The 272,018-nt window shown below is 40.5% G+C and overlaps 1 protein-coding gene across 1 annotated transcript; it reads left to right on the forward strand.

Moving 5' to 3' along the window:
- The first annotated feature begins 22,146 nt into the window (after positions 1–22,146).
- Arhgap32 (Rho GTPase activating protein 32) lies at positions 22,147–238,476 on the forward strand. Its single transcript, XM_040730215.1, is given in 24 exon segments — positions 22,147–22,188; positions 101,680–101,788; positions 119,701–119,792; positions 120,242–120,283; positions 120,612–120,696; positions 141,951–142,037; positions 153,654–153,791; positions 157,928–158,020; positions 159,369–159,491; positions 162,533–162,610; positions 179,750–179,831; positions 211,760–211,909; positions 220,046–220,148; positions 220,841–220,985; positions 221,399–221,481; positions 222,098–222,205; positions 222,450–222,595; positions 223,473–223,668; positions 225,065–225,210; positions 227,727–227,798; positions 228,837–229,715; positions 230,352–231,334; positions 232,617–234,707; positions 234,709–238,476. Coding segments are annotated over 23 exon segments (6,186 nt in total). The 5' UTR covers positions 22,147–22,188; positions 101,680–101,683; the 3' UTR covers positions 234,868–238,476.
- Positions 238,477–272,018: the final 33,542 nt, after the last annotated feature.

Consider the following 272,018-nt stretch of genomic DNA (forward strand, 5'->3'; position numbering starts at 1 on the left):
CTTGCATCCTCTGTTGAGAGTAACAAGTATCCTTAACTACTGAGTTCTCTCTCCAGCCTCTAGTGATCCCATCTTATTTTTTAATAAATTTTTTATTTTTATTGTATTTTATATGTATGGGTGTTTTGCCTGGCTGTATATCTGTGTACCATGTGCCTGCCTGGTGTTCACAGAAGCCAGAAAAGGGTATTATACCCCCTGGAACAGAGCTACAGGTGGTTAGTTGTGAACTGCCATATGGGTGCTGGGAATTGAGCTTATGTTCCAGCCCTTACTATCTTAATTTTCACATAAGAGGAAACACATCCAAAGGAGCGCATTTTTGTTGTTTGCTTTTGGTAGATTCTGGATGAAATCGTATTTCTTTCTAAATTTTCATCTTTGTTTTCACCAGTATACCATTTGGCCAAATGACTATGATGCATATGAGTTTACACACTGTCTTAATTACTATTCTAGCAGTGAAGAGATAGTATGACCAAGGCAACTTCTAAGAGAAAGCATTTAGTTTGGGGCTTGCTTATAATCTCAGAGTGTGAGCCCATGACCCTGATGGTGAGTGCAAGGCAGGCCGACTTGGTGTTGGAACAGTAGCAGAGAGCTCACATCTGATCCACAAGTTGCAGGAGGAGAGGTAGGCTGGGCCTGACATAAGCTTTTGAAACCTCAAAGCCCACCCCTAGTGATACACCTCCTCCAGCAAGGTCACATCTCCCAATCTCTCAAAAATAGTTCTACCAACTACAGACAAAGCATTCAAATGTATGAGCTTATGGGGGCCATTCTCATCCAAACCATCAGAAATTACCCAAAACGTTACGTATTTCCCCAAATAAAAGTGTTACTTAAGTAAAAAAAAAAAGTCATTAGTAACATCTTGGTGATGGCAAGAAATTTCCTTCTCGGTGCTGGAGAGATGACTCAGTGGTTAAGACTGTTCTTCCAGAGTTCAATTGCCAGCACCCACATGGCAGCTCACAACTCCAAGATCTGACACTCTCACACAGGCAACACGCCAACGTACATAAAATAAAAATGAATACATTAAAAAGAAATGTCCTTCTCTCACTACTCCCTGCTCAGGGGTCAGACCAACAGCACAGAGTGACAAAGGACTGCACACACGATGACAAGGGACTGGGTACACAATGAAAGGACGGCCCAGAATGACAAAGGATGGGGCTAAGTGGTTAAGCTCGTTAGGTTTTCTTGATGAGTAGCTTAGCAATATTAGAAAATGGTGGCACTGAGTGCAGGGGGTAGGAAAAAGAGAGAGGAGAGAGGAAGACAGAGAGAGAGAGAGAGAGAGAGAGAGAGAGAGAGAGAGAGAGAGAGAGAGAGAGAGAGAGAGAGAGAGAATTTCTTGGGAAAGCACACACTGCCCACGTTTAAACAAGGACAGTCAGTAAGAATGAGTACTCTGAAGTCACTGAGCTCTCAGGGAGGTAAGACCTGCCTCCTCCCCTTGGTTATAAACCTTGTTTAGATAGGTAAGGCACATTTCTTTTCTGTTTGTGTTTTATTTCATTTGTGTTACCCAAACCATTTAGCTACCCTTGAGTTTGTTTTTGTTTTTCTAATGAAATTTAGAGTTTTGGAGAAAGTTATTTAAATCCTAGAAATAACATAAAAGTGGATAATACGTATCCATGTCATATGGGAACAGAGGGATGGTAGGGGCATGTATTGCTGTTTAGTGTTGGTTGAAGATATAGATGTTAACATTACTTGCTGGATTGGCAACTTTGCTTGTTGCTATGACAAAATAACCGACAAATGCACCTTAAAGAAGGAAAGGTCACAGTTTGAGTGTACACTTGGCCATGGCTGGGAAGGCGTGGCCGTAAGAGCAGCTGCGGTCACAGAAGAATGAGACAGTGGGTCACATTGTGTCCATGGTCAGGGTCAGAGAGGTGCTGTCCTCATCAAGGTGGCTCTTCCCACTCAGTTAAACACCTCTGGAACAACCCTCAGCAACTGTGGTTGGAATGTGAAATGTAGGTGGAATTTTACTGTCCTGACCACCTGCTCCCAAATAACCAACACAGAGGCTTGCATGACTCACAAATGCTCAGCCAGTAGCGTAGGCTTATTACCAACTAGCTCTCACAACTTAAATTAATCTACATTCTGCCACGTGGTTCCTGGCGACTTCTTCTCTCTGCCCCTCTTCATCACAGTATATCCTCAGTTTGATATTCTCTCCTAACTATATCCTGCCTTGCTATAGGCCAATTAGCTTCTTTATTAGCCAATGAGAGTAATGCATACTCACAGTGTAAAAAGTGATTATTCCACAGCAGAGAAATGTCCCCCATACACCATAAACACACCCTCAGTCATCAACTGGTGGTACTGTTTCCAAATGTTGTGGAACTTTTAGGAGGTGGAGCCTCACGGAAGGAAGTGGGTCGTTGGGGGTGGGCCTTGAGACTTCAATAGCCTGGTCCCACTTCCTGTTCGTTTTCTGCTTCCTGAGTGTGGATATAATGTGACCAGCCAGCACCCTGCTCCTAGTACCTTCCCTGCCTGCTGTCATATTGTCCTGGCTGTGGATTCTACCCTCCAGAATTGTAAGCCAAAATAAACTCTTCCTTCTTTAAGTTGCTTTTGTGGGAGTATGTTGTCACAGCAGTGAGAAAGCTGACAAGACAGCAACACCACTCAGAGACTTGTCTCTACTTGATTCTAAATCATACCAAGTTGACAACCAAGATTAACTGTCACACTTGTTAAGTTGTAGATTTTTGTCTGGTAAAGGTGCAAATAGTTTTGTTTTTTTTGTTTTGTTTTGTTTTGTTTTTTTGTCCTAGATCATCTGAAAGATTTATAACATCTTGAATGTTAACCAGTTTTAATAAAATCAACCTTGGTAACCTCAACACTTCTTTGTATGAGATTATTTGTAGCAATGATTCTTTTCACAGTCTCTCTCCAAATCTGTCATGATATCACACTGACTTCCTCATTAGTTAATGACAGAAATCAAATGTTTGACATGTGCTTATTCAGTACCTGCTGGATATGTAATATTATCTCACTGAAAATTATCTTTTTATACGCCATTCTCATTACCACCCAAAAATATTATTGGAATTTTTTTTGAAATTTGTGCTATAATATAGTTGTTCAGAGATTTCTTCTGGAATTGCTAGGCAGTTTTAGATTTAGTGTTTCTGTCCTCAGAGGTTTAGGGTTCCCTTCATCTAGATGTTTTCTGTCCATCTTGTTCTTTGGTAGCTTATGTTTTAGCTATCGATAATGAGGATTATTTTAAGTTTTATCCTCCAAATATTTATGTTTTTAGAACGTAAGAAACACTAAATAAGATTAGTTGATTTTATTTTTATGTGCACGAGTGTTTCCCCCATATGTATATCAGTGCGCCACGTGGGTGCCCACAGAGATGAGATGAGGGGGTTGGGTTGGACAGGGGTGACACATGCCTTTAATCTCAGCACTTGGGAGGCAGAGGCAGAGGCAGACAGATCTCTGAGTTCAGGGCAATCTGGTCTACAGAGAGAATTCCAGAACAGCCAAGGCTAAACAGAGAGACCTTGTCTTGAAAAACAAAACAAAACAAAACAAAAAAGAAGAGGAGGAGAGGAGGAGGAGCAGAAGAAACAGCAGGAGTAGGAAGAGGCATTGACTTGGATTCCCTTGACCTGAAGTTATGGGTGTTTGTGAGGCATCATGTGGGTGCTGGGAACTGAGCCCAGGTCCTCCTGCAAGAGCAGCAAGTGCTTTTAACCACTGAGCCATCTCTCCAGCTCTGATGCTTTTAGGGTTGTGTTTATCTTGTAACTGATCAGGTTGGTGGATTCTCATACAATTTTTACATTTTATTTATTTTTATCTAATGTGTATGGATGCTTTTCCCTGAATGCATATGCATGCCTGTTGGATCCCCTGTAACTGGAGTTACTGATGGTTGTGAGTCACTGTGTGGCGTCTGGGACTTGAACCCTTGTCCTCAGCAAGAGCAGCAAGGACTCTTAACTGCTGAACCATCACCCCAACTCCCTCATACTGTTTCTTATGGTGAATTTTCCCCCTCAGATACATAACAATAGTATAATTAAGTGATGATAATCTTGCTGCCCCTGCCAATATGAATAATTCTCATTCTCATAAAGACCTCTCAGAATAGTGTTGAATATTAAAGTGAGAACCTTTACCTTGCATAAAATCACCGTATTCAATATGAAGGAAGGGCTGGGAGTATACACCTCAAGGGTAGGACCTTGGCCAACTCAACACTTTCAAAAGGGTGCCCAGAAATGCATATTTTAGTAAATTAGACACATAGAAAAAACGTCCTTGCACAGCTCAACACTCGTTTCCACCTGGCAGCCTTTTCCTGCTGGTATAGCCGAGTCCTCCATCCCCTTGTGTCGAAGACAGGAAGTGTGCTCCATTTGCTACTAACACTCCATTCAGGTACCATTATGCTAATGCTTTCTATATATAGTAACTGTAATGTTCCTTGAGTTCATCCAGCATTTCAAAATAAAAATAAAAATAAAAGTTGCTGTTTGGATAGATAAAGGATGTTTTTAAAGCTGGAGGCGATCTTGGGGAAAATGCTTGGAACAGGATGCCCAGTTCTTGCTCTTTGGACCATGTTGTCCTGTCCAGGTGACAGGAGGGGCCAGACTAGTAACGTTCCTGTTTCTGCCAAATGGCCCTGGTCACTGGGCTGGCTTTGCCAAGGGCAGGCCCCACGATAGGCTCTGTGGACTGAACACTGAATAAAGAATACTTCTCTGTGCTTCTCGTCTGTGCAGCAGGCTTGTCTGCCCCAGATCACACTTGAATAGATGAAAAGAATCCGTTTTTTTCTTTTTGCCTTGGCCTGAGGCCTGCAGTGGAGGCCACAAAGGCGCTTACAGACAAACTTAAGTGGAAAGGCAGCAAAGAAAGCGGAGAGAAGACTAGGAAACTGGAAGAGGACATAAACATGGACGTTTCCAGCGGATGGAGATTATCGATTGTGCTGTGACCCTGTTCATTCTCATTTGGAGAAATGACAATTGCAAAGCAACCCGCTCTAGCTTCTCGTGGTTTCGCTGAAGAAACATCTCACAATCTCTTTAAGGAAATCTGTCGGCTCTAAAGGGTGGCACCTCATAAGCAAGATGGATTTCTCCCCTGAAGCTGGAGCCGTGAATGCAAGAGTTTATCAAAAGTAAGAGAAATATGCATTATGTATGACAGTGATGCTAGGGACCTAGCAGTGATGTCTGCCATGGGGCTTTGTCTGGTGGGTAATTGTGAGAACTGGCCCTGCTATTTGAAAGCTGTCTTTGAGAATATTGGACAGGCGAATCCTTATTGTAGTCTTGCTCCAGCGACAGACAAGAAGATGGGAATCTCTTGTCTGAGCACTGACTGCTTGTACTGCAGGCTACTTGAGTCTTAGCAGCAATAAGGAACGGTTTTGTCTGTATCCTTGAGGTGGGGCTTAGCAGCCAGTGAGATCTGTGAAGCTTATGCTAGCAAGGAAGCTTGATTCTGCTAGGCACTGGATGGGTTAACTTTTGGCTGTTTCTGAATGACAGGAAACATATGTTTGGGGAGGAAAAGAAGTAGACAGACTATCACGATGATCAAAAGCTATCAAGTCTGTGGTTTTGATGGTGAATCCCCTTCCACGTATGCTTATTTCTAGTCTTCTTTCCTATCTGCTCGTGGATAGCCTTTGCTGGTGATTGGAGTAGTGTCTTGAGGTGCCTGGCATGGGTACCCGAGCTGTGATGGATGTTAACATGCAGAGTTCCTGTCATCCCCAGAATGACTAAATCAGAAGACCAGGAGGAAAGAGGAGTGTGCATTCCTAATTCTGCCACATTTGAGAAGCTCTGGCCACTGAAGGCCTAGAGGTCTGAGTTTCAACCATAGCGCTGATGGCTGTGTGTGATGTTAGGGAAATCATCCAACCTTTGTCTCACGTCTCTAGGCTACAAAGCAGATATAATTGTACTTAATTGGATCTATTGTTGGAAATGCTAAGTGACATACTTGTAATTACTGTGAAGAGCTTAGCATGGAACAAAGTAAGTGTTTCACATATGTGAGTGTTTATCTGAACAAATTCATGAAACATTTCTTATGCCCCATACCTGGTCACATTAATACTATGCTACCCTCTGTGACTATCTCTGTGCTTAGGCCTCAGGGGTGGCTGCATACCAAGCTGGTTGACATTTTACCAATCTGTCCTCCTTTAGTCCTTCAATAGCCAGTCCTCCCCTAAACCCTGCCATACAAGCAAAAAGCTAGGTGCCTTGAGCCCTTATCCCAAGCGTTTGTTCAGGACAAATTTCCCTGTTGATCTTGTCCCTACTGCTCCTTGCCTTGTTCTTCTTGTCACTCTGCCTGCTGGCTCTGCTTTCTGGCTTCCATTTCTGCTGCCTAGCTCAATGCAGTGGCTTCCAGGCTCCCTGTACTGGGTCATGGCCCCAACCTCTCTTTAAACTGCATGTTATCTTTATTTTGGCATTATTTACCATGCTCTGTAAAACACTGCCCTCCCTCCTCCCTTTTCCTGTGGACCTCCCAGGGGTGCAATGAGGTCCTCCATCCTTTGTCAGGAAGAGGTTCCAAATTCCCTGTGAACAGACCCAGATGGAGTAATGGAAAACAATTGAATATTTGTTCAAAATTACTCCCTTCTTGGTTAAAGCCTTTGGTCCATATTCCATTTTATAAACATCTTTATGTTTGCTTTTAAAATCATTTTCACTCATTAGCCTTTGAAGATTGGAAAGTAGGTTTTTGTGATTTTTTTTTTTTTTTGGTAAAGAAAGCATGTTCAGTAAGGTTTGCAAGAGCAATTCAAGTAGCATGGTGGGCATGCACGTGGTACAGAGTCATACATGCAGGCAAAACATCCATACACATAAAATAAAAAAATAAAAAGTAGCATGATAGGCATGACAGTTTCCAACTTAAGGAGCTTGCTATTAATTGCTAAGCTTGAAACTGCAACTGTGTGAGTGGGTGGTGCCTCCCCCTTCCCATGTCTGTTTACTTTGAACAGTAGAGTCCTGTCCCCAGGAGAGCAATACAAAAAGGAAGCATTCTTGGCACCATTGCTTCTACTTAAGAGTTGAGTGAACATATAGGCTATATAGAAGGTAGCTTTAAGTGATAATGTAAGCAAAGTCATTCTTATGTCTTTCCAATGGAAGCACTCAGAATATATAATCATCCTTGGTATTCAGGTATCCAGCTGGAGGAATGGAAGCAGTCCATCATTTCCCCAAAGCAGCTACCTGGATCTCTGGTGGAAGCCAAACTAGCACTTGTTACATGTCTGGTAGCCCTTGACATTGCAGACCCCTTTCCCTGGAGATAGAAGAATTCATTCATATTCTCTCTCTGTTTCCTTCTCTATGTCTCTCTGTCTTTCTCTCTGTCTCTGTCTCTGTCTCTCCCTCCCTCTCTCTTGGTTATATTGACACAGAAATATCACCTCCCCTGGACTCAGCTTTTCACAGGTAGTACACTGTGATAACACAGCTCAGAGATACATTTGCTTGGGCTGAAGAAAGTCCTAGATTGATAGCTTAGAAGAACCATGTCTCTTTGTGGGTTATAATGCACTAGCCCTGAATTCTAGGACTCGTAGCTACATTGCTAAGAAGCTATAAAAAATTACATGCATGCAAGTATGTGGTGGGGTATGTATGTATGAGTTTGGGTATCCTTGTGGATTCCTTCCAGAGCTGGAGTTGTGAGTTACCTGATATGGATGCTGAGAAACAAAACCAGGTCCTGTGGAAGTACAGTTCATGCTCTTAACCACTGTGTAATCTCTCCAGCCCAGATCATTTTTTAAATTGATGCCTCCATCAGGTTAATTCAATGACCCTGCAGTAAATAACTATAAACTAAATAGATTTCTGTTTTAGAAATCCAAACACAACCATGAATGAAATATATAAAACCCAAGAATAAAACTAATGGCTTTGCAGAGCAGGTCTTGAGAGAATATGATAAGAACTGAGTCTGTTTCCTATAATAAACTAAATCTAGCGAGTAATTAGGATCAGACAGCATTAATTCTTTTCCCAGCTGCTTGAGGCTTTTATTCAAAACTATAATATTTCTACTGGAGCACTCCTGGACTTCGGGGCTTCTCTTAGTGGGTCAGTCAAGGCCTGAGCATAAAATCCATTTGAAAATTTATCCCAGGACTTCCCATGCGAAATGGGGAAGTGGCAGAGAGGCAGAGAGGGTTTTAAGAAGCAGGCCTCCTAGATAAAGTGTAATGGTGTTTGCAATCTCAGCACTCAAGAGGCTGAAGTGGAGGAGCCTGACTTCGGGGCCAGCCTGGGCTACATACTGAGACTGTATCAAAAAAAAAAAAAAGGAAAGGAAAGAAAAGAAAAACAAGTCTCTTCTGAGGCTGTTTTACTTTCTTAAACTAAGCACTGATTTCTGAGTTCTAGTTATAGGGTGAGGGAAGGCTTTTTGTTAGGCTTTGAGAGAGACACAGAGAGAGAGAGAGAGAGAGAGAGAGAGAGAGAGAGAGAGAGAGAGAGAGAGAGAGAGAGAGAGAGAGAGAGAGAGAGTTGCTGGGGATTGTTGCTGGGGATTGAACTCTGGACCTTATGCTAGGCAGGTACTCTACCTTGTAGCTGCATCACCAATAGAAGAGAAGGTTCTAACTCTACAATGTGCACACACTTTCAGCAGCAAAGTTGATCCACCAGTCATTGCTGTGGGGTACTATGAAAGAGAGTATGGTATGAACACATGAATACATAAAAATAACATAAGCATTTATTGACATGAAAGACTAAATGATACAATGAAAGGAAAAAGTAGATTATATACAATATTTCTAATATGGTCTTATTGATATAATTTTTTAAAATTCATCATTTTCAATTGTATTTTATTTATTGATTCATGTTTATGTAGAGGCATGGCATTTATGTAGAGGACAGCTCTCCTGTGTCCATTCTCTGAATGTGCACGTCCATCCTCCTCTACCATGTGGGCACAGGGGATTAAACTCAGGTCATCTGTCTTGAAGGCAAGGCCCCTAAACTACCATATATTATTGGTTCTTGTAAATTTTAATGTATCTATTTATACAAAGTTGTATACTAAACTATTAGCAATGATTATGTCTAAATTACAGTTCTAGATTTTTCTATGTTACTATCATTTCTAATTTTATGCCAATAAACTTGTATTTATTTCTTTTAAAATCTTTACTATTTTTTAAAAATACAAACTACTAGACACAATGTCTCTGGACAAACATTTATTTTCGTTTAAACACAAAAGGCTTTCCTCTTTCACAGCATCTAAAATAAGGTCCAGGAGCAGCTTAGTAAATCATCAATCATTCATGTGCCCCATGTACCAGGTGTCGACTCCAGGCATCTGGGCCGATTAAAGCTGTGCCTCTTCATTAGGAAGGTGGAGGAAATTTCCACGATGCCAGGCTCCCAAGCAGGGTCTCCAATGGCAGTAGGCAACTGCAGTTCACTTGATGGCCCTAGATGCATGTAGAAAATCAAGCTGTCCTTTGAGGTAGGACAGTTCTGGTGGCAGCTCTCAGGCCTCTTCATTGGGTTCCTGCTGTTGCCGGCCACTGGGGCCATCTCTAACACTTTAAAATTAGTTACTGACACAGATTCCTCAAAGCATGGTCTGACACAGAAGAGCTACTTCTGAGAAACCAACTCAGTGCATTCCGGAGACCAAGGTTTAGAGGTTATGCACCAGCAGACAAGGGTTTATGTAATAGTTTGTCTTTGTTCCCTGAGTCACATGTGACCTTTCTGCTCCTTCCTGCCGACATCATCCCCAACAGAAAAAAATACAAGCTCTTTTGCCTTCTGTCCTTCCTCTCCTCCTGAGCCCTGGTAGAGAATAGCAGCAGCTGTGTGACTTTTACATAACATAAACACTTTATTTACTTTCGTGTTTAATTTCTGCTGCTGCCCAATGTTTGCACAGCTGTTTGATGTCTGTATGCCCATAGATTAGCCCTTGCTATTTTTCATCTCTCTTAAACTCCAAGCATTGAGAACGGGGGCACCCCGTTTGCTTTTCCCTGCCCAGCCTGTAGCATGGTCCCTACTGTACAGGTGAGAACTTAATTAGGAAACTTGCCGCTCAGTGAGCTCTACCCTTCTCTCTGAAGCTAGCTTTCTCCCTTGGTAAAAAGAAAAGACAAAATCCCTGACCTTCTCTGGGAAAACAGGGTGATGGTTTTCTCTGCTAAAGGACACCATTGAAGTATCACAGTGATACCGAGGAAACCTGTGTCTAGTCTAAGAAACCACGCAGTGGTGGGCAGAAAGAGTGTGGGGGCTAGTTTGGAAGCGGGGCTAGTGATTATGGGATGGGTTGAATAGAAAAACTCTTTTACTCTGGCTTAGCCGCCCATCAAAAGGTAGTAAAGACTGTTGGGCATGGTGGCACGAGGCTGCAATCCCAGCACTTTGAAAGCGGAGGCAGGAGAACCATGAGCTCCAGGCTATCCAGAGCTGCATAACAAGATTCTGTTCCAGAACCTGAAAACAAACTAATAAGGAACCTTTCTCACTTTCTTCCCCGCCAAAAACAAACAAACAAACAAACAAAAAAAGAAACACCTCAGTAAAAATGGTTGAAATGACTGTTGGTTGGAATGGTTAATCTCTGTAGAAGAGCCTGGTTTGAGTCACTGTGCCTGGGTGTGGAAGTATTGTCTTTCCTATGTTTAGTGGGCATGGGGAGAAGCCTGGTCAACCACAGCAAGTGCATTCATGGGAATAGAAGTGCAAGGAACCTTGTTTTCTGACCCTTTGTGTTAGATGTGAGGAAACAGGGTGGAAAGAGGGTGTTCTCATGGGGGGATGGGGCTCTATCCTTGGATATGTAAGGATATCTGGTGTGTTGAGAAGCTTTCCGTTACCATACTTAAGAAAATTAGCTTATGTAGAGAAAAGGTCTATTTTGGCTTATAGTTTGGGGGTTCTAGTCCCTCTTCAATTGTTCCTATTAATTTGGACCTGAGTTGTCACATGACTATTTTTAATGCCTGGTGGAGTAAACTTCTTAACTCATGGTCAAGAACAAAAAGAAGGGACTGCGCACTTACTATCACAGGGCTCCTTTTCGGCAACCTAAAGGCCTCCCACTGGGTACAATGATGGGCTTCATCATAACAACTGTTATGCAAGAGTATTATGTACTTTGCTCACGTCTGATTTCCCTCCGCTGTCCCCTCTCCCACTGGTCGTTCTTTCTCAAATAGCCCCCCTTCTATTTCCATACCCCCCATTCTGTACATGAGAGAACGTGGTACTTGTCTTTTCTGATCCTGATGCAATTTCCTTAAAATGAGCTTCAGCTCCATCCATTTTTCTGCAAATGAGATAATTTCAGTCTTCTATATGAGTGAAAAATGCTCCATTGGATACATAGACCACATTTTCTTTTCCAAACATTATTTATTTATTTATTAGTGTGTGTGCTTGCATATGCCGTAGAGCCATGTGAACTTGGAGGCCAACTTTTGGGAGTCAGTTTTTTTTTCTGCTGTGGGGTCTAGGAATTGAACCTGGGTCGTCAGACTTGGTGGCAGTGCCTTTACCTGCTGAGGCATTTCCCAGCCTTACATGTTCTCCACACAATCATTTGTAGGCTATTTGGATACCTTGGCCATTGTGAATAGTGTGAAGTAAAGATGAATAGTGTACAAATACCTCAGTAGTTTGTTGGCCCAAATTTACTAGGCTACATTTCCAGTGTTTCTAGAAGTGGAGTAGCTGGGTTGCTTGGTAGTTCCAGTAGTTTTAGTCTTTTGTTCTTTCATTTTAAGATAGGGTATCATTATGTATTCAAGGATATCCAGGAACATGATGTATAGCCCAGACTTGCCTCAAACCCACGATCCTCCTGTCTCTACCTCCCAAGTACAGGGACTATTAACTAGTTCTTTGAGGAACCTCCATGCTGTTTTCACTGTGACTGGACTAATTTATAGTCACACTGTTATGATAAAGTGCATGGGGGAACTTGGAGGATTCCATGGCAGGCCAGGTGACCCAGGTGTGGGGACAAACATGCGAGGCAGACAGGCCTTAGTGAGAAGTTTTATTAGAAAGGGAATGGGGGTGGGGTTAGAAAAGAGGTAAAGAGACACAGAGACAGAGAGATGACAGACGAGAACAGCGAGATAGGAAAAGTCCTGTCTGCCCCAGGGGAACAGCGGGGAAGAGAGAAGGAAAGAGATCTTAAGTGGGCAGGGGGGAATCTGCCTTTTAAAGGGGTCCTTTGCACCTGCGTGCAGACTAGTAGTCATGGAACCCTGGGCTGACCAGAGTACTGCCTGAGTGCATTCTGCCAGGTGACAGGGACAGGCCACCATAATGCCTGAATCCTTACATTGCCACCTTTATTATTAAAAATGTGGGGAGTTGGGTGTGGCAGGTTAGGGAGTAAGAGCAATGTAATTGTGGTTGAATCTACTCGATGGCTAAAAAAATGCTTTCACACATTTATTGACCATTTGTACTTCATCATTTAATACATAATTTTTGAGATTATAGTAAAATTACAACCCCCCCTTTTCCTCCTTCTAATCCTTTTCGTGTACTTCCCCTTGCTCTCTTTCAAATGTGTGGCTTCTTTTTCTTTAATTGTTAATATATATGTGTGTGTGTCTAATATATATATATAAATATATGTACATATACATATATATATGTATTCCTAAGTATATAATGCGCCCTTCTCAGTTCATATAATGTTGCTCGTTTATATGCTTTCAGGGTTGACCACTTGGGACTAGATGAGCAATCAGTGTGCTCTCCTGGGGAAGGCTATTTCTTCTGCTCTTAGCATTCCGTAGCTGCTTGTAGCTGTTTGTCTGGGTTGAGACCTCAGGAGCTTTGCTCATTCCACTTCAGCTTGTCTATTGGCATTGTCTTATTTACATCATCGCTTGAGGACATTTACTGACTGAGCTACCTCCTCAGCCCCGATAGTGCTCTTTATTATCATGTAGACTTTATGAATCTCTCTTAGCTTAAACTTCTCTCAAAGTCAACAGTGTCTCTCATACTTGAGTAAACACCAAGTCTTTGACTGAACACCCCAGAGAGGCATTTGGAAGCAACTAAATTATAATTTTCTCACCTGCTCAACACTGTCTCTCTGTTGTACTATTTTACAAACCATCCCATTGCCTTAAGCAAGAGGGTCATTGCTTTTTATTTTCGAAATCCATCAAAGACTACAGAGAAACAGTTTTGAAATTAGAGCGTGACCTAAGGAAGAAGGAATGAGCTGGTGAGGTTGAGAGTGTTTCCAGCTCCGGCTGCTGGAGACTGGCCTTTTATATCACTCAGAGGAGTAATGCTGTTTGTTTCCATCATGAAATACATACAGGAAAAATTGAGTGGGGAGCAGGGGACTAATATTTTGATAGGGTAGTTTTATTGTTTTGTTTGATATATTATGACCCCTAGCCCCCATTTATCCAGGGATCATCTATACTTAAAGTTGAACACAAAATAACTTCCTAAGTCAAGTACAAGTGATTTAAAAACCAAACAAACAACAAAATACCATATAGGATTATCTAGCACAGTTCCTCTCAAGTTGCTGGGAAACCTCCTATCTTCTGCATTCACTTTCAGAAGCCAAGGTGACCGTTCAGTCAACATGTATTTTGAAAGTGACAGGAAAACCCAGATGCTTTAGGCCATCCGAAATAAATTCAGTTCTGGAAACTGGAAGTCGTAAAAGACAAGATCGTGGGAGGGGAATTGCTGGGAGCGCCCTGGGAAAGCAGCAGCCTGGGGTTGGGTGACCTCTCTTTGATCTTTCACTTTCCCAAGTCACTTTCCCATGCATTCCCTCCGCACTGGCTTCAGTTCTTTAGATCTAATAAAAGGCTTTGGGGTTGGAAGCATCACCACATGTCTTGTCTGAGTAGAGTGCTGATTCAGGGGGGCTGAGCTTGGAGGGAGGAATGGAGCATCCAGGGTGTTTACAGTAAAAGGGGTGTGTGTCGTGTGTGAGTGTGTGTCTGTGTGTGAGTGTGTGTCTGTGTGTGAGTGTGTGAGAGTGTGTCTGTGTGTGTGTGAGTGTGAGTGTGTGTCTGTGTGTGAGTGTGTCTGTGTGTGAGTGTGTGTCTGTGTGTGAGTGTGTGTCTGTGTGTGAGTGTGTGTCTGTGTATGAGTGTGTGTCTGTGTGTGAGTGTGTGAGAGTGTGTGTCTGTGTGTGTGTGAGTGTGAGTGTGCACGTCTGTGCTTTCTCATTGTGTCATGTCACCACCGTCACAGCCACCAAAGGGAGCTGTAGATCCTCCCAAGTCACCTCCATTAAGTACACCCTCTAAAGCAGCGTGCTTGCTGAGGTATGCAGCTTCAAAAATGCTCTGTACCACACTCCCCTCCAAGATACGTTGTTGCCTCTCAAGGATCTCATATCCAAAATTGCCATAGTGGCCTCTTTGTCCATTAAACTTTGCACAAAGCTCTACTTAATAAGAAACAGAGTTAACACTTTTTACACAAATGTCCTCGTTTAAATACTATGCCTTTGATTTTTGGCCCACCTTGACATCTAACTACAAAATGAATTAAGCGTTGTTTTTCTGATGCCACAGAGTTCAGGATCTGACGAGGCAGCATACTTGTTTGTGTACAGGGTGCCTCATCCTGTCTATGGAGCTGGTGTTCATTGCTCTAAGGGAATACTTGGTGCTGGGTAATTTGTAAGGGAAACAGGCTTATATAGCTTATAATTTGGGGCGGGGGTTTGAAATGCCAAGCAGTGTGTGTGAGCTTTGGCAAGCCACTGCCACCCCCTTTCCCCGTGGCGCTCCATCACGACAGATGGCACTGTGGCTGGAGTATATGTGACAGGGAGAGATCACATGGTGACACAGGACACAGAGACCAAAGGGGCATCAAGCTTACTCTCCTATAATAAGTTGCTCTTGAGAGAGCAGGGTCCCTTCCAAAGGGCAGTGCCTCCAGTGGCCTAACCAACTTCCACTAGCTTTCACCTTGTAATTGTTCTAACAGCCAGGCATGGTGGTACATGGCTGTAATCCAAGCCTGAGGCAAGAGAGGATGACCTAAGCCCGAAAGTTTCAGACAAGTCAGGACATTACAGAAAATGTCTCTAAATAGTGCCATGGGGGTGTGGGGTGTGGGGTGTGGGGTGGGAGACAGAGAGAGGGTAAGCTTTTAGAATACGAACCACATTGCTATCTCTTATCTCAAAACAAAACCTTTTTTCTGATACTTTATGAAGGCCCAGGGACTTAGAAATGCTGATTTTAAAATTTATTTAGTATCAGTCATTCATATATACATCACACATATATGAACATGCACACACACACACACACACACACACATGTTCTTTATTCTTGTTTTATGTTTATGGGTGTTTTTCCTGCCTGCATGTCAGTGTACCATGTACATGCCTGGTGAGGATTCCAGAAGAGGGCACAGGATTCTCTGACACTGGAGGTACAGATGGCTGGAGGCTGCTATATTGGTGTTAGTCATCAAATACAGACCCTCTGTAAGAGCAGTCAGTGTTCTTAACGACTGAGACATCTCTCCAACCCTCTTCCTTGCAATTCTTCAAATTACAAGACAAAACCAGTAGGTGTAAGGATTCACACATTATGCTGGCCAGCCTCATCACCTGGCAGAATACACTCAGGCAGTACCCTGGTCAGCCCAGGGTTCCATGGCTGTATAGTCTACCTGCAGGTGCAAAAGATCTCTTTAAAAGAAAGACCCCCGCCCACTTAGGTCTTTTTTCTGGTTGTTTCTCTGGAGGGCAAACAGGACCTTTCCTGTCTCCCCTCTCCCCTTTTTTTTCTGTCCTGTCTCTGTGTCTTTGTGTCTCTTTACCTTATTTTCTTACCCCCCCTCAATAAAACTTTCAATATGAATCACATCTACAGGTCTCTGTTTCCCCATCCACCCACCATCCATCACAGGCCTTGGGACAGAGATCCTCGTGGTCCTAGCACAGATCAGGGATCTGCCACCTGCGGTCACAACCCACACTGCATTATTCCGACAGTAGGAACTACAAGACTCCTTGTTTCCAAATTTTCTTTCTCCCAAAGCATTTTCATAGTAATTGAATTCTCCTACCATTATGATGGCCAAGTCAAGAAGAAAGTTTGCAGGCCCATTTCACAGGGAGAGACAAGTGTATGGGGTGGCACGACACAAAATGAAAAATTACCACATTTGTTTTCAGTAGAGTGATTATTCATTTGGGATGAGAAAGCAGTGCATTCGACTTGACTTTAATTTTTCTGTGCTTTTATATTTCAACAAAAAAAAAACATGTGGCTCTGGAGATGGCTCAGGGTTTGAGAAAACCCGTACTGTAAAAACAAGAAGACCTTTAATTCCAGCACTTGGGAGGCAGAGGCAGGTGGATCTCTGTGAGTTTGAGACTACCCTGGTGTACAAGAGCTAGCTCCAGGACAGTCTCCAAAGCCACAGAGAAACACCGCCCTCCCCCCAAAGCAAGAAGACCTTATTTGAAAAAGGTGAAAGATTTATATGATCTGAAGAGAAATCAGAGTATAAAGACCTTATTTGAAATATCCAGAACCTATGTTAAAAAGCTAGGTAGGCATGGGCTGAGAGCATGAGCTGCTAGTTCAAGCAAAAGGACTAGACTTCAGACCCAAGAACCCATTTGATGGCAGGCAGGTGTGATGGTCCTCCTGAAACTCTAGCCTCAGAAAGTGGAGGCAGGAGATCTGTGGAGCAAGCTGGCCAGTGAGACTCGTCATATGGGTGAGCTTTTCCTTTCATTGAGAGACTTTTCCTCAAAGAGTATGGTGAAAGAAAGATGAAGGAAGATCCTTGACATCGGTGTTGATCCTACACACACACACACACACACACACACACACACGTGCACACATAGACATGCTAGTATATATATATATATATATATATATATATATACATGTGCAAACACCGTATACACATACACATGAAACAAAACCAACAAAAAGTCAAGCATGACTTCGTATGCCTACGAATTCAACTTAGGAGCTTGCTGCCCATCCAGTCTAGCCAAACAGCAAGGCTCAAGTTGAGCAGGATACCCTGTCTCAAAAGCTAAGATAGAAGCCTGGCAGTCATGGTACATGCCTTTAATCTCAGCACTCAAGAGGCAGAAGAAGGCAGATCTCTGAGTTTGAGGCCAGCATGGTCTGCATAGTGAGTTCTAGGATAACCAGGGCTACACAGAGGAACACTGGGTTTTTGTATGTATGTTTGTTTGTTTTTTACAGATGGAAAGAAAAAGACACCTGATGTCTTCCTTGAGCTTCTGTGAGTGTAAAGCTTCGGTGAGTGTAAAGCTTCTGTGAGTGTAAGCATTCATGGACACACACACACACACACACACACCTTTCTTTGCTAAATCTTTGTACTTTCTTAGACTTTCATGACATTTTGACTTAAAAATTATTTAATTTTGCAATTTGAAGTTGTTCTCATTTGTAGTAATACATCGTAGCAAATAACAATAGATAAGTGAGTTAATTTTTTTCGTGTCTCCTGCTAGTGCCATTTATCCATTTATCAATATGGATACAATGGTACATAAACAATACAGTCCTTACATCTCAGTTAAAGAGACAAATAGTAAGTATCAGTCTCACACAATAACAACACAGAGGCAAGTGCTTTGTGAAAAGAAAAGAAGAATGGGAAGCCAGAGGAGACAGACCATTTGAGGTGGAAGTTCAGAAGGTTAAATCAAAAGCCAGGGAAATGAAGCTGCCCTTGAAGGTCTGAGGAGTAGTGGGAGGCAGGTAGTTGGCGTGGAGTGAATCAGAGGGTAAAGACTGGATGGGCAGGCAGGGCTTAAGGACTGGAAAGGCTGAAGGAAGAGCCTCAGATTTCACCAGTAGCGTGGTTAGAAGCAGGGAGTCCTGGAAAGCTTCAAGCAAGCATAGTGTCCTATTAACTACCTGGAAGGCATTCTCTGGTGGCTGTATTATTGTGACTAGACCATAGGGAAGAAAGAATGTAAGCTCACCAGGAGAGTGATCTTGAGGGTCTCTCTAGATGGGGATAGCTCAGAGGGAAGCGATTGGATTCAGTTTGGAGGGTGTAACTGGGAGAATTTGCTGACAAAACCAGTGTTGTGCTTGACAGAAAGGGGCTTTGGCCACAGGATGGGAAGGCCTTGGAGAAAGCAATTTGGGCTTTTGTTTTGAGTATAAATAATAGTTCTCTTTTAGGAATGGGACTGTAGCTTGGTAATAGCGAATGCTTGTCTAGCAGCATGTGTAAGATGTGTAAGATCTTGGGTTTGATCCCTAGCCCTACATACATGGGGGAGGGGGCTTGGGAGGGAGAGCGCCACCACATAGTGGTGCATACCTGTAAATCCAGAACTCAAGAAGCAGAAGGATCATGAGTTCCAGGTTAGCCTGTGCTACATGATGAGTTTGCATTTGAGTTACATGGAGAGACCCTGTCTTAAAAAATGTTCTGTTTCAGATACATCAAGGTTGAAATATCCAAGCATAGATGTCTGGGAGTCAGCTGGATGTATAAGTATTTAAAGCCCGAAGCTGGAGATTGCCAGGATGGGAGTGCAGAAAAAGAGACTAGGAAGATCCCGAGGTCAGAGCTCTGAAGTCAACATTTAGAATACTAGAGGACAGCAGAGGTGACAAAGGACTTGGATGATTCAAACATGCAGACAAGTACAGTTGATATCAAGGCTTAGAAAAGAAAGAAAACCCATTGTGGGAGAATAAGTAAAATTTCTACAATGTTCTGTAAGTAAAAGCTATAAATTACTTGGCAGAAGCTCATGGACTAAAAGTGATAGGGCCAGAAGATGAAAAGTTTATCATTTCAAATATACCCAGATTTGTCAAACCCCAGTGAAGAGTACCCCACATGTTCCTTAAAATGTTGTCCAATAGCTAGAGAACATTACATTAGATAGCAAATCTTTTTTCCTTCTTTCTTTTTCTGGTTTTCCATGTCAGAGGTTCCCAAGGCAGTGTAGACTAGAATGGCTTTGAACTTAGAGATCTGCCTCGGCTTCCTGAGTGCTGGGATTAAAGGCATGGGCTACCACTACCCTGCTGATGGCAAATCTTTTTAAAGAAGTTCCTTTGTTGCTCTCCTTTAAAATGGGGATGTAATATGGAGCTGGCCTCTTGGCCAGCAAGGCAATGTTAATAGTCAGGTTGGGAAAATTCTCTATTAAACTTGGTCCACTCTTAGCTACTTGCTTGTCTCAAGCCAGCTGTTGAGCATTCAGTTTGAGATTCAAATGAGTTCCTTCCTCTCCCCTGCTCAATTCCCAGGCTCTTTGTAAAACTCAAGGTTAGGTAAGTGTTGCAGTCATCTGTGAGGCTGCTCTTTTGGCTGGCTTCACTCTGCATTGTGACTCTGCTTCACAGCCTAGAGGGGACTGCAATGCAACAGATCTGAGATGCAGGGAGAGTGCCCAGATGCCACCTCCTGGAAGATGACAGTGCCAAGGCTGAGAAAGGAGGCCAGCCTGAGGCATCCAACAGTTTTAGAGAGGGGGAGTGAATATGCATTCCTTTTTTCATTCCCTCGCCTTGTAAATATTGAAGCAAGTCACAGATAGATAACAAATCTTATCATTTAGCTTCATTTCATAGTTGGGAGGATTTTCTCTTCATTCTTTTTCTTTTTAGGGAATGTTGCAATTTTTGTGATTTATATATTGAGTCACCGAGGGTGCTATGAAGACAGAGGTAATTGATCATAAACATCTAAAACACCAAGGTCAGATGGCTACAGAACTGCCCAGTGATCAAAGCCTCGGGTTTATATGCAGGTTTAGCAATGATAAACACTGACAGGAGGACATTTGGATGATTCTATCCAGGGGGAGGGAGTGTGGCTCACAGCAGATAAAGGAGGATCAGAATCCTTGAACTTGCCTATACATCTCTGGCGTTTGGGGAATACCTGGCATCTATTCTCTTTGAACTGCAGAAAATAAAAATAAAGGCATAGTTACCAAAACATTTAAGAGGTTTAAAGCAAAACGTATGTATCATCCAATGTATATGTAAACCCTAACTCCTCTATCACACAACCCCAATGCAGGATCATAAACCATCTAACATTCAATGTTTCGGGGGTTTATGCAAAACTTTAGCATATGAAGACTTTCTGAATAGAATAGAGACTCTGGAAGGGGGAGGGGGAGTCTGAGTGGAGAGTAGCCAAGGTACCATGGCCTTGGGCAAAACTTGCCTCCTGTGGCCACCTAGTACTGTGACTTCCTTGGCGTCACAGGATATTTGCATTTCAGGCTCACCAAATCCCCAGGACTACACAAGTTACCAGATTCATGCTGTGTCTCTGGCGGACACTGATCTCTGTGACCAAAAAGGGCAGCTGCGATTTGGTAAGAAGAGAGAATTTCCAACTACAGAAGGTTACCTTAGGACCCAAGTGCTTGTGCTTCTTCCAGTAGGTGGCTAAGATGCATTTACCAAACATGGCTTCCTGATGTTTCCCATCCCAATTTGTGCCTGCGCAATTCTCATCCCATTGCTTTCCTGATCCTATGCTAGAAAACATGTAGGATCTTTATCCTTAAGAAACGTTGGTGTTGCTGGTTTTCCTGACTGACAGTGTCGGGAAAATGGAGTTAGTGTACATGTTCATTCTCTAATTTCTCTCCAGGATGTGAAAGCCTGCTTCGTATGTGCCCTTGGAATTCAGCTAATTGCTGTCAAGGCCATGTTTTACATTCAGTGACTTCCACTGAAATGACTAAATGCTGAGTGGACCCAGTCACTGCAGTGACATTAGATGATGCAGTATTAGGCATTAATAGGCTTGGACGTAAAAGCAAGTTACGTAGGTTAACTGCTCCCCTTGCCCCCAACATTAAGATATGGAACGAGTCAGAAGGACTACAAGGTATATAAAAGGAAAAGGGGGGGGGGCATGGCACTGGAGGAAAATCAGTCGACTATCCAGCTATCTTGCCTGCATTCTGTCATACCGATGGTCGTATCAGGTGTAAGCACAGCACAGTCTTTGGAGGCGGAACAAAAGAACGGGGTAGGGGGTAACCAAGGGCAATGGCATCCAGTCAGAGGGTTCCCAGGGAGTCCCTCCATTGCCTCCAGATGTTACCAGGAGCCTTCAAGTTCCCTACTCTTTCACCCATTTTTGCCCTTCTCTCCTCAGCGACACCACTTTCAATCTGCAGGTCCAGAACTCTGAATGAAGGAGCCAGCTGAGGGAACTTTTTAGCACCTTATACCTCAATTCCAAAATATAAGCAACGCGAGTTCAATCTAGCCCTAAATCGGTCAGAGAGCAAAGGCCTAGGATCTCCTGACTTGCGGCGACGCCCCCTCCCCTCCCGGGTGCAGTGACAGGATTCTGGGGTCAGCAGGGGGAGGAGAGAAGCCTCTGCCGTAGTCTCGGAGGATGCTTTTTCCCCCCGCTGCGGCTTTGGAATCTGCAACCTAGCAGGAAGCGGGACTGAGTAGCAAGGCCCGGGGCAGCAACTCGGCTCACCGCTTCACCCCACAAAGCGGCCCCCAGCCGCGCGCCCCCCCTCCGCCCGCCTCCCCCCGGCCCCCCGCAGTGCACATGCTTCCCGGGACAACAGCAGGCGAGGCCTGGGCGGCGCGCGAGGCGGCCGTGCGCGCGCTCCTTGCGCCCTCCTCGCGCGTGCTCGTGCCCGCGGCTGCGGCGGCGCGCCTCTTCTCCCGCTGCGCGCGTCGCGGGTGCAGAGGAGGCGGAGCGCTGGAGGCGGAGGCCGAGCGGGCGCGGACCAGCGGGGCGGGGGCGGCCCGAGGCGTGCGGGCTAGGGGGCTCTGCAGCGCGCAGCGGCGGCCCGGGGGTCGAGGCGGCCTCGGCGGGGGAGCGCGCCGCGCGCCTGAGGTGCCGACCCGAGGCCGCGGCCCGCAGCCGGCGCCCCCGTGCCTGACGGGGCGGCGAGGCGGGATGAGGCGCTGGCGCGGGGGGCGCCCGGCCGAGCCCCCGCGGCGGCCCTGGGCGGCCCGGCGCTAAACGCGGCGGCGGCGGCAGCGGCGGCGGCGGACGAGGACGGCGGGCCCAGCCCGCGGAGGGCAGACACGGAGCGGAGAGCGGCGCGCAGCGACGCCGCGGCGGCGCGGCGGGGCCGCGGGGTTCGGTAAGGCGCGGGCGGGCGGGCAGGCGGGAGGGCTGGCCGGGGGTGCCGCTGACGTGGGCCGCGAGGCGGGCAGGGCTGCGGGGCCTCCTGGCTTGGCCCGCACCGGTGCTTCTGGCCGTGCACGTTGCTATTGGATGCTCTTGGGGGCATCTCGGGTATCTCCCGCCCCCCCGGGCAACGGAGCTGTGTGCCCGCCACCTCCGGCTCTCACCCCTCGGCAAACCGGGCATTCCGACGGCCTCCAGGCCTGCTGCGGCGCTTCCCGCCCGAGGCCGAGGCCAGCAACCGCGCGCCTCCCCGGGGACCCGGCTGCTTCCAGAGGAGCCCCGGCGCGCGTGGGGGCAGCGGAGCCAGCGGTCTGGGCTCCCCGGGACTCCGGTGGAGTTTCCCTTCTCATCCTAATTGGTTGAAGTTGCTGCTTCAGTCGGACGGTAGTGGTGACTTAGTGCCTCCCTTTTTCCCTTGACTTCCCCCGCCACCCCCCGCGTACTGCGTTTCCCATTTTGTTGACTAGAGTAAATATTTATGTTAAAGGGTTTGTGCACAGAGCACAGGACACTGTAGGGAGAAAGTCAGACCCGATGTCTTAGCTTTAGTCTGGACTATTTAGAATCTCACCTGCGGCTGAGGCTTAGAGTAGGTGGCTGCGAGGAGGCCATCTCAGGATGCTTGGGATGGCCTCATAGTTAGTTATCCTTTAGGAAACAGAATTCGTATAATTACAATCTTGATCGTATGCAGAATTACAGTCAAGCTGTAAACTGCTCGAGGCACTGCATGATGCTACATGGATAGCTGAGCCGTGGCATTGTTGTGTGTGCCCCTTTTATTTTCCATTCTTTCAGAGTTTTATTTGGCACAGATTGAGACCTTTTAAGTGCGTCTGAATGGGCAGAACTTTTCTGATCCATCGGTTGCTTTTGTAAACACTGCCTTTATTTGAGTGCTTCTATTGGAAGAGGAAAAGGCAAACGGTGCCCGTAGTAACTGGCTCTTAGAGTCCACAAACTGTTAGGTTTCGATTCAGTGACTGGATTTGTTGGAATATTTCTGAGTAATGATGTTTGTGGTTCATGAATGCATTTTTCCCCATTATTGAGTGAATTGAAGTCAGAATCCGCATGTGTTCCTTGGCCTTGAGTGGGAAGGCAGTAGAAGCTGCAGTTGCCACAGCACACCCTCAGAGTTCTTCAAGAGTCCTACTGTGCATTCTTTTTCACCGGGTTGTTTGCGAAGATGAGGTGTGATGACGATGTGATTTCCATTTGCAGGAATGTCTGGAGTCTGATTCATCCTAGAGTTGGACATGGCAGTGATGCTTTTCAGAGCAAGTAATCTGTAGCGGTGTGAGGCTGGAACTGTGCTTAAGCCAGTTAATCTCTTCTTGCTGTGGCCTGTGTAGCAGTCCCTGGAATAAAGCAGCACTTTGGACAGAGGCTTGTCCAGCTGTAGCTATGGTGGCAGCCCAGATTGCTTATGATCCTGCCCTTGGAGATGGGGGCAGGGTGACGCAGTTGGGGACAAAAGATGTATGTGGGGCAGAGAGGAAGTGTTATTTGAAGAACCTTGGTCAGTTATATAACAGTTTTGTTTCCGAGGGAGAGGCTAAGAACCAGCAAGGCAGGCTCAGCTGTCATTAGAGCCTTTGATGTCGGTTTGAATTCCAGTAGTAGTTATGTTCCTTTTATTTCCTTTTCCCAACCCTACATTATTTTTCAATCACCAGAAGCTTAGCCACAATTGGGCCGAGACTTTAATGGCAATACATTCATTTCTACTTCTTTTTCATTGTCTCTTTCGACGTTATACTGAAGATGGTTTTATTGTTGCTTTTTCCTCTCTGGATGACTTTTTTCTTCATTTCTTAACACGCGGTTTCAGGAATCCTAGGTTGTCCTCAAACTTGATATGAAGCTTTGGATGACCATATCACCAGGCCTCATGAAAATGGTGCTTCATGAATGCTAGGCCAGCACTATCCCAACTTAGCTGTGTTTCCAACCCCCACTGGATGATTTTTCCATCAAAATCTTCTCTTTCTAAACTGACTGGGCATATTATCTGCATAGTATATATAGACTCACTGTTGCCTATAGATGAATTTAATAAATGTCAGGAACTAGCAGATGTTTTCTTCTTAAGACTGTAGCAAAAGGAAAAAGGAGAGGAACTAAACATAGTATCTTTAAAGGCTAAGACTAGCATCCTTGGGAATTTTAAGGGTTTAACCAAATGAACATGAAATCTGATATCTATGTAAGTAGTCAAGATACAAGTGGACTTGAAGATAGGCCATGGCTGTTGGTTCTGCTACTTAGTAACTGTTCTAGTTACTTTTCTGTTGCTGTGATAAAACACTAGTCAAAACCAACTTGGAGAGGGAAAAGTTTATCCTAGCTTACCTTTATAATATGTAACTGAGGCACAGGAGGGCAGGAATATGGAAGCAGGGACTAAAGCAGAAATAGTGGGAGGAATGTTGCCTAATGCTGCTTACTGGTTGGTTCCCCTGGCTGGTTCATCTGCTTTCTTTTCTTTGTCGTCTTATACAGCCCAGGGCTATATGCCCAGGGGCGGCACTGCTTATAGTGGGATAGACCCTCTCATCAGTCATTAATTAGGAAAATGGCTTCAGAGACATGCCTACAGGCACTTTGGTGGAGGCTGTTCTTCAATTGAAGTTCTCTTTTCCCAGCTGACCAGCACAGTAGCTTAGTGGCATTGTACCCTCCTTGAACTCAATTGGCATTTCAGAACCTGTTTATATTTATTTTTAAAATAGATGTGGGAAAGCTTGTATTATCCTCTTTATGTAGTTGTGAAGGGTCAGGTGATAGTAAGGATGTGGAAATACTTTGTAAAACCTGTTATGAGTAAGGCAGCACTGTCATTACATACAGAAGTTGTTAAATGCAGTCCTGTCTCACCTAGAAAATTCAAACTGTTTCATCAATTTGATATTTTCTTGTTGTGCTAGTGATCGAACCCAGGTACCTGTGCATGCTAGGCAAATCAATGTTCTGTCTTTGAGATTTATCCCCAATCCTTGGCAAATATTTAAAAAGTGATTTACAGAATGTAGCTATAAACAAGGACATGCTAAATGTCTTCTAGTTCTAAGCTTTTGTGGTACTTATTTTTGAGGAGATCCCTTATGAAATAACTACATATTTGGACTTTGGAGAATTTTTAGTTATTCTCGGGAAGGCTAAGTTTATTGAGACTTTGGGCTTCTTTTAGAGTATTCAAAATATCCAAGAATTTTACAATTAAGCTCATGTAAACCATAAAGATATTTTATAGGACTAGATATGTAATGGCAGAGTGCTTACCTGGCTCTAAGAAACAAATTTTGTGTTTGTCTGCATTTATGTGTGTGTACATGGCAGACAGAGGTCCGCCTCAGGTATCATTCCATAGGAGCCATCCATCTTATTTCTTGAGACAGGGTCTCTAATTGGCCTGGAGCTTACCATGTAGACTAGACTGACAAGTCAGTGAGTTCCAAGGATCTGTCTGCCTGTCTGTACCTTCCCAGCACTGGGACTGCACTGCATATGTAGGCCATCATGCTAGGCTTTTTTAAAAATTGTATTTGTTTTTAATGTGTGTTCTGGGGATCTGCACTTAGGTTCTCATGTTTGCATGGTAAGTACTTTATTGATTGAGCCATTTCTCTAGCTTGTTTGCATTATTTAGGTTGGGATTGGCATAATGCACACTACAAGGCTGAATGACTCATGAGCTAAGAGTAATTTTAAAAATTTTATGGTTGAAAAAAATACCAGGAGCTGGGGATATCACTCGTTCTATTATAGAGCCCTGCTCTGGCTTCTGTAAGACCCTGGGATTGGTCCTTAGTAAGGATATGGTCACATTCATTTATTTTACATGTTATTGATGGCATTCAACAGTAGAGCTGAGTATTTCTGGAGACAGTATATCCAGCAAACCCTAAAATCTTTAACACCAAGTCCTTTGCAGAAAAAAAGTTTGTCAACCCCTGATTTAGGACTTGACATTTTTTGCTGTAATTAGCACAGGTGTTGTTTTCTGTCATAGCCTCATGAAGTTCTGACTTCTGGATAAGCACTACATTTTCCTTTGTAGGCAGATAGACTTGTATCCATTGTGGTATTAAAAACCTTTGGTCCTGCATAGACTTGTATCTTGGTGATATGGGTGCCTCCATTATATATAACTAGAACATTGTATAGTTATCAACTACCTTAGGAAGCTACACTGGGGATTAAATGAATGGTGTTTGGCACATCTTGACGAAATATTGGGTAAACAGTAAGCACTAAGTAAGTGAACATGATGGATGTAAATTCTGGTCTAAAATACTGTAATAGTTTTGAGCTCAGATTATAGAGTTTTTTTTTCTCCTTGAGTGTTATTCTACTTGGAATTTATGGAGTTTTCTCTTATTGAAGCTAATTAGTTAGGTTAACAACAAGAAATAATTTGAACTGTATCCTATATATTGTAATATGCATTTGTAAATACATATATATGTCAGATAGTTAAGAGAAAGGGTGAAGATATATCTGTTTTTTCAGAAGTCCTGCTTCTTGATGATTTCCTAGCAATACCCTCAGGTAAATTTAAATACCACTTCTATTTTGGCATTGGCTTTTTTTTTTTAAAGAAAGAAGTGTGAGAAAGGACCTGTTTTTAATTAGGCCAGGGAAGATAACTGTCCCTGTGTGTATGCTGTATTCCAACTCTTCAGATTTTTGTAACATTATCTTTGGAATTAAAATAATAAAAGTTGTTTTTTTCTGCTGTTCAGAGACTTATATGATATTAAACTGCTTTCTTGAGTATTTGGCTTAAATTATTTTACAGTTCAGAAATAGGATGTATATCTCAAATGCTGTTATTGCTTAGAGTTAATCCCAATGGAAGAGTGAGCAAACATAAAAAGGCCATTGTTCTGACAGAGTTAAACAAAATAGAATTGGGGTCACTGTGGCTCTTGCAGTCCTGGAAATTGGGTGGTTGCCTGGCCTTGTATGATCCTTAAATGAAGTTAGGTGAAGCAGGGGAGGTAGAGGGGGCTGTGAAGTTCCCTCACTGCCCTTGGTAGAGCAGTGGGTTACAGGTGGAGGGGTCTTTAATAGTGGGTCACCACTCTGCAACTGTTGTAGCACATGAAAAATGGAGAGGCCTAAGGTTAGGTGACATTCTCTCTCCAGATAAAGACCCAGCAAAACCAGAGATTTCTTCACCTGGCAGATGAAGATTGAACAGAAATATCCCCCGAGGGTAATTACAGTTTCACAGTATACCCGGACAAGGACTCTTCCTTGGTATTTAAAGGAACCCACTGTGGGATAGGTGAAATTAAGTGAGAAATAGGGTGTTTGATTTACTTTCTCACATGGAAGACATGACCTAGGTTATTCGAAGTGAATGTAAAGTTGTATTTTCAGAAACAACTCAATTATTTGGCTTGTGGCCATACTTTAGCTAGCTTCCTTTTTTAAAGATTTATTTTTCATTTTGTTTGTGTGTATGTGTATGCCATGTTTGTGGGTGTCAGAAGAGGGCATTGGATCCTCTGTAGCTGAATATAGAGGAGGTTGTGACCGGCCTGATGAGGGTGCTGGGATCTGTTAATGGGTTCTCTGGAAGAGCAATGTGAACTCTTAACTGCCAGGGCATCTCTCCAGCCTGCTAGCTTTGCTTAAATGCTGTATCCAATTAATCTTTGCTCTTGGAGAGATGGTATACATTGAAAACAAATGTGCATTGCCACCATTAGGACATGTTAAACTAGATTCAGGTAGCTGGGTGGTGGTGGCATACACCTTTAATTCCAGCACTCAGGAGGCACACACAGATGGATCTCTGTTGGTTCAAGGCCAGCTTGGTCTACAGAGTGAGTTCCAGGACAACAGGGGCTATGCAGAGAAACCCTGTCTCAAAAAAACCTAGATTCAGGTTGTCTATAAGCATATGCAGATATGATAACTGTAGTAGATATACCATTCATTTGTCCAAAATAGTAAGATCTTTATTTTTTTGTAGCCCAGCTTTTATCCTGGGTAGGTAATCTGACTATACTTCTATTCCTCTTTTCGTTGCAAAATTAGGTGTTCAGAGAACTCTGATGATGAAAATTTACAGTGTTTTTTTAAAAGAACATATCATGTAAGTTCAGTAATTACCCAGAGCATTATACATTGACACCCCCCCCCACTCCATGAAGCACTTTTTACAGGGAAAGGAGTTTTGCACCTAAAGCTGGAGAACCTAGGCATCTATTTTGACCTTGCTGTAAGCAATTTGGAACCCTGAGTACATGGTTTGTTTTTAGCTTCATTTTCTTCAGATATAAAATGAGAGGTCAGATTGGTATGGGGTCCTTTTTTTGATCCAGAATTCTTCCCCTACCTCATGTGGTGGATGCTGAGGATTGAACTATGCTCCCAGGTCCTTGTATCAACAATTTCTGATTCTGTGATTTTTTTTTTTAAATAAAGTGGAGACCTTTATCTTACCTTGCACTTGGCCCATTTTCTGTTGACCTGTCCAAGGGGGACCTGCCAGGTTGTATCTTGCTGTATCTGTAGTCCTTCACATTCAGTAGGTGGTAGTCTTCACCCCAGAATGAGAGAAATCAAATCTCCCTATCAGTGCTATCAAGTACTCTTACAGATTCTGTATGATGCTACTACAGTGGAAAATAGAGAAGAAAGAAAAAAGGTGTATTGGAGTCTCTGCCCTAGGGAGCTATGCTAAGAGGAGAATTCAAAAACACAAGGAAGAAGACAATGGGATGAGGCAGTTTTGGGGCCTGCATTATTGAACATACGCAGGATGAGAACTCACTCCAGTTCTGAAGTTTGGTCACTTTCTTTTTGGCTGAGAAGTAGCAGTCCTGAGTGAATCTATTAATACCTGAATGAGAATTGCTCAGTGTAGGCCGTAGTAGATAGATGGAAGTTGCTTTTATTTTTTTAAGCTTTTACTTATTTACTTATTATCTTAGTTAGGGTTTCTGTTGCTGTGAAGAGACACCATGACGATGGCAACTCTTATAAGGGAAAACATTTAATTGGGACTGGCTTACAGTTTCAGAAGTTTAGTCTGTTATTGTCATGCTGGGGAGCATGGCGGCATGCAGGCAGACATGGTGCTGGAGAAGGAGCTGAGAGTTCTACATCTGGATCCACAGGCAGCAGGAAGAGAGTGAGACACACGAGGCCTCACTTGAGCTTCTGAGACCTCAAAGCCCACCCTCAGTGGTACACTTCTACAACAGTGCCTCATCTACTCCAGCAAGGCCGTACCTCCCAATAGTGCTAGTCCCTATGATGGTATCGGGCCATTTTCCTTCTAGCTACCCATTTATTTACTCTTGTGTGATATATGTGACCACCTGTGTGCATCCAAGGGCCAGAGGAGGACTTTGGGCATTTCCCTCTATTACCTTCTGTCTTATTCCTTGAGACAAGGTCTCTCACTGGTCCTGAAGCTTGTCATTTTGGCTAGATTGGCTAGCTAGCAAAGTTGAATAATATGCCCATCTTTGTTCCTTAAAGCTGGAGTTTCAGGCATGTGTACATGAGTGCTGGAGATTTGAGCTCAGGTCGTTATACTTATACCACAGTGTTCTTACCTAAAGAATTATCTTTCCAGCCCTAGAAGTTACCTATTTAACATATTTTAATTTGCTAGATACACATGAGAGGGACAGCCTTTCTTCTGAAAAGGCAGGCATATGAGAAGTGGCAAGAGACCAAAGGGACCCTGTTCCTTCCACCATTTAAACCACAGAACTTCTTGGTTTTTGTCTGAAGTTATTCTTCCGTAGTTTACCATTCTTTCTTTCCTGGCCTATGTCTTTTAAGCACGCTTGGGTATGTTACCGGCAAGCCTGGTAACTAATTGTTTTCTAGATGCCATTCCTTCAGCCTCCCTCAGGTTTTATCTTGACATGTGTTTGCCTAGCTAGTGGCTACATTTCCTAGCCTCTTTCTGATCATTAGACGTGGACATGTGACTCACTTCTGGCTAAATGGATGTGAACAGAAGTGGTGTGTGTGTGATATCTAGGTCATGGCCTTTGAGAGGAAGCAAATTGCCTTCTACTTCCTCTTCTTCCTTTTTGTGGATGAGAATGTAGCATGTTAACACAGTGCTGGGACATACTATTCAACCTTGTAGCTGAGAGCTTTGCCTTGGAGGGCAGTGGATAAATAATATAGGTCCCTGATAATTTTTGCAGTAGAGCCGTGGCCTAGCTTGGGACTGATCATTTTCTCTTAAGTTGATAGTGGGAGAGGAATAATATTTTTCTTCTCAGTCATTGTTATTTTAATTGAATAAGTTACCTGCTTTAAGCCACCTTTGCTTTTACCTTAACCTTTCTTTTGCTCCCCAATTGCTTCCTTCTTTTTGCAACAGAAATTTTGAAGAATTGTTTGCATTTGTTGTTTCTCCTTTTTTACTTGATTTTCTTTAGTTTGATTCATTCATGCTCTTGTTCCACCATTCCACTGATAATTTTTTAAAAATACATTTTAGTCAGGTGATGTAGATGAGTTGGTACAGTCTTGCCCAGTATACATAAAGGCCTGGGTTAGATCTCCAGTGCCAAACAACCTGGACGTAAGTGGCACATATCACTGATCCCAGCATTCATGAGGTAGAGGAAAGAGGATCTGGTGTTAGAGTTTATTCTCCACTCATAGCTAGTTTGAAGGCAGGCTGGTACATATGCAATCCATTCTTGGCTTCATAACTAGTTTGAAGGCAGGCTGGTACATATGCAATTCTAAATGTCCCATCCATCCATCCATCCATCCATCCATCCATCCATCCATCCATCCACCCACCCACCCACCCACCCACCCACCCACCCACCCACACACACACACAAGCCAGGTAGTATACATCCTCAAATCTAGCACTTGGAAAGCAGAGGCAGGAGGATCAGGAGTTCAAGGCCAGCCTCAGTTACATAGTCTGTGAAAAGCTAGTCTGGATTATGGATTACATAAGAACATTCCTTTTTTTTTTTTTTTTTATTTCCCCCTTGCCAGCTACAGTGTCACATATCTATAGTCATAAGTTCCAGAAGACAGAGACATGATTGTCACAAGTTCAAGCCTTGCTTGGTTAAATAATTTCTAGGCCAACCAGAGCCACAAAGGGAGATTCTATTTCAATGAAATAGAGAAAAAGGGTTTTTATTCATTTATTTGTTTTTTAGTTCTGGGGATAGAAGCCAGACCACACACATAAAAGGCTAGAACTCTACCACAGGGCTACATCCCTAGGGCCTGAAACCAGTATTTTGCAATCACCTGTATCTTGCCAGTTTAGCTCCTGCATCTTGCTGACATTTCACTCTGGCTACTGTCCAGCAGCCACATTGTGATTTTGTATATCCTTTTCTGTCATCTTACTCCTGTTTGAAAATTTGTAATGTCTCAGACTCTCAGGTGACTCACCCAATTTTAATGGTTTGGAGGTCACTTGAGTCACATTTCTGGTCCCTTCCTCATTGTCTTCGGGTTTCTATTGCTGTGAAGAGACAGCATGACCATGCAACTCTTTTTTTGTTTTGTTTTGTTTTTGTTTTTTTTTCGAGACGGAGTTTATCTATTGTTTTGGAGCCTGTCCTGGAACTCGCTCGGTAGACCAGGCTGACCTCGAACTCACAGAGATCTGCCTGCCTCTGCCTCCTGAGTGCTGGGATTAAAGGCATGCTCCATCAATGCCTGGCCCATGCAACTCTTATAAAGGAAAGCATTTAATTGGGTTTAGTCCATTATCATCATAGGAGCACAGGCAGACATGGGGCTAAAGAAGGAGCTGGGAGTTCTACACTTAGATCCTCAGGCAGCAGAAAGAGAGAATGAACATTTGAAACCTGAAAGCCTGCCCCCAGGGACATACTTCCTCCAACAAGGCCACACCTCCTAATAGTGCCACTCCTTATGAGTTTATGGGGGACATTTTCAGTCAAACCACCACACGCCTTGAGTGCTAGACTGATCTTAGTTCATGTCTCCTTCTGGGTTTCTGGTGGATACCTCTGAGGACAGCCTGGACAAAACAAGATTGTGGGTTCCTTTGCTTTACTACTTCCTCTCCTTTCATGTCTTTCTTGCCCTGGTAAGTGGCACCCTCATCCATGTACTGTGAAGATCAGACCCCCCTGGAGTCACCTTTGACCATTTCTCTTTACCTCACATTAACGCTCAAAAAGCTCAACTGTCACAATACAGTCTGGTCCTGAGTCCATCTTAATTTTCTTTCACTGTTTACAATGTAGGCCAAGCTACTTTCTCTGCTGGAAACCTGCCAATAGCTTCTCTGCCTCTGCTCTGGACTCTGTCCTTCTCCTTACATTCTTCATTATAGGGGCCAAAGTAATGGTAAATGTTAGTCAGACGTTAACATTCTCCTCTTGAATGGTTCCATGAATGTTAGTGCAGAAGGCAAACCATAAACTTTTAACATAGAAGCAAAACATTTAGCTTGACCTGTGTCAGTGATTATCTACCCAGGAAAGTTTTGCCCATAGGGGACATTAAGAAGTGTTTAGGGACAGATTGGGAATTGAGACTGGCATCTAGCAGATTGAATTTCTGGATCTGCTAAGCATCTATAGAGCAGTTTCAACAATCATCTCTTGCCCAGCATGTCTGTACACATCCTCTGATCCCCTCCTCTTCCCTGATTGTCTCTTGGTCATTACACTGAAGTCACAGTGATTTTTCTCCTTCTTTTAAAAGACTTTATTTAGTTTGTCAGTCTGACAGTCAGCTTATTTAGTGAAGCTGGGGATGGAATCTAAGGATTACACATGCTAGGTAAGCACTCTATCACTGAGCCATGTAGCCATGTTTTTAGTTCATAGCAAAGTAGAGTAAGTAGTCACAAATGTCCTGTACAAATTTCCAGATGCCCCTGTCTCCCAGCTCCATTACTAACAGCTCCAGTGTGGTACATTTATTACAGTTGGTGAACTTATACCAACACATCATCCGAAAGTCCAGGATTTATTGGTGTACAAATGATGTATTCACCATTATACCATACATAGTAGTATCATTGCTGTAAAAATCCTGTGTTTCGTGAGTGCCAGGACAGGCTCCAAAGCAATACAGAGAAACCCTGTCTCGAAAAACCAAAACCAAACAAACAAAAATTCTGTGTCTCCATGTTCATCTGCATATTTATCTCTCCCTAATAGCTGCATGTCTTTTCACTGTTTTCATAGTTTTGACTTTTTCAAAATGTCTTATAGTTAGAATCATGGACTGTGTAGCCTCACCCCCTTTCTGTCAGTGGGAGAACATTTGTGTGTATGCTCACATGGCATATCTGTTGTATGCTCATGTGTATGTGCCTTGGTTTGTGCACCTGTGCAGATGTGTAGATGACAGAGGAGAGTATTGGGTATCTTGTTCTACTATTCTTCACCTTATTTCTGTGAGACAGGGTCTCACTGACTCTAGAGCTAAGCTGGCAGCCAAGAAATTTCAAGAATACTCCTGTCAGTGCCTCCTACAGCACTGAGATTATAGAAATTGTCTATCTGTCTGTCTGTCTATCTATCTATCTATCTATCTATCTAAAAATGAGGGTCTTGGGATAAAAACTCAGATCCTTACACTTGTGTAGTATATACTCTTTACTCATTGGGCCATCTCTCCAGCTCTAACACAGTCTTTTCTTTTTTTGCTGTTTTTATTTTTAATTTATTTTATGTGCATTGGTGTTTTGCCTGCATGTAAGTCTATGTGAGGGTGTTGCATCTTGTAGTTACAGACAGTTGTGATCTGCCATGTGGGTGCTGGGTGTTGAACCTTGGTCCTCTGAAAGAGCAGCCAGTGCTCTTAACCACAGAGCTATCTCTCCAGCCTAATGTTGCCTTTTCATATTGGCTTTTTCTTACTTAGTAATGTATTTAAGGTTCTTGTATTTTTTTGTGGCTTGATAACTCATATCTTTTTAGCAATGAATAATAATCCATTGTTTGGATGCACCACAATTCATTTATACACTCCTTTGCTAAATGATATTTTGGTTGCCTCCAGGATTTGGCAATTGTGAATAAAGCTGCTATAAACACCCATGTGCAGGTTTTATGTAGATCTATTTTCAACTCTTTTTTGAGCACGGAGCACAGTTGTTAGGATCGTCTGGTAAGAGTATGTTTAGTTCTGCAAGACACTGTCTAACTCCCTTCGTAAGTGGCCATACTATTTTACATTTCCACCAGCAGTCAATGAGGATCCATATTGAATATCCGTGTCAGCATTTGGTGGTGTCACCCAAATTGACTTTTGCTATTGTAATAGTTGGATGATACTCATTTTCCTACCCCAGTGAACACATAACACTTTTTTAGTTTGCTTGCTGTTCTCTGATTAACAAGTGCTGTTTTTAAGAGCTAGGATCATGGGGCCCTAGGTTCAAACCATAGGGGAAAAAAAGACTCCCCCCTCACCTGTGCATGTCTGCCTTCAAAGAACAAGGCTTTGTTTTCTGTTGAGAGAGGGTAAAATTTAAAATAGGCCCTCACTTTAGTTCAGGCTCACCTGGATTTCCTTACATAACACAGACTAATCTTGTGATCCTCCAGTGTCCTCCTTTAAAGTGCAGGGAGATTACAGGAATGACCCATCATGACTGCTTTAGGGCTTCCTCAGATCAGTGTGTGTGTGTGTGTGCGTGTGTGTGTGTGTATGTGTGTGTGTATGTGTGTGTGTATGTGTGCGTGTGTGTGTGTGTAAGCGTTTGTACATGGAGGTCAGAGATCTAGGATTGGTGTGTTGTTCTGCTACTCCCCACCATATTTTTTGAGACAGGGGTTTTCACTGAATTTGGAGCTCAGGAACATACTGTCATGTTTAGCTTTTTAAGTGTGTGGAGGTTCCAAACTTAAGTCCTTGAGTCTGCATAGCAGATACTTTATCCATTGAGCAATTTTCCAGCCCACCAGACCAGACTTAAAAATTTTTATTTATAAAAATAATTTATTTTTATTTATGTGTGTATTGTCTGCATGTATGTATATGTACCACTTGCATGCCTGGTGCACGCAGAAGTCAGAAGAGGGCAGGAGATCCCCTGAAACTGTAGCTGCCGTGAGGGTGCTGGGAATTGAACCTGGGTCCTCTGAAGAGCAACAAGTATTCCGAACTAGTAAGACATCTCCCTGGGCTCCCCTCTGCCTAATTTTCTTAAAAAAGTGAAAAACATTGTTGAGAAACTCCCTTTGTAGATACCAGGCTGGCCTGGAACTTATCTGTCTGCCCCTGCCTCCTGAGTGCTGGGATTAAAGGTGCATGCCACCACTCTCAGCTTGGTTTAAGGTTTTTTTAAAGCCTGAGGCCCAGGACGGGAGTTCCAGTTGATTAGGTCCAAGGTGGTGCAGAGCTGACCTAGTCAGACTGTGGACTTTATCTTGTTTGCTGGAGTCATTTACTAGGGAGTGCCCCCAGTTGGACCTGCTGCTTTACTTAAGGGTGTTCTAACTAGTGGGCCAAGCAGTGTCCTGCGTGTACACTAATGGGTCAGAAATAAGAATTCCCCGGTCTTCAGAGAGGACTAGCAAGAACTAGGTTGATAATATTTGGACTCCAGTGACATGACCTATTTACCCCAGGGTGCCTGCACCAGTCCTGTCATTTCTGTTATATATCATAAGGTATAAAAGGCTAGGGAACCTCCCTTCAGGCTGATAGGTGACTGTACAAGTCTCATAGTACCAGGGATTTTATGTATAACCTTAAAGGCGTTCTAAAGGAATCGTTTTGTGTGTGTGAGTGTGACACTTGACAATGTTAGAGCTGTCAAAATGCTTTTTTTTTTGTGTGTGTGAGTCTTCTCCGTATTAATGAGGAAATAAATCCAGGTTAAGTGATTTGTGTAGCAACACATTCTCACTCAAGTAGGCCAGCAGAAACTAGAACTCCATTCTTCCGACTCTTTTTTTTTTTTTTTTTTTGGTATATTCTCCCTATTAACCCAAATTGTGTTCCTTACCCCCGCCCCCCCACCACCAGATTTAGGGCATTCTGCTAGCTCTTTTCCTCTTGCTTCTCCTCCTCCTCTTTTTTTTTCCCTAGAGAACATTGCTATCCTAATTTTCATTATATAGTCTCTTTATTTTTTGACCCGGATATAAAGCATATTTAATATATAATAACTTATTTTTAAATGAGATTTGACAGTTGATCTAGCATCTTGAAACTTGATTTTATGTTAGCTATATTGATGGCTTTCTTCCTTAGGTTGGTTATATATTTGGTTATTACAGAAATATTTGCCTGAAATGGTCATTAAAAAAAACATTTTATTGATTCTTTGTAGATTTCACATTATATATTCTGATCCCATTCATCTCCTGTCCCTCAATATCTGCCCTTCAGATCTCCTGTCCAAAATACAATAAAAATAAAGTTTAAAAGAAAAAAAATCTTGTCATGGAAGCTCTAGTATGACACAGTGAGTCACACAGTGTACCCTCTAGTCCATACATCTTTTCTTGCAAGTGTTCATTGCAATAAGTCATTGGTCTGGTTCTAGGTCTATTATTGCTGGGTCCTCACTGGTCTCCTTTTGGATACCCTATTGCTATCCTGTGTCATAGAGATCCTTCAGCTTTGGATCTGCAGGACCAGCCCCTTCATGTTCTCCAGCAGATCATAGATGGGGTGGATGTTGGGATGGGCCAACTCATAGCACTGGTCTAGGTGGTAGCTGGGTTGGTCAGCCCACCAGCTAGCTCTCCCGAATCCTCAACACCAGCAAGAGCTCTCCATCATTGCCCTGGCTAGCTCACCTAATGCAGTAGGCAGCAAAGGGCAGGGCTAGTTCTTCTGCTCTCACACCCTCGGGGCCAGCTCACCCACACCCATACCACTAGGGCAGGATTCACTCTTCCAAGTGCTGCAGCTGGTGAGGAGCAGGGACAAGCTCTCCTGCTCTCAGCTCCACCCCCACCCCTAAGGGCAGCTCTCCTGCCTGCTGCAGTTGGAGGGGGCATCTTTCCCTTCCTTACCCTACCACATGGTGGTCAGATGGGGGCAGGACCATCTCCCCTACTCTCATGCCCTCAGGGCTGGCTCATCTGTGTCCTGCCGACAGGATCAGCTCCATTGTGCTGCCCAGGTGAGGCTCAGGGTTGCTCTCTTTGAGTGCTGCTGGTGGTGCGGAACAGGGCCAGCTCTTCCACTCACATGACTCCAGGGCCAGTTGGTTTGCTGGCAGGTGGCGAGGGGCAAGGGGTCGGGGGTGAGGGTATGGGGGTGGCATCTCTCTCTGAAATGGTCATTCTAAAGTATTTATAAAATACTAAAATGCACTAAGATGGGAAAACATGCAATATATTTTCATAAAGCTAATTTAAAGTGCTGAACTTGAAAGATACATTTCTTTTTCCTTTTCACTGAGTGTATACTTCTATTAATCCTTACGGATGTCCTTTAATTCAGACCTTACAACAGTCTTGATAGTGGTGTCCTTCAAAGAAACATGGTTGCTTATTTTGCCTTGCTCTGCTAGGGAGAGGGTAGATTCAGAATCTAGGTCTGGGGCCAGCTGATGTGAAGTGTCAGTTTTTCTCAACACTTTGCAAACCCTGTGGTTTTATAAATACTGCATTTGGCCTGGGAAAGGAATGTTTTCCAGATTTGTTTTTACATTTGGAGAAATTAATTCTCTAATATACTCATGAGCAGAAGAACCTCCCCTGCTTACCTGTCAAAGAATTATCTGAAAAAAAATGTTGGCCATGCCAAGGTTCAGCAGCCGTTGAGCATTTTGGGTAGTCAGCACATCTCTGTCTCTGCCCACCTCCTCTTTCATTGATTGAACAGGGTAATAGGCAGTAGGATGTTAAGAGCTTCAACTTTCCTGTGGTAGTATGGATAAAACCAAGAGTCTTTTACGCATATTAGGCAAGTCCTCTACCCTTGAACTACATCTTTAACTAAACACTAGAGACAATGTTAAAGACTTTCTAAGCAGTGAATGTTAGGCTTTTTATGTTTTAATGCTTACTTTTTTATAATTTTAATAGGAAAAGTTGACTTGAAGCTTTGTAGCTGAGCTGGTCTTTGTAGATTGACTTGATAGTCTTCTATGAGAGCAGATTTAAACGGAGCACATGCAGCTTAACCAGTGGTTACACCACTGGAGAAAAAGCCAGAGCATCTATTAACTGCCAGGGATGGAGCACCATAAGTCCCTTCTGTACCCATGTCAGAATGTGGATTGGCTAGATTTTGTGTCTTGTGATTACAAAGTAACCACAGCTGCTATAGTATGAATTCATGTGTACAGTAGTCATGTGCGTGCACAGGACATCATTTAACAACACATCTTCCCATCCTTTGTCCCTCTTCAGCAATATTCCCCCAGAGCCTTGGAGAGCAGGGGAGAAGGATGGTGATATAGATAGGTTTAGGACTGAGCACTCACTTGTCATTTGGCACTTAGACTAGTTAAGAGTCTCTGCAATAGCTGCTCCCCTATGTGAAGAGCTTCTCTGACCAAATTGAGAACAACATAAATCTGTGGTATGAACGGAAATATTTAGAAGACAGTTGACAACATGCCATTTAGTAAAACAGCAGTAGTAGGTCTTACAACCTCCCCAGCTTTTGACCAGGTTTACAGTGACCGGCATGATTTTCCTCCTATGGAGTTGGCCTCAAATCCAATTAGAAATTGATTGGCTATCCCCACTACTTCACTAGTGGACATATCACGCCCAGCAGGTTGGTATTGTGTCACACAGGGTCCACATCTGGGAACAATCATTGATGATTCTTTTTCCCCCTCTGGAGTCTAACAGCTCCTAGCATATGAAAACTAGCTAGCAAGAACTGCACAGATCATTTCCGGATGGATTTCTCAGTATCCTAGAACTCAAGTGTGTAGTGATTTCACAATAGGCTTTTACCATCTGGTTTAGTGAATAACCCACAGCAGAGACAACAGCCTATGTTATTTTTGGGTTTCTAGGGGCTTCCCTGACCCACAGCTAATAAAAAGATACCCTATAGTTGGCAGTGGCTCAACATTGAATAAAAAATAATTTTATATGTATGGGTGTTTTACCTATATGTTTGTGTGTATACCATGAACATTCCTAGTCCCTGCAGAAGCCAGATGAGTGCAATGGATCCCTTGGAACTGGAGTTACAATTGAGAGCTACCTTGTGTTCCTGGGAATGTAATTCAGGTCCTCAAACAATCCCCAGTTCAGATTTTGTTTTCACTGTACATAGTCCCGACTATCGTGGAACTAACTCTCTCTGTAGACCAGGCTGCCCTCAAATTCAGAAATCTGCCTGCCTCTGCCTCCCGAGTGCTGGGAGTAAAGGTGTGTGCCACCACCGCCACCGTTTGGCAATATTTTTAATAGGAGTTTTCTCTTTTGGACTGAGTTAAAGGCATGGCCAGAGCTTCCCATCTGTTTTCAGTGCTTTCAGGCTTGATATTGTGTCTCCTTGATCCAGATAACCACATCTCCCTCCTAAAATTTCAGTTTCATTTGTCAGTTTAAGCAGTCAAGCACCACCGTAATTATCATCCCCTTAGAAAGCTCTGTAATTTCCAAGAGAACCCTTTAAAAGATGTCCACCATGAGTCAAGACTCCATTTTAGCAAATGAGAAATTAGTAGCTGCTTTAGTTTACCATAGTTCTCATTATTGGTAATTTAATTATTATTGAGAGACTAGGAGCCCTTCCAACCACCTCTTAGCTGTTACTTGGTTTATTCCTCACAAGTACTCTGTGAAGTACTCCCCTACCATGTGTTTTTGTGTAAGATGTACACAGTATAAAATTTCCTTTCCAGCATGTTGAGGTGCACTGTGTGGTAGTGTTAAGTGTCTTTACAGTATAGCACAACCAAGTTCTGGATGTTTTCTTCTTACATTCCCTGAGTTTACTTCCAAATATGAGAACTAGGAGGTGACTCTGTGACTGTGAATAAGAGTTGTGTACAGCACTGATGGTAGCATGTTAATTGCCTGCTAAATAATCTAGAATATTTAAGGTTGAATTATTAATATTCTGGAAGTCATTTAGTGAGACATTTAAACTGAAAATTGCTTTGATTAAAAGAACCAGTTCTTACTTGAGCTGTTTGCTCTGAGTAGGAAGCAATTTTCATGTATTTATTTGCTCAACAGTATTTCCTGAAAACTATCTGATACATTTTTCCTAGTTGCTGAGCCTGAAAGAGAGTTGGGGTGGGAAAGAGAACTCTTCTGTTTTATTGGCTTTATTTCTTTCAGGGTTTCTGTGTAAGCAGATGAGGACCAAGCTTCTGTGGAGAAGCAGTGTCGTAACTGGAGCTTTGCTTTTGTAGGGCAGCCTCCTCAGAGATAGGAAGGGAAGTCTGAACTGGGGCAGAGTTTCAGAAAAATCCTTCATCTTACGTAGTTACTTGAGTGACACAAAATATTAGAATATTCCTACTGCTTTATGACTGGATTTTAGTAGAAGCAGAAAACACACCCTGTTAAGTGGCTTTATAAAATGACAGTGGTTTGCAGATAGTTCTAGGTTGCTGATAGTCCTATTGTCTCCCCTCCCAGGGTTTCTCTGTAGCCTAGGATGTCTTGGAAGTCTCTCTGTAGACCAGGCCGGCCTTGAACTCAGATACTTGCCTGCCTCTGCCTTCTAAGTGTTGGGATTAAAGGTATGTGCCAACATGCCTGGCTCTTGGTTACTGAATTTTATGCCACAAAATCTTGGATAACTTTCCCTTTTTTACTTTAGTTTTAAAAAAAATTCCTAAAAAATTTGACATGACATGATTTAATTTCAGCAATATTTCTGTAGCCTTTGCTGCTGTGATCTTTGTGTCCCATTTTGGAGCTTTCAGCTGTCTCTCTCTTCACTTTATGCTCATTAAAATAAAAATATAAAAGATTGGGCACATTTTCTCCGTGAACTGTAGTGTTTTCCATATTGCTGGTGCCTCAGTAAGTTTTTTTTTTTTTTTTGAGACAGGGTTTCTCTGTGGCTTCGGAGGCTGTCCTGGAACTAGCTCTTGTAGACCAGGCTGGTCTCAAACTCACAGAGATCCACCTGCCTCTGCTTCCCGAGTGCTGGGATTAAAGGCATGCGCCACCACCACCCGGCTCTTAGTAAATTTTGAGTAATACTTTTCATCCTTGTAGAAATGTTTGCCTTGGTTAGGAGTTGTGGAAAGTCTTCTGTGGCTGAATGGCTCTAAATTTGTGCTTGCAAAGCCTTTTCCCCCTTCAAGCCATGGTTCAGTTCACTGATGTTCCTGCGGAAGTTTGTAGTGTGGCTGCAAATAAATAAATAAATAAATAAAAACTAACTTACTAACTAACTAAATGTGCTTCAGAGATGCTCAGGTAACCTTTTCTTTGATTAATCACTTACTAATTTTTAGGAGTAATTTTTAGATTCACTATACAACTATAATAAAGTAGATTTTGGAGTTCCTGTTAGCCTGTGGAAGTAATAGAAACCCGAAAGAACAACAACAACAAACAAACAACAAACAAAAAAAAAAACCCCAACACTGGTGCTTAAAAATATCCAGTTTAGACAGTCATTTAAGCATTTTTTATTGAAGAAAGCCAACATTATTTTTATTCTAATAATATATCAGTTATAAAAGCTGATACTTTAGACTTTTATCTATTGCAAAATAAACTTAATAACTTTAAGATTTCTTCTTTCTTCCTTTATTTATCTTATTATGTTTTTTGAGTCAGAGTTTCACTATGTAACTCTGGCTGTCTAGGAACTTACTATGTATATACCAGGTTGGCCTTGAACTCAACGAGATCCACCTGCCTCTGCCTTTGCCTCACTAGTGCAGGGACTAAAGGCATGGGCTATGATGCCAAGACAACTGTAAGAATTTTTATGTAGCTACATTCATTATGACATTTTAATAAATAACTTTTAAGGTTTATATTTCATAGTATAAAGGTCCATAATACATTTCTTTACTTTTCATTATGTGTAATTTAAATAAAGATAACATAGATAAGAAAAACTCAGAGAAATGAAGCTAACAAAAGCTGTCAAAACAATGCTATAAGAAGCTTGATAATTATCAAAAGAAATCATAAATCTGTTTGTGTCAATGATTACATTTGATGAGAATTTTTATTACTTTATGCCCAGGTAAATAAATGACTTCATTTCACAAGAAACACTTGATAGCTTAGAGTTGAAGTGTCCTTGCTTATGTAGGTTTCAGATGTAGCTCAGGCTGCAGTTGCTGTAGCCCATTTCACTGAAGGAATGGGGACAACAAACAGTTTGTTTGTAAGAACCATGGAACTGAGTACAAAGAATCCAGTGACCTCTGGACTTCTGTGGCTGTGCATATGAAGGAGGAATTGTTTGAGGATGAGAAAAGCTGCCAGGAGACTTGGGATATTCTTTCTCCTTGTTTTCTACAAAATTGTTGAATGATCCCACTCCAGAAAAACAAAACAGGGGGAAAAAAAGCCAAGAAAGTCTCATTGGAAGAACTTACTACTGGTCTCAAAATATAGATACTCATATTCCAAAGTGATAGTCATTAAAAACATTGTCTCTCCTTGCAAACATGGCAACATTGATTATTGCTGCTTTATATACTCAGAAGGATGGTGCATGCCTGTGGCTTCTTCCTCAGCAGTTCTGGTTATGCGCTGTTTCAAGCTGTCGTCCAGCTTCAGCGGTTGAGAAGTCCTGAAATCTAGGTCACACTCATTCCTTGGCTTGCTTTTATATTGCTTAGACGTTGGGCATTATTCTGAGAGTAAAACCTATGAATATTTGTCAGATGAGCGAGTGCTCACAGCAGTTGCATACTTTGTTCTCCTTTTCTTCCAAGATAGTTAACAAAAATCTAGTAATTTCTCTATGCGAGGATCGTGTAAGTACAGTAATATGTCTTTTGTGGATACTATATCAAATGTCTGCAAGTGACAGAGCAACTCAGCCTTTGATATACTGCTCTTGGTTCTATTAGTTATATACTATATATACTAGTGATCAAGTTTGGGTCTCATATTACAAGCCTTTATGTAAAATCTGTTGTCCTTGGAAACAATTTAGGGAAAGTTTTGGAGAAGACTTGATTTTGATTCATGCTATCCTGTATCTGTCTTTCCAATGATTAGTAAAAAGATATGTTTACATTTGAAATTAAAGCTCTAATTTATCATTAGCTACTATATGTTCTTTGATGTGGTTCCTCTCCCATTAATGATGCATCTGTGCATGTATTTTTATATAGATAGTTTTCTTTATAACCAATATTACCAGACCTTAATGTACTGGATAGCATATGGTTCCGAAATCTGGGATCACATTACATAACTCGAGTCATGTGATTGAGTTTGTGACAACATTAGCTTTGTCTTAGATAATGAGTGATAAAGGGTAAGGAGGAAAAATTATGGTAATTATGATAAGAGAGTGATTAATGTTTCAATAATGTTTTGAAATATACTGTTATATATCTCAGTCAATCAAAAGTTTAACATAAAATTTAAACCAGTTACAATTATAGAATTTTATTCACCACATTCATGAAAAATCATTTGGCAGTTTAGCCTCAAGTATTGATTTATTTGCTATTCTTATGAAGTATAACAATTTATTGTAAAAAATCTTTAATACTCTTTACGCCTGTTATAAAGGTCCAAGATAAGACGATCTTCAGGAAGCAGTCATCTTAGACCTCTTCCTCAGGGGTCAGGGATGGGAGTGATGGGAACTGTGGAGGAGAGCGCAGGGATGAGAGACTGATGAGATAAGCAGTGTGTAAGGTACTCACTGCTGTAGACAGCGCCGTTCAGACTCAGTCTAAAGGTGACAGACGGGAGACTGAGCATAGGATCTTCAGACATGACATTAAAAAAAAATCTGGTAAAAGGGACCATTGTTCGATGGCTCTAGATTAAAAAAAAAACCAAACTCAACAGATTTGGGTTAATTTCCGTATTATTTTTGGTTTCTTTAAATTAAAATTAGTCCCATGGTATTCTTAAGTTTGGCCTTTGATGTGATAGCTGTTTAAAAGACAAAGACAAAGTATAAAATACAGAATACATTTATTTTTTTTTTTTTGGTTTTTCAGGACAGGGTTTCTCTGTATTGCTTTGGAGCCTGACCTGGCACTCACTCTGTAGACTGGACTGGCCTCGAACTCACAGAGATCCATCTGCCTCTGTTTCTCAAGTGCTGGGATTAAAGGTGTGCGTCACCAACGCCTGGCTAGACAATATATTTGACAAAATTCCACACAACACCTGAATAATACAGCGTGTATTAAATATTCCATTCTCCCCTACCATGAGCTGAGGATGATTCTGTGGCTTGGCAAATTCTGTACCATTGAGCTACATCGCAGCCTTTGAATATTCCCTGGGACCTGGGTGTGATTCAGTGGTAGAATGCTTGTCCAGCATTTGCAAAGCCCTGGATTAGATAGAAAAATGAAGTATGTCAAATTACAATTGTAGACAGAAGTACTGATTTTGAGTTGTCTATTTAATTTAATTGGACCGATTATGCAAGGGGAAAATAAAGGAGAGTATTGAAGAGTATGAGAAACACTGACTGATTGTAGACTTATTTGCACATGTTATACTTGAAGGAAAAGTTTATGTTCTGATATCTGCATACCAGCAGACAGTGTCACATTATAGCAGGTCCTCTGAACTACAGTCCTGCATCCATTGATTCAATCAACTGTGGGTGCCAGTTTTTCGAAAGCAAAACAATGCATCTGAGCTGAACAAGTTTGAACTTTTTCTTGTCAACATTTCCTAAACAATAGCTTAGCCATTATTCACATAGTTGATTTTATTTTATTTAACTTTTTGAAACAGGGCCTCTATATGTAACACTGGTTGTCCTGGAACTCTCTATGTAGACTAGATTAGCTGTGAACTCAGAGAGATCCTCCTGCCTCTTCTTCCCAAGTGCTAGGACTAAAGGTATGTGCAACTTTGCCCAGCAGATATTGCATATTGTTATTTATATTGGTTTGGAACAGCTAAAGTAGTCTAGAGAAGATATAAATATCTAGAGAGTTGAGCAAAATCTTACCCATTTCAAATAAGGATTTGTAGCTCATGTATTTTGGAATTCATGGGAGTCCTCAAATCAATCCTTTGTGTGTATTGATTTTATGAAATGGACAATCATAAATTAAAGTAGGGGTAAATCTTGGGTTGGAAAAGCTCATATTGAAAACTGTTTATTTTGAAATATATTGTCACAAATTAATATTCTCTTCAATACTTAAGAATTTCTGTATTTTCCTTTTTAGATTTATTTGTATGAATGTTTTGGCTGTATCTATGGATGTGCATGGCTGGTTTCTGAAGAAGTCAGATGAGGTTATCAGGTCTTCTAGAACTGGACTTATAGATGGTTGTGAGCTACCATGTAGATGCTGGGAACCAACTTGGCTGCTGTAAGAGCAACAAGTGTTCGTAATTGCTGAGCCATCTCTCCAGTCCCCCACCTTGAAAAATTATTTTGTGTGAATATTTTGCCTGAATGTATGTCTCTTTAGCATGTGTGTCCCTGATCAGAAGAGGGCATTGGAATGCTTGGAACTGGAGTTATAGATGACTGAGCCACCATGTGGGTGCTGGGAATTGCACTTAGGTCCTCTGGAAGAGCAGCCAGTGTTTTTAACTACAGAGTCATTTTCTCTAGCTCTTGGTTACATTGTATTTTGATCCACCATTGTCTTACTGCATTAAGAAATAATGTAGAGAATGTATTCAACCCTTTGGTAAGTATTTGGTTAAAAGATCTGAAATCTGACACTTTGGACACTGATCCTTCTGCCTAGCCCTTTAGTTGTAGGGCTGATGGCTGATGCTGTTACAATTTCCTCTTGTGGGAAATAGTACAAAAAAAAAAAGGCTTTGGGAAAAAAGTTGCCAGAATTATATCACAGGAAACTTCTAGGGCTGTGAGTCAGGACTTGTCAGTTGTTAGAGAAATATGCTCAGTTGGCAAACACATTAGACACACATCTCAGCGGCACACATCTCAGTCATCCCTGTGTACCTTCTTACCCTCCCTCCTCCTCCCTTTGTCACCCTGTGGATTTGCTAGCTTTTTTTCCAGATGGGATAGCCATGTGGGATCCTTGGTCAGTGAGATGGAGGTGGAAATTGTGAATGAAGCCACATTTCCTTTCTGGGAAACGCCTGCCCCCCACCCCCTTTTTGAGACAGGGTTTCCCTTTAGTTCAAGCTGGCCTGCAAAATTTAGTCATCTTGCTCCTGCTCTACTGTGTACTGGGATTACAGATATTTACTACCGCACTTGGTGGGAATGACACTCCCCCTCCCACAAGCCTATTTCTTATTCCTTCTGCCTAGATATTACACACGATGACAAGCTATAGCAATATTCTGGAAACATCAGGGAAAGGCCAAGCAATTTAACTTTATATACAGGCTAAGAATGAATGTGTGTATATGGTTATTACTTTTTCATGGTGAAGAAGCTGAACTTGGGGTTGAATGTGTACATGAAAGCTCTGTGCCATTGAGGCCCATCTCTTTCTTTTATAGTGTTCTTGACCTGCCAGGCCACATGTCAGCAAGTGCCTCCCTCCTAACTTGCATTTCATGGGAAGAATAAACCTTTAAATTTATAAAAATAGTTTCTTAAATTAGTGTGTGTGTGGGTACATTTGTGTACATGTACACACACGTTGTGTTTGCATGTGTTTACTTGTGCCGTTAGGCTTGTATGGAGGTCAGAGAACAACTTGGTAGCATCAGTTTTTCATTTTACCTTCTCATGAGTACAGGAGATAAAAATTCTTCAGGCTTGGCTGCTTTACCTTCTGAAAGAAATAATATTGTTCTGATCTAGTCTCAGTATGATGTATGCTTAGAGTTCATTAAAGTTACAGGAAAGAAGGAGTCTCTAGGGTGGTCTCTTCCCTTGCTGGTGACTGTACCTGCTTGTCTCAAAACCCTGAAAGTTGGAAAGTTGTAGGGAACTACTATGTGACTGAGCCCACCATTAGAAAAGGGGATAGTCTCAAGCCCCATATTACTCATTAGGTAAGACTTTGTGTTCTAAACCAATAAAATGAGGAATTTAAGAAGGGGCCTATGCTAGAGTGTGAATCTCTATAGAAGTCCTGACCTGTGGGAAAAAGAGCAGGAATTTCTTGTGGTCAGGGACTTAAAACCACTGTCTTGTACCAATCTCATCCTCCACTTTTGCCTTTTCTCCCTCCTGGTGTCCATTTCTGTAGAATGGTTTATTAAAAATGTTGTTGTTTTCATTAGTGTTGAACTAATTATTATACAGAGAGGATCAATCTCATTTATTAGATCTCCGAGCCATCTTGCCTGCCTGGTTCAAGGAAGAGTACCCTTTACATTGTTGAAGCAATTATAATTTAGACTTTACATGTTTCTACTCGCTGTCCCTAAAAGATAAAATAGTTTCTGTGCTCCTGTTGACATATTTCAGGAGATTTGGAGGCTTCTGATTTTAATTTGCAAGGGATTTTTATTCTGGAATTTTTGGAATTGCTTCTTTTAGACTTGATTAAGCTGGATATTCAGCCAGATGGATGCTGGCTACTTGCTGCAGAGTTGAGAAATGCAAGGGACATTCAAAAATAGCCTGTGGTATTTCCCACTATCATTTTATCTTTATGTCTCTGCCTTCATCTACTTACATAACCTATAGAAAGGATAGCACTCCCTTCAAAATGGAGAGATTATGGATAATTACAGCACAGTTAGGGTCAGTCTGGACTGGTCTGGAGCTTGTGGTCTAGATTTTCCTGTATGCTATGTTCACTGTTCATTTTCCTGTGTGTTAATGGATTCTAAGTCCGTCTGTGATAAATACATAGCTCCATGACTGCAGCCTGAGCTTGTATGTGTAGTTAGCATCTGATGAGGATTGCAGTAAACACACCATTGCCTTGGTGGGTTTCAGGTTTCAACTTTAAACGGTGGGGATTAGTTCTTGCCTGTATCTAACTGTAGACTAGAGTTGTACAGAACATACTTTGCATGTGTATGTGTGTGTGTGTGTCTCCTTTGGTTCAGCATCCATCTTATTATATGTAATTATATACTATCCTCACTGATGTATAGCATTCCATTATGTAAATATACCCTAACTGATGGCAGGCATTTTGGTTGTTTCCTGCTTTAATTATTGTGAATACTACTGTTAAGATTATTCTAGTACATGTGTTGTGGTAATCATATGGTTGGTTATTATATGTAAGATTGTCTTGTGTGTACTTGAGAACAGAATAGCAAGATGAGAGGGTGTTAGCAACACATGGGGTTCTTGAACCTTGTTCTCACTGGAACTTGTCATTGTGGTTTTGTGAAGTGCCTCTTTATGTTTTTTGTTTACCCTTCTGTTGGGTTTTCTTTGCTAATTGTTGGTTTTTTTTAATATAGCAGGTTATAATTTTGTCAGATACTTATATTGTGAAATACCTTTTCTTACTCTCTGGGTTACTCTCAATATTTTAAATGTTTTAAATTATTTACTTACCATTTTTTATCAGATAAGATCTGATTTCATGTATTTCAGGCTGGCCTTGAACTTGCTGTGTAGCTCACAATGACCTTGAACTTGTGATTCCTGCTTCCATTTCCCCAGTGCTGGGGTTACAGGCAGTACTTACCACAGTGGGTTTATGTAGTACCAGAGATAGAACCCAGGGCTTCTTGAATGCTAGCCAACCTCCCTATTAACTGAGGTACGTCCTCAACCTATTTTAAGTATCCTTTGAAGAGTAGATTCAATGTTTGTGTAGTCTGGATGGCCACGTTTTCCTTCCTGGTTACTGCTTCTGGCATACTTACTCCCTGGCTACTCTGCTGTCACACAGATGACTGTACACATTCTTTCCTAGAGGACTTGGTGTTTTACCTCTGCATTTCACTTGCATTCTTCTGTACTTGCTTTTACTGTAGGATGTGAAGTGTTATGGGACTTTTTTTTCTCAAATGGATGTTTAGTTGAGTCATCGCCATTCATTAGGAAGATGATCTTTTTTGTTGTAAATCAGGTAACCACATATTTGTGTCAACTCTGTTTTATTGTGTTCTATTGGCTAGAGTTTCTCCATTTGCAAAAACCACACTGTTCCAATTATTATAGATTTATGGCAGGTTTCCCAACTCTTACTATCAAATTCTCTGGTTTTGTTCTTCTTTAAAATAGTCTCAACTAATCTTGAGAATTGCCGTCTGGCTAAGTAGAAGTATATTTATTTTGTATGTCTTCAAATTGCATGATATATATACCTCAGCCAGCTGTCTGGCATACTGGCATTAATCTGCTTAGCCATATAGAGAATCCAGTCAACATCTCTGACCTTTTATTGGATTTACAAGTTTTTTTGAGTGAAGTGGAAATATTTTCATGGTTCATAGATTATGCACACATTTAAAATCAGTGCTCACTTTTGGCATCAGTCACTGTAGTGTGAAGTAATCATTCTTAGTTCAAGCGTATGTATTTAATTGCACTAATACTTGATTTTCTCATTTGTAAGTAATCAGCTGTTTTGTGTACCATTATGACCAGCTCCGTAGACGTGGTGTTTGGGAATTAGTTTGTTTCAGAAACATGAAACAAGAATAGTGACTGAGTCCATCTGGAAATGTGAATCATCTTAGCATGACATTTAAAGGCAATAATCTTTGTTAGTAACGGTCTGATTTTGTCAATGTGAAGATGTTTCTTTTTGATAACCTGTCGTCTTTTCCCTTACATTTTCATGTTAATTCATCTGGCTGAAATTGCAAGGTTTTAAAGTAAGATGGTTATAATTTAGTTACAAAACAATCATTTGTAGCTTTTGTTATTTTAAAATAAAAATTAACTTTATAAAGTTTTAAAATAAAAAAACCTTGCAAATAAATCTCACATACAAAAATTAGCCAGAGCCAAAGTATATACATCTCAGTAAACTTCTGTACCGTTAGGAGAGCCATTCTGAAGCTGTGGAGTTTCATATTGGATTTCACATTTTCACTATTGAGAACATTTTATTCCCCACCAAGAATAAAAAAAAAATCCTTGACAGAATTAGAACTTGAAAAACCAATTAATGTTGTCTTACGGTTACTATTGCTCTGATGAAATACATGACCAAAAGCAACTTAGGGAGCAAACAGTTCATTTGGCTTGTATCCTGAGTCACAACTCACTAAGGGAAGCCAACCATAAACTCAAATTGGTGGGAACCTGGAGGCAGTAGCTGATGCAGAGGCCTTGGAGGAGTGCTGCTTACTTGCTTGCTTTTCATGGCTTGCTGAGCCTGCTTCCTTATAGAACCCAAGACCAACATCCCAGTGGTGACACCACCTACAATGTACTGGGACTCCCTTCATCAATAACTAACTAAGAAAATGCCCTATAGGCTTATCTACAGCCTGATTTTTATAGAGTCATTTTTCAATTGAGTTTCTCTTCTCTCAAATGACTCTAGCCTGTGTCAAGTTGACACAGAACTAGCCTGCACATATCATACCGTCCTCCCTAACTCATGTCTATAACATGCATTCAGCCCTTCCTTCTCCATCCTCTAGTTTTGCTTGTCTTCTTTGGTAGATAGAGACTGTGGGTAGGAGGAAGATACCCTGGGTAAGAGGAGTGTGTGCTGAACAGTGAAATGAGACAGTCTTGGGAAATTGAAATGTGTGGTTGTTGTAAGAACTCTGGGGAATTTTTTTTTCTTGAACAAATAGGTGAACAAATAATTAGAGACCTTTGTGCATATGAGTGATTTTTGTTCTTCCCCATGTGGTTACCAAGTGCTGAGTTATAAGATCAAAGTGCTTGCTTGATTCAGAAATTGGAACTGAATGTGAGTTACGTATGTATTTGACACTTTGTAAGAATACTTACAATGACACTTCTCGTTTATAATGTAATTTTAGCAGAATTACTCTTGAGCAGATAAAATAGTACATAATTGTGTTCTAGTTCAGTTAGATGAAAACTCAGAATTGCTTTGCTGCTTGGTAGTCTATTTATACAACTATAGCATGGGCAGGGTTTCTTTTGTGTTCATAGATCAGGTATATGTTTTTGCCTAAAGAGTTGAATGACAGCATTTGCCCCATAGGTATTTACTGAGTACATGCTGATTTTCAAACACTGTGTAAACACTGGAATAGAAAAATGAGTAAAACGGATATGATTCGGATAGAACTTTCTAGTTAGAGTTGGGCAGAGGTGGTTTATAACATGTTTTACTTGTATTTGGTAACCTTGCTTACTGGTAACAGTATAATTTGGTATTTGTCTTTGTGAAAGGAAGATACATTCTGGGACCCACAGTGCATGCTTGAGACACTGAGCTGTACCTATACTGTTTTTTTCTAGACTTATATAACTATAATAATGTTTAATTTATAAGCTAGATTTAGTGAGACATCGATAACAGTAATTAATAGAACAATTTAATACACTATGACATAAGTTATAAGAAAATGATCTCTTCTCCTTTCAACTTGCTGTACTGTGCTTTCCCTTTTTGTGGTGATATGAGAGAATACAGTATGCTATATGCTCGTCAGCCACTTAGTGGTCATATGGTTACCAGATCAACTATCACAGGTTACTGTGTAAGTAATTCTTACTTAGTAGCCTGTCATTACACACAGCTCCTGCATCATTCACGTCACTTTATCTTATCGTATCTCCTTAAAGCATGACCCAAACCAAACCCTTCCTCTCTGTCCAGTGTTTGGTCATAGCATGTAAAAGTAAGTAATACAGTTCTGTTTATATTCTTATATATTGTTATTGTAGGAGGGGGAATGGATTCTTACTTGGCAATCCAGTCCTCCAGAGCACACCTGGGATTATTTATACAGTTTTTAAATCACTATCAATTTGTCAACATCTCTCCACTTCTATTGCCACTGCTTTAGTTATTTTTAATTAAAATAAAAAAGATTAGCTGGGTGATAGTGATGCACACCTTTAAACCCAGCACTTTGGATCAGTGATAGGGCAGATTTCTGAGTTTGAGGCCAGCCTGGTCTATGGAGTGAGTTCCAGGACAGCTAGGGATACACAAGAAACCCTGTCTCTAAAAACAAAATAAAATAAAATAAAAAACAAAAACAAAACAACAAAAAACCAAGATCAAAACAACAACAGCAAAAGACAAAACAACCCCTCCCCCAAAGTGTGTGGGTGTTTTACTTGCATGCATGTCTATGTGCTGTGGGTGTACTTGGTGCCCATGGAGGTCAGAAAAAGGTGTTGGGAGCCATTGGAACTGGAGTTAGAGACTGTCATGAACCACTGTGTGGTGCTGAGATTGTACCTGGGTCCTCTGAAGATCAGCAAGGTCTCTTAACCCCTGAGCCTTTCTCTGGCTCCACTGCTTTATTCTGGGAGGTGTTCTGTCTCCTCCAGTGATTATAGCAGTCTCTTGTGATCTTTGCTCAAGCCTAAACCTTACTGTATTCTAATTCCTTCTGTTCTGTTTGGAATGACTCAGGAGATCCTTAGTAGATGGGACTTCAGGTGTCCTTCATGCTGCCAGCTTCCTGCTTTGAAGCCAGATCATTTTACTCAGATGCATTTGTAGGAATTCTGGGAGCTCCCTAAGTATCACTCCTTGGTTGTGTTTACAGCTTGGCCAGAAAGAGGTTGGAAAGTGCTGGCTGGGAGAGGGATTAGAATTTTGGAAGGCTTTCATGTTTTTAACCACGACTGGAGTTCATTTAGACTTAATGATTATTTACCTCAGTATACACTCAAAAATCAGTCATTGCTTTGTGATAATATGTAGTTTGTTTCAGGGTATTGAAACAGTAATTGTATGCAAATACAGTTGAACCTGTTCTTACAGTTGGATTTGAAATATCAGTTCTGCCCTTTGTAGCTAATAGTTCTTTTATAAGCTACTGACTTATTCCTCTGACACTCCTGCAATATTTGGCTTACTTAATAGTGTTTATTTAGTTAACAGAAAGAATTGATTTCTTTCCTTCTTCTCTCTCCTTTCTGCCTCTTCCTACCTCTTCTTCATCTCTCTTCCTTTCACTCTGTTGCCAAGCTTGCTCTGAACTACTGGGCTCAGGTGACCATGCCAGACTCCAAGTAACTGAAACTCTGGACAAGTATTGTACTGGGGAGAAATTTCTAATTTCTAATGGTGATCAGTAGTTTTCTCATTGTGGTTGGTACCCCATGTCAAGGAAAGAAGTTGGCATTAAATAAATTGAGTGAAAACAGCAGGTTAACTAGTATTGGGGCTATTGTGATATAGGTATAATTAGAAAAGACACTGTCTGCCTTCCTCTTCTTACTGTTTAGTCAATACCTGACAGAAACAACTTAAGGGAGGAGATTTATTTCAGTTCAGTTTCACAGGGTTCAGTTCATTATGGTGGGAAGGTTAGGCAGTGTAGCTCATTTGGTGGATGGCAGCAAGAAGCAGAGAGAATACAGGAATGGCCAGAGCAAGAGAGTTACAAGGATGTGTTCTCTGACCACCTTCCTCTCACTAGGCCTTAATCTTCACTATCTCTCAATAATGTCACATTATGAATCCTTTGATGGCTTAACTCTTACTAGAGCCTTTGGAACCTAGTCACTTCCCTGAAACCCATCAGCTGGCAGTCAAGCATCCATCAGAGGAGCTCATGGAAGACGTTTTGTATTTGAACCATAATACTGTTGTAATTAATTAAGAGGCAGCCTCCTAAGACAGTTTAAATAAACAAGACAAGAAAACAGAACAAAAACAAACCCCACAAAAAAACAAAAACCAACAACAAAAAAGCCTTGCTGTGAAACCCAGGTTGCTTTGAGCTAGTGACTATGTCTCAGTGGATTTTTTTGGTATTTTTCTGTTGCACACACATAAATATATACACACACTATAGATCAGAGGAAAGCTGTCACACTGGAAATTAGCCAATTAGTGTGGCAGTAAAGATATTTCAAGATGATAAATCATACTTTGGATATAAAGTGAGCATTCGTTTAGAAATGATCTTTCCTTTTGTTTGATGGTGATAATTTGAGACCCTGTCATAGAGGTTCATTTTTGTAATGACACTTTGCTGTTGTTTTTAACCTTCACTATTTTCTGCCTTATTTCTTTGATAATATTTAATATAAATATAATCCAACTGTTATTGATGCCTTTTGGTATGATCATTAGGCAGATTTCGGTTGTCATTTAAAAGTAGTTTCACTTAAATATTAATTTACAAGCAAATTACATGTTTTTTCTGTTTTCATTAAACATTTTTGTGTTGTTTGTGTAGGCTGCTGTGATGTCTAATCTTGGTTTTCAACTTGACACCTGGGAAGCAGGAATCAGGAATGTCAGTTGAAGAATTGACTTCATGGATTCATTGGCCTGTGAGCCTATCTGTGGAGAACTTGTTTGATTGCTAATTGATGTGGAGGGCCCAGCCCATTGCTTGTGCTATGATCCTGGGCCTTGGGCCCCAGCCACATCAGAAAGGTAGCTGACTTGTGAGCCTGTAAGGAAGCTAGTCGGCATCTTTTCTCTATGGTTTCTGCTGTGAGTTGCTTGCATTGTCTGTCTTAATGATGCATTATGACCTGGAAGTGAAATAAACACTTTCTCCATCATGTTGTTTCTGGTCATGGTGTTTATCACCATTTTATGTGTCAGTGCACAGAGACCAGAGAAAGATATCAGTATCTTGTTCTGTCACTGTCTGCCTTATTCCCTTGAGAGAGGATCTCTTACTGAACCTGGAGCTATGCTTGTGGGGAACTCCAGTAATCCTCCTGTTTCTACCCTTCACAGTACTGGGGTTACAGATACAAGTATACATGGCCTCATGTAGCTGCAGCTGCCCCCCAAAACAAACAAGCAAGCAAACAAACATACATACATAATGGGTACTTGAGATTTAAACTTAGGCCCTCATGCTTGCACTAGTATGTTGCCTGCTGAGCCTTCTTCTGTAGTTCCTCTGCATGTCCTTCTTAGTGAAACTGTCCACCGAGTTTGTGATGTAGTTGGTGGAAAATGAGTCACTTATCAGAGTTGTAGAGTTGTACTCCAAGGTCTAGGTTATTGGAGCACATTTCATCAAGGGACAGACTCCTGAGAAAAGTGGTCTATACCTTGGCCACCTTTGTTATCTTATCACCATCATCTTTGGAGTTACTTAGTGGTGCTTCCTCAAGATTGGATCACTCTGCTTTGTTGTCTTCTGTTTTAGAATCACTTTAACCAATACATAAGAAGTCACAACTCACTAATTTAAATTATTGGATAGTCTCTGATCTAAGCAAAGTTCAAAGTTGAGTTTTAGCATTCATTGTAATATTTTAAAATCTAGTATTTTATATAAATAACTTTTAAGTTACACACACACACACATTTTAAAGAGCAGAAATAAGCTAATTGTGGTGGATAAGGCTTTTAATCCCAGCACTTGGGAGGCAGAGCAGTGGCAGGCAGATCTTTGTGAGTTCCAGGCCAACCTGTTCTATGTAGTGAATTCCAGGACAGCCAGAGCTGTATAGTTAGACCCTGTCTCAAAAAAGTGAAACAAAACAACCAAACAAAGACACAAAATTTATACCTGCTTGTTAAACAGAATTTCTTATTTTGTAGGGCAATTAGAAATAAATATCAAGAACCTTGAAATGTTACTTTTGACTCAGTAGATAGGCTTTTAAGACCCTTTTCTCTTATTTACTGTTTTTTTTTCCTGTGCATGAAATGGGTGTGTATGTGCCATGATGCATACATAGAGGTCAGAGGAAATATGTGGAGTCAATTCTTTCCACCTTTATGTGGGTTCTGGAGATTGAACTTCGATTCTCAGACTTACAGGCTAGGCACCTTTACTTGCTACACCATCTCACCAGCACCCTATGATCCCATCTTAATGTAGTTACATGAAAGATAAGGAAAGATTTAACTAAAATACTTAAGGTAGTCTTGATTTCAGTGGGGGAATATATTTGGCAAATCAAAAATTTAAACAAAATAATGATAGCTTATTCATATTAAAATTTTAGTCATTATAAAATTAATTCATAAAGACTAATTTTAAACAAGAAAAGCTCATGCTTAAAAATGAAACATGAAGAACTCCACAAAAAGTTGAATTCTCAGCCAGGCGTTGGTGGCGCATGCCTTTAATCCCAGTACTTGGGAGGCAGAGGCAGGTGGATCTCTGTGAGTTCGAGGCCAGCTTAGTCTACAGAGCCACAGAGAAACCTGTCTCGAAACCCCCCCCCAAAAAAAAGGTTGAATTCTCTAAGCAATTAGCAGTTGTTTAACAAAGTCATGGAGCTGAACTTGCAGCTTGGTGAAAAGAAGCTAGGACACACAAGGCTCTGGGTTCATTCCAGCTCTGCACCTCCATCTAAAACCAAAACATAAGTCAGACTTGCAAGTTCAGACCTGTAATGGCTAAATATGAAACAGGAAGAATGTATACATGCTCACAAATTATATGCACACACATGTATTCACATTCATACACCAAGACACACATGTATACACAAATGAAAATAAAAGTAACTCTAAGAAAGAGAAAGCAACATATAAAACATGTTAAATGAATTGTATTTATAGTCAAAATTAGGGATTACATGAATAGAAAAACTGTGTTTAGAGAGGAGGGGAAAGTATACTTTTAAGTTTTAATTAAAATTTGAGCAGAATGCATTTATAAATCATTTATAATTAAAGGTAAAAAATAGAACAAGTAGCACTTAGGAAGGGATTCAGAAGGGTCAGAGTTTAGCCATCCTTGACTATATAAGCCTGGGCTACACAATCCCTTTTTGTCTTAAAAAGTGGGGAGGGCTAGGAGATGTCTCAGCCAGTAAAGGTGCTTGCCATGCAAGCCTGTCCTGGAACCCATGGAAGAATGGAAGGAGGGAACCAACTTAATGAAGTTGTTCTCTGATCCCTCTGCATGTGTGCTGTGGCATATCCTTCCCAATAGGCCTGGGAGACCTAGGTGTAATGGGGGTGTCCCTGTAATCTCAGCTACTTGGGAGGCATAGAGATCAGAAGCTTGAGGCCATTGTGGCCAATTTAGGGAGACCCCGACACCCTTAACAGAAAGGTTGGATATGCAATGCTTGCCTAGCATGTTTAGTACCCAGCACTGTTTCAAAAGGTAAAGAATAAAACTATTCCCAGCAACTTGAGATTCTGTTGTATAAAGAAAAATCCTGAGATATAGGTGCTGGTTATATCTAGAAGGAGAAGAATGGGTAATTGTTTTCGTTGTACATTTCATGTAATTTTTGACAATGAAGAAACATAAATTTGGTAACCTGAAACATTAGTAAGATACTGTGTTGGGAATTGATACCAGGTTCTCACCCATGCAAGCATGTGCTCTACTGCTGACTGCTACACTGCATCCTTGTGATTTAAGGCCTGAGTAAGGTAAGGGCACTGTCTGGAGTTAAAGTTGGCATCACTCAGACCCTGACTGAGACTGTCACTAGCTGCCTTCTTTCCTTCCAGGATTTTCTTTGAGGGTGGAGTAAGATGTGACATAGGTAACTAGTTAACTTTCTTCCTTCCCACTTCTGTATTTAATACTATAATAGTTAATATAACTGCTTTTCCAATGAATGAAAAATGCCATAGAACTTTTAAGATTTATTTATTCATTATTTTATGTGTACAGACGTTTGTTTATGTGAGTGCCTGAGCACCATGTGCATGCCTACTGCCTGTGGAGTCTAGAATAGGGTGTGGGATCCCCTGGAACTGGAGTTACAGATTGTGAGCTGCTGTATGGGTGCTGAGAGCCAACCTTATTCTCTTTAAGAGTAAGTAGTAAGAGCTTGTACTTGCTGAGCCATCTCTCCAGCCTCCAAACACCAGGAATCTTTTAACAGAAACTCAAAGGTAGTGAAAACCTGGACAGCTGAGGCATAGACCGGTTTCAGAAACACATCTACTATAGAATAGGCATGCAGGTGCCCATTAGAGCAAGGCCAAGTGGTTTGTGGAAGGAGGAGGAGGGTTGGGAATGTGTTGTTAGTAACAACTTCTAAACTACATCCGCTCCTGGTTCAATGTGATGAATTTTTGTGTTTTGTGCTTTTGGTAAATGCTGTATTTACTCATCAAGCCTGCCAGTACTATCACAGAAGTATTCAGGGTTTGAAGCTAGTAGTCTTGCAGTAGTCGCTCAACATCTAAACTGAGATGTCTTTGTTAATCCCAGAAGTTGTATTTCTGTGGCATAATTAGAGAAAAGAACAGCCTAAAGTACTCCAGCAATGAGCTATCTCGTCATTTTACTGTGTCTAGTTGAAGTGCAATAGTGATAGAGAAGTTTGCCTTCTGGCTCATTTTCAGAGTTGTTGCCACAGGTTTAATGAAGAACATTAATTGATATCAAGTAGCCCGCTAAGTGCAAAGCAGGGATCCAGCTCTGGCTGTCTTGAATTTCAGTACCTCTAGGTGTTTTCATAAAAGAGTTTTTAAGTAAAGGGCTCAGTTGTAGTGGGTATCAGAAATTTCTGGTAACTCCATTTGCTTCCTTATTTAGTCATGTTCCTTGAGTATATTGGCTCCCATTTATTACTGTCTTTTGGTAGTCATTCTCTTGAGTCGTAGCCCTTGAAGAATGCACATATTGAAAATGGCTTGGATAGGTTTTCATGTGGTGGAGTACGTGGCTATTTAGGGAAGTTGCTTTCTTGTGACTCAGTCAGCAGCAGTATTTCAGCTCATGGTTGCAGTTGTGATTTGCAGCAGCAGTTGTGCTTTTTAATATGTTGGTAGACATGGTGATTTTAACACCAGTTCAGTGCCTTTCAAAACTGTGAGATTCCTTGAGATTGACCCTTCTGTGTTAATAATATCTATTCTGGTATATGTGTTTATCTTCATGTGGTCTTTTTTCTCCTCCTCCTCCTATCTCTGTGTATATTGTCTTTTCGGTGAAACCTAAGTTTGTAGCCTGCTCTAGGTTTTCTTTTTTCTTTTAATTGTTTTGGTTTTTCGGGACAGGGCTTCTCTGTATTGTTTTGGAGGCTGTCCTGGAACTCGCTCTGTAGAGCAGGCTTGAACTCACAGAGATCCGCCTGCCTCTGCCTCTCCAGTGCTGGGATTAAAGGCATGTGCCACCACTGCCCAACTTAAAAGATGGATAAAAATTGCTTCTCCCTGCCTCCCTCCCTCCCTGCCTCCCTCCCTGCCTCCCTCCCTGCCTCCCTCCCTCCCTCCTTCCCTCTCCCCTCCCCTCCCACCTGTCTCTCTCATCTCTCATATCTAGTGTGATCTCAAAGTGGCTATGTAGATGTAGCCAAGGATTACCTTGAACTTCTGATTTTCTATCTCCACCACAGCTAGTTTATGCTGCGCTAGGGATCCAATTTAGGTTTTTGTGCAAGCACTCTACCAACTGAGCTACATATCCCTGATCCCTCCTTTAACTTAGTAGTTTATAAACCACAGTCTTTTTCTTCTACAGTTCTTTTGCTACAGACTTAATTAAATTTGTAAGGGAAATAAACTGATTTTTAGAGAGATAAACTTCTTTGAAGGCAGGTGAATAAAATTTGGTTTTTTTTTTTTTTTTTTGCTTTTCAAGCAAATATTGCCAGAGTAGTTGTAGTTGTTCCTTCTCTTTTGATGCATGTATGTTACTTATGATGTCTCTTCAAAATCTGAATAAAATCTTACAGGCTGCTTTGAAGTCGTAAAGGAGGAAGTATGAATATTTGAGAAGATAAGCTTGTGAATGAACTTAATCAGTTTAAATTCTTATGACTGTTGGCAGCTTGCCTTGAATAATAAATTCAGATGGATCTGCACATCATTCCCATGTTTAATGGTCAAGCCCTTGGTATGTAATCAGGGTACATTTATATGACAGTGCAGTATTTTTCTACTCAGTTCTTTGAATTGTGGAATAGTTTTTTTTTTAATTGTTCTCTTTAATCATTTAAGGTTCACTGTCAATCATTTGCTAGATGTAAAGCCTCTTGGGCCTGTAGGAGAATGATGACTAAGACTCAGCCCTCTGGCTGTGGTGTAAAAGATCCTACTGGGTGAGAAGGGGAGGGGGATGCTCCCTGTGGGAGATACTGTCTTTGAGTTGACCTGGCTTTGCAGTTCACCTTCAGCCCTTACCAAACACGCATGTTAGGATGTACTTCTCTTCTAGAACTCTTTAGGAGCATTGTTCAAGGTAGAGACACGATGGAGAGGAGGCAAATAGGCAAGAAGATAAGTTCCTTTAAAGCCAAATACAGTAAAGTCGTGAAATACTAGTTTGGATGCTTATAGAGCATTTGTAATGCTTGCAGAAGGTTAGGTTAGAAGTTGTTGAAGCAGGTCACACACATCAAAAGTTTAATCTCAGTATCAGTTGTTTCTAGTGATCTACAGTTGATAGCCCCGGGTCTCAGGGAGAGCATGAGACTGATGAACTGTGACTACCAGGATTTGACTAAATGGGAGGCATCTTGTCAGAAGTTTAATGACCATCTGAGCGTAGATTGTGTTGATTTCCTTTTATTTGTAAATACTACAAAAATAACTTCCAATAAATTCTTTAGGCTTATTGTTTGTTCTAACATTATAATAATACCTAAAACACAGGCCATGAGGTGATGAGTTGAGCAGTTTGGGGTCAGGAATGAAACCTGTCCTTCTTGGCCTGGTTGAACCAGGAGAGTGGGAAAGTAATGGCAGTTTAGCACTGGACAGGAAAACCTGTTCTAGTGCACATTATTGATGGTTTCATTAAGACTCCTTTGAGAAACACAAAAATAGGTATGAAGACCTATAAAGTGTCTGTACTATTTGAATGTTACAAATTTTATAATGTAATGAAATATTCTAGGGAATTAACATCATATACAAAGATACTAGATATAGAATCATTTTCAAATGGGCTATTGTTAAACCTTGGGTAATTATCTCTTTGCTCTAGTTTTCTTATTTATAAAATGGAGGCTGTTATAGGTTGATCATCTGTACTCTAAAATTTTCCAAAACCTGAAACTTTTGGAGTGCTATAATGTTTCATGTAGAAATTCCACACCAGACCTCATGTGATGGATTTTAGTCAAAATGCGGGTATGTTGAAAGTACTGTATAAAATTACCTTTATGATATGTGTAAAGGTGTTTATGAAACATGAATAAATTTTTCAAAATTAAGACTGTATCCTGTTCCTAAGTAATACTTTATCATGTACTTGTAAATATAAAGAGGAATAAAATGTGAAATCTGAGATATTTCTTGTAATGTAAATAAATAAAAGACCCAGAGACTGATATTGGGGTTTAAACTTCAAGCTGATGATAGAAAAGCAAAAGTAGTGGGTCACTAGCTCTTACTACTACCTCAGGCTGAATGGGCTGATCCTGCTGCCTTTTCTCAATGTGGTTGGAGAATCCTGAGACTGAATGTCTTCCAACTATCCTCAATGTGACTGGAGAGTGAATTCTTCCTATTCTCCGTGTGGCTGGAGAAAAATGCCTTCTACTGAGACCTTGCTCCTGTCTTATATACCTCCCTAATGCTGGGATTAAAGGCATGTGATCCCAGGTGCTGAGATCATCTTTGTGTGAGCTGTTTCTCTTTAGGACTGGGTTAATCTTATATAGATCTGGTTGGCTTTGGAATCACAGAAATCCTTACACCTCTTAATCATGAGTACTAGGATTAAAGGTGTGACCACAACCCCCTAGTTTCTGGCTTCTGGGATTAAAGGTGTGTGCCTAGCTTCTATGGTTTGTGTCTGACTTTGCTTCCCGAATCTTCAGGTAAGTTTTAATAAATCATAAATAATATACCACCACAATTTCTGGCAATTTCATATAAATATTCAGTTGGTTGTACCTTTGTCATGCAGCTGTTGTGAGGAACAAATGGAATATTATATGTATTGTGCCCAGGATAGTGCCTGGAATATGTAATGCATTCCAATTTGGCTGCTACTGCCATGTAACCCTTTTCTAGATACTTAATTCTGATATTGTCCTAGATACTGTATTGGGGCAATAAGAGATCATTAAAGATTTACAGATGCTGCTGTCCCCTGTAGCTGCTTACTAACAGCCATTGCCAACCCCTCCCCCCATTTTTTTCTTTCAAGATTTCATTTTAAAATTTCAATTATGTGAATGTGTATGTCTGTGCACTCATGTGTGGGTGTTCATGGAGGCCAGAGGCCTTGGATCCCTGGAATTGGAGTTACAGGAGATTGTGAGCCACTTGACATAGGAACTGGGAACTGAACTCCATCCTCTGGGAAAGTAATATGTGCTGAGCTATCCCTCTGGCTCCCCCATCTTGTTCTTTGGCATCACAATTGATGATGAGCTCATGGTCTGTGTTTCCCAAGCTATTTCCAGACAGAATTCAAAAGATAGCAAAAAACATCTGTTCTGAACCCCAGGGAGAAATGACTTGGCTCTCAGAGTTATTCCAGGGTTCATGTGCTGACTTCACATGCCATAGTGGCACTGGTAGCTAGTTTGTCTGCCATGAAAGGCTTGATGTTTGAAAACACACCTTGTTTAATGCAGTATTTAATGGTCCTATTGTGGTCATTATCTGCAGAAAATGTACTATCACTTGACTAGGTATTTTATACTTTGCTCTAGCTGTGATGAGAACTATGGAGACTCAGTAAAGCCAGTTGGTGAGAAATGGAATTAAGTATTTATAAAATGAAAGGACATAGTCTTACTTTGGATTTTTATTTCAATGAACACAACCAAAAGCAACTTGGAGAGGAAAGGGTTTATTTTATTTGCACTTCCATATCATAGTTTGTCATCAAAGGAAGTCATGGTAAGAACTCAAGGCAGCATCCTGGAGGCAGGAGCTGAGGCAGAGACCACTAAGGAGTGCTGCTGCTGGCTTGCTCTTCAGTCTTGCTCAGTTTGTTTTCTTATACACCCCAGGATTAATTGCCCAAGGGTAGCACCACCTACAATGTTCTGGGCCCTTCCACCATCAGTCATTAATCAAAAAAAGGCTTGCCCACAGGTCAGCCTTATAGAGGAATTTTCTCAGTTGAGGTTCCCTCATTTCAGATGAGTCTAGCTTGTGTCAAGTTTACAAAAAATAGCCAGCACAGACAGTTAGCCAGCACATTGCTGTTCAATGAAGTGCAGGAACTTTGCACGTCATTGCTGGGATTTGTTCAAGCTTAAATGCAAATATTAGAACATTCTTATAGTTTGCTTTTTTTTTTTTTTTTAGCAGTACACTGATGAAGACTGCTGCAACAGAAAAGCTGTTATCAGGGAGGAACATGGAGACATCATTGTTTGTTTAGAGGGAGAGGTGATGAGAATTGACCAAAAGGTTGCTGGAGATACAGTGGTGGTGGAACATGTACCTAGCTTGCATGAGATACCGATGGCGTTCTCAGCATACAAGCAAGCAGGGGAACACAAAGCAGCTCACACAACAACCAAAATCCCCAAAGAGGTGATAGTTGCTTTGCAAGCCTTCTCTGCAGAATATGTACTTACCTGTGTGCATTATTTGTGTGAAAAGCACTTACTGTTTTGTTTACAGCCAGGGATGTAAAGATGGTTAATCTTCAGTGTTGTCTGTAAGGCATTGAGACTGGGCCTTTTGTAAGTAGAATTATATTTTCTCATTTATAAATATATGTATTTTATACCTGGAAAAACACAAGCTGATAATAGGTTGACAAGTTGTAAATGTCCACTGAGGCATTCCTATATTTTTAAGTTTTTTAAAAAATTTACATTTGTGTAAAGGTACCAAATCCCCTAGAACTAGAGATACAGGCAGTTGCAAGCTGCCCTGTGGGTGCTGGGAATTGAACCCCAGGCCCTCTGGAAGAAAAGACAGTGCTCTTAACCACTGAGCCATCTCTCTAGCCCCGTGGCATTCCTATTTTTTTCTTTTGAAAAGTTTTAAATTTTTGTTCTTTTTTTTTTTTTTTTTTTTGGTTTTATGAGACAGGGTTTCTCTGTATTGTTTTGGAGGCTGTTGGTCCAGCCTGGCCTCGAACTCACAGAGATCCGCCTGCCTCTGCCTCCCGAGTGCCGGGATTAAAGGCGTGCGCTGCCACCGTCCGGCTTAAACTTTTGTTCTTATGTTATGTATATGGGTGTTTTTCCTGTATGTGTGTCCATGCACCATTTGCACATAGTTTCACAGAGGGCAGAAGAAGGTGTCAAATCCCCTTGGACTGGAGTTACAGACAGTTATGAGCTGCCATGTGGTGCTGGAAATCAAATCCGGGTGGACCCTCTGCAAGAGCTGTCAATTCTACTTAACTGCTGAGCCATTTTTCCAGCCCCACTGAGGCATTCCTAATGCCAAATGTAAATCAAGTGGATCTAAATTTCTTTGAAATTCCTTGTTCATCATCAAAACCTCCATAAATTTTATACTGCATATGCCATATTATGTTTAATATTATGGAGGCATAGCAGTGATTAAAACTGACCTGCCAGGCAACCATTCCATTTTGTGTTCAAGTTGCTCCATTTGACTAGTAGTGTCAAGACGATCAATTTTATTGTTTTGTTCTGTTTTTAAGATTTCAAGACAGGGTTTTTCTATGTAGCCTTGTCTGTCCTGGAACTTGCTCTGTAGACCAGGCTGGTCTTGAACTCAAGATCCGCCTGCTTCTGCCTTATGAGTGCTGGGATTAAAGGCGTGCGCCACCACTGCCCGGCTCACTTGAGAATTATTTGTCTCTCTGTGTGTGAATGTGGGTGGTGGTGATGGTGGTTGTGTTTGTGTGTGTATGAATTTGAGTGTGTGCATGCCTTGGTACATGTGTGGAGGTTAGGGGCCAGCTTTCAGGAGTTGGTTCTTACCTTCCCCTTTGTTGAGACATGATCTCTTGTTTCTGCTGCTGCATTGCCTACTCTTCATTAGCTGGAAAGCAGGCTTCTAGCTGATTCTTGTCTTTGCCTCCTAACTCATTGTAGGAGTATTGGCTTTACAGATGCACACCTCTACATTCAAGGTTTTCACATGTACTTAGGAGTTTGATTTTAGGCTGTCAGGCTTCGGTGGCAAGCACATTTATTCACTGATATCCTCCTCACACCCATTTTTATTTTGAACAGATTATTATAGTATGTGGTTGGATATACACAGGAAATCACAGGTGATCTTAGAGGTAAACAACCACCTCTGGTTATTACCTCTGGTGGTTATTTAACACCAAAGGAGAACCTCCTAGCGTTCATTATTAAAGAGCAAGGAAAAGACAGTAGTAACCCAGTGCTGGAAGACAGAGGCAGGTGGAACTCTATGAGTTCAAGGCCTGCCTGGTCTAAATATCGAATTCTGGACAGCTAGGGACAAGGCCAGCCTGGTCACCCAACCAAACCAAGCAAGCAAGCAAGCAAGCAAGCAACCAACCAACCAACCAACCAACCAACCAATCAAAAAAGGAAGGCCAACTTTTTTTCCAGTTAAAAAATACGAACTGTCTTACTTGTGATATAAAAGATGGAAATAGAATGTTACAGATTGGTTGTACAGTTTGGTGAGAGTGAAATAAGTAAAATTTGTATCTTGGTAAGAAATGTTGTAGCATCCAAAAAATATGACAAGATCATTATGTATTTGATGAACTCAAATTTACAGTTTTCAAAAAGCTCCAGATTTGATCTGTTGAATGATTAGCAATGCATTTCTTCTGTGCTGACAGTGTTTTTGCCATCCAGGTTTTGAGTGCATAAAATGAAGACAATAAGAATACCTACCTAGTAGTTTCTTAAAACAAAAACAAACAAAAACAAACACATTAAGAGTCATTAACACAAGGCAGGTGGTGGTGATATAGGACTTTAATCCCAGCTCTCAGGAGGCAGAGGTAGGTGGATCTCCAGGCCAAAAAGCAAAAACAAACAAAAAACCAAACAAACAAAAATCAAAAATCAAAACAAAAGTCAATAACATTCTTCAGAATGCATGATTTTCCTTACAGTCTTTTATTTTTAAAAATTATTTGTGCACGGTAATAAGCAGATAGTCCAGAATTTATGAGAAGTTGAAGTGTTTCTAGCATCCACTCCGTATATCCTCCTGGAGTTACTTTTTAGCATTTGCAAGTGTATCTCTAGTTATTATACATGCATCTTCTTTTAAATAGGAACTGTAGAATTTTTATAGATTTTGAAGGAGAAATGTGCTTTGAATTTTTAATTCTTGCTCTGTGCTTGAAAAAAATTTTTTTAAATGCATAATTTACTCTCAGGGTGGAAAAGTGCTTCTGTCATCTTTCTCTAGAATTGCTTGATAGTTTGTTGAATGGAAATGTCCCAGTCTGTGTCTCTGTCTGTGCTCCCCCCACTCCTTCATCTCTCTCTTACCAGTGCTCTTGTAGGTTGTTGCATTGTAGCCTTGACTCTGTACAGTACTTTAGTGTTGAAAAACACTTTGTCTCTTTTGCTCAGAATAATCTGTGGTGGAGTCAATGGGAAGAATAAAGACTAGTATTGGGAGCTGAATGAAGTCAATAATCTCTGGCATTTCCTAATTTTTAGAGATAAGAGGGATGGCAAGTGGCTGGGGTGGGGATGCTTTCCTCAGTGTGGTCATTCAAGGCCTTAGCCAGGGAAGGACATTGAAACTGACCTGGCTGGAAAGGTGGCTGGGTTGAAACACTGGGGTAATGAGTGCAGAGTTCCTGCAGGAGTGAGCAGGGTTGCAGCAGGAGTGGGAGAGCCTTCCAGACTGCAGGGCTGTGGGCCAGGCCAGAGTGAGAAAGGTAGGTTGATGGAGCACCGTGCTACCGTGGAGGGATTTAAATAGGTGAGTTCAGAAAACAACTCCTGGTTTCCATGACAGAAGGGGGAGTTTAAGCAGAAGCTGTTGCTGGTCAGATGGAAGGTACTAGAAGTTCGGGCTGCAGACTAGCTTAGGAGAGGAGACAGATCCAGGAAGTGCTGTAGGTAGAGCTTCAGGATGTACAGATGAGGTAGTTTGGGGATTTGAGGAAAAGGTGAACGCTTCATTTTCAAAACATAGCTCTTTAAGTGTAGAAAGCAGACCTTAATTTATGAACAATTTGCGCAGCAATTTCAGAAATGTTGGCTGATGATCACTTGGCTATGTGAGCCAGTGTTCTGCAGTGCTGTGGCAAATGTGAGAGCCTGCCCTGGGTCACTTTCTGTACACTCTCCACTCCTGAACCTTAATTGTGTGTGTTCTCCCAGTGTGTCCCTTCCCCTCTCCCCTCCCCTTCCCTCCCCTCCCCTCCCCTCCCCTCCCCTCCCGCTTTTAACTTAAATTGTATTTCATGTGTAGGGCATTTTGCCTGAATGTATGTATGTCTGTGGGTCATGTGCATGCAGTGCCTGCAGAGTCCAGAAGAGGGCTCTTTCCTCTGGAACTGGGGTTACAGCTGGTTGTTAACCTTCTGGTGGGTTCTGGGTTCTTAGTAAGAGCAGTCAGTGCCCTTAACCTCTGAGCCATCTCTCCAGTCCCCACTTTGTCTTCTTGTGGTCCTTTCCCAGCTTCTAGCTGGGGTCATCTGCCCTTGTCCCAAGCTGTATTTTGTTGTTTTGCCTTCTCTTTCCTTTGCTTCTCTTTGCAGGGATATACAGGTGCTGCTGAATCAGAAGGCCAGGGCCAGGTCAGAGCCTACATTGGATACCTAAGAGCCCACATGTTAGAAGGAGAGAACTAAATCTCCTAAGTTGTCCATTGAACATTGGCATGTTCACATGTGTACACACACACACACACTGTAGTAGGTGTGCACATGTGCACACAATAAATAAATGTAATAAGAACTTTAATGCAATGATTGCATTTTACCAGATTAGTTTTTATAGATCACATCCTGCTGACTCCTCAAAGACTGATTTCCTCTGCCCAAACTCTGCTTCAATACCGGCATCAGTCCCCATGTTTCCTTGTGTGATACCCGGGGACAGAGCTTGTTTTTCTCCTATGGAAGATCTTACTCCACTGTGCTGTCTCTTGCTCATATATTGTGATACTATGGTATTTTGCCTGCTCCTAAAGTCCATCAGGTAACTTGCTTTTGCTACCAAAAATTAAAGTTTCAGAATAGATGGCTCATAGCATTTAAGGGTGGGCCCTCAGCTGGGACTTTAGTGAATGTGGAAGGAAATTCTAGGGCAGGTGATGCCCATGACAGATGCTGTGTTAAGTAGCCACTTGAATCTATACAGGGAATGTTTGGGACATTGAGAAAACAAATGTTTAGAAGTTGGGTTGTTTTCATTACAGTTTGTCTTGCAGGACAGAGGTCTGAAATCAAGGTTTCAGATGTGCCACACTCCCTTCAAAGAATAGAGGGCTATTTGAGTCTTCCAGCTTCCGGTGTTTATAGACAGATGCTTGTTGGCTTGTGTATGTGATTCCAATCATTGGCTTTATGTTCTCCTGGCCTTTGCCTGTGTCTTCTCTGATATTTCTTATAAAGGACACTTGTCTTTGGATTTAGAATCCACTGAATCCAAGATAATTTCATTTTAAGATTCTTATTTTTATAAAAGATCCTTTTTTCCCAAATATGAAATATTCACTGGGACTGGAAATTCAGACTTGGACATGATTTAGGGGCTGACATTCAGCTCTATAGTGATCAAAAACTGTGAAGTCCTCATTAAAAACCCAGAAAAAACAAGGGACTGGTAGAATGGGAATTCAAAGACAGTGCATGTGTCTGGTTTCTAAAACCCAGTTATCATGGCAGGGACTCCTGATACAGTGCATGTTCTGAGTAGTTCTTCCCAACCCAACTGACAGGTCTTAGAAACACTCTTAACACTTTTGTCAAAAATCAATGGACTACAGATGTATATGTCATGTTTTCTATTTGCACATCAATACACAAAGCTATCATTTGTCTTATTCAACATATTTTTGTAGTTCTTTTTTCTTTTTTTAATTCTTTGGAGGCCCACCACCTAATTCCCAAATAAATACACAGAGACTTATTCTTATGAATGCCCAGCCTTAGCTTAACTTGTTTCTAGCCAGCTTATCTAACTTAAATTATCCTGCTTCTCTTTAACTACTTTTTGCTCCTGGACTTTTTACATTTCTTTATTCTATATATCCTTCTTCCCTTCTTACTCTGTGGCTGGTTGTGTGGCTGTCTGTCTGGCCCCTGGCATCTCCTTTTCTTTTTCTCTATCCTAGTTCTTCTCTCTCCTCTGGAGCCGAGATTTCTCCTCATTTATTCTTTCTGCCTGGCAGCCCCACCTATCCATCTCCTGCCTAGTTTGGCTGTTCAGCTCCGTATTAGACCAATCAGGTGTTGTAGACTGGCAAAGTAACACAGCTTTACAGAGTTAAACAAACGCAACATAAACAAAAGCAACATATTTTTACATTGTTAAACAAGTATTCCACAGCATAAACAATAGTAACACACTTCACATTAATATTCCAGAACATATTGTCATGGTACTCACTTGTCATCCCATTTAAAGACATTTAGGTGGTTGCAGTTTTGCTGTAGACTATTGCTTTAAAACTTCTTGTGTATGTTTCCTTGTGCATATATGCTTGCCCTCTCTGGGATATCCTAAAATGGAATTGCTGAGTTGAAGGGTGTGTACAATCACTGTTAGTAAATTTAGATAGTTATCTTTAGTAATTTGGTTGTATCAATTTGTAGTCAAACTAATGCATATTAGAAAGTTTGTCGTAGGCCGGGCATTGCTGGCGCATGCCTTTAATCCCAACACTCGGGAAGCAGAGGCAGGAGAATCTCTGTGAGTTTGAGGCCAGCCTGGTCTTCAGAGCTAGTTCCAGGACAGCCTTGCAAAGGTATTTTGTAACCAAATGCAAAAACTGAAGTTTATTCATACAGTTTTATACACTGCGTGGTTTTTCTGGTTATTAGAAGCTACAGCAAGAGAAGGTAGGAGAAAGCTAAAGGTTCCTGTCTTTCATTCAGCCATAGATGTAACTGCTCTTTCTGTGACATCTGAATCATTTCCTCAGATTATGTAGGGTATTAATTTGGGAGAAATTATCTTATTTTTGTATGTTTTACAAATTAACACCTTTAATCCCAGCACTTGGGAGGCAGAGGCAAGTGGATCTCTGTGAGTTTGAGGCCAGCCTGGTCTACAGAGCAAGTTCCAGGACAGCCTCCAAAACAATAGAGAAACCCTGTCTCGATAAACAAACAAACAAACAAAAAAAAAAAGAAAAAAGGTATTTTGGTATGTGGCTGTTAATATTCACACTGTCTATCCATACAGATCAAATTTTCGAGTAACCTAATTTTTAGAAAGTTGACAATTTTAGAGAGTTGAGATACATAGTTATTTTCTGGTGTCCTAGTGTACTGTCTTCAACCTTCAGCCACGCTACCGTTATTATGTACTTGTTCTCTACAAACACCAACCTTAACCATTTTGTGTTGGTAGTGGGGTACTTTACAATACTGCAAATGTAAGCATTGTATTCAGTAGTTTATTGGTATTTTGAAGTAGTTCAAAGTATACATTAAATGGAAACTTTCTCTTCAAGGTTTAATAATTAAAATTACTGTAAACATGATTTAAGAGAATAATTGAAAAGTAACATTTACACACACGCACACACACACTTGTTTTTCTAGTCATTACATGTGACTGATTCTTTAATTACACAGTTTGCTTTTTATTTATACCAAGGGTTTCCTCGGGTTTCCAGGTACTGTGTGAGTATACACGTTTAATAAGTATGTAAAATTAGTAAGGTAATGAAACCTGAAGCTGTGAGGAATACAGATAAGATTTAAGCCAAAAAAATGGTATGAATAAATACCAAAAATTTACAAAAATAAATTTATTAGTATGATTGTAATCTTTAAAATATACTTTAGAGGGGCCAGGTCATAGTGGCAAAAGCCTTTAGTTCCAGCACTTGGGAGGCAGAGGCAGGCAGATCTCTGAGAGCTTGAGGCCAGGCCAACCTGGTCTCTCTCTCTCTCATACACACACACACACACACACACACACACACACACACACACACACACACACACACACACACACACACACACACACACACCCTTTTAGAGGGACGAGGGAAATGGCTTAGGAAAGTGCTTATAGACCAAGCTTTTAGACTTGAGTTCTGACCTCCAGCACCCATGTAAAAAGCTGGTAGGGTGACATATGGCTGTATCACTGGGGAAGTAGGTACAGAAGGATTCCTGAGGGCTCACTGGCTAGCCTCTGTAGTCTAATCACTGAGCTCGAGGTTCAGTGAGAGAACATGTCTCAGAAATATGATAGAGAGCCGTTGAGGAAGATTGGCCTGGCCTCCCAGCATGCCCCCTCCCTCTCTTTCATGCACCGCTCTCACACACGGGGGAAAAACAGTTTAGATTTTCATGAATGTTGAAACTAGTCTAGACAATGCAGCTTTATATAAAGAATATGGTATTACATGTAAACCTCTCTGTTTCCGGGTTCTTTGTTCTAAGGTAAATGATCTTATGTGTGAACTGAACATGGCCAAATGTTCCTGTATGGGTAGAAGTGGCAATTAAATCAATTACATGTATTGTTTAGTAGTTTATAGCCAGTATTAAAAACTTGTCAATAGTATTAATCTTTTTGTTGTGTGACTTTTCTTCTTCTTTTCTTAAAGATAAGGTCACACTATGAATCCTACCTTGGTTTGGATTTTAGCAACCTGCCTTCTTCTTCATCAGTGCTGGGATTACAGCTATGTGCCACTACATTTGACACTCTGAAAAGTGAGCACACACACAAATGTGTGTGTGTGTGTGAGAGAGAGAGAGAGAGAGAGAGTGTGTAACTTTATGTTTTTAATCTTACTATGTTGTAATGCTGAGATAGTTATTCCAGCTGTCTTTTTTCTTTTCTTTCTTTTTTTTTGTGCTGGAGTGTCTTTTCTGTCTTTTATTTACAACTTTTTGTATCCTTGCTTAATGATGGGCATGTGTTCAGAGAAATATTAGACACTAGGTCAGTATATAATGTCCTGTGGGACCATTATGATAAACATAGTTTGTCTTTGACAGTACTTTACTATATTTAATTCTTTTTTGGGGGGGTGTTCTGAGACAGGGTTTCTCTGTGTAGCTTTGGAGGCTGTCCTGGAACTCGCTAGTTCTTGTAGACCAGACTGGCCTCGAACTCACAGAGATCTGCCTGCCTCTGCTCCCAAGTGCTGGGATTAAAGGTATGCACCACCAATGCCTGGAAGACTATTTAAAATATCTCTTGTAAATGACACATATGTTGCCAATGGAATGCTTATTGGAAAGTAATCCATGTACATTGAATGCAGTTACTGAATAAGATAGGATATATACTTACTATTTATCTTCTGTGTTTCATATCTTTTTATTATCTCTATTCCTCCATATAGTTTTCTTTCCAAATTTAGTCTTAGCCTAATGGCCCAGCAGTAACTTGTCTGCTAGATATTTTCTAGTAATACCATTTAAATTTTTGTTTTCTTATTAAAAAACTTACTGCTTGGGAGTTTTAGAAATTCATATAATGTATTTTGTTCATATTCATCCCATTCTCCATTCTTTCCAGTTTCTCCCCCACCCCCATTTTGCCTTTCCAGCTCCATGAGTTCTTTTTATTTATTTTTTTATTTTTTTGGTTTTTACGAGACAGGGTTTCTCTGTATTGTTTTGGAGGCTTTTGGTCCAGCCTGGCCTCGAACTCACAGAGATCCGCCTGCCTCTGCCTCCCGAGTGCTGGGATTAAAGGCGTGCGCCACCACCGCCCGGCTCCATGAGTTCTTTTTAAACCCACTTAGCAAAGTTGTGCTGCCAGCCTGTTCATGGATGCAGAGCCACTCACTAGAGCATGGGCAGCCATCCCTGGGGGGTGGCCATCAGGGGGCCACAACCTTGAAGAACACCGTCTTCCCCAGCAGCCATCCACTGCCATCAGCTCCTCAGTAGGGGACTCTGAGGCCATCCCCATTCATGGCGGGACTTTGGTTTGATCTTGTGCAGGTTTCTTGCATGCAGTCACAGCCACACTATGAGTTTGTGTGTGCAACAGCCCTATCATGTCTGGAGAAACACGTTTATTTTGTGGCTACCCCGGTGTTAACTTGGGGAGGAAAAGGTTTATTTCATCTCCCAGGTCCATCATCCAGAGAAGTCAAGGCAGAAACCTGGAGGCAGGCACTGATGGATGTAGAGGCCATGCGGGAATTCGGGTAACTGGCTTGCACAGCTTGTTTTCTCGGATTATTCAGGACCTTGGGCCCAGGGTAGCACCACTCACTAACTACGAAAATGCCTTGTGGGTTTGCCTATAGGCCACTCTGGTGGGGAGATTTTTACAGTTTAGAGTTTTTCTTCCCAAATGACTCTAGCCTGTGTCAAGTTGACATAAAAACTAGCCAGCACACCTAGGGAGTATAATTGTTAATGAATGGATCAATACTAATTTAATTTAAACAGCATGCAAAGTCTTTGTTCCCATTTAGCGTCTTTTCTATCTCTTCCTCTGTACTATTATTTAATACAGAATACTCTGTGTATACCTGTCAAGACAATTTCAAAATTATTGATTTATTCAATTGACTTTTAAATTAGGAAAAAACAAAAGAAAAACAGGTTAACAATTTGTTTGAACTGTCTTTTCTATTTCTGTAGTTACTTTACTAGTATGCATTGTGTTTATAATTCTTTGTATGCATTCTGTTTATAATTTAGTGGTTTTTCATTCAATTTAAAGGGCTTAGTGGTTCTGAAACCTAGTTTTTGATCATCTTCAGCTATTAATCTCATGTTAAGGGTTCTTTGTATATGGTAAGCTGCTCCTTTTACAGCTAATGTCATGGAACTTAAAGTGTATTTGTACTTTAATTTGGAGGAAGTTTCCTGTGCCTTTCGGTGAAGCAGGTTGTATCACTTGGAATTAAATGATCAAAGTTAGCATCTAGCCTTTTCTGTTATTAACAGCCTGCCCTAGGGAGGATTGTTTCATCTCTCTCACCTGCATGCTGAAGAAAGATTAAGATGTCAGCTTTCATGTACTCGCTGGTAGAACTTGACCAAGTAAATTGCTCTGTTATATAAAGTGCCATTTGCGGATTCTACTACTCTTTCTTTACATGTCACATTTTCTATTGATAGTATCAAGGGAGAGTATGCTGGTGATTAGCTGAAGTCCATAAGAAAGATTTCAACTACTTAAAGTAATTGGTTAGTGCCAAGGGTAGCTAATATATGCTTCACACAGTGTCCTTCCCTTACCCCCTGCACTCAATAAACTCTAGAAGTAGTCAATTGTCAGTATTCCAGAAATCGCTGGGTCTGTATTGCCCATCAATAAGATTCTTTGGTACCAAGCTCAGCATAAAGAGACCAGTGATGCTATGAGGTTATGGAAAGAAATAGGAGATGTCAGTGTCTGCCTCACAGTGTGAAACATGTCTGGAAGAAATAGGAAGAGTGGGTACGGAGCATGATCCCTCTGTACACTCACAGCTGACGTCAGCTTTAGGCTGGGACACTACTGTGTGCATGCCCCTTGTTCTCTATCCTCACAGAGTCACTGCTGTAGGATGAGGGCAGGAGAACCATGCACTGAACACAGAAACAACAGTTTCAAAACCTTTTGGTTTTAGTAAGGTTTTAGGAGGGGCAAAATACCTTCTTCATGTAGCATTCTCGTTCACTGTCTGACCATCTCTCCCTTTCAAAACCGTGTCTCTGTAGTTCAAGCTGGCCTCCTGACAGCCTCCAAGCCCAGGGAGTACAGGCACACACTGCCAGGTTCAGCTTCTCATTTCTCGTATTCAAATTTGGGATTCACTGTTGACACAGAAGATCATCCTGTACTTAGTTAAAAGCTTATGTGATGGTCATTAGAAAAAATTCAGTCCCTGAAATAAGAATTTGTAGTTTTACACAACTTTTTTTTCCTTGATGTGTGTGTGTGTTAACATACAATGTGAATTTTCAGTTTTCTTTATATCATGTTAAATAAATTATGCAGTTTCTAGGTCTTCTTTTTATTTTTATTTCTTGTATGCCTTCTCTCTGTGATAATCAGGATGCATAGAATCTTCTGAGTGTCTGTTCTTGTCCCCATGGCCTCATGTTAGTCACTATATAGGATATCTAGATGCCTTCTACCTGCCTTTGGAGAACCGGATTTAGTTGGTGAGTCTCAGCATTTAGTCTGTTTAAAAACCAGCACCCCAGGTAATTGTCCTGTGTCCTTAAGCCTGGAGAACCAGCACAGCAGTAGCTCAGCTTTATTAGTGAGCTGGCTGCCTCTGCAGATTCTGCACAGAGCCAGACATAGACTTTAACCTGTAAAGCCATCAGTCAGCCTGAAGTTCTTCAGCCTGCAGATTTCTGGGCCTGAGCTTTCTAAGTCTAGAGTGGAGTCAAGAACTCTCTATTTCAGTGGTCCTGTGATAGCAGGTAAATCTGGCATTAAGCCAGATGAGTCTAGACTCTGGGAAGCTCCTATTGAGGAAAATCTGACTAAGGCAAGGTAAAATTTACATCAGTCACCCCTAGTTTCCTAGTTACCAGTTGGCTTTTTTTTTTTTAATCTAAGTTATTGGTCATTTTAAAAGTGGAGAAATAGATACTATTTTGCTATTTCTATTGAAAGCAAAGTGGTTGGGTAGGAAAGATTGGGGTGGGTGTAATTATAGTTCTCTTAGAATTCAGTTTTTATTTGGTATCTGTAGTAGGCTTATTTGGGGCCAGAGAGTAACTTTATATCTTCTTAATTGGTACTTTTACCATGAACCTACTTCTGTCTTCTTGTGCTTGCCTTTGAAAATGACACCCTCTGTCTTAGCTTTCTGGCCTTAACACATTCTTTATACTCTTCAATGGCTCATGAGGTTAATTTCTCTGACCTTAAAAGGTATTTGGAGTAATAGTTAGACTTCCATGTTTAGAAAACCATGCTATTTTCAGTAGTAAACCCAGGCTAAAAGTGAGAGCTTTGTTTTGTCCAGAAGTGAAAGTGACCGGTTGTTTTTGTTGTACTGTTTTAAGACTAATTCATTCTGCTTTTTTTTCTCACAAAGCTTATTCATGGTTTCCTGTCCATATCAATAACGCTTCCCTAAACTCCTGATCCCATACCACACACAGACTCTTCCTTTCTTTTGCCTTAAAACTCAATCCTAGTGTTATCTGTTTGCTTTGTCTGTTCTATGTTCTCCTGGACATTGCAAATGGTGAGTAAACATTCTAGAGGTGCTTAAAGCTGCATTATCTCAGTTAATAACACTGTGGTTTTAAAAGTTAATACAATTCCAGAGCCTGTTCCAAATACAGGAAGAACATATTCATTGTTACACGATCTATCTGGTATGGCAGGTCTGGTTTTCTTAGACAGTTTATGCAAATACTATATCTGTGGAACTTCCTTTTCCTAGTATCTAATTCCTTGTTGTTTTTCCATGAGCCTGAGGGTGAATAGATTTGACTTAACACAGGATTGTCAGCATTTATTTTTTTCCTTGGCAAAGAGTTTATTGGGATAGTCTAAAAGGCTAAATTATGCAGAATGAGGGTGAACATTGTATGCGTTAATGATTAATACAAAAGTTAATAATTTTTGGATTTTAGGTTTTTATTTGTATACAGATTCTGTTTATATCTATTTTTCACTTTAGGAGTCTGAATATTAATTATTATATGGTCAAAAATAGGGCTGTGGTTCGATTTGTTAAAGCTTGAGGCTAGGAGTCTTAATGCTTATTTTCATAAATAATATGCTAATGCTATCGAAGTTATTAAAATTAGAAAAAATTTGAATGTTGCTGGAGAAATTATTATTTCTAGGTCTGAAGAGTGTTGCCCTCAAGCCTGATAGCTGGTCTGAGAACATGGTTTCCTCTGGTACGTGACTAACACTCAATTTTGCTGTGCTTTGTGTGAAGTATAGATGACAGAACAGTTCCTCGGGACAGCTGAAACACAGGCACATGCTCTTCAGATTGTTAGTTGTGTGGAGAGGTGTCCGGAAGTAGCACAGAAACGTGCCTTATCCTTACCTCAGTCAGATCAGGAACCCTTGGAAAGGATAAGCTCAGCAAATCCTCTGGGAACATCGTGGGAAAGGATGAGGTAGTAATTTTTCTGTGTGCATTCCAGTGCACACATGGCTGGAGCTCATGTCTGTTTCTGGTGAGAAAAACTATATACTTCAAAATGAAGCTTTTCCTTTAAAAAAAAAAATGCTCCAGCTAGAAGAGGAAGAAAAAAGTAAAATCCAGCCATCAAGTTCCTGAGAGAGACATCTGAGTTAGAGTGTGGTTGCATGTTCACCCCCACCCCCATGCTGTGTGTATGTGTGAGAAAATGTGTCCCTTGTTCCAGTGTCACCAACAGTTGGCTGATGTGGGTTAAGAGGTTGTCTCTCTTGTGCCCCTGTTCTGAACAGCCATGCTGAGTCAGAAGCTTCTGGAGCAGTTGTCTCTGGCCTGGGGTCTGCTCAGTTCTGATTGCTTCTCACTACAGATATTTTTCACCAGCACTGCCTGCTAACCGTTACACATGCGTATGTAAGAATCGGCTTTCTGGACACTCCACTTGCAGTAATCACCCCGTGTTACCTCCCAGGCAGACTACAGGATCCTGACCTTGTCATACATCGTCTGGCTTCCTAGGCCTCCCATAAAAAATCTGGGTGGGAGTTTCCGTAACCCTTGTAACCGTTTTGTATGACTGTAAAACCATTACCACGTGGGTCATCCCAGAGTCTGCTCCTAGTTCCAGTGGCAGCTCAGCTATCCTGGGACCTTAGGCACGGCAGCCTTTGAGTGCCCAAGTGGATGAGCACATGGAAGCAGTATTGGGGAACAACTCTGTTAGTGGCCCTGTGTCAGCAGGGTACCCTGAAGGAGCCCCCTCCCCCAAAAGAAGCTTTTAAGAATCCAGTTACTTCGTTCATATCCTCAAGACTCCAGATGGGTTCTGGCCAGTTCCTAGTTTTTATAAAAAAGGCATCGTTTCTCTTGTCCCAGAAAGTCACTGCTACTACCACCCCTGCTGCCCCTCATTCGAATGGGTGAAGAGATAAGGTGATGAGCAAATTGGCAAAGAATGGGCTGGCGAAACCAGCAGAGACAGCTGATCTGCAAAAGGGGGAGCCCAGACCGACAGCTGGGAGGCCAGCATGGGACTGATCCAGACCCCCTTAATGTGAGAGTCAGTGAGGAGGCCTGGGCAACCTATGGGGCCCTGGGCAGTGGATCAGTGTTTATCCCTCAAATACAAACAGACTTCGTGTGTCCATAACACAAAGAGGGTTGCTCTCTCTGCCTGGACTCTTAGGGAAGTGCCTGGACCCTGCCCTGAGCGAAATGATAGACTCTAGATATCCCCTATGTGGAAGGAAGTGGGGATAGGGTGGGAGGCTGGGGGGGGGGGATGGTGTGGGGGTGTGGGAGGAGGGGAGAGAACTGGGATTGACATGTGAAGCAAGATATTTAAAATTAAAGTAATAAAAAAGTTTAAAAATTCACTTATTTTACAACCCGATTGCAGTTCCTCCCCTCCCCTCTCCCCCTCCCCTCCCCTCTCCTCCTCTCTCTCCCTTCCCCTCTCCATACACTCCCCCCCTACCCTCCATACACTCTTCCATCTCCATTCAGAAAGGGGCAGGCTTTCATGGACTTAATAACAGCTTTTTAAAAGTTGGGTGTTAATGCCTGCATGGCTAGTTGTGCACTACATGCATGCAGTGCCTACAGAGGCCACAAGAGGGCACTGGATACCCTGGACATGGAGTTAAAGATGGTTGTGCGGATGCTACCTAGTCTTTTTAACTGCTGAGCCATCTTTCCTGCTCTGTTCAATGTTTTAAGTGTTAGTTATCTCTTAAGAAATAGTGGCTGCTTCAGCCTGGCTTCACATAGACTTATCTGATCAAACTGCAGGTGTTTCTGCTATGCTGTTTTTTCTTCCTAATTGTTCTTGTAAATCTGTTCCAAAAGTACCAGCAGTATCTATGCCATGGCCTGAGTATTGTGTTACCTTTAAATTCCTCCACTACACTAACTAACCTATCACCTTTAAAAATCATTCAGAGTTGCAGATGTAGGCAAATTCTTTGTTAGATTATTACTAGTCTAATTCTCAATGGAGTTGGATTTTGGGAAATAGACTCCCTTTCTGGAGTAAGTGGACTAGTGTGTTACATTTTCCCAGGAAAAGCCTGGAACACAACAATACTATATGCATATAAATTTGAAAAGTAGATAGTTGCTTTTGAAGAACACATACTATATTGCTACTACAATGTCAATTCTGTTGGGCTTAACTCTTACGTTGTTCTCAGGCTGGTGCTGGTAATCCAGTTTTTCTGATAAGGAAATGGAAGCTTAAGTTAAAATTCCTGCCCTGTACCCAGAGTAATAAGCAAGGCTCAGATTTGAGCTCCTGTTTAATTGCTTTGACTCCTTTGTAAAGCTGACTTAAGTTACATGCGTATGCCTGCCCCCTCCAAACCCTCCTCTTGGCTGAAGTTTTATAACAACTTAAAATGTTAAACTTAAATATATTAAAAGCTATGTGTGTGTCTGTGTGTATGGACATGTGCACATATGGTGCTCATAGAAATTGTCGAAATACACTGGAGCTGGAGTACAGTTACTTATGAGTTGTCCAACATGGATGCTGGAAACCAAACTCGGGTCATCTGTAAGAGTAATATGTGCTCTAACTGCATGGCCATCTGTTCTACCGCCTAGAGACTCTGTCTGTCTGTCATCTATTGTTTTTATAGATAGATTCTCACTCTGGATCAGGCTGGCCTCCCTCCCTCCCCAAGTACTGGGATTGCAACCACTATATATTAGTTAAAAGTTGTCAGATATCAGAAATGCAGAATGGTATGGAATTTGCCATCTTTTATGAGCATATATTTCTAAGCAAGGTGGGAAAACATGTCAAAAGCACTTTTTATGTGGTTTTTGCTCTATAAGTTCCAGAACTTAGGTGTACATATTTGTAAAAGAAGGAGTTCTAGAAAGTACTTGTAGAAGGGAGATACATTTTTATACTGAACTGGATTTAGAATAGATTTAGATTTACCTAAAAGTTTCACAGAGTCAGGAGAATTCCCACCTCATGATAACTAATATGAATATCTTGGAGAGAATATGAAGGGAATTGGAGAAGGAAATGGGGTAGATATGATCATATTTAATTTCACATGTGTATAATATTCTCACTCGAGTGAATGGAGAGAACATGACAAATACTAGCTGAAGCTTTCAATTAGTTGCCTACTGTGAAAGAAAATCCTGTGAGTGAGAGCAGAGGTCTTGGTATTTGTGAGGTCCATGCACACAGGAAGCTTCCTTCTCACCACAGAGCTCTGGTTATCTGAAAAAAGTCCTTTTTTGAGAGCAAATTGTAATTTAGCTATGTCAGTGTCATTAGTGCTTTTAGCACTCATGGGGCTTAACTCACGTAAATTACACTTCTCCACTAACATTTCCTATTCAAATGCTCTCATGAGTCTACCACAACTGCACAGCTGGTAAATGCTATCACAGCTATAGCCTGCAGTACAAGTGGAACATTCTAGATGACAATTGAGTTAGTTAAGCAGCTTATTGAAATAAAATGCTATCTGTTCCTTCATGGTTTAACAGGATGTGTGTGTGTGTGTGTGTGTGTGTGTGTGTGTGTGTGTACGTGTGTGTTTGTGATCCAGGAACAGATTACACCTGTTTTATTATTACATTCTTTAATATTAAGCAGGACAGTGAATTCAATTTTGAGTATTTTTTGTTCTTTTGAAACTTTGGTTTCTTAAATTCCATGTTTTTGATGCAAATTTCCTACCGTTCTCTTGGCTTCATTTCTTTTTGTCATCTCTCCATTTTGTTTGACGTATGAGTGCTTTGAAAATAGTAAGCTCCTGTATGAACTTAAACTAATATTTTAATAAGAATTAAAAATGGTAAGCAACAGAACAGATAGACATCAGGGCAGACTGTGTAAGTGAGAAAACCAGCACTCTGGGGAGCTGTCCTTTCTCTTGTTCTTTGAAGAACTCTGGTGTGTTTGTGACTGCTTGCAGAGTATTGCTGTGTTAACTTCTATATCACAGTGTCAGTTTTCTTGCTGGAGAGTGGGACAAGGAAAAAATGTAATCCTTTTTGACAACATGGGCCTGCACAGGATGGACTTCGAGGATCATGAGTGTTTCTGTGTTACTGCCTTAAATTTCTGATACCATGAGTCCTTATTTTCTCAGATAATTAAGGCTGCTTGTTAGGGTAAACTACTCTTTGGTCTTTTGATTCCCAATAGTCATCTAGTCTCTAACTTTAGCACACTGAATTTTTTGCTTTCATCTGTTTTCATGTAACAGGTCAGTTCATCTTAGGATGTTAAATGTTTTTCTAGCCTCAGAGCGATTCCAAATTTCTATCCTCTACAGTAAGGATATTCTATAGTTTGCATGGATTCTCTGTTGTTCTTAAACAGTGGGAGCTGAACAGACAATGGTACTGAACATGAAGTTTTCCATAGGTGCAAGTGTGGTCATTGTCTTTAGCCGACTGTGTGGGAGGACAGACAGGTTGTAGGTAGTAGTAAAATAGAAGAGACTGGTTAGGTTGTAAACCACATGGCATTCGAAACATCTTAATGTCATCTTCTTGTAGAACTGCCCATTTATACTCGGTAAAGCAGTGTGAGACAGCTTATCTATGGATCGTTGGGCACATGATGTGTGTACTTGTAGGGGGAGGGAGGGAGGGAGAGAGAGAGAGACAGAGACAGACACAGACACAGAGAGAGATGGAGAGAGAGATGGAGAGGGAGAGAGAAACTGAGACTGAGACTTAATAGGAATCAGTTTCTCTCCTACTATGTGAGTCCTGGGAATTAAAGTCCATGTTAAGACTTGACAGCAAGCACCTTTACACACAGAGCCGTCTTGCTGGCCCTTGTGTATTTATTATTATTGTTGTTATTATTATTATCATCGTGTGTATGTGTCTGTGCACAATGCAGTGTGCATGCCAGAGTATGCATGTGGAGGTTAGAAAAAAACCTGTTGATTCTCTTCCTCTACCTTTATGTGAGTTTGGAGATTAAACTCAGGTTTGTCCACTGAACGATCTTGCTGACCCACAGTTAGTTATTAAGGCTGGGCCGTAGATAGCTGTCAGTTTGTCATTCTTTTACACTTTTTTGGTGACCTGACAATTCGCATAATAAAAGGTTAAAATATTTAGGTTGAATGGATTAAAGAGTAGTAATTGCTATGAAGGATATCATCATACAGCATGAAAAAAATAAAGGGTTAAGCTAACTCAGGGAGGATTTTGGTTCTTGTTCTAAAGGATTTCATTAGATCGACATTAGCTTGACTCTGGCATGAGTGAAGTGCTCGTGTTCAGTAATGACTTGAAAGCACAAGAGTTGTGTGGGAGTTGGGCTGTGCTCAGTAAAAGCTGAGAAGTTCCCTTTAAGTGAAAAGGTAAAGATCATGACCTAAGGAGAGGAGAAACAGTAAGCTGATATCACTAAATTCAGTCTAAGTATTTTACTGATCATACTGAAAGTATAAAGGAATGACAGAGTGGCATCATCTCAGCTTTAATAATTTTGTGTATATGTAAGCTCTGTGTGGCTTGGTACTACCTGCAGTTTCCAGTACCCACTGGTGTCTTGGGATGTAACCCTGGGAATAAGGGGGAGCACTGTACTTCCTCTGTAGCCCTCACTGGAAATATGGTGATGGCAGACATGAGCTTCCTGTGCAGTTGTTTAATTGCTGACTTTCATATGTTACCTAGTTTTGCATCTGGGACTGAAGGATGCCACTAAAGGGAGGAAAAGTTTTATTCTAGCTCATGGTTTCAGCTCATCACAGTGGGGTGGGGTGGCATAGCAGCACACTTGATGGTGGCATGAATGCTTGGGAGAGGCTGTGCATTGCATGGCAGACCAGAAATCAAAGAAAACCCTGAGGCCAGGCACAGTGTTTAGAAGTGACCGAGTTCTTCTGACAACCAAGCCGCATCCTAAAGGTGCTGCACCCTCCCCAAAGTGCCACAGCTAGGGGACTGTGCAGATTCCGCCCATAACATTTCACAATTAAGAAAGAGACCCAAATAATAATAAAACAACCTAGTAACTTAGCTGGGACTCGTTTCCCCTTGGTTATTAGATCACTTCTTTCTTGTAAAATAACGGTAGATAATTCAGTTTTCAAAGTCAGAGATTGACAGGTTGAAATATTTAGAGATTCACAGATTGAAATTTTTTCTAAGTTTTAATACAGTCAAAGCTTGACAAGATTTTGTGGTTTCAGCGATGGTAGTGCCTGTCATTTATTGAGGTTCTTGCCAGTACTATTTGTCATGTAATGGTTTTATTACACACATTGCTTTGTACTCATACATTAACTTTACATGGTTAGTTTTTCTGTGTTGAGACTATCAAACTGCAATTTAATTTAACTCAACAAAATCTCACTATTCGTAAAGTTCATGGTTAATTATTGGGTTCAGGAATATTTGAATTAACCCCTGATTTTGTATATAGAGTCTTGAAAATGAACTTTTTTGTTTTGTTTTGTTTTTTTTTTTTTGGTTTGTTTGTTTGTTTTGAGAAAGGGTTTTTTTTTTTTTGGTATAGCCTTGGCTACTCACAGAGATCCACCTGCCTCTGCCTCCTGAATGCTGGGATTAAAGGCATGCAACACCACCACCTGACTCTGAACATATTTTTTAAGCATGTATTTCCACAATGGGTGGTTCAGTGTTAAGATGGCCATTTTAAAGAAAAAAGGAATTAATTTAACTAACGTGTAGTTTAAGTTAGACTCTCACTGTATTTAATGGTTCAAAGTATGTTCCATTGGTTCTTATGTTTTCTAGTCAGATGGATCTTTTTCTGTTTAAGCATCTAGAGAAGGTAATTTTAATTCTTTAATTTTGATATTATTGTAAATTTGCTCTGCTGTTTATAACATGGTTTGTCCTGTACATATACAACTTGGGATTGAATCACATACCAGTATCCATGGACCATGAACCATGACTAAGATACAATAAAGAAGGGAATTTTTGTTCTTTTGGAGTTAATTGTTTTAGAGCAAGGACACCTACAGAGGTTCAGAGGTAGGTATGGTGATGCATATCTTTATCCCAGCCACTTGGGAGACAGGGGCAGGAGGATGTCTGTGAGTTTAAGGTCAGCATGGTCTTCATACAGAGTTTCAAGCTAGCCAGGGCTAAACAGTCAGACCCTATCCCAATAACTTCCCCCTATATCAAAGAAAGTTAAAAATATAAGTAATGTTACATTTAGAATGCATGCTTAGCCAATATAAAAAGACAAGTGATGTTTGCACATTTTGTATTATGATTTGTACATTGGAAGAAATCAGTCATTAGGAATAGAAGAATTCTTGTGTAAGTTTTCAGGCAGGAAATGTTACTCCTGTAACAGTCATACCACTATGGCAGTAGTAGTGGTATTGTTGTTAATAGTGCAATTACAAGGCAGGTTGGTATTGTTGTAACTACATGATTTCTGCCTCTTAAATTGGTTGTTAGAGTTATACAGAGGGCTTAGCTCTGCTATAGTTTTAGTATTTGCTGCTATTAGTTTACCACTACTCTTTGAAAAATAAGTCACTTCAAAGCAACATTTTTAAGCCAAGTGTCATAGCACATGCCAGTAATCCTCACAATAGGAGGCCAAGGCAGGAAGATTGTCATGAATTTGAGGTCAGTATGGGTTACATTGTGAGTACTAGACCAGCCTGGGCTACAAAGCAAGACCCTTTTTCCAGTAACATTCCCACCATTCTTTGTTGTGAATGTATGCATGCACATATGCCAAGGCTTGTGTGGAGGTCATAGGACAAGTTGTAAAAGTTGGTTCTCTCTTCCCACCATGTAGGTTTGGTGGAATCGAACTCAGGTCTTTAGGTTCCCTCTGAGTCATTTAGGAGGCCCCCCTAACAGAATTTTTTAATCACTGGTGGGAATAATTTCCAAACTAAGTGCCAACAATTCCTATGAATTAGTGTAGGACTTGCTGCCTACCAAAGCCAACTGAGAGTGAAGCTTGCTTGCTCAGGATTTAAACAAATTAACAGAAGAGCTGATAATACAGCAAAGTGGTAGATTCACCTCCTAGTACTACAAAACTGCAGACAAAACCAAATGAGAAAATGGCATCAGAGGTATAATCTTCAGGAGTATGGCATTATTGTCTGCTAGTTTCAGTTATCCACTCTGTTTTTCTCCCCATTCCTCTAGTAGTCATTCACTTGTTCTGCTAGATCTTTATTGACTGCTGAAAGGGGAAAAGAAGGTGGAAACGTGAGTTGATTTTTGAAGTTGAAAAAAAATCTGATACTAGGTCAAAGCTGTTAAACGTCCTGGGAAGTCTACCTGGTGCCTGTGGGAAAAAGACTGTCCCTGAAGCAGGGCTTCTGGCGTTAGGGTTCTTAAATTGTAGAAGGACCCAAAGAGGCCTTTCCAGAGTGGTGTATATATGCCAACTGCCCATCTGTCTCATTTGAAAAACCTGTCCACAGCACAGTTTACTTCATCATGTTTAAAGGATGTGCAGAGTGAGGAAAGTCAGCTGTGATACTGAACAAGTAAAAGAAGGGCTAAAAGAAAAAGTGACTAGGGGAAGAAGAGAGAACTGAGATTCTGTATGAAATAGCTATATAAAAAGCAATTACCTCTTGAGGGACATGAAAGATTAAATTTTTTGCAAGGCAATATAATATTTAAAGTATGGCACAATATAGTGAAAACATTCTCTGTCTCTGTCTCTCTATCTCTCTCTGTCTCTCATCCCTCCCTCCCTCCTTCCCTCCCTCCCTCCCTCCCACCCTCCCCCCTTCAGTAGGAGTTCTGAGTGTCTGCATGGGTGTCTTTCCCCGAAGCTGATTGCTGGCACTTGTATGTGTTACGATACACTTTGCCTCTTTTTTCTTTGCCTTCAAAGTGTTTCTGTTCATTTGTTCCCATCATGAGCATTGGGTTGCTTCATTGTCTCATGTATGTAGCATTCCACTCTGTGGCTTTTCAGTGAGTTAATTATGTAATTTGATGTTAATTCATAATTAGATGCTGTTTGGGATGTTCTCTTTTGCTATTATAAAGTGTACTACAATGAGTGTTCATGTGTATCTCTGATTTTTACCTGTAACATTACTGGGCTAAGGAGTTTCCTATTTTGTATTTTGGTGGATTTTGCCAGGTCTTCCCCCATAGAGGTTGTACCTGTTTAAACTCCCACCTGCATGCATATTGATTTTTCCATATCTTTCATTTTTTTCAGATCTTTACATTTTTTGAAATTAGGATATTATTACATCATTTCCTCCTCCTTTTTTCCCCTCCAGTCCTTCCTATGTACCTCTTTGCAATTTGAAATGCATGACCTTTTTAAAAAACTGTTGTTATGTATATGCGTATGTTCCTAAATATATAAATACAAGCTGCTCAGTCTACATAATATTGCTTGTATTATAGATGTTTTCAGGGCTGATCACTTGGTATTATTAGATAACCAGTTTGGGAGATCTTCCTAGGGAGACTAGTTCTCCCACTCCCAGCATTGCTTAGTCGCCTGTAGTTCTTTGTTCAGGGTTGAGTCCCAATGGTATCTCCCTTCCATGTTAGGATTGCTCAGTGTCATCCTTGTTTGGGTCTAGCTTCTCTGACATTTTCAGAAGACACAGTCTCCAGCAAACTTTCTGTTCCTCTTGCTCTATCTGTCTTTCGCCCCCTACCCACTTCCATTATGATCTCTGAACCTTAGGTGCAGAAGTTGTGTTGCAGATGGATCCATTAGGCCTGAGCACCATATGTATGGTCCCTTGTTCTGTTTTGATTGGTTGTGGTCTTCTGTATTGGTCTCTGTTGTAGACTTTTTTTCCCTTTTGATGAGAGGTGAGACCTATATTCATCTGTGAGGATAAGGGTAAACATTTAGAAGGTAGTTAGGAATTATGTTGTTCTAGTAAAGTGGTTCCTGTAGTTCCCCTTCAAGATCCATGACTTTGCTAACCCTGGGTGGGTAATTAGTTAAGTTTTCAGTACCAGGCCTGATTCCCTCTTGTTGAGGAGGTCTTAAGTCCAATTAGAGAGCTGTCTGTTGTTTCGTAGGTATGTGTGCCACTGTTGCAACCTTAGGGATCTTGTGTGCTGCTGGTCATTGTTACAGTTCATAGACATCATAGCTCAGTAGGATTAATGGTTGTTTCTCCCCTTTGGAAGCTCGCATGATATCTTCTGGTATAAAAGCTAGTTTCCTGGGAGAAGGTTTTCAGGTGCAGCTCTAATCCTCAAGGTCCTGTGTCCAAAGTATATGGTGTCTTTAGCAATAAGGACTTACCTTCCACTTCTAGGAGGCAACCAAGGACAGCATCATTAGCCTATAGTGTCTTGGGAATCTCTTGGATTCCCCTGACCAGCTTGTAAAGTTGGGGGTGGGTGTTCTCATGCCTGGTATTGGAGTTTTTATTAGTTAATGGCCTGCCCAGGCAACATAGTTTCATTGTGGAGCCATGGGTGGCTTGGAACTCATACTGATGCCAGCCTCTACCCTGGGGTGAATGGTGTGCACCACCATGCTTGGCTTATTAAAAACACTTAAAATCCTTGCTTATGTGCAAAAATTTTTAAAAAGCTCTCCTTAGTGGCCCCCTTCCCTTGTTCCTGTTACATTAAGTACTTTTTCATGTGTAATAAGGTTCTTGTGGGTTTTGCTGGTTGTGATGGTTTTTGCCAATTTACCTTCTGGACTGTTGGATCTTAGAGATTTGTATCAACTGATTAGACATTTAAAAAGTTAACCAGCTGTGATGTGCGTCTTTCCTTGCCTTTTTCTTTTTTACATTTTGACTGTATTCATGTTTGGTACTATTATTATAGAAGATACAAGCATTCTGTGTGTGCACGCACACACAGATATGGTCATTTTCGTGTATATGTGTGGAGGCCAGAATTTGATATGTCCAGCTTTGCACTCCCTGCCTTTTTTATTTTCTGAGACTGAATTGTCTTTGAACAACTGAAACTGTTGTTCAAAGTTTGGGCTAGACTGAGAGGGTTTGCCTTTTCTGCTCCCAGTGCTGGGGTCACAGACACATGCAGCCATACTCAGCTTTAAACTTTTTAAAGAAATTTAAAAAATAATTAGTTTTATGTGTATGGGTGGTTTTGCCTGCATGCATGTTGGTATTCTGTGTGTGTAACTTAATGCCTGAGGAGGCCAGAAGAGGGTAACAGAGATTGTTGTGAGCATCCATGTGGGTCCTGGGAATTGAACCTGGGTCCTCCGTAAGAGCAATCAGTGCCCTCAACTGCTCAGTCATCTCTTGGACCCCCATAGTTGGCTTTATGTGTGGATTCTGGGGAACCCAACCTTAGGTCTTCATATTTATGTAGAAAGCATTTTTATTCACCAAGGCATTGCAAGCTGGATATAAACATTTTTATATAGTAAGACTGATCTGTGTTTTATGATTTTTATGGCTTTATAAAAATATAATGAGAACTCTATAAAATTATATTCAGGATACTTCTACTGTAAGATGGTTGGTTGAAAGGAATTTTCCCACGATGTTCTGTAATTTAATTTTTAGATTTAAATATCTGTTTGGGGGCATTTATTTTAATGTACAAAGCAAGGAAGAAATTTAATTCACATTCTCAGAATCTTTGTTAGATGATAATTTCATCTTCTCATTTTTGAAGCAATTTTAGAGATCTGAATTTACTAGGATTTGTCTTAGATAGAAACTTGAATATTTTACAAGATGGTTTTGTGTAAACTTAGAGAATTTTTCCAAATCCCTGTCAGAAACAATCCATTTTCTAAACCTGTTTTCAGGTTTGCCAACAAATTGTGGTTTCTAGCAGAAGACTAAACCTCCACCAATTGTCAAAGCTGCAGCATTCAATCAGTGAGTATTCTAGAAGCTGCAGGGAGGAGAAGGTAATGTAAGCCAAATAACCCAGAAGTTCATTTTTCCAAACTTCCAAGTGAGAAAGCTCAAGGGTGTCTCTTGGATGTTGGCTTTGTCCTTTTCTTTTTCTTGAGATCTGTTTGGACCTAGTATAAAAGTCAGGGCTCCATGTTTGCTGCTGCTCAGCAGGAGACAAGTACCCACCACTGCAGATCTGTGAGTGGTAACAGCTCGGCTTTTTGTCTAAGAAGCATTTGTGTTGTTTACACTGTTACTGATCCTATACTCTGACTTACTTCTGAGTAGGCCATTTTACCGCCAGCATGGACCTTTCCAGTGTAAATGTAGAAGGAAACACGTTTTTATTTTTATTTTAATTGTCAGTGCCTTTCAACTTTTGCGCCCCCCTCCCCCGCTTTTTCTTAGATGGACCCTGGGTAGGCTTATTTTTTTTGTGTCACTCTGGTCAGTTGAGCAAAGGTACACCTGGAAGTTACCTCTGAGAGGAAAGAAAGATGTATTGCATTAGAAGGCAGGAAGCTGGGCAGGTCCCTGGATGTTGCATGTCTTCTCTATTAATCATGATACTCCCTAACTGTGAGGTGTGTAACTGTGCCTTGCATGGTGCCTAGCATAGGACACTGGCGTGTGTAGTTAGCCTTTCTGGTTTTCTGTTTGTCATTTTAAAGGCTGAGATACAAACAGAAACCTGCTTTTTGAAAATACCTATTACCTGGAAATGAGATAAGAAAATAGTCATTAAAAGTGGATAATTAGCGAAGGATCACCCTGATTTGGACTCTGGTTTTTATTATGTAGGTCATAGAACCTAAGGCAGTGGGAGGGTCTAAGGTATGACAGGTGCACAGTCATATGCAGTGAGTGTGCTGCCTGGGATTTCCTGTCTGCACTCCCAGCTGCAATGAAACCAGCATCATCACTTGCCAGTGCCGTAGCAGGCACATTCTTGAGTGAGCATCAGTAGTGCTAACCCACCTGAACACTGGTGCCTCGTATCTCATGCCTTGAGGATCTCAAAACGAGATGGAGACAGAGAGTGAGAGTAGCTCTTTGGGGGATGACAGTGTGTTTTGGCTGGATTCTGAAGTTATAACCCAGCTGACTGATGATGAAGATGAAGAAAGGGAAGAGAATTTCAGGTGATTAAGTTCTTATCATCGCAATCCTTTGTTCTCCTGTCCTCTTCTGTCCCCTCTGTTTCAATCCTTTTCTCTCTGGGTAGGTTTGGGGTGGAAGAGGGCAGCTTTCCAGTTGGCTGTAGCATTCTTCATTCCACAACTTGCCCTGAGCTTGTAAAATGTGTTTTCAATTACTTGTTCCAACACCAGGAAGAGAAGGTGTTAGACAGGTTTTGTAGTAGCATTTCAGGAATTTCAAGTAGAGACTCATAATGAACTGCTTCCCTTTCTGTGTCTGATTTGTATCTTAATAGATTCTATCTGAATTTGCATCTAATGGATATTTCACCTTTTCCTAGGGATGTGTTCTGAAGGTGTGTGTGCACGTTCGTGCATGTGCTTGTGAGTGTGTGTGTGTGTGTGTGTATACAGTTGCCTGCATTTATGAATATATATGAAACATTTTGATTAAATTCAAATCAGTTACTTTGTGACTTTGATCCTCATTTTTACTCAATTACCCACTCCCATGTCTTTCTGGGCTTTGGAATTTTTGGTAGAACCTTAATACTTGGAAGATTTTGTAGGATGTTTCCTGGTTGAGAGTTCTCTGGTCTCTGTTAAAGAAAGGGATTTTGCTTGTTGGAAGAAACCGACAATATTTAATCCCATTGCATTATCACAGAATTTGGGAAGCCTTTTTTTTCATACAGTGTTAGGGACATTAACACATTTATAGACATTAAAAAAAACTCTCGATGAAATTTGAAGTTAGAGCTACTTATACCCACTACTACCCACATGGGCAATTAGATAACTTTGTAATTTTACCTATGAGTTCTTAGGCATATCAGTTCATCAGATACTGTCTTTATGTTTAATACTCAAAACAAGTAGTTACCCCCTTCCCTGTGTGTGTGTATTTCCCTCTCAAGATAAAGATTTTTTTTAATCTAGAATTTATTTTTAAGTCTTAGTTAAGGAAAGGAGTGATAGAATATAAGGAGCTCTTGATAACATCGTGTTGAATTTGTTACTCACAGGTTAAAACAAATGAGAAGTATATTTAAAAATGTTGAGATTATGCAAATGAGCTTTTATTAGTATATCATTCTTTTTTGTTTCACTTTTTGTTCCATAATTTCATTTAGCCTTTCAGATTTACATGAACTTCATCTCTCTCAAGGTGTGCTGGTTTTTACTATAGTCTGTGTATCTCCTACCAGTGTATGTTTTGTATTAAAAATGACCAATTAAAATTTTGTTACTTTGTGGTATTTGCCAAAGGAAGAAACAACTTAAGGCCCGACTGTTAATATATTATAGTATTTTATAGAGTAAGTCTGTAAGGTTGAACCCTTATCTTGGGGAGTACTAACAACATAGTCATTCTGAGAAACCGAGCTGCTTATAGGTATTGTTCTGGGAAACCATGAAATCTTTGGGAGTTTGTCCTTGTTTTCAATTGTATATCCTATCTGAATATCACCATAAATCTTCCAAACCAAATATGCCTTTGGGATTTTATTTACAAATTCCAGAAAGAGATGTGGGTATGGCCCCATTTCACCCAGTGTTTCTCACCCTATTCACCAGTAAGGCATGAGGAAGCAAGGCAGTGCAGGCTTTCACAACATCCCCAGCATGTTCCTGCTGAAACGCCAAGCAGAAGAATGCATGTGGGTGTGGAAGGTGAAGGGTTGGATAAGATGTGCTGAGCTCTAGCTCTGGAGAAGCTAGTAATAAAGTCTTTGCCAAGGAGAGCTGTTTTTAAAGTCAGTTTTATAGTTAAGTGTACACTGAAGTTTTAACTTGTTCTTTAAAACCTGTGCTAATTCACCTAAATCCAAGTTGTCTTGGTTACACACCCCCTCCCCATCTATGTCTGTCTGTCTCTGTCTCTTTCTGTCTGTCCTTCTTTCTCCTAAATGAGATGAGGGCAAAAGATTGTATATTATTCTTGTCTCACGAGTAGCATCTAAGTTACATTTTAAATATACTCACCATATCACTAGAGGTGTCCTGGATGAGAGAGCTAATGTTATCAGGTGTCTGGAATGTGGGTTCCTGGTGGTTCCAGCCACTCTCTGCTTTAGGGAAGGCAGTGCACTCTGAGAGAGGGGCAAATGTTTGTCTGTTAATTTCTGCAATAGCGTTTATCTTTGGACTTGTTAGCAGGAAACAGAACTTTTTCTGGTAGCACTGGAGAGGTAGGACCTCTCCATTGTGAGGTCAGGGGACCACAGAGTCAGATCTCCGCTTCTCTGACTTCTGATTTGTACTGTGGAGTTAATGTGCGCTCTACCTTCCTTGTCCCCCTGGGCAGTGGACCTTAGACTATTTAGAGATCCTTAGAGTCTTAGACTAGAATATAGAATAGTCTTTAGTGATCATTAAAAGGAGCCTTCTGTAAGTGGTACGGGAACCACAACCCAGAAAAGGAAGATTGTAAATGTTGAATCTTGTCAGGAAAGAGAACCTTTATTTATGAGTTGTTACATGACGCATATTTGGCTAAATATGTTACATACAGTATGTCTATTAATTGCATCCTAAGTCTATATAATAGGTCTTTAAATTTTTTTCCTAGATAGGGATTTATGTATTTATTCTACTTAGCCAACATTGTCATGATAAGGTAAAGATTTGAACCCAAGTGTAACGACTGAAAGACTTTCGTTGTAGAAAAGGTTTGTGCTATATTTTGTCTATTCTGCTACTTCTCAGGCAGTAGTTCTTTGCATTAGTGATGTGTAGAGATGCAGCTAACACTAGAGTGGAGCAATGAACCCACTATTTTGAGCCCCTCAAGCACCTGTACTTGTATCCGAGTTCAAGACCATTGATTTTAAGTGAGAAGAGAAACTTCTTACCCCATCTAGTAGCACAATTTGGAAAACACATCTTCCTAGGTGTGTTGGGGGAGGTTGCTCTGGATTGGTCATAAGCATTATGGAACTTAGGCATTGTATCTCAGACTTGACTGACTTGCGGATGCTGTGCCCCATCTCTGCCTTGCTGGGAACGATGCTGCAGTGATGCTACACTGTTCAGCAGAACCAGATAGTGGTGCCTCGTGTCTTTTACAGGGTTACTTTTCCTTTATATTAGAGTTATTTACTTTGATGACTGGAAGATACTTCACAATTTCCCATTTTTATTATCTTGTCTTTTTTTCCTTCTGAATGTCCTGATTTTGATATTACCAACCAGTTTTTATGAACTGGGGAGGATGGAGAGAAAATACTAACACTTAACCATTGGTATAATTACAGCTCTACACTCATGTCCATTGTGTAACATCAAACTTTTCATAGACATCTCATTTTGCTATCTCATGGATAATGCCAAAATGTGTGTATTTTGCCAGAAAGAGTTATCATGTTGATTGGGAGTTCAGTTTGGTCCTCAAAATATCCACTTAATATTAAATACACTTTTACTGAGCATATTCTTACCAGTGTTAGAATAACAACCATCAAAGTCTGCTGTAAGCATCTCTTAACCTCAGAAGATTGTATGCAGTATTGGAGCTCAACCATTATTCTGCCTTTATGATTTGTGAAATAGATGGCCTAACCTCAAGGCATGTTAGTGCAAGACTTTCTTGGTATTTCAGTAATTCAGCCCTTTGGCTTGGTGCCCAAGGAGAACCTTTCATAAGAAAGGCATATGCTTGTCTATGTAAGGTTTTTGATGTTCAAAAAGGCTTTAGTGCAAAGAAACTGTGTATATAGTTTTAAAAAAAATCTTGATTTAATGTTTATGTAAAACTAAAAACATGGCTAGGATGTGGGTCAATGTTAGAATGCTTGTCTAGTATGTCTAGGTTTATTTCCAACACGCACGCGTGCGCACACACACACACACACACTCACACACACACACAGACACACACACACACACACACACAGAGACAGAGAAAGAGATTTTCCCTAACCATTTCATTCCCTGTGAACTCAATGTTTCTCAATTAATTACACTTTCACACTTCTTATGTTAAAGCTCTGATCTGCGTAAACTTTTACTCATACATGTAACATGGTCAACCTTTTCAAAAATCTGTAGAACACACCTTTTATCACAGCACTCAAGGGAACCTCGTTGAGTTTGAAGGCTGGTCTATATAGTGAGGTCCAGTCAGTTACAGCTACACGGACTGTGCTTCAAAAGAAAGCGAGGTGAACAAGAACAGAAGACCCTTCCTGGACACTTTGGAAGTTCTGCTGCTTGTTTGCTTTCTTTGATAATCATTCATTTTCTTTTCTGCATTCTCATTCAGTTATAAAGAAAGATAAAATACTTTCTTTTCCTAAGTGTTCTGATTTTTTTTCTGTCTTGGCTTTTTTCTTCTTTTTTCCCTACTTGGTAAGGAAAGCTCTGAGGATACTTTTGCCTTCTGTGCTTCCAGTCTCATCCCTGCTGTAGGTGAGACTTTGGCTTACAATCAGGATGAGCCCACTTGCTTTTAGTCTTCCTGAAAGTGGTCGGTCTGGCTTGCTGATGTCAGCCATACCATTTTGTCCAGGATTCATTTCCCTTTGTTGAACTTACTGAGATTTCACAGACTGGGGCCAGACATTTGTTTCTTCACATGGATGCAGTCTTTGAATACAAGGGATGGTGCCAAGGTTGTTCTTCTCTCGCCTCAGTCTCCTAAGGAAACTTCTCTGAAAGGCTTGGTGCTCAGCATGATGGGTTTCTAGGGATGTAAATGATTGCCTTGGTGTTTTCAGAGTGGAAAGTGGGTCTTCCAGGAAAGCTGGTCTGCTGTATCTAGAGTGATTGGTGTGGCAACACATTCCAGTTTTCTTCTTTGTAAAATACCTATTCATAGCATATCAAACTATTAAATATCAGTAAGTTAGAAGATATAATGGAAGAAAAAAGTAATGTTTAAAAAAATGTCCCCAATCAATCTAATCAGGTTATTTAAGATGTTTAAAAATGACAACAAAAACAACAGACTTTATTGAAGAACATAAAAGAAGTCAGGAAACAAATTGAGAATATATTTTGCTCAAAATAAAACCATATAACACCATAAAGGTGTTAGTTCAATCTAATTGTGCATTCAGTATAATAAAGTGTTTAAAATCAAGAGAATAAATGTTGAAGTGAATTGATTTGGGCTAAAGATTAAAGAAAGAGAAAACGGTAGATGGTTTGGGCATCAGTGGTTGAAACCTGTGGTGCTGTGCTGTAAAGTCATAGGGTGAGAAGCCCACACACACACACACACACACACACACACACACGCACGCGCGCACGCACGCACGCACGCACGCACACAATTCTATTCAGTAGTTGGGGATACTGGAATGGGGACTTTTGTTGCTAAAACTGTAGTGACTTAAAATATCAGACATTTTCAGTTGGAAGTGAACAAAAGCTTACATTAGCTAGCTTTAGAAAATCTGGATGTCATTTTCAATAATGTAACTAGTCCCATTAGTGTTAGAAATTTTGTTTTTAAAATTTCTTAGGAATTTGGGTATTTTAGATTTATTTAGGCATGTATTAATTTATATAAAACTAATCAGAACAGAGATCCTGAATATTGATGATTTTTTTTAGTTTATGTATATAGGTGTGTTGCCTGGAAGTGTGTCTGAATCACATGTATTCAGTGCCTGTGGAAGTCAGCTCCCTGGAACTGGAGTTACAGATTGTTGTTGTCTGCCATGTGGCTTCTGGGATCATCTGGAAGGAACAGCATGTGCTCTAACTGCTGAGCCTCCTCTCAATCCCCACACTCCTGTATTTAGAGGCTTTGCAGTCATATTTCTTAGTGTCTTTCAAAGGTAGGATAGCAATGCCTCAAACTCTAGGACCTCAGGTTGTAACTTTTCTCAGTTGAGGGTGTACAGAATACACAAAAACCTTCAAACTTATACTCAGTTCACCCACAGTTGAAAGGAGCAGAGGTGATCAGATTTGCTGTGTAGGCTGTCCTTCAAAGCTGTCTATATCAGTGGAAGTGAAGCATCTTCTTGTTCATATAGATAAAAATTGACTAGCACTCCAAGGTTACCCATTGTCTCTGAGAGAGAGCACTTGTCCTATCCCTCATGTATCTACAAAACATCAGAAAATGGTGAGGACCTAAGACAGGCTTTTGGTTCCTCTTAGCGCCAGTAGAGAATAACATCTTGGTTCCACTGTAGTAGGACCAGGGCCAAACTTGGTAAAGGCTAATAGATAAATGATTGGGAAAAGGAAAAGAGAAAGACAAAACTGTGCTTCCTCTTGGAATTCACTCACAGGACCAAGAAGCGGGATCTGGGCTGGAGTGGTCTCTGAAGTGCTGGTTTGGACATTGTTTGTAATACACTGTTTATCTTCAGAAGGGGGTCTACCTGAACGTCTTTTAAACTTCAGAACTGCTGTGTGTGCATTCTCAGAAGTGAGAAGCAGGAACCTGGCGCAAATAGAGTATATGTTAAAGATGTAAAGAGTTTTTTCTCAGGAGAAGCAGCAAGGCAGTTCGGCTGACGGCTTTTCTGTTTGAAGGACTTTTTCATTTTGTTCTACTATATACAGGTTCAAGTCTGAAGATATTTTACAGAAACTTGTAAAAATAGCTTTGGGTTCTTTAGATTTTATAGTTGAAAATTCTTAGCAGTGGGATGCTCTGTGAGAGGTGGAGCTGCACTCAGACATGTGGAGAGCAAAATTTGTTCATACTTTAAAAGCAGAGAATAAGAGTCAGTGTAATATGTAGATACCAAGTTTTTATGAGACACAGTATATGTAAACATAATTTATATCTAGTAAATTAATGTTTGCTGTCTATCAGTAAGCCTTCATTTACACTTTTATTCCAATGTAACGTGCATATAGTGAAGTCTATAGCTTGGTCAACACACATACACACACACACACACACACTCACACTCTCTTATTTAAACACAGTTCAATCAAGGTAAGTTTTCTAGTGTTCCACAATTTCTTGTTCCTCCTTTATTCTTACTTGGGTCATTGTAGATGAATTTTGTTGTCTCTTGAACTTCCCCTGAGTAGAATTATATATCATGTTATGGATGGTGGCTTTTGTTGCTGAACCTTTGTGAAATTTATTCATTTTGTGCAAGTGGCAGCACTAATACTTCGTAGTAGCCTATTTTAAGAAATTTAGTAAAAATATACATGTTGGTTACATTTTGAGCATAAATAATTGTAAACATAGTATTATATACAAATATACTTGATTTTTACATACTGACCAGATAACCAGGAATCTTGCTAAATTATCTTATAATTCTAAATTATACAGACTTTCATATTATCTGTGTATATGTCAAACAGTTACTATCTTTATTTTATTTCTTTTTCCAATTTAATGTTGTTTACTTTTCTCCTTCATAACTCAGAAAAAAAAGCAGTAACAACTGAATAGGGCCTCAAATAGTGTTAGTAGAGACATCTTCTGTTTTTCCTGATTCACCTTTAAGAATTATGTTAGTTGTGGTCTTTAAAATAGCTTCCCTTTGAAATTTATGATAGTCACCAGGTGTTAACTGTTACAATCGTGTGTGATTCCTGCCTTTCAGAATTTGGCCAGTTTTAGAGGTGGATCTTAGATTTTAAGCCAGTTTAATTTTGGACCTCCTCCTCCCACCACTAATTGAGTTGTGTTTATGGTGTTGCATTTCATCTTCTTTTCTAGTGATGTCTTTGGCAGCTTTTGTTTAGTTGTATCAGCTTTAAGACTTGTTTAGCTCATTGAATGGTTTGAGAGGTGCTTATTTTTTATAATCTGGAGGAATATATGTATACAAGAGTGTTATTGTTTATTCCTTCAGTGCTTAAAATAATACACCAATAAATACGCATGAGCCCAGAGTTTTCTTACAGATTTCACTACCTATATAGCTATATCACTAAAATTTTTTGTTTCTTTTTTTAGTATTGGTGAATTATATGCTTCAAGGAATTGAAATTTTCATTGAAATTAGACTCTAAGTGCATTGACATAAAATTGTTTACAATGTTCTCAGAATCTTTATATTACTCATTTGTATTCCAGTTATGGTTGGCTCCCTTTTCATTATTCAGTGTGTTCTCTGGTTTTTTTTTTTTTAACCCCCTTCATCTGTCTTCTGTCCTAGATAGTGAAGAGGAATCAGCGTTTGCTCATTTTTCTTTTGTATATATGATTTGTTCTCATTCCCTCTTTCTGAGTCTGATATATTCAGTCTAGCCCCAAACTTGCTTTGTAGCTGAGGGTGGCCTTGTACTTATGATCCTTCCAAAAGGATCTGGCAAAAGCAACATCAGGAAGGAAGAACTTGTTCTGGCTCATGGTTGAAGGGCAGATAGTCACTGGAGGCAGGGCAGTCATGGCAGCAGGGGCTTGAGGAGGCTGTGGCCTTGCATATGCAGTCAGGAAGCAGAGTCAGTGCTGGTGCATAGCTCGGCTTCTCCTTTTTAGCAAGTACAAGACCTCAGTCCATAGAATGATATTGCCCACTCTTCAGATGTGTCTTCACAACTCAGTCAACTCAGTTTTTCTGTGTTTATACTAATACATGTATGTGTATCATATGTGTGCATATGTGCATGTATTATACACACACATCTCATGAGGCATTGCTATTACTACTTTTTGAGTATCTCACTTTATAGTCCTGACTGGTCTCAAACTCACCTTGAAACACAGGTGGCCTTGACTTCCAAATTCTGGGATTATAGTTGTGCCTTCTTCACCCATTAGTCTGTCAATCTTTTCTATTTTCTAGTGTTTCTGTAGTTCTCAAACCTATGCCCTTGTTTTCCTTTTGGTAAATTTAGTTTTGTTTTGAAAATGGCTTATCCTACCTGCATTTTTTCAATTGGATACTTTGAAAGATAGACGTTTCTAGGTTACAGTATTTTTCTTTTGTTACACCAATTCATGCTTTTACTTTCTCTTTTTTCTTGTTATTTTTGTTTCTTTGAAGTCAGTTTGTCCTTTGTATTGACTTTGAGTTTCTTATAGGATTTTATATTTAGTGATTTGGCTATGATATACCTAGTTTGTTTTTGAAAATTCTGCTTGAGAGCTGGAAAGATGACCCAGAGCTTTAGAGCACTGGCTGCTCATCCAGAGACTCTGGTTCAAGTCCCAGCACGCACATGGCAGCTCATAACAGTGTAACACCAATCCCTGATGCTTTTTGTGGCTTCCACAGGCACTGCATGCACAGGGTGTGCACTCATGCAGACAGACAAAACACCCACACATAAAATGAAAATCCCAAATACATTTTGACTTGAGATTTGTTAAAATTCCTTGAATTGGTAGCTTGGTGGTTTTTATTAGTTTTAAAAGTTTCAGACACTGTTTATTTTAAATGCTGGTTCTGTTCCTTTTTCTTTCTCATCATTTACTCTTTTAAATCATCAATTTAGAAATAGTGAGAGTTTGCATTATTTGACACTTTTTTTGAGACAGTTTCTCTGTGTGGCCTTATCTGCTCTTGGCTGTCCTGGAACTCAAAGAGATCTACCTGCCTCTGACTCCCAAGTGCTGGTATTAAAGGCATGTGACACCATAACCACGCTTATTTGATATTTTTTTGTGTTATATTTTCTTCTCCTTTTTTGTGTATGTCAAGGTTGATGAATATTTTTTAGCTAACTGTTTAGTCAGGTTTGTTGTTAAACACATCTAGTGAATTCCTTTTTTAAAAATTCTAAACTACCTTTTTTGTTTTACATTCATTTTCTTGTTGCTCACACACACGTGCTCTCCTTGGTAGTGTGTGGAGGTCAGAGAACAATGTTCAGGAGTTGATTCTCTCATTCCACCATTATGCTGGGAATCAAACTCAGGTATCAGTCATGGCAGCAAGCACCTTTACCTTCTGAACCATCTCTGCAATCCACATCTAATGAATCTGTAATTGCAGATGTATTTCTTAGTCTTGGAGTGAGCATTATTGTCTCAATACTCCAATCCCCTGTTGAAATCTTCACTTTTATCTCTTTTTCTTTCATTTCATTGAGCATATGAGTCATAAATATTTTAAACAACTTAATAAAAAATTAAGCAAATGCTTCTTACCAGCTAGTGTATCTCTCTTTCCCTTGCTTGGCCCCAGGCAAGTCGTTGCCTGTGATCTATTTCATCTTTAAAAAGCCCATGCTTCTCATTTCTCCAGAGTTTACCCTAGTTGCCTGCCTTGAGTCCTTTTATCTGATACATTCTAGGAAAGTTTCAGTTTTATAGACTATCTGCTTTAGCAAACTCTTAGAGTTTTAATTACATTTATTGATTTATTGTATGTGTATATGTGTGGGGGGCACATATACTGTATAGCACATGCATGGAAGTTATGTCCTTCCACCATCTGTGTCTGGAACTAGAACTAAGTCATCAGGCTTGGTTGTAAGTGCCTTTAGGAAGTCACTTTGATGGCCCTTTTTCTGCCATTTCCTGTTAGGCCAGTAGTGATGCTGCTTACAGATTCCTCCATCTGGAGCAGACTCTACAAATGGACCACACTGCCTCTTTCTTTTCAATAATTTAAAAATCTGAATTAGATGAGAGTTTGCCTTGACTTTTTCTTTACTTTTTTGTTTAAGTTTGCCTCCTACTTTTAAAAATTGACTATCTTGTAATATAGTTGGACAATTGTCGATAAATCTTGTTTTGTTTGTTTCACATTTTTATTTTCTAAATTGAGTTAGTATTTTCCCTAACACTTCTGACACTGTGTGGCTTGGTTCTAACCTTAGCAACTTCTTGTTGGCCTCAGTTCAAAGACATGGCTTTCTTGGAGTCTCAGTCAAGAGCTTAGAGCACTGGTAGTGCCATCTTGTCCCTTGTCTCTTCAGCATTGATGGGCTGCTGAGGAGCTGCTCAGTTCTCAGCTGGTTTCTTTTCTTCTCCCCTCTGCCTTTCATTTTGAATGACTTGGTTGACATCTTAGAGTATACAACCATTGATTTACTGATTTGAGGGGGATTTCCACAGGACTTCTGGGTTAGTGGTCTTGTGTGTGTGTACATGAACACTGTGTTATCTCAAGCCCTAGGCGCTTAGGTCCTCATGCTTGTGCAATGCTTACTTAACCAACCCCATCATGCGCCTTCCCAGTCCCATCATGACACTGTGCTAATGCTTAGCACAGTTCTATAGACATTTTCAGAGTAAATGATTTCTGTAGCAGATTATTTTCAAAGTTCACATTATGTTGAATAGATGTAATCAGGACTTGTATAATAATTGCTACAGTTATTTTCTGGAGTAGGAAGCAGGTGTTCGGTGTATCACAGAAGATCTCTGGAAGCCAGTGTAGAAATTAAGGATCACCTCTAGCCACTCAAGTTCTTTGAGTTAAACTTAAAATCAGAAGATACTTTTCTACCGCTTGGATTGTGTTTATTGAAATAGTTTTTGCTGAAATAAAAATTCTTACAAAAGTCTCTTCTACCTCTCTCCCTAGGAAGATGAAGTCCTCAATACAGTCTGAAGAGGATGATTTTGTTCCAGAGCTACATAGAAATGTTCACCCCCGGGAGAGGCCTGATTGGGAAGAAACACTTAGTGCAATGGTAAATCACTTTTATACATAAGTGTGTAGTATGTGTAAGTAAAAATGAATGCAGTGTTACAGGAAACAGCACAGTATTTTTTGTTGCTTTGTGTGTTTATTGAGTATATACTTTCAGGTACTGTTTTAGATGCTGTAGGTGGAGAGGTAGAATACAATGTGAAATAACCGTTGCTGGCTATATGAGGAGGCTACAGATGGCCTTTGTGAGAATGTGAATTATGAGCAGACACTGAAAAATGTAAAGGAGCAATAGTGTGCTTATATGGGGATATACTAGTCAATGCATGAGCAAGTTAAGTAAAGGCTGTGTCTTAGAATTAAAAAGAAAGCCGGAAGAAACACAAGTCGTGTGGCTCAAATTAAATGGACTGGTGGAAAAATATGAGACAAGTCAGAAGAAGTGTTTTGAGGGTTGAGAATAGATCATATGCTTTCATGTGATCTAATGACAAGAACTTTGGCTTTGTATGCTGAATGAGGTTGAAACCACGGAAGGACTTATTGCTGAGGAGTGACAGGATCTGGCTTTACTTTTAAAGGAAGTTCAGATTACTAGTAAGTATTAAGAGACAAAAGAGGAAGTCAAGAGACAAGTAAGGTGCTCTAGTAAGGCAGAAAACCAGTGAGGGGGTGCGATAGTAATATAAGAGACTCTCTCTCTCTCTCTCTCATCTCTCTCTCTCCTCTCTCTCTCTCTCTCTCTCATCTCTCTCTCTCCTCTCTCTCTCTCTCTATCTCTATCTCTATCTCTATCTCTATCTCTCCTCTCTCTCTCTCTCTCTCTCTCTCTCTCTCTCTCTCTCTATCTCTATCTCTATCTCTCCTCTCTCTCTCTCTCTCTCATCTCTCTCTCTCCTCTCTCTCTCTATCTCTCCTCTCTCTCTCTCTCTCTCTCTCTCTCTCTCTCTCTCTCTCTCTCTATCTCTATCTCTCTCTCTCCTCTCTCTCTCTCTCTCTCTCTCATCTCTCTCTCCTCTCTCTCTCTCTCCTCTCTCTCTCTATCTCTCTCTCTATCTCTCCTCTCTCTCTATCTCTCTCTCTCTATCTCTCTCTCTCTCTATCTCTATCTCTATCTCTATCTCTATCTCTATCTCTATCTCTATCTCTATCTCTATCTATCTACAATAAGCCAGAAGTGGTGGTAAGGGTCTGACCCAGGATAGGATAGTGACAGATTGTAATAGCCCTTGGTTTGAAAATTACTTTCATTGCAACCTTATATGAGAAGGAAAACCTCCCTTCTTAAAATTTGATAGCCTGGGAAGCATACACAGTAGCTAGTGACTATATGTGACTCTGGGAATACTAGCCATTCAAATGACTTTATAAACTATGCTTTACCTTGTAATTTTAGGTTAAGTTGCTTTCAGAAGACCAAGTCTGTCACAAAACTAAGTTACCAAAGCATATTAGTGTTCAGTAATAGAAGGTGAAGTATGTCCAACCAAGCCTTTTTCTGCTAGGCATATATTTCTGCTCAAATCAATTATAATGTTAGTAAATTCTACTTTGGGTCATACTGAATTAATACTTGATTAAGTTATTTGTGAGCATTGTGTCCTGTAGATGGTGCCGTGTATATACCTCATAGGGAGGGTCCAAGGCATCATTTTTCAAACTCAGTAGAATCTGAACGTTATTGGTTACACATAACCATTCATGAAGAGGGAAGGAACATAATCTGCTTAGTTTTCTTTAGATCAAATAGCGAAATTTATCTCAACTCTTCAAACAACTGTTTTCCCTAAATGTAATTAAGCCAGTTTGTGTTTTTTGGGTGAATTTCTGGGCTGCTGCAGTCAATCATAATTGAGTTTTCTCCATTGATAATCAGGTTTCCTTGTTCAGCTAACAGATGAGCTACTTAGATAAGCTACTTAAGTTACAGTTCTGTAATTTTGTGAAGAAATTATAGATAGTGTTGTATCTCTTCTACAGGGTATTTTGTTCTTGATTTTTCCCAGAGATTTTCCTCCTGTAAGTTGAAAATGTAGGCTGCATAGCTTAGTAATAGGATTTGTTTTTAGTTCACCATGTAATATTTTGCTATCTAATTTGATTCAAAAATAATTGTCACTATTCTGTTCCCTTACTGTTTGACACTCACAATTCACTTTTCTTAGTTTTTAAATTTTATTATTATTACTGTGTGTGTGTGTGTTTGTGCGAGTGTGCTATGTGTATAGTATACATGCCAAAAGGTGTGTGCAAGTCAGACTGTGTATGGAAGTTGGTTCTTTCTTCTACCTGTGTATGGGTCCCAGGGATTAATCTAAGGTTGTAAGGTTTTCATAGTTGGGCAGCAAGTGCCCTTACCTGCTGAGTCATTTTGCCAGTCCCCATTATGAGATTTTTATGTGACTTTTTGTTTCTTTCTTCCATAATTTGACTGAATGACTCTTGAGTTATTAACTCTGTAGATGACTTTCCAAAGCCTTCTGGAGATAAAGTTATTCTTTTTCTCAGTATTCCTGTTTATTCTTTTATAGTAGTCCTGATCACAGTTGATTGCAGTCACACTGATAACATATCTGCTTCTATTCTTTTGAGGAAGGGTAGGGATCACATTCATTTTAAAAGAGGATACAACTATGACTTTCACAAAAATACAGGTTGAACACATCAAGATAGATTTAACTCAATTAAGAAATCTGTTAAGGGTTGTATTAGTTAGAAGAACAGACTGTTAAAACAAATATATAATAAAAGGGAATTTATTAGAAGGGTTTCCACAATTCTGTCTATGTAGTACAGTGTGCTGTCTTCATATTGGAGAGGCTGAGAACTGATGGTTACTCATTTCACAAGGCTAGGTACTTAGTTGCCCATCCCAGTTTGGCCTGGAAGGTTTGGGAGATTGCTAGAGAGTTACTGGCCTTCAATCCAAGTTGGAAATTCAGGTGTCAGTGAAGAATGGCAGGGGCAGTAGCAGAGGGGGTACATGAACTCCTGAATTGGTTAGATGTACTTGCCAGTGAAACATGCAAAAAGCAAAAGCTTGTCTCTTGGACCCCCTTACATCTGCGCCACCACTGGAAGGCCCCACCCACCTTTGGGATGGGTTTTCCACATCAGTTATTCTGATCAAGAGAAAACTTCACAGGTTTGCCCAGAGGGTCACCTTCTGTTGATTTCAGATCTCATCAAATCAACATGTTAGCTATCAGATGTTTAACTGCTCTCGAAATCCAAAGCATCTTCATTCACAGACCTGTAATACTAGAACACATGCAACTGGATGCAGTTTGTTCCATTCTAGTGGACACGATTTGTATCTCTTTTGACCTGAGACTATTTGAAGTATTTTCAGTTTTCTGTAAATTGACTTTTATCTTTACCAAGTTTAATAAAAAACAAACCAAAAATCCAGTACCATTACTAATTCAGGTAATTTCTAGAGGCAGCAGCATTCCATTGAAAGGATACTTAGTAATTTGTTTGCCCATTATTGTCTTTCATAATTCTTCCTTATAGTTTAATACCTTCCAATAAATCTGTGTTGAATTTGTGACTAGAAAGACAGCATTAGCTTTTTTGTAGTGCTCCATTCATTCTGTATTTGAGTACATGCAATGTGCACACAGAATTACTAAATTCAGTCTTTAGAATGCCAACTATGTTTTCTAAGTACATGTGGAAATCACTTTTTTGTCTTTTGGCTTTTTTGTTTGTTTGTTTGTTTTTTGAGACAGGGCCTCTCTGTGTAGCTCATTCTGTCTTAGAACTTGATCTGTAGACCAAACTGGCCTCAAACCACCTGCCTCTGCCTCCCGTGTGCTGGGATTAAAGGTATGTGTTACCACACCCATCTGGAAATTACTTCTTATATCACATGTATCAGTTCCTTGTTATAATCTTAATTTTCTCATGTGTAAGTTCCTTGAGGGCGTGCTATAAATCATTCTATTAAAAACATCACCTTCAATAAATACTGAATTCCTGAATTGAAAAGGTGTACTGGGAATGTGGGATGTGTAGTTTAGTTGATAAGTAATTGGTCTGGCATGTGCCAGATCCTGAGCTTGATTCTCAGGATCACATAAAACCTAGGTATAGAGATTCACACTTGTAATCCCAGAATTTCCAAGGTATCGACAAAAGGATCAGAAGTTCAAGATCATTTCAGCTGGATAGCAAGTTTGAGGCCAGCACCATGTTAAAAAAAAACAAAATGGTGGCTGGAGAGCTGGCTCAGTGGCTAGGAGTACTTGTTCTTCCAAAGGATCTGAGTTTGGTTCCCAGAACCCACATAGTGGTTCAAAACCACCGATAACTCCAGTTATGTACATGCATAGGCATACATAAAGGCAAAACACTCATACACTCAAAAATAAAGAAATCTAAAACGTTAAACAGGAAGAAAAGCAAAATACAGGGATGAAATTTGAGCCAGCATTTTACTAAGCTTTCTCTAGAAATTCATGTTAATTTCACAAACTGACTAAAAATGAAGTTTGCACTGTTTTCTCTTAATAACTACTCAAGTGAAACATTTTGAGAAAAATTTATTAAGAGAAACTTTTCTAAATCTTTCTTTAAAGCAGTTCCACTTAATTAGTTTTTGAGTTAATGTAAAAATTAATGAGCTTAAATGTTGATTTTTATGGTATAATGAGAAAGTTAGCTTTTCATCAACATTTAAAGAGATACAGAACTTTATGAACTGTTAAGTTCAAACGATTTTAACTACTTTATTTATTTATCATGTGTACAATCTTCTGCCTGCATTCCAGCAGAGGGCACCAGATCTCATTGATGGTGGTTGTCAGCCACCATGTGGTTGCCGGGAATTGATCTCAGGACCTCTGGAAGAACAGTCAGCGCTCCTAACCTCTGAGCCATCGCTCCAACCCTCAAACTATTTTATATAGAGATATTTTTAAAATCCAAGCAAAAGTAAACCCCTATTAGTGTTCTGCTTCTGATATGATTAGCTACTCTTCACAGATTGCTAAATAAAATCATTATTTCAAAAAATCCAGTCCTGAAGCTGGGGAGATGTTTCTCCTGGTAAAGCACTTGCCACACAATCATGAGGATCTGAGTTTGGATCCTCAGGTAAACATCTGGGTGCAGTCACGCGTGCTTGTACTCCCAGTTGCTGGGGCCTGTGCAGCTGGGGCCTGGGTCCTGGGAACGTGACTGGGAGCACAGGAAAGAAGGCCCTAAGACAGACACCAGGGATGGAAGTCTGGACTTAGTGAGCTGTGTGCTTCAGTGGAGATGCACCAGTAGCCCTGATTGTATCATAGCATTGTATCATAGCAAGGTAACCAAAGAGGGGTTTGGCCAGTTAAATCTCAGTAAAGAGGAAGCTGCAGTGGGAGCTTTTTGCACATACTGGTTTTAGCCAAAGGCCCGCCGTTCCTGCACATTCATACTCTGACCAGAGGAAGGCCTTTCCATGCCTTTGAGCCTGAGGATTGGCATCCTAGAACTGGCCACATTCATGTCAACAATACACGTTCACCCAGAACTTCATCTGCTCTTCACACCCAGCACATGGAGGCAGAAAAAGTAGGATTCCTGTGGTTTGATGGATGGGTGAGCTCTGGGTTCAGTGAGAGATTTGTCTTTAAGAAGGTAAGGTGGAAAGCAGCTGAGGAAGGTCCTTGATATTATCCTCTGGCCTCTACACATGTGTGTGTACAAGTGTACCCGCACACATGTGTACATACACATATATGTAACCCTTTTAACAAAATGAAAACTCTAACCTAGACACTGCCTGTAGTCTCAGCAGCGAGGAGACTGAATTGGGAAGTTTGCTTGAGTCTGGGATTTTGGGGTCAGCCCAACAACACAGTAAAACCCTACCTTACTTAAAACAGCATAGAACCAGTGAAATAAACAAAAAAGAAATCTAATAAAGAAATGCAGAACTTTTCTAAATTACTAAAAATGAATTATTTGTAATGAACATTGAGGTTTTTTAGTAATTGCATATTAGAGTTTTTTAAAACTAACACAAAATGTAAGACTGTGTGTGTGTGTGTGTGTGTGTGTGTGTGTGTGTGTGTGTGTGTGTGTGTGGTTTTTTTGGGCTATTTTTGGATTAAAATCACCTTGCCCATCACACTTGTGTTCCTCCATTCATTTTGGTACCATCACGTTAGGATTTTGTTATTTGGTTTATGTTCAGTATTAGAAATACCCAAACCAAACAATATGTGTCGTGTGTATGTGTGTAAGCATTGGTATTTTAAAAACATAATGATTCTGTGCACTTGTGAATAGAATGCTGCTGTGTAATTTAATAGTGTAGCTTGCAGCATGCCAAGCCGCAGTGTGCATTGATGAGCATGCTGTTTTAATGGTTTGTGTTAGGAACATTTTTTCACTTCAGTTTACTTTTCAGTCATTAAAATTGGTATGTGGTCAGCACTCAGCTGAAAATGCAGGTCAGTTCATGTTGGAGCAAATAAAATATTGGAAACAAAATAAATGGCCAGTCTATAAATACCCCTGTTAACAGCTATATCCCCGAAAACAAGATAAAATTTCATTTTCCAGAATATCACAGTTCTAACAGGCAGTGTTTAGTATTGCCAACCCTGCATGCATGATCACTTAAGGACACATAGCATACACTCCCACAAGCTTACTCAGCTATTCATAAAGGTTATACTTTTCAAGAGTGTGTCCATCCCACTGTACATGCTGGTGTCCACAGCCCCATGCTTTTCTTTGCTTGTGACCTCCTAGTTCTTCACTGTCACACAGTGCACCTGGCCTTGGCCCTTTCTCTTACCCCTAAGAGCATTCATTCCTCCACTTAAAATGTGTTGAGCATCATGAACTTGCAAGAGCCTTCCCTTTTCCAATTTTATGGTTTATGTTACCCAATTGGCTTTATTTTATCATCCATGTCCAAAACCTTGAATTGTTATGAATCAGATAATTTAAAGTCTTTCCTTAACTACTTGATTCACTTTGACTCTTACATAATTCTCAAGTGTGCTGAGCATTAGCTCACACCTTGGACTAAAACCATCTATACCATCACACTTGTTTCTCCATCATTTTTGGTATCATTGCATTAGGATTTTGATATTTTTATGTTTAGTATTAGAAATAAAAAATGAGTTATAACAATAAGATGACAAGTGTGTATGCTGCCTGTGTGCCTATATCTGTGTGTGCTCCTTTGCCTAAAAAGTGCTCTTTCCCAGATCATTGCAAGGCTTGCTTTCTCATTGTAAGCATTCAGATGTTACCATCTTAGCTAAAAATCAGTAACCCTGCACTCCCCTCTGCGAGTATATGTATGTGTGTTTGTTTGGGTTTTTGGAGACAGGGTTTCTTTGTGTAGCCCTAGCTATTCTGGAACCAGCTCTGTAGACCAGGCTGGCCTTGAACTCTTGGAAATCTGCCTGCTTCTACTTCCCCAGTGCTATAATTTTAAAGGTGTTTAAAGTGACTTCCCCTCTGTTTCTTAGTCTCCTTTAGTTTTCTGTTTACTACTTGCAAACACTGAAAATGTATGTGTTTTCTTCCCCATTGCAATGTGAGCTGTGTGAATAGAACCTTTAATTATGGCTAGTTACTGCTTTCTTTTTCTGTGCCAGGCATAGTAAGTTTTCAGTAAACGTTTGTTCTCTAAATGTAACTGCCATTCTTTATACAAACAAAATACCCTTTTTCCTTAAAACACTGAACTTCTTAATCTTTTTAAACATTATATAGGTTAGTTTTTGTCAGCTTGACTTGAACTAGGTCTGTGGGAAGTCACTCTGTAAGAGGATACCTCAATTAATGAGTTGTCTTAATCAGGTGGCCTTTGGGTGTATCTGTGGGCCATTTTCTTAGTTGCTCATTGATACATGAGGACCCAGCTCACTGTGGGAGGTGCTATACCTAGGCAGGTGTGCTTGGGCTCTGTCAGAAAGATCAAGCCAGAGGAAAAAAGCCAGCAAGCCACGTTCCTCCTGGTTCCTGCTTGAGCTTCTGCCTTGACTTCCCTTGGTGATAAACTGTAACCTGTAAGAAGAAATAAACTCTTTCCTTCCCTAGTTGGTTTTTACCACAACAGACAGTGAACTAGAACAGACATTAATATACATTTTCTTCATCGTTTTCTGCCTTCCCCCCTTTTCTTTGTACTTGGGCCATTTTCCATTGTATCACTTACCTTTCCTCGCAGAGCAAACTTGGATAGAAGAGCTGGATTGTTCCTTTAGAGTAATTTTGATGAAGAGGTAATTTCAGAGTGTGTGTGCGTGTGTTAGTGGATCTAACGTGTAATATGTAATTTATTGTAGACTTAATCGCTATTATTTTTACTAGAATTGAAGAAAAATAACTTACCTTAAAAAAGTATCTTGGGATGGGAAGATGGCTTAGTGGGTAAATTGCTTGCAGCTCAAGCATGCAGACGTGAGGTCAGATATCCAGGATTCATTCACTTCAATGCCCGATGTGCTGCTCCTTCACTAGCATGGGATAAAGATAGGCAGAAGAGTTGGCATTTGGAGTCTTGATGTCAAGTCTGTCTAGCAGTGTTCTCCAGGTTCAGTGAGAAGAGACCCTGTCTCAAGAAAAGCAAAGTGGAGAGCAGTTCCAGATGTCGCCTCAGCTTTACCTCTGACTACACACATGCATACACACAGGCGAGAGCATGATAATGGCCCTGCATACTTGTATGCACACATCCCCACTCAGATAAAGCACTTGTAAAGGTAATAGTATACTGTTGTTAGATTTTCCTAGAACCTTTTATAAAATGCACTATAAGATTATGTGTATTATTGGGATCAAGCATAATCTGAAGAAGCAGAATTATGCTAAACAACTAGGGCAGTGGAGTGATGTGAAAAGAGACGGAAAAGATGAAGCTCAGTTATAGAAAAGTTTGCTAATATGTAAATGTGCCAATTTAGGTTGATTAACCAGCTGTTGCCTAGCAGAGGAGTTGTGATAATTATACTAATGGTGCTTGCTAATAATTTTCCCAAATTGTTTTAAACGTTGCCTTTGAATAATTTCCCCTGCTGTTAATTGGTTCTCTGAGATGTTTCTAGTGGAAGTGAACCTTAAGGCAACTCTTCTGCCGCAGAACAGCTTGTTTCACCCTGGTTTACAGGTATCATGGTTACGCTTTTGCTCTGGTCTTCTCACCCTTTTGTTTTTAGAAGTAGATAATTGAACTGAAGCAGCAATATATTTTGCTTGAGGTTGTTTGTATGGTTTATAAATTCTTCAAGGACTGGAACTGCCTTCAGCCTTCTTTGATTCCAGTTTCTGTGGTATCCAGACATTAGAATATAGATACATGTGTTACCATTATTTATTTTACAAAGCCCTAAATAGTCCGCCCTCTCTCTCTCTCTCTCTCCCTCTCTCCCTCTCTTTCTCCCTCTCTCCCTCTCTCTCTCCCTCTCTCCCTCTCTCTCTCCCTCTCTCCCTCTCTCCCTCTCTCCCTCCCTCCCTCCCGGTTTTTCTGACAGCCTCAGAATTCACTATGAACACCAGACTGACCTCAATTCTGAGGTCCTCCTTCCTCTGCCTCCTGGGTGCTGGGATTAAAGGTGTGCAGCATTGTCTGGTTAGATTTTCATGTTAATGAACTTGCTAGTTAGTTCTTGTTAGTAAACATGCTAGTCATTATTAAATATGATGCAGCTCAGTAATGCCAAACAGACCTTTAGGAGAGAACTATAGGCAACATTTAGAGACAGTGTTTGTATCTGTTATTAATTGTGACTTTTTGAGGGGAGACTTTAACATGAACTCATGATATTCAAACTTTAAAAAAGTCTGTTTCTTTCCTTCAGACTGTATGGGGATAAAATTGTGAAGTCTCTTGAACAGTGAAAAAATTGTTACTGTTGTGTTGTTTGTTTTTTAAAATACGTATATTTTATGTCCAAGTTTTTTTGAAAATATTCAGAAAGGTATTGAGTTAATCTTTTTGTGACATATTTACACTTTAAGGGTGCATCATTTTAATAATGGTGTCACTTACCATAATATACTCTAGGTTTAATATGTTTATTTTTCTAAAGTATTGAAATGATTATTAGATTTTTTTCCTCATTATCTAATGTTCCTCATTATCTTTGTCAGAAATGGGACAGTATTTCCAAAGACATCTGTAGTCACGCCATTTCAGAGATACCTTACATATGTTCCTGTTGTATTTCTTTTCTTCTTTTTTTTTTATAAAGGAAAACATTTAGTTGTTGTGGTTTGCTTACAGTTCAGACGTTTAGTGCATTATTATCATTGTGGGAAGCAAGGCAGTGTGCAGGCAGACATGCTGCTACAGAAGGAGCTGAGAATCCTGTTGTCTTTTCTTGTTAGCATAAATTTTATATTAAACTCCCATTCATCTAGTTGATTATATAGATACACATAGTGTTTTGTGTGATTTTGGGGGGATGTTTTTCCTTTTGGGTACACTGAATTAGTTACTTTGTTGCTGTGATAGACACTATAACTAAAAGTGTCATGTGGAAGAAGAGTCGGCTTTGCCTGTTCTGGAGACTGAGTCCATAGTGACAAGGAAGGCAGCTAGAACAGGAAGCTGACTGATCACATTTCATCACACGAGAAACAGAGTGTGAAGTGACCCATTTCTTTAGCACTGCCCCCTAAAGGTTCTATAATCTCCCTACTTCCTCCAATTTGGGGCCACACATTTAAATGCCCAAATGTATGGGATCGTTCAAACCACTAGAGGGTAGTCTTGCTATGTAGCCCAGTCTGCTCTTTATCTCACGATCCTTCTGTCTCAGCTTCCTAGATCCTGGGAACACGGAAGGCATGTGCCCCCGTGTTACTTAGGGTTACTATTGCTGTGATCAAACACCACGATGAAAAGCAGCTTGTGGAGGAGAGGGTCTCTTTCACTCAGTTCCCTGTAACTGTTCATCACCAAAGCAAGTCAGGGTAGGAACTCAAACCAGGAATCTGGAGTCAGGAGCTGATGCAGAGTCCATGGAGGGCTGCTACTTACTACTGCTTTGCTCATCAAGGTTTGCTCAACCTGCTTTCTTATAGAACCCAGGGTCACCAGCCCAGGGATGGGCCCTCCCTATTCATCACTGAGTGGGAAAATGCTCTACGGCTTGGCTCCAGCCCAGTCTTATGGAGCTTGTTCAAGCTGACACAAAATTAGCTAGCACAATTCCTATGGTTGGTTATATAGGTGCAGTTCTGTCCCATAAAGACAACTCATAATTTTGTTTACTGTTTTTCAACAATTCAAGATGTAAAAGATTTTCTCCTTTATCACCCTATTTTAGGCAGAAATTTTAAAAAATCATTATTTTAAAAAATAATTTTTTAAAGGCTGTGCTTTCCTTCAAGTGTTAAATATAAGAAATAAAGATGATGCAACAAACTGAATCTTAAGAGAATAAAGACAGAAAATGGCAACATGTGACCGTATTTTCTAATTTATTTTCAGACGGTTTTATCACAAGCTTAGGGGCTGAAAAGAGTAGTCATTTATTATTTCTCATTCTGTGAGTTGGGCAATGCTTTCTGCCTTGGGTCTCATAACACAGAGAATAGCATACACTGGGCTGAGCGCTCACATGGAGATACTGTGCTGCAGTCAGCTTCCTGCCTCCTTCAGGTGCTGAACAGCAGTTCCGGGTGGTCCCAAGTGTGAGGCCCATGCTTCCTTCCTGCCTGTCAGTGAAGAACCTATCCCCACTCTTTTAAGTGACCGGAATTGCTCTCACGTGGCCCTTTCGGCCTTCAAAGCGACCCGTAGTCTTCAACTTTCTTTTCTGTTACTAGCTTGAGAGAATCTGATTTGGGATTGCTGTCCCAGATAAATCTGGTGTTTTAAGACTCACTGACCTGAGCCTTTAATTTCATCTACAGAGTCACTTTACTGAAATACGTAGTTAGATGAAGTAATGGAGAAGTAGGAGAGGGCTTGTTTTATAATTTTACCTACAGCAGTGTTAGATATTTTCTTTGCCTTTTATGTATCACATTTGCAATATGTGTTAATATTAGTTGATGAAAATAGAGATAGTGCAAACATTTTAATTTGTCAATATTCATGCAACGAATTTCTTGGGGTAATTCATATATTCTGTATGTTGCAATTGTTAACACAAAAACAGTACTACGGGGTCAGACAGATGGCTCAGCAGTGCTCTTCCAGAGGACTCAAATTTGATTCCCAGCACCATACAGTGTCTCAAAACTGTCTGTAATTCCAGTTTCATGGGATTCTAGGCTTCTGGCCTCCGAGGGTACTGTATTAACCTGCACATAAACCCACATATACATACATATGATTAAAGACAATAAAGGTGAATCTCTAATAATAAAAAAGATTTTAAAAAGGGTACTAAACTTATTTGATTATTTTATAATATTCCATAAGTAGAATATAGTTCTTTAGTTAATAGAGCCCTAAAATTGTTTCATATTTTTTACTTTAGTGAATAACTTTATGATGAGTTTTTCCTTTCCTTTTTATTCTTAAAATAGAGAATTGCTGACTAATGGATATGGAGATCCCCAAATTACTTGCCAATTTAATTAAAATATCGTTACTAACACTGCAGACTGCTGTTCTTTCTTGGCTTCAGTGGAGCAGCTGGATCAGATTTCTTTCAGTTCTGTAATATGTTAAACACTTTCCATGTACTGCATTTTTCTCCTTTGTCTTTGTTCAAAAGTTTGAAGGGACCAAGGGGGTTATATATGATCAAATCCCCATTGCATTCATGTATAAAATCTCAAAGATAAAAAATTTTAAAGTCTGTAATCCTTGTTAGTGTCTTAATAAACATCAACATGGAGTTTACGGCATTTTAAAGAAGATTCACACCTAGAGATAATACAGAGGGCTTGAGGTTGTGCTGGGGTAGTGGCTGTAGAAGTATCTGGCTTTCATGTCTGTTTTAGAATGTAGTACATTGCATTACTGCTGAATGAAGTTGCAGTAACCAGGCAACATTGCCAACTACTTTATTTGCATGCGTGATCACCGAAATTGGTTACTTGAAAGTCCCTTCTGTTATCTGCACCAGTGGGATGATGGTAGAGTAATTTTAGGGCAGTAAATACAGATAGAACAAAACATGTCTTCCTATTTGTTTTCATGTTTTCCAAAACAAAGTATGTTTTAGTAGTATGGGTCAATTGTTCCTTATTGTTTTATTGGTTCAGACTGTAGAGCAGCAAATGCTTGTCTTGTTGTGGATGTGTAATTCTAAAGACCGCTGACTTTTTCCTGGAAGGAATACCTTTGACTTATGTGTTAGATTTTTTGGCCTCAGTTCTTGTTACATGAGTTCTTGTTGCACAAGGTATGCTCCCAACCCCCATCCTTACACAATAGAACCTTTTTTGGGGGAGGAGGGCCGTTCGAGACAGGTTTTCTCTGTATTGTTTTGGAGCCTGTCCTGGACCTCGCTCTGTAGACCAGGCTGGTCTCGAACTCACAGAGATCTGCCTGCCTCTGCCTCTTGAGTTCTGGGATTAAAGGCGTGCACCACCTATAGAACTTTTAACAGGAACTGAGGGCTTTAAATTTGATTCTCAGGGAACTTGGCATTCGTCTCAGTTTGTTTTTGTAGCTCATTGAAATTGTTCACCTTTAGCATCTGGTGTCACTTTCCCCTTCCTTTGTCCTTGTCTATACATTTGATAAATGTTTTTATATATCATTCGTAAAACGTGTTCAGAAAGGAACGAAGGCCCTGTGACAACAGCTGCCTGCTTCCTGTTACACACTTTCGTGCAGTGATTGACACTTACTTTACATTCAGTATTTAATCTGTTCTCAGTTCAGCTGTGGTCTTGTAGAACTCATTTGAAAACCTCATCAACAGGTAGTTCACCGAAGACTTTAGTTCTAGGACAGCCTTTCCATGACTTCTGCATTTGTCAGTCCTGTCATCAGAGCTGTGTGTAAACATAGACACATCATCACATACACCGCGGACATGATTCCTATTTCATAGTAGTGACTACTTCTTTCACAGAAGTCCTTGGATTTTTAGTGACATTAATAGTCGCTTGTCTGCGCTAATCTTCCACTTTCATTTCAAAATTAAATTGTATTTATTGTTACTGTGTGTATGTTTGTGTGTGCTGTGTATGTGAGATCAAGCACGTGTGTGCCATGGCATGCATATGGAGGACTGAGGACAACTTTCAGGAGCTGGTTCTCCTCCCAGCCTGGGTTTTCGTGAGCTCAGGTGGTCAGGACTTGGAGCTGCTGAGCCACTTCACTGGCCCATCCTCTACCTTTAGAGGTTTCACAGTAAGAATCTGTTTCCCTTGTAGGAAATATCCTTGTAGGGATATATTGTTTTGCTTTATTGCCACTTGATGGAATCCCTCTCTGTGCTTAGCCACTAATGTATAATTAAGATCATCTGTTTTATTTCATTCTCTATTTTTAGAGGGTGCTGTTCTTTCCCATTTTAATTTATTTTTACTGAGATTTAAGTCATTTATGTGGCCTCAAATCTCAAAATAGGGACAATATGTCTTTTTCCCCTTTTTTTCTGTCTTTCCCATTGGTAAATACTCAAATTAGTTTTTGCTTACTCTCGTGTTTTTTAAGCAAAAACACACATGCATATTTGTATGTACTGTTTTTAAGGTAGCCTGGTAAAGACTGCTTCCCAGCAGTAGATCAGAATCTTTCTGATTGCTTTATAGTCGTGATTACTCCTTTGTATGGACAGTTTGTACTTTTGCCAATGTAAGATGAGAATGGAGAAAGAAAACTAGTCCTGTCTTGGTAAGATGTGAGAGGGCAGAGTGGAGTGTCTTTGGTCTACAAGTCTCAGCCATAATCAGCGCCAGACACACTCATGAAAACATGTTGAATTTTATCTGGTAAATTGTGCATATCAAGTCTGTACTCTGATGTTTTTCCTGTTTATTTTAATTATAATTAAGAATTAAAGATAATGTATAGATTTAAAGATATATCACCCTTGTACTTCTGGAGCAAAGTCAATTTAGTTATGATGTATTTTATTAATAAAATGAATTTGTTTTGCTATTTTGTGACTGGCCTACAATTTCCTATTATATTGTTGTCTGCCCTCTCACCATTTACTTTATATTTACATTTTAATGGAAGCCTAATTTACATATGGGGAAGTAATAACCTTTGTTTTGTTTTTTGAGACAGTTTCTTTGTGTAGGATTGGGTGTCCTAGAACTTGCTCTTTAGTCTAGGATGGACTTGAACTCACAAAGATCCACCTGACTCTGTCTCCTGAGTGCTGCAATTTAAGGTGTGCACCTCCACCCTGCTGCCCCTTAACACCTCCCTACAAATCTTATGAGTATATATTTATGAAATTACTTCATGTATGAACAAGATCAAGATTTGAACATAGGATGTTATATAAAATTCAGAAACCTCTTGGATGTTTTTCTACCGGAAGTATTTATTCCTCTTACACATCAAGTCATGCAACATGGATGTGCTTTTTGTTTGCATTCTTTTGTGTATATGCTAGAGCCCCACCTGATCCTGTCTGCTGCTGTGGTATTCTTAATGGCTGCTAGATCTTGTCTTTAGTGAAGTCCTCATTGAAGCCTCCCTCGTCTTAATCCTTTTGTTATACTTTTCTAAGTGGGCCTTTTCTTCCTAAGTCATAAATATTAGTTGTTAGGTCTAAAGTGCCCCCTCCCCCAGTACTGGTGACATTGTGCTAAACAGAAGGAGGACGTTGGCCAGGTAAACATAATGATTGTTGTTGGGTAAACAGAGACTGTCCTGGTTTTAAGCACCAAAAAAGTAAGCAAGGGCACAGTGAAACCACCTAAACGGACCATTCCATGGATAGGAAGAAAGGTTCATTAGGTGTTGAAAGTGCCAAGGTTATCTCTTGGGACAGAGAGAAGAGCAGAAGGCAGAAAAGCAGGAAGATTTTGTATGACAGTTAGCAGGCTGTTCACATTGATCTGGAACTAAATGCCCTGGTCTACAGTAAGGCAGATTCATTGAGATTCCTGGTAAACAGAAGCCTGCCCTTATTTTTATTTTATTTTTAAATTAGGCCCCTGTAACATACTTCCTTCAACAAGGCCATATCTCCTAATCCTTCTAATCTTATCAAAGAGTTCCACTCCCTGGTGACTAAGCATAAAAATATATGAGCCTATGGGGGCCATTCTTATTCAAACCACCACTGATCATCTATCATATTCCTAAGAATATGGTAAAAATCTACTTCCTAATTGCCATTTGGACCTACTCAACCATTTTATAAGTTGCTTCTATATTGATCCTAGTATTATTAATTTTCCCTTATTTAGAAAGTTATTTTATCATCTCATGGTATTATCTTACCAGTTGTCAACATTCATCGGTTGTTCCCATGCTAAAATATCTTACAATACTAAAATAAAGACATTTAAAAAAGGAAAAAGTGGAAATCACCAAATAGACAAGTCGGCAAAGTTTTCTTAAAAGACCATCTGGTGCATAATTTTAGTCCTGTGGCCATAGTGTCTACCCCACTCTGAGCAAACATGGCCAGAATCGAGTGAAGGTTACTGTAAAGGCAAGTGAGCTGCAAGTTGAGTTCTGCCACACTTGACCTACAGAGTTTGGTGCCCAGTGAAACCATTCCTCACCCAGTTTTTGTGTCAAGTTGTCCAAATGGTTGCATCGTCCTTCTAGAAGGTTTAATGTTTCGGTTTGTTTGTTTTGTTAGCTTAGAGACATTGGCTTTGTGGTGGTCTGCATTTTTACTTCACTGAATGTATTTATTGATTTCATATTCCATCTATAATAGAATAGAGAAGAAAGTGGCACAGAAAGATACTTCACAATAACCAGAAACATCACAAGGTGGATTCCAGAGGTAACAGCACTGGGGAAGATCACAGACAGTACATTTCTCACTAATGCTGAAGCCTGAGATAAAAAGAGTATAACATCACAACTGATGATGAAGAGTGTATATCCTCACACACACGCACTCGCTCATACACACAATAAAAATACAGAATATAGTGTGCATTCTTTCTTGTTTTGAAAACCTTGAAAAGAGTCAAGGAACATCTAAGAAGATTGACCATGAAATAGCAGGTCTTAGCAATACTTAACATTGCTAAAGAGAAAAAAAAATGGAAAAAATTTGTTCTGCTTGTGGTAATATACCAAGAATCAATTCTTATAAGTTTGCACAATTTCCTCATGTAGTTAAAGCATTTTAAACATTATCCAAACTATATTGACTAGTTTTTTTAATAAGAAAGAAATTAATTTAGCTAAGGTTGTGATTCTTGAGCTAGGAAGCTGAGGCAGGTGGCATGTTCTGTCTCTGCATTAAGCCTTCCTGTTCTGATCTAGGGTGTAAGAATGAGTTCGCTTATGATGGATACTTGGGTTAAATTTTTATTTCCTTCAGTCTACTATGGACCTCTTGATCTTAGTTGTTTTTATTTAGACAGCTGAATGTTTCACTAAATTTCAAAATCATCTCTATAAACTGGTGGCCTGAAGAGTATGCAGCCAGTACCACATACCACCTTCAAATTTTGAAGTGAGAAATGCCTGTTGTTCCGTTGTTCATAATAATCATGTTTTGCTTTCATTGATAATTGTAGAATAACCGGGATTATTTCATTCCAGTGACTCCTAGGAGAGATTTTAGTTTGTACCGAGAATCCTAATAACTGATTATAAAATTTTATGACAACATGAAAATTCTTATTTTTACAGTAAGTTTTTCCTTATAAGGTAAACTCGAGTATTTAAATTTAATATTTTTGTTAGCTTATTCTGAATAGCTGAAAATCAAGTACGTTTACAATTTAAAGGAAAATTATTAAATCAAAACATGTTCCTATAATACAGGTTCAGAAGAAACAGTAAAAGTTTATCTGCAGCCTATTTTCATAAAATAAGTCTCAGTACTAAGAGAATAACCAGTTTTTCTTTGTCTTTATTTTTTTAAGGCAAGAGGAGCAGATGTTCCGGAGATCCCTGGAGATCTTGCTCTTAAGGCATGTGGCAGTACAGCAAGTCTGAAGGTTAAGAACATGAAGAAGTAAGTGCAGCCAGGATGTCACTTCTGTCCGCCTGTGCATAGAACAGTTTACACAGTTAGCCTTACATTGTAACTCAACAATGAACGGAACAAGTCTTTATGCAACCCACTTTCCTACAAATACACTTTGTTTTTCGTCCTTATACGTTGTTGCCTATTAAGTTTCATTTGTCTAACAGGAAAATCTAGACTTGCCTCTGTACCTCTAATGCAAGCTCTCATTTATTAAGGACAATCAGCTTTGTTGGTTGAATTGTGGAATCATAGGCTTACCTTTTAGAAGCCTGAAATACCTAGAGTTGAAAGTTATGTGGAATACCTGAGTCTTTCCCACATAGTTTTAGCAGGAAATCCAGCTTTTCCCTTAGCAAAAGGGAGCTAAACAGGGAAGTTATCTTCAAGTGTAAGTCTAGGCAAGATAAGGATAAAAATGTTCGTTCTGTACCCAGGTCCACCACTCCCGGACTGATGGGCTGTGACAACATTCACAGGTAAAATCTGGTGTGCTTTGTGTTGTGAATTCTGCTTCTCTGTAGAAGCTGGCAGTTCACGGTTAGTTTGCCAAACGTATGGCTTTTCTGTGAGCGTTGACTTGGGGCAAGATTAAGAGACAATGTCTCATTTTTGGTTCCTATCTACACACTCAGTGCAGTATCCGTCTGGTTCCATGTGTTTCAGAAAAGGTTTGGTGAATGTTTTTAGTCCACGTGCATGTGGTTATTAAGTATTTTTGCTTGCATGAGCTCTAAAATCCATGGTATTTATACTAATTTTGAGTAGTCAAGTATCTTGTTTCATATTTACTTTTATGTATTTTAGGTTACCCTTCACAAAGGGACACTTTCCAAAGATGGCTGAATGTGCACATTTTCATTATGAGAACGTGGAATTTGGCAGTATACAGGTATATTTGAAATATTTTTGACATTCTAGATTGAGATAAGTAATACTTGATATTTTAATATTTGTGATATTTTTATTAGTACTTGATATGTAGTTGATACATATTTTTAATCATCATACTAATGTATCAATTGGGGAACTCCCCCCCCCGTTATGTGTCATGTTCATATGTCCATGAGTTTGTAAAGTAGGTTTGTCTTCTAGAATTATGTAGCCTTGCTAACACTACTTTGTTTGAATCAGTCACTGTGAGTTTTGAAATCGGAAGGTTGCAGTGCTCCCACTCAATCTTTCTTAAGTGTCTTGATTATTATTGGCCTCAGCATTCTTACTTGGCATCAAATGAAATACTTCATTCTTGTGATAAGTCACTGGCAGCTTAATATGAAAAATGAAAACTTTAAAGGGGGCATGTTGTGATTATTTTTAAAAAATATGTTTTTCCAAGGTAACAAAAACTGTTCTTTATTTGTTTTTCATGATAGTCAAATAGAAAGAAGATCTTGATTTCTAGATACTACATAGAGAAGTTTTCCACCTGCCAATCTAGCTCTGCCTTGTCCAGAAGGAATTCTTCCAGACATGATTGATGTTTGTCACAGTGTGCTACTTTTCCTAATTGTATCTTAAAGCCTGTTTAGATGGGTTTGATCTGTAGCATTTATGAAAGCTTAGGATATTCTATTTCAGATAATTAGCAGTTTAAAATGCAACAGAAATTTCTAACACTTGATTGTGTGACTGTTAACCGTAAGACACCAAGAAAAGTGTGTTTTGTTTGCTTAATAATTGTATCTTTGAGATTTCAGCTATAATAATGCATTAGTTACTTTTCTGTTGCTGTGAAGAGACCATGACCAAGACAACTTATGAAAGAGATCATTTAATTTGGATGTTGTGGTTCCAAAGGGTAATTGTCATGGTAGGAAGCATGTTGGCAGGCAGGTATGACACTAGAGCTGAGGTGGGGAGAGGGGAAGGAGGGGGGAGAGAGAGAGAGACAGAGACAGAGACACAGAGAGAATGAACACAAACGAACTTGCAATGGTGTGGGCTTTTGAAACTTCAAAACCTACCTTTAGTGACACACTGCCTCCAACAAAGTAATACCCCCTGATCCTTCCCAAACAGTTCTGTCAATTGCAGAACAAGCGTTCAAATATACGAGCTTATGGGGACCATTCTCATTGCAACACACATATACAGAAGAGCTATTCAAGAATATAGTACTAAATATATTTTTCATTTTGTGACTATTATGTATTTGAATGACTTAATTGTTTGCATAGCTTTACAATTGAAGGCAAATTATTTCTTGGTAAACTTACTTTGTAGGTGTGTGTTTATTTTGTTTTTGTCTTTACAAGGATGAGAGCCCTCATTTGCAAGTGATAAACGTTATGAAGACATCCTACAAGCAGGAAGAGAATAATAGTCTAGAGATCTATAGCCAAATTAAGAATAGTGTTTAAATTGTTGGCATTATGTAACAGTCCAGGAGTCTTTAAGGACTCTGATTTAAAAAAAAAATAAAGCTGTTACTGGTAAGCATGATAGAATGGAATTACAGGCTTTATAGCACTAGCCTTTCTGTTAGCAAGTTAGGAAGTTCCTGATTTTGAGCAAGAAGGTACACATCTTTGATGCTGCAACGATAAATGGCACACTTACAGAAAGTAAAAAAAAGTATTTATTGTAGAAATTACTCACAAGAGACAAACAAGTAACCCAGATGAGCCGAGTAGTTTTCCGCCGCCGAACTGGAAGCCGGAAAGCTGGAAAAAGAGAGCGAGACTTCCGTTGTTCAGTCTTTTATACCTTCCTTTGTAACTCCCCTAGCCATACCAAAAGTGGGCCTGGCTAGTGACGTAGTTTACCGCCTACGTCCGTATATGTCTTTAGTCATGCCTAAAGTGTGTGTGGTTAGCAGTGTGGTAAACCGCCCTTTTATTACCTCATCTGTATGCGCCTCTAATAAGTCACATGGCTAATGGCGGAGTTGTTTTCCTCCTACACATCTTTGTGTTTCGTTTCCTTTATTGCTGATGTATGTGAGATTGTAAGATACTATAGTACTAAACTTCTGTGTTTTGTTTTATGATTGAAGGCTATGTAATGTGTGTATGGAAGAGATGTGGATTAGGGATTGTACTCAGCGGGGTTTGGCTTTTCTAAAGTAGTGTTAGAGCTTATTAGAAGAATTCAGATGTCATGGAAGATTGTAACAAGAAAATTTCAGGTAGACTTCCTGCTGTTGAACAGAGCTGGGTGTGGTGGCACACACTTTTTTATTTTTATTTTATTTTATTTTTTCGAGACAGGGTTTCTTTGTGTGATTTTTTTGAAGGTTGTGCTGGAACTTGCTCTGTAGACCAGGCTTGCCTCGAACTCACAGAGATCCGCTTGCCTCTGCCTCCGGAGTACCGAGATAAATGGCGTGTGCCACCAACGCCCGGCTCAGAGCCTGTCTTAATTTGAGAAGAGTGGTACTAGTTACACTTGTCTGTTCCACTTGTGCACCTACACTTCTGCTACCTCTCAATAGAAGAGACAGGATGAGCATGCGACACCCACACACCGTTTCCCTCCACATCTAAAGCTCATGAGTGAGGGGTTTTCTGGATTATGCTGATGTGTCAGGTAGGTCAGGAATGTGGGAATGGGTGCAGTTTATAGGAAACCAGCTCTATCCACCTTGTGTGTTTATTCCAGAATCTTTTATTATCTGTTGGCCATGCTCCATGTGAATGACTTCCACTTGAGAAATCTGCTTCTTGTCAATTTTGTCAGGCCTCGTTTTCTGTCTTTGGAGCTGGGTCCTCCAGCTATCCCTCAGGTTCCGTTTCTGATGGGATTGAGTCTAAGTCATGTGTAGAAGGGAAACATTAGTTTCCATGAGCTGATTGGTAGTTGTACTCAAAGAACTGTAGTAGTCGTCTGGCTTGACTGTTGGTGATTTTTGACTTGCTATTTGTACTTTAGTTTGTATATGTTTTTATGTTTTATAGTCTGGCTGAATACCATTTACAGGAAAACTAAACATAGTAATACTGACATTCAAACAATTCTATATTCTGTTTCACACAGTAAAATAAAGTTTGTCTTAGTTAATACTCTTTATCACTTTATAAGTGTATTGCTTTTTACAATAGATAAACCCTAGTACACTTGATCCTAAAGATATTTTGGGAAAACGAATCTCCTATATGTAACTCAATTTCAGTATGAGATTGAAAATACTTTCTGAGGAGAAAACAAGAAACCGTGTTAAAATGTGCCTGGCAGAAGCCGCCAGCCTTGTTGGGCAGCTCTGTTATATGCCAGTTGGTTATTCACACTGTCAGTGGCCTGTGGTGTTACCTTCTAAGACACCCTGACTCTGGGACACCCCTTAAGTAATTTACCTTCTTGGTTTAAACTTGGATCACAGAAATTTTGTTGGTGGTTATTTTTTACTCTTTATTTGGGGGGCCTGCTACCCACAGATCCCAAATAAATCTCACAGGGAGACCTTTTCTTACTTATTGTGCCTGGCCTTTGTTTGGGTTATTTCTAGTCAGCTTTTCTTAAATTATCCCATCTATCCTTTGCCTATATTCCATTACTTACTTCTTAATCTGTGGTTTGCTGTGCTACTGGGTGACTGGCCCCTGGAATCCTTCTTCTCTCACTCCTAGATCTTCTTTCTCTATTTTTCTCTTTCTATTTATTCTCTCTGCCTGCTAGCCCCACCTATCCCTTCTCTTGCCTAGCTATTAACCATTCATCTCTTTATTAGACCAATCAGGTGTTTTAGACAGGCAAAGTAACACATTTTCACAGAGTTAATCTAATGCAACGTAAAAGAATGCAACACATCTTTGCATCATTTTAAAAAAAATGTTTCACAGCATAAACAAATGTAACACATCTTTAATATTGTACAACAAAATTCTCTTGGACTTACAGACATTTCTTCTCAGCTCTTAAAATCTTGCAATTATAATTGACTGTCATTCCCTAGTATGGTAGAGGAAAGATGTCAATGTTTATTGGCCTTTTCTGTTGTTATGAGACCTTCCCCTAAGTGTGGTTTGTGTACTCATTTCTCTGTTGGAGAAAACTAATTCTGACTTTGCAAATAGTGGGCACTTGGGGATTGCTTCTGGGCTAAGGATGAAGGCTTGCTTCTACTTCTCTCAGCACTGGCGTGGCCCTGTGCAGTCACTGCCATGTTCTCTCTGAGTTCAGACATACATCAGGCATGTTGTGTCCTGAAGGCACTGTTTCCTGTCGTCTTCCATCCTCACTGGCTCTTACACTCTTTCTGCCTCCTCCTCCTCGATATTCCCTGAGCTCTGAGAGGAAGGGTGTGATGAAAACGTCCCATTTAGGGCTGAGTATTCCAAGCTTTCTCACTCTGCACATTGTACAGTTGTGGATTTCTGTTAGTTTCCATATGCTGCAGGAGGAAGCTTCTCTGATGGTTTAGCCAGATATTGATCTATTGGTCGTTATGAGTCATTCTGTTTCTGTGTTCCTTGAGCAGAACAATACTACTTGATTTTCCTCTAGGCCCATGCTTATCTAGTCTCAGGTTGTTGGCCACCTGAGCAGTCTCAGACATGGTTTGCAATTCATGGGGTGGGCCTTTCAGTCTGTCAGGTGTGGCTGGTCACTCCCACAACTTTTGTGTCACTTTTGCATCAGTGTATCACGTGGGCAGGTCACCATTGTTTCCTCATAGAGCCAAAGCAAAAGGACAGAGCCACCATAGACTAAAAAACTAAGAAACCATGAACCAGTCTTGTCTTCTAAGTTATATTTCTCAGATATTTTGTCACTATAGGGAAGAGTTGACTTGTACACATGTAAGACATGTGATAAAAGGTGCAAACACAAGTTAAAATTCCTTCTGTTGTTGATCCCTTTTCTTAATTAGTATGAATCTCATTGAATGTTTAAAATGGGGTGAGTGCCTGTGCCATCTCTGGTCTGGCGGTGAACTTAGGTAGATTATCTAAGCATCCTGGAAGACCTCTGTTGAGCAGATTGTGCTGCCATACAGAGAAGTGATTGATGCTGGTGTGATGGAGTGGGTGAGCTGTGTGTTGTTTCTCATTGCACTATGCTTTCCTGTCCCCAGGTCAGATGGTCACTTATTCTTGGTTTTGCTTTCTTTATCTTCATATGGGGATTCCCTGATGGACTAGAAACACTGGGCAGTGACAAACGCTTTCTTTTGGCTTAGAAACTGTGAACTGTAGGCTCTGATTTAAACAGCCTAGATGGTGACAAGGTGAAAGGGAGAGGGATATAACAACAGCACAGGACAGGGAAGGTTGTGCCATGTTGCGTTACTTTAGTCTGTTTCCATTCCGTGTGAATACATGTTTTTAAAAATTATCAGAAGCCAGACGGTGGTGGCACACGCCTTTAATCCCAGCACTCGGTAGGCAGAAGCAGGCGGATCTCTGCGAGTTCGAGTCCAGGCTGGACCGACAGCCTCCAAAACAATACAGAGAAACCCTGTCTCGTAAAACAAAACAAAACAAAAAATTATCAGAAACAGTTTCCTTGTTCTAGAAATAGGTTGCTCAGATGTAAATAGATTTCTTAATTAGTCTAAGTAATAAAAACCCAGAGTCAGATATAGAAGAAAACGCTGAGAAATTAGAAGGAACAAGCCATCATCACACCTTACCTCTTTAGAGTCTCCACAGACAAGAGAGTGAGTTCCTGTTTCTCCCTGCTTATATCCTGTTTTTGCCCAGCTAGCTCACTTCCTGTAGAGACCTCTAGACCTCTACAATTAGGTAGTGGAAGGCTCTATTTTCTGGCTGTCAGACAGGCTTTATTTGTATAAGCAAGGTATCACCACATTCAGATATCTTTATATTCCTGGAGCATATTCTGTTATGTTACATGTGTCTAAAATTTTTTCTTTTATCACTTTACTAATATTTCATAAATTGGTCTCTCTGCCTAAGTGTGGTTGTTTTGTTTTGTTTATCTTGTCCTTTTTATTAAATACTCAGGAATAGTTTGCATTAGTTAAAGCTACTTGTTGTTTGAAGGTTTCTTGAGGTTTTCCTGTTAAAACCTTTGTGCCTGATTCTCAGTAAGGGTTTAATTTTTAATTATCATTTGAATTTAACATTTAAGATTGGTCTAATTTGTTCTTGTTATTTATTTATTTATTTATTTGGTTTTTGGACACAGGGTTTCTCTGTATTGTTTTGGAGGCTGTCCTGGAACTCATTCTGTAGACCAAGTTGGCCTCGAACTCACAGAGATCTGCCTGCCTCTGCCTCCCTAGTGCTGGGATTAAAGGTGTGCACCACCAATACCCAGCGGTCTTGCCTTTTTAAAAGGTTAGTTTTTATGTTTTAGATTAAGAAAAGTGCCTGTCTTGCCTTTCAAATTTGTAGGTGGTAAACTGTGTAAAATATTCTAAAAATTAAGTTTGACCAGAAAGCCAGGCTTTAGTTTTCTTGATCAACCTGTCTTCTGACAAGTTTCAAATTACTTTTTTTTTTTTTTTTTTTTTGTTTTTTGTTTTTTGAGACAGGGTTTCTCTGTATTGTTTTGGAGGCTGTCCTGAAACTCACTCTGTAGACCAGGATGGCCTCGAACTCACAGAGATCCACCTACCTCTGCCTCCTGAGTGCTGGGATTAAAGGCGTGTGCCACCGACACCCAGCTCAAATTACTGGTTTTTAAATACATTTTTCTATTTAAATTTTTCTTCTTGATTTGAAAGGTTATTTTTCATTTTCTGGGTTTTTTTTTGACAAGAGTTAAGGAAAACATACTTACTAGTACTTATCTATCGAAAATTGTTTGTCTTAAACCACTCTTTCCTCTATATTTTCCATTTGTATTATGCAACTAACGTCAGATTATCTTTTCTTGAGAGAAATGAGTTGCCATAGGAATTGTTAATAGTTCATTTTACTTGCAGCTAACCACTGTTGGGTATTTAACCCAGGGTCTTACTTGTGCTCAACTTGTGTTTCGCCTGCTAGGCAACGTCCCCATACACTGAGTTTTAATAAGTACATTCTGGGTTTTATTTTCTTGTGAATTTTTCTTTGAATACTACTTTGGCCACAAGCTGTGGTTGTTGATAATACATTATATTTTGTTTAAGGAAATGTAAATATGAAAACAAAAGATTATTGTCTTTGTTAGGCAGCTTCTTGGAAGTCACCATACTGGTACTGAAATTAGTGTCAACTTGCTGAGCATAGTGTACCACAGCCCAGAACTCCTGGGCTACAGGTGTGTGCCATGCTGCTCCCAGCAACTTTTATTGCATTTTCCAAATTGTAGTGCCTCATGAAAAAAAGTAATGATTTATCCAGATTTCACACACACACACATAAATGTATATATTTTTAGTGTTCTCCTGCAACATTCAGAGAAATGGTGGGTGGGTTATACTTTTATCAGTCTGAAGCTCTGTGTCATACTGCCATCTAGTGGTAGACTGGCAAGTGGACATGTTTGATTATAGTCTTACCCAGCATTCTTACATACTGTTAAGTAATCTCAATATAAGGTGGCAGATCAAGTTTAGTCAAATAGAAGGTATGGAAAAAGTATAAGTTTAACGTCTGAGTTCTGTAGTTTGTTTTGTTTTGTTTTTGTTTGTTTAGGAGGAGAGTTGTGCATGTAGTTTGGGAGTGCAGCTGTGGCTTTCCTTACTTACAGTTTTGCTTTTATACTTGGAAATGGGAAAGAGGCAGTGAAGTGTGACTTACAAACATTTTCGGAAGCCTGGACTTTTATTATATTGAGAGAAGGTTTTACTCTGGAGCCCAGGCTGGTCTAGAACTTACCATGTAGCCTGTGCTGGCCTTTTCTTTTGACTTTACCTCCAAAACGCTTAGATTTTAAACTAATACACCTGGTCCTAGAATCCACTCCATCCCAAGTGTAGGGGATTAAATGCAGGGATCCTCTAACACCGAGCTGTATCCCCAGCCTTGAACTTCATTCTAAATAAGGTAATTTGAATTATTTTTAACTGTCTACACATGGTCTTATTAATACTTCACAAACATTTCAGTAAAGGAATTTGAGATAAGTATTGCTTAAGAACTCAGTGTGTGTTACAGCCTTTCTGAATGTTTCTTTATAGCTAGAAAGGAAGAAGCAGGCAGAACTAACACGTCAATAAAAATGAATGAACCATAGTTTTACAGTGCCCTAGTTGAAAGTTAAAAAGTACATGAACTATGTTGTTTTCTCCCACTAGCTGAAGTAAGGTCTTTAATATCTCCGGTCCTCACTTTTCTCATTTGTTAAAGGAAAACACAAATATCTATTCCAGTTATGCCACAGTGTACTGTTAGAATTAAGTAAGAGTTAAATAAACTAGATTACCTAGTACTCTTTGAAACATTTTAAGGAAAAATTCTTCATTTATTTGTGTGTGTGTGTGTGTGTGTGTGTGAGATTTGTACTTGTGTATTCCTGTGCATATGCCTTGGTACATGTGGGGACAGCAGAGACAACTTGTGGGAGTTGGTTCCTCTCTTTGACCATGTGGGTCCTGAAGATTGAATCCAGGTCATCAGATTTGGTGCTAGCTAGCATCTTTATCTGCTTGGCTATCTCCATGGCAGCAATTCTGTTTCATAATGTGTTATGTGAGAGAGTCTTACTGTGTAGCCCAGGCTGGCCTACATCTGTGTAGCTCAGGCTGGCCTAGATCTGTGTAGTCCATGTTGGCCTAGATATGTATAGCCCAGGCTGGCCTTAGTTCACAATCTTCTGTTAGAGGCAGAAGGGCTAAGGCAGAAGTTTGGTGCAGTCAAATAGTCATCTGAACATTGAGGAATGCCACATTTGTTTTGATGACTGAGGGTGACAATATTTGGATTGAGGTGATAGGAGTGACTTTACAATATGTTTTCTCCAGGGAGTCTTCCCATCTTTAGTTTTCCTCAAACCAAAAGAAATGGAAAATGTAGTTCCAATCTTACTCATATTCTATAGTAATATTCCATCTGAGAGAAAGTCATTGTTATTTGAGAGGATAATTGAAATATATAATTGAAATGAGAGTTGAGTACTGCTGTCATCCAAGACCCGAGTTTTTAACTGTATGCAAGTTTATCCTATTGATTTAACAGTCCTTCGGAAATATGTATTTTAGATAACTGTACATGAAACTTGCTTAGCAAATTAGTTAAATATGCTTAAAAACTAGTATGTTGATTCTGTGGAAGGTACAAGATATTAGTGTATAACAATGGTTCTCAACCTGTGGGTCGTGACCCATCCCTTTCACAGGGGTCACTTAAGACCAGGAAACCCAGATATTCACATTATGATTCATAACAGTAACAAGAATACAGTTATAAAGTAGTAACAAAAGCAGTTTTATGGCTGGGGGTCACCACAACATGAGGAACTATAATTAATGAGTGTCTGCATTAGAAAGCTTGAGAAACACTGCTCTTTAAGCTACCATGTTGGTTTGCCATAGTTACAGACCCAAGCCCTGTCCGTACTCACAACACTAACAGAGAGACCAGGCTGTTCCTGTCATAGAACGCCTCATGCTGCTGTGTTGGTGCAGTGATGGATGAGAAGCAAACATACCTTGTGTTTGGGGTTTTGTAGCCAAAGAGAAATTATACTCACAATTATGAAACCTGGAGTTTAGTTTAGGATACCCAGAATTCCCCTTTGCCATGATGGAGAGAGAAAGACTTTGCCCTAGAACTAGAAGGTACACTACAATGCATGTCTGTCTCTAGTCTTTCTGTAATAAATTTGAAGGCTAATTGGATTACTGATGTTTGACCCTTAGGCCAACATTAGTGCTTACCTGCTTGTTAATGAAACGTGGTCTCATAGGTGTTTTTCTACCACTGCTCTAAACTAGGTAGTTGAATTAGTATTTTTAGAGTTGGGTATTAGGGCATGAAATGTTATGTGGGTGGATCATTAGATACTGCACAGCAGAACTTGTTCTCATATCTCTGTGTCTCCTGTGGGCTTCTGACATGAAAGGAAGCATGTCTACAGTCTATAGAATCAATACAGTGAATTTGCCACCATTATCTGACTGTAGAGGACGAATGAAAGAAGAACTCTCTGTGTTCTTTGCCATCTGTTGATTAAGTTTTGACAAATGACTATGCTGTGGGTGGAGCATTGTGTTTTACTCGGCTTCATGCTATTGCCTTTCACACTCCCTGTGAGAAAGGACTTTTCTGAATATTCCAGGCTCGCTGAGTTGAGTTATATTTTTAAAAATTCTAATAACACTAGTGATGGTTTGTTTCCATGGTGATAAAAAAGTAAAGCTAATACAGGAAACATCATTTCAAAGATAGATCTGGAATGAGTTTAGAAATACGAGCTTTGAAAGTTGTGCTATTTGTAACAAAGGACTGATACACTGTTAATTTGAAGGGAGGGAACATTACTGAATTTCATCAAATTTCTGTGGGTAATTATAGCTCATTGTTTCGTAGTTTGGTTTAGGTATTGCATAAACCACATGCATTGTCCAGACTGGGTGTAGGCTTTCTTAAAACTCATAGTTCATTTCCAGATAGCTTTGTTGGATACCTTGTGTCACCACTTAGAGAGTGCCTCTGATAAAAAGGCCTCCGGGAAAGCAAACAGTTTAACAGTAAGCATTTAAGAAGGAAAAGTATAAATGTGTAGGCTTCAGATGCCTGAGAAGTGATTTCCCAAAGTACTCAAAGATGAATAGAATATATACCTTTGTTGGAGACAGGAAGGAATTTGGATAGTGAAAGACAGAACTAGAGATCATGGAGAGCCAAAAACTGAAAATATAAAATACCTGCTAGGGAAGATGAAACACATTTAGAAGATGCTTTTGCTAAAAACCAATAACTCCTTACTTGGGCCTCCAAAGTTGAAGGCACAGAGATAAAGTCATTGGTCTAAACCTGCAGTCACTTTGGGTTCCAGTCACTTATCTGGGGGCATAAGACTAAGTATTTAGAATGCATTTAGGAATTGTACTGTTTTAGTAAAGGGAAAGTTTCAGGTCCTCCTTCAGAATCCATGACCTCACTAGCACCTGGAGGTTGGCTTGGTTTCCAGTACCAGGCATGATTTTCCTCCTGTTGAGCAGGTTTTCAATTCAATTAAGAGAACATGTTGGTTTTCGCCAAGATTGACTTAGGAATATTTTGTCATGCTGATCATTTTTGTGGTTCATAGGCATCACAGAGGGTAGGGATATTCCTTGCTTTCTTCCATTGCCATCTTACAAGGCACCTGGTAGTTTTTGTTTTTACTGTTTAGTCTTACCTGCTTGCTCTTTTTCATAAATATAATTTCTTTTCTGTAGCGAGCTGCTGGTGTGTTTGCAGCTACAGTGCTACCATACTTCACAACAATCCGAGGCTAAGGACTAAGGATGAAAATAAAGACAAAGACAGTGGCTCATTCTTAAAAGGAGAATGGCATTTATTTTTACAAGAGTAGAGCCTTATATACCAAAGTCAGGTATGGTGGAAAAACACCAAGGTCAGAAGCCTAGGTTCCCAGGGCCCTCCCGCAAAGGGGTGGGCCAAAAACAGGAATTAGCATTTAGACAATAAACAAGAACTTGCATGCAGGCCTTACTGGGAGGAGGGGATGAGAAGTGTTTTGCTAAAAGCCCCTACTAACAATCAGTCAACAGACCCCCATGGGGGAAGGATACAACAAATCCCCCTTATATATATATTATTTAAAAAATGAGCATCTGGCTTAGGTTACCCAGGATGTTAACATCTATCTTACCCGTCAATGAGAAGTCTGTCCAGGCCTCACAAACCCTCTGTCTTAGGTTGATAGATGTCCCCCAGAACGTACCTGTCATTGATAACTCATTTGTCTTGCTGGCTCAACCAGGCCTGCACTGAGAGGTTGTCTGTTGACAAGGAAAGCATGATCTGCTTTGTAAGAAAATGGCACTGGGCTTATGGCCTTTCCATATGGCAAACTAGGAATAAAGACTGTGTTGCCCAGGGTCATAATCCCGAGGGCTAGCAACCCACTCTTTCTCAAGTAACAGACCTGTCTGCTGCAGTCCCGTTAAGAGGGGGTCTCCCAAAAGGGAGGCACCCTGATCTCAGTTAGAATTGCCAATTAAGTCCATTTGTTAATTAAGATTTAAAGTGCCCAATTGTAATTAGTATAAATTTGGGAACTTAAGGTAGGGGCATCCTCCCCTGGGGGGTTATCCAGCATGCCTGCCGAGGCAACTGGCTAAGAGATAGGGAAGCCAAAAACTGCAGCCGCTGTGATGTCAAAGTCACTCCCGTGTTGTTTGAGGATGAGTTGGTTCTCTCCTGAGTGTTCCACTGGACTAGGCATGACACCTGGGACACGGACCACCAAGGCTGATCAACAGCTTCTCAAGCAGCATTCCTGGAGGAGATAATTAAACATTTCTCCCGAGGGAGTGTTACTGAATATAGCAAATGTCCAAGCAGGCAGGTCCATCCTGAGGGCTGCCTTTCCTAGGCTATCATTGAGGCTGGTTATAGCTGGATGCATCTGACACTGAAGACCTGCCAGCATCAGGACAGGCAGGTTCCTCATTAAGGCCTAATGAGTCTATAGACTGCTGATGAGTATCAGCAGGAACAGAGCACACACAACACTCCTGAACCCAAATTGGGTACTCAGCATCTTGTGGGAAAACACAAAGAGACCCCCTGGCCCAAACCAAAACCGGATCTGGTCCTCTCCAAAGACCCGAGGTCAGGCCTTTCTATTTAACTAGAGGTTTTTGCTATACAGCAGGCCACCAATGACAATCTGCTGCGGAGTTGCCAGAAGCATCCACAATTAAAAAAGTTAAGATATAGAGAATAAATGATAGAGTAGAGTGAGGGGAGCCAAGGTGGCCCCCAAGACTTTCACCTCCCTTTCCCCCTAGTTCTTCTTGGGATGAATGATTTTGTTTGTTAGTCTTTATTTCCCACTTTTTAAAACAACTTTAAAACTTTTTCTTCTGCTTTGGAACTTGAGTACTTAATTTCAAGTAAAAAAGATGTACTAGTATCTTGTCTGCTTCTGTCGTACATGCTTTTTAACCGTGGTCACCCTTTCCCATTGTCCACACTCGGTGCCGTCCAGGGTAACCATTCCATTGTTTTGTCTCCCATAGGTAGTCATTCTTATTCCTGTACAGTTAAAATTAAAGTGTAAACTCAGTGGCTTAATGCCTTCCTCAATATTTCTGTTTTCTGACATACTGTATTTTCTTGGGCTAACTTTTCTTCTTCTCAAGTATGTATCATTAAAACTCTTTCAGCAAGGGTTTATTGATGGAAATTCTGGTTCTGTTCATCAGAAAATACTTCATTTTGACTCATGTTTTTGCATGGTAGTTTAGGTATGAATAAAATCTTGGTAAATTTATTTTAGAGCTTAAAGATATTCTTAATCTGCTCCATCTGTTCCTGTGCAGAAATTAGCTGTTCTGTATTTTCTTAGATGTTTGCTGTTTCTAGTATTCTTACCTCCTTCCTGCAGTTCTAAATTTTTGTATGGAAATATTTCACTTTAGAACTAAGAATTTATCTTAGCTTTTCTTGTTGTTGTCTATTAGAAACAGATCCCCACCCCCAGGTTTTGTAATTAGTGACTGTATTTATTTATATTGCTTATGTTTCTGAAGGTTACCTTCATGGACCATATTGACAGTTTTCCATTCATCACTTTTTAAAATAATTAATTTTTTTTGAGATTGCATGTAGTTACATCATTTCCCCTTCCCTTTCCTTTTTCCCTGCCCCATGTAGGCCTTCATATTCATGAGTACACATACTGCCCAGCAGAATATGAAGCTCATCTAAATAGACCACATCCTGGGACACACACAAAATCTTCCCTCCCTTTTTTTTTTTTGTTTTTTGTTTTTTGTTGTTGTTGTTGTTGTTTTTCGAGACAGGGTTTCTCTGTATTGCTTTGGAGCCTGTCCTGGAGCTGGCTCTGTAGACCTGGCTGGCTTCGAACTCACAGAGATTGCCTGCCTCTGCCTCCCGAGTGTTGGGATTAAAGGCATGCTCCACCAATGCTGGGCCCTTCCCTTGTTTTTTTTAAAAAGACCTGTTTGCTTTGGTTTTCTCTCTCACTTGGTCTGGCTTAAAATTCAGCTGCTATTTATCCATTTAGAAATAATATTTCTTCTTTAAAGATTGAATATCTTGATAATTATAGGCATGTGTGTGATATGCCTAGAACTGGTTTATCCATCATGTCTGGGACTTACTGAGTGCCTTGTATTTGAGATTTCATGCCTTTTGTGAATTTTGGAAAGTTTTCATCAAACATTTCTGCCCCATTATTAGATACTCTCAGTATCTACTTTCAATCTATGGTTATCTCTCTGGAATACCCAAAAGAGCTAAACTGTACTGATACTTGCTTCATTTTTTTCCCTTATGCTATTCTGTTTATAAACTCCATAATGTCTCACTTTCAAATTCACGGTGACTAGTTTGCTATCAGTATCTGAGAATAGTTTTTCATTCCCTTGGAGATTTTTAAAGTTTCAATCTTTTGAAATTCCCATGTGTTCTGCTGCTATCTTTATAAACTGGTGTATTTTAAGATTGTCGTCCTTCCAGGTCAGCCTTGTAGTACCCATGTGTCAGAGATCTCATATTTTCTAAGGCTGGGTAATACCCGTGGTATAAATATAAACTGTGTTCTGCTTATCCTTTCACCCGCTAATTTATGCTTATATGACTTCTGGGTTTTTTGGTTTTGTTTTTTTTTTTTTTTTTTTTTTTTTTTTCGAGACAGGGTTTCTCTGTGGCTTTGGAGGCTGTCCTGGAACTCACTTTGTAGACCAGGCTGGCCTCGAACTCACAGAGATCCTCCTGCCTCTGCCTCCCAAGTGCTGGGATTAAAGGCGTGCGCCACCAACGCCCGGCTTCTGGGTTTTTTTTTTTGTTGTTGTTGTTGTTAGTTTTTTTTTTTTCTTTTAGTGTTCTTTGAGAGCTTGCCTTCATTGGGGAAATATATGCACAGAATGGAATTGCTGAGTCACGTAGTAATTATATTTTCATTTGAGAATCACCATACTGCTTCCACATGAGCCAACCCATTTTATATTCCTACTGTTACACAAGAGTTCCAGTTTTTCTGTATCCATATTATGTTTTGTTTTGGATAGTTTCTGTCTTAGTAGATATGAAATGGTATCTCATTTGTAATTTAAATTTTCAGGTGTTGTAGTTTAGGTTTCTGTAATGATTAATAGTGTTGAATATCGCCGGGCGCCACGCCTTTAATCCTGGCACTCGGGAGGCAGAGGCAGGCAGACCTCTGTGAGTTCGAGGCCAGGCTGGACCAACAGCCTCCTAAACACTACAGAGAAACCCTGTCTCGTAAATACCAAAAAAAAAAAAAAATAGTGTTGAATATCATTTTCTGTGCTCATTTGCCAGTTGTGTATTTTATTTAGGGATCTGTCTTTTTAAATATTTTTACTCATTATAAATGAGTTTGTTTTTGTTGTTGCAAGTGATTAGTTAGAGAACTTATCTACATACTGCTGACATTGATAGATATTATGGATTACATATACTTAGTTTATATATTGTTTTGATCCAGTTTTAAAAAAGGTGTGTGTCTGTGTCTGTGTCTGTGTCTGTCTGTATGTGGGTATGTGCGTCTGAGTACAGGTACCTACAGAGGCAGCAGGCATTGGATCCTCTGCAACCAGAGTTACAGGAGGTTGTGAGCTACTTGACATGGTGCTGAGAACTGACCTAGAGAAGCAAGTGTTGTTAATGACTGAACTATCTTTTTAGTCCCATGTTGTCGGTAAGGAAGAGATAGCCAACATTTTGTTTTGTTTTGAGGCCAGGCCTCACAGTGTATCTCTAGTTGGTCTGGAAGTCTCTGTGTAGACCTGTCTGGCCTCAAAATCAGACTGCTGTGATTAAAGATGCTACCATGCTTGGCTTGATGCAAAATTTTAGTGACATAAAATTTTTGTTATATATTCTTATGTCATTGTGTATCATTCCCAAGAAATGATTCCCAAATCAAATTTTGTGAAACATTTTTGCTCTACAATTTCTTCCAAATTTTTCATACTTTTTAGATTTTATTTCAGACCTTTGATTCATTTTAAGTTAACTTTTGTAAATAGTAGTTAGGTAATGATCTGGCCTCATTCTTTTGCATGTGGATATCCTGTTTTCCCAGCACTATTTACTGAGAACACTATCCTTTCTCTATTGAATGGTTTTGGTGCCCTTGTCAAAATCATTTAATCACATATATCAGGGGTTGTTTCTGGTCTTACTGTCATAGTTCACTGTTCAGTAATGCTTGCTTGTGTGCCAGTAATACACTGCTCTGATTACTGCAGATTTCTAGTAAGTTTCAAACTCATGAATGGTGAGTTGCTCTGATTTTAAATATTGCTTTGACCAAACACTGTCTTTCAAGATTGATAGGGATCGCGCTGACTCTGTATATTGTTCTGAGGGCATAGTATTGAGAACTTTATAGTATCAAAGTGTCTAGTATATAAGCATAAAATATCTTTTCACGTACATCTTTTTTTGTTTAATTAATGTTTTATATTTATATCAGTATCAATATCCCTGAAAACTGTTCCTATAATAGCACCAATTTTGTTGTTGATGTCACAAAACTAAAAGTATAATTCTTTGCCACAAAGCTTAACTTATCTTAAATCTTAAATAATTCTTAAATTGTTAAACAAATCCTAAATAATTCTTTTAAATTTAGTCTCTTAAATTATGTAGGTAGCAAAGCCGGGCGTTGGTGGCGCACACCTTTAATCCTAGTACTCGGGAGGCAGAGGCAGGGGGATCTCTGTGAGTTTGAGGCCAGCCCGGTCTACAGAGCGAGTTCCAGGACAGCTGCCAAAACAATACAGAGAAACCCTGTCTCTCAAAACCAACCAAAAAATATGTAGGTAGCAAAAAATGGAATTGTTAACCAAGGTTAAGGCTTGGTTAGCTTTTAGTGTGACATTTTCAGTTGTTACTTTGGTCTTTTTTAGTTTACTTTTCTGGTCCTGGTATGGAATTCTGAGCTTTGCATGTGCCCAATGTACACTTTTTTACTGAGCTATATTTCCAACCCAGTAATTAGGTTTTAAAATTTTTGTTTACGCTGATTTTCTTTAAAGCATGAATTTCTTAAATCATGTACAAAAGTGGATCCTTAACCAGGTATATTACAGCTCTACTGGAGTATGTAGTTGCACATGCTTTTACCTTTGTTGATGTTCTTACTCTTCCATGTTTCCATGTTAGTGTGTGCTACTCTTTTTATTTTACTCTGTATGGCAGCTGTGAGCATTACCTGTAGGACAAATCTAGAAAGAGCATACACCTCAGCTTTGCTATATCTACAAACATTACAATTTGGGGTGTTCTTTTTAAGTTACTTGGGATCATCATCTGTGTGCAGCATTATACTTTATTCTTGTGTTTTCCCCGTCTCTCAATCCCCTCCTCCTCCCTCTTCTCCTACAGCTGGTCCCCTTCTTCCTGCAGTTGTTGTCCGTGTTTACTTTGTTGCTGCTATGTTTCTCATCTCCATTAGTATCTCTTCCTTCCCTCACATAATCCCTAGTTTCATAATGGGGGATGTCCTTCTGTATTATTAGGCCAACAGTTTATTAATTAATATAAGTCTTTGTGTGTTTATTTGAGGCTAATTGACTGCGGGACCAAGCTGGAAAGAAACTCTAGCAACAGTCTCATGACCAACATGCATTTACACATACATACATACATACATACATACACACACGTATGCTTATACATGGATAAGTTTAAATTAGGTTGTGCATACGAGATAAAACAGAATATTTGCTATTATGAGTTTGACTTATATCACTTAACAATGATTTCAAGTTTCCATTTTTATGCATGTCATGATTTTAGTTTTTTTTAATGGCTGTATTAATTCTACTGTGTATATTTGCTACATTTTCTTCATTTATCAGTAGGCATCTAAGATGGTTTCATTTCCTGGCTATTGTAAATAGTAAAGCTATAAATATGAATGTGCAAGTTTTTGTTGTATTTTGATTTAGAGTTCTTCGGCCATCTACACAAGAATGGCATATATAGATCATGTGGCAGTTAGTTCTATTTTAAGTATTCTGAGTAACCTCCATGCTGATTTCCATGGTGTTCCATTCTAAATTGACTTTTCTACAGGGTGAAAAGAATCATATGAAAAAGAAATTTTAAAAACATGACATGATGCATCAACTTTTTCCTGGTCCTTTGGACCTGGAGACAGTTATATACATATCTACATAAAGAGTCTCTCAGTATGTATTGTGTCTGATGGCCCCAGAAACTGTCCTCAAGTGACCATTGGAATGTACTGACCTCTGGCACTCATAGGTTCTGATTAATCACTTAAAGACTCCTTGTCTGTAACCCAGTGGAGTCTTTCTGGATGCTTTCAAGATTGTCTTATGGAAGTTTGACTCCTGCCACAAGTCTACTCGTGTGGATCTCTTCATGTTATTGAGGTTCTTGTGCATCTTGGTATTTAGATCATTCATCAAGTCTGGGAAGTTTTTGATATTTATTTCCTGAAATTTCATTGCCCTCTTTTTTCTCTTTTCCTTGTTTTTGGACTCCCATGCATACAGATGCATACATTTGATGATGTCCTGTCCACCAAGGCCTGTTACTTTTCTTCAATACTTTATTCTTATTCTTTCCTGTCCCTCTGATTCGATCATTTTCATTGTTCTATTTTCCAGTTCATTGACTCATTTTTTGCCTGCTCTGACCTGCCTTTGGCTCCTTCAAATAAATTTCCCATTTCAGCTATACATTTTAGATGTGCAATTTGATTTTGCTTTCTTTTTAGCTTGTAGCATCTCCTTATTGATGTTATATTTCATTTACAGAGAGTTTTCTGGATTTTCTTTACATCTTGCTCTGATGCTCTGAGCGTCATTGGTGCGGTTGTCTGGTATATGTGCCATGAGGTCTTTTTCAGGGGCGGTTCTGCTGATAACTCACTCCCCTTGCTCCTTCCTTTCTTGTTTTTCATATAACAGTGTGTTTTCAACAGGAACACAGCTGATAGAAGGAATATACATATTAAAGAGGCCTTTATTGGGTTGGCTCACAGGATGTGGTTTGGGTGGTCTAATAGTGACTGTCTCATCCTGTGAGGGTGGTTACCTCAGCTGTCTGGATCTGGTGCTAAAGGCTTGGAGGATCCCTGGAGAGTTGCTGATCTTAAGTCTACAGTGGAATTCCAAAGAAGTCAGTTCTGTTATTGGAGAAGGAATGCTGTAGCAATAGGGTAGATGAATTTGTCAGCAAGAGTAGGCAAGCAGGCAAAAGACAAAATTACCTTTCTTCTGTCCTTTTGTCTGGGTTGCCATCAAAAAGTGCTGCTCACATTTAGTGTGTGCCTTCCTGCTTCAGACAGTCTGGTCAAGAAAGTCCCTTACAGGCTGCCATATGCAGTTAAATTGACAACCAAAATTCGCCACCACAGATAGAGGTCTTGTTCTTTATAGCAGTTTTAATTAGTTTCTTTAAATATCTGAGGATATGATCTGACTAGAGGTTACTTTTTAGAGAAATGTGAAGACTGGTGAGGTACGGTCTCTGTTCTTTACTGCCAAGCCCCAGTCCCCTGAGTGTGGCTTGTATGCAGTCAGTGTCTGCCTTCACAGCTCGGTGCTCCTCCCCCTGCTGCTGGTGCTTTCCTGCTTTTGCAACTCAGTAAGCACTCTGCATCCCGCCTTCCCAAGCCTGGGGACTAGCTGCATTATACTCTGTAACAGACCGGACTCTTCCTTGGCCATTTTCAGCTTTTCTGTGCCATTTCCATCTTAGCTGTTGAGAGTCTTGATCGCCTCAGAGGGATGTTTCTCAGCCCTTATTGCCTTTTGAATACCATGCTCTTCATCCATAGAGGTCCTTGCTTGAAGAGACCCCCTACTCTGCATAGGCCCCTCCCTATTCTGTTGCGTTGACCCCACACTCTTGGTTCATACTTGTGGGAAACAGTTGACGATTAGACATCAGTCATTTCTGCTGCTGTGTCCTGTAATTACAGTTTGTCACTTTAGTCTGCAGTCTCCCAATACTTGACTGCTTCTCTTTGTCCTGTGTAAGGAAGAGTCTTGATTGTCTGGAATCTCTCCAACAGGCATCCAAGCCCATGTTTGTCTCCTGCCTTAACAAAAGTCTTGTCTCTGGGGAAATTATTTAGGCTTCTTTTCATTCTTAAGTCTTTAGTTTTTTAAACTGCCCTTGTGCCATGAAACTAGGTTAGTCATTGTTACCTTGTGAATGTCTTGATATCTGTAGGTTTTTAATAAATAACTTCCTGTGGCACTGTTCACATAGAGTGTATATTCTTAAGCAGATCTTTTTTTACAGCATTAACTCCAGTGACATGGCATTTGTGAAGGGTTTCTTAAGTGCCATGTGACTTGAGAATAGGTATTAGGCCTTTCACTAAGTAGGTAGATTACTATTACATGGTCACTTGTTATTTTTGAACACAAGGTCCTACTTTAGGGAATAGTTGTAATTTCACTTCCAAATTGGAGTCAGGTGTACACATGATTGTGTGAAGCAAATAAAGTATGGGAAAAATAACAAAGCTAGCAGCATGATGGATTCTGATACTTAGCCTAGATGCTGGCATAAGAAAGAGTAACCAGATCTGTAGCACACTGTTTTGGATATATACACCTCACCTAAAGACAGTTCATTCTCAGCTGTTGTCCACACTCTCATGATGGCCTAATATTGCTGATTTTCTGGTTTTTTTTTCCAGTAGAAGCCATAAATCTATTTTTCATTTGAGACCTTACAGCTTCTATATGCTGTTAGCATATTCAAATAAAAATAAAATAAAAACCAATGTTCAGGCCCAAATGGTAAGTCAGAAATTAAACATAAATATAGGCTAAATTATTCTCTTGATAGCCAATGTGCCTTCCCTACAACAGTCTGGGCTATTTTTAAAGTTGTCATGGCATCTCTCCGTTTACAGTTTAATGCTTTTATGCATAATAAATAAATAAATGGAATGAAGTAGTGTTTATGTAGCAGTAACTTGCTTTTTCTTTTGTGCAGTTGTGCTAGTTAGATAAAAGACATAAAAAGAGTTCATGAAAATAAAGGCACATCTTACATAAACTTGATGTGATAGTTCAGGTATTGTATGCTTAGTTTATTTTCATTTGTGAATCATGACTTTCTTTTTCCTTTTTCTCTGTGACAGCTTTCACTATCAGAAGAGCAGAATGAAGTAATGAAAAATGGCTGTGACTCTAAAGAGCTGGTCTACCTCGTGCAGATTGCCTGTCAGGTAATTCTGAGGATGCATCCTCTAGTAAATTACCCAGAGTGACTAGTAAATTGCTTGCTCTAATGCAGTTCTCACATTGCTTAGTCTACAGAAAGATGTTCCTGTTGAAATGTAATTGGGCTATGAGTAAGCATTGCAAGAAAGCAAACTGGTATCTTTTTAAAAAGAAAAAGTGTCATCATGAAGTGTACCATCAAGGTTACAGTTGTGTGCCCTCTTAGATTTGTAGATGTTTCTGACACTTTGGAGTAATGAGTGCTAACACTGTGCTTTATAGCTTTTCATATCAACACTTCTACACACCAGAGTTGAAGCCATCAGTTTAGCAGAATCAGTTTTAATATATAGCTGTAAGTAAAAGTATTTCTTACAAAAGAAGTATGAAATTTATTGACTAAATTAAATGAGTTGTTGATCATATGCCATGCGAGAAGACGCCATTTGTCTCTGCCTTGAGGTCCTCCACAGAAGTGATTCTCAGCCTGGGGGGTCTCATATCAGATATCCTGCATATCAGAGATTTACAGTTCATAACAGTAGAAAATTTACAGTTAGGAAGTAGCAATGAAATAATTTTATAGTTGAGGGTCACCACATCACGAGAAACGGCTTAAAGGGTAGCACCATTAGGAAGGTTGAGAACCACTGCACTCTGGTTTAACAAAATGTACTCATGGTTTTTGTAGCTTGCTACTTGTTTGTTCATATTATAACATGAGGGTATTCATTGTGGCTTGCTCATAATGAGATTTAAAATATGCCATTTTAAATGAGAAGCTCCTTCATCTAGTAAACATTGAGCATAAGCGTATTTCAGATTCACTTCTACACGCACAGAGCCTTCTTTCTGTTAGTGAATTGGTTATTGGAAAGCAAATGCTGGGAGGAAGACTTTATTCTGCATGTAATTTTTAGTTTCGGGGAGAAAATAAGATACAGGATTTCTGTATTTGTAAAAACATAGTAATCATGTTCTTGAAGTTAAAAGTAAATAAGCCTGGAAGATTCTGTTGTTTATATTATATGAGGAATATGTAAATTCTTAGATCTGGTTGTAAACAAAAATTTTAAAAATTAAGTACTTTTATTTTTAGGTGTTGAAACAGTATTAAAAAAAGAATTCAGTTGTATTTAATTAAGATGTGTTTTGTTTGTTATATGTCACTTCAGTTTCTTGGAGAAATAATGGAGTTCTAAGTTCCATGTACTATTTCATAAAATACTTTTGTTCAGAGAGGTACTTTGATAACAGACACGATATGAACATCTGCATTTGATCCCTTTTTTTTCTTTTAAGGTATAGAAGCAAATAGCACTTATGATACACAAACGTCATTTGAGACTGAGTCCAAGATGACATTTGCTCCAGTCCTCTTTATGACTGTGTACTTTTAAAATTTACTGCATGCAAACACACAAACATACACATACATATACATTTACACATGCACTGGTTTAATCTTGGTGATTTTTGTAAGCAAAAACCAGGACTTGTATTTTTGGTGGTGATTGAGAGTGTGAATAACTAGTATCAGGTGACTGATGAAAAAGAAGGAAAAAATCAGGAAAGTCTCAGACTCTTGATGGTTTGAGGTTTGACCATATTAATAGAAATAGTAAGTTGATTATTTTGTTTTGTTTTGTTTTGTTTTTTTTGAGACAGGGTTTCTCTGTATTGTTTTGGAGGCTGTCCTGGAACTCGCTCTGTAGACCAGGCTGGCCTCCAACTCACAGATACCCACCTGCTTCTGCCTCCCGAGTGCTGGGATTAAAGGTGTGCACCACCAACGCCCGGCACAAGTTGATTTTTAAATGCAAATTTTAAGTGCTTTTCTAATAAACCAGTACTACTAATATAGGAATAGGAATCTTGTGTTCTTTATCAATAAGACATGGTTGGTATATCTGGAATGAAGTTTTCAGTTCCCCTGCAGCCTAACACATTTTAGTATCTCTTCTTATCATCAGCCATACTTTAAATGCATAATTGTTGCATGATTGCACTTCTGTGTATTGCTGACCTAGATGTTAGATAGTTTCCTCGTTGTAAATGTCATGTCAAACTGCTTAAAACATTTTGGATCAGTTGTTAATAGTATTTATTATACCAGAGTGATAATTTACTATGTGATAATGATGCCATTCCTCTCTTCTCTGCCTCACTGTATATAATTACTGAAGCATCCCATGGCTTAGTTCAGTAGTCTCACCACAATTTGTCAGCCATAAGCAATATTAAATGAGAATTTAAAAAATAATTGGAAGCCTCACTACTGAACCCTTTAATTCTGCAAACAAAGAAAGTGAGGTTCACAGTAGTAAAGTATCTGCTCTAAGCTGTATGGAGTCCTAGCAGCTAGAGCTTCCAAAGAGCTCAGCTTTCTGACTGCCTTCTCTTCCTCTACTTCTTTGTACTGTTCATTCCAGAATAGATTGGAGAAACTGATTAGTGTCTAGCAAGATAGGATCACTATTTCACACTGCAGTGAGTAGTAATTGTCCACTTGACTCAATCTAGAATCACCTGGGGAGAGGGTCTCCCTGAGGGATTGTTGGCTGTAGGTTGGCTGTGGGCATATCTGTTGGGGACTGTCTTGATTATGTAAATTGATGTAGGAAAGATGCAGGCCACTGTGGGCAGCACTGTTCCCTTCCTTTAGGTCCTGGACTATGGAAAAGTGGGAAAGGTAAGTTAAATAATAGGCATCGTGCCCTCATTCTCTCACTACTTACTGTGGATGTGACATGGTTGGCTGTTTTAAGTTCCTGCTACCTTGATATACCTGCTATGATGAACTAAAACCTGGGATTGTAAGATAAAATAAGCCCTTTCTGCCCTAAATTGCTTTTTGTTAACAGCATTTTACCACGGAGACATGAGATTCACACTGTTGTAACCTGTTTCAAGAGATGTTTGTTCATGGGTTTTATAACTCTGCTAACTGGTACATTTTAACAAAATATACTTAAAGTTCTTGTTGAAGTAAGTAATTATATATGTGTATGAGTGTTTTGCCTGCATGTATATATGTGAATCTCAAGCATGTCTGGTGTGGTAGTCAGAAGAGGGTGTTGGATCCCCTGGAAATGGTTGCTTGTTGCCTTATGGATGCTGGAATCTAAACCCAGGTCCTTAACAAGAGCAGCCAGCCACTGATTATCACAGAGCCATCTCTCCAGCCCCAAGTTCTTTTTATTGATCTAAAATTCTTGATTGCCATCTTACATTCTCTTGTTTTATTAACTAAGAAGTAACAAATTAAACGGACTACCCTTTTTATTTTCTATAGATTGTGACACTAATTTCTTTGGGTATTATCTTTGAACCTTTTAAATGTATCTTTGTCTGCTCTTTACAGTTTTAATTTCTTTTAAAATTATGAGTCTAGCAGTGTAAACTATATAGAGTGAACCAAAATTCATTTGGCATTTCTTGACGAACTGTGTGCTATAGCCATATGACATATGTTGTTTCATTCTTACAACAGCTCTGAGAGATAGATGATCTGGTTTCTGTCTTGTAAGTAATAACAAACAAGACTTGGGGATGTTAGTACCTTCCACAATGTAATCAAGGAGGTAGCAAGATTTGAACTCAATTGCAGTGTGGTTGGCTGGTTTGCTTTGGAAACTTTATCATTTTCTGATGTGATTTGTACTGTAAACATATCCCAAATGTTAATAAATTTCAGAAATGCATTTAAATGACCGGCAGTCTAGTTTGTTGGCTTGGCATTAGAGAGCAAGTGTTGTGTAACAGTTTTTTTCTGAGATTGAAACATTTCTTCCTACAGTGAAGCTCCTTAAACAGGAAGATAAACAACTCAAAATAGCTTCAGGAAGTCCCTGAAACTGACCAGACTCATTAGACCTCTCCCTGTCAGAGTAAACAATAAAAGTCAGAGCCCATCTCAGATGACTTAAGCTGGGAGACAGCAGAAAAACCTCTCAAAAGAGCAAAGGCTGTAAAGCAGACTGAGACCAGACCAGCTGCCTGGAAGAGGTCCAGCCCTTCTGTGCATCTGGAAAGGATACTCTGCAGCCTGCTGTTAATCTGCCTGCAGGCTGTGTAGTGTTCTCCAGGCTCCCAGCTTTGTGAGCTGTCACCCAAACTGCGATGGGCTTTGGTAATGCAGCATCAAAATGACTCTTTGAGTCATTTCTTCTCCTGTAAGCAACCCCTCACCCATATTTCAGTAAGTAACTCCAATAACTTTGATGGTGCCTGTACTGTGGTCTGTCATGGAATCTTTATCTGGGGTGAATAGGTAAGTGTGTTGTGTCTCCCAAGGAAAAGTTTTATTTTTCTTTTAACCCTTTCTCATCTACATGCAAGCACACATGCAGGTTAAATCCTAGAGCCCTCAAGGGAGATAACTCAGGCCAACTGGATGTAAATATTAACATGGTCAATCATGGGCCCAAAGCAGGTACTCAGGAACAGATACCAGTCAAACAAATGTAATATCTGATAAGGTATATGTCTGCTGAGAATTAACCATGGGAAAAGTACTTCCAGATGACTTGAAGACCAGGTCATTAGTCCTCTGAGCCCTCTTCCTTCTGTCTTATCCTTGTGAACAAACACGTCAGGTACTCTGGAAGAAGATACACTGTCTTCTTTGTGTCTTGGTTATTGCTGTGGATGGGACATCCTCTGAAAATGATGCCTTTTTTCCCCTTTTGTATATTACTTGCATTTTTTAAGAAAAAACTTTTAAAATTTATGGAAATAAGTAAGAACCCTGGGAAATTTAGGTATATTACATGGGAAATGTGAAGAAAACTTTACTGTCTTCCATGTTGAAAATTGAATAAGTTTTAAAAGTTCAAAAATCAGTAAGCACAGACATCAATTGTAGACAGTTCAGGCTACATAACTGTTATTGCTAGGAGTCATCCTTATAGATTTCTGGGAGATTCTTTATGTCAAGTCTTTTTCCTAATTCCAAAATGTACCCCCTTTCCAGTATTCTCTTTCAGTACAATCTCCCAACCCCCCAATCTGATTGCCCATGTTTCTATCCCCAACTGCCCACCCTCAGTTCACTCACGAAATGTCTTCTATTTCCCCTTCCCAGGGAGATCCCGGCATCCCTCCATGAATTCTTGTTACCTAGTCTGTCTAGGCCTGTGGATTATAGCATAGTTATCCTTTCTTTTACAGCTAATATCCACTTGTGAGTGACTACACACTATGTCTTTCTTGGTCTGGGTTACCTCACGTGGGATAATTTTGTTTTTCAGTTGAGGGACATCTAGGTTGTTTCTAGGTTCTGACAATGACAAATAAAGCTGCTATGAACATAGTTGAGCAAGTGACCTTGTATTATTGAGCATCCTTTGGGTGTCTTCCTATGAGTGGTGTAGCTGGGTGTTGTGGTAGTTGATTGCTACTTTTCTGAAAAACCACCACAGTGACTTCCAAAGTAGCTGTATCTGTCACAAACCAAAGACCTCAACATAAATTCAGATACACTGAACCTGATAGAAAGGAAGTGGGAATATCTTTTCCCATTCTGTAGGCTGTCGTTTTGTCTTGCTGACTGTGTCCTTTGCTCTGCAGAAGCTCCTCAGTTTCAGGAGGTCCCATTTATTAATTGCCGATCTCAGTGTCTGTGCTACTGGTGTTACCTTCAGGAAGTGGTCTCCTGTACCAATTCGTTCAAGGGTACCACCCACTTTCTCTTCTAAGAGATTCACTGTGGCTGGATTGATGTTGAGGTCTTTGAATCATTTGGACTTAAGTTTTGTGCATGGTGATAGACATGGATCGATCCGCATTCTTCTACATGCCAGCATCCAATTATGCCAGCACCATTTGTTGAAAATGCTTTCTTTTTTCCATTGTATACTTTTAGCTTCTTTGTCAAAGATCAGGTGTTCAAAGGTGTGTAGGTTGATATCAGGGTCTTTGATTTGATTCCATTGGTCTACCTGTCTGCTTTTGTACCAATACCAAGCTGTTTTCAGGACTGTAGCTCTATAATAGAGTGTGAAGTCAGAGATGGTGATGCCTCCAGAAGTTCCTTTATTGTACAGGGTTGCTTTGGCTATCCTGGGCGCTTCCCCGAGATGATGTAACAGACTCTGAAAATCCCTCAGGGAAGCCCTTGCCCTCCCTGGGGAGCGGAGGGGGGGATGGGGTGGGGGTGAGGGGTTGGAACGATTAGGGGGTGGGGGAGGAGGGGAGGGAACTGAAAGTGACATGTGTAAAAAATTAATATATATATATATATAATTAAAAAGGAAGTGGGAAATAATCTCAAATGCATTGGCACAGGAGACAACTTCCTGAACAGGACAATAATAATAAATGGGACCTCATGAAATTGAGAAGTTTTTGTAAGGCAAAAGACACTATCAAGGACAAAACAGCAGCCTACAGAATGGGAAAAGATCTTCACCAATGCCCTATTCAACAGAGGCCTGGTTTTCAAAATATATAAAGAATTCAAGAAACCAGATACCAGCAAACCATTTAAAAATTAAAAATTGGGGTAGAGATCTAAGCAGAATTCTTAACAGAAGAATCATAAATGGCTGAAAAACACTTAAGGAGATATCAACATCCTTAGCCATCAGGGAAACAAATCAAAAAGACCCCGAGATTCCCTCTTACATCTGTCAGAATGGCTAAGATCAGAAACACAAGTGTCAGCTCATGCTGGAGAGGATTCAGAACAAGGGGAGCTCTCCTCCATTGCTGATGGGAGTGCAAACTTGTGTAACCACCTTTGAAGTCAGTGTGGTGGTCTCTGTCAGTTTTAAAGTGACAAATTTAAACATGTTCCTTCTAACATGTCAGCTGAAAATTCCATTTTGATCTTTTATAAAGTATAATTTCCTTGGTAGAAGAATAATTGTTATTCAATAAAATAAGTAATATTTTATCCTGCTGCTTTAGAGTAGATGATACTAACAATCATTTATTTTTATTTATGTGTATGTGCGTGTGCTGATGTGAATTTATCTTTGTAACAGGCACACAGGTGCATACAGAGGCCAGAGGGTATGGGATCTGCTGAAACCAGAGTTAAGGTGGTTCACAGTTGTGATGTGGGACCAAATTCCACTCTATGTGGAAGAGTAGTTGATGGGGAAATATTCTTCTGTTATATTTGTCTTATTGGTTGATGAATAAAACATTGATTGGCCAGGCAAGATGATAGATAGGACGAGGACGCAAGGAAGATTCTGGGTACTGTAGGCAGAGAGGAGTCGTCCTGTGATCCCATGAAGTGATGTCGCTGGGCAGAATCAGAATGCAAGCAGGGAAAACAGGAAATCTCTCTCTTCTCTGAGGAGATGCTGAGCAGTCATCATGTAGCAGGCAAAAAAATTGCAGGTCTGGCATTCGCCGTAAGCCAAGGCCACGAGGAAATACATAGATTAGTAGTTACGGGTTAATAATTAAGACAGAGCTAGCCAATAAGAAACACTAGTCACTGGCCAACAGTTTCATAATTAATGTAGCATCTATGTGCTTCTTTGGGACTGAGAAGGGCAGCAGGACCTGCTGGGCCAAGAAACTTCATGTTACAAAATGGCGTCCAGCATTGGGGCCAATTGAAGGTGAGGATGTAATTATATCACTAGACCCAAGATAAATGATAAATGGGTGTTTGTTGGGGGACAACTACACAGCAAAATACAAAGAACTGCTGGAGTTTTTCCCTGGTCTTCCTACCAGATCCACTGAGCTAACAGAAAGAGCATACAAAGGAAAGCCGAGTCTCAAGATCCTCTCTTTCTGCTTCCATCTGCCTGATGCCACACCTAAGGGAGTGTGGCCACCGTTTCAGGTCCACAGACCAGATGCCTACAAGTAGTAAGCTCTCTTAACTACTGAGCCATCTCTCCAGTCCCAGACATTAATAATCCTTATTGAAAGATGCTAACTCCATTTTCACTGTAACTAAAATTCATTCATATTTAATTAGTTTATCTTTTCTAAAGATCAAGTACAAGCTTCTTTTTTGTTGTGGTAGTGGAGCAGACAGCTGGTTTCAAGGGAATGCTTTCCTGTCTCAAAATACCTCCTGTACTCTGGTGTTCCCATGCTTGACATTCCACTGCAGAAATGCATTCCCTGGATTAAATAGCTCAGCTCAGTCCATTTATCAAACATGGGAATGACCACAGTGGACTGAGTGTTAACATTTGGAGAGCATCTGTGTGTGAGAAAAGCACGTAGGCAAATTGTAGGTCTTCTGATTAAAGCTTTGTGCAGCTTATTTGAGATGGAGATGTTATTATTCTATTTCACAGATGAAAAAGCTGTTGCTTATATGTGCTGAGCGGTTGTATCAGGTTCTGTACTGAGCATAGTCCAGCCTAAGATTTATGTTGTGTTCATAAGCAATTCCCCACATGTTTGTTTATTTCTTGCCTGTATCTTTTTAGTGATTCTTTTTTAAAATTAGGCTATTCCTTTCCTGTTTTTAGGAATTCTCTGTGTGTTTCAGATAACAAGCTTTTATCTTGTTCTGCAAGTAAGCTAATGTTGGCCTTGCAGGCTGATTTAGGAGGTGTCCTTCCTCGTTTTGTTTTCTGAACAAATTCTAGATATGTGGAATGATTTCTGCCTTAGGTACTTGGTAAAATTTATTGGTGAACTCATTAGTGCTTGTTGCTGTTTTTAAAATGTACTTAATGTTGATTCAATAGCTTAAATATCTATCACTTATTCAAATTGTGCATTTCTTTGTGTGTGGGTTTGACAGGCTCTGAGTTGTTCCTGTTTTCCTTTTGCTGTCAGTCATTTCTAGCTACATCTCTGCTTTATTTCTTGTATTAGTAGTTTGTTTCCTTCCCCCCATCCATCTCTCCTTTTCCATTAAACTAACTAGAAGTTCATTAACTTTATTGATGTTTTTAAAGAGTTGGCTCTGTTTTACTAATTTCTGGTTTTCAGTTATAGACATGTATTCTTAGTGACCTGAAAGCAAACATTATATGGTCTCTATCCTTTTAAACAGTATAGTGTGTTTAATGGTCTGAGAGCAAACATGTGGTCTCTGTCCCTTTAAACTTACTTTAGTGTGTTTAGTGCATCTGAAACGCACACATGGTCTGCCTGCTAGTAGTCTGCATCGTCAGTTATATTCTGGTGACTGAGTCAGTTACTTGCTAGATCTGCCCACCTGGGACATAGATATGGTTAAACTCTATAACTGCAATAGTAGATTGATCTTTTTCATCCTTGCATTTTCCTTTTAATTTTATTTATTTTATGGGTGTGAGTTTTACCTGTTGTATGCATGTCTAAGAGAGCGTCTATGTGGAACTAGAAAATCAGATAGTTGGGATCTGTCTTGTGGGTGGGTCCAGGTCCTCTGGAAGAGCAACTAGTATTCTTAACTGCTCAGCCATCTTTCTCTTCACCCTCCCCCAACACACCTAGCATTTCTGACAGCCTTTTAAAAATTGTGTGTGTGTGTGTATGTATGTGTGTGTGTGTGTGTGTGTATGTGTGTGTAGGTAAATGTACAGTGTCCATTACACATTCCATTATATATATATTACATCTACAATGGAAGAGTATTCAACCTTAAAAGAAACAAGATTATTTTTGTAGGGCTTTTCATTTTAATGGGTGCTTGGTAATAGTTCGCCAAAATGAACTTAAGATTGGCTGAGCAATTACATAGCCCAAAGTGTGTTTTGGAATTCTTTTTAAAGATATGGTCTAGATATCTGCATAGGAAAAACATCTCAAGAAGAGCAGGCTAACCATATTCCATATTTTCATAATTCCATTCTTAGTTTATTTATTCTACCTTTAGTACTTACCATTAAAAAATACCTTTATTTTGTGTGTATGAGTGCTTTGCCTGCATGTATATCTGTTTGTCATGTGCGTGCCTGGTGCCTGTGGAGGTCAGAAGAAGGCATAGTAGCCCCTGGAATTGGAATTACAGGTGAGCCATCATGTGGGTGCTGGGAATTGAACCTTGGTCCTCCTCAAGTGCAGCCAGTGCACTTAACCACTGAGCTATCTCTCCAACCCCAGGATTTACCATTTATTCCTCCTATCTACAACTTTACCTTGATTTCTTTCTGCACACCCATCTTCAGCCTCTGATAACTACTCTTCAGCTATGTATAGCATCCTTATTACAGATGTCTTTTAAGATTGAACACTAACCCATTGTGTGTGTAATTATAATGGATTATGTAATTGGATATATAATGGAATAATACTCCATTATCCATATGTGACATTTAGGTTATTCTCTTCCTTCTTTCCTTCCTTCCTTTCTTTCATTTTGTTGTTGTTGTTGTTGTTGTTGTTGTTTTCGATACATGGTTTCTCTATGTAGCTTTGTAGACTAGACTGGCCTCAAACTCACAAAGATCTGCCTGCCTCTGCCTCCCGAGTGCTGGGATTAAAGATGTGCACCACCACCTCCTGGCTTAGGTTATTTTCTTAATTTGGTCCTTAAACAGGAATATAGGTATTTCTTTGACATATTAATGTCAGTTACTCAAGATATGTGCCCAGTATTGGGGTAGGTAGGTCTTTTGTTTTTTGTTTTGGTTGAGGAGTTTCCATATTGTTTTTCATAGCAGCCAGACTAAAATTTATTTTCCCACCAATAGCATACAAAAGATTTCCTTTCCTCGTGTCTTCTCCAGTATTTGTCACCTTTAACCCACTTAGTGTGATAAGTGTTGTAACCCAAGTGGGCTTGATGCCTCTTTGTAGGTTTATTTTGCTTTTCATCCAATTAATGATACTGACAATTTTTCCATTGGTTCTTTGTATAACTTGTTGTGAGAATTATTTATTTAGGGTTACTGCTCATTTTTAATCAGATTATTATTGCTCTGCAATCAAGTTAAATTCTTTGTATCTTTTGAATTTAATGCCTTATCAGAAGTGCAGTTTAGTAGTTTTGATTTTGAGTTTATTTCCTAAACTTAGTGTTGGTGATAATGTAGCAGGATTTCTAGTCTTATTTTTTATCCAACATAATGGCAACATATATTCTGATTGGATGCTTCAAACTACCCATGTATTAATGAGAACTGCTGGGTTAGGCTGAGAAGGGAGGGAGAAGAAGGGGCTACAGGAGAGATATGATCAGTTTACCTTTCCACATTGGGGATGGGGCACTGAGCAGCCCACATGTACATATGCACATTGACCCTCCCAAATGCTGCTTCCTGTATCTCTTTCTCTTATTTGTCAAGGAGCTCCTACTTCCTTTACCATAGTAACTAACCAATAAATTAATTTTCTTTTTCTTTTACTTTAGAATCTATCTTGTTGCCTAAAGTCATTCATTGGTTCTTTCTGTAGATTGAGAGTCACATGCTATCTTATCTCTAGCAGTTATTTTCAATGAGTAGCAGTAGACTTTGGAGAGTAGTAGGGAGAGGACTAACGGAGGGTTCCACCTTATTTGTCTAAGTATTGACCTTTCATTATAATATCATTCACTGGAGTGTTTGGGGTGGAACTTCTTATTATCATCAAGCTAAAAGAATCTTCTTACTAGGAAACACAAAGTTTCACGAATAAGATAACCATTAGAGAATAAAGGCCTGATCTTAATGATTTTGAAGGAAAAAAAATGAACTTATTGGGATTTGTTTCTTTACCCATAGGGCAAAAGTTGGATTGTCAAAAGAAGTTATGAAGATTTCCGGGTACTTGATAAACATCTCCATCTCTGTATTTATGACCGCCGATTCTCCCAGCTCTCAGAGCTTCCCCGGTCTGACATCCTGAAGGACAGTCCTGAGGTAATCACTTAGAACCCTGCAGGAATAATAAAACATAGGAATTAGCTAATGTTTTTGTCAGTGTGGAATACAAGGATCATTCCTGGGATTGCTTATTTCAGAAGAGAGACTCAGCAGGATGCTCAGAAACAAGCAAGTGTCAGTGATTATTTTCTGAGGGTAGGAAAGCCTCATGATGATGATAATGCCAACAGCTAGTATGTATTAGATCATTCTTCCAGGAATGTGAAAATACAAAAGCCAGAGATAGGAAGAGTTAATTTGCTGTCAAACCTATAATGAAACAATTTTGTTGGGTTTGTTTTGAGGGCAGGCTGTGTCTGTGCACTCATTTTCACTTCTGCAAATTTATAAAAACATAAAGCAATTTTAAACATTTGTTGACAATAATAAAATGTACAATTGGAATAAAAATTGTGAGTAATATTTGAAAGTAAATGAGATACATTTTATGGGAAAACAAAAGCTAAAGAAAGCAATGTTTTCAGTTCCAGGAGGGGCTCCATTAAGTGCTACTAAATAACTGAGTGAAAAGCCTCACACATGACTTAGTTACTGTTCTGTTGCTAAGAATACCCTAAGGAAAGTAACCTAAGGAAGAAAGGATTTACTTAGGCTTCCCCTTTCAGAGAGATACATTTCATCGTGTCAAGGGAGACATGGCAGCTAGCAGGGAAGTCATGGTGGCAGGATAGGAGGCTGGGTCAACAGGAAGTAGATGTAGGTTATAAAGCCTCAAAGCTTGCCCCAGTGATCCAGTTCATCCAATGGGCTCCACCTGCTGAAGGTTCTACAACCTTCCATCTGGAAAGCACTACCATCTGGGAAGCTGGCTTTGAAACACACTAGAATATGGGAGCCAGTTTATATTCAAGCAGCAACAGTCTGTCATTGACCCCATTTCATAGACATCTCTCAATGTAAAATGCATTTGGTCCATCTTCAAAAGTCCCTGTAGTCTTTGACAGTATCAGCGTTTTTTAAATGCCCAGATTTTTTTTTCTCTGAGACTCAAGGCACTCCCTTAAGTGTGACACCCTGCAAAATCAAAAATAAAATTGACATAATTCTTACATACAGTGACACAGAGTAAACATTCCCATTGCAATGGGAATGAATGGGGTAGAGCAAAAAAGACTTGGCCAAAGTGAGACTAAAATCCATCAGGGAAAATACTAGATTCTGTAGCTCAATATCTAGCATCTAGGACTGGTAATAGGATCATCTTAGTCTCAAAGGAGTTAAGCAGCCAAGCTCTGTTGCCTACAGCAGGCATGTCCTTTCTCTAGGGTTGGCTCTACTTCATGAACACAGCTTTCCTCAGTGGACACCCCATGTTCCTGGCCTCTTGGCAAGTTTCACTTTCATAGCTTCACACAATGGCCTTTTGGTGCCTCCTTACAGGGAATCTGACTCTGCCACTTGTTTGGATTCATGGCTCTCAGGAACTGTGGAGCCAGACTGTGAATTCCTCAATCTTGCATCTCCCATGCCTGCAAAACTAACATCACATAGATGACTCTTGACAAGTTCTGTTGCCTCCTTAGGTGGAACTTGGCCTTCTTGGTTGTAGTTTTTATCGAAATTTTTTAAAAATTGAGAATTTCATTCATGGATACAGTGGAATAAATACATCCCTTTATTCCATCTTATACATTCCCCATATCCTCCAAAACATGATCCACAATGCCTTCTTTTAATAACCCCAGTAAGTCCAATAAGTGCTGCCCATGTGTACATGGGTGTGTGGCCATCCACTGGAAACTTACAGTGGCCACACTCTCCAAGCAGAATGATTCTCCTTGCCCTAAATCTATTGACTGCCAGTTGCTCCCAAGTAAGGAGTGGGACCTGGACATTGTCTCCCCATCTATGCTGGAATTTGGGGTAGTTTGATCTTGTGTAGGTCTTGTGCAAGTAACCACAGCTAGTATGAGTGCAATAACCATTTCATATCTGGAAGACAATATTTCATAGTACTCCTTCTTATCCTGTAGCACTTAAACTTTGTCTGTTTCCTCTTCCAAGCTCTTCTCTGAGCCTTCAAGGACAAGGGGTAAGGGTACTTCAGAAAGGTGTCTCCTTGGTGTTGAATAATCTGTTGCTGCTTCTTAACACAATCTGCCGCTGTCTACATTGACTGCTGCTGGTGGCCAGGGGACAGCTTCTTTAGTCAATGTTAAGAATACTGCCCCAATCTATGAGTATTCACATAAATATTTAGAAGGCACTTTGAGAAACGTCATAACCATCTGGCAAAATAACAATAGCATGAAATAACTTAGAGTGTGTGACTTTCTAAGCCACGTGTAGGCTTTTGACACAGGAATGTTGTACCAGGCATGAAATTCCCTCCTGTGGAAAAGGCATCAATTCTAATCAGAAAGTACTTAGCTTTCCTGCAATAATTGAGTCACTATTGAACTAGTGGGTACTTCTTACCTGGCTTGTAGGTATTGTAACATGCAAAGCCCAGCTCTGAGCAAGAGCAGTAATATCTTTTCTCTGTTAATCTCACACCCCAATCCACGCCTACACAGTACTTTTCAGCACTATGGAAGTTAGCCAAGAGGGAGTGGGGGTTCCTGCTTGGTTTGAGATTGGTTTGTGCATGTGGGACCACAGTTTAACAGCTCCTATGTGCTGACTGTAGGGAAACACTGCCTAGGCAGTTGCTTTCCACAAGTAGGAAACTCCTTTGGCATTTTCAGTCTAGGCTCTTTGCTTTCAAATGAATTTACGTTTTCACAAGTTAGTAACTTTGGTAAGTAGGACCCTGTCCTCAGAGCAGGAGGCTTCTATTTAATGGATCTAACTCCTTTATCAGTTATAGGTCTTTGTCATTTACTCACCTTGTGTACAGCTTTAAGCTTGCTCACACAGCCTTCCTCGGGAAACCACATTATTTAATTTCTCTGTGCTCTACTTGCTACTCTGTGACATTGTAGATCTGAATGAGATCAGCAAGAAATAATTTCAACATAGCCTCTAGCAATGATTCCCCTTGGTATTGCCTCTGCCCATCAAAATAGGACATTGCTTTCAAACTCAGCCTCCAGTTCTTGAGACACAGGCAGAATGCATCTGTACTCTGCTGGAATATAACCCAAATGGCTTCTAGTCTTGTTCTCATAGGCTTTCTGAAACTTCGTGGCCTGGGCCTTCACTGTTTACATTTTTGTACATTCTGACCTTCCAAACTTCTACCAGAATGGCTGGTTGAGTTCTGCTTACAGCAGTTTAGATCTTTCCTGCCCCAGATTTCCAAACTCTTATACCACATTCCTCATAGAAACCAGTTCCAAGTACTAAAAACAAGATGGTCAGATTTAACAGAGCAAGAACTCCCAATTTTGGTATAAATTTGTCTCCATTCTTTTTCTGTTACTGTGACAAAATATCCTGACCAAAACAACAGTGCACATGTACTAAGAACAAAACAAACAAATCAAAAACCTTATGGAGAAGGGAAATATTATGGCTTATATTTCCAGAGGGGTTCGGCCCGTTGTGGTGGGGAATATGCAAGACAGAGTGGCAGGGACAGGAGCTTTACTGTTCACATTGTACCAGGAAGTGGAGTGTGAATAGGCTATAAAGACATGGGATCATGGCTGGTTCTGTACAGCTATAAGCATGGGAGATTACAGTCATGGAAAGGAAAGAGAAACATGGGTAAATTTAGGCAGAAAAGCCACAGATGTGTACCTCTTAGTAAGTACTTTTTGTGTTTTCAATGCAAAAATAGAAAAAGAAAATCATAAAATTAGAACCTATAATGTATAGTCCTTGATGATAAGGTGTTAAAAGCTAAATATAAACAGTGGCTGAATTATTCTGTAAAAATTGCCATCGTTTCAGTGATAATCTTCAGCAATTTCAGTGAAGAATTCTCTATAGTTATTATTCAGGTGTTTGAGGTGGTGTCTCACTATGCAACCCTGGCTGGCCTCACAGAAATCCACCTGTCCCTGCTTCCTGGGTGTTGGGATTAAAGGTGTGTGCCACCATGTCCCCCCAATGTAATCATTAAATGCCTAACGGTCTCTAGGGGGTTTCTTCCTCCTAAAAATAACCATTTTGCAAAAAGCAGGGAGTTGTTCTTCCCCCTGGGTTATAAGAGTCTTTCTTTTCAGTCGGTTGCTCAGATGCTTACAGCTTACCTGTCACGCCTTTCGACTATCGCTGGCAACAAGATCAACTGTGGGCCTGCCCTTACCTGGATGGAGGTATCTGTGTAATCGTCTCTGATGAAAGTTTATTCTAATATGATTTACTTAAGGAATTTATTAGTAATCAGATAGTTGATGAGTTTCACAAGAAATAAAGTATGTTCTCATCTTCAGGAGAACTGATACCTGATATTTTTTATTTTAATTGTAATGTGTATGCATGTGTGCTGTTTGTGTGACCAGTGCCCCAAGTGGCCAGAAGAGAGCTTCAGATGCCCTCAAACTGAAGTTACAAATGGTATGAACCATATGAGTGCATCTTTACAAGAGCAGCCAGTACTCTTAAATGCTGAACCATCTCTCCACCACGATATCTGATATTAAATCTTTCTCTTTAATTAAAAAACAATTTTGATTATGTCTTTTTTTATTTTTTTGGTTTTTTTTCGAGACAGGGTTTCTCTGTATTGTTTTGGAGGCTGTTCTGGAACTCACTCTGTAGACCAGGCTGGCCTCGAACTCACAGAGATCTGCCTGCCTCTGCCTCCCGAGTGCTGGGATTAAAGGCGTGCGCCACCAACGCCCGGCTTGATTATGTTTTATAAATTATGAAAGCTTCGGTACTGATTTTAGATATTTATTAACGTTTATATATCTGTTTATAAAAGACATCTTGTTATACAGTATTATGTTAATGTATACATTTAGTAAACTATTTGTTTAATTTTTGTTATATATGAGCAAATAGCCTTTTAGAGGTCCCAATTTAAGAGTGTCTTAAGATGTTTACTATTAATTTGTATATGTAGAATTATGTATATTCTCCCTCCCAGTAAAAACTGAGATACTACAAGAAAAGAGGGCTATGGAACCCTGAGCCAGGCCTGCGTTCACTAAAACCATGACTGCCTTTGTTGGTTGAGTGGTCTTGGAAAAACAATTTAATTTACCTTAAATTATATAACTTTCCCCAGTTTTTCATCTTTACTTTTAACTAGCGGTAATAATAGTGTATTTTGGGATTATGAGAATTAAGTAAAGTCCTATACATTATACACACAGCACATTTATTGCCATATATTAGCTACCTAATAAGTGATAGGATTTTAAAGATTTTTTTATATGTGTGGGGTGGGGCATACACATGGTACAGAACCTATGTGGAAATCAGAAGACAACTTGCAGAAGTTGCTTCTCTCCTCCCATCATGTAAGTCCAAAGAGCTCAAGCTTAACCTGCTCAGGCTTGTTGGCAAGTGTGTTGAACTGCTAAGCTGTTGTGTTGGCCCTCCTAAATGACAGAAAGACTTTTGGGGGCTTATTGTCTCTCTAAGTTGAACCTTCATTTATGGGTAGACAAGCCTCATGTCTTTAAAGATTTCATAGTACTTGGTTTTTTATTGTAGATTGACAATAAGGGAAACCATCTTCTAGTTCATGAGGAGTCGTCCATCAACACTCCTGCTGTTGGTGCTGCCCATGTTATCAAACGGTATACTGCTCGGGCCCCTGATGAACTGACCTTAGAGGTAAATGATTAGGAAGTGTTAATTGTTTTCTGGTATTTGCTACCTTTATAGCCCGTCTCTAGCTGTTTTTGAATTCACTTAATTAAAAAAAGAAGAAGATATGCGTGAGATTTTTTCTGTAGACTTTTATCTTTCAGTCTGGAAAGCTTTTTTTTTTTCTTTTTGGTTTTTCGAGACAGGGTTTCTCTGTATTGTTTTGCAGGCTGTCCTGGAACTCACAGAGATCCGCCTGCCTCTGCCTACCGAGTTCTGGGATTAAAGGCGTGTGCCACCAACGCCCGGCTTTCAGTCTGGAAAGCTTTCTAATTTTGTTTAAATGGCTATATCATCCTTCAGCCTTTCGTGTCATTGTCAGCCATTTCCTCAAAGAAGTCATCCTTGGTCATACTCCATAGGAATTGCATACTCCAAAGCAGGGTTAGATGCCATTTAGAATGGCTCTCATCACTCTGACATGCAGTCATGGTTGTCTTGTTTGTCTCAGCAAGCATAGTATCTAGTATTATTGGGAAGCTGAGTTATCAAAGGAGAGGCTAAGAGTAAAATGAATATTTCTTGCTGTCATATACAAAAGGAGGGGGTTTAAGTTTTTTCTCTACAAATATGCACTGGCTTTTAAGAGACAGAACGAATGCTAACAATTTTTTTTACCATGTAACATCTTTTTATTACAGTTCCATTCATAGTAACCAAGTTATGGCATAGCCTGGTTGTCTATCAGCAGATGAATGGAGAAAGAAAATGTATCTGTGCACAATTAAGTTTAATCAGCTATGAAGGAGAACAATATTATGTCATTTTCAGGTTAATGGAGGAAACAAGAAACAATCATTTTCAATAAAATAAATCAGTCCTAGACAAATATCATATATTCTTTCAAAGATGGAATCTAGAATTAAATCTGTCTACCTATCATCGAATGGAGGGGTCTATTTGGGAAGAAGGAAAACTGGGGGGGGACAATGTAAGAGAGGATAACTGAAGATGAGTATGATCAGAGGGCACATATAATGAAGCCCATTATTTGTGCATCAGACATGTTCTAATAAATTTTTAAAGAAGTAGAACATCTAAATCAAATTGTTTATCATAAGAACAAAAAGTTCCATCATGCTGAGGCCTGAAACATATCTCACTGGTTTTTATTTTTATTCTCTGAATTTATGATAGTCCTTGGTGTATAATAATCAGTAAATGTATGTTGATTGAGCAAATGAAAAAACAGTGCAACAATTTTACAGTATAAAATAAGAACTGTTCTCAAACTAAACTGTTAGACTTTACATATAAAAATGCTAATATTGAAAGATGTCATGACTTTTAATAAGTATGAGTTTGAAGTTTGATTACTCGTGACCTAAGAAATTGGTGTAAACATTAAAAAGAGATTCTTGAACACAAACTGTAGTAGTAACAGTCTTCCAGACTTAGCCCTGTCATCACAGCTATCAGAATTTTTCTTATTTAATTTTGATTCTTATTTTGGAATTAATATGTACTGAAAAATTGTATTTTTTCATAAAGTAAGTCTCTGTTAATAAATTAATTTTAACATCAAGCATTGTTGCACATGCCTTTGGTGCCAGCATTCATGAGGTGAATAGGCAGGTCTCTGTGAGTTTGAGGTCAGCTTGTTTGTGTAGTGAGTTCCAGGAGATCCCGGGCTACTTAGTGAGACCTTTTGATAAATAAATAAATAAATAAATAAATAAATAAATAAATAGGAATTAATTTGAATGTTTTAATTATAAAGTATTATATCATTAAATATTTTAAAAACAGGAAAATTAACCATAATTGCACGTTTCAATTCTTAATATGTATTTTCTTTTTAAGTTTAGTACATTTAAGGGTTTTTTATTTATTTTAATGATTCTCTGAGAATTTCACATATGTATACAGAGAATTATGATCATATGCCTCCCACTTCTTCCCTTCACCTCCTCCTCAGCTCTCCCCTAACACTTCCCCCATTCATAGTGTCATATTCTCTTCTTTCTCAGGAGCCTATTAACTCCAGTTAGTGCTGCCCATATGTGCATTTTTGATTAAAGAATATAGCTTCTGTTAAATATATGTTTGATTCTTTAGTGGAGTGTTAGTATCCTCTACTGATAGTGGAGTTAGCTATGTGATTAAATAAGATGTCAGGTACTCAGTGTGGTGCTTGTATGCACATGGTAATCAGTATTAATACATACTGTTATTTGAAATATGTGTATTATTTAATGCTGTCTTTTAGACATTACTTTGATTATTAATAGTAGCAGCAGGAGCAAAGTTCTAAAGCTTCTTAACTGTTGTCTCGATGAAATGAAAGTACAATAAGTCATAAGTGAATTGATATGCATAACCCAAACATCTTGGCTTTGCTGTCTAGGACTAGAGTATATGCTGTTTGCCTCCATGATCACATGGCTGACTTGTTTCCACCACATCACAAAACAACAGCATACAAAGTTTATACTGAATGCTTGTTGTTTGCACCAAGGTATAGCAACACCATCATAAGTTGGCAGCTGTATTCTACCAGAAGTAGTGGTGATGGTGATAAAGTAATGCCTCCCTTTAAAAATGTGTTATACTGGGACTGGAGAGATGATATGGCAGTTAAGAACACTTGTTGTTATTGCAAGGACCCAGGTTTGGCTCCTAGGGCCCACATGATGCTTCACAAGCATTCATAATTCTAGTTCCAAAGGATCTGATGCCCTCTTCTGATCTCTGCAGGTAATACACACACACAGGGTTCACATCTGCATACAAGCAAAACACTATACAGAAAAAGAAATAAATTTTTAAAAAGCATTATGCTGAAATCTGGTTTTTTGAAAGTACTGCATGTCTGTTAGCTGGATCAGTTTTGTGCTATTTAACTTTTGGTAGAATACCCTTGTGTAAAAGGTAAGACTTTATTTAAAGAATTTATTAAAGCATGAAATAGCATTTTGCTCTTGTAAAATTCATATTCTTATTATAGATATGGCAGTTGGTTTAAAATGTATCAAAAAGTGTTTTACTTGAAATTTTGATTCTCATAGGTGGGAGACATCGTTTCTGTTATTGACATGCCTCCCAAAGTATTAAGTACATGGTGGAGAGGCAAACATGGATTTCAGGTAAGCAAAAAAAATACTGGATGTGAGAAAGCTCAAAGAACATTTTCTATATGTTCTACTATTGTAACTATTTACATGATGTGCCAGGAGATGTCATTAGAAATGTTGTTGAGAGGTATAGGTGATTCTTGTGTCTAGTGTCCTGTACTGGCTTTCCTCCCATCCCTTCTTCTCCCCTCCCATTTCTGAACTGGCTAGAGCCAGAGTGAGGGCAGTCTCAGACCTGAGGACATTCTCCAGGTGGATCAGAGTTGTAATTCTGCCTTGCTTCTAATTGACTATAAATAATGATTCACATATGTTTTATTTTAGAATTTCTGTTTGATCAATTTTATAAAAATGAGTCATTACAGTGTGTTGATAATTGAACAGTAGAACTGGAAGATGTCTCATTTATCTCTTCCACATATGCTTCAACAATTTGATATTTGACAGTGGTGTGTTTCCACAATCCATAGCTTTAATGACTTGGCCACCTCATTGCAGTGGTGTCTTTTAAATGACTTTACACTGATATGTATATGATCTTAAAACTAGCTTCTAAAATGACTTAAAATTATTTTCTTAATCTATACCCATGGGTTATGTTTTTTGTTTGGTTTTTGGTAGTTGTGGTTTCTCCACAAAACTGTTACAAAAATATTATATAGAGTGTATTATAGAGTTAGAAATTAATTAACTGTTCTGTAACTATTTTAAGCTTCATTTTTTAAGAATTCTGATTATTAGCTTGTGAAATGTGCATACTTAAAAAATATTAATACAGTTAAAACAGTGCAGCAATGGTAGTTAATTGTAAGCTCTGGTGCCAGTCTGCTTGGTTTTTGGCCTGTCCTATCTTAGCCATATTTTCCTGATTCTGTGTCTTCTCAAGTGGAGATCACAGGACTTTATTTTACCTCATAGGATTGTCCTAGTGGTCAGTTATGTGAAAACAGAAATGTTAAGTACTTGTATTGGGCTTAATATATATGTTATTTTGCTCAATAGATACTAAAACTAATGGTAAAATTTTAATGTTTTTATTTGAAACTTTAGTTTTGCCATTTTCTTTAGAGCTAGACATCAACTTAATTTCCTAAGATCAGAATGTTATCATCGCCATGTTGCTGCACACCTTTTTTGTGTAATTGAACTTTTCTTCCTTCTAATTCCTTCAGAGCTCTGAGTAATAAGTGCTTTTGATGAAATATAAAATTGGGTAGAAAACTAGGATATTTTTGTTTATTTAAGGGGTCAGTTCTTGGCCCAGTGAGATGGATGTCTTCGCCCATATGCCCTGACTTGCATGTGTGTGCCTGTGTGAGTGTGATGCAAAATAAGTAACTAAATGCTAAAACAGAAGTGGCCAGAACCAAACTGGCCTTAAATTGAGTGGTGGTTTGGTCTTGGCATTACTATCAGCTTTCTTCTGTATAGCCTTAGATGTCTTATTTGTTTTCTTTGGACTTAAGTTTCTTATTAAAATCAGAGGTTCTGCTTACAATTTTCATATTCTCTTTCAACATCTTAATTCTATTAATGTTAGTAACAGTTTTACCTCATTTATAAGGCAAGTTCTTGTTGAGTAGTGTAGGCATGAATTTATTCTAATTTTTGAATTAAGACCTACATAGATTAGTTTGTCAGATTAATTCTTTTCATAGTCTGCATAGGGGAGTGACTTGATTACTCGACAGTTAGTAATACATCCTGCTCTTATAGAGACTCAAATTCAGTTCCTATCACCTATATCTAGTGGATTTAGAGCCCTTTTTTAGACTCTGTGGGACCTATATTCACAAATGTAGCCCCACTTGTATACATATTCTTAAAAATATTTTATAAAAATATATAAAATTAGTTAGCTAGTTTAAAACTATTAGAAAATAAATTTATTACCAGGTTATATTATATAACATAAAATTGCTTATTTATTTGTTTTGAGTCAGGGTCTCTCTACATAAGGAATTAGCCCTTGCTGTCCTGGAACTCATTCTGTAGATCAGACTGGCCTCAAAGTCATTGAGATCTGCCTGATTCTGCCTCCCAAGTGATGGGATTAAATGTGTGTCACACACTCAGCAAAAATAAAAAAATTTTTTTAGTGCAGGAAGATTTGTATTTGACCATAGAATCCTATATTATGGAGTTTTTATTTTCCTAGGCCTCAGGAAAGCAACTGAGTGTAGATGACCTTGGGATCTCCTCTAAGAACAGCAGTTGATGTGGTACCTATATACCAAGAGCAAATCTTCAAATGTCATTGTCAAAACTTTTTAAAAAGAAGCCCAGTATTTTAAGAACAGGCTCTACTCAGCTCATTATTCCTTGCACCTACAGCAGTCATTTGTAAGAGTGCATATGGCCAGTTGCATGGAGAAGTGTGAGTGGGAAAATGTGTTGGACGTCTCTGAGGGAGGTGTTACTTAGCATGCAGTGTTTTTTTTTAATTAAAAAGTCTTCCAGGTAATTATTTCCTCCCACTGTTATAAAGAGAAGATAGTTTTTGTGAGGTTCAATATTTCAGTAAAGAGTCTGGGTGCTGAAGCAGTAGATGATGGATGTTTATATATCCCATTGCCTGAAGAGCACCATGTGTAGTTTCTAGGTTTATTCTCCATTTGTACGAACTCTGTGCTTCAGTTTTTATGCCCTAGAAAGAAATATCTTTACCTTTTAACCAGCAAGGAATGCAGTAAAGGTCGGCCAACAGCATCCTGGGGCAGACCCCTACACTGGTGCACTGATGTCACTATGTGCTGACTTTCATGTATAGATTAATGCATTGTATGCTGGCAAAGCTTTCTGCCAAGCTCTTTCTCCCTACTCTTGTTAGATATTTGTGAATTCTGAGTTGTGGGGGCTTCAGCAGAGGTAGCAACTACTCCAGATTACTAGTGGGCCTTATTTTATGTAGTTAAATATATTATAGCAAAACCTACCTGAATTTTGTAATCTTTAAAAGCCTTTAACAGTTGAAGGAGTACATGGCTATTTCTAAGGTTCATTCATTGCCTTATTTGTATAGTATATGCTATGCTTGTTTTCTAGGGTTTTCACAACAAAATACCAAAAACTGGGTGGCTTAAATACGAGAAGTTTATTTTCATTAGGTCTAGAAGTTAGAAGTCCATGACTAAAGAGTTGTCAGTTTCCCCTGAAGCCTGTCTGAGGGCCCTTTGGTTTATTTGATCCCATATTTGATAGGGAGTAGGGTCTTCTCTAAGTTCTCAGGCCAATGGTAGCCAGAGCTTTGGGTGTTGGCCATGCCTGACAAGAAACTGAGGTCCTTGTGAAGAAGTCCCTGGAAATGCTGCTGGGTAGGGACCCTGCCTTACTCCTGTAGTCAGGTGCATTTGAGATGGCCTGTGTGAGCCTCACAGGGTAACATTAGGCCTTCCTCATTGTGTCAGAAGTCACTGTGGCGTTAGGCATTCTGCTCCAAAGCACAAAGGACAAACAAGCTTAGTACCCTCTAAAGTTTTTCTCAGCTAGAATTGCTGGAGATCTTGAGGGATTCCTGAAGCAGTGAAGTTGTCAGTGGTGCTCACATGGCATGTGGAAGTCTTTGTCACATGACATGAACACTACATCACACCACAGAGGAGGAGCCACATGTGGTGACAGCCTGCTTGGCAGAGGTGCACAGGAAGTGAAGGGTTTGTCTTGGCTTAGGGTGGCTGTGACTGCGATCTTCATAGGGATCTTGGTTACCATGTGCAGATGACTCAGGAGAGGGAAGAGGGGAATGAGGACATAGGCTGCTGCTTCCCACTCTGAAGACAGAGTCTGCTAGGATGTCATCCTCTGAACACTGCTGTGGGCCTCTGAAATGTCCATGCTGCAGCTCCGCTTGGCTGGTGAGCTTTGTCTCTGTCAAGCGCCCATTTGTGGCAGGACTGATCCCCAAAAGGAGGTCTTTCCTTGTGATGACTGGGAACTAGCTGTACAGTTGCTGTGTAATGAAATTGCTTTGCTGTCACTTATAGAAACAAGTAGACTTGAATTTTAGCAAAGTTTTAGACTTCAGATAAAGTGAGCAATTAATTCACAGAATTTCACAGAATCATTTACTCCATAATTTTTCCATTACTTACATCATGGTTTATAGTGCACTATGTGGCAAGCACAGACCTTTGCCACCCCTAACCTGTTGGCAGAGTTCACCTGCAGCACACAGTAAACATGCTTTCTAGAAAGTGGTCCGAAGTGAAGTACAGGCTGGACACAGATAAGAAAAGTGCAGTTTCAGTTCTGTTGGGAATCTCCCCTCCAGCCTCCCTGTCCCCGTTCCAAACCCTCCCCCCTCTCAGAAAGACCACAAAGAGGGGGGCACCTCTCCTGAAGCTCAAGACCTTGCCTATAGGGTATTTAAGACCTGGACCCTAGACCTGCCATGGGATTTCTCTCCTGTCTTTCCTGAGAGTCACCCCAGAGTTGCTTTGTTCTATTTATTAAACCTGGTTTTATTAACTTGGCTGAATTTGACTTATTGTATCAGCAGAGAACCCACTACCAAGGATTTCAAAATACTTGTCATCTGGTGCTGAAACCAAATACTTATCAAGTTCCTGTCCCACTATTGAAGATTAGTTTTTTACTTGGTTTATAATTAATATATTATTTTAGCTATAGTCCAGTCTTTAAGATATAGATGTTCTATGATTTTGACAGAGCATATGTATTGAATATACTATAGTTTATGCTTCCATTTCCCCACTGAAAGACATCTTTCTGCTCCTGTGTTCTGGTAAATATAAGTAAAGCTGTTGTTTTATCCACTTGTAGGTGTTGTGTAGATTTTAAGCTTTTAAGTCCTTTGCATAAATACCAAAGGAGTGTGGTTGTGGGATCACATAATAAGCATACATTCAGCTTTTAAAGAAAAGACCAAAGTGTCTTCCAGAGTGACTGTACCATTTCACGTTCCCTCCAGCTATATGTGTCCTTGCTGCTCACCTTGCTTGTTCCTGTGTGACAGCATTCAGGTTTTGGGGGTTATCTATTGCATAGCTGTCCTAACACTTAAGGTCATCCTTACTGTTGTCAGTTGTCCTTTCTGCACTATCTTTACCTCTGATGCTTCAGCTTTCGTGTGTATGAGAACCATGAGAGAAATACCAAAAAGCACTGAATCCCAGGACTGAAGCCCCCATATTCTGCCTCAGTAGATGTGGGGTAGGATGCCAGACCACCTCTGGAGTGTTTTGTCTCGGTGCCTACTAGGTAAGCTTAGGTAGTCAGCTGGTAGTTGGTCAAGACCAGCAATTTGCTACATTCTGCTCAACACATTGTCCTAGCCCAGACCATTATTTAGCTGTGGGAACAGAAGGGTAGGTTCATCTATGTGTTTAAATTATACCAGGACTCTTTTCTTTAAACTTCTGGGAGTAGGAAGTGTGAAATTAACTACGATGATTTGAAATTCTGAAATGTGTAGTTTTATCTCCTAAGGAAGATATTGAATCTTTTATCCTTGTTTTTTAAGGTTTTCGTCATATTATATACTTCAGGTGGAAAAGAAATCTTCACTGTTTTAAAATAACTGGCATCACTCTCAGATTCATGGTCCTAGGCATAGACCACTCTTGGGATTGTGGAGTAAGGCCTTAGAACATTTTTCCTTAGGTAAAAGGCATTATATACAAGCCTAGTGGGAACATCTTTGATCATTATTAATTTAAGTGCAGAGGGTTTTTGCTTTTGTCTTGGGAATTGGCTCCACTTGCTTCAGAATAGCCCAAGAAATTTGTTTAAACTGGGTGTTGGTATCAGCATCTCAGGACATGGAGCAGGAGGTTGAGTTTTGTAGCAAGTTCCACAGGTGGTTTTCATGACACACATGAAGCCCACTGATTCAACCTCCTAATGTTAACCCTGTACACAGATAGAAGGAGTCAATAGAGTTCAGTGGTTGCTGTCTTCCCAACTTATGGGGTCTTCCTTATTTACATTGGCGCTGTGTTCTCTTAGTTCTCCACAGGATGGTCAAGGGTCACCTGTTTTATTTTTCAGTTATTACAGAACAGTGTGTGAGTGTTTTTGTGTACAAAAAATTAAAGCAATTCTTAAATACCAATACTGCCTTTACTCAAGAGTTTAATGTACTTCTATGTAACTATCATAAAAAATGTAGGTACTTGAAAAGCTTGCCCTTCTTAAAAAAACTGCACTTTATTGTAACTCAAAATAAAATAGAGAAAAATGTTCCTTTTCTAAATAAGTAATGAGAAATCATATTAATGTACAATGAATTTCATCTAGAACATTACATATCTTCAAGAGCAGGGGGAATTCATGATACAATAGAAGTCATTTCATAAGTGCATATGTAAACTATTCTAAGTGATTTTCATTAACCTTTAATTCTCACAACTTAAGGTAAGAGTTAGTTTATTGCATTTACCTGTAGAAAACAGTCTACTGTTCAGTGTAGAACCTACATAGAAACAGGCATTCGTTAAAAGAAAGGTCATAGTAGCAATGAATGAACAGTAGTAGCCTTGACTTGTCTGCTTGTAAGAATCCTAGATTTCTGTAGAGGATGACAGTGGGCCATCTGGTTCTAAACTGTCATTTAAGGATAGAAGGCTGGGGAGACAGCTCAGTGATCAAAGTGCTTCATATACAAGCAAGAGTACCAGAGTTCAAGTCGGGTGGTGGTGGTGTACCCCTTTAATTGCAGCACTGGGGAGGCAGAGGCAGGTAGATCTTTGTGAGTTGGAGACCAGCCTGGTCTATCTACAAAGAGCTAGTTCCAGGACAGCCTCCAAAGTCACAGAGAAACCCTGTCTCGAAAAAACAAAACAAAACAAAGAAACAAAAAGTGCCAGAGTTCAGATTCCCAGAACAGTTAGTACTGGCTGGGTGTAGAGGCTAACTTGTAATTCTAGTCTTAGAATGTGTAAATTATTTCTCCAGGGCAAGATGGCTAGCAAGACATACTATGGGTTCTGGTTTTGATTGAAAGACCTTGCCTCAAGAAGAATGAGGTGGAAGAGCTATTAAGATCCCCAATACTGGGGCCCGGAGAGATGACTCAGGGGTTAAAAGAACTGACTGCTCTTTGAGAGGACCCAGGTTCAATTCCCAGTACCTACATGGCAGCTTACAACTGTCTGTAATTCCAGTTCCAGGGGACCTGACACCCATGGCAACACACCAATACACATTTTTTAAAAATTCCCAGTGTCATCCATGTATCTGTGTACATGTACACCCTCACATATGTGTGTACCCATACACATGCAAACAGGCACACACATGTTGGCACATATACACACAAAAAATCTAGACACAGAAATTTAAGTTGTTTTATTTCATAGAAACAGTAAATACAAAATAGTCTTGACCAGAATACTACAAATGCAGAACTGAATTTTGACTTTGTGCCAACCATGCTTTAGATCACCAAAATATGTAAATTTTGTGTATTTTCATTCACTGCTGATGTTTAAATTTTCCATCTTGGTGTCATTGTTGTCACTGATGCCCAGTGATGAACTTAGCACTGCATAGCTTTTTATTATATACCATGAGAATATATCCTACCAAGTGATGACTGATACTTCCAACTTCCAAGAAGAAATTGATAAGACAGTGATGAGCAGTAGTTATTAAGCTCTCCAAACTCTGCCTTCTCCCCGTTTGATAACTGTCTTCTAAGACCCCTTCTTATGACTCTGAAATAAAAGTTACAAATAATACCTTTATCTACGTGTATATACAATGTCAAAAACAGCTGAAACTTTCACACACAAAAGACAAAAAAAAATTCTGTCTTTTACAATACACAGCATTTAGATATAACTACTTAGGATAAGTGCATGAGAACTTTCCTACTTTAAAAGGAGTCCACAGACTGAACAACATTATTAAGCATAACAAGACCCATTTATAATAGCTTCAAAAATATGCAGTCATAAAGATATCTCTGAAAAGAGATGTGAAAGATATGTATACTGTATACCACAGAGCCTGGCTGGCTGAAATGAAAGACAATACAAGTAAGAGTAAAGGCGTTCCATGATTGTGTGTTGGCAGGCTGTGTTCTTAAGCTAGTTTTTCTTCCTAAATTGGTCCTAGGTAAAAAATCTCCATAAACCTCTTTTGTAGAAAATGATGAAAGGATTAAACAACTCACATGGAAATGCAAAGAATTTAGGATAGAAAAACCAGGCCTGCTGTAAAACAACCAAGATAGAAAGCTAGCACAAAGTGAAGGTCTGCCATAGAACTTCTGGATTAAGAACTTGTGGTATTGATATCAATAAGACAGCTTAGTGGAACACAATAGGTCTAGAAGTAGACCCACACATACATGGACAAGTGATTCCAACGACCATCACAAATCAGTTCAGTGAAGGAATGTTTTATTTTTGCCTCCAAGATGAACTTTACTTTATGTTACATCAACTGTAAAAATGTATCTCAAAATTGATCATATACCCAAAAGTAAGGGATAAACTATAAAACTCTTCAAATGAAGATAAGATAAAAATCTATGGCTTTGGATTAGGCAAAGATTTTTTAAATGTGACCTCACATGAACAATTCATAAAATAAATTTAATTTTGTCAAATTGTAAGAAGCACCATAAAAAGAATAGAAAAATAATCACAGACTGGGAGCAAGTATTTGCAGTAATTATATCTGATAACTTGCATACAGAACAGATGAATGAATTCCAAAACTAAGAAATGGAACTTGGTTTCAAAGATGGGCAAAAATTAGAACATATGGATAACCAAAAGGGTTTGAATGGCAAACATATAGATACTTTCAACACCTATAAACCTTAGGAATGTGCAGGTTAAAACAGTGAGGCGTATCTCTGTAACTTAAGAGGCAAGGCTGAAGAATTAGAAATTTTGTACAGTGTGGGTTAGAATGTAGGGTGCCACAGCAGTTTGTTTTATAGTTTGTTGGATTTTTAGGTGAACTATATACCTATTACATATGTTATCCCATTCCATTCCTAATGAATTACCCAAGAAGAGAGAAAGAATATGTTTTTGCAAAAGCTTGAACATGGATGTTTATAGCAGCTTTATATATAAAGTCTAAGACTGTAAATGATTTGTTATCTAAGACTGTAAATGATTTGTTATCTGTGAACTACAGATTAATGAATAGTCATATGGTAGCATCCATACAATGAAGTTTTACTTAGGAATTAAAAGGAATTAGTCATTTATACATGCATGATCTTCTGAATAATTATGCTGTGTGGAAGAAGACAGATAATACAGACCTTTATTCCACAGGTCTTCATTCATATGAATCATTGGAAATTAAAAGTAATGTACAGTGGTATATAGGTGATCAGGGGTTGCCTGGCAGCAGGGGAGGAGGATGAGATGTGAGGAAGGGAGAATCTTAAGGGATCTTAGGGTTGGTGAATGTGTTTATAAGCTACCTTGACTGTACTGTCAGAGCTTATTAAAATGCACTGTTAAACATGTACAGTTCATTGTTTACCAATTGAAGTCAAGAAAGGTAGAAGGAAAAACAATGCCCAACCCATTTGATAATTTCTGTGCCTCCTACATCCATTTACTCTTCATTTTGCAGATCATAGATTTTTTAAAATTATCTTTTGGTTACTCTGTTCTTATAGATTTACAGTGAAATTCTGCTTCTTTTATCTCTTATTCCTTCTACTTTGAAAGACACATTGCAACTAGATTTCTTTCTAAAACAGACCTACTATCTATCCCTTTGGTGTTCAGAATTTGCTGGTTTTATTTTCGACACAGTAAACTTCAAATTCTTGCTTGCTATGATGAAATGACCACTCATGACTCTGCCCGCATTTCTCATTCATTCCTCTCTGTTTCTGTCTTCTATTCCAGTGCTCTCTCTTTTAATAAGATGTAACTTTTTGTTATGTATATGAGTGTTTTGCCTGCATATGTGTAAGTGCATTGTGTATGTGCCTGGTACTGGTAGAAGTAGAATAAGGGCATTGGACCCCCTGGAACTGAAGTTACAGGCATTTGTGAACTGCCATGTGGGTGTTGGAAACTGAACCCAACTCCTCTGCAAGCACAGCAAGTGCTCTTAACTGCTGACCAATGTTCTGTTTTATTAACTTACTCATTGACCATATTTAATTGTTAACCCACCCACTCAACTTAAACATGCTACTCTTTCCTGCTTTTGTATTCTCCTTAAATGATATAGGAAAATAATTATAGGCTTTTTTATATTTTGTTGTTGTTGTTTCGAGACAAGGTTTCTCTGTGACTTTGGAGGTTGTCCTGGAAGTTGCTCTGTAAACCAAGCTGGCCTGGAACTCACAGAGATCTGCCTGCCTCTGCCTCCTGAATGCTGGAATTAAAGGCATGTGCCACCAACACCCAGCTGTAATTATAGTTTTAAGGAAATTGTAATTTATTTGTCTTATTTGACATTTCTTTGAGTCAACTCAGAAAAGAAACAGAGTCTCCTCAGGTGTTTGCCATACAAGAGACACCTCTGTCCCACACTCTGTATTGTGATTGATGACATTCTATTGTCCTTCCATTTCTTGTCACCCACTTCCTGTATTTACTGTCTATCCAATCTAGATTCTAGGCTCAGCATTACATTGATGGTAGAGAAAAAAATATTTTCCTCCCAGCCCTTACAAATGTGTAGTTGGGACCAGACTCTTAAAAGGCAAACTAACAAGAGAGAACTGAGTTAACATGTAGTGCATGCAGCATGAGACAGACAGCCTCAGGGAACAGTACATGCAGGCAGTGGCCTGGAGTTTTCTTTCGCTTAGCAGGGGGACAGTTGATTGTGGAGAAATGACAATGCAAGGGACAGCAATCCTAGTTTTCCAAAGATGGAGAACTAGTGAGACAAGTGTAGGAGAAATGAACTAGAGTAGTTCGGTTGTCTCCAAGAGCCTGTCAATGCCATTGCAGGGTTGTATGGGGGATGGATGAGATTGAACATCCTCTAGAGTGAAGAACCCAGTCCTTTTCCTAATGTAATGCTTCTCTGTCCTGCCTCAGGCTAGGCCTTCTTAAACTTTCTCCTTGTAACCGCTCCCACTGGAAAACCAGTGAACCAAAGAGCAACTTTGGGTATACAGGTATTAAAAAATAGAAATACAAATCAAACCTTTAATTAAAGAAATCTACTTTTAAAAAATTCTTTTGTATACATATAGTCTTATTACTTCTTGGTGACATGCTTGTTTAGCTTTACATACAAATTAAACCTGACTACATATTTTATAATTTGGGATGTAGAGCATCATCAGTAATTTTTCATATTTGAGTATAGTTTTTCTTTTGTAATCACAAATGCTAGGATTAACACTTTGCATAAATACTTACTATAACATATTAAGGCCATTTCAGAAATGGTTGGAAGCTCTGTCCTAATTTCTAAGCAAAATTTATTTCATGATTTTTATTAAACAAGACTCAAACAGCAGGTTCTTTTGTTTTTGTTTGTTTTTGAGACAGGGTCTCTCTTCATAGCCCTGGGTGTTCTGGAACTCACTATATAGACCAGGCTGTCCTCTAACTTACATAGGTCTATCTGCCTGCCTCTGTGTTCTGGGATTAAAAGTGTCTGCCACCACACTGCAAATCAGCAATTTTTACAATCAAGCATTCTAATCAGATGTGGTCCAAAGACGCACTAATTTAATAGTTATTAAAGAATTATGGCAGGAAAATATTGGAGGTCTTTGTTTTAAACCATTATAGTTTCTGTAAGGGCAGAAAATTTTGCATAGGCAGTAAAGACACTGTAACTCTTAACATTCAGTAGTCTCACATATGAGCCAAGGTAATTGCAGGCAGTGTTCAGGGTCAGTGCATGGTGTGGTGGTATGTGCCATGCAGTGCAGTGTGCACGTTGTGGGCTCAGAGAGCAAACTGAAGCTACAGGAGACAGCCCAAGAAAGCACTGCCAGAGACTGCTTGGGTACATTAGTGTTTGATTTTCAATTACTTTAAGATTGCCAAATTTTTATGATCCCCCACTTATGCAGTCTCTTAGTTGTCTTTAGCTCAGTGTTCTTTGTATTCTGAGGAGGTAGACTCTAGTTTTTTTCAGCAGTCATGCATCAAAAGTGTGTCCCTAAACTTTGATGCATCTGGGACATCACTTGTGGTCACTGATTTAATGCAGAAACTTGTATATGATTCTTCTTCTTCCTCCACTCTCAGTTGTCATCAGTGTCAGATTGCTGTCTTCTTGACATTTCACTTGACTACCTTGGCACAACACTTTGCAAGTTCTGACTTTTTTTTTTCCTGTTGCCTTGACCAGGGTGTGCTCTACCAATTGACCTCTACATTTTGGGGAGAATTACCTCCTCTTTCTCTTGGCTGTGGACTTTACTCCCTGAGTTTTAAATAGCATGTTTCTGTCAGCTCCCAGATTGACATCCCAATCTCTGACCTTATTTCTGCATCTCAAATCAGTCTCTCAGTCTGTAAAGCTTTTATTTTTCCTAATAGAAATTAGGGAGTGGGCATTTCAGAAGACAGAGCAGTGTGCTTTTGTGGGAGATGAGGAGGAGGGAGAGGAGAGACTCAAGTGGAAATGCATAAGGATCCCTTGCAAGACTGGCTCACCATTGGTGAGTGCAACCAGACACAAGAAGGAGTTGAGAATTCACACTCCAGTTTTTAGAGCCTTTGTTGTAATAGCTTTTGCTTGTTTTGTTTTTTGTTTGTCTCTTCCTCTTTATTTTTGAAAAGTACTGTTTCCTACTTCTAGCAATCACTGGAAACAGAGAGCTGCATCTAGTTTTAAAATCTCAAACTAATTGACCATCACCTGTCATCTGCATGTATGAAACGGTGTTGGAAAGGGCCTGGAGGTCAGATTGGGGTCAGAGATCAGACTGGGTCAGTCGAAAACAGAGTAGAGTCTCTGAAACTGGTTGTGGATTGAGGAATATAATTTTCATTTCTGTGAATTTGTTCTGGTTTGAACATCCTCTGTTACATGGTTTTCTTCAGAATTAGAAGTACAGATATAGAAAAATAATTAGTTTACTTTGGGCTGTTGCTGGATTTGGTGTGGTACAAGATTAATATGGAAGGAAACTAAGGGCTTAAATGGTCAAATGGTCAACAAAGTGTACATACTAGACAAGGAAAAAAAAGTTTAAAGAGCCTTAGTTACCCAAGGGGGGAATATAGACATGAAAGGGTTAGAATGCCTCGAATTTCAGCATCAGTTGTGGAATATAAACATCGGAGATTTAGGGGTAGAAAGTTTTAGTCAGCAAATGAAATACTGGAGTTTTAGCTTTCTGGGGCCAAAAAACTCCCACAGAAGAACCTGTGGTGCGACTGAGCAGCAACAGACCTTTGCTAAACTTACAGGCTTTGCTCTTTTGATAACCCCAGAGTTTCCCTAGCCACAAATTAAAGTTTGAAAGTTCCTGTAAGTTAGTGCTATTGCATGTTGCTGTCATGTTGACATCCTTTTAACCTTTGCTTGACTGCTTCAAAGAGACCGTGTTTAGGAGAAGGCCTCCTTGTTAAACACGGATTCTTTTCTTTTCCTTGTACCAAAGCTCCAGGCTATTTCTGTCTCATTGATTTTCTGCCTAACATTTTCTTTAATTTGCATCAAAATATTTTTAGTATGCTCATTGTTGAAGCTAAACTGGACTCTCTATTTAACTTACATGTTCTCAAGATAAGCCACCACGGCTCTTCCTGTCTTTATAAGAGTCCAAGGCTGAGATAATGCTTACAAACCTGCAAACAAGTGCAGGACCCAGAAGATAGCTGCAGGTTAGGGGTGAGCTGGAGTCATTTGTAAAACTCTCTGAGTTAGTGTAGTTATTAAATAAAACCATTGCTAAAAATAGAAGTATGTAAGTTTACAGTGAATGAATTGTATTAAAATACAATTTTTGATCATTCTATTATATTTTACTATTCCTGCTCTTGAGGTTCCATTCTTCTCATAGGTTTGTATGATATAAATATTACATCACCAAGTGCTACTCTGCACTACTTTTCAGTCTTGTGCACTTTTCAATCCTGTGCCCCATAAGCACTTTAAAACCAACTGTGGTAGGGGTGCTTATGCCACAAACACTAGCAAATACCATAAAATCAAAACCCATTTTCTTGATTGGGGCCTGTTAATAAGCACCAGCACATTTTCAGGTTTAATATCCTCTCTGACTTCTCCCTTCATCACAGAGACTTACAGGGAAGCTACAGAAGTAATGTTCTTCACCTCTCTCTGCGAGCCCTCTTCACTCTGTCCCAGCCTTTCCTCAAATCCGTCTTTCCCCTCTTTCAGTGTCATATTCTGTCACCTCTTTGCCATCTTTTCCCAAAGCGGAATCTCATTTGATTCTGGATGCTTGATAGGCCCCATTCTCCTCCCAACACTGATACAAAAAGAGTAAGATGAGAAACAAGATGTCACAGTAAGTAGATCCCTATTGCCAGAGCTCTAAATATTTTCACTACTTAACACTTGGAGTGGTTTAGAGTTGTTGGTATGTGCTGGAGTAGTTCAGTGTCTGTGTGATGAGTATCAGTGTTCATTAACTATTTCAGGGTTAGTCACACCAGTGAATAGTACTTTGAACAAAACAGAGCTTCATTTGTTTATGATGGATCATTTATAATAGACACATAGAACCTGTTTGCCTCTTCAAATAACATAAAATTGTCTGTTTTAAATAAAAGATCCTTCCACCACTAGGAATACCTTTGACTTTAAGGAAAAGAAAACAAGAGAAAAGGTAGATGATGTCTACAATTGAGTCAACAGCTTAATGATGGTAGACAAAGGCATCTGAGATTCTCTAGGCTTTTGATTGTGGTCAGGTGATGGCTGAGATGCCGGTCAGCACAAGCAGAGACAGAGAATAGCATGGCATTGCATTCACATATGTCTTAGTTTCACTTGAATCCCAAATCTAGAAACTAAATATTTTGTTTGCCTAATATTACAGTGTACAAGAAAGCACTGAGAATAGTGACTAGAATTAAATATTCAGTTGATCTATTGTAGATCTACACAGGATATGAACAGAATTTTCCCATACACTAAATAGAACATTGAAACAAACTTAAAAGATAAAAATAGTATAGACGGTGACATAGTTCCTTAAGAAACTCATAAAGCTTTGAGCAGTATTTGTAGGGTAGTGATGGAAAACTCATTGTTTGCTGGGTTTCAGATAACACCTGAGTTTTTCAAGACAGGGTTTCTCTATGTGACAGCCCTAGCTGTTCTCTGGAACTCTCTCTCTCTGTAGACTGCAGGGTGGCCTCAAATTCGAGGTCTACCTACCTCTGTCTCTCCTGATTGCTGGGATTAAAAGTGTACACCACCATGCCAGGAGGTCTAGGCATTTTTACTTAAACTCTTGAAGTGTGAGTAGTGAGATTCCTTATTTCACAAGTGGGAAAACTCAGGACCCAGAGCCTAGGAAAGTGGGTGATTTACTTTTCCAATGTGATCTTTATGGCAAATTTCAGGTGTTTGTAAATTGAACTGAATTAAGGTATTATGGGAGGAATAACACTTGAGAGTAACTTAGCTTATGTACACAGAGAGAAGACATGGTATAATGTCCTATTCATCTGGTAGAGGAGCTAGATCCCTGAAGTCTTCCGTAGCCAACATACTGGGATAATAACATAGCATTTGATATGTGATTATTACATGCATTCTAGTTAAACTAATCTGTTTAATCCCCATATACACCCTTATGAGATAAGTATTATTGTTGTGTTTGGAGAGAGTAACTGAATTACAGAGAGGCCAAGTTGCTTATCTAACCTAGTAAGTAGCAAATTCAAGATTGGCCCACTGTTCTTGCTTTTGAGGCTGCTCTGTTAGCCAGTGTCCTGTGTATTCTCTTGTAGAATACATAATTTAAAAAATGAGAATTTCCCAAGTTGATTCTTACCTAGTCCAATCAATCTTGGAAGGATTTTACTTATTTTGAGAAACAGTAAGATGGATAGAATATATGCTAAAAGAGTTTTACAACTAAAATATACTTAATGCATCATTTTTCAAGATACGGCTTTAATAATCCCTAATTCAAAAATTTTAGAAAACCTCATACTCTATTAACAACTCAATTTACCATATGGTTATGTCTTTATAATTGTAAGAAGTATATAGAGTATTGATCCAGAGATTGAAATAAGAATGTAACAAATGCATCTATGAAAATAACCCACACAGACGGGAACTATAGAGCTCAGAACATGGTGAGTCATACGTTTGGAACCAAAACAGTCCCATTCTTCCCCAGTCTGTCAACAAAGGGAGATGCAGAGAGATGTAGTTTTCATGTTTCATCTTAAACATCTGCTATATGGTGTCCCGTTTATGTCCCTGTCTGAGGAAACATCTATAAATATTGGTAAAGATTTTCTTTATATATTTTCTCTTAGAGTGTTTTTCTTGTAGTCATTCTCTGGGTCACACCATACCTCTGAGTGCCTGGAACTCAGTATTTTCCAGTACCCCTTGTTGGGATTTCACCTAAGGCCTTGCAGGAGCTCTGATGTAAGGGTAGTATGTGTGCTCTGCAAAACCACAGTCTGCTGCACTGGCTGGAAGGACCTTTTTCTTCCTTCCTACTTCCCCTTACAACACTGCTGATTCCTTGGCAGCCATGGCTGTTGTAATTTTAAATGAGTCATTATCTCAGAAACTTAGTTTTACTATTTTGATTTTAGATGAAATCTGCAGGAGAGTGAAGAAGATACTCAGACCAACTTGAATTATGGCTTGATGTTAGTCTTTAAAAAAATCAACACAAACTTTAATTGTAGAGGTAGCAATACAACTAGATTAATATTTCAGCAAAGTGAATTACTGGCTAGTTATAATTTACCTATTTGATGCTTGGCTTGTAGTTTAATTAGCTATTTTGGTTGTTATAAAAGAATTTTAGGAAAGTTAAAACTCTAACAAAACAGACTTAGATATTTGGACAGAAAAACACACATAGTTTTGTATATTCATAGTAACTGAATGTTTTATTATTTGTTTGTGTAATTGTCATCTGGTATTCAGAGACTTGGAATATTAGAATCACATGGGAGGGCCTATGGAGTACATTACTGAAACTGAGTTGGCAGTGTTCACACACTGGTCTATTTGCTGGTTTGGAATCCTCTCTTTGTTGCTTTTCTTTAGGTGGGACTCTTCCCTGGTCATTGTGTCGAGTTAATTAACCAGAAAGTTCCCCAGTCAGTGACCAACTCAGTGCCAAAACCAGGTGAGTGCACCTTCTCCATCATGTGATTGTGGGCAGCTGGTTGCAGATCACATACAGTGTATTTCAAGAAAGTGTTTTGCTTGCTTTGCTGTTCTTTGTGTTTAATGAAAACAATCCATGTTTTTTTAATATGGTTTTGATTTTTAAATGCCTTCTTTTTTGTAGAACATGTCACAGAGAGTTATGTGTCTTCCAATTTTTAGGAATTTGTAATGAACTGTGGTTGTGTAAGTTCTGTCATTATTTGCTCTTGTAATTACATGAGTAGAAGGCTAGATACTGATGGACAAGGTGAGTACAAGTTAGAGAAGCAACACTGGAAGCCACCTGTCATAGCTTTTGTCTATAATTCCAGTATGTGGAAGGTAGAGGCAGGAGAATCACAAGTTCAAGACCAGTTTCAACTATTTTGTGAATTTGAGTTCAGCCTTAGCTATATGAGACACATTTTCAAACAACAACAACACGTACACAAACACACACATACACACAGAAAAGTGGATCAGACAGACAGCCTAACCTACCTAATCTGGGTTGTATGATAGTTGAAAATTAAAATTGCAAAAATCATGTATTTTATCTGTAGATAAGAGCTTAAAAAAACTGTTTTGAACCTCATTCCTAGTTATTTATGTAGTTTATTTTAAAATTTATTTACATAGTTTCACATGGCAGAATTCTGCTGAATTCCTAGAGTGAGGAAGCTTGATTTGATAGGCATTTTATTTTTCAAGAAATGGTCTTGCTGTGTGGAGCAGCTTGGCTTCAGACCTGCAATCTTCTTGCCTCTGCCTACTGAGGATTAGAGGTATAAACTACATGTTTTGGCATACATTTTTAAAAAGAAAAATAAGAACAATGAATTTTGGAGAGAAGAAGTAGGGAAATTTACTTTTCCTAGTTATGTTTCTTCTCCTCTTTCCCTCCATCCTAATGAAAGAAGAAGACATTTCTGGGCCCCCAGATTCATTTGAACTATTTTTCCTGAAGTACCCTTGGGGTTTAGAACCCATATGTGAGAATCAGGAAAAGAAAAGCTCTGTCATTAAGTGTTCTCCAGTGTCTGCTCTCAGTACCCAGCAGGCAGTGTTATGTTGAGCATGCGAGGACAGCTAAAGGCAACAGCCTTTCACAGTGTATCTCTTCACAGGTTTGGGGTCATTGTTCCAGTGTCTCTCATCGTTTACTTATTTTAGGGAGACTAAATTTATTTCTCACTAAAGAAAATTGTTCAGAACAGTCTTGTCTGTAATTTTACTTAAACCAGGATTCTCTTGTCATTTTCAAGCAATTTTCTCCTGTTTGGGTTGTTTAATTGATAATTATTTATTAGTAAGAATTATAGGTTTCTTTTACAATATGGCATTGGTTATGTAAAAGGCATTTTTTTCAAGAAAGGGTTTTTCTGTGTAACAGCCCTGGCTGTCCTGGAACTCACTTTGTAGACCAGGCTGACCTGGAACTCACTGAGACCAACCTGCCTCTCCCTCCCAAGTGCTGGGATCAAAGGCATGCACCACCACTGGCTGGTCTGCAAAAGGTATTTTAAACACAATTGTGTACTATGAAGTGACCCAGCAGGTAGAGACTCTTGCCACTGAAGCAACCTGACTTTATCTCCAGAACTGGCATAAAATGGAAGAAGCAAAACCGACTCCAAGAAGTTATCCTGTGACCACCATACTCATACTACGGCACACGTGCCTAGACACAGTACACACATACAGAACCAAAACTTCTATATTTATAAAATGAAATAAGTAATTTAAGGTCTCCAGTGTCCTCACAGTTGTAAAGCCTATATGGATTATTTTTATTACCCAAAGAAACCCCTGTCACTTAGCAGGCATTAGAACCTGTTTACTGTTTGTCTCTGGTTTTTCTGTTCTGGGCATTTCATATTCTGTAGCTGGCTTCCTGCACTGTGCATAATGTTTTCAAGGCTTTCCATGCTATAATGTAGCTACAGTGTAATGATATTTGCTTGTTCATGTGGACTTGTTTGTATTTCTGGCTGCTCAAAGCAATCCCATGCAAGTTTTTTGGTACATAAGGGTTTTTTTAATTAATGTAAAAATGAATGGGTTTCATAATGACACATACACACTACTATACTTTGTTCATATTTGCCCACAACTACCCTTACGTATTCCTACTCTCCCTTCTCACTAGCCCTCCCCCCAAATATGTTTGCTTTCCTGATACCTAGATTCTGCACCTGAGAGAGACCAGACAGACAATATTTTGTCCTTTTCGTTTTTGCGGGACAAAATGCATGTATGAATTTGGTTTTCTTCTTCCCCTTTGCCCTCTATTGTTCCTCCCTATCTTTAGGTACTTTCCTTCACAACTCCTAGTTTCTTTCCTACCTCATGTCGCGGTGTACATATTTAAATCTGGATTTGACTTGTGAAAGGAGGTATGATAGTTCTCTTTCTGAGCCCAGTTTATTTTGCTTTTCACAATGCCTCCAGTTTCATCCATTTTTCCTGTAAATGTATGTGATAGCTAATCTCAGTTGTCAATTTAATACACTGGGGATCAGTCTTCTTTATGGCTGATGTGTGAATGTACCACATTAAAGAAAATGATTCATCTATTGATGGACATCTATTCTGGTCCATATTTGCTATGTGAATACCATATACTATGTACTGTGCAGTAAACATGAATGTTCATGCACTTGTGGTTTGCTCACTGCTGTGGCACAATGCCTGACAAAGGCAACTTAAGAAGGAAGGCCTTGTGTTCACATAGGATTTGAAGGAACACAGTAAGGAAAGCCTGGCAATGGGAATATGCGACAGTTGGTCACATTATGCCCCTAGCGTCTTAGTCAAGGTTACTATTGCTATGATGAAACCCTATGACCAAAGCAACTTGGGGAGGAAAGGGTGGATTTAACTTGCACTTCTGTATGATTGTTCATCATTGAAGGAAGTCAGGGCAGGAACTCAAGCATGACTGGAATCTGGAGTCAGGAGCTGATGCAGAGGCCATGGAGGGGTACTACTATTGGCTTGCTCCTCGGGTTGCTCAGTCTGCTTTCTGAGCACAGGACCACCACCACTCCAGGAAAGATACCACCCACAATGGGCTGAGCCCTCCATCTTTGGTCACTTATTAAGAAAATGAGCTACTTATTTATATCTTCTAGAGCCATTTATTTAACTGAGGTTTCCTTCTCTTAGATGACTTTAGCTTATGTCAAGTTGACATAAAACTAGCCCGCACAGTCAGGAAGTAGGTGAATGCTGCTGGATCCAGCCTTTCTTCCCTTTTTATTCATTATGAGAATCTAGTCCATGAGACAGTACCACCACATTCAGAGTAAGTTTTCTCCCTGTTAAGCCTCTATAGAAACAACCCATAAATATGCTCAGAGTTATAGTTATATATTCCAATCACCTAGGTGATTCATACATTGATAATTGTGTTCTTTTTTTAAGAACTGTCTGTTCATTTAACTTTCCCATTTATTGATTGAACAATTTGTGGGGAAGTCTTTATAAAGTCTATATATTAACCTCTTCTCAGGTGTACAATTGACTAAGATTTTAACCCATTCTGTAAACCATCTCTTCGCTCTATTAATTATGTACTTTGCTATGCAGAGGCTTTTTAGTTTCATGCAACTGAGCTATTAGAGACTTTTTCAGAAAGTCCTTTCATGTGCCTATATCTTGGAGCAGTTTTAGAATTTGAAATCTTGCATTAAGTTTCAGAACTTGTATTAAGTTTTGATACATTTTGAACTGATTTTTGTGTAGTAGGGATCTGGCTTCATTCTACTATGGATATCTACTTTCCCCCAAATGAGTTCTTGAATCCTATACATGCTTCTGGCACCTTTGAACACAATTAAATTACATGGCTTCTTTTCTAGACATTCTATTCTACTTTGTTATCTTGAGGTGGGTACACAGAGACATTGGGGAGCAGGGGCAAAGAGAAGGAGAGAGAGAGACACAGTAGCATGTCATGTTGTCTGGGCACCATGGATCATTTCAGATAAGGTCTTGTGATTCTATTAACATTGTGTTTCTTGCTTCAGATCACTTTCAGTATTCAGGGATCTTATGCTTCCATGTAAAGTCTAGGATTTTTTTTTTAAGTTCTGCGAAGAATGTTGTTGGAATATTACATTGACTCTGTATATAGTTTTTGGTAATGTAGTTATTTTCACCAGTTTAAGTCTTCCAATCAACAATCCTGGGAATTTTCCATCTTCTAGGTTTTTTTGGGGGGGGGTGTTTTGTTTGTTTGTTTTTTCAATTTCTTTTGTTGCTTAAAGTTTTCCTGATGCAGGTCATTCACCTCTTTGCTTACGTTTATTCTCAGGTAGTTATTTTATTTTTTAAGATATGGTAAATTCTTTTCCCTCCTCTTGATTTCTTTCTCTTCATGTTCATTGTTGGTATATAGAAAAGTTACTGAATTTTGTATGTTAAATGTGTATCTTTCTAACATGTTAAAAGTGCCTAATAGATCTAAGAGTCTTCTGAGGGATACTTTAGGGTCTTATAAGTTGTCTACAAATAAAGAAAAAATTGATATTTTTCCATTTTTTTGTATATTTTATATCCCTTTGGTACATTTATCATGTTCTTCTGCTCTAGTTAAAATTTTAGGCACTATACTGAAGTAGGAGTAGGTTGATTACCCTTTTGCAGTTCCTGGTTGTAGAGGCCATACTGTCACTTTCCCTCTTACTGTAACATTGGCTATAGGTTTGTCATACATAGTCTTTATTATATTGAGATATGTTCCTTATAGTACCATTACTTTTTTCAAGAATTTTCATTATTTCTTGAACTTTATCAAAGGCAATTTTTCATCTAATGATATTTTCCAGATTTCTGTCCTTAAGTCTATTTATATGATTCTTTTTTGTTTGTTAAATCATCTGTGCTAGGTAGTTTTGCTTGTTTGTTTGTATGTTTTGTCAACATGACACAAGCTAGAGTCATCTGGGAAGAAGGAACCTTAATTGAGAAAATTGCTTCCCTGTTACATTGGCCTGTGGGCAATTGATTAATATTGATGTGGGAGGACCCAGCTCACTGTGGGCAGGAAGCTCTTGGTTATCTAAAAAAGGAAGCCTAGTGAGCTGTGGACAGTGTGGTGATTTGAAAGAAAATGCCCCTCTCCCCCAAAAGAAGTGGCACTATTAGGAGATGTGGCCTTGTTGGAGTAGGTATAGCCTTGCTGGAGGAAGTGTGTCCCTGTGGAGGTGGGCTTTGCCATCTCACATATGCTCAAGCATGCCCAGTGAGGCAGTTCACCTCCTGTTACCTGCAAGATACAGATCTCTCAGCTTTCTCCTACTCCATGTCTGCCTACACACCACCATGTCCCACCATGATAATAACGAGCTAAACCTCTAAAACTATAAGCCCTCCCCCATTAAATGTTTTCCTTCAAAAGAGTTACAGTGGTCATGGTGTTTCTTCAGAGCAGTAAAAACCCTAAGGTAGAGAGCAAGCCGGTAAGCAGCATTCCTTTATTACCTCTGCTTCAGTTCCTGCATTGTATCCCTGCCCACTTTTCCTCAGTGATGGATCTTGACCTGGGAGTTGTAAGCGAAAATAAATCCTTCCCCAGGTTGCTGTTGGTCATGGTGCTTTATCACAGAAATAGAAGGCAAGTTAAGATACCACCCTTGTATCATGAATCAAAACTAACATGGTCATGATGTTTGCTCTTAATGTGCTTTGTATTTGTTTAAGTAACTTAATGAGAGTTTTTGTCTCTATTCATTATGGAAATTGATCTGTGATTTTTCTCTGTTGTGTTTTTATCCAGTTTTACTATCAGGCTAACACTCGGATTCACAAAAGGGTTTGGCAGTGTTCCTTCTCTTTGTATTTATGAAACAACCTGAGAAGGGCTAGTGTTAACTCTTCTTTGGAAGTCTGGTAGTAGTGATGAATCTTTTCAGTCCTGAGGGTTTTGGGGGGGGGCAGGGCATTCTTTACTGCTACTTCAATATAATTTCTTGTTATGGATCTTTTTATGTTGGTTGTGTCTCTTAATTTTGCTATGTCATGTGTCATGAAATATTTTTTCATTTGTATTTTCCAATTATTTCAGAATATGTTTTCAAGTTATTTTTTTAATGATGTGAATTTTATTGGAATTTATTGTACATCTTTTTATGTCTTTTGCAGAGAGTCTTCTGTCTTTATTTTGGTTAGATTGGATAAGGATTTATCAGTTTTTTTTTCAAAGAGACAGCTCTTTAATTCAGTTTTTTGTTTATTCTGTTCTTATACTCACCATTTCATTAATTTTGCCCTGGTGTTTATTAGTTCTCTTCTTTTGAAAGTTTTGGATTTGGCTTGGTCTTGATTTTCCTATTACTTTAAAGAGACCATTAAGTTATTTATTTGAGCTCTAATAGTTTTTAATCTAAGAATTCATAACCATAGACTTTCATTTTTCAAACTGTCTTTGATGCATCTCAAAGATTCATTTTCATTTAGCAGTATTTTTATTTCCTTCCTGATTTCTTGAAGTTCCACAAACTTATTCAAGAGTGTGTTGTTCAGTATCGCAAGTATTTTTGTATCTTGAGAATACATACACACACATATATACATATATGCAGACACACATATATATTATATGATACTAATTTATATTCCACTATAATCTGATAAGATACAGAAAAATCGCAACTCATTTACACTTGCTAAGACTGGTCTCATGGCTTAAAATGTGGTCCATTTCAGAGATCTGACCTCTGAGAAAAATGTGTATTCTATAATTTTTAAATGGACTATCTCTGTTGTATCCATTTGATGTATGGTGCAGTTTAGCTCCAAAGTGTAATTGCTGATTTTCAATCTGGTTGCTCTGCTTTTTGGTAACAGTTGGGTACTGAATTCTCCCATTATATTGTCTTAGAGCATATCTACCCTATCATGTCTATCAGTATTTGCTAATGACTTTTAGTATGCATATATTAACAACTATTATTCTTGTGTTTCCCTCTGTTACTGTCTAGTGGCCTTTTAATATCTTTTGCTACTTTTGGTTTGTAATCTACTTCACATATCTGATTGTCTCTGTTGCCTTGATCTCAGCTTTGATTAACTTGATACACATGTTTGCATTCTTTCACTCAGAGTCTGTGGTTTCTTTGCAATTTAGTTCCTTGGAGACATTTCATAGCTGGATCTTTAAAAAAAATCCCATATCTAGCCATTGTATATCAGAATTAAGACCATTTATGGTTAGAGATATTGCTGAATTCTGCAGTTTTTATCTTCTTTTTCTGTTTGGTTGGATTGTCATTTCTTTTTAATTATTTAATGTTAGCTTGTTGGTCATGAATTGCTTTAGTTTATGCTTCTCTTGAATGTCCTTATTTCCTAGTCAGTTTAAAAACATATCTTTGCTAGATACAGCAATGTTTAGTGACTATTTACTCTGGAGTGTCAATTCCTAGTACCACTCAGAGAGGAGGAAAGGGCTATTGTAACGGCAGCAATAGGATACAGAACAAGGTAAAGAAGTACACTGAAACTCAGTTGGCAGGTGTGGCAGCAAGATTTAGCAGCTGAAGGCTCTTGCCACCAAGACTGGAGATAGGAGGAAGGAACTAACCCCCAAGGGTTGTTGTCTGATCTCCATCCTGCAGGCTGTACTTATGCATGCACACATACAAGTAAATGTAAGTATGTACATACAAAGAGGCTGAGAAGATGGTTTAGTTGGTAAAGTACTGGCTTTGTAAGCACAAGAACCAGCAAGTGAGAGATTCTACACATACTTGTAATCCCAAATTAGGAGGCACAGACAGACAGGGCAATCCCTGGGTTTCCCCAGCTGGTCACTTTAGGTAAATCCATGAGGTGCAGGTTCAGGGGCAGACCTTGTCTCAAGAAATACGGTGGAGAGTGATTGAGGAAGGAACTCTATATTGACCTGTGGCTCTAATACAGAAAATGCCCACAGTAATGTAGAGTGTGCTATGAACATAAAAAAAATAGTTGTGCAGCAAAGAAAATATGTGTAAACAGAATTCAGTAAGTATAAAAAGATATAAAAATTACAAAACATTTGAAAATTAATGTAAAAGTAAAATATTACTAAAAGCATAGAAACAAAAAAAAGGAAATGCATGAGACCAAAAATGAGGGGTAAAAGATAAGCATTTTTTTGAAAATGCATTGTTGGACCTGCTGCTTGGTCTTCAGGGAAGAAGTTGATATTGGAAGGGTTTACTTTCCATACACTGTATGCTGGTCCTGCACCTTTACAAGTGTCAAATGTCACTTTATAGTAGCTTCCCTTCCTGTAGCAGGGTCCACATATAGTTTTGCAGTTGACAGGTCAGAAATTCCCACTTCTTCAGCCCTGATTCCTCAGTTTGCACATGTAAAGGTGGCTAATACAGTAAGGGACTATCTCCAGAATGTGTTGTGAGTGGAGGAAGCAAATATTGTTCAGGACCTGTCCTTGTACTTTCAAATGTGTAAAGCATCAAGTGTCCCAGTTGAAACAGTGTTGGTGTAGATGTCACTTAGTCTACTGGATTGTCATATGGGCAGGCCTGCCAGCCGTCACCAGGGCTGCCTAGTTTTCCTTTGGGTGTAGTTTCTGGTTCACCCCCATAGCACAGAGGACCACATGGTTGGAGCCATGTGCTGTTTGCTTCTTTTTGATGAGTTGCCTTTCTTTATTTCTGTACCTTTGAGCTGTCCTAGTTCTCCCTATGTGGTTGCCAAAGTTTTCCCAAATTTTTCTCTCTTTGGAATGTTTTTTTTAAAAAAGAGTCTAATTTTAATTTGTGTCTTTATGTAAAAGCAGACAACCCCAGAGTGTGTCAGATCCCCCGAATCTGGAGTTACAGATCATTGTGACCTACCTGATGAGGGTTCTGAGAACCAAACATGGATCCTTTGTAAGAGAAATGTGTATTCTTAATCTCTGAGCCATCTCTTCAGCTCCTAGAATCTATTATTTGTTATTTTAATTGACGCTTCTCATTCTCCACATCACCCAGAGGTTTCCAGAAGCCTCACTTCTAATAACATTATAATGGTTTCTGTGGGATTTCCTATATTAAAAATCATATGTAAAAATACTAGTTCTGTTCCAGTTTGGATTCAGCTTTTATTTATTAATTTTTCTTGATGGTTTTCTGTGGTGAGACCCACCAGCACAAAATTGAGTAGAAGTTGAAAGCACTTGCACCCTTTTTATGCACGATCTTAGGGGGATGCATTCAGTGTCTGGCCATTGAGGGAGATGTTATCTGTGTGCAGTTTCATAGATGTTCATTACCAGACCAAGCAACTTTCCCTCTAGTTCTTGTTTGTTCTGGTTGTTGCAAAAAAAATAGTGTCAGATTCTTTTTTGAAAGCTAGTTTGTTGAGGTCTTTGTGGATTTTTATGAGCACAACAAAAATACTGTAATTTCTTCAGCATTGTTTTATCTGTCTTCCTGTGTTGTAAGCTAAAATTTTACTAGTCATTACATCCCAACCTTGGTAGCTTCATCAGAGACATACTATAACGTGAGTTTAACTTTGATGTTACATTTGTATTAATCACACATTTTATCATATTTTTCAAGGGAAAGTAATGTTCTTATAATAATAATAATCCCCCAAGCCTTTATCATTGAGAAAGTTAATCACTTACAGAAAGGTTTATATTTCAGAATTGCAAGTCACTGTTAATTTTAAATCATGAGTAGAAAAACAAGTATACCTTCAACAGCTAATGGTATATCTTTTGAAAACAACTCAGAGTTGGCTTAAGAAAATATGCATTCCTAATACGGATTGAAAGAGATGATGCAAATTCAATCAGCCTTGGGCTTGTTTCACACTTTAAAACTGTCTTTGCCTACAGTATAAACAACTTGAATGTTCTATTTATTTTTAACATTGCCATCTGTCACTGTTAGATGCCAAATCGGAAAGATGCAGCTATAGTTTGAGCCTGAAAACTTAAAGCTCCCTATACTATTATACAACAAGAGCAGTAGGAAGTTCTTTTCCTTTTAAAGCTGGGGTTGTGTGGTGGTATCTTACTTGTACAAATAAAGCCTGTTTGAAGGTCAGAGAATGGAGCTTGCCATAATGGCTTTATTTATACAAGCAAGATATCACCACAGGGTTTTTTTCTTTCATGTTCTTGATGTGTTCAATAATTTGTGTAGATGAAAAGGAAACTGAGTTTTTATGTCCTGACCAAGGCAACAAATATCCATGGTGCTTAAGAGGGAAACAAGTAAAGGTTTGAGAGACCAAGAAGGAAAGAGTGGCAGTGAGCATCAGGGTGTAGTCTGGTGGGAGGGGGCAGTCGCTGTGCAGTGTGGGGAGGAAGTGCATCTTCTTTGGGTTGTGTTGCTTGGCGTTTGGGAGGAACTGTTGCTGTCTTTCACAGGTTTGGAATTGTCCTCAGCTGTTGTCTCCTCTCTTTTCTTACCCACGTTTCTTGCATCCCGTGGTACTGTCTTTCTGATCTTGGTCTCTATTCTGTTGCCTATGTTCTCTCATTTCTTTATCTGGATAGTTTCTATTGACCTGTCTTCAACTTCAGTGAGTCTGTCTTCTTCTCTGTGTAGCGTTTCTTAAGCTTATGTAATAAATTATTAAATTTTCATGTCATAGTTTCAGTACTAGAATCAACATCTGATCTTTTAAAGATACTTTCCTTGATGACAGTCTACATCTGTCATATTATCTAACCTTATCTGTGAGAGGGAGGGAAAAGAAAAGGGAGTAGGAGGAAGGGGAGAGGATGAGGAATCAGGAGAACCAGTAAGAAAAGCTGGTGAAAAAGAGCAAAATTTGCTTTTTTTTTTGTGTGTTCCTTCAGGCTATCATTTAATGATTCCAACTTCCCAATGTTAAAAAAAAAGTCACTGGACCAAAGGATTCCAAGCAGCCTTATCTTCTGAGCTTCAAAGCATAGCATACAAATATCACAACTATCCAGCACACAATATGAAGAATGTGAAATTAGGAGGCAGAGGCAGGAAGATGTCTTGAGTTTTAGGCCAGGCTGGTCTACAGAGTGAGTTTCTCCTGGACAGCCAGGGCTGTTACACAGAGAGACAAACACGCAAAAAGGATGTGAGATTAAAGTGTACTTTTGAAGTATGAACATCTAAACCCAAAAGACTAGGGACTTAGATAAACCTCTCTGACCATTATTAAAATAGTTGGACAGAAATTTTAAAAAAGCCAGTACTGTGGCCATTTAGCACATTTAGGAGAGTAGTAACATTGGGTTCTCTCCTACGACCTATGACCCATGTAAGTTACCACTATGCCCATAGTTCTGAGCATCTGTCAACCTTCTTCAGAGAAGTTTCTCCTTGGAGTACGTGGCACAGAAACCCAACTGACCAATGTGCAGAGAACAAAAGACTGTAGAATGTTCAGCCCCAGATTGGACATTTCATTTCTCATGCTAAGGCTCAAGGATCTGTGAGAAGAAGGGGCAGAAAGATTCTAAGAGCCAGAGGAGGCGGTGACTTCAAGGAGCAGTGTTTTCCTGACACAACAGGACAGGTGAGCACATGAAATGCAGTGTTTGTGACAGTGTGCACAAGACCTGTGCAAGCTTCAGCCAGACAAAATCCCATCATAGACTGCTAAAAGGTAGACATCAGTCCCTCCACTAGCTGAGAAGATACTAGCATTTGATGACTGCTGTGAGAGGGAGAATTGTTTGCTTTTTGGTCTTGTTTTTTAAATCTGGTACAACAGAGTAGACCCCATCCCAAAACCATCTGGGCCACACAAACTGGACCAGCTGGGGAAAGAAGTAATTTTTTTAAAGGAATCTCAAAGTAGGGTGCAATGGGATGGGTGGGTTTAGAGGAGGATGATAGGGGAGGAGTTGGGGAGGATGAATCTGTTCAAAATGCATTCTATGTGGGGATCTGATACCCTTCTGAACTCTGCAGACATCAGGAGTACAAGTGGTACAGACATATATGAAGAGAAAACACCCATATACACATAATAAGTAAATCTTTAAAAATCTTAAAAGGAAATATAAAAATATGAATTAGAAACAATAGTTAATAAAACAGTAAGCAGTCAGAGCTAAGCTAAAGTAGAAAGAGATCTGTCTATCTGTCATCTGTACATTTTTCTCTGTGCTGGAGCTTCAAACAGGTCTAAGGTATGCTTAGACAAGTCCCTATTCTTAGCTGTGCTCCAAATTCCTTTCCATTGATTCATGTTATTTAATCTCATGGTCAGAAGTAAGATATATGTAATTGATACAGATGATTTTTTGGTTTAAAACTTTATCTAATACGTAACATACTGTTTTTATTGCATGTACTTAATGTGTGTGTACATACATGTGTGTCCATGCCATGATACGTGTGTGGATGTCAGAGGACAGCTTGCATGAGTTAGTTCTCTCATTCCATCATGTGAGTCCCAGGGGTGGAGCAGATCTCCAGGCCTACCAGCAAGTGCAGTTACCTGCTGAATCATCTCTCAGGCCCTAATTATAGTATTTTTAGCACAATGGTGGGAGAAGGAGCCTCTGTCGATGGTCACATAAATAGGCTTGCATGGTGTATTTTTGTTCTCTGCTTGGTAATAACCAGTTTTGTTTTCATCTGGTAGCAGATACAGAAATAGCTGAGCTTTCACTTTGGGGAAGAATTTTAAAGAAGTAATTTAATATGACACCTTATCAGCCAAATCAGTAGCATAGTTTTGAAGTTAGGAAAAAAAACAACACCTAAAATTCTTCATAGATTTTTGTTTGTTTCTTTGTGGTGCTGTGGGTGGAGTCCAGAACATTGGCTGCATGCTGAACAAGGGCTGTGTCCTGGAGCAGCATTCCCAGCCTGCAGTGTTGAATTTATTTGTTTTTAATTATTAGCTCTTTGAGAGTTACATAAACACATTTTTATTATACCACACCTCTCCCTCCTTCAGTGTTCTTTTAAGGCAAGACTTCCTTGTAATGTTCTTCTAAGAAAGTGGTCTAATATCTTGCTTTCTTTCTTGTTTTACTTGTGAAGTTGCTAATTCCAGTTCTTTCTTTTTATTTCTTCTTGCTTGATCCTACCTCCCTCCCTGCCTCACTCCCTCCTTCCCTCCCTTCTCCCTTTTCTCTTCCCTCTTTCCATCCCTCCCTTTCTTTGTTCTTTGATTTTTTTCAGCTCCTCTATTGTCATGTTCCTTCAATGTCATTTTAATTTAAATGACTACTGTTTTCCTTATCCTATTTGGAATGTTGTCTTAAATATTCTTCCTGCTGCACATAAACTTCCATGGGCTGGTACTTTTAAGAAGTGGATTTGGGCTAGAGAGATTGCTCAGTGTCAAAAGCAGTGGCTGCTCTTCGAGAAGGCTCAAGTTCAATTCCTAACACCCCATGTTGTCTCACAGTCCTATGTTCCAGGGGGATCTGATGTCTTTCTTCTTTTGGCCTTTGTGGGCACCAGGCATTCAGATGCTGCACAGGCATGCATTCAGGCAAAACACTCATAACAAGATTAATATTAAAATGATAATAAATTAAAAAATGAAGAGTTAGGCGATAAAATCAGTACCTTTGATGGAAGAGTCGGGGAGGTGTTAGAATGCCTGAGTCAGTTTCTTCTCTGAATACATTGTAAAGATTATGTCAAGATAATATTTTCTTATGTTTCATGAGGAAAAGAACCCTAGAAAATTTATGATGGCTTTTCTCTTCCCTTCTCTCCCATTTTATGCAATTTCTCATCCTTTGTGCCTGATACATACCTGAAAGCAATTTTTGACTTCTAATTATGAGCAAGAGCTGTTTCCAGTAGAGACATCAAAATTGTTTCCTATCCCCTCATATTCCCTTAAACCTTTGTTAGAAATCATTTCAAGTATTAGTTTCATTCATTAATCAGATAATTATTTATTATCTTGTGTGTTGCTAGAGATCTAACCCTGTTTCTCATTCATGCAAGACCAAGTGCCTTGCCATTGAGAAATAATAACACCCCAGCCCCTGGCCAGTAATTAATTGGGTACATAACACATGCTGTAGCTGAAATAGAATACAGCAGGTGGAATTTTAATCTTGGGAGAACTGAGAGGGAGCAATGAGAGGGAGTGGTGGTGAATAAATCTATGTGGTATAATATGGTATATCACATGGAACTATATGGTATATAGGTAAGTGCTGTGGAGAAAAATATAGCTGAGAGAAGGGTTCAGAGGCTGAGTATCTGCGATATGGTTCATATGGGGTTGAGATTTCAGGAGAGTAGTGTGTTCAGGGAAAGGTCTGTTGGAGCATCACATATGAGCAAAGACTTGAAGGGAATATTAAGATACAATGCTGTGTTGATTCTAACCTGTGAAGGTGCCATCAAGAAGGCCAGGGGAGCTAGAGAGAGAATGGAGAGTTAGGTCAAGAAGGGAGAAGATACCATCACATCCTCTGTCCCTTGGTGCCACTGTGGGATTTCATTGTTATTTGGGGAGGTAATGAAAATTATAAGCAGAGCAGTTCTTTGATCTAAGGAACTTTGCTAAAAGGACAATTTTGGTGACTGACTTGGGGTGAAAGAAAAGAGACTCACAGTGACTGTTGAGGTGACCAGGCAAGAGACCAGTATGTGGAACATGAGAGTGTTAAGAAGTGTTTTGATTCTGGATATCTTTGACCATAAGTTCAAAGAATTTGCAGACACACAGTGAAGGCTTTGAATTATTCCAGTAAATTTTATACTAGAAAGTTAAGAATATAGCCAGTTGCCTCCCCAGCGAAATTTTCTTGTGCCTCCTACACATACCAAGGCACATCCTACTCCATGTGTCACAGATAGATAGCTCTAAACATTGTTAAATGTAAAGAAAAATTGACAAATGGCTTCCCCTTTGCCGTAAGTGATCAATAGTTGACACAGTACATTCCATGTTTCAGTTAAAGGTACTTTTCAAATTTTCTGAAATGATGTCTTAGAAGAAGTTGTAAAAATAGCATAGAGAGGTCCCTTGTACTTGTCACTCCTCCTCCGAGTTGTTACATTTTACATAACTAGCTATGTATGGTGCATTATCAAAAGCAGGAAATTGACATTATCCCAGTACAGTTAAACATAGCGTGGACTTTAAACAAAGGGCTGCCAGTTTTTGCATACACTCTCTTGTCTATTTCTGCTGGCAGAGAGAACAGTCTTTGGTTTCAGCATGAAAGTTGCTGATGTTAATTGTACAGATCTCTCACATCTACATAAGCTTTTGTGGAATATATTTATTGGTACCTGTTAATGTTTTAGGTGATACAAGGGCATTGTAGTTTGTACTTGGTACTAGCAAAGTGCCTTTTCTACATTATATAAGTTTTTCTTCTTACCTTTATTCTTTGTGTTTGTGTGGAGGGCGTGTATGTGTCTAGACGTTTGTGTGGGTGTGTGCACATCCTTGCACGCATGTGGAGTTCAGAGGTTGATGTTGGTATCTTTCTCAATCACACTCCACCTTATTTTTTGAGACAGTTTCTCACTGAGCTTGGCGCTAACCAGCTCAGCAAGACTGTTTGGCCAGTGAGCACCAGGTATCTGCCAGTCTCTTGCTCCCTGGTGTTGGGGGTCTAGACACCTCTTACCACACCAGGCCTTGTATGTGGATGCCGGGATCTGAATCAAGAGCTCATGCTTATGCAGAAAGCACTTTACCAACTGTGCCTTCTCCGCAGCACCTGGCTTTGTTATTTTTCTCTTCTCTTTTCTCCTTTGCTTCTGTTTATGTTAAGCAAAGAAAGGATTGGGAGGGAAAGGTGTTTTTAATTTGAAACTAAAGAATGGGTTTTAAGAATGGGCTTGCCTTCTCTGTCATGAATAATTTTTAGGAGCTTTAACATCCTGCTCAACAAAACCCTCAAGTCCACAGCTGTTCCACTAGTGGGAAATTAACTTGCTTTGTTCCTATCACACTTGGGATTCTCTGTGTCTTTTTGTATTTTAAAATCAAATTAATTCATTGTTTTCTTTACTGTGGTTTGCCATTTGGCAACAATTTTATATTCAGAGCTATATTCAAAAAAGGAGGAAAAAATAAGTATAGTCAACAGTCTGGCATGGTGCATATAAATCCTCTGTGTATTGTCTCTGCTGCTTAGTAGCTGTGGGACCTCTCTGCCTGTCTATAAGATCAGATAACATCAGCTTTATAGAGTTAGGATGGAGATTTTAGTGTAGGTACTTAGAATTGTGTCTGGTACATAATAATGATTTTGTTGAAGAAAAGATCTGATGGTGGAATTTACATTGTAATTAGTAAACTGTCAATTGGGACTGAAAGTATGTCAGTGTTTTCCAGTTCATTAAAAAAAAAAGTTGCAGTTCAGTGATGGTGATGTAGGTTATGTGAAGATTCTCTTCAGTGTGTTGTGTTTATGTGGCTAGCTAACGATAGTGTTTAATAGTCTCAAGTTGAAGCTGGTTGAATGCTTGTTTGATAGACATTGCTGAGGATTGCCTCATTTGCTGTTAAGGGTTTCTGGTAGAGGACAGGAAGTACCTTGCAGTCAGTGGGGAAGTGAATCTCAAACCTGTGCAATGAAAGTTCGGTTTGTAAGCTCTGGATTTTCAGTTCTGAGCAAACTTCTCTTTTTCCCTAAGCCAGGCATAATTGTTATCCTCAGAATTTCTTATGCAGACCCTGTGTAAATGGATGGATTTTAAAACTGTCGGTAGCAGAACAGTCACAACTTACTATCAGCAAAGACTCGAGAGACTTTGTCCCCTTAGCCTGGGGCAGTTGATTTTTATGACTCAGCCTTTTGCTAGCAATGCAAATGCTAGAAATCCTACTTGATTACTTATTTTCTTGCTTTATTCCGGCCTAGCATACCTAATTTTGTCAGATCCACTGCCCCTGCCCTTTTAGCAATGCAAATAACTAAATAGTAAGTGACTGGCAAAGCACGAAGGGCACAGTTAAACGGCAGTTTCCTAGGGCTGCTTTCTGAACAGGAAACGCTCACCTGTGGGAGGCTGATGGGTGGAGCCTGGCTGGTGAAGCCAGTTCTGCAAGTGTGAGCTTACTGTGGGGCGTTCCTGTGGTGTGGCCAAGCTGCCCCGCTGAGAGAGGAGGATTAAGCTCCTGAAGGCAGAGCTCTCACTGACGCTGCCTCAAACAGGCCTGAACTCTGGGCCAAGTTCTTCTAAAGGGGGACCTGGAAACAGCTGGCATCTCCAAGTGTGGTGGAGAGCTGGCCGGGAGCATTCGCTCACGTGCTGGATAAGGTCTGAGCTGGTCTGACTACGCTGAATCCTTGAAGCTGTTGCACCGAATGTGGAGCCTGCCGACTCTACTGCTAAATACAGTCACGGAGTCATTTTAAATACTGATACTAAAACTTTCACAACAGCAAGAGGTAAGGAGATTTCAATCCCTCATTCAGTATTTCATTCAAACTACTTTGGACTAATTCTTTGGAGCTACTTTTAGATCATATTTTGGCACATGTTACCTCAGTTCTCAAGTGAGTTGTGATTCAGAATGTGTCTGGAAATTGAATAATAGCATTAATATTTGTCTTGTTTGTAGAGATGCAATCACTTGTAAAAGTAAAATTTGTCCATTCACTGCACAGGAATTATTTTCCCAGGGGGTTTTAGTAAACATTTAGTTTTCTGCTGTTTCTGGTCAACTTAGTTGGTAATACCTTCCAAACCTGAATTAATATAATAGAGGTTTTCATTATTGAGAGAGCTATCTCCACTCAGGAAGGCTTGTGTATTCCCAGAGAATGCTTGGCTAGGTCGTGCTCATGTGCTGCTTTGGTAATGAAGTTTTTCAGTACAATAGTTCACTAGTATGACATAGAAATAAGTATGTTCTCTGTATCACAAATCAGCCCAGTGATTTTCTTCTTTTCAAGGTTGACCTACCATGGCTTAATTTTCAAAATACTAGCTGAAGAGGTTTCATAATTGAGAGTCCTTTTCCATAGCCAATTTTACATCTGTCCCTCAGTCAGATGATCTGAAAGTACAACTTTTTCCCCTTCCAAGTACTGGATAATATTATTTTGTGTTTAGTAAAAGAGAGCAGAAACATAAATGAGGTAGAAAATTACAGGAGAGAAAACTAGAAACCGTCCTGAACTTGTCTGTGTCTCCCATGTAGTTATGTGACCAGATTGGACTGAACAGGGTCTGAAAAGCTGAGTCAGATTCTTGGTCAGTCATGTACTGAGGGATGATAAAGTTTTCAGATCAAAGGGAAAGAGAAATTGTAATGGGGAATATCACACAGCATTTGGCATCTGTCATTTCTTATGAGCCCAGTGGTGGCTGTTAGGATTGTCCTTTTGCTCTGTCATGAAGGAAGTAAGATTTCAATAGATAATTTGCTAAAGACCTCATAATTTTGAAATGAGAGAGGCAAACTCAGATTTCCCCCTTAAAGAGACTTACTGTAAGTTTCGTACTCTCAAAATATCAATTTTTTTAGATTTCACTTTTTTCTCTAAAATCTCTACAGTCCCCCCCAGCCCACCTATGTCAACGCTATTGCTCCATACCAACCTTCATAGCTTAGTAGAATCTGCAGTGGCAGTAAAATATGAAGATGCTTATGTATGAATCTAATAAAAGAAAAAAACACTATTCAGGGAAGAAAATTTTCATGCTATTGAATTTAAGGTTCTAACATTTTTGTTTCCCAGAAGTTCATACAATGTTTTGAACTTTGATATACCTGAATTCCTAAAATACATGGTTGCTACAATTTTATTTTTATGAGAATGTACATATTAATACATTTCCTGAAACCATACTTGCCAAATAGTAGTAAGTCATCCTGTAAAAATAAGAACCCAAACAATATTAAATTTCTTGGCAGGTTTAAAAAGCCTGTAACCTATGTATTATATCTCATTCTGGTGTTAAAATACATTCAGCATCAAGATATTTACATCCACTTCATATTTCCTCCTACTTACTTCTGGTAAAATGCAAATCTTCCTTTTGTTCTACTTTTAGAAATGAAATTAGTCATAGTCTTTTATATAACTGGGTTGGTAAAGTCACCAAGTTATTGAAAAAAAAGAAAGAACACACTTTGCTTTTGCAAAGAGTTGAGGAACAAAACATATATATATATGTATATATATTATATATTAGTTTATTACTGAAATTTAAAAATAAAAACAAGTATCTGCGAGCTGAAAAAACTTGCAGCTTACTCATGTCAACCTAAAGTCACATAATCTAGATTTGAGCCTCTGATATTTCTAGTAAGAGCTATGGCTTCCTGGAAAACAAGCAGGATAGTTACTAAAAGCCTTATCTAACCTCATGACATTTTCCCAAGGAGCATTGCTTTTAAAAGCTCCCTGTTGTAACTTCATGTGTTTTGTACCCTCCGGGAAGGACAGCAGCCTCATGCTGCAGTGGTGTCAAATGTCCCTGTCTTGTAGGTATTCCTGTGAGTGCCTTGTGGTAGGTATGGGGAAGCTGGTTGCCCGTGTTTGCTTAGCTTTTTCCATTTGAGCTGTTCTTTCTTATACTGCTGGAAGAGTCTTTTAATTCACTGTAGACCTATTTTCCAGAGTCTTCAATATCATTGATTTGCTTTTGGGTCAGCTTTGGCTTTGAAATGACTCCTCGCCTCCCTCATCAACAAATGAGAACCTATTATATAACTGTCAGTAGAGTGCTCGTGTTCATGCGTTCATTCTCTCTCTCTCTCTCTCTCTCTCCCTCCCTCTCTCCCCTCTCCTTTTTTTTTTTTTAATCCAACAGAGAGTTACTGCTGTCAGTGTGCCATTTTAAATCCAGCCTGCAGGACCAGGCAGGCATTCCTAGGATACCTGGTGTCCTCCCTTTGAGGTTGGAATGTCAGGCATCACTGTGAGCTGTGCAGGCTCTAGATATATTCTCTCTGGCAGCCTCTTGCAGCTGTCACCTGCATCAGTTACAAAATGATGTTTTTCTTACTTTCAGAATTATTAATGATATATTGAGCAAAAATGATTCTATACTTTTTTGTTCCACAATAACATCAAGAGCATTTTAAAGCTGAACTCAGCTTTCCTAAAGAATTTAAAATATATGTTTGGGGAATCAGGGAGTGAAGTCCAAAGCTGGACAACTGTTGTATTCCTGATTTCAAAAATAGAAGCTAATTACAGAAGGCATGAAGGATTTTGGCATTTGAGCATTACCCTGCAGAAGTCCAGAATTTTGTAGGTAAAATTTTTTGTATTTTTTTCTTTTGCTACGCCACTGTCCATCTTGAAACCTTAGGCCCAAAGTTAATTTTATAGTGTATATGGAATCAGCTAACAGAAATCATAATATAAATGTCATTTTATGGTTGTTTAAGAACTTGGAAGAAAATAAACCAAAATTATCAATAGAATATCACATAGCATGATCAATTTTATGCCTAAGTCCTAGAAAGGAATGTATGTTACATAAATTATTTATATAAGTACTCCTCCCTCTAATTTTAAAACATCCATGGAACAAAATAAATAATTAAAAAGATCTAAACTCAGTATACTAGATATTACACAATAACCTTAATAATGACTTTTTAATATTAAGTTCCCATGCTACCCTCAGATGACTTAGGAAACCCTCCCCCTTTAAAACAGAACTTTCCAATTAAGTTTTAGATAATGCTCCTGATAAATTATGTAAAACAATTACATAGACTTGAGGTTTCCCATGCTGTTTGTTTTCCTAAATAATTTTATGTTTTGGTATTTTTATTGCAATCTAGATTTGTGCTGCCTAGTGAAACATTTTATTATACCATTAAACTAAGGTCTCATGCTGATTGATTTTATTGTTTGTAATCTTAACAAAAATCATTGTTAAAATCATATCTTCATACTCTTAGCCCAGCATTTTTTCACTAGCCTAGCCAACAAAGGGCTCACCTTCATCAGACCATGAGTTTAATCCCAAATCTGAAGTTCTTAGAACTCAAAACATTTTGCTCCAAAATGATGCTCTAGGTGAAAAATTCCACACCAGACCTTATGTGACAAATTGCAGTAAAAATGTGGATACACTATAACATCACATAAAATTACCTATAGACTGTATGTAAGGTATATATGGAATATACATGAATTTTATGTTTAGGCTTGGTCCCTTTGTCTGTTTTTCCATAGATACATGGATATAGATATAGTTATATATTCAGGTAGTTAGTTAGACAGAGAGATGTGTATGTCTAAATCTGAAAATATTTAAATATACAGTATTTCTGTTACCAAGCATTTTAGATAAGTGATTGTAAAGGGAGGCTTTTTCCTTGAGAGAAGCATTCCCGCCAGCCTAGTTCCAGAGCCGCATCAGTCCCAAATAAAAACACAGGAGGCTATATTTATTATGAAGCTGTTGGCCTTGCTTGTTTCTTACTGGCTAGCTCTGACTTAAGTAATTACTCCATAATTGTTAATCTAAGTATTTCTCTTACCGGAGAATAGTTCCGGGCTCCTACCCCATGGCGTTACATCTCCACTCTCTTGTATTTTTCCTACCCAGAGTCCTTCTGACTCCTAGTCCCTCCTATCTTGGTTCCCTATTTGCTCAACATTGCTTTATTGACATAAGACTTCTCCAACAAGTAATACTCAATCTGTATTTATCTTAATATTGAAAACCTATAAAAGCTTTAAATTCCTAGGTCATTGGCTCTAGTATGTTTTAAAATATCCAAATAGAGTAACTTTTTTGTTATTTTGTTTTTTTTAAACTGGGTGCAAACTATGTAGGTACAGAATAGTATCTGATAAACTGAAGAGACTTGAAATATGGGTGCTAGGTTATCTTGATAATATATTGCTGGATATGTAGAAAAGAAAGAAGGCATAAATGCCAGTGTTTCCCATAACCTTTAACATAGTGTGTAATGGGGAAGTATTCATTTTATTTAATATTTCTGTTTGAACATAAACTTCTAAGAGTATAATAGTGATTAGTTATGTGTAAGTCATTTAGAATGCAGTGTTAAAACAAACTGAAATTCATTATATCTCTAAAGTCCTGGCACATAATAAGCATTCAGTGAACATTAACTATCCTGTAATTATTTTATAACTGGTTAAGATTTCTTTTCCTTTGTATTATCTTTGTAGGGCCAGGAACAGAGCTGTGCAAAGTGTCGGAAAGTATAGCTGTCTCACTAAGTAGACCAGAACTTACAGATAACAATAGGGTCAGGGGTGGAATATCTTGGGCATGTCCTTATTCCTTAATAAAACCTTAACTCGGTGTTTAATCTGCAAGAAAGTCCTTTACTGTGTTTTGTAGAATGTTCCTGAAATTGACCTTGTAACCCCAGCACTCAAGAGCTCAGGTAGGATGATCTGAAGTTGAAAGCCATCCTTGACTGCACGGCCAGATTCAAGATCCTGCTCCCCAAAACCCCACAAATTCATATCTAATTTTAGTAAATAACTAAATGATGTAAAGGATTCAGGTACAACATTATCCATCCTGAGAACTTCATGTGAACACTTCCCAGTAGTATAAGAGAAAGACAATTTCAGAAATTCTGTATTTCAGTTGATTGAAGCTTTTTTTTATTTCAGCTCCTTTAATATTTGAATTGTATGTTAGAATCTTACTCAGCCACCTAGAAGGTGTAGAGCTAATATTCAAGTGACTTACTACATAATTTATGAGTTCAGTTATTTGCAAAATGGAAGTATCATTTGTATCAGTATTTCCTCCCCTCACCCCATTTAAGCACTAAGCTCACTCAAACCATTGCTTCTTTGTTTTCCAAAGGTCCTTTAAGATTATACTACAATACATGCCAAAAATACGTTAATTTCACACCCTTTACCCTGTGTCCCTTTGTGCTATTTAAGGTTATATATGAAATTCCTTGTCTTTTCTTATGTTTAGAAATCGTTGTCTAGGTTGTCACACTAGAATCTCAGTTGCATGTGTCTTTCTTTACTAAAAATCAGTCCTCATGTTTATTTTCACTTCTAATATTCATTCCAGTTCTGCAGAAGGACTTGCCATGGTTTGCAGCTTCATCAAAACTTTTTACCTGAAAAGGATATGAAAAGTCATACAAGACTTTCAAAGGGGGGTTGAATTTAATTTACCACTTTCAAAATTTAAAAAAAAAAGAACAACTAAAAGATAATTTAGCAGATATAGACAATCACCTGATAAAGGTCATCTCCAGTTTATTTTATACTTTTTATCAGTTAGGGACAGAGAAGCTCTTGAAAGATCCAAAGTTATTCTTAATGGCTAAATACAATAAACCATCAGATTAAAGCTGGGAAGAACATAAACATTTAAAAACATTTCTTTATTTTTTTGAGATTATAATATAATTATATCATTTTCCCTTCCCTTTCCTCTCTCCAAGTCCTTCCTTGTGGTCTTTAAAATTCATGGTCTCTGTTTTCATTAGGCCTTGCCTTGGGTGCAGTGATTGTATTTGGAGATGTGTCTGTTGGGACTGTGTTTTGATTATTTGTGGTTTGCTATAAAGGTTGTGATCTGTCGCAAAGAAAGTTTCTCCTATGAGGAGTGAGGAGTAGGCTGATGTGGGAGTCTTAAGGATAAACATTTAGACTATAGGTGGGGGTTGTGCTGGTTTAGTAAGGTGGCAGTGTAGATTCTCCTCTAAGATCCATGACTTCACTGTCCCTGGTTAGATGGCTAGGTTTCCAGCACCAGGCCTGTCTTAAGTCCAATTAGAGACTGTTGTTTACTGCCAGGGTATGTGTGCATTACTGTACCCTGAGGAGTATCGTGCTGTGCGGGCATTGTTGTCTGGGAAGAACTGTTGGCTGCTTCCCCTCCTTTGAAAGCTTTCATGGTGCCCTCTGGTGTCATAAAAGCTAGTCTTTATGAGGAAGCATTCAGTCTGTATGGGAAGTGTATAGTGTCTTCAGCAACAGGGACTTATGTTCTACTCTGGGAGGCAGCCAAGGGTAACAGCTATAGTACGTAATATTTTGGGAGTCTCTTGAACAACCCTGACCAACGGTTCAAACAGGTGTTTGCTGTTTTGTTAGATGTCGTTGACTTTTTTTTTAAAGATCCAATTAAACTAGATGGAAATAAATAAAACTGGAATGGGAGAAATAAGACCAGGTTATTTATATATGTCAGCCTACAAAAGTCTCCAGTCACATTAAAAAAAATAACATAATCTGGAGCTAGAGAGTTGGTATGGCAGTTAAGAATTGGTACTACTCTTGCACCCATATGATCAGCTTAAAGCCACCTGCACCTCAGTCTAGAGGGATCTGGGTCCCTCTTCTGGCCTCCATGAGAATTGCATACACATAGAGGCATACACATATACATATAAATAAAAAATGAATCAATCTTTAAAAAGTAATGGGGAGCTGGGCATTGGTGGTGCACGCCTTTAATCCCAGCACTCAGGAGGCAGAGGCAGGCGGATCTCTGTGAGTTTGAGGCCAGTCTGGTCTACAGAGAAACTCTGTCTCGAAAAACCAAAAATAAAGTAATGGGGATCAGTGTGGTTGTTGAATAAACAATAATGTTTTTTAAGTTTTCTGCCTAGAAATAAGTGCTTTAGACTTTTAAATTGTTCTGTTGTGCCAAAGCCCTATTCCATAGTTACTATTTTCAGTGTTTTTATAAATGAAGAATTATAGTTAGCTTATCCATAGTCTATTCATAGTCACATAGCTAGCAGTTCCAAGGCAAATTTGGAACCTTAGGAACCTCGCAATTCTCAACTACATTAATTTTCTACATAGCAGTAATGACATTGTTTGAGTATGTACTTTAGAAAAAAAGATAGTATTTACAGTAGCAACAAAAAATAACATTTCTAATACTAGCTATAACAGAAAAACAGGTACGATCTTCACAGAAAAAGCAATTGAATGTAAAAGAACCTTCAATAAAGGGAGAGAAACACTATGTTCATAGCTTAGGAGACTCAACATTGTAGTTCACAAAGTTCAATTCCCTCCAAAATTGGATGCAGTTTCAACGACATTTCCAATGGTTTTCACCCTGCAGCTTGACAAGTTGATTCTAAGATACGGGACTAAAAAGACAGGGCAGTTTAAGTGGAAGGACTTGTCTTCATTAACTACTAGAAAAAAACGTAAAGTGAATTGCTGATGGAGAGTCAGCTTAAGACAAATCTTTAGTGTACATCTTTTTACAAAAACAGAATTAGAATTTCTGCAGAATTTGTTTTGCAAATTAGTAGACACAGGAGTATTTAGTTAAAGGTAATAGAATAATTGATAATACTTATGAAAGAGAGCTATGCAATGTGAAACACTGAATTTTTAAATGGGAAATCATGTAGTATATTTACGACTTGGAGTAAAAAAAAATGGCATAAAATAAAGATGCCATACCTAAAAGCATGCTTAGTTTATATGATAAAAAGCAAGCTATAAACACGATAAAGACATTTATGAGTAACATTCAACTGACAGGTTTTGTTTTTCAGATTTTATAAGAAATTAATACCCATCAGTAAGAAAAACACACTTAAACAAAAAATAACAAGTATTCCATTAAAGAGGAAAATGAATAACCGGTAAAGCTAAATGCTTACTAAAATAGCCATCACAGAGTACATGTTAAAGTCAAGTACAGTGTCATATTCATGAGAGGAATGAAAGAAATAAACAAAATAGGACATAGGTCTGAAGGATGGGCTCTGGGCTTCTGTGGGAGTGTGACACAAGTAAATTATCTAGGGACTGTCGCTCTAGAGGCAGGTTTGGTAGATTTCTAAGCAGAAGGTCCTAAAACTTATATTTTAGGATTTATTGGTAAGCTTCAGGTTTCTCTGGAGTCCAGCGACTCTGAGCATGCCTGCCAGAGGAAGCCTCTCATCATGCCACGGAAGGACTTACAAAGTTGCTTAGTGCAACATTGATTAAAATAATAAAAGCTCTAGCTGCCAGTAGGACACTGTAGTAGAAATGGTTGTATATACTTAAAAGGGTACGATTAATACAGTGACAAATTAATATACTGAACTACAAGTGCCAGGAATAAATCTCAAAATATATAGTGATGTAAAGTTTGATGTCATGATTTCATTCCTAAAATTCTAAACCACAGCATGCTCATCTGAATTGCTTGTGACTATACACACATGTAGTTTCAGTATAAAACACAGGTGAGAGTGAACAATACTAAGTTTGAGATAAAGATTTTCTGGGTAGAGAAAATAGAAGTAGAGTTGGCTGCTTCAGCAATCTATAGTGCTTTATTTTCTAGTTTAAAAATGGGAAAAATGTGTGTGGGCAAGTAATATGGCATAATACTAAGCTTAGAAAACCAAGATGATGAATACATGAATATTACTTTGGTTAACTCAGTGATTCTCAACCTTCCTAATACTGCGGCCCTAATACAGTTTCTCATGTTTTGGTGACCTCCAACCATAAAATTATTTTCATTGCTACTTCCTAACTGTATTTGCTGTATGAATCATAATGTAAATATCTGATATGCAGAATATCTTGAGGTGCGACTGATGGAGCGGGAAGGGGAGAAAGAGGAATCGTCTCCTCCTTCCACTCTCCCATCTTCCCCTCATTAGTTCCAATTTATATTACCCAACTAAGTGAGCTTTAATAGAGTTGTCGTACAATGTGGGAACAATACCCAAACTTGACTCCACATGCTAGCAAATAAAAACCGCAGTACTAGGAAGGGTTCTTCTCTTTGGGTTGTTAGCCAAAGGGGTCCCATAGATTCCACACTAAGCATTCCAAGCTATTGCCAATATGCTTGGCTGCAAAGTAGCACTTGATGGTAAGACCCTATTGCTGAAAACATACAAACTTCAGTTACAAAAACCCCCTAAATAGGACACAAATGTCACATTCCTCCCCATAAAGTTGAGGATCATTGTAGAAAAGGGGTAGAAAGTTTGTAAGAGCCAAAGTTGGTGAATAACTTCAAAGAAACAGTGTTTTCTGGACACAATGCAGTTGTATATATGAACTTACAGCACTTGTAACAGCAGACACAAGATCTGCACAAGCTCAAGCCAGAGAAAAACTTAGCATGGAGCACAGTGGGGAGGAAGGTGAATATAAAATCTACCTGTCTGAGGCTCCACTGGCATTTGATAACTGCTGGGGGAAGGAGAGTCAGCTTTCTTTAAGGATGTTACCCTAGTAAGTCACAGACTAAGGCAGGCCTTAAAATGTACTTTTTAGGTTTTCTTTTGAAAAACAGAATTTTGTATTAACCCATTAAGTCAGCTTAGTAGTGGTCTAGATAAAACCCTTACTATGTGTTCCATGATGTATATAGATAGTGCTAAAAGCAAACAGTGATTTTGAATAAAAATTAAATCTTTATATCTATATAATGGAAAAATATTTAAAGTACACAGTTAAGATTTAGAATGTTAAGTAGAAAGAGGTTGTTCTAAGACAACCTAACTATCATGTATTCCCACTGTTGAATTTCTGCCAAATGGTTTATCTAATCTGTGTTTGAGAACAAAGCAATAGGTAGGCTTTTGAACACAATATGTCAAATACCACTGAATTTTAAGAATTACAGGCTTTTATTATATCTTCAGTTTGCAAGGAAATCTCCACAGATTGTGTGTAACAGAAATATTACCTTCTTGACTTTCTGAGTTTGTTACAGATATTATAAATGATGGTTGTTCAAATAAACTTAATGTGAGGGCCATTTTGTAGACAAACCAGCTTCTTTTAAATCGTTGGAAATTAAGCCAAGCCTAGACTTGTGCTGGTAGTCTGAAAGATATGTGAGAACTGATTTAGAGAACTCTAGATGAAGTGTGAGAAGTCAGGTCTACTTTGAGATTGTTTGGCAACTGTTGTCATGTAATTAAAGACCTCAGTGTCCAACCTCCATATCAGGGTTCACCATGCACTACAGAAGTGGCTGTCTTTAGTATCTCCCCATAAACTGGTAATTGGTATCATAAAGATTTATGTTGGCAAAACTAAGGTGTACTGCTAACGCATGTAACTACCAGGAAAACGGGTCTGGTGGGTTTGCCTGGTTTATGAAAAGATTGCAGATTTAAAAAAAAATCTGCCATGGCTAAATAACATGGAAGAATTTAGTATTGTGACCCATGTTTCATTTTAAATTCTGGAATAGGAAATTTGGATGTAAAATGTGATTTGCTTTAGTGACATATTTTATTATTTTATTGTCTCTAATCTAGCATGTTTTGTGGACCTTGATCCCTACAGTCTTCCTTCTAGTGCATTACTGTGTTTCTCCCTAGGAATGGGCTTGTCAGCACTTAACCATGGATAGCCAAACTTTACCTTCCTCACAGAAGTATACCAACAGAGTTGAGAGTACTTTGGTTTTGCCTTTCAAGGAGTGTACTGGCAACATTGGACAGGGATAGGAGACAATTCTTATATCCAAAATGAGTTTCTTTTGGCTGTTAATATGTATAAAATGGGGAAGAAAGTTTGAGTGAAGAAAACAAATATGAATGATTTGGAATTGTTGCTAGAGCATAATTTGAGTACAATTAATTTGAATATTTTTTCTAGTTTAGCTGATTTCTAATTCAGTGAGATTAATCTTTATCATGATGAATATCTATTATTTTAAGACTTAGGCTGGGATGTAAACAGTCAAAAAGCAAACCTACCACACCCAGGACTCTATGCCATGTTGTCATATGTCAGTAATGGTTCTGGAAAGGGGACAGGAGCAAGGTGGGCACACAGTAGAGGCAAGGAGGATGTGCACACGGGCAGCTTCTCTGCACCCTCAAGTGCAAATGGGGACTAGAATTGCTAGTGGCATTCTCTGCTATCTTAATTTTTATTGCAGCTTTAATCAGTTAGGCCTTGTGCCACTGTCTTAGAAAATAATTAATGTGAACATTCTTGACCCCAACCAGGAAAGAAAACCATGTTAGCAAACCAAGAAGCATAGTTAAAACAGCCTAATGCCCTGGAAAGACCAGTTGAATATGGAATATTCTCTGGATAATGTTTTTTTTTTGCATTGAGAGTTTGGTTAAAGGATCATAATTCTAAATTTATCCCACCATTATTAATTAGTTGTAATTTCTGTGTGTAACTAATTCTCATTGATAATTCTAGTAATGATGTTCTAAGTAATAAGGAAAAAAAGAGTATTTGTCCCTTTCTGCTGATGAGTTCCTTTGAATACATACAAATATACTTAATAAAAATAAATTTTAAGGGGGATGGAGAGATAGCTCAGAGGTTAAACGCACTCTCATTGTTCCTTTAGAGGACCCCAGTTCAATTCCCAGCACCCACATGACAGCTCACAACTGTTCAGATGGATCCAGTTCCAGGGGATCCATCATACCAGGCATGCATGCAGGTATATCTGTGCATGCAGGGAAAATACACATACACATAAAATAATAGATCTTTTTAAAAAAAGATCTGCTTTTAAAAAATAAATCTTTATTTATGTTCATGCATATGTGTGTGAATTTGTGTTTGTGAGAGATATTCATTCCTCATTCTTTTATATAATAAACTTATATATCTTACTTTTCAGACTCAATTATCTTAGAGATTATATTGTATCAGTAGATAGTTTTTAAAAATATAAAAAGTGGCTGGGCATGGTAATGCATGCCTTTAATCCCAGTCCTTGGAGGCAGAGGCAGATGAATCTCTAAATTCAAGCCCAGCCAGGACTACATACCCTGTCTCAAAAAACTAACCAAAGGAGCAAAGAAATACATGTCAATAAACCTGTGTGAGTGTAAAATGATTTATTCAGCCAACTTCTTATTGGTGCATTTTTGGCTTTTTTAAGTAATCGCTTGTTTTAAATTGTTTGAGCTAGTCATTGTGTTCCCATGCATAAAGCCCATACTCTCTATTGTAGCCTGTCATTTGTAACCACATTGAGTACTTGCTGTCGCACTAGCTCTCCTACCTTTTGGCTCTGACACAGACTTCTTGGGGCAGTTCTCTCTGACCATCCTGTCTTCTGGAGTTACTTTGCTCCCAAGCCATGTTGACTTTGTCCTACCTATTTCCTTGTTAGCAACTGAAAACACGTAGTATTCCCTTACTCTCTTCATTTAGGTCCTGTCATACAGTTGCTAAGAGCTTGGGTGTTAGCAAATGGCCTGGTTTTGAATTCTAATTATTTAACCCTAGCATGTTGACTTACCATCTTGTGCCTCAGTGTCCTCATCTAAAATTGGAGCTAAAGACTGAACATAATGGCTCAATGTAAAAGCACTTGCCTCACAAGCCTGTTAACCCAATTTATGTAAAAAAAAAAATTAAGCCAGATGTTGTGGTGCATGTCTAGAAGCAAGAATCCCAGTATTTCTACACACGGAGACTGGAGAATCACCTGGAATCTCATGGACTATCTAGCCTGGAGTGTACAAGATGGCAACAGCAATAAAAGAAGCCCTGCCTCTCAACAAAGAGAGAACTAACTCCCAAAAGTTGTCCTCTGGCATCCATGTTCCTTGTACACACGAGTGCACACAATAGTAAATATAAATTAATTAATCAAATTACTTGTAACTAGGGGGAAATAAACGACGAATACTAGCCTATTATTATACTTTGTGTCACCTGCCTCTGCCTCCTGAGTGCTAGAAGTTAAGGTGCATGTATCATGACTGACTACTAAGTAAATTTTAACCATTTGATGACTAAAGAAAATCCTTCCATTAAGCCTGTGCAGTGTAGAGTGACTGTTTGTTCCAGTTTGCCCAGGACTTTTCCTCAAGAAAGCTTAGTGAGGACACTTGGAATCTGTGGGGAAAAGGCTTCCATCTACAAGTAGTATTTCCCATAGATAAAGCAAATAAATGGCCAATGTTTGATCTGGTCTAGAGTGGTCCATCTGGGACCTGAGTATTCTTCATGTCTTCTGAAGATGAAGATTTGGATTTGCTGAAGAATCTATAGTACAAAGAATCAGACTCTAGTAATCGTGTATACAGAGTAGGGGATTAAGGCCTTGGGAAGGAGTCTTTAGTCCAGCCCCTGATCTCTGAGCTTATGGTGTTTGTTTGCCGTGTGTTGTCTTGTAGAGTAGCTCTCCCTGCAGGCTGCATCTCTTAGCAAGCCTCACTTTTGAAGAGATTTGTTTGTTTTCAGTGCTTTCATGGTTGTCTTTCTCATGTATTAATCAGTAGAAATATTTTCTCCAAATACTAACTTCCTTAATTATTGCCTTGATCTTCAAAGAAGTTAAGTTGATGTATTTAGATAATGTGGTATTTTTATTGCCATTAGGTTGACCAACATGTTTTATGCCATCATAGGGTAAAATGAAGACAGTTTCTTTCTCCAGTTGCATTCCATGAATTACAAATGCTGTGGAAATTTCTCACCATTAAGAAAAATATTTTAGCCAAGCCTGTTAGTGCAGGCCTATCTCAACTAGTTGGGAAATTAAGGCAAGAATATCTTAAGTTCAAGGCCTGCCTGGGCTACAGAGCAAGTTCAAAGTTGTTGTCTACACAACTTGCCATCTCAGTGTGTAAAAAGTATAAAGGCCGAGGATAGCTTAGTGACAGAACACTTAGCATGGAAAAGGCCTATGCTCACTCTCCAATACTGAAAAAGAAAAGAACTTTTCAAGATAGACTGCATGGGAGCTACCTTTATACTCCTTCAGACCTTTCTTACTATGAAAATACCCAAAGCAAGACACTGGATCCAAACTCTGTTCCTTCTTGCGTGCTCTGAGATGATGACTGCTTTGCCAGGTGGGCTTTATATAAACATCACAGAGTACAGCACATGTAATTGCTCACAACCCCATGAAATAGGATCTCGGGCCAGGGAGAACAAAGTGCATCAACAGTCAGACAGCTGCATACAAGTTAAAATGTACATTTATAACAGGTTGTCTTGCTGGTAGATGATCAAGTTGGTTTCTTTTTGTCCTAACCGAAATGCAATCCCTTGCTACAACTAATATACTCATTTTGTTTTTGTTTTTGTTTTTTTAGTGTCTAAAAAGCACGGCAAGCTTATTACTTTCTTACGAACATTCATGAAGTCTCGCCCAACAAAACAGAAGCTGAAGCAGCGGGGAATCTTGAGAGAGCGAGTATTTGGTTGTGACCTCGGGGAGCACCTTCTGAATTCTGGATTTGAAGGTAATATTAAACTTTATGAGCTTACAGTGTTAGTTCCTGGTGTATTTGTATTGGTTTTCTGTCAGCAGTCAACGGGGCAGATGTGGTGACTGGTATGTGCTGTGGCTCATTCAGCTGGCTCTGAGCTTCCATAGCTCACCTCTGTTCTGGGTGGAGCTGAGAGTCTTAGGAAGTGCTTTGCCAGAGTGTTCTATTCAGATGAAGAGCTGGCTGCATTCGAAGGGTGTTGTTACCTTGTGGGCTATGTTGCATCTGTCCAGATAACTTCTTCAGCCAGCTTCCTGTTCATGCCCTCAAACATTTATTTCCAATTGCAGGCATTGTTTTTGAGACTGTAAAATGCTAAAGCCAGCCTCGTAGATTTTATACCTAAAATTTATTTTCCTTTCTCCTTTGATTCTGAGTGAATTATTTAGTAGTTGGATAAATGGTTGGAGGGTAGGAAAGGAATTTGAAGTTTTGTTGGCTGAAATTTTAATTAAAACAGAAATGTGTTTTTTAGTATCTAGGTTAATTGTACTTCATTTAATAAGTGTATGGAATTTTTTTAAAGATTTGAGACTTTAGATTGTTATAACATGGATATATATTTTATATGCACATAGACTATTTTAAAGTCTAAAAGAATTATATGTATACTAACTAGAATAGTCATGAAGAAAAATATTCAACTTTTTATATGTAACTGTGAGAGGAGATGAGAATATATATAAAATAAAAAGATTTAGCTATGTATTATATACAGTTGTTTTTCCTTACATTTGCTTTTATTTAGACTTTATAAATAAATGACAACTATAAACTATAGTCATATGCCACATAATGCTGTATGGAGTAGTGATAGAATGTATATATGACAGTAGTCCTGTAAGATTGTAATCTAGCAGAAAAATCCCTAGTGAGACTGTAGGCTTCCAAAAATTTAGTGTCGACTGGAGACCCCAGGGCCTAAGCTTTATCTCAAGCATCACTGCCTCCCAACAAAAAGTCTAGGCCTGCACAGTACTGTGTATTTATGTCAACATTGGCACTGGCCATTGTATAAAAGCATAAACTATAAAATTATAATGACATACCTAACTTTTTTGTTTTTCAAGACAGGTTGCATATGTAGTCATATGCATATGCTACTACCTATATAGTCCATGGTGGCCATAAAGATCCCCCTACTTTTGCTCCTGAGTCCTGGGATTATAGGTGTGACCTAGCAGACCTGACTATGTATATAATTCCTGATAATGATAATGAAAATATTACTATTTTATGTTATAGCTATGCTATTTAAAATAAGCACATTTTCATTATAGAAAATGTTTCATTGTGACAGTGTTACGCATTATGAATTACACTTGTTAGAATACATTACTTCTATTTAAAAGTTACTGTGGAACAATAGCCTCACACACATCTTTCATTTACTGTGTCTTGACTGGACTATTTTCTCCTGTACTTGATTTAATCTCATTTTGTGTTTTTTATTGTGGCTCCTAAGTGTACAAAAACCACCATGAAGGTTGTCAGGAAAAGGCCACATTTCTTACCCTGGACCCAGTGTTAAAGGTGATTAAAGAACTATGCATGTAGAAGCCCAGTCAGTGATGGTTGGTCCCTCCTGTCAGGCACACCCAGTCCAGCATAGCTCTGATCATTTTGGTTGCTGTTAAGAGTTCTGCTTTATTAGAGACTCAAAACTGATCAAAGTGCTGCAAATAAGTGACTATTGGATGCTCAGTTTGGGACAGGTCTGCATAACCTGTCACTGACTAGGAGGCAGAAAACGCAGGAGCTGGAGAATCAGGAGGACTGTGACACAGTCTCCTTTGTGTGTCATGGCTGTTGCACCATAGACTCTCAACACCAGTGACTGTCTGTGCAAGATGTCATTAGCATTCTGTGTCAATGGACAAGGATCTCATAAGGCCACATCCCTCCCTGAGGAGCTATAGGCAGTTGCTGGAGAGGGAGTGTCATACTACATAGTGGTATATACACTGATAAATTATCATTGCTCAAATAAAGTACCACATCCATGGTTATGTAGGCATGCGCGCGCACACACACACACACAAAAGTAGTAAGGGAATGGTTGAGAAGAAGGAATTTGGTGACAGAAGGAATGTGGGGAGAATATGAACAAAGTAAAGTGTAGCAGGAGAGGTGAGAGAGAAGTTATGAAAAAATAAACGAGAATTCTCTGTATTATCGGGGACAACAAGACTAACAAAAATCGACAGTCTGGGGCTGGGGAGATGACTGATTGCTGACTTGTCTCAGACTCATGGAGTTCTGCTCAAATCGAAATACTCTTGACTACCAAAACCTTGTTTGGGCATCGCCAAAGCATGTTATAAATGGCATCTAGAAGATGAGTAAGAGGAGTCCTTCTGCTTCAGAAGATTTGCCAAGGGTGGGAAGATTGTGAAAACCAGCATGGCTGAAGTAGAGCTGGCAAACGCCTTAACCCTAGGTGTGGGTGAGGGCAACACTCAGTACAGGGGATGTTCTTGAGGAATGAATGAATGTGGAGTAACCAGAACTGGATCAGAAGTGCACAGCTGCAGCAGCAGCAAGAGTAAAGGAGGCTGGGGGGGGAAAGAGCCCCCCAAATTCATGAAGAGGCTATTGCAGCAGCTTTCATAGACCCCAGCAAGCTCAAGTTACACCAGTGACAAAGGCTGTCTGTAAGGAAGGACTGTGGTCCTTCTACCTATGGTAGAAGAGAAGTAAGCCAAGCCACCCGCCCACTGTGGACACCTGGAGATGGACAGCTCTCCAGGAGCAGCTGTGGCAGGGCCTTGGAGTGATCCCAGAGAGCATTGTTGGCTTCCAATAGGACAAGTGGGGAAGTGGAGAGTGTGCTGCTGCAGATCCTGACCCTGAGTTAAACTGGGCTAACATGCTTATGTCTTTGTTTCTAGTAAAATAATTAGGAAAAAAGTTTGGAGATTAAGGAAGAAAACTGTAGTACATTGTGGTTTTAGTTATGATTACAGAGTGAGAATAAAAAAAGGTTATAGTAGCTAAGATTAATTTATGAAAGATATTTTTATGAGTTCAGTGCAGCATGTGCAATAGTTTTCTAGTCAGAGGTGCCTAGCACTGCCCTGGACCCAGGCACGGACTCACCCAACACCTATTCCTGTCTTGAAAGCCCCATTTATAATAAGTGCACTCAGCAGGTGAGCTATATTTTTTATTTTATAGTGTACTTTTCTCTACAGTTGATATGTTTAGATATGTTTCCAGATACAAATACTTACACAGTGTTCAGAACAGTAATGTGCTGCCCAGCTCTGTGCCCTTGGAGCAGTGGTAAGATTATACAACCTGAACGTAAAGTAACCACATCATTCGGTGTGTGAGTACACACGCTGATGCAGACACACAGAAATCTAAGGGTGTGTATCTGAGCACATGTCCCTGTCATTAAACAAAGCATGACTTTAGGGTTTTACCCTAAACATGAACATTTGTGGCACTTTTTTTCTGAGAAGCTCATGCCAGAGTAACATTTTGCTAAGTGACTCATTCTCTGAATTGTATTCCTAGTGAGTGATGAGACTTAACAGAGATAATCCTGTTACACTTTCTACTGTTCAGCACCGCCCTGTCGGAGTGAATCATAAACCAGACCTGTTCGTTCCTCTTACACTGTGTTGTAAGAAATCATTTAGGAGCTTGACAAGCCAGTTTTCTGTGTAGTATTTTGTTGTTTCTAGTGCCAGGGTTCTCTCGGGATAATTTTACAGAGCTTAAACTCTCATGGTTTTATAAACTGAGTTCACTAAAGATTGCAGATGTTTTACTGAGTTTTATCATTTGCTAGAACATCCTTATTTTCTTGTGTTTGTGTCTCTTAACATTGTACATCCTTGCTTGGCTCGGGTCATCAGTAAGAGTCAGCCTTCACCAGGCTGCTGCAGCATGCTGAGCTTCCTGCACCAATTCAGCTGCTTTCATTGGAGCCCTAGAAGTTTGGGCTTCCCCTCCCTCCCTCCCTCCCTCCCTCCCTCCCTCCCTCCCTCCCTCCCTCCCTCCCTCCCTCCCTCCCTCCCTCCCTAATTAGTGGAAGACAGCTGCCAACATAGCATTTTGACAAATAGGAGGTTTTACTATAGTATTTATAAATTCTCTGGTTATAAAATCTTGTCTGGTAGAATGGAATTTTCATGTATCTAAGGTTTGGGTGTTTTCTTTTTGTTTGTTTGCTTTGTTGTTCTTGTTTTCTTTTCCATGAAGGCTTCTTTTACTTCACGTACATATTTAAAATGGATTCTCTTAAAAGTTTGAAAGGAAATTGCTACTCAGAGTAGTGAGAACTTTGTAGAAATTATGTTTGGTGTAAAACAAGAGTATTGGGGCTGGAGCCTGGTTGCTGGAGTGCTTGCGCAGTTGGCACAGAGTCTTAGGCAGGCTTCATCCCTAGTGCATTGTAAATCATCACAGTGGTGCATACCTGTAGTCCCAGCCCTTGGGGGACAAATTCAAGACAGAAGTTCAAAGTCATCCTTGCCTACCAAGTGAATTCTAGGCAAGCCCTGGCTACATGAAACCCTGTGAAAAAGAAGAAAAGAAAAACAAAATACATGGAAAGTGTTTTAAAATCTAAAGGGAGGAAACTTCATACATTACTGCGTTTGAAATTACTTGTCTCCTTTAGCAAAGGCCCTTATTTTTAAACCATTGTACGTATATGAGGATTTTATGACTAGAGCATAGTAAAAAAAAACAAAAGCAAAAACCCAGATGAACTCACTCCTGAATTTAGTTCTTCGAGTCCATATATTTTTGCAACTCGGAGTCACGGTGCTTGTTCTAAGTGCCCTGCACTGTTGTGACGGTGTCCAGAAGCCATCTCCCTGGAGATCAGTTGTGCTTTTCATCATCGTCTACAATGCCTGCATGGTGCCCACAGATAAAGTAGACTTCATAAATACTGATTGGTCAGTGTGAGAGTGAATAAAGATAATAGACATGAAACCAAAACCTTGAGTAAAACCACAGATCGGTTTTTATTGTAGTTTTCATGCTGCTTGATTTAGCAGTAATTCTAAACTTCCTGAATTCTAATTTAGATATTTCCTTATTCTCTTGTAAGATCATGCTAAAAACTGTTAAGTAAACCAGAAAATTGTATGTCGAATATTTGTGACTAATTCTTGAAGTTATCTTATTTTAGAGGGATCACTTTGAAGGTTTCTATAGTTAATTTCAACTAGGTTTTTATGTGGAGCTGGCTAGTTTGTTTGAGGGAGGGAGACTAATAAAGGTTTCCTACTTGTTTGGGAGAATATGAACATACATTAACTTGCTATCATGTGGTGTAAGTGTCTAGTGAAAGTTACCCATGCTTTTTAGTAGCTCATTTCTATGAAAATTAAATAATGTGTGGCTGGAGAGAGCCCAATAAAGAAAGAAAATCCTCCCCTGAAAGGATTTCTTTCAAGGCCAAGCCATGTATACATGGGTGACCTAGCATGCTCAATAAGAAGGTGGGGGGGTATGGGTGTGTGTGGGTGCGCACATACGCATGCATGTATGAGCTGGTGCATACATGTGAATGCTGAGGCTACGGGTCAGTCTTGGATGTATTTCTCATTTGTCTATACCTAGTTTTTTGAAACAGTCTCTCCCTGGGCCTCACTGATTAGACTAGACTGACAAGTTATAAAGTTCCAGAGTCTCCATCTCCTCCTCCCTAGTGTAAGGATCACAGATGTGGACCACTGCACTCAAATTATATGCAGTTGTTAGGATTGAAGCGCAAATCCTTATGCTTGTGTACTAAGCACTTTAACCACTGAGCCATGTCCTCAGCCCTATGAAAAACTTCTTTAACAAAGAACAAGGAGCTGGGGGATCCTGGCTCAGTGAGTAAAAGCACAGGTGTGAGGAGCCAGGATCCCATAGAAGCCAGATGAGTATTATGAGCATTAGGAACCCACATGCTGCCACAGAGTGATGTGAGATGGTGACAGGAGAGTCCCCAGAAATTTGGATGAGCTAGTCTGGCATGTGCAGTAACACACACACACACACACACACACACACACACACGTGCACGTGTGCTCTGTTTTCCTTTATAAACTGTTCAGTAATCTGTAAATATATCTGCTTTTGGAATAGGTGACAAATTTGTAGCCCTAAATTTTACTACACTTCCAGTTTACAAAATAGAAACTGACTGAAGGACACAGGTTATTGATAAAACAATATGAGAAAAAGAAAGAACCTAAGCTCTTAAAAGATGACTTCATATTTAGCACACCAGATTGTTTATTAATAAGAAACCCACAAAAATCTTCAACAGTTCTGTTTTTCTTCTCCCCTACATAAGCATCTTTTGTTGTTGTTGTTGTGTTACTAATTAAGTTCATGAATGTTTTAGATGCAGAAGTACACAGCTGAAAATGAATATAGCTCTGTATTAAGGAACTGGCTCTCAGAGCACGAGCAAGTTAATCACTTGGTGATTTTGTGCCCAAAGATGGAGGAAGCTTGTTTTGGTTTTTCACTGTGGAGACTTTACAGTTATGAAGGGGGAATGGTGTACAATCAAGAGGCACTTGTAAATAATGCTGTACTGTGGCCATATATGCAGAGTGCTGCAGCTGCCTTGACTTGTGGGTATTCAGGGAGGCTGAAGAGTGACCACTGAACCTGCTAGAAACACAGCATGGAGTCCTCCATATGGTGAGACTGGTTAGGGAGAGGAGTTGTAAAAATGGCTATTGTATTAAAGGGCGAGGTTTCAGTTGCTCTAGAATTGTAAAACACGGGAAATAAGGTAGTGAGTATAAATTATAAAGGGCCTAATGAACCTGGCAGTATAGTGCAGTAATTTAAAATGTTGACTCTGTGCTTACACTGCTTGCATTAGAATTTAATTTCTAACACAGTTCCTCCATGCCTCTGTGAGAACCTGATGTTTGAAGAAGTAGTTCTTCACTATAAAATGGGGTAATAATAGTACTTTGCCCATACAGTTTCTTTGCGAATTAAACAAGTGTGCATTGTAGGGTTGGTGAGATGGCTTATCAGGTAAAGGCACCTGCCATAAAGCCTGATTACGTGAGTTTGATCCCTGGGATCCACATGAATGGAAAGAGAAGCAGTTCCCTCGAGTTGTCCTCTAACTTCCATATATGTCTCATGGTGTGTTTGTGTGTGCACACGTGGGAGAACACACGGAGGGAGGGAATAAAGAGAGAGATAGTTTTGAAGTGTCTACACTGTAAGGACTAGTCCTTGTTATACAAAGTGCTCAGTGCTATTTGCCTCTCTGCTTTTTAGACTTTTAATCACAAGGGCTTTCAGACTTTAAATGTAAAATATGATAGCTGATAGAATTTAAATGATGGATTGCATGACTCTATTAGATGCCTGGAAATCAAGGTACCATTACATTAAAAACAACTGACAGTAATGTACAGGAAGTGAAATTCAGTAGTTCAACTTGTCTCACTAGCACATCCAATCTGCTTCATTTACCACTGTGTGTTTTTCCCTTAGTGTAATGTTTCCTTACAGACTGAGCCCTCCCATGTCTCATTCCCCCACCTTGCTTGTTAGAGCTTTTTAACTGACACTATCAAGTTACCAATTAAGAAGTCTGTGTGCTGGTTCATTTGCATTATAAAATAAGGGATGCTAATTCTCAGACTGTAAAAATGTAAGTGGTTATAGAAGTTTATCACATAGTTTCAAACTTTTGTTCTAGCCCATATGCCCTTTGCATTGACTGAGAGGTAAAAGAAGCTTGTTTAGGAGTGTTGCAGCACTTGTTAAGTAATTACATTGTTGGGACAAGTGCTTAACTCTGTAAAATCATTTGCTATAGATGGTGTTTTAGTGAATTGATATCTGTTTATTTTAGTCTGTAATTGTGTACAGGGTTAAAATCTTAATCTAAATGAGTCTGGTTGAAGACTGTCTAAACTATGTATAAACAGAGCCTGACTTGGTGTTGCCAGGTTTAGATATGAGAGTTAATAAACAGATCCTCTCTCTTATAACAGACTAATTAATTTGCTCTTTGATTTATGAATTTTATTTTGCCTATAAAGACTCAGATGTTTGGGATCACCTTGGTTACACTGAATATCAACAGTAATCTGTCTTTAAAACTCTCTTTAGTGCCCCAGGTTCTCCAAAGCTGCACAGCATTCATCGAGAGGTATGGCATTGTGGATGGCATATATCGGCTTTCTGGCGTTGCCTCCAATATCCAGAGACTTCGGTAAAACTTCGTGACTTTTTTTATTCTTATTTAATTCAGCATATTAAAGTTATTTCAAAAACAATAACTTTGATAACCATAGTTACCAGTAACATGGTTGAGATAAACAAGGAAAGGATATCCATGTTATTCTCCATGTAAATGACATTTCATTACCTGTAGTATTCCAGAACCATGCATGCTAACCTCCTCAGTACTTCAGTAGTATTTTATCTCTTTAAAATGTTGGAAGAAGGCCAATGAGATGACTCAGCAGGTAAAGGTACTTGCCGCCAAGCTCTGTGACCTGAGTTCCAAGCTGGAACCCACATGGTGAAAGGAGAGAATTCACACCCACATTGTCTTCTGACCAGCATGCATGTGCCTTAGCGTGTGTGTCAAAATCCTAATGTAATATATGAAAGATAATGATTTGAAGAGAGTAGCATGTCACTGAAGTAAAGGTAATGCTTTGGGTGTTATTTCTATTTTATTATTAAAAGTTGTGTCCTTACTTTATGCATGAATATCTGACTAAAGATAATCTCTTGCTACTGTTGAAGTCCAGACACTGGTTTGTTACACATAGTAATCTGAAAGAAACAGCAACTCTGAAATAGAGGTGAACATTTTGGAACTTGCATTCTTTTCTGTGTCGTGTATTTTCTTCCTTTTCATTAAAGTAATCCTGTCTTGTCTCCTGTCTGGGCTAGTCATGAATTTGATTCTGAGCACGTCCCCGACCTGACGAAAGAACCTTATGTTCAAGACATCCATTCTGTGGGCTCCCTCTGTAAGCTGTACTTCCGAGAACTCCCAAACCCTTTGCTCACCTACCAACTGTATGAGAAATTCTCTGTGAGTACTAGATGGGATACATCATCTCAAGGTCTTCCGGTAGTTTTGCTGTGTTTTTATTCAAAATCTGTTTGGGTTTAATCTCATGTGAGAATTAATTTTGTGCTAAAAATGAAAACAAACAAAAAAATCTCCTTAAACAAATAGTAGTAGTCAAGTGAACTGGGTCTTTGAAGATTTCAAATTGTTGTTCTTGCATTTCTGGCTTTGAGCCACTAACTTAACACAAGTGGCTCTCCATACCATCACGCTTTTAACATGGCAACTGAGCACCACAGCGCGGAAACAACGTGCCTTCTTGATGCTGTGTTTTTACGTTGCCCTTTGGATCAGTCTCAGAGTGAGATTGCAAGCTAGGACCTCTCATTTGTACTAACAAAGCTAACTGGTTTGTTGGGTTATGTCTGTTATAGGATGCCGTTTCAGCAGCAACAGATGAAGAACGGTTGATAAAAATCCATGACGTCATCCAGCAGCTACCCCCACCACACTACAGGTAAGTCATGACTTGGCAGATAGATATAGCAACCAGAGAAGTGCATGTGGGACACAACTGGATCTTTGTGACACATACATAAATTACTGTTTCTAATAATAGAAACTATGGTTCTGTCTCTTGGCCATTGTCTTTTATTGGTTTTAATCTCTGTATAGTTAGGAGTCCAGGGATACTGTAGATGGTTGATAGGGAATGTGTGTACATAGTATGTACACTATTCTGTTAAGTTATTTAATCTCAGTATGCATAGAATTGTTTAAATAAATAAGATGAATAAGCACATTACAGCTGAGTGGGTACTATAAAAGCACATCAGCTGCCCAGACACTATTCGTGCTGCTACATGCCGTCTTTAGGTTTATATTATCTCGTTTTGATGCTTTTAGATGTTTGGACCCTATCCTTTTAGTTCTCTGCTGAAAATAGAATAGCATAGCTTCAAAATATTACTGTGTGTGGAGATTTAGTTTTGTGGATATTTCATTTTGAATGATATTTCATGAGTAACCAAAAAGTATTGTTTTCTATTCTGCTGTTAGAAATTTACAAGCCAGTGATTTCCACACTGCCATACAGTGTCTGTTTCAGTTAGCATGTTGTATTCATTTTCCAGAACACTGGAGTTCCTGATGAGGCACCTATCTCTTCTAGCAGACTATTGCTCCATCACAAATATGCATGCAAAAAACCTTGCCATTGTCTGGGCACCAAATCTTCTGAGGTAATTTATATTTGACTATGAACTTTAGAGAATACATTTTCTTGAATTAAGCCTTGGGTCATTGTTCCTCGAAAAAAATAGCAAGTAAAGCAAACCCTTATTTTATAAACATCTCCTTAAAGCAGCCTATTGGCATTAGCTAAGGGACTATAACCATCTCTGTAACTGTAACTTCTGTGCTGAAGAATTGTGCATTAGGAGACCTCCCTTCTCAGCTCTGATGGGACTGTTACTGACCCAACAGATCGAAGCAGATAGAGTCGGCCTGCTTCAGTGGGACAGCAGCTTTCATGGAAGTGAGAATTCAGTCTGTGGTTGTTGAGTTCATTCTCAATCATGTCGACGTGCTCTTCAGTGGGAAAATCAGCGCTGTCATGCAGGAAGGGGCAGGTATGGCTCAGATGGCTTTTCCTCATTACCAGGAACAAATTCTTAAAGAAATGGAGAACTTTGCAATTATCATTTCATTTAATACAGTGTGGCAGTGGTAGATGATGGCTAATTTAAGTCTATTGCAGACTCAACAAACGGGCAATCCCTCAATGTGTGTGTATAGTGGATCCTATATACTGGACTGTTATAAGTTCATTACACATCAACACTATCTTGCCTCAGGGCTAGGGAGATGGTTCAGCAGTTAAGTGAACTGGCTTCTCTTCCAGAAAACAGAAAACCTAAGTTCTGTTTTCACAACTGTCTACCAACTCCAGTTCAAGGGGATCCACCACCCCCTTGAGGCTTTCATGGGTACTGCATGCCAAGGGATACACAGTCAAATACAGGCAAAACACCCATACACAAAAAAATAATTAAAAGGATTTCAAACAGGAGCCGGAGAGATGGTTCAGAGGTTAAGGCAGCTCATAACTGTCTGTGACTCCAGTTCCAAGGAATACAACATCCCCAAACAGAAGGCAAAACACCAAATCATATAAAATAAAAATAAAATTTTAAAAATGATTTTAGATATTAAAAAAATTTCACCCCAGTTTAGTATATATAAAGGTATGAAATTTATTAGAAAAAGAAAAAAGTCCTTCTGAAACTAAAAACGTTGGTACCTTTTAAGAAAGGAGAATAGATTATTATAGAAATCCGCTGTTCTTTGGACTGTCACCTTCTGTTTCTTGTTAAATATAAAGCACTGATATTATTCATGGAAAAACCTTGAAGGAAAGTGGAAACACTGTCATTAGTAGAGAGTGAAGGTGGACAGACTGATGTGCACATACAACACTGACATTGTTTGTTCCTTTTCCATTTGAAGCCTCACTGTCAAGGCCCAAGTCTCTTCTGGTCTCTTCTCCATCTACCAAGCTGCTGACATTGGAGGAAGCCCAGGCAAGAACACAGGCTCAGGTCAATTCTCCCATTGTGACTGAAAATAAGTACATCGAAGTAGGAGAAGGGCCTGCTGCACTTCAAGGGAAGTTTCATACCATAATTGAGTTCCCACTTGAAAGGTAAAATACACTAAGTCTATTTTTAAAGTGTGGTTTCATAGCTATAGGTAATAGTTTGCTTTAAATTTTCTGTTTTATTATTAAATTAAAATCTGGGGCAGTTGTAGAAAAACATTTACATGAATATAAATGATACCAAATCCTTCATAAGGGAAATAGCTAATGAAGTTATTCATGTTCACTGTGTGGCATTGGCTTTTCTGTCTGAGAAATGTTGTGCTGAAACAACTTACTAAGAAAGCAGTGAGTGGGCCGTAGCTTCTGTGCCGCTGACTCCTTCCCAGCTCCGACAGACTCCTGGTTAGCATCAGAGTCCCTGGTAACCGAGACATAACGACTCTCCTGCCCAGCTCACACCCGCCTGGTCAGGAGCAGGGGCCGAGCCTCCTGTGCAGTTCCCATGAATGCAGACGTTGTTGTGTTGCCCAGAGAAGCTATGAACTCAACCCAACACGAAGTTACAGACTTGTTTGTGGCTTTTGTTTTTGTTTCCAGTTTTTAGTTGTACCCATCTGAGCTGATGCCCTCACTGCTTGTTCCCTGAGGAAATGCGATTAATAGTGTGACTCCCTACTAGGTGTGTAGGAAGATAAATGCATGTGCAGGCTATTTTTTATGTGTCTGCTTCCCCTCTGGCCTGTGCTCACCAATGTAGGGATCTTGTTCCCTTGATGATGTAACACTAATGAAACCTCAGAGTTTGTTCTTTTTCGTTGTTGTGTATTCCTCCACCTTCCTTTCCTTTCTGTGACTAAAAAACAAGAAGTTGGTATGTAGTGTTACTTTGTCATTCCTGAAGTATCCTGAATACCTTGCCTTCATATTTTAGTCCTGATTTGCTCAAAAATGTCTTTACTGAGTAGTGATTCACAAAGTAGACATTAGGATGTAGACATGTTTGGGTTTCATGGAATCCTCATTTCCTCACAGAGTTTTACAGTAGGTCTTCATTTAATCAGCCTCTTGTGTGGTGGTCTGATTTCGAAGGACTTTCTAGCTGTACACAGATAGTTGGCACACTGCCTGACATTCAGCACATGCCGGATTCTTAAACCTCTTCCCTCTGTCCTGGGTCTCTCTACTCACCTCGGTTTTCCTATTCTGTTTTATCTGTGGAAGCTTAATAGCATTGTCTTATTTTCACTTTTTTCCGGGTTGTAAGGCACAAATGGCCTTTGTGAAGCTGTTGCTCATGTTACTATCCACATGCTTAGCTTCCGAGTCATGCAGAACTGCACTGTACAGAGCATGACATGGAAGGGAGAAGGCTTGCCTTCTCTTCAGTTATGCCTCTCCAGGCTGCTTCACTCTTTCTACAATTTGTTCGTTTCTTGTTCTGTAGGAAAATAGAGCCTCAGCTATCTTAATACTGATGAACTCTTTTTCTGTTTTGTAGAAAGAGGCCTCAGAATAAGATGAAAAAGTCTCCTGTAGGCAGCTGGCGTTCCTTTTTCAATTTGGGGAAGTCATCTTCTGTCTCCAAACGCAAGTTGCAGCGTAATGAGAGTGAGCCCTCGGAGATGAAAGCCATGGCTTTGAAAGGTGAGCACGCTGCCACCTTATTCTGCTGCAGCAGACTGCCTGGTGGCTCTTGGCACCAACTGCTGTCTGTCCTTGTGGCTGTCTTCCCTGGGTCTTCCTTCCCCATGCTGTTAGGACACAGCTTACTGTAAAGCGTGCATACTGGTGTGGCACATTATGTACAGAAGAACACAATTTCTTAAAGATAGATTTTACACACACACACACAAATTAACAGTGCATTTGTGACATTGCTTCTTTATTGTAACATAGCTTATATACTACTGATAATAAGCAAATACTGCTATGTTATATACTTGTTTTGATAGTTAATTTTACAGATTTAAAATTTACAAAATTGCTTCACCATACTTTTCAAATGTATAATAACCAATAACATTCTCTGTCTCCTAGGTAACTTGCTGATAGGAGCATTGTGTTCCATCAGCTAGATCTATTATTGTTGAATGAAATATTCTTAAAAATAGTTTTTTTACAAACTATTGCTCTAATCGTTCTCAGAAATACAGTCCACTCCCTCATGCACAGGGTATTTCACTGGCCTGGAGCTCACCAAGCAGCTGCACTAGGCAGTCAGGGAGCCCAGGGAGCGTCCTGTCTTCACCTTCCCAGTGCTGGGATTAAAACTACCTACTGCAATGCTCAGTAGTTCTATGTGAGTTCTGGGGACTAAATTTGGGCCATCTTGCTTGCAAAGCAAGATCATTACCAACTGAGCCATCCCTCTACTCTAGACAGGTTTTTAGCCTTTCTTTGTTGCTTATTTCCATTTTATTTGAAGATTTTGTAATAAGTATATTTCATTTTTACAAAAACAATAGAAAATTTTTCTGAAAGTAATGTCAAAATATTAAGTGATTCATTTCTGGTGACGAAAATACTGATGATTTGGGGATTTTTTGTTTCTTACAATTTCTTGTAATTTAAGCTTCCAAAATATGTAAGAATTCTAATTATTTAAAAATAGAAATAAAATCCTGAGTTTCAAAAAAAAACTATTGCTCTAATAAGAACACCTTCTTAATCTAGAAAGAAAAGTAGCATTTTTCTCCTTTGGTACTGTTAGAAGGAATGTTCAGTTCATTTACATCGTTCAGTTTGCAAACATGTATTATATATATGTGTTAGGTATTTTTATAGCAAGCTATGCAGAAAGAAAATTAAGGCAAGTGCCCTGCATTAAGAGTCCAATTATGAAGGATTCTATAAACAAATGTCTTTGAGTATACAGGCACAGCTGAAGTAGAATTCTGTTTGGCATCTTTGACAGACATTGTTAGTTCTTGCGGGGATGGGCTGATAGTCAAGAATGCTTAACTCTAAAAAACAATTAATATTGTGTTATGTGTTCGAATGTCTTGCATGCATTTGTGTGTGTGCACTCCATGTGCCTGTTGCTCATGGAGGCCAGAAGAGGGCACTGGATTCCCTGGAACTGAAGTTACAGATGGCTGTGAGCTGTGCACTGTGTGGGTGCTAGGAATCAAACCCAGGTCTGCGGAAGAGCATCAGTGCTCTTAACCACTGAGCCAGCGAGCCAGCCCCCCAGAAGAGGACGTTTAACTTGGGTTTGAAGGAAGTGCGATTCACCTGATCCTTCAGGGGACTAAGAATCCTATTTCAGGAGATGAGATCAGAGTGGGAAGAGGTTGGAGAAAAGAGACTTTAAAGGACTGCAAGAGATTCTGTTATCAAGCGAGAAGAACAGGAGGAGGTGATTAGGACGGTTGCAAAGAGCTTAAAGCCCCTGAAGTTTGGAGAGCTTGCCACCAGCAGGTCAGACTATACATAGATTGAAATACCTGGGTTTCCTGAGGCTGCCATTATAAATAATTACGAATTGAGACTGAAGTACAAAGTATGTGGAAACTCAGTCTTGCAGGTGTCAGCTTGACTGTGGTCACCTGTAAGTTCTCCAGGAAGATTCCTTCCTGCCTCATCCATCCTGCCGTGGCTCCTGACGTCTCTTGCCTTTAGGTAGCATCACTCCAACCTCTACCTGCATCTTCACAGGGCCTTCTTCTTGGTGCCTTGTCTTGTATTTTTACTAGGACACTATCCTTGAGGATTGGGCCACTGTAAAAACGTCATCAGAGGGGCAATGGTTCAGGGGTCAAAAGCTCTTCTAAAGGACTGGTTCAGTTCCTAGCACCTATAACAAGCTCCAGGGGATCCATCACCCTCTTCTGGCCTCCTAGCACACTGGCTACATGCGCATACACTCACATGGACCATACGCATGAGTAAAAATAAAAATTTTTAAATACATCACTCAAGGTTATCAAGTTGGTCATCAGGAAGCATACAAGGAAGACGTGGTTTAGTTCACCTTTTGTTTTCACATGGATAACAGAATAATGTAGCACTTTACATAATAGGATGGTAAACTCAATATGACTGTCAAAATGCATAGCTAATCCCACTTGGAAATACAAACTTAGGAAAGACACCAAGCCCTTTTACTGCATTATCCTTAATAACCACCAGTTTTACACTATTTGGTTTTGATTGTTTAGGTGGCAGGGCAGAAGGAACCCTCCGCTCAGCTAAAAGTGAGGAGTCTCTCACCTCTCTCCATGCAGTTGATGGTAAGACTAAAATATTCTGTGATGACTTGCATAAAAGAACATGGCAATGTTGTGAATTTGTGCTTAGCAAGAAGACTATGAAATATCACTTCCAGTAGTATTGGTATTTATTAAATATTGTTCAGTTAAAACTCATGAATATTTTTATATGGTGACGTATTTTGGTATGAATGCTGTTTATATCAAATGGCTGAGATGTTTCAAAGCAAATATTTATATTTACCAAAAGCAAGAGTCACTAATTCCTTTAGATTTGGTATGGGAGCAGCTTTGAGCCTCATTTGTTAATGAATGATGGGTGGTCTCCATTACTCAAGGGTCATTAGCAGTTGGACTTGACAACTTAAAATGGGTCTGGCTCCAAAGGGGACCCACATGTCCTGGCAGAACTTAGGGAGGTGAGGTTACAGCCTAAGTTGAAACTCGGAATCAAACTGTGCAGCTTGGATTTACTTGAGAAGTGGAAAGCCTGTCTCGTTATAAAAGAAGTAGAAGTATTTTAAATGTGTGAATGAAGTACTTTACAGAATGCATGTGAATACTTTTTTTATTAGGAAGAAACATTTTTTTCTGTAAAAATAAATTTGGGCTCAGTAAGGATATTTTCCCACAATAAGCAACCTTTGTTTAAACTGTATTATACCCAAAGTGCTATTTTAAGTGGTGTCTTCTACTTATAAGTCATATATAAAGCCAGTGATAAAATAAGATACAAACAAAGTAAAAAACTTGCCCAGTGTCACACCAAAAGTCAGTGGATCAGTAATACAATCCAAGAGTCCCTTGCCCTTTTCTTATCCAGGCTATGGATGAGACAATGCATCCTTTGCTCTTTACAGTATGTAATCTTTTTGATTATTGTTTGATTTGGAAGTTCTCTTACCTTAAGTACACTCAGAAACAGTTTGTGGGAAGAAGATTAAAAGCTGCATTTTTCATACCCTGTGCAAGATTACTACTGTACTAGATATGTGACTAATTGTGGTGTTATGTGTCCTGTGACATTCATGCTTTGACACTGTTGTGCATTTTTACCAGGTGATTCTAAGTTGTTCCGACCTAGGAGACCCAGATCTAGCAGCGATGCACTCTCTGCCTCTTTCAATGGAGAAATGCTGGGGAACCGCTGCAATTCTTACGACAATCTGCCCCATGACAATGAGAGTGAAGAGGAAGTGGGGCTGCTCCACATTCCAGCTCTTGTGTCCCCTCATTCTGCTGAGGACGTTGACTTGAGTCCACCAGACATTGGAGTGGCCAGTCTGGATTTTGATCCGATGTCATTTCAATGTAGTCCTCCGAAAGCTGAGTCAGAGTGTCTGGAGAGTGGAGCTTCCTTTCTGGATTCGTTAGGGTTTGCCAGGGATCAACCAAGTACCAGTAAGAAGGATGCAGAAGCAGGTGGTAGCCAGTCTCAGACTCCAGGCAGCACTGCCAGCTCTGAACCTGTGTCGCCAGTCCAGGAGAAACTGAGTCCCTTCTTCACCCTGGACTTGAGCCCAACTGAGGACAAGTCTTCTAAGCCATCTTCATTTACAGAAAAGGTCGTTTATGCTTTCTCTCCGAAGATCGGACGGAAACTAAGCAAATCTCCTTCCATGAACATATCTGAGCCCATTTCAGTGACTCTTCCACCTCGGGTGTCAGAAGTCATTGGTACTGTCTCCAATACCATAGCTCAGAATGCATCACCTCCATCTTGGGATAAAAGTGTGGAAGACAGAGATGTCATAAATAGATCCCCCACCCAGATAGGAAAAATGAAACCAAGTGAGAGAGAGGCACAGGAAGGAAGTGAACCTCGAGTACAGCCCCGGGAGCAGGGGGCAGCCGAAGAAGTAGAATTGCCAGGGAAAGAGGAGCGGCCTGTCTCGAGCAGTCAGAGCAAGGCTGTACCTTCTGGACAGAGTCAGACAGGTACCGTTTGTTCTCCTCCATTCCTTCTCTAAGTTAAGAGGGTCTTCCATCCTGTGTGCCATCTGTGCCTTTTAAGAGAGAGCCTTCTCCACAGCTAGGCTAGAATCAAAGAGAATGTTTTCTGCATGGTGCTGAGGGTTCAAAGCCCTAAACAGAACTCCCCAAAGGGCCAGCCCCTGGTCCTGTTTCAGACCTTCACAAAGTACCCCTTACCTCTTTGGACAGTTAGAATTTGTGGATAATTTTTGCACAACTTTATAGCTCTTGATTCTATTTTCTCTTCTAATATATATCATATTATAGCCTTACAAGTTAACCAGCCATCCTACAACACCAATGTAAAAACTTACCACAGTCTGTAAGCACTGAAGCTTGTATTCTAAGTGGCCTTTTCTAAGTCAGGTAGGGGACCTGCTTCCCCTCCACCCATTTGCTGCCTTTAAGCACTATGTTAGTTTTCCTTTTGAACCATATATATTCAACAGCGTTTGCATGTGGGATAGAAGATCATGGATTGCCATTTTGAAATATGGAAGGCACCGGCTTTTAGTGATCACATGGGGAGTGTTTGGCTTTCCGTGTAGGGTAACATAAGCTACCTTTTCATTCTAATTTTTTTTCCCAATTTCCCACTAGGAGCAGTTACCCATGACCCCCCTCAAGATCCCGTTCCTGTCAGTTCAGTCTCTCTTATCCCACCACCACCGCCTCCGAAAAATGTCGCCCGAATGTTGGCACTAGCATTAGCTGAGTCTGCACAGCAAGCCTCAACTCAGACACTGAAGAGACCAGGGCCTTCCCAGGCTGGGTGTACTAGTTATGGAGACATGGCAGTGGTTACATCTGAAGAGAAACTGCCTAGCTCCTACTCTAGTGTTACTCTAGACCAAACCTATTTCCAAACGGACCGACCAGCAGAGCAGTCCCACCTGCAGATCAATGGACTCGGAAATTGTAACCAGCCTCTCCTAGAGACAGCAGCTATGGGAGATCCCGCCCATTCCAATACAACTGACTCTGGGGAGCAACTCCACCAAGTAGACTTAATAGGGAATCCGCTACATCGAAACCATTTACCTGGGGACCCAGAAAAGGCTAGAAGCACTTCAGCTCCCTTAACAGACTCAGAGAAGTCTGATGCTCATGGAAGTTTCCCCGAAGACCAGGCTGGGAAGAGCAGCATGCCCACTGTCTCCTTTGTGGAGCAGGACCAGTCTCCACTTCATTTCTCCAGTAAAGATCAGCCCCTCTCTTACCTTGGTACCAGTGTGGATAAACCCCATCATTCCTCAGAACTTACAGACAAATCTCCCATGCCTTCTACTTTGCCTAGGGACAAAGCCCACCCTTCTTCTGGGACCCCTGAAGAGAATACCAGCACAGCCACTATGGCTTATATGATGGCAACTCCAGCAAGAGTTGAAACAAGCACCAGAGATACCAGCAGGGGCATGGCTGAACAGCCGACTACTGCTGATTTTGTAGCTGCCACCCTTCAACGTGTGCACAAAACTAACCGTCCCCTCCCCCCACCTCCTTGCCAGAGGCCAGCAGAGCAACCACCAGTCTTGGGGCAGGTACAAGAAGCTCCAGATGTAGGATTGAATAATTCCTACAAGGTAAGACCAAGAGGAAGTCACTAAAGTGATTATATTGTTTCCAAAGGTATGTCATTTTTCAGTGAGATGTGTTATGTTTAGTGAGATACATTTCAGTCAAGTGGCAGGTTTCCATGAGGTAGCTGCCATTTGACTTTGGGGCAGCTCTGCCTTTACCTGGCGACTTGCTTTGCAGTAAAGCCTCTGCTGACTACAGCTTAACCCACTTGTTGCTTTCCCTTCCTGAAGCACGGAGTCCCTTCACAGTGAGATCCTGACGGAGTGAGGGAAGTGAGCCCAGATGTCAGGTCTAAGGTGGAGTTCTCTTTTCCAACTCCATGACTCACTGTGACTGAACGAGTCATGGAACCACCCTGTGACAAGCCTTCACATCTGTACATTGGAGGTGCTTCACCCTCAACATGCTTGTAGGACTCTTCTTACGGGCTCTTACAGAAGTATAAGGAATGATAATGTCCTGGAAATTTCGTGTGTTTTGTTGGTCTGTTTATTTGTTTATTTTTCATTCAAAACCAGTAAGGAGCTATATTCTGCAGTTACATACATGCTTTGGTGAGAGAATGTTAGACACAGAATGTCAAGGTGGTTTTTTTCTAATTTTCCTTTAAAAAGACAAACAAAAGAAAAAAACCCAGAAGTACTGCAGATTTTGTGGTTACCTTAAACAAAAGGAGTTAAACTTCTAGGCCTTCCTGGAGGATGTTATTTGTAGCACCTGCACCTCAGGGACATTTAGTGTGTGAGCCCATAAACAGGATGGACAGAAAGAAAACGCAGTAATAAACCCCAGACAAGCACTTTGCAGCTCTTCCCTGTATTTGGAGGTTTAAAACTGCTCACTGTGTGGGACTGAGTCACTCTGAAACTCCTTCCAGCTGATAAAATCAACTGTTTTCATTTTTAAAACAGCCTTCTGGTCTTGAGACTAAGCTTAGACCAATAGGCAGTATGTTTATTTTTTAAGCCTAGCACTGTTGTTTGTCTAATCCTGTGTTTTGGGTTGACACATTAGATTTCACTGTGAGCAGCCTCTCCTCACATTTAAAGCCTAGCATGAATTAGAAAACCCTGCACACTTCTGCACAGGTGGTAATGTACCGTGTAGCCACACAGATGCTCTTTTCCTAGCCATGGGGTCAGTTCCAGTGTGACTGTAGAGCTTGGGAAAGTTCAAGCTGCCACCCAAATGGCCTGGGTTTGCACGTTATAAGGGTTTGGCTCCATTGGTGGGGGGATAGGGGATGTTAAACAACAGACTCTTAATGTCACTGTCTTTCAGCAGGTCCAGGGAGTAGCTCCAACTCCAGAGAGGCCACCTGAGCCTCAAGCCATGAGTGATCCTGCATCCATCTTTGTCAACGATGACAGTGCAGCTGCCCAGTGTCCCATGGCTGCTTCTGCTCCCCAACCAGGACTGCCTGAGAAGGTGCGGGAAGGCACCAGGGCCCCACCGCTCCACCTGCGTGCTGAGTCTTTTCCGGGCCATTCCTGTGGCTTTGCTGCCCCAGTTCCCCCAACAAGGACAGTAGAAAGCAAGATGGCTGCTGCTATGCACGCCAATACTGCAGATGCCATCAGCAGTTCAAATTACCACTCCTTCGTCCCTTCATCAGCCTCAGTGGATGAGGTATTGCCTTTGCCGCTCCCCATCTCACAGCCCAAGCATGCTTCTCAGAAGATCGCCTATTCCTCCTTTGCTAGACCTGATGTCACCACTGAGCCCTTTGGTCCAGAAAACTGTTTGCATTTCAATATGACCCCAAACTGCCAGTTCCGTCCCCAGAGTGTACCTCCACATCACAATAAGTTGGAACCACACCAGGTGTATGGTGCCCGATCAGAGCCACCGGCTTCCATGGGTCCTCGTTACAACACCTATGTGGCACCAGGAAGAAACATGTCTGGACACCACTCCAAACCGTGCAGCCGGGTTGAGTATGTCTCTTCTCTGGGCTCCTCGGTTAGGAATGCTTGTTGCCCTGAAGACATTCTACCTTACCCCACTATCCGGAGGGTACAGTCCCTCCACGCACCCCCACCTTCTATGATCCGCTCTGTTCCCATTTCACGGACCGAAGTTCCCCCAGATGATGAACCAGCCTACTGCCCAAGGCCCGTCTACCAGTATAAGCCATATCAGTCCTCCCAGGCCCGCTCAGATTATCATGTAACTCAGCTTCAGCCTTACTTTGAGAATGGACGAGTCCACTACCGTTACAGTCCATACTCCAGCTCCTCAAGCTCCTATTACAGTCCCGATGGAGCCTTGTGTGATGTTGATGCCTACGGCACAGTCCAACTGAGGCCACTCCACCGCCTGTCCAATCGTGATTTTGCTTTCTACAATCCAAGACTACAAGGAAAGAACTTGTACAATTATGCCGGTTTGCCTCCACGCCCACGGGCCAACATGACTGGCTATTTCTCTGGTAATGACCATAATGTAGTTAACATGCCCCCCACTGCTGACGTAAAGCACACCTACACCTCATGGGACCTTGAGGACATGGAAAAGTACCGCATGCAGTCCATCCGGAGAGAAAGTCGAGCACGACAGAAGGTGAAAGGGCCTGTTATGTCGCAGTACGACAACATGACACCCGCTGTACAAGACGATTTGGGAGGGATCTATGTCATCCATCTGCGCAGTAAATCAGATCCTGGGAAAACTGGACTTCTCTCTGTGGCTGAGGGGAAAGAAGGGCGGCACCCAGCCAAGGCTGTCAGCCCTGAGGGGGATGACCGTTCCTACAGGAAGCATCCAGAGCCCGAATTCGACAGAGCCCACCATCATGGGGGATATGGCAGCACACAGGTAGAAAAGCCATCCCTCCCACAGAAGCAAAGCAGCCTTAGGAACAGAAAGCTTCATGATATGGGTTGTAGCCTCCCAGAGCACAGGGCGCATCAGGAAGCAAGCCATAGGCAATTATGTGAATCGAAAAATGGACCACCTTATCCCCAGGGAGCTGGCCAGTTAGATTATGGGCCCAAAGGGATGCCAGACACTTCTGAGCCGGGCAGCTACCATAACTCTGGAGGGAAGTACGTCACATCAGGGCAGGAATCTCTAAGAATGAACCACAAGGAGGTGAGGCTCTCCAAAGACCTTGACAGGCCTCGAGCCAGGCAGCCACCTGCCCCTGAGAAACACTCCAGAGACTGCTACAAGGAGGAGGAACACTTCACTCAATCTATGATCCCACCCCCCAAACCAGAGAGGAGTCACAGCCTAAAACTCCATCATACTCAGAACCTGGAGAGGGACCCCAGTGTGCTATACCAGTATCCAACACACAGCAAGCGCCAGAGCAGTATGACTGTTGTGTCCCAGTATGATAACCTGGAGGATTACCACTCCCTGCCCCAGCACCCCCCGAGGAGGCTTTGGAGGGGGAGGCATGGGGCCCTATGTGCCCTCTGGCTTTGTCCATCCACAGAGCAGGACATACGCCACAGCATTGGGCCAGGGGGCCTTCTTGCCCACAGAGTTGTCCTTGCCACATCCTGACACACAGATCCATGCAGAATGAGCCCTAGGAGCAATAGAGTTGAAGCAGCCTCTGCTGGACAGTGGACTGTTCTATTTTTTTTCAATAACCAAAAAGATATAAGGAAAAAATGCTAAAACCCCTGACCACATGAAAGAATCATAATAAAAGTAAACAAATCACACCTCCCCCCCCCCCCCCCACTCATTACCGCCTCATCCATCTATAGGCTGTGTCATTTGTCTTTAGAGATCTGGATGATTGTAAAGTGCTGTGCTGAAAGCCTAGTGAAGAAGTTCTCAACACAGACCCTACTTCTATGCAGGGCTGACCTGTACAACTCTAAGGACTGCCTTTAACTCGTTGAATTAGCTTTGACCCTTCTTAGCACTTGCTACCTAGTTCAGAGCAGTTTGCCTCTATTTCCTGGTGGGCTCTGCATTTCCTGTTGTGTTTCCGCTCCCCACTAGGGGGCCATGCAGCCTGGCCAGATGGACTCTCCACTCTGTTCTGCTTTCATTATCCCTGTCCATGAAGGAGCCCGGTATGCTAAATTAGAGAGGAAAGCTCCCTGATCCTTCAGCTGTGTAATTTAGACTGCTAGCAGCATGATCATTAAAAGATAAAGGAATTAGGATTTTAAGCAGTTAGCAGCACATCATTGTGAAATAGCAAATCCAAGCTGAACCTTATTCTTCATTGGTTTGCTCCTTTTCTTCACTTGACAGTGTGTGCGCTCCTATTACTACAGAAACCTGAGGGGCTGCCTTTTAAGTTAAAACTTTGAAAGAAAAAGAAGTTCTTATTGTCAGTGACCTCTGCTAGTGTCAGAGAACATCACTAGTGCTTTCAGTGTGACGCCCACCTGCACACCCCACAAGCTTCAGCAAGTTGTGGGCCAGTAGAATAGTCACCCTGTTCTCAATCCAGAACATTAACAAGAGACCAGTGCGGTTTAGCTACATAAATAGTTTCTTAGGGATACAAGTGTACATGTTATTCTATTTCTAACCTACAGTACAGGTTCCCTGGGAATTTAAGCACCTACAGATCACCTGTTAGGAAACTACATTGTTCATTGACGCTGAGTACACAGTCCCATCTCACCAGCTGGCGTTCTGGGAGTCTCGTGGTTTGGCTCACTTCTGTTGTGTGGTCATAGTCCTACTGTATTTGTCATCTACACCAGCATTTCAGAATAGTTCTTTCTAACTCTCTAGACATGTTAAACATGTGAAATACCCAGGACTTTCTTTTGAAAGTTGCATTCCTTATTAGGTTTGGGACAGGGTACTTCTTTAGCCCAGCCTCCCTCTGTTTTCCTAGGCCCATCCCATCCCAGAGAGCCAAGACCGGTAAGGCAGTCCGGTGTTTCGAATGAGTTAGATTGGCATTTCATTCCTTAAGTCATAATACTTGAGTTTTGTACATTTGTATCTTTTAATACTCTGTAGGCGACACAGGAGATTTCATTCCATTCACTGGGGGATTGCTGCTCTGGCGTTTTAGGATGGGATTATCTTTTATTTAGAGCACAGGAAGAAATCTTTTAAGAGACTAAAATCATGCTGCTGTTACTGCTGTGAAATCATGAAAGATTAGATTTACGGCAGGCTTTGTAATTAAGTCATATAATTGCATTTTAAGGGTTTACATTTCGAAAAAGTTTTAAGAACATGTTTATATTTGGAGATAGTTTGCAGGGTGTTCTTTGTTTCCCAGATTGACCAGAGGGATCCAGTGAAATCTAAAGTAATGCCTGGAAACCCCTACACACAAAGGTCTCTGGGAACTCTAGCATCTGTGTTACAAGTGCAGACCTGGCTGGTACATGGTCAGAACATCTGGAGACCTGATAGGTGCCTCTGTCTATCACATAGATGTCCTGGCAGACCTATTTTCTTCAACCCATGTCATCTTTTTTGTCAAGGAGGCAACTTACTGCCTCTTGAAGACCACACCAGCCCTGAAGGTTATCCTTAGCAGCACAGATGGAGTAGGAGAGGCCAGTGTGACAGTGAGACAGACACGTGGCTTCAGTAACCGCAGGCTTGGCCTGAAAAGAGCTGGAAGGTCCAGGCCAAGTTTGATGTTTGTAGATTTGTCTGTCACACACATTGTTTACTCCTGAAACTAAAGTCTCTTTTATAAATACTAGGGTTGATTCCTTAGAACAATTCCTTTACTAATGACATCCTATGGGTTTGGAAATGTCAGGAAAATATTTTAAATATAGAATAATAATTCAGATTATTGGTATAAGTATGAAAACAAACTTTAGATAAAGCCTAAAGTTATTTACTGTACGTAGCAACAGCCTTAACTTTGGATTCAGCTATTTGAAAGACTTTGCCCACATGTTTCTCTAACACTGTGGGGGCAGAAATTGGAAGGCAAATCACTGTGAGCCAGGTTACCTCAGTGTGGTCCACCTCGTGTGTGACTTCACAAACACAGGAACTGAATGTTACTTTCAAGTGTTGGCGGGGAGCATTATGGTCAAGGACGTGGAGCTGCCTTACACATTAAACATAATCCCATCCCACTGGTACTTTTGCAGCCATGTCTCCAGATTGTATCTTTTTGGCAAAATTCCACAGTGTGGTTCGACTGCAGTAGATGTTCCTAGATAGCAGGCTGGGAGCTCAGCTAAAGGCTCCAGGGGCATTGTGTTCTTACTAATAAGTCTAATCTGAGCCTTATTCTTACTGAAAACAGTTTCTTTTTAAACATTTATGTGTTTTAAATGCTCGGTTTGGAGAAGTCCCTGAGACAGTCCCAAGGTACAGAGCCTGCACATTTCTTACAATGGTAAAACATTCTTGAAAATGTAGGGTCAGGTTAAAGAAATACCCCAAGAGTGCTTCTGTGCAGAGGAGGCCCACGAAGGTGAACAGAGGTAGAAGAGCCAGTTGTCGGTTTGGAAGCAGCAGTGAGTGCACGGAGAAGGGTCCTGTGAAGTCCATTTCTCTGTTCCAGCCCTGTTGGTCACCCATTCAACATGTTGGCAAAGTGTCACCCGAGCAGAGAGTGCAAGAAAGTAATGAAGAAAGCTGAAGTATGTCAGAAAGTTACTTCCAAATGGTTAGAGGCATGTGGTTGTCAGTACTGTGTATTACGGAAATGTCAAGAATGATGTATTTTAATGTGTGCAAGATAATGTTGGTATGCACAGAGGGTCTTTTTCCTTATCTGATTAGTACTGTTAATGTTCAAAGAATTAAAAATGATTGTTTTACAGTTAGATTCTGAGATAGCAAAACCTGATTTTCAACCATGACCTGCATGAGAGAAGCATCCTAGGAAGTCTTAGATCATTCCTTTCAGTTCTTTAATTTATATAGTGTTTTTTTATGTTTTAATATTTTTGTGAACTGGTGTAAATTGTTAATGCATATAAGCTTGTGTATTTTTGTAAATAGTTTTGTGATTTACTTCTTGCCCCCTGTGTAAATATTTACAGTCTCATTTCTTCCAAACTTATTTGAGATTCAGCTGTGGGTTTGGGTTTTGTTTCCTTGTTTGGCGTGGGTGGGGGGTGGTGGGGAGAAGGGGTTTTTGTACTTGAGATGGAGATATCTTGTGGTTTAAAGCAAATGTCCCACTGAAAGCAATTCCAATATCAACAGAATTATTTCAGGTTAAAACAGACTTTGTGTGTATGTGTTTCCTTTCAAGCGTAGTATGAACTATGATGAAATAGATGGGGTAGTTTATTGGGGTGTTTATATCCCACTGTTACCTGCCTTCCCCCACATACCAGTGACCATGCCCAGACAGGCGTGGTCAGTGCTGTGGGTATGTGAGATCTCTCACTCCACACTGTCTGTTAGGTTAGATGGTATGTCAACTGAGCTGCAGTGTATTTTCTGGCCAAGTTCCTCTCAGCTCAAACACCCATCTCTCTAGAGTACAGGCCTTTTGTCTATTCTGGAGAGCAAGCAGACAGTGCCCTGGAGCTTCCCTGAGGGATCTGCTGTCTGGCACCCAGTATGCAGTCTCCAGAAAGGTGAACTGGCTTCTCAGGGTCCTCCTGAAGGGGAGGTCGAATGGAAAACACATGCTTCCCATTCTCACTGAGCATCTTAGACATCCGTTTTCAGAGTGAGATAACCATCCCCTAGATGTCTCTACCTGTGGTAAACTGGCTTTTCGCATACCCAGTGGATACAGTGTTTCAGTGAAATGACTTCCTATAGGTGTGAGTAGCACAGCTCCCTTGCAGTGTCAGCAAGAATTGGGGGAGAGGGGCTGGAGAGATGGCTTAGCAGTTAAGAGCACTTCCAAAGGACCTGGGTTCATTTCCCAGCAACCACATGACAGATAACAACTGTCTGTAACTCCAGGATCTGACACCCTCACACAGACATACATGCAGGCAGAACACCAATGCATATAAAATAAATAAGATTTCGTGTGTGTGTGTGTGTGTGTGTGTGTGTGTGTGTGTAGAATGGGACCTTATAAGTCAACTGTCAGATACTGGTCTTTCTGCTGTTGACTGTAAGTTAAAAATCTTTTTGAGAGCATATTAGGTCCATGCCCCCCTTTTTCCAGCATTGGGAAGTTTCTTACATGGTTTGGGTGCCCCTGGTAATGTAATTATCTTGTATATGCCACATCTCCAGACTAAGCAATATTACATCTGCAGCAAACTATCCAGACCTGAGTAGTGTTCCCATGGAAACATCAGATGAGGTGACAGAAAAGCCGCTTAGGACAGTCATATTGGGTATGTCTAGTCTCTGTCATTTAAACTATTTCATTACCAAATTTCCTTGATTTTGATGAAAATGCAGACTTACCTTGCCAAATGTGTATTTATCAGGACTTGATGGCAAATATTGTCAGTGTTTGAAATTTTAGTTTAGTCATTCATGTTGCTCTAGAAAGGGCACATTTTACTGTTAGGGGTAATTCCTCACTGCAGTGGAACCTAGGATGTGTGCAAACAGATTAATACTCTTGGCCATGCTTTCCACAGTGGGAAAACATATATACTTCTAAAATGAGACCTGATTTTCTTCTCTGAAGCTTCCCATGAGTTTCATTTCATAATGCACTTGGAAGACACAAGGTAGATTTCCCAGTCCCTCTCGTGGGAATAGATTTCAGATACGAGAAGGAAATGAGGCTGTTGCATTCTTTTGATAGACCATGAAGTGTCTGCCCTTCCTTGGGGACTCAGTATTATAGTCATCCCTGCCTTTCTCTTGGGATTGCATAGCCTCAGCATTTAAGTCAGAGACTTAATGTCTTTAAGTTACTTAGATTTATTCTATGTGTGTTTCTCTGTGTGTGCAGTTGTGTGTGTGTGTGTGCTCGAGTGTGTGTGCGTGCACACACGACACAGCACAGTTATGGAAGTCAATCAGAGACCAACTTAGGGGGGCCAATTCTTTGTTTCCATCCTGTGAATTCCAGGGATCACGCTCAGACCATCAGGCTTGGCAGCAAACTCTTAACCTGCTGAGCCATCTGCCCAGCCCTACATTAGATATTTTAAAATATTTCCATATCATATTTGAAGCCACAAACTATGATGCTGGCTGGTATACTTTAAATTATTGCACTGTGATGCAGTGATAACCTTGGGGCACCTCAAGAGAATTGGAATCTGAAGTGTCCTTCATATTCCTGTATGTGTAAAAGGGTTGGTCACCAGCCTGTGACACCCACTATTAAGAGGTAGTGAGTGGAGTCTGGAAGAGGCAGGGCCAAATAGAAGTTTGTCATATGGAAGACATTTGGTTAGATGTGCTACATTTTTTCCTTCTAGTAGATTTTCTGCCAATAGAAAAATAATAGCTAGAGGCTGGAGGCGGCCTGAGTGAACAGGCAGATCCCTGGAGTTCACTGTCCAGACACTTTAGTCCCAGGTTTGATGAGAGACTGTCTCAAAGGTGAAGAGTAATCCAGGAAAGGACCCAACGCTGACCACTGGCTGGCTCTCTCTCTCTCTCTCTCTCTCTCTCTCTCTCTCTCTCTCTCTCTCTCTCTCTCTCTCTCTCTCTCTCTCTCTCTCTCTCTCTCTCACACACACACACACACACACACTTCTGCATGCACACTTGAACACTAAAGTGCCAGTCCGCTAGAGGACATTTGACACCCACAATTAAGAACAAGAGTATGACACAGATGTACTGGTCCAGGTATGATCCATTCAACTAATGCTTTTTTTTTTTTTTTTTTTTTGCTTGCTTGTTTTCTGTTTGTTTTGATTTTTTGAGACAGGGATTCTCTGTGTAGCTTTGTAGACCAGGCTGGTCTTGAACTCACAGAGACCCACCTGCCTCTGCCTCCTGAGTCCTGGGATCAAAGGCGTGCACCACCACTACCAGGCTTCAACTAACGTTTTACATATACCAGTTTTTGGAAATGAGATCCTGAAGTTTCTCAGCTAGTAGTCCTCAAAGTGTGGAGTGCTAGAGAGACCAGCAGGTTAACTCACTGGTCTGGAGTCAGCCTCAGGCAGTTGCCTCGGTGGGGTTCTGGTGTCAAGGCTGAGTGCCAATGAAGGCAGCACGGCTCACAGGCTGTTCCTCTACAGGAACGGTGTCTAGTTCAATGAAGGCAGCACGGCTCACAGGCTGTTCCTCTACAGGAACGGTGTCTAGTTCAATGAAGGCAGCACGGCTCACAGGCTGTTCCTCTACAGGAACGGTGTCTAGTTCATTAGCTCTATCACATTCTCCACTCACACCTTGGATTCCCCTGGCTTTAGAACACTGTATGCTGGAGTTTGGGTCTGAAATGTTCTCTAAGGATCCATATGTACCTGGTCCCCAGCGGTTGCATCGTTAGTCAGTGGTGGCCCTTTAAGAAGTGGGGCCCTGAGAAAGAAATTATAGGGGATGTGATTGAGACATTCAGATGCCTGCCTCTTCCTTTTTGCTACCTGGCTCCCAGTGAGGCTGGTCTACATAGTGAACTCCAGGCCAGCCAGAGATATATAGTGAGGACTTGTCTCTAAATAAGTAAAATAGCTATTTTTGTTTGACTAATAAGCATTGTAAGAAATGGTTTTGGTAGTTAAATGGGCAAAGCATAATTTAGTAGTTAAGATGAGACATCACAGGGATTCTTGGAACATATCTGATGGTGAATACCATTGCTTACTACAAGGTCTTAGTAAACACCCGAAATACTATTTTTTAGCTTTCCAGGAAGTCATGTGGCTCCTGAACAGTGTCTGTGTTGTGTGTCAGAGCCGAGCTGTGTTCCGTGTGTCTGGTAACTTGTCCATTGAGAGAAGCTGTCTCGGGGACCTCAGAGCGGTGCTCTTGCCATGGGCACTGCTCCCTGCAGGCGTCTTCTTGCTCGTGCTCCATTTTTGGCTCCAGTTGCTCACAGGCTGGCTCACTCTCAACACAAGATGGAAGGAGTTTGTGACTTTCTGGAGAAAAAAATGCTAGGGAGAAAAATAGACATGGTATTTTATAAAACATGCTATAAAGAGATGGCTTTGCCTTCCTTTCCATTCTAAGTTAATAAACTTTGGTGAATAATAAGGGCCTTTCCCATTATCCTTAAATCTAGATATGTCCTTCTAGATTTAACAAGGATTAGCACAAAATATCCAAACACCAGCATGTAGTGTTAGTATTCATACTAGCTAATAGCACCAACAGTTTATTGATTGGTTACCATGTACAAGGCTACCTGCGACCCCCGGAGGGGACCCCCGACCCTCGGGGATGAGGTGATGAGGGTCGCTACTAATTTGGTGGGCCTTCACGAGCAGATCCGATCTAAAAAGTAAACTTCAAGAGGTTAAAGGAAACAGGCTCAAGACAACGTTCGCTGATCAAGAGCGTTTATTTTTGGGGCAAGCTGGAACTTATAGAGGAAGAACCTCAGGGGGTGGTACAAGCATGCCAATCAAGTCCCAACTCAAATATACACCAAATACGGTAAAGACAAAGCTATAATTTTCCATCAGTCACTAGTCCCATTCCACAAATGCTTGTCAGCGTAAGTCAGGTGCAGGAATTAGGGAGGGGTAGGAAGTATTCAACGGAACACTTTAACCTTTTGTTAACAAAGACAATTGCTCTGTAAGGGTTACTTCCCCCTGGCTAGGCGGGTGGGCTGCCCTGTGTAAATTTTACTTTTATGGTTAGCCTTTTCCTTTGTCTCAAGGGCATGTGTGCTCGCAGTCACGTAGGCAGAAGGCCAAGAAATGGTTGACAGACTCCATTTTGTTCAAGGTTCTAGCAGTCCCCAACAGCTACCCTAAGTATTTGGCATATATTAATATTAACTCATTGGTCTTTCTGACCCGAGTTATGTAGGCTAGAATTCTTCAGCACTGTGAGCTGAGCTCAGCACAGGTGATGTGTAATGCACGTGAACCCATTCCGCTGACATCAGTGGGAGCCGAGCTTCAGCTGTTTGGGTACAGAGCCTGCACTTTGTATCAGTTTCACTTCTGGCCCAAAGTGTTTTCAAAGACCAGAAAGCCCTGGTAGAGGAGTGGCTGGATGATAATTACAGGGAACACTGCACCTATCCCTGAGCAGGGATAAGGTAGGTTGGTTGATACTATAGACAACACCATCAAAATTGAAGGATCTCTCTCTCTCTCTCTCTCTCTCTCTCTCTCTCTCTCTCTCTCTCTCTCTCTCTCTCTCTCTCTCTCTCTCTCTCTCACACACACACACACACACACACACACACATTTTGTACCTTGGATCCCAGTAATGGGTAAGACTCCTCTGTGCAGACTCTCACCCCTCACATCCCTTCCTCCATCACTGGAAGCATAATTTTTGACCCATGGTTTAATGGAGCTAACTCAAAGTTGGAGAACATGGCATGAGTCATTAAAATGCAGCTCAGGGCTGGGGAGACAGCTCAGTGGTGAAGTGCTTGCCATGCAAGTTTGAGAACTTAGGTTTGAATCCTTAGAACCAATGTAGTGCACATATGGAATCCCAGAGCTTCCATGGTAAGATTAAGACTGAGTCAGGAGAGTACCCAGAAGGCCATGGGTCAGCTAGCTCGGTATATGCAACAGCAGATAACACAAGGTGGAAGTTGAGAATCAGCACCCAAGATTCTCCTCTGACTTTCACCAGCATGTTGGACTAGACATGTGACTACACGTATGCACCAATGCATCCTAGAGCACAGCAGGGTAAGTCACTCTTATTCCCGTTCTTTGGGATTGTGCCCTGAGAGCTTGCTTTATCACGGCAGGCACAAGGTCAGAGCACTGGAGCTTGGAGCCACACATCTCTTCCATCTCTCATCCCATCCTGCTCAACTCAGATTCTCCCACTGACCTCTGTAACTGGAAACAACAGCCTGCAGAACAATGGCATCCTGCTGGCAGAGAGCAATGATTAAACCCAGGACAGCGCAGGGGTACTACAGCTTTGAGCCAAAGACACCGTTCCCTTGCTTGCTTGCAAGCTCCTCTTGATACCACTTAATTATACTTTAAGTATGGTGGGAAGTTGTTCTCTGTCAATACTTGTAACTATAAGCAGGCTGAAAGATATATGGCTCTTTGGCTTTTATAACCCTTTTAAAAAGCTAAATACATAAGGAGTAGCTTCCATGAAGGCAGGAAAAAACTTCCAATGTTGAGCTCAAAATATTTTACTATACTAATCACAGATGAGTGATTCAGGATAGTGTCTGATGCCATCACAACAATTTAGCGCTTATCTTGACTTCCTGGGATAATTTCCACTCAATCTTCGAGAATGTGACCGACTACGGTCCAGGAAGGTTTACTATCACCCAGCCTCACACCTCCTCAATTCTTAGCAGCATATCCAGCTTCCCTGTGACCCCTACCACGGGGGAAAAAAACAGGAGACTTGGGAAAGTGGGATAAACATGAGCCATTAGCTGTGTGTACACAACTCTCAGAACAAAAGGATTCTGCCTTCCTGTAAGGGACCCCAAGTGGTAGACGCAATCAGAAGCGGCTGTTCAGACTGGCACTATCGCTCAGTGGCACTATGCTTACCAGTAGCATACACGGGCCACAGAAGAAGCTGCTCATCTGTCACGGGTGTGGTAGGAGAGACTGAAACACTAAGTGGGTAACTGAAGCAAACTTTTCTTTTTAAGACTTACTTATTATGTATACAGTGTCCTGCCTGCATGTATGTCTGCAGGCCAGAAGAGGGCACCAGATCTCATTACTGATGATTGTAAACTACCATGTGGTTGCTGGGAATTGAACTCGGGACCTCTAAGCCATCTCTCCAGCCCCATGAAACAAACTTTTAATGTCTCTCCCACATCTTATGTGATGTGTGGAATTCTAGACCTACAGCAGTATCTCTTGAAGGTTGTCTGGGAGCTAACTGTTTGCTGCATGGTAAACATACTGTGCCCCTCCTAGAGAATTCTTCCTCCTTAGTTTAGCCTCTGACACACACACTAGGCTCGTAGGATCTTTCAGATTCCTGGTACAAACCATGGGAGGCCCACCCCTTCACTGAGAGCTGACATCACCAGAGAACCCAATTTGAGATGTCCATTTGATCCCATAACTTCCTTAATTCTCTAAATAACACTCCTCAGAAGTTACTTATGGAGTTACTGATTGCTTTGTTTGAGCTTGACCCAAAGGAAAATGCCCTTGGTCACAGAACAAGCAGTTGTTCAAAAGCACTTACTGCATAGGGAGTAGTACTCTTAGGGTCCCACTAGAGGGTACTGTCAGCATACTTTTTATTCAGAAGGGGCCTGATTACTCACGCTGTGTAGCTTATAATTGGGCAGCTGATTTTCTGGGTCCTTGTCTTTGCTCCACTTTTACAAGAGCAGTTTTTAAAAGCAATAGCTCTGCAGAAAATCCTGGGAGAAGAGAAGTGATTGCTGATAAGCACTGTTTTGGAACTAGCCCTGAAATTGCAATGAGGGACCCTGGATGTTCCAAAGACTCTCCTATGTATTTAATTCTCAAGTGTCATTTTTTTTTTTGCTATATTTTTTACAATTGCATAAAACATCCAAACTTCAGTTTCTTCAGTTCCGTGTGCTCTTTCATACAGGGCTCTTAAAGCCTCAGCAGCATTTGCAAACCTGGATGCACACCAGAATCCTTGCAGGGCTTTTTTTTTTTTTTTTTAATGCAAATATCTGCTTGCTCTACTGAACTAGTCTTCCTGGACTGTAGAGGTTGCATTACTAATGGGGCCTCCTGGGCAATTCCTTTCTCCCATGACTTAGGAGCCCTTTTCCTGGAGAAAATCTTCCCCCCCAAGGCTCCCTTTTAACACCTGCCAGTCCCAGACATTAGCCTAGGTTCTGTACAGCATTTGCCTAAATTTTGTTTCAAAGAACTTTATTATCCCTGAGAGTGTCCCCACTCCTCCAGAAGATGGCATGATCATAGATTAAGCTAGTCTGTTTGTCCTGTTGGATCACAGAACACTTTGTCCGTAGACTATTTCTCCAGAATGCATTTCTGGGAAGGCTTTATAGTTGTAAAGAAACTAGATGTCTCGAAACTTTGGTTTTAGTCACGCTCCTTGTTCATGATCGTGTGACTAATTATACTATTTGATTCCACATTAAGCTTGAGGGAGCTGACCCCATGACAGATAACTCATCCCATCCTCCAGCTTCCACAGCTGTCTCTAAGGGGGACACTGACTTGCAGTCATTAGAACCACCCAGGAACAAAGAAAGAGATCCATGAGAGAACGCTCTGAAAAAGCTATGTTGCGCCCTTCATCTGTTCTATGACTGTAATGCGATACCAGAGACTGAGTCACTTAGGAAGAAAAGAAAGTTATTTGTTGCCTTTGGAATCTAGAAATGTGCCATGAGGGCTCAGCCCATGTCAGAAAGCAGAAAGGCAGGTGTTTACTGATGAGAGAAATGAAAAGGGAACCTTGCTTTATAACAACCCACCCTGTCAGGAATCCAGCCCCTCAAGGGCCGGAACTATCTCCCAGAGATCTCCGTTATCCCTGGTGAGGCTAGATTTTTATAATCCTCTTGGCAGGCCCCACCACCACTCCATGCTTACACAGCACTTGGCCTCAACCTGAGTTTTGTTAAGGTAATCTATACTCAAACCATAGACCATGTAAGTGAATGGCGTGTCCAATTGATGTGAAAATTGGACAATTAGCACCAGGGAGCTGAACATTTCCAAGCTGGGACAGCATCCACTGGCAACACAATTTTCCTGTAACATAGATAATTAGCTTTAAGATTCAAATCAGATCACAGGTCTCATAGTAAAACAGCAGCACCCATTCATTAATGTGGTTGCCTGGGGTGGGCTTTTTTCCTGTGGTCACTGTTGCTGGTGTTTACAGCCCATTTGTAGGCACTGCTGGTCCTTCACTTTCCCACTCAGATACCTGGTGTCTCTCTGGAAAGGACATGAGAGCAATACCCTGCTGCCACCAAATCAGAGCCCAGCCCTACATGGTCACTGTGTTGGTCAACTCCTGTCCCTGTGACACATTCTGAAGCTAAGCGACTTATGGAGAGGACACAGTGTCAGAGCTCTGTCTGGATCAGCTCATGACTGATTTGCTCTGTTGCTTTGAACCTGTGTTCAGGCTGCACATCTCAGTGAGGGCCTGTGCTGGGGCACAGGGCTCCACCTCTTGGCTGCGCTAAAGCTGGGAAAATGAGACACTAGAGGCTCACAGTTTAATTCCCTAAAGCCTCCTCAAAGAACCAAGTGAGTGGCCCAGCCTTTAACACAGGGACCCTGAGGTCAGGGGCACTCCAGATCCAAAGTGTCACTCACCCCTACACACACGCACACGCTCACACTCACACACAATCCAATGTCTGGCTTTCCCATGTCTGTTTTCCTATTCATGGCACTGTACAAACCCTTTAATTAGTGTTCCATGTTTCCTGGGTGCCTATTGCTTCACCCTCAGCAATTCTGCACAACGGTACATGGTACATTTCCTGTCAGTATTATCCATTCTTGTCTCTTCCTGCTTCTCTCTTCCATGACCACTGATGGAGGAGGGCTGGAGAGCCATGCCTGCCCGTCCCCAGTTCAGATCCAGCCTGAAGTACTCCAGGCTTGCTTCACTGAGACCAGCAGTGGTAGGCTACAAACCCTCGCTTCCTTGATATGTTCTCCCCTGTGTCATTTCACTCCCTCTTTCTGTGGAAAAGGTGCTGTAGGTGTGTGTGTGTGTGTGTGTGTGTGTGTGTGTGGATACTTTTCCCGACTCTTACACTTTTGGAAAGTTTGACTTACTTTAGAACTCTCAATGAAAGCCAGTTCCCCTCAGAGTTCTGGTGGCGCTGCCTTTGTCTTCCAAGGCAAATGTTAAGTCTCATGCTGTTGCTTCCTAATCCGTGTGTGACTTTTGTGTGGAAGCCCGATTTCTTCAGGGAGCTGTGATGTTGCTGGTGCTGCACCATGCTGTGAGCTGGTCTGCACTAAGCTGGCCAAGCACCCTGTGGTCCTTCCAGCCTGCAGCCATGGCTTTCCAGTTCTGTGGATCTGAACATTCTCAGTTTGGTGTTTTTCTTCAAAGAAAAAGGAACCTTTATGAACAGCTGTCACGTGAACTTTGTAACAGTTGGCTTGATTCTCACTCTCTCTTTTCTCTCCACTCATTCACCTTTGACATTTTGCTTACTTTCTGGGATGTTTTCTGGTTCAAAAAAATCCTTACATCTTTTATTTCTTCTCTGTATTTTTAATTCCTAAGGGTTACTTCATGTTTTTTTAATGTTCCTTTCTTTGCTTTTTTGTTTTGTCTTGTTTTATTAAAGACTGGATGGCTGGCATGAAGCCCAAAAATCCTCCTGCATCAGCCTCCTCATGCTAAGATTACAAGTGTCTCACCCAGGACGTTTCCTTCTTTATGTTTCCATGCCTTTCTGTTTGTTCATGGACTCAAGAAGAACTTAATTCTGAGACATAAGATGGTCCTAGTGTTACTATTTCTATTTTGTTCCTTTCCCTTCAATTTCTTTTCATCTACATATTTTATTTATTTTTTTTACTTCACAGGTGTGAGTGTTTCGCCTACAAGTATGTCTATGCACCATGTGGGTGCCTGGTGCCCACTGACATGAGAAGTGAGGGTCAGACACCATGGAACTGGAATTATAAGGTTGTTGGGAACCAAACTCAGGCCTTCTGCAGGAACAAGAAGTGTTTTTAATCACTGAGCCATCTGTCCAGTTCCTTTATCTATGTCTGTTTTTCTTCCTGTCTTTATGCTAGACCTTTCCTCACACATGTGTCATGGTTGGTTGATATTTTAAAATTGAATAAAATGTTTGTGTGCACAGAGATCCACACACGTGCTGACTGGAGGCATGTTAAAGGCAAGATTAAGTAGCTAAGGAAAGTTGTAGTAGTGAGAATGTTCCTCCAAAGGAACAGTGTTCCTCCAAAGACCTGCATACCGCAATCCCCAGAACCTTTGAGTACATAGATTATGGGAGAGGGGAAGTAAAGTTGCAAGGCATTCCATCTAAAGCAGGGAGATTATCTGTGGTTCACCATAGAATCTGGAGTCACTCAAAGCGGAAGAGTCGAATAAGGGGGTATGAAATGGCAGCTGGTACTGGAGAAATTATGTAGAAGGACTCACCTCACTGGCTTTGAGAATGGAGGAAGGGGCCCATGCACCAGGAATGTGGACAGCATCTGAAAACTGGAAAGGCAAGAGGATCAGTTGTCCCTTAGACAACCACCCAGAATCCACAGTCATGCTGACAGCTTCATCTTCATCTTCACCCTGTGCAATTCACTCATGCTGCCCTTATGGAGTTCGGGACTGCAAGACAAGGAACAAGGGACCTTCAAACCACCCTGTGCACTTATTGCAGCCATGGGACAAGTGCAGAGGAAGGATGGGGACCAACTCTTGGGAAAAGAGTGCCCAAGATTAAAGGAGCCAGGAAAGTGCTCTGAGACTTGAGATGGGGCAGGAACACAGTCTCTGGACTTTGCCTGAAGCTGTGGTGAATCTATGCTGCTCTGCCCACGCGGGAGCTGACTGCCTCTGAGCAGCAGCGACAGCAGTCACCTGGAAGACCTATTCTAACCCTGACACTGCTGGCTGCTTCTGCCAGTGGCGTCCATGGCTGGTCTGGATCGTAGTATGGATTCCAGGTGAAGCAAGAAACCTTTGGCATCCATGTGCATGCATTTCTCTTGTCTGTTTCTTAGATTGGGGTGTGGAGACTGAGTCTCAAGACCCTGCTCTGGCCGGGTGGGACACACGCCTTTAATCCCAGCATGCAGGTGACAGATGCAGGTGAATCTCTGAGTTGGAGTCCAGCCTGGTCTGCAGAGTGAGTTCCAGGCCAGCCAGGGCTACACAGAGAAACCCTGTCTCAGAAAACAAAACAGACTTCCTGCATGGTTTTTGGACTGGGAAGCAGAGCATGGGGCTTTCCCATCATGAATCATGCTTATGGGTGATGATGTGTAAATATTTGCAGAACATATTTTATCTTTTAAAACTTTTTTCCATCTAAAAAGCCAAATCACTATAGGAAATTTTCAAACTTCTTTAAAATATGAGGCAAAAGTAACTGGATGCTCTTGAGCTTTCTAATCAATTACAGATAGAGCCTCGTCGAGAACAGCTGGAGTCCCCTATGTGTAAGAAAGTAAGAATGCATTGTAAATGGGGAGGTGGTGGCACATGCCTTTAATCCCAGCATTTGGGAGGCAGAGGCAGGTGGATCTCTGTGAGTTCGAGGCCAGCCTGGTTTGCAGATAATACAGCGCCCTAAAATAATCCCACACCTCCCACCAGGCGTTAGCCATCTCTTTTCCAGTTTCATGGGGTTTTTGTTTAACTTACTTTTGTTTATGTATGCACATAAGTGGAAGGGGCATGTCATGGCACAGGTGCTGGGGTCAGAGGACAACTTGCAAGAGCCAATTCTCTTCTTCCACCTTGTGGATGGACTCTAAGGGTTGTGTTCAAGTTGTCAGGTTTGGCGGCAAATGCCCTTGTCCGCTGAGCCATCTCACTGGTTCTCACAATTTTGTTTTGTTTTTAAATGAAACTTCTGTGATGTGAGATAGAAAAGTGCCAAGTAAATTTTTTTTTCCGAAAGTGAATAGCCAGGTGGCCCCCATTCAGGGGAACAGGAGCGTAGCCAGTATCCAAAAGGCCTGTGGGTCATCGACAACCTTTCTTTATGGTCTTCCTTGAACTTGGTGTTTTGTCTTTTTCTTTTCATTTTCATAAGTGTTTCACATTGTGGGTAGCAGCAGAGGCAGATGCTTGGCTCCCACGCCGCTCCCCAGACACAATCACTGTGTAAAGCCCTCGGCCATGCAGTGGACGGAGCTTATAAAAAGCCAGTGTGGAGCAGGAGACGGGGTTGGTTAAACACAGGAAAAGCCCTCACAGTGAATCGGGCACTCCTGCAGCCCTTGCTTCTCACATAGGGGCTACAGTTAGGTGTCTGGGTGGTTGTAGGGTCAGTTTTAATTGTCAGCTCCACACAATGTAAAATCACCCAGGAAGAGACATTGAGTGCGGAATGGTCACGTTTAAGTTGGTTTGTAGACATGTCTGTGAGAAATTTTTAAATCACGTTAGTTGAGGTGAGACCGACTATCCTGAATGCGGATGGCACAGATCCCTGGGCTTTGGGTCCTGAGCTGAGTAAAAGTAGGGAGAACAAGCTGGCTACAAGGCAATCGCACATGGCTGTGTTCTCTCTGCCCTTGACTGTGGGTGTGACCGGCAGTTTCCAGTTCCTGCTGCCTTGACTTCCCAGCAATGGTGGGCTGTCACTTAGGAGTCTTAGTAAAGCAGATCCTTCTTGCCCTAGTTTGCTTTGGTCAGGGTATTTTATCTCCACAGCAGGAAACAAAGCTAAGACAGCAGCAGGAATGTACACCGTCATGGTGGCTCTCCTGACATCTCAAAACATTGCCATGGTAGGATGGCTCTTGAGGTGCCTTGGGTGGGAATATAATCTGATAAACAAATATCAAGAGGCTAAGTTTGCACAGAGGGGCTGGGACATGGGCTTTCTGCTGTAATTCCTCAAAAATGGTAAGATAATCACTGAGAAAGGAGACAGACTTTGATAATTAGACCTTAGGCATGATTCATTACTTTTTAAAACATTCTTATTTGACACATCTCTATTTTTTAAAAAAGGTTCATTTATTTATTATGTATACAACATTCTGCCTCCATGTATGCCTGCTCACCAGAAGAGGGCACCAGATGTCGTTATAGATGGTTGTGAGCTACCATGTGGTTGCTGGACATTGAACTCAGGACCTCTGGAAGAGCAGCCAGTGCTCTTAACTTCTGAGCCATCTCTGCATCCCTACATCTCTATTTTTAAAAAGAAATTTCTCTATGATAATAACAATTCTTAATTTTTAAGGCATTCATTGATTTTCTTTTATGTGTATGACCATTTTGCCTGCATATATCTCTGTGTACCATGTGCATGCTGATACCTGTAGAAGTCAGAAAGGACTTTGGATCCCCTGTAACTGGCATTACACATGGTGGTGAGCTACGTGGATTTTGGGAAATAAACCCCCTAAGGTTCTCCTCGAGAGCAACACGTACTCCTGACCACTGAGCCATCTCTCCAGCCCCATAGAGGAGATTCTTGGTTTTCCTCCAGGGAGAGGCTTGGCTGTTGGTGCTCTCATCTGGACCAGGACTTTCCAGGTTCTTGGCGTCTTCTTCAAAGAACTGAAAAAGTGCACAGAAATGGCAAAAGCAGCAAGTTCTATTTATAGAAGCAGTGCAGGTTGCACAGCAAGAGAGCAGCAGGCTCCTCTAGCTACAGGACCTCAAAGCCCTGGTTATTGCTTGGGCCTCCTTTTATTGGGGCCAGGAGGTGGAGGAGGAGGTACCTGGCAGATGTAAGTGGTTTTCTATTTTTGATTGATAGGCTTGGGTTATATCAGTCCTTCTTTGCACATATCCTTCTCCATCCATCCGATTTTAATCATATACAGCATTCGCAATTATGGATAGTTGCAAGATGGTTGGTAGGGGTTTTCCCTAAAAGTCCGCTTATAGGACACAGTTTACTTTACTATGTGTGCACCCCAAGCCAGTTCAGCTTGGCTAGGCCCCGTGTCTCCTGTTCCTGGACATGTTTGTAGACATGTTTGAATGGAAGTGCAGCGTTGCCATAGGTTGTCGAGGAGAAATAACTCAGACCCTTGTTTGAAGTGAGATACAAATGCAACCCAACCCAGGTGAGGAGGCTGCAGGTGTGTTGCTAGGAAAGGGGAGTGTGTAACTCAGTGCAGGTGTGTGTCCCAGGCTGCAGATGCATTGCAAGGAAAGGGGTGTGTGTGTAGTTCAAGCCAAGTGAAGTTCCCGGTTGTTAGCTTAGCTCTCTGTTTGCTTACCAGAGCTTTGACTGCAGTCCTGAGTCAGGAACTCCTCTCTGCCCAGGTCCCCAGTTTTTCCTGTCAGTGTCCTGCCTCAATGTGAGAAGAACAGGAATTTTTGTTCATTTAACGTACTGGATCTTCTCCCACCCTGTGACTGACCGATCATTTCCCCCCTTAATACTTTTTTGCCTGTTTATTCACTTGCTTCAGAACAAAGTCTTACAGGTGATGCATATTTTACCTATATGCTTTAACATCCAGCTTGGAGTGGGGGAACTTCCTGTGTGCATGGTGTGACATCTCCCGGCTGCACTGGTAAGCTCCCAGCCATTCTCTGTCTCCACACGTTGTCTATTCCATTCGTATTCACTTTGCTCCTATGCACAGCCTTTTCATGATCCCACCGAAGAAAGTGGGTTCATCAGCCCAGCCCATCTCTCCCCCACAGCTGCTTTATGTTGGGATCCAGGCACAGCAAGCCTTGCAAACAGCCAGCTCCTTCAGAACTGACGAGAGGAAGGGGCTCCTCTACTGGAATGACTTGGATGGGCCTCTGGCCCCTCTTAGATCCTCTCTAGTAATTTATCAGGGTTTTGTAACGTGGGCGGGTGAGACGGCACAGTGTGTACAGCACTTGCTGCACAAGTTCGAGAACCCCTAAAGTCCATATGAAGCCAGACGTGGTGGTGCTCATCTGCCGGCCCAGTGCTCCGGTGCCAGATGGGAGGTGAAACAGCAGAATCCCAGGAAGCTTGACAGCCATCGAGCCTGATGGACAGTGGCAACAGTGAGAGCTCCTACGTCAAATGGGGTGGAAGGCTGAGACCGTCACCCAAGGCCATCTTCCGACATCCACATGCACTCCACAACACATGCCCCCACACATGTCGTTACCTCATTAACAATAGCTAAGGAAGCCTTTAAGAAACATCTTAAAAATTGCCCTCAGCGTGGGGGCTATTTTCTATGACGAAGTTCCCCACCATCAGGAACACCATCCTGCTAGGATTCTCAGCAGAAGGATGCTGATGACTTTGAATTCCAGCATCTCTCCTTTAATACTCAATGTGAGCATTGTGTAGTAGGCAAGAGCTTGTGTCTGCGAGGGGCTGAGGGCACGCAGTGCAAGAGAGAGAAGATGGGCATTTGGGGTGCTGAGGGAGGTTCTGGGGTGACTGGGCTGTAGCTGACCTCCAGTTGGCTCTATCTTTGCTTCAGAGATTCTCTCAGATTAAAAAGAAAAAAGTTTTTTTCTTCATACATTAGCAGAAAGAAATGCTGTTAATTCTGTGGAGATTTCAAAATAAACTATGTCTACATTTTTTCTAGAAGTTAGAAAAATGTATTTAAATATTCTAAAAGAGAGATAAACATCAAGCCCTAAAATACACTTTATGTTTAGATTCATGAACTCAGACAATTTTGGGAAATAACAGACAATATTTTTATGAGCTAAAAGCGGCTCTCCGAACTCCCCTCCATTACCTGAGTCATTCATTAAAAACGCGTCACTGACCTTTTACTGGTTTCCTGCACAGGAACTCCAAATATTGGGAGCGTGCACTTCCTCACCTTAGAAATGTGTAATCTAGTTAAAACCAGAGAGGTGAAAGCCATCTAAAGTGATGAATATGCATAATGATCTTAATGACATGCGCATATATTATGAGGTTCAAATCACCTGAGAGCAAGGAAGAACATTCATGAATCATTCTGTCTCGTTGATTGTTTATTTACCATAAGCCCTCCCTGTCATTTCAGAGGTGTTAGCTATATTTGACTTCCTCTGAGAGACTCAAAAGTACCTGAGTAATCTAAACTATTCCTCTTATTAATAGCCAGTGCGTCCTGTGACATGAGCGGCATAAAATATGGATGAGAGCAAGCACAGAAGCCAGTTGATTGGGGTGACTAGATGGGAGAAGCCAGTTGATTGGGATGACTAGATGGGGAGAAGCCAGTTGATTGGGGTGACTAGATGGGGAGAAGTCAGTTGATTGATTGGGATGACTAGATGGGAACCTTGGTAATATTATTTGACCTCCAACCCTTATGTTTACTCTTCTATAAAACACAGCTAACAGTGCTTACTCTGTAACATGGTTGTGCGGAGCTGATAGGCCCACAAAATAACATGCTTAGTGTGAGGTCTGGCACACCGTAACCCATGTAAATTCTTCCTTTTCAAGGCACAGTCACAGTTAAACATTTACTAGGGGAAGTGAAATGCTGTATAAATGGTAAAATACTTGTGAATTATTACCAACAATATACACATAGACAGGGAAAGGGGAAATTCATTTTATTCTCAGCCAAGAGACATTTACAGTAAATACCCTTTCTGACCCCATTCAAATGTGAGGGACAGAAGCACTTTGTCCTTCCAAGTGGCCTTTTGGTTTTTCTCATACTCAAATCTGAAAAGGTCAGTGTGTTCCATTTCTCACTGAAGGCAAAGTTCCTGGAAGAATTCTACCTTCTCAACATCTGGGGACTTGAACCCTTGAATAGGGTCAGATTTATATCCTTGTCATTTGAGCAAGCACTAGCTATTCTCAGACCTACTCAATCCTCTCCTCACCTCCTTGTCCAAAGCAGGGCTTTGAATTTTTTAAAAGTTACTTTTAAAGATTTATTTATTTTTATTTATGTACATGTTTGTGTTGTACCTTTGTGAGTTCACGTGCACTGTGTGTATTCAAGTGGTGGGGGTAGGAAAGGCCAAAGATTGTGTGCAGCTGGAGTTCCAGATGGTTGTGAACCACAGAGTACTGGTGCTAGGAACCAAACCCAGGTCTTCTGGACAAGCACTGAGTGCTCTTGGCCGCTGAGTTAACTGCTGAGCCGTCTCTCAAGTCCCCATGTTTTTATTTATCATCATGATGATGATACGTTTATGAGTGTGAGTATACTTATGCATGCATGCATGGCACGTGTGTGTGATGTGCATTCTTTCCCGCCAGCTGTCTGGGTCCCGCTGCTGTCTCAGCCCCCAAATGATACACGAGACACTGTATTAGTCATAAAGCTGTTGGCCATTTTCTATGGTTTCTTATCGGCTATCTCTGACCTAATTATTAACCCATAATTACTAATATGTATTTTTATAAGGACTTTTCTTACTGAGAACACCAGACTTGCTCCCTCTCTTCCCAGGATCATGTGGCAACTCTCTCCTCTTGACTACATTTCCCAGAATCCCCCTCGACTCTTAGTCCCACCTATCTCATTTCCCTATTGGCCAACAGTGCTTTATTTATCAACCAATAAGACAACATATACACAGAAGGACTTCCCCCATCATGTGTGGAAGTCAGGGACAACTTTTCAGAGGTCAGTTCTCTCCTTCCATTGTGGAATCAGGAGATCAAACTCAGGCCATCAAGTTTGTGCAGGAAGCAGTTTTTACTCTCTGAGCCATTGTGCTGGTCCCAAACTGGGGTTTTTCTCTCTGTCCACTTCATATCTCACTGAGATTATTGACTAAATTTGTTAAGTAGCTTGGCCTCATTCTTCATAGCTGTACTTATCAGTGCTAATTCACTCACCTGAGCACTCTGTCATCTTGAAATATGGATTTCTTTAAAGTGGATACATATGAATGCAAATAAATGTTTATATATGACTGGCACCATTCAGTGGACAAGGCTCCCGTCCTCCTCCTGCCTCTTTGATGTTGATGTTCCAGAAGACCCTACCATCAGTCTTTTCTGCTTTCATATTCTTCCTGGAAAATTGCTCATGAAATGTCTTTCCCACACATTTGGATCTATGTCCTAGAACTTACATTAGGCTCCAGACCTGTTATTTCAACTTCCTCTCTTGCCTGCTGAGTCTGGATAGCCAAAATGGCCAAGTCTGTTAATGCTTTTCCTCCCTCTGAGTGCTCTAGTTTACTCAATCATTCAAACCCTAAGTCATTGGGTTGACTTCCTCATACCTTGGTCCCACTAATGTCTTAGTTCTTAGCCTTGTCATTTCTCAGCTGGAGTCTTTTAATGATCACTTTTATAGCCTTACCACTTGAATCAAGTGCAGCTAAAGTGGCCAGCCATGTCAGGGATGCCAGTGTCTTAAGTGAAATTGTGTGTGCACACTGATATCAAACGTCAGCATGTAGATTCCTGGGCTCAATAGGAACTAACTGAACTGATTTGGGATGGAACTCTAGGACCAACGTTTTATGTGCATGAGTCATGCTGAGGTAGGTGGTCTGGGGACTGTACTCGATGAAGTACATCTACAGGATAATTCAGTCAGTCCTCTTGGCAGCTCTGATGATAATTATTTTCTGGACTTGATCTAACTTTGTTAGAGCTTACCCTCTCCTTCTATTCCTAAGTCCAGCATTCAAGGTCTGTGACCAGAATGGCATTAGGCTAATGACTCAGGAATGTTTGCAGTCTGATTCATTCATTTTTACTTTGATGATATAGTTGAAGGAGCGCCACTCCTTGCGCTACAACAGACAATCGTATGAAAAGTAACTATGAATAGCTCAGATGATGCCAAGTGCTTTTGAGCTTGTGGTTCAGATAGATGTTGAAATTCTATGTGGATTAGCAAAGGACAATGGACAGGAAGCAAGGTACCTCACCTGGGTCAGCAGGTGGAACAGGCCAAGTATACAAAGCTGACATAGCCCCAGAGGCTAGAGATGTGAGAATAGGTAAAGATGGCCAACTCTACAAGGAAGAGGCCTCTTTGAGGGTACTTACTTGCAGAGCACAAAACTGAAGAAAAGTACCATTTAAACCACATAGTTCCTCTCTAGCAACTCGTACTTGACCTTCTGCTTTGAAGAATACCATAGGAGTGTGGAGAAAGCTGCCTGCCCCTACTCCCCTGGGAGAAGGGTGTTACTCCCCCCATTTGTCCCCTGGTCACTGGATAAGCAAGGACACTGGAACCATCCTGAATAGAGCTCTTTACTCCATGCCATCCAGACTCCTTGCAATACACCGAAGAAGAGACATTTGAACAAAAATTATCCTTAGAAAAACACATACCATTGACTGGAGAGTTCTTACAGATGAAATTTTTAATTTGTATTATTGTGTATGCAAATGTGCACATACATGTTGTATATGTGTGCGTGTGTGTACCATACTGCAGGTTGGGGTCATGGGATACTGTGGATTCAATGCTCTCCTCCCCACTTTGCGTGAGTTCTGGGGATGAGATAGGCTATCAGGAGTGGGTGGGAAGAGCCTTTACCTGCTGAGTCGTCTTCTTAGCACAAAATGAATTTTTAATAATTCAAATGAGACTGTTACTAAGAGTAGGGTGTCTTAGGCAGTTTAGTAAACGTACTGGGATTTCCAAGCAGTGACTATCTGTCATATTAAGTCTTCATTTATTAAGAACAGAGCTGATTTTTCTCTCAGTTCTGGAAACAAATAGTTCAAGGACTTGTGCTGGTATGTTCACTGTGTGATGGAAACCTAGTCTCTGCTTCCAAGATGGCTTAATAAATCCCATGGGGAAGCTGCAATCCATCCCTCCATGATCCCTTGTGTGTCCATCTCCTGATGCTAGCACATCAGGAACTCGGAGTTCTGGAGGAGACACAGACAAACCAAAGCATCATTCAAGGCTACTTCTGCTGAGGGCTACATCAGTGATGGGTCCAGAAATGTTTAGCTTTGCCTCATCAAGGCTGAAGAGAGACACTTGCCATCTCTCTTTCAACATCAGTTCAGTGTCTTAAAAAAGGCTCAGGTCGGCCGGGCATTGGTGGTGCACACCTTTAATCCCAGCACACGGGAGGCAGAGGCAGGCGGATCTCTGTGAGTTCGAGGCCAGCCTGGTCTACAGAGCGAGTTCCAGGACAGCCTCCAAAGCCACAGAGAAACCCTGTCTGGGAAAACCTAAAAAAAAAAAAAGTGGGGGGGCTCAGGTCACTGTGTCATCTAAGTGGGCTCCCTTCCAGGAAGCTGTAGAGCTCCTTGTCATAACAAAAAAGTGACCACTCTATCTTTTATTTGGCTTTTAGATGTTTGGGGTAGCCATCCAAGGCACTGTAATCAAGGAAGCAGCAGACAGGCCCAGAACAACAAAGAAATCTTGCATAGAGGGAAACCTCTTGTTGGAATTGGGCCTTGGATAGCACCTGCTTCAAAACACGTATAGTCTGAGGTTCTTTATGAAGTCAGACAAGACCCCTCCTACATGCATTTTTTAGGAGGAGCATAAAGATTGTTTCTAACTGAAAACTGACTTTTATGCTCAAATGTGAGCTGAAAACACCATCAGTTGCAGCCAATACTAGGCAGAAGTAGCCCAGATCTTCAAAGACGAACCCGCCTTTTCATTGCCTGGAAACATCATCTTTCTGGAAAGTTCACCCAAGTTTTCTGGCCATAGTCCCTCTTGAAGGTGTAGCATGAGCTGGAAAATGAGTCCCCTGCACTCTAGATTCACTCCTCAGCGTGAATACTGCTGACTTAATGTTCATCAAAAAGTTCAAGACACGCCAACACAGACTCCGAAGAATCATGCTTCAGACCTTGGAAGAGGGAGACAGAAGCATCAGCATTGCTCTGCTTTCTGTCCTGTAAATGACCATTGTGGTGGTTTGAATGAAAAGGGTTCCCATAGGCTCATCGGGAGTGGCGCTACTAGGAAGTGTGGTCTTATTGGAGGAGGTGTGGCCTTGTTGGAGGAAGTGTGTCACTGGGGGTGGGCTCAGTGTCACTCTCTCTTCCTGATGCCTGCCCTTCCAGATGTAGAACTCTTGGCTCATTTTCCAGCACCGTGTCGGCCTGCTGCCTGCCATGTTCCTCCCATGATGACAATGAACTCAACCTCTGACCTGTAAGCCAGCTCCCATTACATGCTTTCCTTCATAAGAGTCGCCATGGTCATGGTGTCTCTTCATAGCAATAAAAACCCTAAGATGGTTATGAACCAAATGGGGACCCCTGCACTGATCTTGTAAGGGGGTGGCTGAGTACACCTCTGCTGTGAGCTGCCTATACAGTTGTTCTGGAACAGCTCAAAAAAAGAAACAAAACCCTTTTTTTAAACATTGACTGAACGTGTGTGTGTGTGTGTGTGTGTGTGTGTGTGTGTGTGTGTGTGTGTGTGTGTACGCTTGCCACGGTGCACCTGTGAAGGGCAGAGGTCAGCTGGCAGAAGCCAGTTCCCTCCCACCACCTGGGTTATCGAACTCAAGTCATCAGGATTGGCGACAAGTGCCCTTCCCCACTGACGCATCTTGCTAGTCTCTGGGACAGTTCTTCGGAGCCTGTGGAGCCTCTGGGAGTCTTGCTGGAGCTTGCTGAGGTTCTGAGGCAGCTGGGGGAAAGAGACCATGTGATGATGTGTGCACGGCCTTTGGCCTCCAGCCTGCACTGAACCCCTTGTTTCTGCACCAGCTTACTCCTTGTTAGAGTGAGAAAGAACTTGTGAATGGAGGAAGGACTTCAAGGAATGGAATGTGAACAGTATTCAGCAGAGAAACCAGCACCTGCTGGTGTCCACCATATGAATGAATTGTCAAATGTCGGAGGGGAGGGCTAAAATGAGGGTCTTCCTGTAATTTTTGGCCTGGGCTCTGATCCTGCTATTAGCCTCAGCCTCCTGCCTGTAATGTACACCCCCTGTGGTTTCTGTCCACTTTCTGGGGGACAAAGGGAACTCTTAATGGTTCTTTCCTCTTGGTAGCTCTGCAGTGAGAGTGGCTTCCTCTTGTCACTCTGTGGGTGTTCTCTGTGGGTGACCCGGGTGCTGCGTGTGTGTGGGGGGAGGGTGATTCTGTAAGTGTTGCACACTGTGTCTCACTAAACATCCAGAATGAAGTTCTGCAACACTGGGGGGCTGCCACAGTCCCTGCTAGGGAAAGGATGTGGGAATTCTGGAACAAAGTCCTTCCCCAGAGAGAGCAGGCCCAGGAAATGACTAAGCAGTCCGCACAGTAAAAATGTCTCCAGGAGCCTGAAGTACAGAGGGCCGTGGCAGACATGGACTGAGAGCTGTGACATCCAGGAGGGCAGAGAGAGAGGTGCGTGGAAGCACCGTGATTCAGAACAAGGAAACCTCTGAGGCAGAGACGGGGAAGATGGGGTGCTGAAGGGGGCCTCCCCTTGTCCTTGGCTCTGTCTGGCCCGTCACTGGTGTGTTCTTATTTGTGAGCTTGGTGATGGAATTGCTATTAACTGTTGTCCCTGTCAGTGTTGGCTGGCATCCATCAGGTTCCCAGAAGAAGACCCCCCCCCATTACCACATTAGCTCCTCCCCAAGCTGATGCAGGGTGCTAGGGCTAGACTCCCATTCCAGAGAGACATTGGAAATTGGGGTGGGGGTGGCTACCTGGTGACTTTGGAGAATGTGTGCATCCTTGAGGGGCATACCTGTATGACACGTCTGTTTGTTCTCCAGACCATTCCATCTTTCTTCTTGCTCTGCTTCCCAAGCTCCTGGAGATATGCCTGATGTCCCTGGAAGAGTCTGCAGGTGACCAGGAGTGGGGAGGCAAATGAGTTAATGGGATCTGTTTCCCTGTGGGGCCCTGTGTCCCTATGCAGAGGCTTTGGGTTCTGGGGGTGGGAAAAAGACGTCTTCATTCAAGTGTCTGCATCCCAGCATTCAGGTCACCTTTCCCCAAGCTCCAGAGGCTGCACCATCCCCATAGCCTCTCATCAACCCAGGCCGTATTTGTGCAAACAGCTATCAACTCCCCTCATCACCTTGGTGGGAGGCTGTTTCCAGCAGGGACAACAGTTAGTAACAAGGTGAGCTTCCTGCAGGATTCTGTGGGATGGGACATGTTGGTTTGAGTCCCTCTTGAGAGTATTGACCTTATCATATTGATGGCAATCTTGTCCCTTTAGTTCTTAGATGTGAGTCTGGGTACCTCTCATCATTCTCGAAGCCTCCTTAAGGTTCCTATATGTAAAGAGAGATACTGGTGCTACCCACTTTGTAGTTTCTCATATAGATTAATGGAGGGCCAGGTGCTCGTTGCTAGCAAAGACTTGGCACAGTGACCCTGACCTGTGGCTTCTGTTCCCCTCACCCCTCCTCCACTAACTTTCTTCTGCCACCAGGGAGAGGGAGCAGGGTTCCTATGGGCAGTATTCCTCATAGCCTGGCGGCCTTGTGAGTGATAATTAACCAGTGGGAAGATGGGCAGCCCCCATTGTACAGTTATGAGCATAGAAGGGCTGCTGCCTTCAGTACCAATGCCTCCTGTTTGAGAATTTACTTAGACATCTAGCTTCTTTTTAGCACTCTTTGTTTGCTTGTTTAGTGAATGTATGTGCATGTGTGTGTGTGTGTGTGTGTGTGTGTGTGTGTGTGTGTGTGTGTGTAGGTCAGAAGTCAACTTTTGTTGCCATTTCTCAGGTGCTGTCCACCTTGTTTATTTGAGACAAGATCCTACTGATTTGACTAGACCGCCTGGCCAGAGAGCCCCCAGGACCTACCTATGCCCCGCCCACCTCCCAACCACAAGGATTATAAGGGAACAGCATGTGCCTGATGTTTTCCCCCATGGGTTCTAAGATCAAATTCACATCCTTGTGTTTACATAGCAAGCACTTTACTGAGCTGTCCTCCCAGCTCCTCTTCTTGTTTGTAAACTTAAGGGATGGTCCTATCAGCAAGAACAAGCCATCCCCCCCCCCCCCCTTTATCCTCTTCTACTGACACTCCTGCAGCATTGAGCCTTAGATGTGCTCCAACGCCAGGGATGGAGTTCCTAGGGCAGAGCCGGGGAGAACGGTAGAGCTTCTGTGATGCTCAATTGTGTTCTGCCAGGCCAGAGAATACACACTGGATCCGTTTAAAATCTTTTTTAGAATTTATATTTTTTCATATTATAATCCCAGTTACCCCTCTCTCCTCACACTCTCCCCTCCTTCTCCTTCCCACCTCCCATCTGCTCCTCAGATAGGTTAAGGTCTCCCCTAGAATGTCAACTAATGTCACTCCATTGAGGCAGGACCTAGGCGCCTCCCACCCCCCCCCCATATCTAGCCTGAGCAAGGAAGGAATGTCTCCATAGAGAATGGGCTCCTCAAAGTCAGTTTATGCATTCTAGTTAGATCTTGGTCCCACTGCCAGGGCTCTCATATACTGCCCAAGGCACACCTCTGTCACCTGTATTTAGTGTTCCTAGTTCAGTTCTATGCCGGTTCTTCAATTGACAGTGCGGAGTCAGTGATCGCTCACTAGCTTGGATCAATTGATTCTGTGGGCTTCCCCATCATGGTCTTGACTCTTCCCTCACTTCAACTGTACTCCAGGAGGTGGGTCCAATGGTTAGTTATAGCTCTTCACATCTGCTTCCATTTAAAGTTTCTGGAAGAGGGATCTGGTTTCTCTGGGGTTGTAGATACACACTGGACCCTATTTACGATCAAGACTAGAAGGAGTGGGTATGCCTGACGCCAGCTTCACAGAAAGGGTTCCCCTCAAATCAAGGCTGACAAAGTTCTGAACCTGGATTCCCAAGCTCCCCATGATTGGAAGGCCTTTGTTACAAGCTTCAGGGATTTGATACAGCTGGGATCAACATTCTGAATGACACCCTTGAGAGAATTCTGAGAATCCTCCTCAGAATTCTGGGTGTCTGGAAGAACAGAAGGGTCTCAGCTAGAGAAATAGCCAGGGTTATAGAAGAGAGCTTAGAAGAGGGACAGGGAACAGCTGCGCCGGCCTGGAGACAGCGGCGCGGAGGGGAGCATGTGGTGGGGGACATGCGTGGGCCATGGGTTCACTTGGTCCAGGCAGTTGCCACCTGCTCTGCACCCCGAGGAGCCAGCTTATGTTCAGATGGCCTTCCAGGCAGCAGTCCCCGACTCCCGAAAGTCATTTCCTGAAGCTGATAATGAGGATGACTCACTTGGAACCTCAGCAGCTCTAAGGGGAGGGAGGAGGAGGGTAAGATACAACATGGGGTCTGTCCGTTCCGGAACCAGATGCCAGACCAGGCCAGGAGGCAGCAGGGAACCAGGAGACTGCTTCTTCAAGGCACACACGCACACATGCCTTCTCTCAGCACTCATAGAGCAGGACAGTGTGCTGGGGTCAGGGACCACTGGAGTGATGGAGCTGTCTCTACTGTTGTTTGTTGGCGCTGGGGTCCAAGACCACTGGATTCATGGAGTGCCAGCGTCTCTACTGTCCTTGCTGCTGATAACCTTGAGAGGCTGCTGCTCTTCCTGTCCCAGTTTGGTTTCCATGGGAACTGGATGGCAACGTGATCACTTTGCTGAGGTGAAATGCTCCAGGATGTCTTGAATACCACCACCCGAGAGGAGACCATCTAAAAGATTGCCCTGCGGGGCATTTCCTCAGAGCCCTTCCCCTTCCTCTCAAGTTGCAGGAGTCCAGGTTTTCTGCCCTCACTTCCATTAGCCCGGGGGAGGGGCGCGTGATATAGGCCCTCTCCCCATGGTCCTTGAATCTTCACCGTTCACCAGCTGCCTTGTTCCTGGTGTGTGATAATTGCTTATTGAATGAATCCATGGGTGAGGACTGGGCTTGGAGAAAACATAAGCAATCGGACGCTCTCTCAATACATCCAGTTAGCAGAGAGCTCCTCTCACTGCATTTGCCGTTTCACAAAGGGACATCAGGGCTCAGCCCTAAACCACTGTGTTTTAATTTCTCAAGAAATGCAAATGATACATTTGAGAATAGACGTGGCCAGGCTGGCTGACTGACAGCCCCTGAACGTTCCAGAATAGGCCACTGACTGTTGAGCAGGACACTGGTCAATGGACAGACTTGGGATAATCAGTTCCTACATTGCTCCTGAGATCATGGGGAAACCCCAGGCTCTGGGTTCAAATCCTAGTCCTGTTCTTAAGCAGCTATGAGCACTCATGTGGGTACCAGGCCTGAATAAATCGCAAGTCCTTATTCATAAAGTAGGATAACGATAGATTTTGTCTCAAGGCTGTGCTGTGTGCATTACATTAGTCAACATACACAAGGTGCCGAGGCTGGCGCCTAAACACAGCAAGGCTTGCCGGTTCTACTGTTGCCATTCTCCTATTCGTTATGAGATATGATATTCTTTCTATTTTTACGTCTGTGAAATTGCAGGACTTTTCTTCTATCTTGTTTGCACACAGAATAAGGCTGTGCCCCCAGTAGACTGTTGTAAAGCCACTGGAGTCCACCGCGTTATCGTTATCCCCAACGGCTAGAACAATGCCTGGATAGTAACAGGGACTCCGTGCCTGTTAGGAGGAGGAGATTCTTCCTGTTCCAGGTGAGATCTTCAGACTCCACACCATCCTGGTCATCAGTAGTTGCTTGGCCATGATCAGAGTGGAAGCGCCCCCTAGCCAAAGACCCTGCTGTCAGGCAGGCTGTGATCTTGTTTCTTTTGGTATTGGGCTAGGTTGGTGATTAGATTCTCTCAGCCATCCGAATTTTGACTGTGTATTCACCAGGATTCTCCAGAAAAACAGAACCAGTAGTATGTGCATATATAGAAATTTTAGAAGATTCTAGAAGCCAGCAAGTCCATACCATTTGAAGTAGGCTGGCGACCCAGCAAGGAACTGATTATGCAGTTCTAGTCAAAGGTCTGATGGAGAATTCTGACTCAGGAGAGGCCAGAGCTCTGTTCTCTTTAGGTCTTCCCCTGGCTAAGTGAGGCTCACCTGCACGAGGGAGGTCAATGTGTTTTACCCAACATTTACTGATTTAAACACCACCTCATCTAACAAACACCTCCACAGACGCCAGGTTCTCTGCATGCCTAAATGCTACAGAATAATCCTTCAGTACACTGTGCATATGTATTACTCTCATTGGTTAATAAAAATACCGACAGGCTGGTGGACTGACGGGAAGTGCAGGTGGGACAGCCAAACCAAGGATGCTGGGATGAAGAAGGGCAGAGTCAGAGGAGTCACCAGCAGATGCAGAGAGAAGCAAGATGGCCTGCCATACTGAGAAAAGGTAGCAAGTCATGTGGCAAATCACAGATACGAAATATGGGTTAATTAAATGTAAGAGTTAGCTAGTAACAAGCCTGAGCTATTGACCGAGCATTTATAATTAATATTAAGCCTCTGTGTGGTTACTTGAGAGCAGATTGTGGGATATAAACTTCCATCTATACCTAAACTCCGACTACAGAGCCCAACTTTCCATTACCAGAGAAGTCCAGAATAGTTCTTAATCACATATCTCAGCCTCTTGTACCAGACAAGCTGACATAAAAATAGTCATCGTAACATCACATGTTCCCAAAGGGAAGGTGTCACCTTAACTGAAGACCAGTCTGGCCTGGGGACACTACTCCTGGTGTTTGCTAAACTGTACCGGTGTCTTCCGCTATCCCCCACAACTACTCTGTATTGTAAGTAGCAAAGGAAAAGAAACGGGTCAGAGTTCAGTAAAGAACCCTGGGAAAGCAGTCAAAGTACAATTTACATCTGGTTGGTCTGCCTTTAACTCCTGCTTTTGAAGGATAATAATTACTCTTGCTCTATTGTTTTAAGCTTACTGTGATTCAGGCATTGCCCAAGTACCTTAGAAACATCTTCTCTCTTAGTCAACACCACAGCCTATCTCCCTTGCCCTGTGCCAATGCTGTAATCAACCTTGTCTGGACACAGACACCCAGGAGGGTGCCAAACAGAATCCCCCCCTCTCTCTCCTCCTTCCCTCCCTCCCCCTCCCTCTAGTCTTCTTCCCTGATACTTTTACTGAGCAACTGCTTGCTCTGGGTGGACATGCCTGCTCTGCTGTGCGGCTCACACTTCATCTGTTCCCCACGCCTTCTAGTGGTTCCTGAGATTAGTGCCTGTCCTCGTTGACACAGGTTGGATGAGCTGAGGACAGGAAGCAGTGATGCTGCAACAAGCAGTGATGCTGCAACAGCCCAAGCTTTCCCTGGTCTGCAGTCCTGCACCCTTGCTTTGTGCCCAAGTTCCTTCGTCGTCTGAGGCTCCTCCCTCTGTGCCGGGGGAGGGAGCTGTGGATTTCATTGGCAAGCTGTCTGTCTGTCTTAGCATGTGCCAGGACTAAGTGCCACACTGATGGCCAGGGCAGCCCGGGGTGGATGAGACTGTCCGTGGATGAACCAGGCCATCATTTGGTAACAGCACACAGCGGGACGCGCCAACCTGTTGTAGTCATCAGTGTGTTTGAAAAGCATGTGTCTTATCATTGTCTTTGCTCTGCTGTCAAAGCTTTACAAAACGGATGCTGCATTAGGACATGGGATTTGCCATCACCCAAGTCTGTCTCCCTGGTAATAAGCACTCATATTTGGCTCCAGGACAAACGCGCCAAGACAAATTTGTATTTCTTAAATTAATAAGGTGTCACCACAGGCTCCAAAGAATGGGACCAATGATGGACCGAAACTTCCCAAACTGTGAGCTAACACAAGCTTCTTTTCTTCGCAAGTTGAGTTACTGTGGGTGGTTGTGTGGAAACAGAAGGCTTGCAAACACACTTAGCTGTTCAGGCACGAATCCAGGGGATCTGTCCTGATTTCATCCTCTCCTCTTACTCCTCTCCTACTCGACAACTGTACCCCTTAACTCTCCCCCGAAGCTGTCTTCCTTCCGCATTTACCGGTTGCTTCTGTTCCCGTGGCCTGAGCTTTGAGCGTCTCCTTCCTGGGCTAACTAACACCTCTGCTCCCTAATTGACTGCTCAGTAACCACAGTGTCCTCCTTTATGTCACTCTCCACACGGTGATGACGCTGTGTGGCCTGAATGACCCTCAGCTCTGCTTGTCAGTCTTGTCCCCTTGGCTGAAAGGGGCTCTAGATAGTTCATACAAAGCAGCTAGTGTCGGTCATGAGGGCTTTTGGAAATTCACACTTAGTTTTGAAAGGTCACGTGACATTCACGTTATCCCTATGATAGCACCTTCTTAAAAATAAAAACTATTATGCGTCACCACCAAGCTCTAACAGGAAAGCCAGTGCTCCCCACACTGCCCTGCTGCTGGTACTGACCACGGACCGCGGGGGATTAAGCCGCTGAGATGGGCGGTGTCGCCTGTGGCAGACGCTGTGGATGGCCCAGGTCGGGTTCTTTCTTCTGCACCGTTGCCGTGGACAAGCATTTCCCTTCCTGGCTGTTCTTTTGTTGGTTTTACTTTTGTTTTGTGTTGTTTCCAGTTTGTTTCAGACAGAGTCTTGGTATGCCATCCAGGTTTCCTTTGCGGTCAGGATCTTCCTGCTTCAGGTCCCTGAATGTTGGGATGAAAGATATGAAGCAGCATCCCAGTAAACTCCCACACTGCTAACAAGTCCTACCTTGAGCCCCTGCCTCCGGAGGTTTGCTTGTTGGCTCCAGGGCTTCTTTTTCAGCTGCAGCAAGAGCCCTTCCGTGTGCAGACCGCCCCACCTTTAAAAAGCACTGGGAACTTGGGGTCAGGGGAGATGACTCAGTAAAGTGCTTGCTGTGCAAACATGAGGACTTGACTCCAGCTCTCCAGCCTCCACATACAAAGCAGGGCATGATGACATGAGTCTCTAATTCTAGTGCTAACAAGGTAGAGATAGGAGAATCCCTAGAGCTGGCAGAACTCAGTGATTCAGCTACACACACACACACACACACACACACACACACAATCAATCAATCATCAATCAATCGATCAATAATGGGAACTGTCAACCAGTGTGGGAAACTAATTGGTGACAAAGACCCTCTGTTGCCTTTGGTTGGCTAAGTCTAACCCTGTTCTAAATGGATGCTAGGTAGGATCCCCAGTGTTTCTGTTCTCAGTGTTCTACAATGGATTGAGACAGAGTACAAATGAAGACAGGCCCAGCGATCAGGCAACATTCTAGCACATGGACAGCACAGAGGCACGGTAGTGACTCTGGAGTTACCAGTGTGTTCTCGGCAGTGGAGAACCACACACTCAAGACCACAACTGTGAACCCAGGGCATGTCTTCATTAAAGTTTTCTATTGCTGTGATGAAACACCATGACAAAAATCAACTCTGGAGAAGAAAGTGTCTATTTAATCTTAACAGTTTATAGTTCATAATGCAGGGAAGTCAGGGCAGGGACTCAAGGTAGGCAAATAGAGGCAATAGCTGATCAGAGGCCATGAAGGAGTTTTGTTCACTAGCTTGCTTCTAGCTTGCAGGACCACCAACCCAGGCGTGGCACCACCCCCAGTGAGCTGGGCCTTCCTCATCAGTCATCAGTCGAGAAAGTGTACCTCAGGCTTGCCCACAGGCCAGCTGGGCAGAGTTGTTTTCTCAACTGAGGTTCCCTTTTCGCAAATGATTCTAGTCCGTGTCAAGTTGACATAAAGGCACTCAACATAGGGTGTGACTCGAAACCAGCAGGTCTCTGTGCAGGGTTCCCAGGTTCTTTTCCTGCTCCGCTGAAATGAGGTCAGGATTAGCGTGTTTGATCTTTGATGTCTGAGAGACCAAATGCACAGGCCCATAAGTTCTTCATACTAAAGTGAGTGAGAGACCAGGGCTTAGACAGACTGCATGGTAGGCAGACAGACAGGGAGAGGGGCCAGGGTCAGGCAATAAAGGTGGTCAACCCCTAAGATGGCTTCTTACACACCTCTTGGCTTGAGACAAAAGCCTGACAGCAGAAAACAAAGGCCTTGTAGGCTTTTGTCTCCTACCACCAGGCCCCCTGCTGATGTACTGTCTCACCAAGTTCAAGGCCAGATCAGGACATGCCTTGCATAGTTGCTGGCCAATCAATCGTTTTATCTTCTCTCAAACTGACTTTATTAGATTAGATTCCTCCCCTAGGTTAGGGAAGGAAACTTCTCCAGCCTTTGAGAGTGGGATTTTCAGTTTTCCGAGTCCTTGCTCTACTTCACAGAGGGTTTTTTCTCTGTGTGTTTCCCCATCCACTAATAAGCACCTTTCTTCATCCATTGATCTTGCCTGCTCTGCTGAAGGTGCTTCTGCTGCCACCTTTCTTTAACTGGCAGAGAAAATGAACCCAATCAAGACCCTCAGACTGCATCATAAGGACCTTGATGGGAAAAGCTAGCACCCTCCCCCCAGATGGGATGACTCATCGGTTGGACCCTCCAGGAGGAATATACTGAAACCCACATGGACATAGAGGACAGGCGTGGAGAATGCCTTCAGTGAGGCGGGAGCTAAGCAAAGGTGGGTGGATAGAGACTTATCCAGGCCTCTGTTGAAGTCGGCTGTTCATGGGAGGTGAGAGAGGAGGAGCAGGGGTCAGACAGGAGGATCCTCAGATGTAGGGAGCTCAGAAAGCTCTCGGTGAGACAAGTAGAGATCTCTAGCCCAAGACAACTCATACGGGGGGGGGGGGGGGGCACCATGTCCAGACACTGACCGGTGCAGTCTACAAAGCAAGTAGACTTGGGCTGAAGGCATCTGTACCTGGAGGCTGTGAGCTACTTCCTTTCTTGGCAATACTGGTGTCGTGGAGGGAGATATCTCTAGTTTGCAAAGGGGTTAAATACACGACAATAGGTCATCTGACTGCAGGACACATGGGCAGCCTTGGGGAAGTGATCCTCTGTCAGACATGCCCAGCAATGGGGTTGACCTCTTGTTGATAACAGAAGAGAAGGTAAACTTGAAGTCTTGACTCTACCTGGGACAGTGCCAATGCTCAAGAATCTTGACTCTTTTTCCCCCTCAAGACAGGGTCTCCAAATAGAGCTCTGGCTGTCCTGGAATTCACTGTGTAGGCCAGGCTGGCCTTGAACTCACAGAGATCTGCCTGCCTCTGCCTCCCAAAAGCTGGGATTAAAGTCGTGCACTGCTACAGTCAACTAAGAATCTTAACTCTTGTTGGTGATAAGAACACAGGGGCCCACATCAGTCCTCCAAGGTTGGGATCTTCAAGACGAGGTCAGTCACCTTCGTTCAGTGTGTTCATGATGAAGGACATGAAGGATATTTGATCACACTGTGAAATCTGAGCCAGTGTTAATAAAATCAACCTTGGATGATAGTGGGCAGAGCCAGCAGCTGATTGGCAGGAACTAGTCATAAAGAGCATGAAGAAGCCAGGAGGATGACATAGAGACACAGGAAGGAGTAGGGAAGGACTTGGAGTTTCAGTGTCCTTTTGGTTTGGGATAGCTGGAGAGGTACTCTGTTGCTTGGCCTCCAGTCAGAAATGAAGGTCAGCTAGTTGCTTCTCAGATTCTCCAGGCTAGCAGGCTTATACCCCAACATCTGACTTCCAAGTTTTTATTGGTAAATAGAATGGAAGATTTATTTAAAAACTGCATTTGGCAGCAGTGGCAGAGCCAGTGCTGGCTGGACGGGAAATCTTGCCAGGCTGTGGCCTGAGCGACAGGATGCTGACTGGGGAGCCCTAGGGTCCCAGATGGGAGTTAAAATAGTAGATTCGGGTGTGGCCGCTAAGCCAATGGGAAAACAGCACTCATGCATGGAGAATATGGTCACAGCCATGAGAGGAGGCTCAGAAGGTCAGCGCTAAAGGCTGTTAATGGACCATCGAGTTACAGCCTGCGGTTTTCAGAGGCAAAGGAGCCGAGTGGAGTGCGTGAGGTGTAATGGGATCCCTCCAGACTGATTTTTTTCTTCTTACCAGATGTTTGCTTTGATCTGAAGTGTACCAAGCAAGCGCATGAATCAGGACACTTGATGCCCAGCCAGTGGCACTGTTTTGGGAGGCGGTGAAAATGTTGGGACATAGACCCCAGCTGGCAGACATAAGCCACTAGGAGTGAGTCTAGACGCCCCACTTCCTGTTTCCTGCTTCATGATCTGCTAAGATGTGAGAATTAGAAGCTGCTGGCTCCGGCGACTCCAGGCAGCCACTTACCATTCCCTTTCCAATACAGTGGGTCACATTTCTGAAACCATGACCTGAAAGAAACCTTAAGTTGCCTCTGTGGGGGATTTTGTTGCAGCGGTGAGGAACATAACATACTCT

Source organism: Mesocricetus auratus, unplaced genomic scaffold (assembly GCF_017639785.1).
Source record: "Mesocricetus auratus isolate SY011 unplaced genomic scaffold, BCM_Maur_2.0 Super-Scaffold_100022, whole genome shotgun sequence".
Lineage (NCBI taxonomy): Eukaryota > Metazoa > Chordata > Mammalia > Rodentia > Cricetidae > Mesocricetus > Mesocricetus auratus.